Source organism: Zootoca vivipara, chromosome 10 (assembly GCF_965207765.1).
Source record: "Zootoca vivipara chromosome 10, rZooViv2.hap1.1, whole genome shotgun sequence".
NCBI classification, from domain to species: domain Eukaryota; kingdom Metazoa; phylum Chordata; class Lepidosauria; order Squamata; family Lacertidae; genus Zootoca; species Zootoca vivipara.
The window spans coordinates 28609452-28897809 of record NC_142593.1 but is presented as its reverse complement, the minus strand read 5'-3'; the positions used below and the strand labels follow the sequence as shown (position 1 = coordinate 28897809).

The window sequence follows — 288358 nt, the reverse complement described above, 5'->3', positions numbered from 1 at the left end:
CACTCCACATTGCCGCTTCACACTTGTAGCACAGTAATAAGCATTTCCTGGACAGATGCACTCCTTTGCTGATGGAAATGTCTGGACAATTCTAATATGCCAGCGACAAGTAAACTGATGTCTAATGTTGTCAGAAGCCATTATCATCGGAAGTTTAATTACTGTCACAGCTCTAAGGTGACACAAGATAAGCAGTCCCAGCTGTGATTATCCTCATTACAAGGAATGGTTTCCACAGAAACATGAAATACTTTACCCTGTCTCACCCTTCTCTCTCTCTCTCTCTCTCTCTCTCTCTCTCTCTCTCTCTCTCTCTCTCTCTCTCTCTCTCTCTCTCTCTCTCTCTCTCTCTGCATATTACACACAGTATTGTATCTCAACCTGTCCCAATACACAGTTGTTGTCAGGTGCAGCCTGAGTCTTTAACACAACAAACTGCTTCCAGGCTTGCACACACAGCTTCCCCACATCATGCCCTCAGCCAGTGGCAGCCATGTTTCAAAGTCAGCCACCTTTCAAAGGCTCAGTGTGACATTAAATAGATGATAAAAAGGGACGTGGGTGGCGCTGTGGTCTAAACCACTGAGCCTCTTGGGCTTGCTGATCAGAAGGTCGGAGGTATGAATCCACACGAAGGGTGAGCTCCTGTTGCTCTGCCCCAGCTTCAGCCAACCTATCAGTTCAAAAGCACTCCAGTGCAAGGAGATAAACCTGAATTGTCTTACTTCAACATAATCAACCCCAAATTATGCTTGACAAATCCAACAAGAATCTCTGCTCCATTAAACTTCAGGACTCATCCTGGAACATATGTAAGGACTTAAGAAGTGCCTGCTGGATCAGGCCAATGACCCATCTAAGTCCAGCATCCTGTTCTCACAGTGGCCAAAGAGATGTCTGTAGGCAACCTGCAAGCAGGACCTGAGCACAAGAGCTCTCTCTCCTCCTGCAGTTCCTAGCAACGTATTCAGAAGCATTACTGCCTCCTACTTCAGCGGTTCCGCTATTCCTATCTGCTGGGGAAACAGAAGACTGCCACTCAAGTAGCCTTTCTTCCCTAACACCCACACAGCCTCATATCCACTCCTTGCATGCTTAGCATAGCTATGATGCCACATGGGAGAAGAGAAACAGCATGGATGCAGGATCAGTGACTGGATCCCTGACCTGGCAGCAGGAGATGCCTTTTCCCTTCATGCCAATTCTAGGACTCATATGTCCAATTTCAATTCCTTAGTTTCTGTGAACCAGCCCACACAATTAGGCTGTTCTCAGTTCTCATTTCTACCAGCCTTAAATTGTTTTCCACGTTTCTGTGTCAGCTTTCTGGGCTGTTTTTTTTTAATCTTCACAAAAGATGGTCAGCTTTTCAGTCCTAATGCACACATTATGGTGAACCATCTTTCACAACGTGATGCATCATGTGTGTTACTTTCATTACTCTATACATGATTTATATACATGGTTGTGCACATTCCTCTACATACTTTCCCCTGATTTCTGTACATGTTTTCGGGGTAGGAGAACGGTGCAAGATTTGGCAAAAGGCAAATTTCAAAGTACAGTGGTACCTCGGGTTGAGTATCCAATCCGTTCCGGGGTGCCGTTCGCACCCCGAAAAAGTACTCAACTCGAGTGTCGCTTTAGCGCATGCACGAAGCACCAATAGAGTGCTTCTGCGCACACGTGAAGCGGACAGAATGCTTCTATGTATGCGCGCACAGCGGAACCCGGAAGTAAACACTTCCAGGTCCGCCAAGGATGCAACCTGAAAGTGCACAGCCCACAGTGCACACAACCCAAGGTATGACTGTACACCTGTGTTTTGCTTTGCGTATTGTTTTAGGAAGTGAAAATGACGTAGAATCTCTCCCCCCCCTCTCCTCCGAACAGCTCAAAGTTTTCAAGAAAGTTAAGCATGGGGAATGGAAAAATGAATAGCAGGGGGCTCAAGAAAAAGAGCCAGGTACAGAATGAGTGGTATGTGCGCATATTATGCGCATACTGTAATGGTAGTTAATTATACCATGGGGGATTCTTTACAATATATCTTCTTGCCGAGTGAAGCTTGACGGAGGCATAATCCACAGCTCACTTGCCACTGGAATGCTGAATACTGCAGTGCATGCTTTGTCCGAGTTGTGTACCTGCTAGTTTGGGAACGTGGATCTAGTTATTTAGTTCTCTGCCTTCCCAAATGACACTAATCCGATATGTCCTGAAATAAAGGGTGAGCATATTTCATAGACTGATGTATACCGTCTCTGCGACTGCTCTAATGTCCTATTTCTACCCTTTCTAAAAATAATGACAGTAATCCAAGTAAAGATGATGCATGGGGGGGGGAGGGGGTGCTCACCGAACAAGAGAATGAATAATTAATCCCCTCTTAATATGCCCTTTCTTTTATACTTTCACCACCTCTTGTCCCCCGCTGCCTTCTTTTTCTCTTCTTGCAAAATAGGTTAAAGTGCGGTTAGCTCCATAAATGTCAGGACCGCAGAAATGCAATTGTTTGCACAAGGTCTTTAAAGTCACACGTTTGAGATATTAGGCACAGCACTAAAACCTAAAAGCCTCTACAACCTTTTTGTGATAGCTGAAACGGTCAGATCAAGTAGCAGAGAGATACATATAGAGTGATCTGGGCTGTGTCTGTAATTTAAAAAAAAAAAGTTCCATAATGACTGCATAAAGGGAAATATGGTTAAAAACATCAGCGGCAACAAGTTACTGGAACAGCTGGCACTTCCAGGAATGACCCTGTTACTAATGAATTGGTGGATACTGTTGCATTTACCGCAACAGGAGTGGGTTCTCTAGGACATGAGCTGCAAGGCATTAGAATAGGTTGACTTTATTGACTCTCTGGAAACCCCAAAGGAGGTGGGGCACGGAGCTGCAAGCTCCAGGGCACCCTGAAGCTCGTGCAAAGGGTGTGCACGTGGAATAGAATCACAGAACCATATAATTGTAGAGCTGGAAGGGATCCTAAGGATCATCTAGTCCAACCCCCTGCAATGCAGGAATCTCAGCTAAAGCAACCATGAAAATAAGTATTGAAAGGATATAGTTCCTTGATTTTCTAAGGATAAAAAGAGAATGTGGTAACCATGGAGTTCAATCCAAAATTAACAAAGCCTGTGTAGAACCCCCATTTCCTCTTACGTCCATCCCCCCCCCCCCCGGATGACTGTAAAAGCATATAGTTTGATTAGGATTCCTTCCCCTGCCCCACCCCATGAGGATTTGGTGTTTTCTGCTCATTTATCAGCATTTATAACCTGTGCTATTTTTCTAGGAAAAGAGGTGCCAGAATTCACCATGAACTCTTCACTTGTTTTGGGAATGGCGCCCACCTGAGAGGTGCCAGAACTGAGTTCCAGAGAGTTCCGACTGAAAAGAAAAATCCCTGTTTAAAATATTCTTGTGGATTAACACTAATTCTAGCATGCAAAAGTTCCCTTTAGTGAGATGTAATCAGTTTATGGACTCTGTTGAGCTTGGTCTATGGCAAAGGATGCAAAAAGCACACTTTCCCCTCAACACAATAATAGGGGTGGGTGGGTTTATGATGATTAGTACTATTATCATTGTGACGATGGTCATTTTTCATGGCAATTTAAATATGTGATGCTAAAAATCCTAAAGGCCAATTCCAAAAAGGCTTTCTCTTTTATTTTATTTTTTAATTAGTGGTTTCACATTAAACTGAACATTCAAGCAATGTTAGCAACGCGGTGCTGTAGAACGGTCCCCTCAAGAATTGTAATGCAATTTTTAAAGGATGACGATGACGGCTCAGGAACTCGATCCCAGGGAAGAGCTTCAACTGCAACATGTAAAGCTGCAGAGAAAGTGGGCTCCTATTCCTGGCAAGCCAGAGAGAGAACAGAGTGCACTGGTTAATATGCACTTCAAGGGGTGAAATAAGATCGAAGCCACACCACTTGTGGCATTATAGGACCACATGTGAGAAATCTCTCAGGATCTGTAATATACGAATTGAAGTTTAACCTGCTCAGGAGATCCTTTAATATTTGTTAATCAGGAAGGTATGATTTGCTCTTCCTTATTCACAAATTCTGAATTTCCTGTTAATATTTCTTTTATTCAGCTTTTGACATCAGAGAAACTCGGGCTTGGTTGATGGCCAGCAACATGATACTGGAGTGGAAATAGTGTCAGCTTTGATTTTAGCCAAATTGTCAAAGCAAATCAAACAATGTTGCAGTTGCCAACTTGGTTTAATGCGACAAATGTGAATTAAGCCACAGCCAAATTTTTGATGCAAATCCAAGAGTGCAGGGTTGCTTTTACGTTTTCTTTTTTTTTCTTCTTTTTTTACGGAAGAGATTTATTTCCAGCTGGATTAATGTATTTGAGGGGGGGCGCTGTTCATTTTAGCTCTTACAATAGGGAGAAATGGAGGTTTGCACAAGACTCAGACATTCTATGCATATGTCGTCCTGACTTAAGCAATGATACTTCACAAAGAAAAGTGCACCAAAGATCAATTCCTATAACAGGTATTTACTGGTCCTGTTGCACATGCAGAAGTTTGTTCTGCTAGTAGACACAGTTGGATGTTACCCATTGTTTTAAATTTGTGGACCATCCAGAGGACATTATTAATTGGGTGGTTTATTTGCATGTAAATACCCCCAACCCCCCTTCAAAATAAATAACCCAGGACACAGAATATTTGTTTAAGAATTTTTTGGCATTAATTTGGCCACAACTTTATTGATTACAGCATGTGAGTGGTTGCTTAGGCATTGGTTCGGACTACCTGAACCTGTACTGGCAGGAACAGGACTGACAACTGGAACCTCCAGAGGTCCGTAAGGGAAAACATACTGGGGGAGCACAGAGGTGAATTTCCGCCTCCTAGTTCACCCCCAGATGCTCCCAGGAACTCTGGCATGGCCCTACCCCTGCGAGGGGATCGGACATTTAACGGAATTCCCTAGCAGCAGCAGCAACAAAAATGAGGGGCAGGCACAGCCAATCCATAATCCCCTCCACCAAAGAATGAACCAATGCCTAACCGCCAACCTTACAAAGTTGTGACGATTTGCTGCACGGTAGGCAAAAACCAAATGGCACCAGCCAATCAGCCAAGTGGCAAAATTCCTACCGGGCCCCTGCTCCAAAAACAGACGACCCCTAGACAGGCATAGCAAGGTCAAAAACACAACCTTAAATTATAGGCAGGGAGGGAAGGAGATCCACTGCACAATGCGAAAGAGAAAGTACTTCGCCTAATAGCCCCTTAAATGCCAATCAAACCCCAACCAACAAAATTTTACCCCAGCAACAAAGAATCAAACAATGAGGTGTAGAGGTCATCGAAACGGGCCCATCCCAGCAACAAGAAGGCAGTTCGGTGATCTCACCGCAACACGTGGCTCTCCATGATTTGGAGGACACGATAAATGCTACAGTGAATGAATGGATGCTTGCTGGCCTTTTAATATATCAATTCATGAATCCTAGATTGACCATGAGTTCCAACAGGCTTAGTATTTGGTGCCTTGACACTCTAGATAAAATATCAGAATGTTCATGGAAGCACATATTGACATGCTTGGGCTCAGGGGATTTATTGATCCTATCTGGCATATTGGCTTGATACAGCCATGCATTAAGATTACTTTATTGTAGAAGTTGATCAATGCATATGTCTTGTGGTACACAGAGCAAAGAGAATAAGTGGAATGATAATGGAACAGAACAGGGAGTATTTTTTCTGTTTCAGAGGGTATAAGCTGCTCTACATTCAAAGAATACTAGAGTGGTGTGCAAAAAAGGAATATAAAACATAATACAGATACTAAAACAATAAACCATGAAGACAGTGGGAATTAAAGCTGTGGAGAAAGGAAACAGACTAATTCAGGAAGACTTTGGACAAAAAGAAAAGTTCCCCCAAAATGTTGAAAACAAAAATGTTGGAATTTGCATACTCATCTTTAATATATCCACACACCTCACCGAGTCACTCACTGATTTGTATCCAGAACAGATACAAAAATTTTGCACCAATTTGGAGATACAGTATCTTGATTGCTGGAAAAGGCTCACAGTTGGATTTTTAAATATGTATCCGTCAATTTATATGTCTCATTCACAATGGTGGCCTTCACTAAAGCAAGCCAAATCTCTCACAAGGATTATTATTTATTTAATTTCTATACCACCCTATACCCAAAGGTCTCAGGGCGCTTCACATAAAATATCAAATACATAAAATCAAAACAAAACCAACAACCCAATTTTAAAAAACTCCAAAAGAGTCGGCATTGTTAAAAAGGCTATAGAATGTAGATCAAGTCAGGCAAAGGCCTGGTTGAAAAGGAACATTTTTGCCTGGCATTTAAAGGTATGTAATGAAGGCACCAGGCGAACTTCCCTGGGGAGAACATTCCACAGACGGGGAGCCACTGCAGAGAAGGCCTGTTCTCGTGTTGCCACCCTCCAGGCCTCTCGAGGAGAAGGCACACGAAGAAGGGCCTCAGAAGATTGATCTCAGGGTCCGGGTAGGTTGATATGGAAAGAGGCGATCCTTGAGGTATTGTGGTCCTGAGCCATTTAAGGCTTTATAGGTCAAAACCAGCACTTGGTACCCAGTGCAGTTGGACCAGGATTGGTGTAATATGCTCAAACCATCTTGAGCGGCCTGGCTTGGCTACTGAATTCTGCACCAGCTGAAGTTTCCAAACCGTCTACAAAGGCAGCCCTATATATAACGCAATGCAGTAATCAAGGATGTGTGTAGAAGTCCTTTCTTCACAAACCTATAACAATCTTTGGCTAGGCAGACTGCATTTGCAATGGCAGGTATCTGATTCTGCTGGAAGGTTATTGAAACCAAGCCCTTGCAATGTTAAATCAAGTCTGCAATGCTAGTTCTTTCACAACAACTAAGTTATAGCTGCACTGACTACACGTCCAGGCTTTCCCTATAGCAATGGCGTTAGTGAGTCAGTTCAAGACCATAGACAGTAAACCCCTATTTAATGACCAACTCCAGACATAAAATTTATGCTTTTCTGTCTGCTTGTGGTTGCTGTTCTAGTTACTGAATAAATGGCTCTATCTTCAAAAGGTCTGGCTGACCTGCTGATTTGAAACCGCTTCCCAACAGCAGTTAACAGCAGACCCCCAGCTGAGATCAAATGAGGACTCTGTCTGAGTTGAAAGGAGATCTTTTTTTTTTACAAAAGAAGGCAATGGAATATTTGCATGTATTTGGCAATAAACTATTAGGGATCAAGCCAAAGCTATCTCATCTCCCACCTTGGGAAGCTGAAATCGGCTCCTCGCCCCTTAAAGTAAAAAGAAAACAAAAAAATGTGGCTATTTTTAAAATATATGAAAGCAGTGCCCTTTTATTACAGGTGAGCACTACTGAAATGACCAAGACCAATCGGAGTTCCCTCATAACCCCAATTTTAAACCAGTTTCAAAATCTCTCTTTCAAATCCTGGTTCATCCCACTGGATGCATGTGCACAAGGGATAAGCAATCCTGTCAATTTGGGTTTCTCATTTTCCCAGTCTTCCATTCGATTTTTGCTTACTAAAACGTCCTCATAGCATTTTACTGTGCATTTGCGCTATTTTGGTGCATAACAGGCACCATTTCTGTGCAATTTTGGCAAGCAATTTCCCCTAACACAATTCATTTTTGCATGCTTTTGTTTGCTAATATATACATTTATGCACACTTTCCGGTGAGATCAGAAATTAAAGTGAGTGCAACAATGAATATAATCTTAACTTTGTGTGGTATGTTAGTTTCTACACATACTCACACACCCCTCTCTTTCCCCCCACTCAGGCAGGCACAGATGGAGCAATATCTCTGAATGCCAGTTGCTGAGAATCACAAGTGGGGGAAATGCTGTTGCACTCAGTCCCATCTTGCAGGCTTCCCGTGGCATCTAGCTGGCCGCTGTGAGCACAGAATACTGGACTAGACATGCCTTTGGCTTGCATACAGCACTGTTTGTGTTCTTAAGCAAGCCTCATTACCAGAGTTCAAGGACACATTCCAGCCAGGCAAAAACACACTCCAGGACGATGTGAAGCCTGCGGAGAAAGTTTGTGACCTGGAGGACAGAAAGTGTGTGTGAGGAGGGCTGTGGCCGGGAGAGAGTCCCAGGGACTTGAAGAGCTGCAGTTGACACCCCCCCACCCCACCCCACAGTCTGTGGCTCCATACCCCTGCACTATGGCATATACCAAACTGCTTTTGAAATGGGAGAAATCGTCAACCAAAGTTTCTGATATCTGTGGGGGATAGGAAAGGAAAAAGAGCAACAGGCAAAACAACACACACACCACAACAAACCAATTCTGTTGGCTTCTTTCCAGCACATTTTCAGCATGGGAAAGCATGGGAAAGGAAGGCCTCTACAACTGCATGCGCACCCACAGGCACTACCACGGAGACCCCCGGTTTAACCCATACATTTCTCCTGCTGTGGTCCTCATTCTGATCCTCCATCCATCTGCTAAACAACATCCCTAGGGTATCCCTAATCCACCCCTAATTCAGAATGCGGCAGCAAGACTGGTGACTGGGAGCGGCTGCCGAGACCACATAACACCGGTCTTGAAAGACCTACATTGGCTCCCAGTATGTTTCTGAGCACAATTCAAAGTGCTGGTGCTGACCTGAAAAGCCCTAAAGGGCCTCGGTCAAGTATACCTGAAGGAGCGTCTCCACCCCCATCGTTCTGCCCGGACACTGAGGTCCAGCGACGAGGGCCTTCTGGCGGTTCCCTCACTGCGAGAAGCAAAGCTACAGGGAACCAGGCAGAGGGCCTTCTCGGTAGTGGCACCCGCCCTGTGGAACACCCTCCCATCAGAGGTCAGAGAGATAAGCAACTACCTGACATTTAGAAAATACCTAAAGGCAGCCCTGTTTAGGGAAGTTTTTAATCTGTGATATTTGGTGTATTTTAATGTTTGTTGGAAGCTGCCCAGAGTGGCAGGGGAAGCCTAGCCAGATGGGTGGGTATAAATAATAAATTATTATTATATTATTATTATTATAGGTGGGTGAGTTGTCAATTGTCAGGGGCAAACTGTTGAAGCTCCTCTGCCACTGGCTACAGTCCTGATCTACATCACCTCTCCCCATTTACTTTTAAAGAGACAACAATAGCTAATTGTGTGAATAATGTGTGAATAGTTTGACTCCCACCCCCCACATCCCCCACACCTGAGGGGCAGATGGGGCTCGTCAACCTGGGAAGCTAACATGTCTAGGAGAAGGAAAACTCTGATCCTAAACCTCTGTTGGCTTGCGGGATATCTTCAGGAGAAGAAAGGGCTAAGGAGTAAAGTAAACCCTACACAAATCCAGAGTGGAGTCCCCAAGACAGTTAGATGGCACCTTGTACACACCTTTCTGGCAACTCCTGCAGCCGAACTGATGCCAAACATATTGCTCTGCTTTCCTTTGGACCACATCAGCGAGGCCAAGAGGGGAGTCTTGTTGTCTGGGCTTCCACCCCAGGGAGGTCATTTCGGTGCTGCTAATGCAGGCATTTAACTTCACTCCCGGAGGCGCACACCATTGTCTTTTGAGACAACAAGTTTGACCCATTGTCTGTAAGTTTTAAAGTGATGCTTCAGTTTGCCTAGGCTGCATTCACACAAGTTTATTCCATTCCATGTTATATGATTTAATAAAAAAACCACCAGTTCACAACCCCATTAACCTGGAAAGTAAGGGCCATAAAGTGATAAAATGTGGGGTTATATATCAACATACAGATCTTTCTTGCCATTTTAATGGCTGAATCATGGGGAACCGTAGCAAACATGTGCAGAAAGGTGGGCAATAGCAATGTTATCCAATGATGTTCATTGTTGTGTCACACCACGGCCACCGGTGTGAATGAAATTTAGCATAAAATGCTAGTGTGTGTGTGTTTGTGTATAGCTAGCCACAGTTCCCCAACACAAGAAGTACAGTACTATGAAAGGAGCATTAGAAAACAAAACAGAAATACTAGCATTATAATCAGTAAAACTAATGAAATATTCCTTGAATCCAAGGCAGCCAGGGAGCCAAATGAAAACAAATACTTTACTTCTGCCCTTGAACCTTTTCCGTATCTTGTGGTTTATTATTACACTCCTGGAATCTCAGCTTTCCTGGAAGGCTGAACCAAAAGAGTTTTTAGGAATTGAATCTAAGAGTCTTTCTTCTATAATGGATGGACCCAAATTCCTGGATGAAGGAAGCACATTCACCCAAACTTAATCTGTGCAGTTCTGTGGCCACATTGAGCCTGCATCTGTTTAGGCTTTGCTGCTTCTTGTATGATAAGGTGAGCAGAATCCTCCTCACTCCTCAGCAAAAATGCCCAAGCAATGTGGAGTTTTAATCTGACATTTTTTCCTGGAGGAGACTGGAGCTCTGAAGCAAGAGGGTGAGCAAAGGGTCAGTGGACTTTTCCCTCGTGTGGGTTTGTCAGTTACAGGCAAATGGATGCCTGTAACCTGCTGAACTATGGGGAATCATGCCATATTTCTGAGCTCGGGATATTGCATCTGGGGCATAAGAGCAAAATGAAACAACACCACATGCAGGGGCAGCCCAGGAGCTGTGGAGCAGGAGAGGAGGCTCACCACAATACAAACAAGATTGACTGGTGGCAGCAGAGAATGAAACAGGAAAATGATTGCATGACTTTAAGATCTTTCCCCTATGCAGGGCATTGATGTAACAGTCAACATATTGAGCAAAGCCAACTTAACCTTTCAGTAATGATATCTTAATATACCTGTTCGTTCATTCATTCATTCATTCATTCATTGTTAACAGAGTAGTACTCAGAGGACAAGAGTACTGCAATGAGGGGTGGGGAGGAACCCAAAGAGTAGCAGGCAATCCCTGAATAGACTGTCTGTGTCCTGATTTAGCCGGCTATGCAAACCCACTGCTAATTTTAACTATCTTAGTGTGACATTTTTAATAGTTGAATTTCTGTTGCTGTAATGCAGCTGCAAGGTGTAATGTAATATTGTCAAAAGGGTCGCATGCCTCCTGCTACCACTGGACAATGGAAGGATCTCTTTCCTGGTGGTGTCCCAGTCACCCAACTCCCACCCTCTCTCTGTCTCTCCTCCTTTCTCCTGCCTGATATTCCAGGATGGGGGAGAAATTCTATTCAGTCCGCATTTAAAGGCAAACCTACTCAATTCGTATTTTCCAAAACAATATGCAAACCCATGTACACCACCTTGAGCTCTTTACAGGAAAAAAAGGAGAGAGATGGGATATAAATGCTACAAATAAATGAATGAATAAAACCAAAACACAGCTTCAAAAAATGTCCTTCAAATTTTGCAAAGCCATTCTCAAGTCAAGTTCTATGTACAAAAAAAGCCTATTTTAGGAGCATTTAGGAGCAAAAATGCATTTGTTGTTGAACATAACATACAAAATAGCATAAATATACAGTAGGAAAAGGCTTTGCAAAAAATGGATATGTTAAGTAAAATTGCATACAAAAATATGTATATTAGGAGATTTCCAGGATTCTTTGTGACCGTTAAAGTAGTACAATAACATTTTATTATTTATTTGTTTATTAAATCTATTTTTATAATTAAATATTTCTTGGTTTACTAAAGTATGTGCAAAGAACTCACATTTCCTACAATAACCTGACCCGAGCAGAACAGTTGTGAGACTGTATGTTACCTAAACTGTTTTGCAAGAGTACCTTTGGTTCAGAACTTCAGAGTGAAATGAAGCTGACAAAATCATCTGGAGTGGAATTAGGGTGACATGAAAGAATTGAAGGCAGATCAGCAATGACATTTTCTAGCACAAAGTTTTTATCTAATGAAGCATGTCAGAACAAACTCGACTCAGTAAGCATTTTTAATCAATAATTTAAAATATAAGAAACATATTGAGATCTTGTCATTTCTTACCATATCACATTGTACTCAAATCGCCCATAATCTAGGATAATCAAGTTCTATAGTTTGGGAATATTGGTATCTATGGTGACACCTGCTTTTCAAAGTTTTTTGAAGCCAAATAGGAAATTCCAGATGGTAAGTGTACTGCATTTACTTTCAGCCTCGACTCTCTGACCATGAGGCTGTCTGTAAAGATAGCTTTTACACTTATGATCACATTAGATCATGACAACAATGCACTCTTCCATGGGCTGCCCTTGAAAAGTGTTCAGAACTTTCCATTGAGGCAAAATGCAGCAACCGGGTCTGGCTGGAGTCAACCATATGGACCATATTACACTGGTATTATTTGAGTCCTGGCTTGGGGCCAGGATATATGTCTTCCCCGCAGCAGATTTCCCTCACAGTGACTGCATCTGCACTATATTTTTTGAAGCAGCATCATACCACTTTAAACAGTCATGGCCCTCCCCAAAGGATCCTGGGAGATGTAGTCTGTTAAGGGTGCTGAGGCAGCTATTAGGTAAAGGTAAAGGTAAAGGTAAGGTGTGCTGCTCTGGTTTGCCAGAAGCGGCTTTGTCATGCTGGCCACATGACCTGGAAGCTATACGCCGGCTCCCTCGGCCAATAATGCGAGATGAGCGCGCAACCCCAGAGTCGGTCACGACTGGACCTAATGGTCAGGGGTCCCTTTACCTTTAAAGGTAAGGGGACCCCTGACCATTAGGTCCAGTCGTGACCAACTCTGGGGGTTGTGGCGCTCATCTCGCGTTATCGGCCGAGGGAGCTGGCGTACAGCTTAACAAAGCCGCTTCTTAACAAAGCAGCACACAGAAATGCTGTTTACCTTCCCACTGTAGTGGTACCTATTTATCTACTTGCACTTTGACGTGCTTTCAAACTGTTAGGTTGGCAGGAGCTGGGACCGAGCAACGGGAGCTCACCCCGTCGTGCGGATTCGAACCTCCAACCTTCTGATCGGCAAGCCCTAGGCTCTGTGGTTTATCCCACAGCGCCACCCGCGTCCCATGAGACAGCTATTAAGAGACCCCTATTCCTTGCACAGAACTACAATTCCTAGAATTCTCTGGGAAGAGGGATTGATTGTTAAACTACTCTGTGAGGGAAATAGGGGGTCACCCAACAACTCTCAAAATCCTTAATGAATCACAGCCTGGGCATTCATTAGGGAAAGCCATGGCTGTTTAAAGTGGTACAAGATTGCTTAAAAATATAGTGGAGCTGGGTATGCTGGCTTAGCTGGCTAGGAGATGTGACATAATCTTAAGGTTGTAGAATTTCTTCCCTTGGGAAGCCCAGATGGCTCCATCTCTTTGAGTATTCAAGTGAATTGTGAAGTTGTTCCTGCTTCGCCAGACATTTGGACTGTCTTAATTATTTAGTTTCTTTTCTCCTACTCATGGATTGTGTTACTATTGCTCCAGAGCTATTATTATATATATTATTATATCATACTTCATTCAGTAGTGCTTGAGGAAACCATTCTTCACAAATTATGATATGGGCTGAACATAAGTATTTTGCAGATTTTGCACTTTTCTGAATTGTGCAATGTAGTACTCCACTAAAACAATGTACCAAAAGTCTTGTGGGTTTGTTTGCTTTTGGTGTACAATGTGTTTATAAATGTGGACTTCAAGAGAAAATACATTTAGAAATGTGGTTTTTTGGTGAGGTAACACTCAAAAAGAAATATATTAACACAAATTTGTGTGGATTTTTAAAAAAATAAATTATAGCACTTAATGAAATGGGGATGCAATGGATTTATGAATGAACACACACTAAATTGATACAAACCAGAAATAGACAAATGCAGCCATCCCTCATTGTATTGTTGTGATTTTATTGTGTGTGTGAGAGAGAGTGTGTTTAATTTGGTGTGAGCCACCTTGCACACCTTATCATCAAGATTCTGATTTGATAGAAAAATAATTCAGATAACAAGAAATTTAGTGTAGAATGATTGCCAATTTACTTATCATTTTTCGTAAAACAGCAACACCACAGCTAGGTTTGTAGCTCCCCCAACCCACCCCCGACATCACCTACTGAGGTCCATGTCCCTGAGGCCCATAACATTTTCTGGAGCCTCCTCTTCCTTGATGTTGCTGCCTGTTCACCTTCCCTCTCTAAGAGTGATGAGATGGAGCATCCTTCTCCACAACCCTCGTGTCCTCATGGGCAGCTGTGTGGACTGGTCCCAGTGGGGAGGGCAAGCAAGTGGACAGCAGTGCCTTAGAGAAGAAAATAAGCATCTTGCCCACAGGTCTTCTAAAACCTGAATCTAGCATCAGCATATCCTTCTCCTTTTTCTTTGCATGGGTTTGTTCAAATTGTACTCATGCAAACAAACAGCATCTTGTGATTTTGAGCTCTGCATATAGCCTAGCCATAATTATGCCTGTTCTTTTATATTTTCTAGTGTTGCATTTGAATAAAAATGGTACTGTTGGGATTTTTAAAAATGCCTAATAGGCTTTAATTTGCAATGTGGCCAAGCCTTGAAGAATATTCCAGAGTCCCGGGTGCAAGATCTTCTTTAAAAATTGACATTTTAAAGTCAATTACACTATACAAAGCCAAATATTTCAGTGCTCTATAGGTGAGCACCAAATTCCGAGGCATGTAGGTGATCAGATGCCTGGGTTTTTTTGTAGCCTTTAATATGTTAGACCATTAAATCAAATGGCAGTGCTTACAGCACAGCTTGTCTTTGCCCCATAGTGATGCTTTTTGATTGCTCCATATGGCAAAAGATGTGAGGACCAAGTCTCAGGTGCCTTAGCTTTTATCTATCTGAGTCTGTGCTTTGCTCTGAAATTTTAATGCTGAGGTTGACACACATTCTGGATGAATGTTTCCCAGCTGGGTGCTCTGGCTCATAAAAAGTCCTGCTTGGAGACAAATAGCAGGCAACTGATAACACAGGGTACATCTTGTCCTTCTGGCCCCAGATCTGTTGTGTTTTGCTTCGTAAACACCTTGAATCCACCTTGCTGCACTGACCCCTGGCTGTAACTTTTCAGAGAGCAATTTCCCCTGAATTTTGCTGTAAGATGTCCCACGAGGTGCTAATCTCTAGAGATCTCTTTTTGCCCCTTTCTTGGTCTCTTTGTTGGAAATCTGAATCTTGGTGCAGATCCCCCTTCTGTGGCAATATATTGTAATGACGCTGCTAGCCTTCTCACGAGTAAAGGGCTCCAAACTCTGTGGCTGGTTTTTACAGAGTTATATTATATACATATGTAGAGATCAGAGCATCGAAATCCATGACTGTCCTATTCCGAATCAGAATCTGGAAGCACCGCCCTTCAGGACTTTCGCCAGCAGAACACCCTTGGCATTCTGAACCCCCTCGTCTCTTCGCGCCTCTTTCCCTCCCTCCACTGTTGGGGTGATGGGGCTGGTGGAGAAGCCTCCCCGCCAGAGCTGCTCAGCTGGGGAGCCGGTGCTGTTTCTCTTGGCACCTCCCCCTCTTGAACGCTCTGGTCCTACCCTCCTAAACTGCCCTCTGGGAACCTTGCCCCCTCAGCATTCTCAAGGCTCCGCTCCACTTCCTGAGGGTCAGCACCACCTTCCTCGGACTGTTCCGAAGCACTGACATCCTGGGCTTCTCCAGCATCTGAGAGCCCTTGTCCTGACTTCCGGGACTTTGCTCTGACTCCTGGTGGTCCCCTGACATATATCATCTCAAGCTTCGATGGCAGCTGATCTCAGAGGGAATCCCCAAACTTTTGGGACTCATTTGCACACTTGGATTTTTGAAAATGTTATGTGGGTGCAACTCCATGGCTTCCTGAGGCTTCTGGGACACCCAGGAGGATCTTCAAAGATCATCTCAAGAGGTGGGCAGGATAGTATAGAAGGTGGTCCTTCAGATACCCCTTGTCTAAGTGTAGCAGATGCTGGTGCAGATGTTTCAACAGGTAAGTAACATGCTCCCTCTATGCAGCCACTGGCCGTGGCATCCTGGACTAGTCACCCAAGTACTCATGTAGCACATATTACAGATGTGATGTAACTACGGCATGTGTCACCGTAGCCACATCTGCATTCTCCAGGAACGGGCATAGTGATTAGTTGCTTCACCTGACTCTCAACTGGGGCAAAGCCACTCCTGGCTACAGCCAAGAACTACAACTACCAAACGCAACAGCAAATGTGACTAGTTACACCAGAATGTTGATGGAGTCTGCATATGGATCCCATTGAAAGCAATGCAGTGCACATGGAAGATATTCATGCCTGGGCACTTTATGACACAATTCCTAACCCAGAAAAGAAGATCTGCATATGAAAGCTTGCATCCGCTTGCTGATCTCCTTCTCTGGATCAGGACATAAAGACCACAGCAACCTTCCCTAGCATGTCATCGCAGCAGAATGAAATACAACTCCAAACATTTTCATAACCAAAGAAGGGATGAAAGGAGAGTCTCCTCATGTTTAGTCTCTGTTGTAGAACAAATACTTATAATTAAACTGAAACAAAAATCAAAACATTGTCTGGGGGAAAGAGCCAAAACTGTATCCTGTAATCTCTCCCCCACCTCCCACCCATTGCTGTTTCCTGGGATTGACATAGGAAGAGACTGACTGGATAAGACCAAAGGCTTATCTTGTCCAGCATCCTGTTTTCACAGTGGCCAACCAGATGTAATGTCAGTTCCTAGCACTGAATGCCCTTTGGAAGCCAAGAATTCATTTTGATTCTGGCCAAGCCGCCTGCCATCTGGAAGTATTTCAGGACCTCATTATTCCAAAGTGCTGAAAAATCCGGACGCTTTTTTAAAAAATTCATTTTACTCGCGCCCCTATTAATTCAAAGTTACCAGAAGCTCAAAGCCCATTTCTCTTAGAGGTGTGTTAAGTGTCCAGAAATTGTGTGTGTGTGTGTGTGTGCGTGCATGCAAGCAATAAATAACTCCAATGAGACTTTTCAATATCTGAGCCAGGACACAGTTCCTGTAGTTGTGACTACCTCTGGGAGTAGAAGGAGAATGATGGAAGTTGGCTGCTGTTTGGAATTTTTACTATTCTTCTACCATTTGCATTTTAAAATATATTTAATGCTGCTAAGCAGAAATTAGCCTTATTCTTTCCAGTTGCTTTCCTATATTTAGAAACGTGACATAAAGGCACCAGGGGGTTCTGTTCCTTGACGGAAATCAAAAGCAAACTTTCTCCAATATTGAAACTGTTAACAGGGGCTGGAGGGTGCAGCCATATTATGTCAGAGCTCAGCCATCTGCACTGCCTTCCAGCCCATTACCAGGCCCAGTGTTGTGTACAGTCATACTTCGGTTTAAGTACGCCTCGGTTTGAGTATTTTCAGTTTAAGTACTCCGCGAACCTGTCTGGAACGGATTAATCCACTTTCCATTACTTTCAATGGGAAAGTTCGCTTCAGGTTAAGTACGCTTCAGGTTAAGTACGGACTTCCGGAACCAATTACACTCATACCTTGGGTTAAGTATGCTTCAGGTTGAGTACTCTGCGGACCCGTCTAGAACAGATTACAGTGGTACCTCTACTTACGAATAACTCTACTTACGAATGTTTCTACTTACGAATGGAGCTCCATCCGCCATCTTGGATACGGTTTAGATAGGATTTTTTCTACTTACGAATTTTTAGATAGGGTTGCTTCTACTTATGATTTTTTTTCTCCCAATGCATTCCTATGGGATTCGACTTACAATTTTTTCCGACTTACGAATGTGCGTTCGGAACGCATTAAATTCATAAGTAGAGGTACCACTGTAATCCACTTTCCATCACTTTCAATGGGAAAGTTCGCTTCAGGTTAAGTATGCTTCAGGTTAAGTACAGACTTCCGGAACCAATTGTGTTTGTAAACTGAGGTACCACTGTATTAAGAATAGCTTTTACAACCCTAAGGGAGCAATATCAGGGCTTCTGGGGGGACAACCCATGGAGCACAATGTACATAGCAGCCAACTCCTAGGGGGCGGGGGCCCTTTGCCCCCCCAATAATGTTTGAGGGGTTGGTCCCCCCATGTTGATGTGCATTGCCATTCAAATTGTGTGCATGTGCTGCGTCTTGTGATTAAGTATGTGGGGCAGGGCTTACCTTGCCCCCCCCCCGATATTTTATGTGTATATATAATCTTTTTAAAAAGATTTTCTTAAGACTTTTCATAATACATTGCAACAAAAGGACAAACTAATCTAAACAAAAGCAAAGAACGAGGAGTGAAAGAGAGAGAAAGGGAATAAAAAGTCCCCCCTCACAGGAAAACTTAGCTCCTCCCACACAGAGAAAGGTGAGCCCTCCCAGCTCTCACACGGGTCCTTCATCAACTAACCATCCTTTTCATTTACATGTTAACCACTTGTTAAGCCTGAATCGGGGACCACACACCATACAAAAAATCGCGAAGAAAAGGCAAAAGAGAAAGAGAAATAAACAATAGAGCTATGGAGAGGGGGGGGGATCTTGCAGTGGAAACCTCTGATGCCCTGACTCAATTGACATTGAAGCTCTATTTTGCTGTGGTCAAAAAAGTGATATGTTGGGATCGTACTTTGAGAGGACTTGAGGTCAGATGGGACCTGAAGGATCCCAAGCTGTTTCAATCCCTTGAAATGCCCCCAAGCCAAAGTTACCACACTCCTGAGTTGTGTCGAAATCTCTTGTTTGACATGGGGAGGAAAATGGAAAACGCTAAAGAAAGCAAAAGAGAAACAGGAGATGGACAGAGGGATGCAAGAGCTTCCAAATCTCGTCCCAACTCAAGTCTTACAGTGCTTGGGATAACTTTCTTCGGTTATTGTCCCCACCATCACACCTGACACAGACCCTAAGAGGTAGATAATAGAGAGCAAGTCTTTTCAGGGCGGGCGCTTTGGCTATGCATTTATATTATTCGATGCCACATGAATCGCTTTCCATAAACTACCTCGATTTCATAATAAAAAGCACCAGCAATTAAAAAACAATTACATTTATAAAAACAATTTGGGGAAAAAAACACACAATTAAAAACCATTTCATAAGAAAAAACAATTAAAAACCATTTCATACATAAAAAAGCAATTTCATATCCAGTACAGCTGCAGACTAGGATAAAGACCTTCACAAGGCTTATTTTTTAAAAGGAAGCCCTATGATAGGCACTAAAAGCAATAGGGACAGCATCTGTCTGATATGTAACAGGAGGAAGTTCTAGTGGCATAGCATGGGAAGCGGCACAGGGGCAGTTGCCTCGGGCACAAACTTGTTCAAGGGCACAAAATTTCAACACCCAGTGCTGCCTCAATACAACTGCATACATCCGTAGCATTGAAAATGGCTTCTCCATGTGAACCAGGAAGTGACCTCTCCAGACAATGGAATCTTTCCCTATCTCTTCAGGTGCGATCTCCTGGGCAACGCAGACATTGTTAGGCAGTTGAATGCTCATGGCTACTCCATCCGTTTCCCTCCCTCCCACCCCCTTTGCACAGTCCTGGGTGCTGGCAATCCCTGCTATGCCACAGGGAATTCCAAAGGATCTAGGTGTCACTATGCTAAAGGCCCAGTTCCTACACCCTACGGAATGCACCATTGGATAAGATTGGATCTGCAGGATGCTCTCTCACACAGAGCAGAGTGATCAGCTGGATATATAAAGGGTGAACTATCTCTTAGGTATCCTGGTTCCAAGCTGCATAGGGCTTTGTGCAGCAGCAACGAGCATCTAGACAGATAATTGGCAGCCAGGGCATCAGAATACTCTGCTCAGAAAGGCTTGCCTAGTGCCAACATGATTGTGTTTTGAACCTTTTTATTTCACTATTTTTTACATTTTCAACCTTTCCTTGTTTGGTACTTTTTAGATTTGTTGTACAGATGTCATGCTCTGCTGCTGGCTTTAAGTTTTATGTCTGTGTTTTAATTTTTTAACAACACACCAAGAGAATTATGTTGCTGGGTGGCATTTAAATAATATTGGACATAATAAACAAACAAATAGTTTCACATTTTACAGTTTAGGATAGAGTTGTATGTATCTGCTGTTTTTAGTTTGCAGGACGCTTATATTTCATTGATTTAAAAATCTATGAACCATCCATTGAATGGAGCAGTATACAAACACCGAACAGGAATGAATGAATGTTAGCTTAATTGTGTTGGCTTGGGGTGTGTGTGTTAATTTTTGATGTTGAGTTAAATGGGGTCTTTGTTCTTTCCTGGGTTTTATATTCTCTTTATATTTGATATATGTATGTATGCATGCATGCCTCTCTCTCTGTCTGTATTTATTATTTAATGTCTTTATATATTACTTTTCATCACCATGTGACCTCAAAGCAGTTTGCATAATTAGCTTTTAATATTTATAATATTTGACTGGGTATGTTTATTGATTATAAACTACTCTGTGAGGCTATTTGATCTGAAAAGCAGTACAAAAACAGTTTTTAAATTTGGTGTGTGTGTGTGTGTGTGTGTGTGTGTGTGTGTGTGTATTCATCCATTTACTTTCCTAATCTGCTCATTCTGGCCGTTCCATGTAAAATTCCTCTTGCTACAGTGCATGCATCAGTAATGGATGGATATCTGAACACAGTACAGATACAGCAATTAAGCAATTTATCATTGTTGTTGTTTAGTCGTTTAGTCATGTCCAACTCTTCGTGACCCCATGGACCAGAGCACGCCAGGCACTCCTGTCTTCCACTGCCTCCCGCAGTTTGGTCAGACTCATGTTGGTGGCTTCAAGAACACTGTCCAACCATCTCGTCCTCTGTCGTCCCCTTCTCCTTGTGCCCTCAATCTTTCCCAACATCAGGGTCTTTTTCAGGGAGTCTTCTCTTCTCATGAGGTGGCCAAACTATTGGAGCCTCAACTTCAGGATCTGTCCTTCCAGTGAGCACCCAGGGCTGATTTCCTTAAGAATGGATAAGTTTGATCTTCTTGCAGTCCATGGGACTCTCAAGAGTCTCCTTCAGCACCATAATTCAACAGCATCAATTCTTCAGCGATCAGCCTTTTTATGGTCCAGCTTTCACTTCCATACATCACTAATGGGAAAACCATAGCTTTAACTATACAGTGGTACCTCTGGTTAAGAACTTAATTCGTTCCTGAGATCTGTTCCTAACCTTAAACTGTTCTTAACCTGAGACACCACTTTAGCTAATGCGGGCTCCTGCTGCTGCCACGCCGCCAGAGCACGATTTCTGTTCTCATCCTGAAGCAAAGTTCTTAACGCGAGGTACTATTTCTGGGTTAGCAGAGTCTGTAACCTGAAGCGTTTGTAAGCTGAAGTGTTTGTAACCCGAGGTACCACTGTACAGACCCTTGTTGGCAAGGTGATGTCTCTACTTTTTTTAGATGCTGTCTAGGTTTGTCATTGCTTTTCTCCCAAGAAGCAGGTGTCTTTTAATTTCGAGACTGCTGTCACCATCTGCAGTGATTATGGAACCCAAGAAAGTAAAATCACTCACTGCCTCCATTTCTTCCCCTTCTATTTGCCAGGAGGTGATGGGACCAGTGGCCATGATCTTAGTTTTTTTGATGTTGAGCTTCAGACCGTATTTTGCACTCTCCTCTTTCACCCTCATTAAAAGGTTCTTTAGTTCCTCCTCACTTTCTGCCATCAAGGTTGTCTCATCAGCATATCTGAGGTTGTTGATATTTCTTCCAGCAATCTTAATTCCCGCTTGGGATTCATCCAGTCCATCCTTTCGCACGATGAATTCTGCATATAAGTTAAATAAGCAGGGAGACAATATACAGCCTTGTTGTACTCCTTTCCCAGTTTTGAACCAATCAGTTATTCCATATCCAGTTCTAACTGTAGCTTCTTGTCCCACATAGAGAATTCTCAGGAGACAGATGAGTTGATCAGGTACTCCCATTTCTTTAAGAGCTTGCCATAGTTTGCTGTGGTCAACACTGTCAAATGCTTTTGTGTAGTCAATGAAGCAGAAGTAGATGTTTTTTCTGGAACTCTCTATCATATTAACTCTTTATCATATTAATCTTTAATCTGTCACAATGGGTTGTATCCAAAGTAGCATTAAGAAAGAGATCCCATCAGTGGAAGGATTTCTGCTTGCACAATGAGAGTTCCCCCTCTCTCCTCTCTCTTCTCTTCTCTCCTCCCCCACCCCCACCCCAAAATATGATCTAGGGGTTCTCTCAAACCCCTGGAGAAGATTTTCAAAGAGCGCAGGATGTTCATGAGGAGAGAAGAGGAGGGAAAGTCCCGTTGTACATGCATAGATCCTTGCACTAAACGGATGTGTTAGCTGAATACTGCCATTAATCATTACTTGTTAATCCTTAGCATAATATTTCAAGTACTACTATGACTTGGAATGGAATAACCCACTTAATGTAGTTGGGGCTGCTTTCAACAATGGCAGCCCTGTGTTAAATTCCCCATTTCTGTTCCACAATTTAATTTATAACCTGACATCACAAAAATGTGCTAGAATAGAACCTGAAAGATACACACATCATCAAAGCTTGCTTTCATGATGTTTTCAAGGGGAGGGTTCTCCTCCTCCTCCTCCTCCTCCTCCTCCTCCTCCTCCTCCTCCTCCTCCTCCTCCTCCTCCTCCTCCTCCTTTTACATTTGTGGTGGCAAGGTGAAATGGTGATGTTTTGGCCAAAACATATATTGTGCCCTTTATAACCATGCCATCCCAAGGGTGGGTGGGCCACAAATGTAAATAAGTCCATCACATCATAAAGAACAATACATGAAACAGAACAAGCCACAGTTCATTAGACATGTTTTTATTTCATCATGTCATCGGTATAGAAAGCATTGATTGATGGGAGCTTCCTGCAGTGTGTAGATTTGGCAAAATGCATCAATCATATGTAGCTATATACCTGTAGGATATATCCTTCATGGGTGGATGTGATGTATGTGTAGAACATTTGCCCTAACCTGACCATTCCAGGTGACTAAATGTTCAACACTTATTTGCTATGTTTGTAAGATGCTGTCTCCCACTTTTTGACAATGAGGATGATTTTACTTTAACACTGTTTTCTTACAATATAGAACAAGGGGAGTCAGGGGGGAGAGAGCGATCTAAGAAGTTTTAACACAAAATGACAGCTCACACACAACTTTCTGTGCAACAAGTAACAAGCGAAGCAGCCCTCAGTTGTCATGATATGTTGGCACATTTTCTTACACAATGTTATTATTAGCTTTTCTTTTGCCTTAGAAGTTAAGAAGATGTCCTAGATTTGGAAAGCATTTTGCTTCTAATGCCAAGATTCTTAAGCTGCAGCCATCCCTGCAGCTCTATTCTTTACTCTGGAATATTCCAATAAAATTCAGAGGAATGGCTCCCGAGAGATAGGTTTGAGAGGACCAACTCGTTGACGTCCCCATTTTCTTGCCATGCTGTTTGTCTCAACCCAAAATGCCATCTAGTTTTGGTTGCAGTGTTTCAGTTGCCAGTACTTACAACAATTTGCAGTAATTACAGTTTGTATAGTGAATTGTTTCTTAATTGCACATATGGTCAAAGGAGCAATTTGGGGGTACCATTCAGTTGCTGCAGGGTTGCCCTTTCCATTTTCAGCAAGAAAGGAAAGAAGCTTATTGAGTGAAGATTGTGATTTAAGTGCTGTGTCTTACAGGATTTACAAAATAGCTTATATCCAAGGAAACTCACTGCTCAGGCCTCTGTTTCCTACAAGTCCCATGTAAAAAGAAACCAAAGCAATGAGTTTACTCCAAGGAGAATAAAACTATCTCAACTGTTCGTTTTAACACGAATTTAACAGAGGGCCCTTGATCCAGATCAGGCTTCTAATGGGGTAAAAGGAGCTATAACCCTTTCTCCTAAAATGGAAAAGCCCTTGTTGAAGAGAATGGGAGGTTTTCTTTTCCAATGCAAATTGCAGCTGCAAAGTCCCAATCGAGATGAGCTCCATAGTCATGGGAAGTAAAGCCCTCTTCCCCGTATGCTAGGGTTTTGATCTGGATTTGTGTCCCTTGCATGGGCAGTTTGTGGAAACCCTCGCTCCCTGGACTTAAAGGCTAGTGTGTCAGACTAGGATCTGGGTTCAAGTTTCCACTCAGCTATGAAGTCCACTGAGTGACCTTAGGCCAGTCACTGCCTCTCCCCCTAATCCATTCCACCGGGTGGTTGTGGGGATTAAATGAGGAAAGAGAGACCCGTGTGCACCACCTTGACCTCCTTGGAGAAAAAGATGGGATACAAATGTGAATATAATTTGGCCTAAATAATGTGCTCCAAGACACCTCTAATTCCCATTTCAAGATAACCTCTTAAAGACACCATACACATGCAGCAAGAAATGCTGCAAGTCTTTGCTGCCACCTGCAGCACACCATCCAGGTAAGCTGCACTGAAACAGCATGGCTCCGCCCCACTCCAGAGGCCACCACTGCTGTCTCTCAAACTAGAAGTCCTGGGCTTTGCTGTGCAAGTGTTCCATCACTCTTGATTTAGGTCGGGTTCAATGCCCCTTTCAGACCAAGCCGGAATGCAGGGCCGTCTCTAGGCCCGGGCTGGATGGTGCGATGCGCCAGGGTGCCTGGCCACCAGGGGCGCTGAAGGGGCGCCGGACGGCTGGTGTTCGACTGAGTGCAGCAGCCAAGAGCTCCATGTGAGGCGGCAAAAGCGACGGCAGTAGCAGCGAGTTGCAGAACCAGCGAGACTCTTGCCTAGAGTGGCAGCAGGTGCCTGCTGACACTCTAGACAGGAGTCCCGCTGATTCTGCAAGAAGAGGAGAGGACCTTGACGAAGAATCATAGAATCATAGAGTTGGAAGAGACCACAAGGGCCATCCAGTCCAACCCCCTGCCAAGCAGAAAACACCATCAAAGCATTCTTGACATATGGCTGTCAAGCCTCTGCTTAAAGACCTCCAAAGAAGGAGCCTCCACCACACTCCTTGGTAGCAAATTCCACTGCCGAACAGTTCTTACTGTCAGGAAGTTCTTCCTAATGTTTAGGTGGAAGAGGCTCCAGCAGCTCCACGCAGTCGCGAAGGTTGAGTGAGTTGCCTTCTCCTCGGGCAGTGGGTCATCTAGTCCCACCCCCTGCAATGCAGGAATCTTTTGCTCCGCATGGGGCTCAAACCCACGCCCCCGAGATTAAGAGCCTCATGCTCCACCGACGGAGCTCTGTCAATAGCACAGTGGGGACCTCCTGTTGTGGACGGGAGGGAAGGGTGGGAGGGCGCCCGAGGGATACCTGCACCACGGCACCAGATAGGCTTAAGACGGCCCTGCTGAAATGCATGGGCTTGGTTGCTCTGGGTACGTGGGCTTACCTCTGTTCTAGAAGGCTGTGACCATAGCTCATTTTTCACAATTTTGCTTGTTCTGCTCTAATATTGTTTCCGATTGGTTCCAGCAAATCTTATAGTACCTTGACCCCCTATCAAAATTCATAAATTTAGGGAAATGAGTTTGCATAGCCTCATATTTTATTTCTTTCTTATGGAGATGGGTAGCAGTCTGGGCTAGCGTAAAGCATTCCAGTTTCCATCCTATTAGTGGGCCCTGTCATCACTGTACGATGTAGTCTTGGAATCTGATGCTTGTCAAGCGCTGAGACTGCTGGTCATGCATTTCCCACAGATCTTGAAAAGATCTGGAGACGGTGTTATCACACCCAGCGATACCTATTTCTTCTAGCTGGAGAAGTGATACTGTCACAGATGCAGCTGTCTAATGTCAGGAATGTGTGAACTGATACCTCAAGGGGAAAAGAAACCATATTTGAGGTGATGTGAAGTAATGATACATTACTTTCCTGGAGTAAGTTATTTTGACAACCAAGAACAGCAAGGACTTGCTGCTGGTTAACAGGTAACAATTCAATCTACTTTTTGTATATAGTTAAAGACAGCCTTTATCCATGAAGCTCCTTCCTTTGGAGGTGTGTAAATTAGCCTCATTGGTTTTTCGTCAAAAATGAAGACACACCGAAGCACACAGGCCTTGGGATGATAGCAGTGTTTTGGTTAGGCCATCTGTATTGGGTTTTGGTCATTAGAGACAAAGAATTCTGACGGAAACAGGAGCAGACATTACCAATATGATCAGCACTGATTGTTGCTGCTGCTGCTTCCGCCTTTGCAACCTAAAAATGCTACAGAATCAATATGCCTGCCTCCAATTTGCATTGTGTTTCTATGATTTTTTAAATTGATTTATACATTATTATTTTTTTACTTTCCCTTCACCAGCAGGTCCCAGGGCAGGTTACAATAACTCAGAATTAAAAACGGTTAAAACAGATTACAGTCACAGGAATAGGGTGGGCCCTGAAAACACACCTCCCAGGTGTCAAAGGCCAGAGTAAAGGGATGTGTCTTCAGCATTCCTGGGGTTGCCATCCATCCAGAAAATCCTGGACACGTCTTGTTGGGGGAGGCCTACATGCCAGTCTGGGGGATTTTTACAATTGTAGGCAAATGACCGGGTTGTGGGGAGGGTTTAAAAAACTGTGTGTGGGCGGCTCGGGTTCATGCTGGAGCTCAGGCTTTGGTGCGGGCTGTTCTGGCTCTATTTTGGGCTCAGTGGTAGCAGCCAACCAGGGGGGGGGGCAAGTGAATGCAACCCTAGCAATCACTGAAAGTTGTATAGTGAAGGCACACCCCTGTGTGGAAGAAATTCGACAACTTTAGGGCTGCCACAGAGTAGCCCTTCTTCCGAGCTGCCACCAACCCCTTGCATTAAAACCAGTGGCCATTTTGACTTTGGATATAATGGAAGACTGTAAACTGGATGGACTTATAATATGCAGCTGGAAAAGTTTTTCAAAGAACCACGGAGGGGAGGAAGAAGGTCCTAGGATTTGAAAGAATCTTGTGTTAAATTTTATTATTTGCAGGAATATGTTTCTGTGAATGAACTTTTAAAACAAACAAACACATAGGTAAATACATACATACAGTGGCCATTTCATTGAAATAATTGGTGTGGAATAATGAAATGATAACATAGTGAATTACATAAAATTATGCTGCAGTAGACAACAGTATGGATAATGCAGTTTTCATTGGAAGCTGCAGTGGAAGAGATATACAGTAGTTCTGCATGTAGTGAATATGGATCAGAAAAGAAATAGATGGCTTCTGACATCCCTATTGGTTGTACACTGAGTTCACATGAGGAGTCAGTCTTGATCTAATATTTAGTGGTCCTAGGGGCTTAATGTATAGTATATATTTCTAATATTATTGTAAAGGTAAAAGGTAAAGGACCCCTGGATGGTTAGGTCCAGTCAAAGGTGACTATGGGGTGTGGCGTTCATCTCACTTCAGGCCAAGGGAGCCGGCGTTTGTCCACAGACAGCTTTCTTGGTCCTATGGTCAGCATGTCTAAACCGCTTCTGGTGCAACGGAACACTGTGACAGAAACCAGAACGCACGAAAATGCTGTTTACCTTCCCGCCACAGCAGTACCTATTCATCTACTTGCACTGGTGTGCTTTCGAAAGGCTAGGTTGGCAGAAGCTGGGATAGAGCAAAAGGAGCTCATCCCATTGTGTGGATTCGAACTGTCAACCTTCCGATTAGCAAGCCCAAGAGGCTCAGTGATTTAGACCACAGTGCCACCCGTGTCCATGGGAATTATTGTGAACTTTAACCATGTGCTCTGTAAAGGAAACAGAAAAATGAACCAAATAAGTAATTAAATGGATATATATTTTGGAAAAGTTTGCAATTCTGCCCCCTAAATCATAAGAAACAAACAAAAGAATCAAATAAGAAATTTAAAAAAAATATTTTGGAAAAGTTTCTAATTCTACCCCCACATCATAATCAGAAGAATGTGTAGATTTTTTGTAGGGACAGGGAAAGAAAGAAAGAAAGAAAGAAAGAAAGAAAGAAAGAAAGAAAGAAAGAAAGGGTTTTCATATTAATTAATAAATTGGATATCCAATAGTATTGGCATCTGCCCAATGAACAAGTTCTCTTAGTGGCTTACAGTAACAACAACTAAAATCATAAAAGTGTGATCATGCATAGCAATGCAATAATAACAGAGCAAGAATGTAAAAGCATATCGAGTCAACCTTGTAGCATTGAAATGGCGGAAATGGAAGATCAAGTGAAGTCTGAAATAGCTTGGAATGCAGGGGGCAATTTTCTCAATCACAGAAGACAGTTATACTCTTAAATCCACATTAAACTCAGTGGGAATAAGTGCCTGTTACTTGGGTCTTTTTTTAAAAAAATCTGCCCCTTCTCCTCTTAAAAACACTCCTTTTCAATTAATTTGTTGATCCCTTTTTAAAGGTCTTATCATTATTTTCCCTGAATGAAATTGTCTTTTCTTCTGGAAGATGCATCTTGTTTTAAATTGCTGCCAACGCTAATCAAAACCACCTACGCAACACTACTCAACTCTCCCCATCTTCTCCTAGTTTAAGATTTCCTTTCAGGATTACTGAAAATTGCATACTGGCAATTTCAGAAGATAGGACAAACTAATTTATAATGAACAAAGCCTCAATCTATGCACAGGAATGCAAGAGAAATTCTATTTTGGTAAATTCCGATGTTAACTGCCCTGATTTTACACCTCACAAACTAACATGTGGACTGATACATAACTATTTTTTGAATTTCTCACTTTTCCCAGTTTTGTGATACCGTGCTTGGCTAAAAAAAAAAAAAGGTGATCTGCAAAAAAAATGCACATAAAATGTGTGTATTGGAATAAGATACATTAAGAAATATGTACATTCAGATAAAAATATTAAGCATGCATTTTGTGACACGGTTTAAATACAGTTTTTGCTTTTGCCAGATTTTTATTTATTTTTTAAATTCCCGTTCGATGCATTAATGGGACAAGAAGAGCCTAGTGAATGAACACATGTGAGATTGCCATGGACAGGAAGTAGGCTAATCAGTCCATCCTTGTCTGTGCATCAATATTCCTGAATAAAAGCAAAGTATCTCAGGAAAACATGAACGAATATCCAGACACATATTGGTTATTTGACTGATCTCCCCTGAATGTCTGGTTTGCACATACTGTATTTGCTTGAAAAATTGTACCCAGATTACATGTGAAGTACTGCCTTACCATGTTTTCATTCTCTATAGCAGTGATCAGTATCTATAGGAAGACCCAACATTTCAGCACTGCATGGAAACCACGTTAATCTGGTGAATTCATGTAGCAACAAGCCATGCCCAGATGTTGCAGATTTAGGTGGAAAGGCGACGTATAAGAGGAAACACCTGTGCAAAGAATAATATGTTTAAGAAACACATTTATACATGTCTTCCCACTGCTTACTCCATTTGAAGAAGAGTGTTTGTATATAAATATATACAAATGTACACATTTCCAAATAAATGTTTCCTTCAGGTACATAGTAGACTTTGTGATTTGGGGTATTTCACTATTCTGATGGTTTTGTAAGAGACACCCTAAATGCCTACTATAAATATATCACTCTACAAGTTCTCTGGAAATGCTCCTCAAAGAAAATAGGACACTCCTATGTGGGTTAAAAAGAAAACATCTAATTGCTAGCTGTGGGTGAGGTTTCTAATGTTGCTGTTTATTTGTTAAAGTTTCAAGCTTCCAGAAATCCAGGCTTTTAAACCTGCAATCCTAACCCCATTTACATGGGAGTAAGTGCCACTGAATTCCATAGGATTTACTTCTGAGTAGACATAATAAGATTGAGCTGCATAGCTCTAATTGGAGAGTCCAAAGGATCAAGGTTCTTATTTTACCCATACCGTGAATCCCAGTTTTCTTCTCTAGCTTCTCTATGCACCCAAAGCAGGATGTCTGGGAAAGGAAAGGGTAAGTGTCCTAGCAGGTCATGCAGATAGGAAATGAGTTTTGGGTGAAACAAAATTTAAAATAAGGCAAATGATAATTTTCTAAATAGCAGGGTGATAATAATTGCATAGGTTGGCTGCACCCCTTTAAAATTCTAGTTAAGTCAAGTCCCCACTGACTCCGCTGAATTCAACCTTTACACAGCTGAAAGGAAAGAAGTGCCACAGTTCAATGTTTAGGGTTGTTCTGTTCATGTCACGTGTCCATGGGCAGAGACAGATTCTGGAGTACCCCTAACTGGGAACTTGTTTTTTCAAGGGGAGTGCAATATTGTTCAAAACAGAGTGGATCCCTATTCCACAGCTGGACCAACCACATTCCTGGAATCTGATGAAAAGAAGAAACAGTGCTGTGTGTCACATGCAACTTCAGGACAACACATTCCAAATCTCCAGATAATATCTCCCAGACATTTCATGTAGATATTTAACAGTATGGAGGGCAATATCATGACACCATGTGTCAACTGTCAAGGAAGAACTGGAACCACCATAAACAGTGCATCTGAGGCCTATCTCAGTTGAATGGTCCAGAAAGATACCATGATTGATAGTATCAAACACCACTGGGAGTCCAGAAGAACTAAGAGGGACAACTTGGGAGTGGACCACTCACATGAAAAGTATAGTGCCAGAGAAGGAAACGTATGATACATGGTTCATAGGATCATAGGATCGTAAAATTGGAAGGGACACGGAGGGTCATCTAGTTTAATTCCCTGCAATGCAGAAATCCTGCCCACAGCCGCTGCTGGGTGAAATCAAACCACCAACCTTCTGGTTAACAGACAAATAAACTGAACCATTGCGCCACAGATGCCCTATCATATGAGCAGTTAAATGCCATAGAGATAAATAACATAGCAGAGGAGCCTTCTCTCTCCACTAATCCACCGGTTTCCTGAGCTACTTATGCTACCACTTGCATTTGATGTAGTGTTTTGAATTTAGGGTGGTCTTGTCAAAACAAATGCCTTGTTGAAGCTAGGCAAAACTCGATGCATTAATCTTTTGCATACAAAAATGAGGCAATTATAATATCAATTTCATAGATGAGCAGAACTAAGGCACGTTGACAACTGTGTAGCTGCAAACGGATCTGAACGCCTAGTGTCCGATGCCTGCTCTCCAGCAACTGAACCAAGCTTTACCACCGAGTAGGGAGAAGAGAATGATGAACCCACTTGCAGGCCAGCTGCCAAAGTTTCTGTGCTAATTTTTATAAATGATCCTCTCTCTCTTTTGCAAAGTTTGAACAAGTGCTGTCCCTTCTGGTGCTTTGTCTGTGCTACTGCGCTTTGTTTCCAATAAACTGAGTGAAGAGAACCATATGCAAAATAAAACAAAAGGGAGAACAATCCGATAAGTTCTTTCAACCAGACAAAACAACTGATGGAATAACATAAAGGGTTCCAAATTATTTTCTGTCCTGGATCCCTTCATCATCAGCTCTGTGATTATGTTCAGCCCCAAGAGTTCTGCGGCACTTGGAAGCTAGTTTTCCCTTTTTTTCTTCTTCTGCACGTCAAAAATGTCCCACCACAGTGACTCTCTTCCCCAGTATATTCTTGGGGCCAGCTAACATCTCTGCTGTATTATTATGAGCTTACAGGAAGCAGGAAGGAAAAGCAATAAAATTAAAAGGTATGAAAAGCTTTTTTTTCTTTTGCACAAAGCATTATCTTTTACAAGAAAGGCCTACTGCCAGCAAAAGCATTTCCTAAACTAGCAGAGCAGCTTGCAAACTAGCAATAATCTCATTCCCATCTTTCATACTATGATTCTTTTGAATTTGATGTGATCGAAAAGCATTAATTTTTCTTTGCGCTGCAGGTCCTACACCTTACGAAACCAGATCCCAGCAGTCGCTCATTCACTGCTCATAGAGATTCTTTATGTGTGTGTCAGCTGACCAAATCTCAAGTTTTGCTTCATAGAAAACCATAACAGTCAGCGACTTTCTAGATCAATACCCTCTCACTGGCCTTTCGTGGAGAAAACGAAAGATGTGCTATTGTGAATCAAAAAGAGAACTATTTCCCCAATGCAGCATTTTTTTTCTTTTAATCTTAGCAAGATGGGGGGGGCAGCATTTTCCTTTTAGAAGAGGAAACCATGGAAAAATGTAGCTAATTCGGTTGCCAGGCCATTTCTAGACACAGACCAAACAAGAGTGGATACATAATTTTGGACAGCAAAGTGTGTGTGTTTACATCATCGCTTGTCCATGCTTTGTACATTTTGCTGGCTTGCAAGAATGTATTCGAACTTTAACAATGATCAGCCATAGACTCTTTGTACATGCAAACAGAATCAAAGGCCACAAAGTACAGTTGAAATGCATCTTCTCTCTTTGGGAACCACTTTACCGATTACACTTTGCCCAGTTCTTGGTACAAGAATGTTGCAAGTAGGATTGTCAGAGAATTCTGATGAAAACAGAAACAGGGGTGGAAATTTCTTCTTCAACTCATGCCCTGAAATGAAATCCATCTAGTGAATATGATCAGGTTTTGCCATTGCTTTATCTGCTTCCAGAAGCAGCACAATGTCGGTGCAATGTGCACTTCAGAAATAAATGCCTTATTATACATTTGTGATACATGAGCTCCTTCAGGGAGTACAAACTCCATCTAGAACAGGCAGTTTTTTTGTTTCCCAGACCCAAGAACCTGGAACACACAACACCTCCATCTTGCCTGGATTCAGTGGTTGGTATTCAACTAAGTTTCATTCAGAGAAGAGGTGGGTTTTTGTTTGTTTTTTAAGTCCACCATGAAAACATGTGTATTTCTTATTCTTATTTTCAAAAATGAGTGCCCAAAGAATAATCTGGTAATGGGCTTTAAAAAGCTTTATCTTTTTAAGCATCAACCATTATCTATCACCTGGTCTAGACACCTCCAAACTGTTGCACAGATGAAGAAACTTGCTGATTAGAAATCTCCATCATGATCCACTTTGAGATTCAGTTTCATTTAGGGATGAATGAATCTGACAATTTCATTTTTCTCAATTTCTCTTTTTTTCATTCAGTTATCCACATTTCTACCTCAGTTTGCTGGGGGGGGGGGAGTCCACCTGAAAATTTATCAGCATTTTAGTGTGAATTTATCCACACTTTTGTATGCAATTCTGTCCAATCTACACAGTTTTGCAAATGAATTTCTCCAAATATACTGGATGTGTGCATGCTGTTTCTTGTTATATGTCCATTTTTATGGCTTTACCCCAACATACACATTTTTTGCATACATTTCCTGGCTGGAGAACTGCATTGCAAAATTCTGTGAACTGTGAAGTTCAATGGAAGGCTGTGTTTTGGTTTACACATTTTTTGGGGAAACTGCAACTTGGATATGTTTGCCTTTAAATGTGAACTGAATCAAGTTTCCCCACATCCCCACCTCTCTTTTGCTGCTAATAATATAAAACTGTGTGGACTATTAGTATTTGCAGCCCTGAGTAGCCGATGTATTGGATCCTAGAAGCCTTTTACAAAACCATCAATATCTAAGCTACTAGATAGCATCAGATACTTACAAATGCAACCATTATGCTAACTTGGCACAAAGCACTCTCCTAACTAAGCAAAAAGTACAATAACCAATAAAAAACTTGCTCCTTGCTTTCTCTTGCTTTCCTCCCTGCGTGATGCACATCTACCCTTTTGCCATGTGCCCATGAGAAGCACACCATGTGTTCCTGTGCCATTGTAGGAAGTTCCTGTGCCATTGTAGGAAGGCCTTGAATAAACAGTGTGCCACAAAACTATACTCTGCAGATGATTAGGCCTGGATGCAGCCTGATTGCTTAATTAAGCCCATTCATATCTTTGAATTGGGTATTTATTATTGTTCTCTGAGGGTGGATTAGTATTTATAGGCCTCACAAAACAAGTGCAATCTAAAGATGGAACAGTGCCCTAATGGCTGGTGAGCAAATTATTAGACAACAAGCCTAACCTTCCTCCTCACTCTTTCTAACTCACTTCTGGGTTGAGCTTCAGCTAGCCACTGCTTCTCCACATGTCCTTTCATAACTGCTCACTTGATTTGCCAGCATTTATACTGTATAGGTGGGACGCGGGTGACGCTGTGGGCTAAACCATAGAGCCTAGGGCTTGCCGATCAGAGGGTCGGTGATTCAAATCCCCGCAACGGGGTGAGCTCCCGTTGCTCGGTCCCTGCTCCTGTCAACCTAGCAGTTCGAAAGCACATCAAAGTGCAAGTAGATAAATAGGTACCGCTCCGGCGGGAAGGTAAACGGCGTTTCTGTGCACTGCTCTGTTTTGCCAGAAGTGGCTTAGTCATGCTAGCCACATGACTCAGAAGCTGTCTGTGGACAAACACTGGCTTCCTCAGCCAGTAAAACGAGATGAGCGCCGCAACCGCAGAGTTGTCCGCAATTCGACTTAACAGTCAGGGTTCCCTTTACCTTTATACAGGTGCTGAAGTGGACAACGTCATCAATGTCGTAGGTCAACTTAAATTACTACTTCTGATTGTGAGTTCATGTATGTAGGCGCCAGATATGGCTTTCTAGTCTAGTCCATGTGCTGGAGGTATGAATGCTACGAACCTGGATGGGGGAAAGGGGTTAAGAGGTGTATAGTGCAATTTCCACATGGCTGTCACCTATGAACCACTTACTAAGTTGAGACATGCTGGTTCAGAGCAAAGGTCCAACCTGGCTGACAGTAACTAGAAGCTCATGAGCAGAGAAAATTGATGCAGCTGCCCACTATTCTAGATGTGGGGAAGTATTACCTTCCAAGTGTTGTTTTTTTAAAATAATAATAATAGTATCTATTTATTAGATTTTCCAATACAAATCACATCCAATCACATCCAAATTAATTATACAATTCCCAATTAAAAACATTCCAATTATGCCTAATTATTATTATATATATATATATATATATATATATATATATATATATATATATATATGGGCTTCCCATGCCTCGGACGTCGGAGCTTCCCTGATCACCTCTATCAAATTGCTTTTATAATTCTAACCTTCCAAGTGTTGCAGTGCATCAACCCTGCCCATTGGCTGCATTGGTTGGGGCTGATGGAGTCACATCTGTAGGGTCACATGTTGCCCTACTATTTGTCCCCAGTGCCTTGTAAGTAGAGAGAAACCACATCTGGAGCAGGGGAGTCCATTCCTAGCAATCACAAGTATAGCAATTGAGATGCCAGTCCTCCATTAATGTATCCCAGGCACGTCCAACAGGTAGATCGTGATCTAACGGTAGATCACTGGACATCTGTGGTAGATCACCGGTAGATCAGTGGCTCCCCCCAAAGAAGCTAAAAAACTTTGGCTGCCCTAAAAAAAGCTCAACATCTTTGCCCTGCACCCCTAAAATGACCTGCACCACAAAAAACAGGGCTTTCCTTCCTAAAACAAAAAGCTCAACATTGCTTTCTTCCCTAAAGAAGCTCAACAACTTTTATGTGAACCCCCCCCCCCAAAACAGGGCTTTCCTTCTTAAAAAAAGCTCAACAACTTTGACCTGAACCCCAAAAGGGGGGTGTTACATCACTGCCAGTTTTTAACTCTGTGAGTAGATCGCTGTCTCTTGGAAGTTGGCCACCCCTGATGTATCCCAACCACTTATATTAACAAAACTCTGATTATCCCTCACAGAAATCTATAGGAATACAGCACCCCATCCCTTAAATCCCCTTAGTAACAGGTGGCGCTGTGGGTTAAACCACAGAGTCTAGGGCTTGCTGATCAGAAGGTCGGCGGTTCGAATCCCTGCAACAGGATGAGCTCCCGTTGCTCGGTCCCAGGTCCTGCCCACCTAGCAGTTCGAAAGCACATCAAAGTGCAAGTAGATAAATAGGGACCGCTCCGGCGGGAAGGTAAACGGCGTTTCCGTGCACTGCTCTGGTTCGCCAAAAGCAGCTTTGTCATGCTGGCCACACGACCCGGAAGCTGTCTGCGGACAAACGCTGGCTCCCTCGGCCTATAGAGTGAGATGAGCGCCGCAACCCCAGAGTCAGACACGACTGGACCTGATGGTCAGGGGCCCCTTTACCTTTACCTTTTTAACAGGTGAATCACCCTGTGAATCAATGCATGATTGAGTGACGTGACTATCATATTAAGTACACAGTATTTTTGGGGGGGAAAACTTCCTAAAAATAATCCATGCAAATAATTGAATGTAATATGTGAATATCATATTAAGTTCACAGTATTTTAAATATTCCTCCTAAAAATAATCTGTGCAAACAAATTAAATGTAATTTAATCTTTCTCCATGTGGTCCCCATTCGAAAGGGCTGTGTTAACTTCTCTTGAAAGTAAAGGTAAAGCGGCCCCTGACCCTCAGGTCCAGTCGTGTCCGACTCTGGGGTTGCGGCACTCATCCCGCTCTATAGGCCGAGGGAGCCGTCGTACAGCTTCCAGGTCATGTGGCCAGCATGATGAACCAGAGCAGTGCACGGAAACGCAGTTTACCTTCCCGCCGGAGTGGTACCAATTTATCTACTTGCACTTTGATGTGCTTTCAAACTGCTAGGTGGGCAGGAGCTGGGACCGAACAACGGGAGCTCACCCCGTTGCAGGGATTCGAACCGCTGACCTTCTGATCAGCAAGCCCTAGGCTCAGTGGTTTAACCCACAGCGCCACCTGGGTCTCTCTTGAAAGTAGTTACCTTCATTTCTATACTATGCTGATACATTCCTTCTGAGCTCCACTGAATCCTGTATTATTATTATTATTATTATTATTATTATTATTATTATTATTATTTTAAAAAAAATCCCCATCTCCTTTTACATCCTGCATTTGAAATATATTGTTGCTGTAAAGATAACATGGTGTGTGTCCCACCCCCACGCCCCACTGTGTACTTTCTGGTCAAAGGGCATGAAGGGGTAAAGTGAAGAGAAGAAGTATGGAATAGAAAATGGCCCTTTTTTGTGTTTAATGAGTTAGTGCAAAGGGATTCAAGCGGTGATACAGAGAGACCTCAAACAATATACAAAATGAGGTGTTTGGATTCAATTCAATGAAACCTAATGAAGGGTTTTGATATGATAATCCCACTTAAATGATTACAAAGTGCTATGTAGATATGGGGTCATGGGGGGAGGGGGCTCTAATATTCTACGCATCCCTGTTCTGCTCTGTGAAAGTGTCAGATCGGCTGTTTTGCTAAAGATAAATTTTTCATGCTCCAAATATTCAGAGTGAAAATAAACTATACTAATAGCAAGATGTGTAGTGATTTGCACATTATCCAAGCTATTGAGTTATTCCTGACTGTCCCTATTCTAGTCCTTGATTTGCAGGCCAGCTACACTCTGCAGCTGGAGCAAATTATATCAACAGAAGTGCTGATGTGACCACAAGTTGACAAAAGGACATGATTTCTGGTAGCAGAAAAGCAACTAGATTTTATGAAATTGTATCTAATAATGTTGTTTAACTCGTGGATCCTGCATCTGACGTCTACTTTTTATCCAGTCCTTTCAGCAGCCCTTTGTTAACAGTCACTCAGAAGAGGAAATAAAATGTAGGCATTGAAATAAAAATTGCTCTACTCTTTTTAATAGCTCAGCTGCAGGCTCTATTGTTTTACTTAATGGATTGTATAACTGAAGTCTTTCCTCTTGACTATACTCATTTGGCTTCCTAGTTACTAAACTAAACTACAGTATCTTGGGCTTCTAAAGAAAAGGAAAGGGAGGTGGGGAGGAGAGAGAGCTGGAAGTACTCTTTTCCTGTTAATAACATAACTACCTCTAGGCAGTATCACCTACAGGTGAGTGCAACAAAATGGGCGTTAAGATGCTCTAGCTGTGTTTCTTAACTTGGTCTTTGCTTTAGGATATGAGATTTGGGTTTCAATGACATTGACTTCTGAGTAGACAACATGGGTAGGTTTGCATACAATCCTGCTCATGCTTACCTTGGAGTAAATTCCATTGGACTCACTGGGATTTATTTCTTTATTTGAAATATAAAATTCCAGGCGGTTTTGAAATGAAAGTCTAGACCAAAGGGAGGGTATATCAACTTCTCATTTCGCTTAGACCCTGCCCATACATAAGGAACAGAGCACCACAGTACACTGTTGAGATCAAAGACTTAAGACATCATCTGCACACCAAACGTATTCCTTAATTATGGGCATGCGGCTCCTCAGGCATCAAAGCTTGAATTGCAACTATGAGCAGAAAGAAAAAAGCTTCCCCATTCAGCTTAATCGGAATTCATTTGCAATACTGACCATCTGCAAATGTTCTCCTTGTATCCATCTGCCCTTATAAAGGGTGTTATTCTAACTGTGTGCCCTGCATGTTCATTCAAGATTTGGACAAAAGCTTCCCTTCTACAATGTTTCCCAAAGAGTTTGCTTCTCTTTCTAGGCATGCACAGCGTAATGGGGGGGAGGGGGGAGGAGAGAAAATGCCTTGTTAAATCATCAAGTGCTAAGAAGGCTTTCAGGTGTGGACCATACGCCATGTACAAATGCAGCTGAAACAAATCATAGAGTATAACCTGTTAAAGATGTAATTGAGATACATGCAATCATTAACCTTGGAACAGACTGGGAATCGGTTAATGAATCAAATCAATACCCTCTCCACTGATCCACAATAATTTGAAAGAAATGAAAAATTTAACAGTTGCAGAGTATGTGAAGTTATCATGGCCTGCAATTAGCTAGCCTTTGGGAGATTATGTTACCTAGTTACCAGAGATCCTTAGATCTTCCAAGAGAGATTTCATAAGGACAGGTGCCAGACAAGGAAATAGGTCAGAAAGAGACCTTAGGCGCTGGCTGTCGCTAGGTCAGCTTTCTGTCCCTTCCAGCGCTGTTCCTGTCTTGTGATATTCTTCCCCCAGAGCCGATGGTGATGTTAGACAAAGACATTTCAAAAGACACATGCACAGGGTCTGTCCATCAAAAATAATTTTAAAAATGCGTTTGTTACAGGAGCTGAACCCTGCTTGAAACTGAAGAGCTCATTTACATGTGCCATCTTCTATTGTCAGCAAATGAAAAAGAATGAGTTCCCTGTATGTGATAAAAAGCTTCTTGTTGCACATTAGTGAATAAAAATAGTAAAATATAGGTGCTGAAGCACTGGAGGCCCTTCTTTCAAATATGATTGTTTTCATATTTGGTCAGGCAATAATGGCTGGGAGTCACCTGACACAGGTATCACTCTTTGATTGCCTCTTTGTTGTTTCATGGTAAAGAAGGAATCCCAAGCAATGCTGGAAATGGTGAGAACATATTAAGAAGAATCTGCTGGATTTGGCCAATGGCCCATCTAATTCATTATCCTGTTCTCACCCAGTTGCCTGTGAGAAACCCTCAAGTGGGGCTCAACACAAGCACATGCCCCCTCCTGCAGTTTCCTGCAACTAGTATTCAAAAGCGTTGTTGCCTTTGACTTAGATATTACTGTATAGTCAGGACACATTATTTGCTCTCCCACCTGACACATGTAGGCTGAGATCACAGATACGTGAAAGGAGAAACTGGCATGCAAGCAGATACCCAGGGCTTTCTTTTCCTTTTCAGAGATTCATATACAAAGCATGGATGTGGGAGAAGGTCTGGGGAAATGTGCAGTGCTAGGAGTCAGGGCAGAAGCACCACCCTGCTTCCCCCTTAATCATGTGATATTCCTTTGCAGATATAACGTGAAAACGGCAGTGGTGTAGCACTTTTTTCTAAGAGGCATATTGGGATATAATGTCTCCCGCAGTTCAAGGAGCAGAAGGAATGCTACTGAGGCTTGTCTCTCCTCTGCACCCAAAATTCTCCCTGCCCCCCAGCATTATTAAAGAGGGGAGGGAGTTCAGCCACCGCCCCCTTAGAATATCAACTGAACATTTCAACTTTTCAGACTTCCAGCTCAGCGCTTGCCCAGACCCTTTCCATGTGGACAAAGTCTATGCGCACCCAGTTTGTGGATTGGTAGGCTTTGATCACTGCTTTGCCTACACATGAGCATGGGGAGGGGGGTTAGGACCAGGGGACACAATCTCACCAGTCCCCCCCCCACCTGCCTCTATGCATTTTATTCAACTTGGACTTTCATGTGAAAAGGGGGGGGGGAGTTCTGGGAAGCCTTTGACAGCAACAGAGGCAAAAAGTAAACGTTTTTCCGTTCCATTCCTTTGAAGTAAGGCTTTAATATCTAACATGAAACATGACGGGGCTTAGGGCTGCAGGAAATTCATACCTTCTGCACTTGAACTTTTGCTTCCAAATGACTGATCTGTGGGGAATCTCATTGTTACTATTTTTATTTCCTTACATTTCTCTCCCACCTTTCTTCCATCATGGAGCCCCTAGAGGCCATACATGTGGTGTGCAGGAGATCTTCCATCCAGGAAGTGACCAGACCCACTTAGCATCACCAAGGTGATGCCTTTACGTGCCTTCAGATCATACCTTGGAACCAGGGTATTATGGCGATTGGGAACAGGGAATTATTTTATAAATGTTGAGATGCTTCTGAATATGAATTGCTGGAAAAGGCGGGTGGGCAGAGTGCTGTTGTGCTAATTTCCAGCTTGCAGGCATCTGGTTGGCCACTGCGAAAACAGGATGCTGGACTAAATGGGCTATTGGCAGGTCCTTCTTATGTTCTTACATTCCTGTGTAAGACTCAGTCTTGCCATAGGAATCTGTTTACATGTGAGCCCTGTTTCAAATTAAGCATTATGTGAAATATTCCAGTAGGACTTTGACATGTGAAGACTCATAGATCAAAGCAGTTTGTCGTATGGTCTGACTGGATCCAAGTCTATTGGTATGGAGAGTCAAGGCATGATGGGTGCGCTGGGCTTTGGGAGGAAGACTGATCTTCACGTGAGCCTTATCGTGAGGTGCAGGCTGCTGGCAGAAGGTGGCAACTTCAGGCATGTGCAAAGAACCCACCACAGCTGCGGCGGCTGCTGCTGCTGCTGCTGCTGCTGCCCTGCACTCCCTTTTCAGTGTCAACCTCATTGCAGTTGCCTGGAATGCCCCAGATTAATGCTATACAGCTCCAGTGCATTGTGGGTAATTGCAATGGTGGCCACGTGGCGCTCAACAAAAGATCATAGCTGCTGCCACTGCTACTATTGTTTTCCTCTTCCAGCATGCCCTGCTGACTCCTCACATCTGGTAGGAACCTGGAGCTAGTCCTGATGAGGTGATTTCAATTATTATTATTATTATTATTATTATTATTATTATTATTATTATTATTATTCCCAAAGATGAAAATGCAGTTGTGCAAATTGTCTCTTTGTGGAGGATAGAGGAGCTGTATTAAATGCAGTTTCTTTTTTAAAAAAAGAGCTTCATCAGGGTATGCAGAAATTGATAGAGGAACTGTGCTAGAAGCCAGGGAATTTCTGTTAAGCACAGATTGAAATTCCTTGTCTGATCAGTGTGAATAAGCTGCACTGGCAAAGGCAACAGCAAAAAAACAACAACAGGGAAAAAAACCCAAAAATCAAGTTTCAGAAATATATGTCAAATATATGTACATCATGGATGATAGATGATAAACAGCTTGTTTCCTAACACTAAAATAGGGAAAGAGAGAGTAGAATAAAGGGAGGGAGAGAACACTGTTGTCGCTTACTTCCACAGCATGTAATCTGTGATAACCATGCACAGTAGGATAGTTAGTTCGCTACCACATGCAAAGCAGAAAGCAGATGGTATAGCTGATATAGATCACAGGAACGTAAGTGACTGTCAGTGTGCCTGTCTCTGTATGTTCGTGTGTAAATCAGCAAGGAGTTTGACATTGACATACTCCATCAAGTCTCGTTTATAAAGAACAAGTAGTGCAACATTCTGTGCATCTGGCAACATAACTCATGCTGTCAATCTGTGGATACTGCTGACATTGTACCGTTAGCATCACTTCCATCTGTGTTGTTTATATAGGGCTACTTTTACTTACGCTTCAAGAATTGGTAGTAGATGGAGAAAAGGGCTAAAGGACCCAGAAACATTTGCAGGGAAAGTTACCCAAAGTTATATAACACACGGCAAAGTGGCTTCTGGACCCTGTTCCTCATATCTGCTCAAACCCAAACACTTATATTCAGTGCTTTAAAAATAATAATGTTTAGGGGGTACTCTCATTTTCCTACTCCTATTGAAATACTGCCCCCAATGACGCCAAACTTAGATTCACAAAATGTTTAGGGGTATGTGCACCCCTGTGTACCCCTAGGAAAGAAAACACTGCTTATATTATAGTATATATAACTATAGGCAGGCAGGCAGGCAGAGGAGAGAAAGGTGGAGATGAAAGGTTGCTGTCTTAAAATGCTACTTTTAGCCGTTCAGCACCTTTTCAGTTCCATTTGTCAGCCATAGATATCTTGGTGTTTGAATGAAGTGCAGCTCAGGTGGGCTGGCAAATGGTGATTGTCCTCTTGTATAAAGCACCATGCACACTGATCATGCAATCAATCAATCAATATTTATTTCTGCCTGCAGTGATACATTGGGAAAGCAGTGGAGCATACAGGCTGCTTGCAAATATTTCCAAGAGGCTTGCTTGGGGCACAGTTGTGAACTGCAAACATCATCATCTCAGTGGTTTCACGCTTTAGCATTCTTGTTTCATTTCCTCACCACTGTCCCATTAATAGTTTACTGTGTGCTCCAGATTATATAGTAAGTGTTCATTCCAGACTGCCACTGATGCCAGAGCGAAATTAGCAAGCAGTGTCTTTGCAGTATTGATGGCTTCTGGTTACACCATCTATCTTTTACATAAGAAACCAAAACATATTGCTATAGAGTTGGGATTTAGTGTAGTGCCCTATCAGGTCCTACACCAGATTCTGGCCTAATTCAAAGTGATGGATTTGTCTTATCTCTGATTATACCCAGGCATGCCCACCCATCCCTTGGCATTTACGATCTTTTGAGGTGGCAATGCCCCAGATTCCATCATATACTGAAAGTAGGTTAGCCTCCATAAGGAGCAGGGCTTTTGCTGTGGCAGCCCCAGTGAACTGAAACCCGAGAGAGATGGTTTTAGCCTCCTCTTTGCTCCAACAGAGTTGGAGAGCCTCCTTTTTCTGAGGTTTTATTTATTCATTTAAGACTGCTTTTTTCCTGCTATGCTGATTTTACTGCTATTTTAATGGGATTGCAGCTTTTATTGATAGGATTTGTTTCATTTTATTGGATGACGCTGTTCTTATGTTTTACTCCATAAACCATGTGGCTATTTCATGAGTGGAACCATCACCATCTGTTCCACCCTATTTCTGGACACTTTTGGGGGGATTCTAATCAGTAGTGGACAGTGTGGTGCGACACTGCCACTCACCTGACCTCTGGTTGGTTGCATTACTGTCGCTTACTAGGAGGTAGACTATGTTCCAAGTCAGCTTGTTCCCACACATAAAGCGTGTTTCAACACCAAAACTTGACCAACGGGGAGAGAAAATGGGAAGGTAACATGGATTTGCAAGGTAACTGACAGCTTAGAATTTCCGATAGTGTACAAATCTGAGCAGGGACAGAACCAGTTTCAAAGAAATATGCACAGGCTTGTTATTTAGCATTGTACAACCCTTACCCCACCATTTTCTGTTCCACATTCAAGCTTTAAGAGACTGATTCCTCTGACACATGACCATATTCAGTCATGCTCCACATATGTTTTCACATATGAAATGAGTGGGCTGTGGGAAGGGGGAGGCAAGAAGGCAAAACAGTGTTATCAAACAATTGCATGGTAAGCTAATGAAGTTTTGATCTAAGTTGTATATGCTGGTGCGTGTGCAGATGAGTTGAGGGTTCCTTTCTTATAATAACAGTGCAATCTTATATACCAAAATAAGTCCTGCTTACTCATCCTTAGGTTTGTTATGATTTAAAGTAGCATTTGTTTTCATTTCACCTCTGAGGCTTAAATAATACTTTGCCATGCTTTCATGTAAGAAAAGCACAATGGTTTGCTATTGTGGAAAATCAACAGGAGGGTGCTCAGCCATTTCCCAACCCACAACTTAATTTGCATAATTGACAAAAATGTATAATATGGAAATTAACCTGTCTAGATTTGCAGAGCTGGAATATGGGAAACTTAGGCAGAAAGAAGAGTGTGTGTCCTATCCATTTTACTACTACATGAAAGGATCAGCCAGGCTAGGTAGATATCTGAACATATTCTTCTTCACCTTTGAGCAAACCACCACCACTCAGGTCAAAAAATGGTGGCATTCCAGCCCCACCTTTCCCATTTGACTCATGATCTGTAATGCAGTTTGCTAACCAAATCCGATATGATGCATTCAACACAGCAAGCTTCATGTGTGTAGATTTTACTATCAAAATGAGGTTTCACCCATTCATAATGTTTTCACCCCGAGCTCCCGCTGTGTTGAAGCAAGTGACATGATTGACTTAACTTTCCTCCTGGCTGTCAGGTATCACCCCAGGCAGAATTCTAATTTTCTCGGATTTCTTCATTTAGAGATTATTCCACTTCACCTATTTACAGCACCATTCCACAGCAAACACAGCCCTCAGTCTGACTGCGATGGTGTAATGACGGTGTTTCACCTACATTTGTTGAACCGCATGCTGAGCAGTCTCTTGTCTTCAGCTCGCAGCTGTGTTATCCACATCCAAACAGAGAGGTAACTAAAATCTCTCCATCATGCAGCTTGCTCCATTCTTGCATCCAAGATGGGGAGAGCGATGTTATGCTTGTGTGAAGCTTGTGGGGAGTTCTAGAATAATCTGATTGGCAACGTAGAGAAGAGAATGGTGTGCTAGATCAGCCTTTGCTCTGATCCAGCAGAGCTCTCATTATGTTATTGTGAAGAAGTTAAAGGAAATCCCTAGAAGCCTTTAGTGTGCAAAAGGCCATCCTTAGGCATTTATTGGAAACAACTGAGGCCACCCTCCAAATATTTATTTACACATGTGGGAAGAAACAACTGTGCTGCATTCTTCACTGCATTGCTGAAGGCTCAAGTTGCTCCTTATATCAATTTGGGAAGCAATTTAACCAGCTCCCTTTTGTATGTCAGTGGATAAATACCTGTTGCCATGTTAGTTCACGTGTCTTGTATTACCTTCTTTTAAAAAAGGGAAATGCACAGCTTCAGCTCTTTACTGGTGTCCTTTTGAAATATTTGGAGATCTCTCCTTCCACAAATCAGGAGGAAGGGGAATAACAACAAAGATTCTGTGATTCATAATCATCACGACCATTGTTAAAAAAAATGTGTATATTAGGTGAAATTGCTTACAATAATGCATTTATAAGTAGAATTTTATACTAAAATCTGATGGATTTTCATGAGGATATTTTTATTTTGAAAGTTTGCAAGTTGGTGCTAAAATGTGGACAATGGAACTTAAGATTGTATAAATGAGAAACTGAAGACTGAAATTGAAAGATCCTAGTGGCTATGGTCACATTTTGGCACTGAACTCCTGTCCCCACTGGAATGTAGTCTCTAGAGAGTTGAGCAAGGGTGAACACAGCCCCAGGGCTGGGAGGGGAAAGGTTCAGCACACCTGCCATGTAATGTGCATAAAATGCTATGTTTGTATGCATTGTGTATGAAACTTAATGGAGGTTTGCATCTGAACTGCAGCATGTGCAAAAGATGTTAAGCTGCAAAAAGAGGGTGGAATGTTTTTTTCAATGTTGTTAATTAATTGACTCATTCCTGGGAGTCTGGGTCTTGCTCAAAAGCTGCCAGCATACTGAGGAAGCAACTTGTTTATCTGAATCTTTCTCTGGGACCAGAGAGTTCCTGGACTATACTGACAAGTAAAAACTTAAGGAAAAATGAATTTCATTGCTGGTTGTTTAAGAGCAATGTGTTGATTTGTATTTACAACATGTTTCTTTGTAACAAGTTTAAGAACAGTTTGCAGTAAAACTTTGGAAATCTTTCTTGGCATGAAGAGCTTAGTGATTCATATTCTGCTCAAAGTCCAGATTAGGGAATTCCACTCACATAATGTGCAGTATCCGGGATGTCATGAGGTTTCCTGGGAAATATGGCTTCTGAGACGCGATGGAAGGAAAGAAGAGCAATGGCATTCAGGGAGGCATTTTCAGGTATAACAATCATCACAAAAGAAAGAAGATGTCTGAGAGAGCAGGATACCTTTGGACAAGGTTGTTGGAGCATGAGGAGTCAAGTTTGCATGCCTGTTCCCAGTGATTCCCACCGATGTGGGTTGGCCAGGATGAAACAGGGCAAACTATAGCAACTGCATGGTTCCATCATATGCATATAAATAAAACTAAAATAGAGAACTACCAGCCTGTAAAGAAAACATGAGAAAGGGCATGACAAGGTGAGAACACAATTTGTTATCAGTGATTGCTGAAAGTGTCATGAAGGCCTGCTTTCTAGGAAGATGGAATGAGTGCATCAGAGATGCTGCAAAAGCATGTCGCTGAGTGTTGTGTCTTCTCATAACTCAGGAGGCAAATTGTCACTTCTTAAGCTGCCTGCCATATTGTCATCCACCTTCCCTTCTTCGTTCCATCAATCATTGCTGTGAATCCTAAAAGCCAAACCTGGCAATGCTGCAAGAATTATTTTGCTGGCTGGGGGAGGGATAGAGCACTTGCAAAAGACATTTACACTTAACCAGATCTGGAATGCGCATAACTGTTATCATTTACTTTAGTTATTCATTTAGATTCTAACATATGGTTCCCTCTGGGGGGAAGAAAAGTAATGAACGCCAGGCCCCCAAACAGGAGACCAGTGGAGATAAACACAAGGTTTTAACTAGAGTACGTAGCACTTAGATAGTGGAGCTGAAAGGCTGCAGACAAGCTGGTGAGTTACATGGCACGAAGCTTTTAGGTTCCCCGTGGCTTCACACTATTCCCTTCCTACTTCACAATTATGAGGTTATGATTGCAACTGGAAACAAAGAACCAGTATGGCTTTGTAAATGGTTCGTGCCCCCCCCCTTTTCATTTGTTAATCTGTTGTTGTTGTTGTTTAGTCGTTTAGTCGTGTCCGACTCTTCGTGACCCCATGGACCATAGCACGCCAGGCACTCCTGTCTTGCACTGCCTCCCGCAGTTTGGTCAAACTCATGTTCGTAGCTTCGAGAACACTGTCCAACCATCTTGTCCTCTGTCGTCCCCTTCTCCTAGTGCCCTCAATCTTTCCCAACATCAGGGTCTTTTCCAAGGATTCTTCTCTTCTCATGAGGTGGCCAAAGTATTGGAGCCTCAGCTTCACGATCCGTCCTTCCAGGGAGCACTCAGGGCTGATTTCCTTAAGAATGGATAGGTTTGATCTTCTTGCAGTCCATGGGACTCTCAAGAGTCTCCTCCAGCACCATAATTCAAAAGCATCAATTCTTCGGCGATCAGCCTTCTTTATGGTCCAACTCTCACTTCCATACATCACTACTGGGAAAACCATAGCTTTAACTATACGGACCTTTGTCGGCAAGGTGATGTCTCTGCTTTTTAAGATGCTGTCTAGGTTTGTCATTGCTTTTCTCCCAAGAAGCAGGCGTCTTTTAATTTCGTGACTGCTGTCACCATCTGCAGTGATCAAGGAGCCCAAGAAAGTAAAATCTCTCACTGCCTCCATTTCTTCCCCTTCTATTTGCCAGGAGGTGATGGGACCAGTGGCCATGATCTTGGTTTTTTTGATGTTGAGCTTCAGACCATATTTTGCGCTCTCCTCTTTCACCCTCATTAAAAGGTTCTTTAATTCCTCCTCGCTTTCTGCCATCAAGGTTGTGTCATCTGCATATCTGAGGTTGTTGATATTTCTTCCAGCAATCTTAATTCCGGCTTGGGATTCATCTAGTCCAGCCTTTCGCATGATGAATTCTGCATATAAGTTAAATAAGCAGGGAGACAATATACAACCTTGTCGTACTCCTTTCCCAATTTTGAACCAATCAGTTGTTCCATATCCAGTTCTAACTGTAGCTTCTTGTCCCACATAGAGATTTCTCAGGAGACAGATGAGGTGATCAGGCACTCCCATTTCTTTAAGAACTTGCCATAGTTTGCTGTGGTCGACACAGTCAAAGGCTTTTGCATAGTCAATGAAGCAGAAGTAGACGTTTTTCTGGAACTCTCTAGCTTTCTCCATAATCCAGCGCATGTTTGCTATTTGGTCTCTGGTTCCTCTGCCCTTTCGAAATCCAGCTTGCACTTCTGGGAGTTCTCGGTCCACATACTGCCTAAGCCTGCCTTGTAGAATTTTAAGCATAACCTTGCTAGCGTGTGAAATGAGCGCAATTGTGCGGTAGTTGCAGCATTCTTTGGCACTGCCCTTCTTTGGAATTGGGATGTAGACTGATCTTCTCCAATCCTCTGGCCATTGCTGAGTTTTCCAAACTTGCTGGCATATTGGGTGTAGCACCTTAACAGCATCATCTTTTAAAATTTTAAACAGTTCAGCTGGAATATCATCACTTCCACTGGCCTTGTTATTAGCAATGCTTTCTAAGGCCCATTTGACTTCACTCTCCAAGATGTCTGGCTCAAGGTCAGCAACCACACTACCTGAGGTGTACGAGACCTCCGTATCTTTCTGGTATAATTCCTCTGTGTATTCTTGCCACCTCTTCTTGATGTCTTCTGCTTCTGTTAGGTCCTTACCACTTTTGTCCTTGATTATGGTAATCTTTGTACGAAATGTTCCTTTCATATCTCCAATTTTCTTGAACAGATCTCTGGTTTTCCCCATTCTATTGTTTTCCTCTATTTCTTTGCATTGCTCATTTAAGAAGACCCTCTTGTCTCTCCTTGCTGTTTTTTGGAAATCTGCATTCAGTTTCCTGTATCTTTCCCTATCTCCCTTGCATTTTGCTTGCCTCCTCTCCTCCGCTATTTGTAAGGCCTCGTTGGACAGCCATTTTGCTTTCTTGCATTTCCTTTTCCTTGGGATGGTTTTCATTGCTGCCTCCTGTATAATGTTACGAGCCTCCATCCATAGTTCTTCAGGCACTCTGTCCACCAAATCTAAATCCTTAAACCTGTTCCTCACTTCCACTGTGTATTCATAAGGGATTTGATTCAGATTGTATCTTACTGGCCCAGTGGTTTTTCCTACTTTCTTCAGTTTAAGCTGGAATTTTGCTATAAGAAGCTGATGATCTGAGTTACAGTCAGCTCCAGGTCTTGTTTTTGCTGACTGTATGGAGCTTCTCCATCTTTGGCTGCAGAGAATATAATCAATCTGATTTCGATGCTGTCCATTTGGTGATATCCATGTGTAGAGTCGTCTCTTGTGTTGTTGGAATAGAGTGTTTGTGATGACCAGCTTGTTCTCTTGACAGAACTCTATTAGCCTTTGCCCTGCTTCATTTTGAACTCCAAGGCCAAACTTGCCAGTTGTTCCTTTTATCTCTTGATTCCCTACTTTAGCATTCCAGTCCCCTGTAATGAGAAGAACATCCTTCTTTGGTGTCATTTCTAGAAGGTGTTGTAGGTCTTCATAGAATTGGTCAATTTCACTTTCTTCAGCACCGGTAGTTGGTGCATAAACTTGGATTACTGTGATGTTAAAAGGTCTGCAGACCTTTTGTTAATCTAGATACACCTAAGTGCCTGTGAATACTGTGCATTCCCGGTAGAAGCGGGTCATTAGTTCACTTACTATATGTTTTGTAACAGCAATCCACCCCCTCCTCCATTTGTTTAAAAGCCTCTGAAAAGAACAGTGATGGACAGACCTTTCAAGACTTTTAGCATGTTTTCTACTTTAAAAACTAAATTTGCACTGTTATAGAATTCCTAGGTCCCCCCCCCACACACACAAAGCATCAAGCAGTGCAAGATTCTCTTGACCATTTTGCTGTAAAGAAAAGTGTGGTGCTTGCTTTATTTCATCATCATTTACGGTGATCTAAGTGCTTTTAACCCTGTCAATTACCTGCACGCTGCCATCCTCATGGTCCTTTGAAGACTGCCCACACCTCACCTTAAATGAGTCTCCTAAGTAGTTCTAGTGGGGAGTTATTAGGGATGGATGAAGCCAACTCTTTCAAGTCTGTATCACTTTTGCTGGCTTTTACCCATATAATTCTATCACTTTCAATGATTAAAAAATATATACCGTATCTCAAAATATGGGTGATGGGAGTTGCCCTTTCTCTCTTTCCCCCCTGCAGCCCCTGTGCCCCCCCAAATCTGCTCTAGAGAGTCCCCAACCCTCCCAAGCTGATTTGGTATGCATGCAAGGAGCCGTGAAAGGGAAGAGAGAAAGGACAAGTTACTCTGCAGGAGAAGAAGCCCATTCCATTCACAGCTGGGCACAACTGGATGTCACCCTAAAAATCCACATGCATATATACATATTTTGAAAGAATCACATATGCACAAATTTTATACCTGTTTTATCTCCTAATAGTTACAGTATTTGCTTGTTTTATACCCTGTCCTTACTCCCAAAGGAGTAATGATAAAACAATCAGAACAGCTAAGAAATGGAACGGCATCATCAGATAAGCTCTTCCTATATATGGACATGCACACAAATACCCCACCACACATGAACACACCCACAAACTAATAAGGAAAAAAAACAGAGTTTTAAAAATAGCATGGGAATGAAGGGGGAGTTGTAGCACATGAGAAGTGACATCACAGGAACTGTCCAATAAGTGCCACTGGTGCGATGCTAGTGTACCCACTTAGCCACAGGGCACAGACAAATGGAACACTTGCACTTTCTTGGAGATCAGGGTAATCACATTTTTTTCCAGTAGCAGAAAACAGCAAAACTAATGCTGCGAAAATTTCCATGCTACTGAAACATTAGCAAAGAAAGTTGGCAATGGTTGCATTTTTCTTTTTTAAATCATTTGGAAACATTGCTAGAAAAGCTGTTTAACACCTTTATGTTCTGCATCAACGATTGTGTGTGTGTGTGTGTGTGTGTGTGTGTGTGTGTGTGTGTTAGAGAGAGAGAGAGAGTCATATGAGTATCAGCCACTTCTCTTCCACCCACTCATACTTCCTTCCTACTACCCAATTGTTCCAAAATATATTGTCAGCAGACCCTTCCTGAATGTGTGAGTCATTATGTCTTGAAGTCCTATGAACTAATCTTGTTTATTTTGCCCTCACAATGTTCCATCCGATTCCTGTTCATCAATGAAGTGCCCTTCAGCACATTACTAGCACTGTTGTTTAATGTAATTTGATCAATCAGATAAAATGAAAGTTGCAAATTCTGTTTCATGCGGTATTTCTTCATTACAGTCCGTCAACAAAGGGTTATATTTACTGACCGATTTCCTAGTGCTCTTTTATATTGTAGCCATTTAACAGCTTTGCTTTAATATGTTTTGTAACTTTTCCTGCCAACCTAGCAGTTCAAAAGCACGTCAAAGTGCAAGTAGATAAATTGGTACCACTCTGACGGGAAGGTAAACGGCGTTTTCGTGCGCTGCTCTGGTTCGTCATGCTGACCACATGACCTGGAAGCTGTACGTCGGCTCCCTCGGCCAATAAAGCGAGATGAGCGCTGCAATCCCAGAGTCGGTCACGACTGGACCTAATGGTCAGGGGTCCCTTTACCTTTACCTTTAACTTTTTATAAGCTAACTCTGGAACCTGTTGAAGGGCAGAGTATTAACAACAACAACAACAACAACAACAACAACAACAACAACAACAACAACAACATACATAAGGGTCTGGTGACTTCTGTTTCAGTGTATCTGAAGAAGTGTGCATGCACACGAAAGCTCATACCTATGACAAACTTAGTTGGTCTCTAAGGTGCTACTGGAAGGATTTTTTTATTTTGTTTTGACTGCGTCAGACCAACACGGCTACCTACCTGTAACTAATAATAACAATGATAGATAATTTGCAGAAAGAAATAGTGGTTGGCAGGTCACAATGCTGCAGTGACAAAAGTTACATGCGGGTGAATTCCCCTGGGAGGTTCCAGGGCAACTGTGGAAAACTTTTGTGCCTCCAGATGTTCCTGAACTCCATGATCCCAGGCCATTGATAATACCTTCTGGGACTTCTGGGGGTTGTAGTTCAGCAACATCTGGAGGGACAAACGTTCCTCGCACCTGTTGTTGAGAAGGGGCAGCAGACATTTTGCCTCCCTCTTCTGCTAAACCTTTTTTTTCCTTTACATTTCCAACATATGTTCAAACATATATACAAAACTGGGTCAATCATATGCTAAACATATGATGTAGCAGGAATGTAGAGAAGTAAAAAAAAACATGGGAGATGATATATAATGAATTGAAAAAGATGTTCCAAAATGACATTTGTAAAAAAAATGAAATTCTAGGACAAGACCTGCCAAGGAAAACAAAGAACTTATTTATGTATGCTACAACAGCGGCAAGAGTCTTGTTAGCACAAAGATGGAAGAATGAGGAAATCCCAACGAAAGAACAATGGCAAGAAAAACTGATGAGCTATGCGGAGTTGGCAAAGTTGACATATAAACTACATGAGAAAGATAACCGTGACTTCAAAGAAGAATGGGAACTTTTTACAAACTATTTTAAAAGACAACAAAAGGATTTGAACTCCTTGGAAGGTTTTGAATAAACATCCACAATTTATTAGTACAACACATGATAGATAAAGCACATCAGTATGTGGATGATACCCAGCTCTACCTCTCTTTCAAATCAGAACCAGTGAAGGCAGTGAAGGTCCTGTGTGAGTGCCTGGAGGCGGTTGGAGGATGGATGGCGGTTAACGGATTGAGGTTGAATCCTGACAAGACAGAAGTACAGTTTGTGGGGAACAGGAGGCAGGAAGGTGTGGAGGACTCCCTGGTCCTGAATGGGGTAACTGTGCCCCTGAAGGACCAGGTGTGCAGCCTGAGAGTCATTTTGGACTCACAGCTGTCCATGGAGGCGCAAGTTAATTCTGTGTCCAGGGCAGCTGTCTATCGGCTCCATCTGGTACACTGGCTGAGACCCTACCTGCCTGCGGACTGTCTCGCCAGAGTGGTGAAGCTTTTAATACTTAATGCTGTATTGTTTTAATATTTGATTGGGAGCCGCCCAGAGTGGCTGGGGAGACTCAGCCAGATGGGCAGGGTATAAATAATAAATTATTATTGTTATTATTATTATTATTATTATTATTATTATTATTATTATTATATGTACAATTTTATAACATGCAGAGAATAATATGTACAAACAAACCAGAGAGGGGAGCTGAGGGAAGTCCTTGGAGCAGGGGTCAGCAAACTTTTTCAGCAGGGGGCCGGTCCACTGTCCCTCAGACCTTGTGGGGGGCCGGACTATATTTTGAAAAATATATATGAATGAATTCCTATGCCCCACAAATAACCCAGAGATGCATTTTAAATAAAAGGACACATTCTACTCATCTAAAAACATGCTGATTCCCAGACCGTCCACGGGCCGTATTTAGAAGGTGATTGGGCCGCATCCGGCCCCTGGGCCTTAGTTAGGGGACCCCTGCCTTAGAGGGTGGGACAGGGTGGGAGAGGGAGGGATGGGAGGCAAAAAAGGGGGGATGTAATTGGTTTCATTATTGGTAATTTGTATTGTTTAAAAGTTATTTTCAATAAAAATAGTTTTAAAAAAGAAAGAAAAGAAAAAGGAACAAAGCAATTCTTAAAAAATATATATTCAAAGAAAGTAAGGTGGCAGTGTTATGTGAACTACACATTGGATTGTGTTAGACTAGCTACAATGTTAATATTAAGGTTTCAAGATTAGTGTTGCATGCACAAAACTCAGATTTTATCCCAGTTCAAAGAATCATGCATAGTTAAAGATAAAATAAAAGTAGGCCCCATGGAGCAGTTGCAGTGATAGTTCTTGTAGGTTGAATACTTTTACTTTTAGAGATTCAGTGGAGGGAAACTGGCAAATAACTCTCCACAATAACAGCTGAGGACACCTACAGTAACTTTTGGGGGAAAGAATAGGAACGATTTATTGAACGAGTCTTTCTTTTGATATAAACAAGAAAGGTCATGACTTTCTAACAAATATAGTGCTCTTTCTGGACATGATTTCAAAGATGGAGAGATTGCTAGGAAGTGAATATCTGGATAAGCTTTCTCTTCTTATCTGCAGGGATGTCGGAATACCAGAGTTTATACTTGACCCCTTTTTTTGCCCATTGTACTTCACACTTTTGATCTGATTCTGCCAAGGCACAGTGCAATAACACTCTACAGTAAACAACGGAACCTGTCTGTCTCTACCCTTCTGCTCCTGCCCAGCCCTTCCCCCAGAGACATTCTCTCGAGAAGTGCTGTGGGGGCTTTCGTTTCCTTTGGCAATTCTTTGTGAGCTTATTTATAGAACAAGTTGCTATAAAAATAGCTCCTGAGTTGACGCATTGGTTGTTCTCTAGGGTGAGAGCTGACCTGTCCCTTCTTGCTGTGTTCTCTGCTGGCTGAAACAGGCTGATCTTCCAAAAAGACTTGTGGGAATATTCCACAACAGCTTTTAAACGTATAGGGCCAAGCGGCATTTTTGAACAGAAAAAAATCTCTTTCGTATAGTCCATGGGATGGGATTCGCTATTGGATCATAGTGTTCTCTGATGTGAACATCCACTGCTGAACATTTCCTACAGAGGAAGCTGCCTTATTCTGCATCAGACCATTGACCAATCAACCTCAATATTGTCCACACTGACTGGCAGTTGCTTCCCAGGGTTTCAGACAATCCCCTGCTGATGCCACATATTGAATCTGGGACCCTTTGAAGGCAAGGCTACAGCCTTTCCTCTTGGTGGTGTTCTACAGAGCATTGACATCTAGCCACTCTCACAACTGTTTACAAAGTGTATTCACACAACAGGCTTGTTTGTGTGCAGTGTAACGGAATGCACACAAACTGCACTGATTCTGCTACATAAATGGGGCTGGGGTGATATATTGATATATTGTCCAAATCCAGTTTTAAGTCCATAGCACGATATTGCTTTCATCATTTTTGACCTGGCAATATATCTCAAATCATGATGTGTGAGTGTGTGCGCACGCACTATGCAAAAATCACGATGCAGGAAAAACTGTGAAGCCAGATAATGCCTCTATATAACTCCATCCTTATTTCAGACATCATGATATATCAGGATGTTTAGCAGGTGAGATATTGCGATGTTGAAAAGCAGGGGGTCGCCCAGAGAACACACTTAATTTAAAGGAAGTGCCCTCCAGTAAAGTCACTAGGATTAACTTTGCTAAGATTTGAGGATGCTCCCTTAACAAAGCTGAACACGTAAAAGATCTGTGTACAAAAATGGCCCTTTGATGGATGAACAAATACATAGCCACCTGCTATTTCAAATGGAAGGTACAGGGGGAAGCTTGGTAGCTGCTGACAGATCATTTGAAGCTCACCTCCAGCTCATCGTTGATAGACCTGCTGAGAGAGAAAGAATAATCAACCCAAGAATAAAGACAATTTTCATCTGGTTAGCAACTAACATTTACTTTTCCAGTGTTAGAGTTTTACTGACTATTGGTCCAAAGACGACACTAGAAAAGTGAGGTCACCTTTAAAATTTAGCCCTTGTTTTGACACGGCCCTGGGAGCAAGCGCCTTGTATATTCTCATTAATTCCATTTCTAACTCACCTAGCCTCCATGGATTATACAAGAGGTTTCAAGATAGTCTCTTTTATAGACACTGACCAGACCCAGAATGGTTTCATTTCATTGAGGTTATTGCATCCTGTTGTCAGTTCTTATATGTGAAACTGTCTATTTCAGCAGGGCCAGGCTAATCAGTGTTGTTGTTGTTTTTATCATACTGTATAGCTCCACATGGTGGTTGTGTGACTGCATGGGGAACTGTTTGATGGCAGCAGCTTACCATGTGAGTCAGACTCTTTTCTCAAAGCCACTACAAATGGCTGAAAAAAAACTAAAAAGAGAGCCTTTAGTGGTGTGTTAAAAGCCACCTGATTTGCATTATAAGTTGATGCACATGCTTTTGTCTCCCAAGACCAAGAAAATTGGTACTACAGATAGGGAATCAGATTATGGCCTGATCTGGACATCATGGTATGCCAAATTATGGTTTACTTGGATGGATGGATTGCATGAATGAGTTGGATCCTAGAGAGCAGCTCACAGCCTCTGGGCTTCTCCCCAGTCCCTTTAGTGCCTTTAGTAGCTAGGCCAAAGTTTGGCTCAGCATGCTATCCGACCCCAAGGTCATGATTAGACTCTTTCCTCCTTAACTCCAATCTGCAGTCAAGGCATTAGCCCAGGTCATTTTGCAGAAGGATTTGGAAAGATCAATTTCCCAAGCATCTCCTAGGGCAGGATATTGCCAATTCATTACCGTGCTGTTGAAAGAATTTCAAGTTAGCCACTGGGCTATGTTCAAGGTGCTGGATTTTTGTGAATGAAGCTCAATACAGCTTGGGACCAGGATACCTGAAAATGATCTCATCCCTTTATAAACCTAATTCATCACTGTGCTGCAGCTGAGAGCCTCCTGCAGATGCCATCATGAGACACAGCTGTCAAGTTCTCCCTTTTTTAAGGGAAATTCCCTTATGCTGAATAGGCTTCCTCGTGAGAAAAGGGAAAACTTGACGACTATGTCATGCGATCTGTCCTGTACAATGCAGGAATTGGGTCTTTGGCATTGTGGCACCAACCATTTGGAATTCTCCCCTCCGGAATATAAGACAGCTGCTGTCACAATTGTCTTCTCAGTGACTACTGAAAACCTTCCTCCTTTATCAAGACTTTAAAGTTGTTCTCTTTCCCAGTCTGTATCTGGACTGGAATTGTTTTTATTATTAATATTATTATTTATTGTTTTATCATGTGTTGTCTGCTGCCCCTGGGCTCCTTTGGGAGGAAGGGTGGGATATAAAGGGAACAAATAAATAATCAAAATAAATATCAGAGGCTTAATGATGCAAGATGCTAAAACAAACAAACAAACATGGTTTGTAGAATTATTCTGGACCTATGTTTCTCCTGACTGTGCTCTAACTCCAAAACAGCAAATCTGCAGAGTTATTTTATTGCCTCTCTGTTTATGTTTTAGTGAACAATAAGTGGGATCAGTTCCTGTGTGAAGGAAGAAAGATAGAGACAGACAGACAGACACCAGGGCAGACTGTCTATTGTGATTCTCTTGGCTGCAAGTCATGGATACATTGATGGTGGATACCTAAATCTGAATGAAACTTTGTGAGGTGAAATATCTATCTTTTCTGTTCCTGGTGAGGGGTATAGAGTCCTGGCCAGGAGTGCCTCCCTCAAATATGGTTCAGCAATCAAGGGGCTCTTATTTTTATTAACATGACTGAGTTTCTTGCATGTTCAAAAGCAGAATTTGTGAGATCAGCAAATAATTCAGAAGAGGAGAATGCATTCAATGAAAATACGGATGTTCTCTCATTGTTTGCAGGCATTTGTCATTCGTTGGCCTTCCTGAGTTGAGTTGTTATATTTATTGCCTGAAAGGCTGCACAAGACACTGCTTAGTTAGTGGTCCATCTTGGATACAGATATTACACCTGTGTTCCAGAAAATGCTCACACTTCTAATTAATATATTGGTGCAGTGAAAGCTGTTGCCTTTGATCTATTGCTCAGGGTTCGTGCTTTGAATCTCTACACTTTTAGATAAAACCACCTCACTGCTCCGCATGTTGCACTTGGCAGTTGAGTTCTAGCCCATGGTGTAAGAGACTAGAAATATCCATCTTCTTAGCGATAGGCAGGATGTTATTCTCAGATAAGGCTTTTAATCCTGTCATTTATCCTTTTGTTCTGTCGTGGTTGACTTTTGTTAATCTCCACGATAAGCAACCTCTTTTTGGTGAGGGTCACAACCTGGGGCACAGGTGAATCTGGTGAAAGCTTGATAACAGTCCACATATAAAGTTGAGGGTAGGTGTCCCCTGGTTGGAGCCATTCCATCAGACTATATTAGAGGGAGAAACAGGAATGAAGTCCTCTCCACGAGCTCTGCTAAGAGACTGGATACTTTAGGTTCTTCTTTCCCTTGAATTATTTCCATTCCAGCAGGTCGCCATAAAAACTCTGTCGCTAAAAAGTCGTGTTTAAGTTTGCTTTTTCCCTCCTCCTTCCCAGTCTCACTTCCTTCCATGTCATATCTTTAATTTAGACTATAGAGCATGGACTGCCCTGTTGCAGATATTTGAAAGCTACTCTGGGGCCTTTTTCAGTTAAAGAGTTACAGGTATGTAAAATTCCTGCAAATAAATAACTAAAAAATCAGGGATAATGGGTACTCCCCACTCGTTCTCTGACTAAAGTCAGTGTGTTCTAGATTAACAGGGTTGTTTACTATTGATCTACAAGGGGAAAGACTAGCTTAGATCTAGAGAGATCCATGCAATGGAATTTTCCCATCCTTTTTTCTTCACACTGCAGGACTTTGCATTTTTTGGAAAAGCCATTCTCAAGGGTTGGGGGGGGGGGACTGACTTTAATAACAATGAGTTGTGGTTAGAGTGGGGAATCCCCATTCCCCACTCTAGGGTGAGGCTCCCCATTGCAGAAATGGAAGTGCCACTTTTTTTTTTTAAAGCAGTGTGTACGGAACTATAATCTGAGTTGGCAATTCAGGACATACAAGTTCTTTGATAATGTGAAAATTAAAGTTCACTGCTTATGTGAACTTCAGGGAAAATCAGTTCCTATGCAACCAGGAGTATTTAAACAATACCCAGCTAGAATGACATAATAACTTACAATATTAATAAAACGACTCATTTATGTACAGTGTCTGAGTTCTATGAGTGCTCATCAAATCCAAATAAAGCCCAAATATTGGATGGTGCTTTTCAAAAGAATAGCTATATTTTCTTGGTTTCTATTCCACTCACCCCTTCTTGTGCTGTTATTCAGAATAACGCAGCTCCGTCATACTACTTTTTCCTCTCAACAGGAAGCTGCTTTTTAGGGATCATACTCTTATGTACAGGGTATTTTGCTCGGAAAGTATTTGAGGTTCATTTGCACTGTATCTTTATTTATCACTGTTAAATACTTTAGGGCACACTTCAGAGAAGACATGTGTAGGAATGTGCTGTAAAATGAACCACTAATGTCTAGTTTTGCTCAGTATCGAAATACATGAAACATGTTAATTCTGCATGTATAGTTTTGAAGAATAATACTTTTTAAAGGGGATAATAATGTAAGGGGAGACATTTTAAATTCTGTACGGAATACGTTATCCTGATTTTTCTTGATATGGAACACTACAAATCTAAACATTTAGGCTGATTTAGTTATTCTTAAACTTCTCCAAGATCTTTTGGAGACTGTAGTTTTGTGACAATCCTGAGAGATTCCTGGTTGTGCCACAAAACTTGATGTGCCACAATTTATTTTATTTGTTTGTTTGCAAAAAGTGGAATACGAGCAGAATATTATCATCGCAGAAGTCCAAATCCTTGACTGAAAATTGCAGTGGCAATACAAAATGTATTGCAGTTTTTAGAACAAAGTTGGCTTTTTGGGACTGTTAGCTTATTTGCTGCAGGGACATTTCCTGCAAGTTTTGGCAATGGTTTTTTGAAATGCTGTTGATTTGTACTTCTTGCATGTTTGTGATGATGGGAACTGCATAATGATTTTAAGGAATGGTTCAGGTGTTTGTTTGAAAGTTGCTTTGTGCTGCATTAGCATGAAGGAAAGAATAAACAAAGTCTTTGAGTAATACAGCTCTGGTACAGAGGCTTGCATCTGGGCTTAAACATGTCAAAATTCAACATTTTGGGGCTGCCAAATGTGGGAGACTGGGTAAACTACTTTAGGATATGAAACAGACTGGGATTGTGCACCAAGGATAAAGAGGGAGGCCTGAAGAGATTCTGATTTACTGGAACTTGTTAGAAAGGAATAAGCTGTTATTGTGCTGGTGCTGGGTTAAAAGTGCAGTTGTATTTTATTATCAGTTTTTGATGACATGTGTTGTAATGCATTTGCTAACAAGAAAGCTGTATTTTGGCTGTTTGTAGATTTGGGGACATATGTCTTCTTCTGTGTGAGCACAGTGTTATGTTAAAAATGAGTGCCAGACCCCTGTAATCCCTGGATCCAGCAAGTGTTGTAATTGAATCAAGGCTTCTAATTCTTGAAATAGCCAGGCTAGCCTCCTGGTGAGGTGATAACCTGGGTGATGAGTCATTAAGGGGAGGGGGTTAAGGGGTGAAAGGGTGCAAGATGGCAAATGGGTAGGGGAGATCAAAATTTTGGGGAAGCAGTGATGTGATCTAGAAGCAACAAGCTGGAGGCTGTGCCAGAGCAATATCTGAGAGCACTGTGTGGTAATAAACCTTATGTCATAAAGAAACCACAGTCTCCACTTTGCCTCATTCCCAAAAGAAAACACAAACCCTAGGTAAGCACCAGGTATCCTGGAATCTTCCACCACTGAAAGATTGGGGCCACGTGCAACAGTACTAATGTAGAAAGACATTCCAAATGTATTCTTCATTGCAATACCCAAGAGCTGACAAACCTCTTTATTATAAAGAGTTATAAAGTATCTTTTTTATATATATAAAAAGAAAGTAACAGCCAATTTATAGGGAGGCCCATGACCTTCCATTGCACTGATCCTCCTTCGATCCAGATGTTTCAGATTGCAGTCTTCATCAAAGGCTAGTAAAAGTATAAATTCATTTCACAGTAACTTCTGCAAGAGATTGCATTATACTTTCCATTTTCTGCAGGGAGGTAGTGGCAACACACACACACACACACACACACACACACACACACACACACACTTTCAGCATGCTTGAGGAACTCCAAGATTTTCAGAAGTACAAAACATATTTTTTGGGGGGCGGACCCTAAGGGTGCCCCCCCAAAAAAAACAGTCTAATGAAAACTGGACATGCTGACTGAGGATGTGTACCCACCATACATTTAAAGCACATGGCTTCCACCAAAGAATCATGGGAGCTGGCGTTTACTAAGGGTGCTGGTAATTGTTGCTCTGTGAGGGACAAACCACAGTTCCCAAGGTTCTTTGGGGGAAGTTGTGTACAGTGGAACCTCGGTTTATGAACACCTCAGTTTATGAATTTTCGGTTTACGAACGCCGCGGACCCATCTGGAACGGATTAATTCATTTTCCTTTACTTTCAATGGGAAAGTTCGCTTCAGTTTATGAACGCTTCAGTTTATGAACAGACTTCCGGAACCAATTACACCTATGCTTCAGTTTATGAACGCTTCAGTTTAAGTACTCCGTGGACCCGTCTGTAACGGATTAATCCACTTTCCATTACTTTCAATGGAAAAGTTCGCTTCAGTTTATGAACGCTTCAGTTTAAGTACTCCGCGGACTGTCTGGAACAGATTAATCCACTTTCCATTATTTTCAATGGGAAAGCTCGCTTCAGTTTATGAACGCTTCAGTTTATGAACAGACTTCCGGAACCAATTGTGTTCATAAACCGAGGTAGCACTGTATTTTAAATCCATGGTGTGTACAACGTCTGATTGTTGGGGGAATGGGGAGAGAGAAGACTGGCAGGAGAAAATGGAACTGAGGATCTTGGGACAGGGCATAACTTGGGCCAGCTGAACAGGGAGCAGCCTGCACTGCAAAATATATTGTTTTTGCAGGATCGCGTCTTGTATATTCTTCTATTTAAACAACAGTGTGCTACATTTGAAATACATGTGGTTCATTAAAAATAATGCATTAGGGTTCCTTCTTTTGTTCTGTAATAGAGAAAATGGGGTTCATGCCATGGAACTTAAAAAAAATAAAATCCTTTCTCCATTAGGCGTTCTATATTTATGGCTCTGCCACAAGGTATGGCCAAAAATAGAAATGCATCCTCACAATGAGGAGCGAAACTGCCAAAAGTTATTGCTTTAGGAAATCCAAGTCACATTGGATTACCACCTGCTGCTATCAAAGCTAAACCATCACCAGCTTTATAGCAAATGGTGGGGTGAGGAAGATCAAATTCATATCAGTTTATGAAATACATCCAGGCAGTACGTTCTCAGTAAAAATGATCCAAAAAAGAGAGGAAATTATGATGGACCAAAGGTCAAGCTTGTTCGTAAGTGAAGGCATTTTCTTGGCACTTCATGGATGCATAATCAGCAAGCAGGGTTGGAAATCCAGCCTATTCTTGTTATGATATGTATATTTCTGACTAATACAAATAGCTGTACAGAGGGGAGAGGAGGAAGGAAGGTAAAGGCCCGTACAATCAACAATCAACACCAACACATACCTTGCCAAGTTAGAAGATGGAACAGATTTAAATCTGGGTTGGAACCAAAGTTTTGATGGTAGTATATCAAGTGTGGGCCCAGAACTTGAATCTTTATGCTTTTGGGCAGTATTTAGGCTTCTTTTGGAATTATTTGAGAAATAGGCACCATGTTACCTGCAGCATCCTTCACTTTATGCTGGAGGCCTCCATTGTGATGTGAGGGAGTAGTGACAGGGCCAGCAGCTTGCACTTAGAGGCCTCATGGAAGCTAAGAGGCAGCCTACCACAAGTTGGCAAGCCAAGACTCCCTCAGGTTGGACTAGCAGCAGAGTGAGGACATTGCGGCCCGCTCAGTACTTAAAGGGCTCAGAAAGGTAAGGGGAGGCCTATTTCTGCCAAGGGAGACTTGGGTTGTGCTTGGGACTCTTAGAATAATAGAATGGAGGGCAAACTTGTAGGCCATTTAGTACACACATACAGTGGTTTGATACATGAAATGCAGGCCTAGAGTGTGTCCTCCATCCCAGCAATTGGTTCAATACATTGTTGAACTGCTCTTATAGAAGGATAGAATCTTATTCTACCCTGTGAAACTACCCACCCCCCAGGTGGCAAGAAAGTGAGGAGTCCTCTGTAATGAAAGTCAGAACCAATGCGTTCTGTGTGAGGGTAAACAGAATACAAGCAGAGAATTGACACTGGGGCAACAGCTTTTTTTGAGATTGGTTTGTGGAACACATTGCACAATGTTCAGTATGTTCTGTTTAAAAGCCTCTAATGAAGGAGAGTCCAAGGTAGTCTGTTCCATTGTCAAACAGCTCTTACTGTCAGAAAGTTCTTCCAAATGTTTAGTTGGAATCTCCTTGCAATTTGATTCCATTGGTTCGGGGCCTACTTTCTGGGCCCCCACAAAACAAGCTTGTTCTATCTTCCATGTGACAGCCCTTCAGATACTTGAATAGAAGAGTATCTATTGCGCAGGGCAACAATTTTGTGTAATTTAAAAGTTTGCCACCCTTTATTTGAAAAAAAAAACCAACTCGATATTTCTTTTATAAACAAGTATACACTGCTTGATTGTTTTTTTTTTTTGAAAAAATGCAAACAAATCTCAAAGCAGTTTACAAAAAGATAAAACCAGATTCATGAAGTCGCTGAGTCAATTCAAATATTACTCACTCCTCAGTGAAGAATCTAAGTAGGGTTGTTGTGTTAAGGTGCTCCAGCAAATAAAACTTTTTGCAATGTACTTGATGTGTAAGTCAAAGAATTTGGTGAAATGTCTCCATTGCAGCTGCCAGCGGGGAGTGCAGCAATGAAGTAGCCGTTTTATGTGGCTGAGACGACTTATGTGGTAAGCCCAGGATAAATATGATGCCTCACCAAGTGGAGAGCTTCCACACAGAAGCATTTCCCACCCCCCAAATATCTCCATGTAGTGTGAATCATATTTGAACTGGACTCAAGAGGTACGACACATCAAAATATAAAAGTGTGCTCTCTCACTCCTGAGGATGCCCCTTCCAGGCTCACTCACACCTTCCTCCTTCACTGCCCCACACTCACTTTCTTTGACTGGGGGAAATTATCAAAGCGCTGCTGGGTGCTTGAAAATGGGAAGATAATCTGAAGCTGAGGGCTTGACTGTGCAATCATTCTTGTTCATCTTCCTATGAGGCAGGCATTAGTCACCATCTTTGCTGCCAGCCCCATCATTATCTCTACACTGACCATGTTTTAATTCCTGTGATCTTGAAAAGAGGAGTGCCAAACAAACCTCTTCCATCATCGAGGGAGATCCCACTCCCCAATATGTCGTCCCCCCCCCCCCCGGAAAAGGGCAGCAGGCAGAAAAGGCAATTGGGTCCCTTAAGTGTTTCTTTTGAAGGCTCAATTACTTTGGGATGAAAACACCAGCTTGAGTCAGTGTTTGATTTCTTGGTTTGCTTGTCTGACAGTTCAACCTACATCTGAAGAATGTACCTTAAGCGCACCTTTTAATATTTCATCCATCATCCTCTGGTGAAAAACAAAACAAAAACAGAATGGTCAGGATAGCTACAATGTTTGTGTGTGTGGTGGGGGGGGGGATGCTGTCACAATTATCACTGACAATGGGTTCTTGCATATTCATTCTTTCAAGTTCACCAGGATGTCTCTAGATTTGACTGAAGTTAAAGAACTGCATCTGCATTCTGCAGATATCCAGCATGGCCTTTATTTATTTGGACCAGGCTTTCTTGGCAGATGGACAACTATCTGGAGAATTTCAGAAAGGAAAGTGTGTGGGGGTGTTGTGGTGTATTCTGGGAGATTACAAAGTTTAACTGACAGAGAGGCCTGCTGTTGGAAGAGTATATGGCTATTATTGGCTCATAGGCTTCCTAAGTGACATTTGCCATGTCGTCTGCAAGAGAATTGCCCACTCACTGTGTTCATATCCATGCCTGTATGGGCTCATTTGGGCTTGTCTCTTTCTCTGTGTGTAGTGTATATAAGTGCTTCTGGTGGATTTAAATCGGTAAAAGAATAATAATATTTATTTGGAGTTGCAGCTGTGAGAGGCTCTTCTGTGCTCCTAAAAGAATTTGGAAGCTTCCATATCAGACTTTGCTAGAGGGCATGCCTCCATGGGTCGTCTAAAAATGTAGCTCATAGGAAGCTGCCATGTACTGAGGCTGTGTACACACAATGCCTCCTGAAGCACATTAAAAGCACCTGACTTACCCCAAAGAATCCTGGGAATTGTAGTTTGCTAAGGGTGCTAGGAATTGCATCTCTGGTGAGGGATAAACTGCAATTCCCAGCCTGGGTGTCAGCTAGTCAACAGGACCTTTAGAGTGATAAATAATAATAATAATAATAATAATAATAATAATAATAATAATATATTTATTTATACCCGCCCATCTGGCTGGGTTTCCCCAGCCACTCTGGGTGGCTTCCAACAGAAAAATAAAACACAGTGATCTATTAAACATTAAAAGCCTCCCTAAACAGGGCTGCCTTCAGATGTCTTCTAAAAGTCTGGTAGTTGTTTTTCTCTTTGACATCTGATGGGAGGGCGTTCCACAGGGCGGGCGCCACTACCGAGAAGGCCCTCTGTCTAGTTCCCTGCAACTTGGCTTCTCACAATGAGGGAACCACCAGAAGGCCCTTGGTGCTGGACCTCAGTGTCCGGGCAGAACGATGGAGGTGGAGACACTCCTTCAGGTATACTGGACCGAGGCCATTTCTGACACTTCTTCTACTGAGGGGTACCTGGTCTTTTCTGGAGGAAAATCTTCCTGGGTCAGAAGGCAGCTCAGGTAAATACTGCCTGTACTGATCTAAGGGTGCTGCTTCTGAAAACGTTATAAGATTCGGAAACCCTAGAAATACAATGATAATATAAGCCAAGGTGTGGTGGTAGGTTTTTGTGATCAGTGAGGTACCGGTACTCGCTGCTGGACACAACCCTGCTTTTTGAGAGGCAGAGGCCAAGAATAGAAACCAAAAGTAACCCGGCAGAATAGAAACCAAAATTGCTGACAATGCTCTCAGGAAATGAGCAGCAGAAATCATTTCCTTGGCAAGCAGAAACTTACTGATACAGTAGTTGTTTGGATGAAGGTTGAAAAGAAGACACAAGGTTGCTCAAGAAACAAGACAAAGAAGCAGATCCATTTCCACTTGTTTAGCTAAGGATGTACTGTATGCAACTACAGTCATACCTTGGTTTAAGTACGCTTCGGTTTGAGTACTTTCAGTTTAAGTACTCTGCGGACCCATCTGGAACGGATTAATTCACTTTCCATTACTTTCAATGGGAAAGTTCGCTTCAGGTTAAGTACGCTTCAGGTTAAGTACAGACTTCCGGAACCAATTGTGTACTTAAACCGAGGTACCACTTTACTTCAAAAAGCAGAAGGCACCTAGTGAGCACTGAGCACATACATAATATGACCCAGCGGGAGGGCATGAGAATATTCCAACTGAAATGATGGAGGCAGCTATCAGGGCTGTACAACCTGAATGACAGGAAGCACTACATAAAGGGAACTATATACCATAAGCAAATCTTCTATCAGATGTGTTAAGAATTTACCAACTAAAACAATACTGGACCATTACTGTGTAAAGACTGCAAGTAGTTAAGTCTGCAGCCTGTAGTTAAAAGGCATAGACCTTGCCCCCACTTTTTAATTTTATTTTTGCAGATATCCATGGTTCCCAGGATTCCTTGGGGGAAGTCATGTGCTTTAAATGTGTAGTGTGTATACAACCCATGTCAGACCAAAAGTCTATCAAGCTCAGTATTATCAACACTGACTAATGGTGGCTCTCTGAGGTTTCAGACAAGGCTCCCCAGCTGTACCTGGAAATGTCTGGGATTGAACCTGAATTTTTCATGCAAAACAGATGCTCTACCACTGAGCTATGACCCTCTCCCTTAAGCCTAGTTTATAGATCTGCATGCCACCTAATCTGGTCTTCTGAGGTCGATTTGGTAAGTAAATGTAACCTAGTTTTATTAAGCTTGCAAGCTTTAAATTGAATGGTTAATTGGTGAAAGATTTAATCTCAGAATAAATAGAGGCATTCATGATATGCACCAAATGTGAAACTCACAGTAAAGCACCAGCTCTCAAAACACCAGCAGTTGTTAAATGTTAAAAAATTAGGGCAATTTCCATTTTATTAATCTTATTTTCTACTGCTAAAAGAAAAAACCCCACCCCCACCTCATGGGTATTGATCTTCCCCACCCACCCTGTGGTTTCATTTTATCGAGGATTATCTCATGCACCTGACAAACTAGCTTTCTGAATTATGAACACAAATAGCAGCTTTGCATGCCTTCTGACTGCGGGTTCAGCAGCAGCATGAGAAATCATAGCTGATGTTGGAGGGAAAAGATTCAGCTGACTTCTGTGTTCAGATCCATTGAAGTCTCGTGGCCTTCATTAGATTAGCTGAAGTCCCATTGACTCCAGTGATTCTTATTCAGCTTCTAAATCTAAGACCTTTGGTTTAAATGGATTGTGGAGTGGGCTGTCACCCACCAAGATAATGATTGTGCTGAGCCATTTGGTTTTGAATGCTGTTCAGACACAATAAAAATCAACAACCCCTACACTTTTCGTAATTATCCTACTCACTGTAGTCTTGGCAGCATGGCTGCAGTTCAGTTTCTGCTGAACCAAAATAGCTACTGTAGGTGGGCTCCAATATGTTGAAGGAAAATGTGGAGGGTCACAGCATTTTGAGTTCTAATTTTATATTGTTATTTTGAGATTTGTGTGGTTTTCCAAACACTTTCCTTGTGGGGGTTGCAAGGAGTTAAAGAGGACAGATTGTATGTTTAAAAGAATAATACTTGTGATTCATGTTGAAAAGGGGAATGTAGTAAAAACAAAACAAAAAAAAAAAACCCCTCACATAACACACAGAAAGAATCATTGGGACTAAGATGGTGCGTGGTGCATGAATCATTATATTGCCTATCGTTCAGTATGTAATAAACATTATCAGATGCTCCTGCAATTGCTTTAGAAAAGGGCGCAAGGAATCAGTCATTACAAGTACAGCAAATACTGGAGTAATCAAAGTAATCAGTTTACATATGTGTAATCAAAGGAGGATTTAGCTCAATTCAAACATCACTCCATATTCTGGAAAAGAAAGCTTAGCTATCGTTTACAGCTGGGTTAGGAAACCTGAGACCCTCCAAAGATGGACAACACCTCACTGCTAACCATTGGTCATGTTGTCAGGGCCAATGAGTTGGAACATAACAACATCTGGGTCCGAGTGATGTGTGAAGTGAAAAAGCTATGGTCAGCAAAAGGCTGGTAGGTCAGAGTCAAAAACATGCTTTGGAAATGTAGTTCTTCCATTTCCTTTGATCTCTGACATGATGAATCATTATGGTTGTTGCTACGCCTCTTGAGGCCACAGTACCTAAACACTTGAGTGCTAAGCAGAGGGAAAACGGAAGCGGTCAAGCAGCTGCAATTCATGATTTGCTTGCTGAAAGATGAAACAATGGTTTGTCTTCTAAACCATACCTGCCAAGTCCTGGACGGAAAAATCCGGAATCAGCAGCCCGCGACACCGGAAGTTGCATAGATGCAACTTCCGGTGGCGCTTTGCCCTTCTATGGGCACCAGAAAATGGCGGTGCCAGCGCCGGAAGTTGCTTCTACACATGACCAGAAACATGTAAAAGTGACTTCCGGCGCCGGAGCCACCATTTTCTGGTGCCCATAGAAGGGCAAAGCGCCACCGGAAGGGCAAAGCGCCATACAAGGGCAAAGCGGCACCAGAAAAATGGCCGCCGGCAGAAGCAGATTTAAGGGAGAATAACGGGATAATAACCTATACGGGAGACCGCCGGGAAATGGTAGGAAAAAAGGGGGTTTCCCGGCGAAAACGGGATACTTGGCAGCTATGTTCTAAACTATGGTTCACACAAACCATGATTTGACATGATATCTGAATTGAACCATTGATTGATAATTGTGTTTGCTGACGCAATATGATTTGTATTTATTATTTCTTAACAGCTCATAGCTCTCTCTTTTGCTCTTTCTTATTTAAACAATGGGATTTTTTTTAAGACCGGCTAGTGGCATCTGAATTCATTAAGCATGGGAATTAAGCACAGGAAACTATGTTGATCAGGCTGTCAGTGAACGACTATACTCATATGTAAAGCTGTTTTTGTTTTGTTTTGTTTTTTAAAGACTGGGCAACATCTCTTGATTAGATTATGATTGGGATTAATTTGGCTGTAGTCTCCGACCTCCAGTTCCAAAGCTGCCATCTCAGAATCCTATCCTTCACCTAGCTTCTTCTTCACTTCAGCTCCAGCTGTGGAAAAACTCTCTGTATGTGTCTCTGCCTGCCTCTGTCTTCTGGCACAATGCTTCCATTTAATATCTGATTCAGTCAGTGAAACAACCGAATTTGTAATTCACTTTGTAATTAGGAATGGATGAATTTGTCAGTTTCAGTTTCTCTCTGTTTGACAATTTTGGTTCATCTCATTTCTGCATACACTTTTTTTTTTTTAGAAAATCCACATGAAAATTTCTGTGTGTTTGTCATTTTGCCTTGTGTATGCATTTCCCCCAAGCAATCCCCCCTAATAGCAATGCATTGGTGCATGTTATTTTCAATAGCACACACTTTTTTTATATGTGCTTTTCATTAAGCAGAGGTTGGATGGCCATCTGTCATAGATGCTTTAGTTGAGATTTCTGCATTGCAAGGGGTCCCTTTCAATTCTACAATTCAATGAATCTTTGCTGGAATAACAGCTGCCTATCACACTCTGGGCTTAACCTGAGGGTATGGCATGAAGGCACAAGAAGCGTCCACTTTGCTGAAGCTAAGCAAGTCTGGATCTTGTCAATGCCTAGACACGTGCCTAAGAACCTCATGCACACCACCTTGGGTTCCATGTTCGAAGACAGGATATAAATGTAAGGGAATAAATGTAAATATAGGGGGGGGGAGAAAGCAAATGATTAATATTTAAATAAATTATGAACAACATTCCTCCACCTCCAAGTTTCCCATACGTCCTGTTCCTCCCACTTCAAGGTCTGGGGATCTAACAATGGGCACATGAGAAAATGGGTGACTATAAAGCCCTGTTCTCACCTCTGAGTGCACCTCCTCAGTTTAAGCTCTCAAGCATTTGCTGCAGTGCCTGAAGAGAGATGCCAAGATTGAGAATTTTCCATTTTTCCTAAAATGCTAGGAGATTTAGAATATATCGGAGTGAGCAGTTCTGCCCTACTATACCTAGTATTCCTAAAGTTCAAGTGCCACTTTAAGGCAATGTACAGACATGTTATTCTCAAATCAATGGAAACTGAGTACTTTTTTCTACGTCGTCCACACACAATCTTGATTTGTTGTATATTTTTATGTCCCTGAAAAGCACTTCTTGAGAAACTGGTATTATCCTATATAATAATGTCCATGTTGTCCCTGCGTCCAGATGTCCCGTGTGTCCCTGAGGTACTGCGCATGTGCCCCAGGGATACAGGGATTGGACAGCAGAGACTGCCCGCGCGCACTCTCCCCCCCCCTCTGCCTCCTCCAACCGCCGCTCCCGCCGGACACCGCCTCACTGCAGGGCACGTCAGGGAAGCGAGGGTGGAGGCCGGCGAAGGCCTCCTCACAACCCTCCCTGGCCCGTGAGAGGAGCGGCGGTTGGAGGAGGCAGGGGGGGGGAGAGTGCACGCGTCCTTCCTGTCGGCGGCTGGGGGAGAGGAAGGAAGGAGAAAGCGCTCCTCCGTTCCTGTCCCCCTGCCACCGACAGCAAGGACGGGTCCCAGGGTTCGGAGAAGCGCTGCACAAGCGCTTCTCCGAACCCTGGGATGTCTGCTTCCTGTCGGCGGCTGCGGGAGAGGAACGGAGGAGGAGAAAGCAGCGCTTTCTCCTCCTCCGTTCCTGTCCCCCTGCCGCCGACAGCAAGGACAGGTCCCAGGGTTCAGAGAAGCGCTGTGCAAGCGCTTCTCCGAACTCTGGGAGGTCTCCTTGCTGTCGGCGGCTGCGGGAGAGGAACGGAGGAGGAGAAAGCAGCGCTTTCTCCTCCTCCGTTCCTGTCCCCTTGCCGCCGACAGCAAGGACAGGTCCCGGGTTCGGAGAAGCGCTGCGCAAGCGCTTCTCCGAACCCTGGGATGTCTGCTTCCTGTCGGCGGCTGCGGGAGAGGAACGGAGGAGGAGAAAGCAGCGCTTTCTCCTCCTCCGTTCCTGTCCCCCTGCCGCCGACAGCAAGGACAGGTCCCAGGGTTCGGAGAAGCGCTGCGCAAGCGCTTCTCCGAACCCCAGGATTCTAGCGCCCGTTATTAAACGGGCTGAAAACCACTAGTTCTGGAAATAAAAGCTCATTGTGGAATAATTCTAGAATATGCCACAGTGTGTCTATTTGAAAACAGATGAAAACAGATGTAGGCAGCCCTGGCAATGAGGGTGTGTGTGTGTATCCACAGCTGCCCAGATACAGATTCTCTGTTATGAGGTTATAGACATGAACAACACACCTGACAATTGACACTGTGTATGGACATATCAACATCACAATCCACATTTCCTTTGTCATTCATCTGGGGCATGTGCAGGAAGCAAAAGGCATGGATAACCAATAAAGAGGAAAGTTTTCAAATGTGTCTCAAGTAACCAAATGCATCCTTAAGGATGACAGGATCTAGAATCAATCTAGATTGAAATCAGCATGTTGAGGATGAGCATGAATGATTCTGGAATGAGGAAAAAAATACATTTTGCACTACAAATGGGTTAGTGTGCATGTAGCCAATGACTCAGGGTGCTTCACGTGACCAGGCCGCAACAGCCCCAGCCCCCAGGGATCATAAGAAAGGAATAAAGACTCTGATAACGTGTTATGGAATTAAAATTAGGCCACAACTTTATTAAACTTCCGAATGTAGGAAGACCTTGGCTTAGGCCTTGGGCGTGTATCCCTCCCAGCCCCCCAGCCGGGGGAACTGGGGCACATCAGGGTAAATGGGATATGGGGGGTGCTCTGCGAGACGTATGTGTACGCAGGCAGCCCAGCCCATATCCCCGCACTCAGGGTAGTTCACTGACAAATTTTCAGTGTGTGGCCAGTGACACCCATTCTATAACCCCTTTTAAGAGAGGACCCTGGAATTGCTGCCACAGGGGGGTGAGTCACCACTTCACACCCCCATGTCCCCCATTATAGGGAAGAAAAGACTAAAGGATTCCACCCAAGGCCATAAACCGCCAAAGTTGTGACGAATTGCTAAGGGGAAGACAAAACCTGCCAATACAGGATAATTTCTTCTTGGTCCTTCAACAGCAACCAGTCAAAGGCCGTAGCAGCGCCTGCTAAACAGGAAGAAAAAGTTGACCTGCAAACAAGAAAACATTAAACTAAGGGAGGATAGGGTGGGTGAATCTCCTGAGCCGACTGCCTGGCTACTGTCAGCTCCACCCCCTATATATAATGGGACTGGCCCCACCTTCCAGCAATGAAACTTGACTACTGAGGCTGGCTGTGAAGCTGAGAGGCAGGCCAGCCCGTTTGCCATTAAGCTCCCTGGGAACTGTAGCACCGTGCGTGATCCCACAAAGGGCACCCACAATGTAAAGTGTGAGTGCTCATTGTCAAATTCCTGTCTCAGGCTTGCATCTGACTGTCAGCTCATTACAAAGATGGAGGTATGAGTGTGTCTATTTTGAAATGCTTTCCTTCTCCTCACTGTTTCAGCCTAGTGCTATGGAAAAAGTAATGCCAGGGGCATTCAGCGCCATCACCCTGTACACCTCATTGGGACTCAGCACATGCTAACACCTTTAGGAATATATTTGTTCATCACCAGGATGGACAGAGCCAGAATTCCGACATCTCCCAAATACTTTTCTAATTGACTGTTGTGTTTGTCTGACCGGGGTTGGCAGTCGAATAGACATTCTCAGACATGCTGATGAGTCACCTGACACAGAAGGAGTCAAGGATAGAGCCTGCCAATTGGTTGCTCAGTGGGAAGATTAGACTGGTTGCTATTTAAATCAACAGCAGAAGTGTCAGCATATCTGCAATATTTTAAAATCACAGAGCAGGAAGAAAGATGTTGAGAAGAATAAGGGGTTGGGGACACAGATACCTTCCTCCTTTCCTGGGCTAATGTTGGATTTGCGGTGTTTACAAACAGCTGTTACAACAGCCCAAAGCTCTACAGAAAAAAATGTGACACATCTAAGAATCTGACAGTCAAACTCGAGCATTTGTTCAGATGGTCCCCTTCTATGGTTTAAGGTAACAGGAGCCTCGGTAGCTGTGGTATTTGTCACCATAACAGCTGTGTCCGTGGTGGCGGCAGCAGCTGTGTCCTTTCTTGTTGTCTAACTTACTGCAGATAACATCAAGACATAGTTCGCTCATCTTGCTGACTGCATTCACAAGCTAAACTGTATTTTTAAGAACCAGACTTTAAATGCATATATAAAGGCTCCCCCAGATGAATTGTTTATTCCATGTTCATTCTGATTGGCTTGCACAAATCTTATGTGGTGGTTAAACTATGTCTGGTCCAGTCTTTCTTGATTTGTTTGTGGGGTGGTTGCGCTGCAACAAACATTCATCCAGATCTGCTTGCAAGGTGTTTGCACCCCACACTTTTCAATGCATTTCCTCAGCACTTTCCAAACCACATGAAGTCTGCTCTTCTTCTTTTTAAAAATAATAATAATGTGGATTTGTTGAGCTAGGGCAAGAGTGTGATAATCCACTTCAAATGTGCAAACCTGAAGTTCTGGTATGCACTTAAAGGCTTTCTGCAAAGTACTGGTGGTCTTGAGGCACCCAACATTTCTCTTCTGCTCTGCTCAATGCATTAATATTGAAAATGGGGAGAAAAAGGAAGTTCCTCAGAATATGACAGGAGCAGGGCTGTCTCAGCTCCTTCTGAGAATGCCTCTTTCTCCACTTTATCACTGAGAAGATTATTTCTTTCATACTAAGAATTCTCTGCGGCACTTTCTGTTAAAGTAAAGGCAGTCACTGCAAGGAATGCTGGGAGAACACAAGAAAATAAAACCTTTCCTTTGAGTAATGTGTTTTACCATCTGCATCTGTGTATAAAAAGTTGATGAAGCAACTCAAAAACAACTTTGAATGGAGAAACTAATGTTGTGTAGTGCTGTGTAAAAGAGAATAAGAGATACGGGTGGTGCTGTGGTCTAAACCACTGAGTCTTTTGGGCTTGCCAATCGGAAGGTTGGCAGTTCGAATCTGCACAACGGGGTGAGCTCCCGTTGCTCTGTCCCAGCTTCTGCCAACCTAGCAGTTTGAAACCAACCCAGTGCAGGTAGATAAATAGGTACTGCTGTGGCGGGAAGGTAAACAGCATTTCCGTGCGCCCTGGCACTCATTATGGTTTTCTGTTGCACCAGAAGCGGTTTAGTCATGCTGGCCACATGACCCAGAAAGCTGTCTGTGGACAAACGCCAGCTCCCTCAGCCTGAAAAGTGAGATGAGCGCCACACCCCATAGCCACCTTTGACTGGACTTAACTGTCCAGGGGTCCTTTACCTTTATCTAAAAGAGAATGATAGAACGAGCTGTGGTAACAAATGTAAGTCAGTGCAATGCATATGGACACCAATTTGGAAAGCACCATTATTTATAAAGTCCTTGCGCTGTCCCAAACAAGCCACTGGTTTCATAGCAGAGGAAAATGGAGGCAATCTCTGTAAGTAATCTCTGCCATATCCCATGTTGCATATCCTGAATGTGAATGAAAAATTCAGGAAGGCAGTTTTACACACTTTTAAGTTGCACTGGTATCATCATCATCATCATCTCATTTCAATTTATGGGCACCACCCAATGGATGGTGTCCATTGGGACTCCTCAGGCAAAAGGCAGTGCCCCATTCACCCTAATACACCAAAGCTCCACTACATGTCACCCCTATAATGAGTTCAGGGGGGGGAAAAAGAAAAAAAAAACAAGTCACAAAGCTGTCTGCTGTGTATTTAATTCACTAGTTAAGTACAGGCCTAGTTTCTAATAATTTCTTGCTATTCATGGAGGAGAGGGCTATCAGTGGCTACTAGCCATTATGGCTGTTGTTCTGCTTCCACAGCTGGAGGCAGTAATGTTTCTGAGTACCCATGGCTGGAAACCGCAGGAAGAGAGATGCTCTTGTGTTCAAATCCTACTTGTGAGTTTCTCACAGGCATCTCTGGGTGGCCACTGTGAGAGCAGGATGCTGGACTAGATGGGCTCAAAATTAAATGGCAACCCCCTACGCCCCAATAGCTCCACGAGAAAACAATGTTTGACCCAATACCTCAAGTGATCAGTGACTATCCTTTTCCAGACTGTGAGTTAAAAAATAGCAAAGATTAAAGCAAAAAATGCACTGAAATTATTGAATCACATATGGTGGGTTTCCTTCCCCCATTCTCTCTCTCTTTCTCTTTCTCTCACTTTGTCTTTTTTTTTATAGGATCAGTTGTTAAGATCCAGCCCTTTAGGTCACATGCTTTATATAGCACTTATGTTTTGTGTGTGCCATGCCCCTGAAACCCTAGATCATTTCTAGCAAGTGCAAAGACGGCGCTTAGCATTTCTCAGATGTGTATAGTTTAGTGCAAATAGATGTCAGGAATAATTTTCTCTTTTATCCTGCTAAACTTTACAGGTTGCAGCAGTGCATCTGAATACTTCTGAGAAGCTTTGACGTGCATACGTTCAAAAAATTCACAGAGCATCTGTTGTGAAAAACAAAAAGATTATAACTTCCAATTTAAATTACTAAGTTTCTCCCTCCCTCCCTCTCTTTCTTTCTCTCTCTCTCTTTTTTAAAAAAGCTTGTTATTGAAAGAAAACAGAATATCAGTCATGGGAAAAGCAATAAAATTGACAGCAGGCAGGGATAGGAGTGACAAGCTCAGCCAGGTACAGCTGGCAAAATTAATTTACCTGGAGGATAAGGTTGCATGTGAAGCTGCAGGTAAGACCAAAATTAGGCCAGAACAAAATTTGGATCTGAATCCCAACAAACAGAATTGCAAAATAGATTCAGGGTTTTGAATCCCCTCATCTGTTACTCCTTGCACCCTGGATCCATATCATGAACTATAAAGTGCTCTTTTTTTGGCTCAAGGAGACCTTCTTAATGTAAAACTACATTACATGTTACCAGAATCCTAAAATGGAGAGAATCTTTGCATCAGAAAAAAATGTATTTAAATATCAAATAAAAGGTAGAGTAGCAGAGGATAAAGATGGGTTATAGATACAAGGAAACAATTCAAAGAAGTGGAATTTAACTATGACCGGATTAGACACCTTAATTTTTAAGAATATGAAAAGGAAGTATTGGGACACAATGACTGAATTGGATGAATATTGAATGAATGTAATACAGTCCCCTCCTCTCATGTGGCCACTTGGAGATGAAAAAGCAAAGCCTTCCAGACTCATTGCAGTTTTATTGGAAGTGGAAGAGAGAGGGGCAGCTGATAAACCACAGTCAGTCACATATTGATAAGCCATTGTTTCTTGTTACATCTGAAATGCATTCAACATGGCTCATTGACAGACTACTTAACTACCACACTTAGATCAGTTTCTAGTGAAAGTTGATAACTGACTGTAATCCACAGGTCATTTTGAAATATATAACTGTGTGCATTTGTTGCCTTCTTCAGGCATTCAGATCAAGTGTATATGTTTCAGGGACTGGGCAGAGGAGGAATGGTGGAGACCGCCTCCCCAGCCTGACCCTTCCAGAAAAGAGGGAGACAGTTGAGAATTAGAACAGTAGTTTGAGGGAGGTCACAGCTGGGAAATAATTGGAGAGGAGGAGGAGGAAGGGGAATCACAAGGGGAGGAGACAGCTGATGGACACAGTGTCTTTAGAAAGCATCCCAGACCCCCACCCCTCTCCCAGAACCCGGCGAGCCTTGAAAGTAGGAGAGCAAAGAGCTCAGAGACAGAGGGCCCTAAGCGGCACCCGTAGAGGAGGTGATGACAATGTTGAATGAGGAAGTGGGATAAAAGGGGGGTGGAGAGTCACTTGGGATGACGGCATTATCCAAGAAGCTGTGTTCCAAAGCCTCTCTGTAAATATTGGATAAAAAGCGGATGGTAAGAAACTTTTCCTTGTCTTTGTGCATTATTGGTGATCTGGCTGTGGGAGTTGCTTGCAGCCGCCTGACAATATGTAAAGTAAATACAGGAGCGAGATGGCTACAAAGATTAGCATGCTAGCCTAGCTCCCATCTCCATGTCTGTCATTTTGGGACTCATGGAGGGGGTGATCTTCTGAAATGCGGGTCTCCTGCACCTCTGGAGGCACCAGGGCCGGCCCTAAGGCAAGGCTGGGTGGTGCAATGCGCCAGGGCGCTGGACTGCCAGGGGGCGCCGCACTGCAGTGCCCGCCAGACAGCTGCACTGGGATACGGGGGGGGCGCTGGAGGGATTTTCGCACCACGGCGCCAGATATGCTTAAGACAGCCCTGGGAGGCACTCTGTGTGCTTTAGAAAGCTGGCAGCTTCCAGTAGTACAGGAAACCCTCCAAAATGCAGAGGGTAATTGGAATATTGACAGAAGAGCCGTTAGCAAGTTTATCCCCACCTCCCCATTGCATGTTTACGCTAGTGCTTCTCAAGCTATCTGATGTGGTGGACAGGAAAACATCACCACCACCTTGAAGAGATTTAAACATTTTCCTAACTAAGTAACTCACTAAATATGGGGATTGAATGGCAGGTGCCTTGTCATGTTGATGGTTTTCACACCAGTCACTGCTGCTGTAAAGGATCACTGTGCCCTCCTTTCCCTCTGACCTCATTGCCACCTCCACTTACCACCTGCAAGTGAGAATTAGTCTTCTTCATGCATCTGTTGAATTTGATTCCAAGTCCACAAAAGCTGATGCCATAATGGCGTGTTAGGCTTTCAGGTGTTACAAAACACTTTGTTGATTTTCCAGGAAGTATGCGTCTCTAAAACATACCGAACCATTAATGCTTCTGCATGGGAAGTGTGGCTTAATCTCTTACTGTCAGTTCCATGGCTGCTCATGGGTATCACAGTGCCTTTGGATCAATAGCATTGGTTTACAGTAGATCAGTATCATCTGGCTCCATTACAAAGGCAAAAATTAAAGTGCAAGCCCCCACAGCTCATTAGATGTATCATACGCTAGACAACCGATGAGTAACCCAGGAACTGACATTAGAGCACTCTTTGGTTTCAGTTCCCAGTGTGTTATTTAGTCCTGATAAGGCAAACGTGCTTCCAGGTTCTGGCCTCTTATTAGGTCCTATTATATCTGACTTTATATTCTAAAGCTTTCTTTCTGCCCCCGGATTAATAAGATTGGTTTCAGCTTAAGGAAATAATAATGGAGATGTTTGCGGACTACATGAAACATTGCAAAAGCCCTGGCAGATGTTTCAGATGGACAAAAATTAGATATAACATGCTACGCACAATGTCCTTAATGTCTGTTTCACTTCTATTCATGGTTTCTTTTCCCACCCCACTCCATGTCCCACTTTCTCTGTTTAATGTATGATGAAACATCTCCCTGGTTGTGATTTTTGGAGTACGGGATTCTGATGGTTTTCACATCTATTATCCCCCCCCCTCCAAAACAGATTGAGAGGCAGCTACCTCAGTCCTTAACTAGTACTTGTTGTTTAGGGGTAAGCCAATGACAATTAAGATGATGATTAAAAGCATTTTTATCTTGCTCTTTGGCAACAAAACAAAACAAAAACCCAAGAAGATTTACAAATATAATTGATAAGGCAATCTCTGTCCTTGGGCTCACAAGCATTACAGAAGAGGAAAAGGGACTGAGAAAGGGCGGGTTTTGGCACTGCTTCTTAGTTACTGAGTTCTTGTAGTGACCAGCTGGAATGGAAGCATTTAGAGAGGAGGAGTCAAAAGTTGCTGGTGTTTCAGCAGAGCTAACCGAGAGTCCTTGCAGTTTCCCATTTCCCTCTCTTATAGCCTGATGGAATGGATAAACCAATAGACAAAATGCATCGGTCAGGCAGGAGTCTTATTTTGTCCCAGATACTGCTGTTTCAACATTGTGCTCTGGTTGCATCAATGTTTAAGAACTTCCTCTAAAATACCAAATGTATACGTAGTGCGTGCAACTGTGGGATTTCCTCTCTTTCCTCTCTATGGATTTAGCCTAACTTGGGGGTAAACTGCACCCCATTCTGGGAGCTGGAGTTCCCTGCATTTCTATTTAAATTATTCTAATTATTCCTAAATTTGCATCTGTACATAAAGCCACTGCACGGAAATGTGTGTTGCCCTTTGTCTCCTTGGCTGGTGATGCAAATCCACATTCTCGGTATTGAGTCTGTGGCCTCTCTACCTAGAGGGATGAGGGGTGCTCATTTCCCTTTGTTCATCACAGGAACAGCCAAAGTGCCATCCCACATCCTGGGCTACTTTTGGGAAGCCAAGTTACACAACTGGCCAGCAGTATATTTTACCAACTTCCACAAACTTCACCCCTTCCCTAAAAAGGGATTTTACATTGCTTTGAACTGTTTTTAATATTGTGTTTTAATATTACTGCTGTGTTGTAATTGTTGTAGGGTGAAGGGTGGGTTATAAATTGCAACAATAATAATTCTGTAATGCTGAATGTTGCAAGGCTCAGGGCAGACAACCAGAAATACTTCTTACATACCACAGAGTTAAAATAAGCAGCGTTCCACCCTTGTTGCAAACTGAATGCTCCAATGGGGATGGTGCTACATAATGATGAAGAATCTTTCTAATTGGGCTAATCTGCACGAAATTAAGGCAGGCTACTCAGGTAGCCCTACTGCCCTTTGAAGAGGCAGCAAAGCTTTTTGTCTCTGTGTGGGAGGAAGTAGAAGCCCCCCTCCATTATTCTAATCTTTGAGTGCTATTTTTGCATACCTGCCCCCATTTCTGGAACAGAAAAAAGTCTGGGTGCAATATTTTGGATCACTAGTAAAGACATATATGTGCTTGATATGACAAATGTTCAACTGGTAGCGTTTAATTATCCAATATTTCCACATTCTACCTGCCTCAGAACAATTCGAAGCAATTCACGTGATTTTGTTTGTCATTTGAAAAGTACAATTATCTCATTATAGCGGTGGTTGTGTGAAACAGTGATTGCAGCTCTATTAAAGGATCATACTTCCACAAAGGCTGGAAAGAAATTTACCTCCTCCTAAGCTGAAGGCTTATGAAGAAGGTCTTCTGGAAAACAGCAGTGCTTCTGGAGGATATGGAACATGACCCCCTGGTGACAATTTAAGAGACAATGTAAACACACTAGTGAATTTTTAAAAATTAGAAGGAGAATTTCATAAATGGCATGCCACCTTTAAAAAAAAAGAGGAGGAGGAAACCCACTCAAGACCTCAGTGCAGCAAATATCCCAAGGACAGAGCGCTTCACATATGTCATTAGAAGGTGTGCTAGTGTGGTAACCATCTGTAAACTTGGCTCCAGGAGAGTTTTGCCCGGCTCCCTCCCTGTTAGCTCAGCAATTTCCCAGTGGTCAGTCTGTCTTGCCATAATCACACGCTGGCGCCACAGGCATGCTTCTTAACTGTACACTGTACCTTGTAATGAACGCATACTAAAATATACCACTGCTCCAGCTCCGGGACAGCCATGACCTCAGACTCAACAGCTCAACACCATGTTTGCTTATATAGTGTACCTGATAAAAAGGATGCCAGCTAAATGAATGAAGCTTTCTCTCTCTCTCTCTCTCTCTCTCTCTCTCTCTCTCTCTCTCTCTCTCTCTCTCTCTGGTACATGGAGTATGAATTATTTCAGTGGCGCTCCATTCTTAAATTACCTTTAAAATGTCAGCTGAATGGAAGCAGCCAGCTCCCAGAAAGCCACTGGTTGGGCTGCTTCATCTCCAGGATGTCTGAGCAAGTTGGAGAAGAGGAATTCCTGAAGGATAGCCACACAAGATTTCCCCCTCCCATAAGCCAAACTTTAGTACTTAAATTCTTAACATCCCATTTAATAATTCTTCAGAAATGCTAAATAAACCATTGTTCCCCATACAAAAAGGAGATGAAACAAATGTGTGTGCAGGAGAAGGAACACAGCAGGTTGACTAAACTTCCTCAGTTGCTGCCATGCACATAGATCAATAAATCTATTAGGAGTCAAGTAAACTGGCCCATTTTATTGGCAACTTATTTGCTACTCATTTTCTTGCATTTCTATCCCACCTTTTCTTCCAGGAGCTCCAGAAAGCATACATAGTTATCCTCTTCCATATTTTATCTTCAAAGCAAACATGAGAGATAGGCTAGGGTGAGAGGCAGTAACTGGTGCAAGATCTCACAGTGAGCTTTATGGCCAAGTAGGGCTTTGAACCCTGGTCTCCCAGGCCCAGGTTCAACAGTCTTATCGCTACACCACACAGGATTTCATTCCTTGTTCACTCAGCCCTTTCCATTGTTTCCATGCTTGTACTAGTATTACCGCATGGTAGATACATGTTGGAAATTTCAAGTCCCCCCCCCCAACCATTCATTGGGTGGGCTTGGGTAAAGTGAAAATCTCTTGAAAAACCATCAAACATTAAAAGCTTCCCTAAACAGGGCTGCCTTAAGATGACTTCTAAAGGTCTGGTAATTGTTGTTCTCTTTGACCTCTGGTGGAAGGGCATTCCACAGGGTGGGTGCCACTACCGAGAAGGCCCTCTGCCTGGTTCCCTGTAACTTGGCTTCTCATAGTGAGGGAACCGCCAAAAGAACCACTTTACAAGGTGCCAAGGGGTTCCCTCCAGCTGCTTGCTTTATAACTTTTTAAAAAATCCCTGTGCTGGTCAGAGCAGTGCAATCATCTCCGCAAACTGCAGGCGGCCTAAATCATCTCCACACCCTGAATCATCTCCGCAAACTGCAGGCCTCAACTGCCAGCCTCAAAGAAAGCAACAGAAAATCAGCCCTCATTTGATAAGGGGAGGGGGACACTTTTGGGCGAACCTAGAGGGGGAATTTCATCCAGTCCTACCACATAGGGGTTTCATGGGGACAGTGGAGAGACTGGGTGGATATAAGGGTAAGCTCTCTCTCTTTGCACTGATATGTTTGAATGACTAAGATGAGTACTGTAATCAATAGGGAACGTGCTTGGGGGGGGGGGCTCATCTGTACCAAATGCCTTTACAAAGCTATAGCACTGGGAACTGAAATTGCACAAAAAGGTTGCTCTGTACAAACAGGAGGTGAATCGTGCAGTTTGCAGACATAGGGTGATAGCTAGCCCTTTTGTGACTGTTGTTTTGAGATGCCAGGAACTGAAATAGGATCTGCATTTTGTAATATTTACAAGACCAGTCCATCTTTTTCGAGGATTCCTAGCATGCTTAAACTAGGAACATTTCCAATCCTGATGCAATTTGATATTCAAACTCTCTACACAGGCTGGGGTAGTTAGGCAACCATGAAAGATTCTGACATTCAGTTTAAGTATTTGTGTGATGCTGAAGTTGTAGGGATAAAACCATCATCTGCTTAGATCACTTCTTTGCATTTTCCTGGGGCTTACACCTAGGTTTCAAGTCTGTGTGGGACTTTATGGGTTTGGGAACACAGCCAATACACTTGTGAACCCTACGAATGGGCTCCTAGAAAGACGCGCCCATTCCTTCATATGCAAAGCCTTTTCACCTTGAAATTCCCCATGGAACGGGTTCCGGTTTCCGCCTGCAGGAATGGCGGACCTGTTTTCCATCCCTCTGACCTTCGTAAGGAATTTGGCGGTTGCTAGGGGAGTAAATGGCAACCCCCTACCCTCTCCGGGGGTTACGGAGAGGGGCCGCTGGCCCGCGATGCCCCCAGACCCACTCCGACTGTTTACGGAGTGGGGGGAGCTTGGGCTGAAGCACTTACGAGGGCCAGGACTCCCGGACGCTAATCTGCATGGCGGGGATTTCCATGATTAAAGAAGATAATTAGGCTTAAATCTATGGACATACTTCAGAAGGAGGGGCAGAAGCGCTGTTTACTGCCGAGAAATCTATGCTGCTGAGGGTGAGGAGTTAAAGGCTGTATTTCATCTGGAAGAAGGATTGATGGGGACGGAGCGATAAGGGAAGCGAGTCTTTTTTATATTTTTTTCATATGAGTTACTTCGTACCTTCCCAGACGTGATGTCCTGGCTTGTTTGGAGTGAAAGAGAAGCAAAAGACTGTGTGAGTTGAACTTTATAAACTGTTGTTATTGAGCATATTTTTTGAAGATGAGGAGTTGCTGACGAGAAAAGCCCCCCTCTAGTTGGATGGGAGGAGTGCCTGGACGCGTTCGGAGGATTTATGAGTTGTGACGCACTTTGAATTGGAGCAGCGACCTGAAGCTAAGTTCAGCTATAGGGCAAGGAGATCCATTAATTTACCAAGAGTCTATGCATGGTGTGAGGTCTGGTTCTTCTGCCTGGAAAAGCTGTAAATTTTATAAAGATCGTTAATCTACATGGTTATGAGAGAAAACGAAAGTGATTTGAGTTTTTTTAAGATGGCGCTGCTTCGTGTTGAGAGTCGACGCAATAGGGACGCTCCAGACCAAGAAGATTTATGGGGAGGCTGGACTGATTAACTCACACAGGAGAAAGAACATTTGTGAAACTTTGTTTGACATTTATCTCAGCAGCTGGGAAATAATCGGTTGAAAGAGGAAAACATCTATGTGACTGTAAGGGAAGGATCTGGATTATTATGGACTTGGAGAGACGATTTGAACTTTAGAAAAAAGACGGCAGTGGACGGTTGCGAGGAATCCCCAATTTCTTGAAGCATGGGAACCCCAAAAAATTTTTTAGATGATTTGGCATAACATTCGGTTTGATTGATATATATGTGTATAATTAGAAATAATGAATGTGATATAATTGGTTTTAATTGGAAAAAATTAATAAATATATATTTTTTTTAAAAAAATGAAATTCCCCATGGAACGTGGCCAGAAGTGCATACTATGAACTGCTAGAGAACCCAGTTGACAGAAGTGTGGTCCTTAACTCACACACACCAATATTAAACGAAAGAGGCTATTTCTAAAAAAAAATTAATTCAGACCATCTTTCCTTGCTTCAGAATAAGGCACGCCACAATCTGAGGCTGTCTCATATGACATAACAATGATTTACAGGTAAGAAAGACATAAGATGCAGTCAATGACATCCATGCCAGCTTCGACAAGACACAGGTAGATTGCTGCAGCTGTTCTGCTTTGCTATGCAGACATCCAACGCGAGCAAAAGTTAGACTCATTTCCCAAGCATTTCCCGAAGCTTCCCTACCTCCTCCTTTCTCCCAACCTTATGACTGTAAAAAGAGCCATAATTCACCAGGTAAGGCTCTTAAAAGCACCTTGCATTTGAGTGACATTAGCTAGAGCAGCTGCTATCATAGTCCTGCTAGAATAACAGCTATTTATCATCAAAACACTTTTTTTAAAAAAAAGGATGAGAGTTTTTAAAGTAGTATGTTTTACATAATAACTTCCTCTTGTTTTAATGGAATGCTTCAAGTGCAGATACACAGTTTATGCAGCACTGCCATTTACTTCAGAAGTTATTTTGAGACCCTTTGATGGGCTGGCTTGCTGGGCGAGGCTCCCTGGGTGGGGCGTGCTGTGTGGTTCTTTGCCCTGGAAATGGTGACTTAGCAGAGCAGTTCATTTGGAACTGTAAGCAATGGTCAACTGCTAGGCAAAATTAAAGCACCAAAGCTGTAGTTTTCCTATTTTCCTTGGTAGCAACTGACTGCGGTCTCATGATAGCCTGCTTTGTCTTCTACAAATTCTTTCCTGCAGGTACCACATGCTCAAGAGAATGAATCATGAGTGGCCAGTCTTGCTATATTTGATGTTCATATTTAATAGTTCAGTTTTACAAAATCCCGGTCATCATCAAAGTATTTCCCTACGTAAGTGCCAATTCAAACATGGAGGCACATCAGTTGATTTTGCTTTTCTGGAATACTTTCCATTTGATAAATACTAACAGCTGAGCATCTGAACCAACTAAAAGCCATTAGCCCCATAAAGATGCTATGTTGAATGCATGCATAAAAAGGTGGGGATTGCTTGAATGCTGATTAAGCATTATTATTATTATTATTATTATTAATAATCAGCATTCAAGCAAGACAGCAAGAGCCAGTTTCGAGCAAAAGTGGAAGTATAAAGCATTCTTCTTGAATTTCATTTCCCAAGAAATACTTCTGCAATGAAGCAACAAACTAGAACAAAAATAATTGCAATGTGCAAAAAGAAAAAGAGAGGGATAAGGCACTCTAAGCAGAAATATATCACAAACCTAGATAGAACTTTTAGCTAGAAATGTATTTTTTCATAAACATCACCTGCATATTCAAAAATGATTGAGGGGATTCATTTTAGTTTGCATCCAAACTCCATAGCAGGATCTAATCATTGTGCTATATACGTGCAATTCACACAGCCTGTAGTATCAAAAGCTTAAATCACCAAAAGCTCTGCCCCCTTTCCCCAGGAGAACCCTTTCTTTAATGCTTTACTTGGTGCTTCCCCCCCCCCATTAAAATGTTTAGGGGTACTCTCATTTTGACGCAGGGAAATCACAATTTTTTCGTCCACATTCCACACTGCTTCACACATTAAACACTCGCTCCCGTCTGAGATTCAGGAAACATCATGACAGGAAATGAGGCCGCCATTGGGGGTAGCAACAGAACTGAAAATTCACCATGCTAGAGTAGATTAAAAAAATGTTTACCCCTCTGTCCCCCCAGAAGAAAAGCACTGGCTTTACTGGAAAAAACAGCCATTTGGGCAAGTCAGAAAAAGAGCTAGAAATGTGGCACAAAATGAAGGCCAGATGAGCCTTGAGCAGGAAAGTTCTTTTGTCTTGTTAAGAATTCTGTTTGTATCCTCAGAACTACACCTGAGATTATTCAGCTAAAGGTGGGAATAAAAATGGTGGATAATTATTCTCTCCATTTTATTCATTTAATGTATTTATTGCCATTATTTATACCCCACCATATAAATCCTACCAATGTGGCTTACAAGTAATATTCAATTACATATTTTTAAAATACAATAAAAATAGTAATGTAACCAAAGAACATCAGGATCCTTCCCATATGTCAATCTTGATGCAGCTCGTATTGGACCATTTAGCTCTTAAATAGCCCCCAAATACCGTAGTAGGAAATAGTAGGAAAAGAGCCCTATCCTTGTTCCCCAACCTTAAGATGTGAAAGGGCTGGATTTGTTGGGTTGACCAATTTTAAATGCTAGCAAAATGACATGACAGAAAATGTTATAATGCACAAATATGATATACGCATAGGAAATATCTGAACCTCCAATTTCTCAATCAAATCCATGGATAAATCTACATTTAACATGTACATCCAGAAGGTTTCTTTCGGCAAAAGGAGCAGATCAGTATCTGCCATGCCTTTTTGTTTGACTATGAGGATAATTTTTGGGTGACAGGAGCGGCTATGGGGACATGACTGCTGTAACACCTGAAAATGGGCTTAGGTCAGGTTATGATGCAGCTGATCAAACCAACTCCTTGATCACATTCAAGCAGATGACTCTTTTGAGATGAAAAGTTGCTTAGACTGCAACAACCAGTGCCCTAAACTGTCTCCTCCTCTTTTCTTTTCGCTCATTCCTGATTTCTCCAGCAGCCCAGCTTGATCTGCCTTTCATTTTCTATTGACAGCAGCTCGATGAAGTCTGCAGCACGTGCTAATCTGTAGCACAGAAGTTACCAATATGCTTAAAAGTGTACATGTGTGGGGGGGGGATGCTTACAATTACATTAAAACTGCAGTGCGCTAAGTAATGATTCCCCTTCCCCGGGGGCAGCCAGTTCCTTTAAAATAGCCAGTTTGATTCCCTGGTTTCCACCACACTGCTGCGTTCGGTCCCCACAGCGCCCTGACACAGAGACCACAGCTGGGCGTGGTTCCTCCCTGCATCAGCCACAGAACAGGGAAGCTATTCTTTGCTCGGTGACTCATGTTTCAACTGGCAAGCCGGCCACAGCCCTCCAGCAGATCTGAGCTACAAGCACTGCTGGCATCACAGTGCTCCCCCCCCCCGTTCCCTCAAACCCAGGCTGCCTTTCCATTCTCGAAGGCCACCCCCACCCCCACCCCAGTTTAATAATAGCCATTGTTCCAACGTTAACCTTGAAAGTCTGGGAGAAAGGACAGCGAAGGGCGTCGCTGTGTGCTATAATGAGCATTTGGTGCTATAGCAGGTGGGGAAGGCTTTTGGGATCTGGGCAGATTAGGAGGAGAGAGGGCTCTAGCAGATGTTGAAGCAGGATGATGTATTGCTGTTCACTCTGGGATTCAGACAATACCAGCACAAAAGTAGAACGAGGAAAAGCAGGGGGTGGATTGATCTCCGGGTTGGAAATCAGACATATTGGGGGGGGGCATTTGCAGAGAGACAAACAAGAAAGAAAAGGTCCAGTTTCTATCCCTCCCCCCCCCCCCCCGGCCCAATGTGCCAGATCTCTCTCTGAAAATATGGCCTGGGGTTTGACTTTTTTTTACATGGAGAAAGTCTTGTTACAGTATTGTTCAATTCCCTTTGGAGAGATGAAGTAGGAAGTGTGGGGAATCTTTTCCTCTTTCCTTCCCTGACACAATATAGAAAGAGCCAGCATAACCTGGGCCAGGCATATAGACATGTACAAAGGCTTCGACCTACATTCCAAAGGTTAATGGCACTTAGAAATCCAAATTGATTTAGACAGATCTCATTGCAACTCTTCTAAAATCATTTAATGGTTTAATTCTTAGTGCACTTGATCCATGATAGTGCACAGTATCGCCTCTTAGTTAGGGATATCAATGTGGCCGGCATAGTATTGGAACAAACAGAATATCTTTAGAGAGAGGCTTTGACCTTAGGCTGATCATCTGCCTTGTATTTTAGTCAAAGGCAGGTAGAGCTTCTCAGCAGGCTTTTGCCCCTATGGTCAGGTAAAGAGATTCAGACTGACCTTTTCGCTTGAAGAGGCAACACAGATTAGAAGGAGACTCTGGAAGTCCATGTCAGAAGCCAGGCTCTCAGGTTACTAGGTAAATTTTGCTATGTCATGGAAATTTGCATTAGATTACCAAAGCCTGCCAGTTTTGAGTCAGTCCTAATGAGATCCTTTGCCTCCTGAAAGCAAAGGATTTTTAGATTTGATTCTCACCCATGCAAATACATACACAAGCCAGCCTTTCCCTGGATTTGGAAGGAGGGATAAAAACACAGGAAGAGTCTTGCTGAGTCAGACTAAAGGTCTGACTACAATTCCATTAATAATGTGATGTGTAACCATATTGCACATAAAAAAATAAAAATAAATAAACACCGGATGGGGAGGAAGGGGGTTGTTCACCCAAGCACGACAAAGGTAAGTTTAAGCCCCCCCCCCCCGGACAGTCTTGGTGCAAATCAACACACAAACCTACTGGGGTAATTAATGTTAGAAAACAAATCCTACGAACTAATTGCTGCATGTGTGAGAGTTGTGTGTATGTGATTTGCAATGCTGAGTATTTATTTTATTTTTAAAAATGGAGTGTGACTGCCAATCCCTTCATCAAAATAACATGTAGGGGTGTGTTTTTTCTTTTCTTTATTGCATATGCATCCCACCTTTTTCTTCAAGAAGAAGAAGAGTTTGGACTTGATATCCTGCCTTTCACTCCCCTTAAGGAGTGTCAAAGCAGCTAACAATCTCCTTTCCCTTCCTCCCCCACAACAAACACTCTGTGAGGTGGGTGGGGCTGAGAGACTTCGAAGAAGTGTGATTAGCCCCAAGGTCACCCAGCAGCTGCATGTGGAGGAGCAGGGAAGCGAAACCGGTTCACCAAATTACGAGTCCACCGCTCTTAACCACTACACCACGCTGCCTCAAGGAGCTCAAGGTAGCAAACACGGTTCTCCTCCTCCTCACTTAATTCCCACAACAACCCTGTATGGTAGGTTAGGCTGAGAGGCAGTGATTGACCCAAGGTCACCCAGGGAGCTTCGTTCATCGCTGGGTGGAAATTTGAACCAAATTTGAACACTGCTCTCCCAGGTCCTAGTCTGACAATCTAACCACTGCACCACACTGGCCCTTGGTTGGTTAGGCTCTCAAGGTTAGGAATGGGGTAGAAATTAGGTTCCGTTTGCATATTCATGTGAAATTACATGATCTGTATCTGCTTGGGGGAAATACTGGAACTGAAATACACCTACCCTTCAAAATGCAGACTTCTCTGAATTTTGAAATTAAGTTCTCCAATCAAATAATGTGTACGTTAGGGGAAAGTGTGTATGAAAAATGAATATATTAGCGGCAGTGCACTCTGTTGCCATTGGTGTTTAAAATCTCAATAAAAGTGAATGGGAAAACCTCAATGAGTCAATTCCTTAGGGGCAGGATGCAGAAGTTCATTTTACATTGAATACAACCCCTTGTTTTGAAAATATTGGTCCTAGGGATTTTTCCCACAACTGGAACTTGCCATAACTGAGTTGTGGCACCTCTCAAATGGGCACCGTTGGCTTTATAAGAGAACAAGGGAGACATTTGTGGTGAGTTCTGGCACCTCTGTTTCTAGAAAAATAGCACTGATTGGTCCTATTGTGGTCATATCATCTTTGCACCCTCAACCTGCCCATTAGCCTGGAAATAGCCTAGGAGGGGATTCAGCCGAGATTAAGGTGTAAGTAGCTGGGCAACTACAGGGACCCAGGTGGCGCTGTGGTTAAACCACTGAGCCTAGGGCTTGCTGATCAGAAGGTCGGCGGTTCGAATCCCTGTGACGGGGTGAGCTCGCGTTGCTTGGTCCCAGCTCCTGCCAACCTAGCAGTTCGAAAGCATGTCAAAATGCAAGTAGATAAATAGGAACCGCTACAGCGGGAAGGTAAACGGCGTTTCCATGTGCTGCTCTGGTTAGCCAGAAGCGGCTTTGTCATGCTGGCCACATGTCCTGGAAACTATACGCCGGCTCCCTCGGCCAATAATGCGAGATGAGCGCGCAACCCCAGAGTCGGTCACGACTGGACCTAATGGTCAGGGGTCCCTTTACCTTTACCTTTTAGCTGGGCAACTATGGTGAAGGGAATAAAGCATTTTGAGATGGGGCCTGCCGTCAGTCATAGGTAAAGCGACTATAAAAGAATACTTCCATTTCCAGGTCTGATTTGATATATTCAGTGTGGATAATAAGTATTGAGAAGATCTATCCCAAATGAAAGGGAAACATATTTCAAGAGTGAAATGCTGACTGAGAATAACAAGAGAAGCCAGATGGCATAAAATGGCCTCTTTAGAGATTATGTGGCATAAGGAGCTGTGTACAAAAGCGTGTTCTGATCCCTTAAAAAGCCACCGCCACATAGTGGGCATGCTCTGTGTCCTTAGATGGCCACATTAAGCAAGTTAATGTGCTCTGCCCTTAAAACCTGGACAAATCATCCCTCTGCTTTAATCTCCCTGCCCTCGGTTATCCTCAGCACTTCATCAAGCTGCCTCGGCTGTGCCCTTTCCCTGAATTCTTCCTCATTCACTGTGAATGAGGAAAAAAGCTGAAGGAGGCTCATCTGAATTTAGCACTGCAAGTCCACAAACTTACAACCACTGCCAAGTTCAGAGAGGAGCTCCAGCAAATAACCATGGAAAACTTCATTGAGGGTGACATGTATCTTATATTTAAAAATGTGCAGTATACTTGCAGAAATGCAGAGGAAGAGAGGCTTAGCCTGTAAATTAAAAGCACGAGTGGTGCTTTAGTAGGCTTCTCCGAGCAACTAAGGTTGGTGAGAAAAACCTCCATGGTAAAATAAATACTCATTAATGTAATGTCACATACAACCTGTTTGAAATTCCACAGCAGTCAACTGCTAAATGCTCTTACATTCTGTTCTAAGAGGACACATTTTTTTCTGCTCTTTTTTGAACAAGGAAACACTTCAAATGAAGTGGAAAACAAGTACCCGTCACATTATAATCATGAAAGTTTCTCCAGAGATCTGAAATTCACTCCCTTCGTGGAGATTTACATAAATCTTCTTAGCAGTAAAGAAGATTTCACCCCTTAGGCCATCAGCTTCTAACCACAGCCTTCCTCCTCATTCTTCTGTGTGAGATTTCTACAAGTGAAAAGAAATAAATGAATCAGATTGTTCATGTTACACAAGAATATGATGCTTCATTGGATCGGGTTTCCCACAAATGTTTTGAACTGTTGAAAAGCTACATCATTCCTTCTTTGTAGGAAAAAAAAGTGGGGGGGGGATGTAGAGATAAAATCAGCTGGTGCTGTGGGAATGTTTTCACTGTTGTATGTTTAGCTTGCTGTTGCATCATGGAATTTATCATTTTTAAGTGGAATAGCATACATTGTTTCATCTGTGTTCCTGAGAATGAAGGTGATTTAGTGTACCTCCTTCTGCCAAAAAAAAAAAAAAGGTTTAAATGCCATAACAACATAGGTGATTGGCAGAAAATGGTCATTCAGCCCATTCATCGGTGGACTGATGGAAAACACAGCAGATCTTCAGAACAGCTGCTAGAATTTTCAGTTCAAAGTTGGAAAATGGTGGAACTAGAATTCTTGACCAGATGGAATTCTGGTCAACAATTCTAGTTCCATCATTTCTCAACTCTGAACTGAAAATTCAGTATAGTGTCACTCAGGGTATAGCTTGGGCAATGCTCTCCTGAGAACTTCCTGTACCTCTGATGTGCTGCCTTAAAGCTCAAGTAGAAATGTAGAAAAACACTGCGAGGTGAAGGGAGTTGCTATATTATACAAGTTACAGGTAGGTAGCCGTGTTGGACTGACGTAGTTGAAACAAAATTTTTAAAAAAAATTCCTTCCAGTGGCACCTTAGAGACCAACTAAGTTTGTCATGGGTATGAGCTTTCGTGTGCATGCACACTTCTTCAGATACTTCTTCAGATATATTCTTCAGATATATTGTACAGTGTGTGCTATTAGCTCTGACTGCACAATTCACTCCATCTGTCCACAGGTGTATAATGGGTAATGTGTGGCTTGGTGGATATGGTTACTGAATTAGTGCGACCTCTTTAAAAAATCAGTTTCAACAAAACACCAGTACACTCAAATCTCCAAGTATCATTTGTGCCCGTTTTGTTGGAACTGCTGTGCCGAAACACTGGATAATATCATTATTTTCTATTTATTTTAAAAGAATGATTTCAGTCTTCATTTCATGTTGGGTGGGTGGGGAGTTTAACCTGGACAAACTACTTGCATAGCCTGTGTTTCCAAATATTATATGTCAAGCGTTGCATATGAAGAGAAACACAACAAGTATACTCTGAGTCGTTTGAATGAAATTTACCCATCATGCCGTGCAGAGGGCAAAACAGTTGTAGTTAAATTCCACAGGGACCCTGTTACCATGGGGAAATGATGTTAGTTCAAGTTAATGGAAGCCATATTATAGCAGTAAATTATTTTACTGCTAGACTAAGAAGGCCACGGTCAAACAATTGCTTTTCAAGTCTACTGAGACCACATTAATAAAGCCATTATCTGAGCACAACAATTCAAATATGCTCCATAGGGATTCAAGTTTAATGATTTCAGCATATACTGAAGACCCTCTTGCAATGCTGCTCTGAACACCACACTAAAAGGAAAGTTATGGGTAGCGTACTAGGATCTCATGGCTAATAACTTTCCCATTGATCATTTCTTTGGCTCTCTCCAGAGCTTTAACAGGAGGGGAGAGAGAAAAAAAATACAGGGAACCTTTTAGTCAGCCTTGGTGGCTATGCATGTTCTCCAGACTTTCTAGAATTTTCTCCACAATGCAAAGTGGCTGAACTGGTTAAGTCAGCTCAACCATTGATGCACTCACATATTCTGAGATGAGATCAGAAGCTGAAGTGAGCTGAAATGGCACCTGATAACCTCTAAATGAGGGGTTCTTGAGCCACCTCTATTTCACCCAAGTATGAATAAGTGTATGCATGAACAATAGGAAAGCAGTCCTCTTTGACAGGTGCTGCTTATAATTCTCTTGGCAAACTTCGGTACCCCAAGGTAGTCATAAAAGTAGAGTGGCTGAAACATCCATAGAGTCATTTTTCAGGCAGATAGTGAGTACAGTATTGCTACCCATTTTTGTATTTGTGTGGAAATATAAGATGCTGGCCAGAGGAGGAATGACCGCAGGAAGGAGTGCAGAGAGAAGAAATGCCACAGTGCATCTGCAGGAGCACAACTCAAGGCCTTCATCTGCCCCAGTTGCAACAAAACATGTCTCTACAGCCACAGCAGGCACTGTAACTCTCCAGTTGTTTGACTTCACCTTCAAGGATGCACTCTTCCATTGTCTCCCAAGACAGATGGCTGCCAACCAAGATGCTGGCACCGAATGGAGCCAAACGGCCATTCAGATCCCTTCCAAAAGCACCATGCCAACTTTTGGTTGAGCATGTCTCAGGGAGAGGATGAGAGACTAACAGCTTAACTGCTTTCAGGGATCCAAGTGGCAAAAGCAGTGGATGGCAGCAGGAGCCTGGTAGTGGTAGAAGCAGTGGAGCCTAGGTGGGGGACCAGGGACCAGGTCACCACTGGGATAACTTTGGCCGCTCCCTGTCAAAGGCCCACCAAAGCCTGACACTGGCCCTGATTTGCTCACAGTTTCCAAGTTCTAGAGAGCTACCCTAACCGGAAGAGATGAAATTTGTTTGTGGAATTAGAACGACTCTCTTCAATGAAAGGAATAGAAAGTCTGTGTAGCAGCATTGCAACTATCATCTACCTATCATCTACCTGCCTACCTACCTACCGTGTTTCTCCGAAAATAAGCCATACCCCGAAAATAAGCCATAGTGATAGGCAGTTTAACCTTGTAGGTTAAACTGTACCATACTTAATAAAAAATAAAATAAGACATCCCCTGAAAATAAGTCACCGTGTGTGTGTTTTTGAGGAAAAATAAATATAAGACGGTGTCTTATTTTTGGAGAAACACGGTATCTATCATCTATCTACACACACACACACACACACACACACACACACACACCACACATCACACCACACACCACACCACACACCACATTTTAGTTTTAAATTTTATGTACAGCAGCATTAGCAAAGCCATGGCAGGAGGGACACATGCAATGCAAATCAACTTCTGCAGAAGCCCACAACTGCACCAGAGATCCTGAACTGTGGTTTGGGGTAACTTGTTTAACTTAGCTGAACCAAATATATAGTCAGGGTGGGGGTGGGGAGGGATATACTGTATGCACTCAGAAATTCTACATGGATACATAAGATCATTTTTCTGCAGTGTCTGCCAACAAATGTCTATGCATTTTTGTGAAATCCACTGAAGTACCATTAACAGCTACTTGGCGTAAAAAATGTTCTCCAACATTTGTGTTTCTTTTAGATGAGGAAGGGTACCACTCTCAACATTGTGAGCGAAATATGATTGGATGCAATTCTTTGGTGACTTCTTTCCCTGCTGGATTTAAAGAGATTTTTCTCTTGTCAAAATAAAGAAATAAAATAAAAATAAATGCATTCAGAGAAGAATATTTTAAAATCATTTGTCAGGAAAATCTGTGTTTCAACCAGCTCCATAGGGTTTTCTGATAACTCTAGAACCTCGTGGAGCAACAAACTGCTATTTATTGCCACAATTTTTAACTGATTTCTCAATTTGATAAGGATTACAATGCAACTGAGATAGTTAGAATGTTAATAAAGATTGCACTTCTTTATGCAGAGTAGCATAGCCATATGGGGCTCAATCCAAAACACAGAACATGTACATGCAGTTCTCCCCTCATGTACAGCCAGAGCTTGCTTTATTGCTTTCACTGCCGTAGTTCCCACTAGTGATGTTGCTGATGATCAGATTTACCTGCATGGCCTAAGAATTCTGCCAACTTGGAATCCTCACCCACTTTACAAATTAAGCATTATGTACATGTGACATTCTTCTCTGGCTTGGAAAATATTCTGAGCTTCTGGGCATACACAGATAACCAAGGAGTCCTAAGACATGGAGATTCCTGGAGCACCATTCTGAATCCCTGGCACCTGAAATGACTCACATCTCCATAACCATACACCATCAGGTAATGTTTTAGTGACATTTCTCTATTTCAGAGGTCAAGGACTAGTTGCATAGGCCAGTGGAAGGCAACTTTCACAGCACCACTTGCTGAAACAACATGGGTTACTCACAGGGCTTTTTTTCAGCTGGAACTCACCAGAACTCAGTTCTGGCACCTCTCAGGTGGCCACCACTGCCATTACAGTCATACCTTGGTTGTTGAACGCCCTGGAACTCATATGTTTTGGCTGCCGAACGCTGCAAACCGGGAAGTGATTGTTCCGATTTGCGAACGTTCTTTTGGAACCCGAACGTCCGGTGGGGCTTCCACGGCTTCTGATTGGCTGCATGAGCTTCCTGCGGCCAATCAGAAGCCGCGATTTGGTTTTCAAACATTTTGGAAGTTGAACGGACTTCTGGAATGGATTCAGTTAGACTTCCAAGATACAACTGTATAATAGAAGAAGGGATGTGTTCATGGTGAGTTCCAACACTTCTTTCCAGTGCTTTTTTTCTTTTTCTTTTTTTTAAAAAGTTTAGGGGTACTTTCATGAAACACTCACTCCCGTCTGAGATGCAGAAAACACTGTGACAGGAAATGAGGCCACCATTGGGGGGTAGCAACGGTACTGACAATTCACCATGCTAGAGAAGAAACTTTTTTTTTTTTAAAAAAAAGTTTCTTCTCCCACTAGATTCACAAAATGTTTAGGGCTATGTGTACCCCTGCATAACCCCAGAAAAAAAAACATTGCCTCTTTCTCTAGAAAAATAGCGCTGGTTACTACATGAAGGGACAACATTAATGAAAAGTGGCTGCAGGGCTCTGAATCCATCCTCACTCAGAAGTTGTGTGGCTCCTCCTGGCCCTTCGTGTGTTGAAGAATAACTTCTAAAGGAGGGAGTATTTTCTGAGCATGGATGCTCCCTTGGAAGATGAGGGTTCTAAATCATGTGGGAAGCCCCCACAGATGGAAATGGCTCTCCGCTTCAGAAGTTATTCCTCAACACGTGAAGATCCAGGAGGAGCTGTATGATGCTGGGGGAGGAGCTAAGCAGTGGCCCCCTCAGACCCATTGCTCCTTTGCATGCAGATGAATGTGTGAAGACTGCCACAGTTAACAGTCAAGGATACTGCTTAGCTTGGAATCAATTTACCACGTATTTACAAAACCTCAAACACACAGAACCTGCATCAAGAGAGGCACACAAATGATTACCAACAATGCTGTCAATGTGGAGTGAATACCACTTCCAACATGACAGTTTGGATTAAAATCCAATTTATATCCCTTACTTAATTGCTATTAATTAATCAAGCACACCAACTATTCAATTACTGCTTTCAGCCTTCAGCAGACCTGTGACAGCCTTTAATTGAGAAAGGCTGGCTTTCTCCATTTCTCTTTTTTATCCTTAATGATATTTTAATGTATTTGTAGGGTTCAGCTATAACAGTGTTGCTAAATGGGTCTGTTTCTTCTGAAGAATAATAGTTTTCAAAATCAGTGTTTTCCTGCTGATTTACCAGCTGTTCCAATAAACACCCGTCTCCCAACTTCAAACAACTACATGGCTCCCTTGCTTAAATCAGCATGTCAAATCAAAGCCTCTGATTCCTGTCTTTGAAGCTTTTATTGAATCGAAATCTAACATCTCCTTAAGAAGATGCTTCATTTTCTGCATGCACAACATTTTAGTTGTCTCTTGACGGGTGGGAAGAGAATTAAGAAACCTCATACTTTGTTATTTTAAGCACAAATACTTATCCCATAGAGAAGGAAGCAACACCTTGATTTTGTTGCGGGTTTTTTTTTACTGCTGGTTCTCCTGATCTAGTGAAAATAATTACTTGGGGATATGTCAATTAAGAGATTTTTGGTTTCTCCAATATGTTATTAAAAGCAATAAAGATATCATGCTAGAATCAGTGGTACACAGGTGATAATTTCACACGGGAAAAGCATTGTCTACATTTTTTTAATGTTATAAAAGAGAGAGACTTGTTTATGCAAAATGACCTTAGGCAAAAGAAAACACGAAATAGGTATAACCTTGTTAGAGGTAAAGCACAGCAGGAAATGACACTTTCAGCTTTACATTTTAATCAAAGTCTGTACTTGATTGCAGTCTGAATATTTGCATTTTTTAAAAAAATATCCAAAGAAATTACAAATTAAGACTGCAAGTTACAGGCAGACAGCAACTGCAGTCTAGAGGATTTCTTCTGGATTTGTATTCAGAAATGAGGTCCTTTATTTACAGAAATATCAAAATTGTGGGCCTATTGTACAACTGAATGCCTCCTAAAATGCTCCTTTGCTAGTCCACCCATAAGGAAGACTCAGGAAAACTGAATTGTGGTGGGCACAATTTATTTATTATTTATTTAAAAAACGTATACCCCACTTTTGGGAGGAACTTCCTCCACTGAGCAGCTTACAGTCTCCAATAAATACCAACTCCACATAACAATAAAGTGCAAAATCCAAAATATAGTGCAATTATTCAAAGCAGCATGAAAAGAATATAAAACATAATGCAGATCATAAAAGCAGTGTTAATATATACAAGCCAAGAAGCATTTAAAAAATGTAGAGCTAAAATAGGTTAACTTGGGGAGGCTTAGGAGAAATCTAGAATGTTGTGATGAGTGACTATGTGTTTCTCTATACAGCCCACCACTATCTCCAATGTTTAATGATGGGCCCCATAGAGAAAGTCACTGACCACTTACATTTAAAGCAGTAGCATAGCACTTTAAAGGTCACCGTTCTCCCAAAGAATCTTGGGAACTGTAGTTTGTTAAGGGTGCTGAGAGTTGTTAAGAGAACTTTGTTCTCCTCACAGAGCTACAATTCTCAAAGAAGTTTCACAACCAGCCACTCTTTCCAAGGAACTCTGGTTCTGAGAAGGATAGTGGTTTTCAAACAACTCTCAGAACTCAAACTACAGTTCCCACGAATCTTTGGGGAAAGCTGTGGCTATTAAAGTTCAGCTGTGGTCATTATTGCTCTTCGCATCATTCTAGTCCTATGCATAACTATAACTAGCCTGGATGATGTTGAAATAGAGGTTTTGTGGATGTTATAGAACTTTTGGTCCACCTTAATACTCACCACAATAACAAAACTTTATTGTATTACCATTATAATGACTCTGAACATTCCAAAGAGAAGCACGTGAAACTAAGTGCTTTGAAAAGGATATATTTCAAAGATGCTGACATTTGGACATAGTTAGGACAATTAGCTGTGAATGCATTAGCTAATTTCTTTAACTTTCTTTGAAATGAACATTTTAACATTTTAATGCTGTCAGGTCACAGGGAATGATACTGATTTATTCAACATCCTTAAACTATAAGGGGGAGAAACACAGACTGTGTGATGTGCCAGCCTAATAGGGTGCCGTAAAAATAGAACAAAGCTGGCATCAGGGAACCACCTCTCTTGGGGCAATGGCAGGCAGCCATTGTTTCATCCTCTCTGATTGGACTTGCTAAAACTAATCTGTAAGCAAGTCATAACTTCCTTGGTTTTCTCTCACTCTCCAAAATTATTTTCCCATATCAGATATAGAGGTTATTTGGAGGAGGGTGTCAACAACCACATTGGACAAGGAAGCTCAACATTGCCAACTCTCATTTGGTTTTGCTGTGTGTGTGTGTGCGCGCGCGCGTAATAATAACAGTTCACCATAAATCAAGACAATAAGCCTTTCCATGTGTAGCACATTCAAATAATATGATTCACAGCTTGACAATGACTGCTCCCCACATCAATTGGGGGGCGACTTTTGCGTGGTCGCACACAGCCCCCTGGATCCCAGAGCGGCACCTGGTAGTTCGGACTGGCATCCTCCCCAGTCTGGATACCTGGGGTCTCCGCCTACCTCAACCAATCAGCCAATCCCGCCTGGGGAGGTGTAGCCAGGGGATTGGCCAGGTAAGGGGAGGGAATATCCAGCACACACAAAGAAGGTGAATCTTACCTGGGAAGCAGCAATTGGCTCCAGAGCTTCTCCCACCCTCCACACCCCCATTTAAGTCTTATTTTGCAGGTTAACCTCTTTTTACCACAAGTACACAGGTGCTGCTATGTCAGGGCCGCTGTTGAGGGGCCAGAAATGAATTTTCTTGCATTGGCAGGTTTCGCCTTTCCTGTAGCAATACGTCACAACTTTGGCGGTTTCAGGCCTTGGGCGGAATCCTAGTCTATCTTCCTAAATGGGGGGGGGGGACGTGGAGCTGTGTCCCATACCCCCTTTGTGGTGGCGATACCGGGGTTCCCCATTAAAGGGGTATTGAGGGGAGGCATTGTCCATACGCCAAAGGGTTGTCATTGCTCTCCCCTCCAGCGGTGGCAAACGGGGGGGGGCTCTCTGCTTGAACATATGTTCTCCAGAGCCAGCCCAATCCCCACACATTCTGGATAACCCTGAAGTCTCCCGGATCCCCGGCTGGGGTCTGGGATGGATAAACACCCAATGCCTGAGCCAAGGTCTCCCTACATCTGAATCTTAATAAAGTTGTGGCCAATTTTAATCCCATAACAAGTTGTCTTGAGTCATTATTCCGCTCGGGGGTTGCCTGGGGTTTGGGGGACTCCGCCTGACCGCGCAAAGAGTAGATTTTGCCCTCACCCTGGACCTTGGAGAAGGAGGAGAACATTGCTTAACATTTGTATACGGGTTTCCAAGGGCTTGTTGGTTGATTTGCTCTATATACTTCAGTTCAGTGGAAGATCGAGCATCCGGGTCCAAGGATCACTGCTGTTCATGTATGTAATGGCAAGCAGTAGTTTGTTATTATGTCTGAATTAAGTGTCTTGAGTAAAACCAGTGAGTTGGCCAGAAATATTCCTGAGGGACAATCATCACATATCAACAAAGACAAAGTGGTAGGACACTTTCCCTGTCTTCCCTAATGGTACCTCTACTTCTCAAAGAGAAATCCACAGTCCAGAAATCCCTGTGGGATCCCCCAATATTCTCATTGGCTCTGGGGACTCCATTTTGCTCCAAAAATGGTTCTCACTAAAATATGTAATCATCTTAGCATGATGAAATAAATTAATGAGGTACCCACAGTATAAACATCCGGTGCAATGGGCTCCCACATATATTTCCCATTGCAAATATCTGGGTGCTTGTGTTGTACATACTAATGAAAAGAATGTATTTTAAGGAAATTTGATAAAGCTAGAGGTGTTAATTTGAGAAGGTATTTTAAACTATATGTTCCAGAATTGTGGGATATTTTCTCTTCTGATTATGGTGTGTTTGTATTTTAACAGAGTGGGTGGATCACACTATAAAAAGTTACATTATGTTTAAGGGTCTGTCTCTGTTAAAAATTATTTACAATACATAAATATTAAACAAAAATATGTTAAGGAGAGGAAAATACGGATGGTATGAGAAAGCATATTTGAAAAGATTTGATGATATGCATACTATTAGACAGCAAATACAAAAAGTGTGGAAATATAAATGCATAAAGAAAAATGGAAGGTTATGGAGAGAGGATAACAAGAAGCACCTTGCTCTAACAGGACCTTGGACATGTGGGAACTGCAGCATTGTTACAGGCATCTCATATGGGCAAGGGTTTTCCCATTCATTTATTTTGAATGCAGTACTGACTTCCATTGAAGAGAATGGCGAAGACCACCATTGTGTATGTACGAGTATGTGGGATGGTCTAAGGTCATGGAGTGACCAAAACTGAACACAAACATGTAGAACAAAATGCCCCTTTTCGGATATTTTTTTTCTTGTTGATTTTCTTTGAATTAATGACATGTGATTTCTCAAAAGGTAAATTCAGATAAATGATCTTATCCAAAAATCTGCTCAGCTGATAGATAAGTAGCTATGATGTGATATGTCAGTCATTGAACCAGCAAACTACTACAATATTCTTATACCATCTTATGAATCAGACGGTTCTATCCTTTGTTACCATATAATTCACTGTGGTGAGAATCCTATTACTTTCAGGGAGCAATCTGAGAATCAGGGTAGTCTGTGCAGGGCACCAGCCTTTAGAAGGCTGGAAGTAATATCTTCTACATGTTGGCTCCTCTGTGCAGGGGAGTATTGTGTAGAATGACTTACCAATGGATTACCTATAACACTTGGAAATAATACCCAGCGCAGCCATCCACCACTAGGAACATCTAACAGCAACTTCCTTTCAATGTTCTAAGAAAACCATTTATAATGAATTGCCTTTGATGATACAGAAAACTCCTGGCAACTCAACACCCCACAGTAATTGCACCAATCTGTTTGTTTTTACCTGAATAACAAAGCTAGAAAAAGAAATTTCCCATTTGTCACTTTCATCTAAACTGCAATCCCTCTTTTTAAGAATAAAAAAACTCAAATGAAAAATGCTACATTTTGACAACACTCTTCATGATGATATTTGTAAATTACATCATACAAAGTTTTGCTTGACATTAATTAATATTTTGCATATGATTGACTAACACTGCTATTGTTGGGACTACAATAAGTAAATGTGTTGGATGAGGAATAAACTGGTTTCTAGTTTGATCGAAGGGAATGTGAGATTACTGCAGCATGTTTAGGATTGTGCAATGCCAACCAGTCTGGAGGGTTGGACTAGAGATAAACCGTAAATTAAAATATCCAGCTTGCATTGTAGTATAGGATATAAACCCATACATGAGTGAAGAGGAGCTCCACAAACTCATGGGGAGAGAAATCTACCTTCCTTCATCACACAGGCTGCAGGCACCACTTGGCAGGGAAGTTTGCAAGCATGGTAGGATGAATGAGAGAGACACTCTGCTGCCATGGATCTACATGCACCTGGAGAACATCAGCGGGGTGGAGCATCTGAGGCTCTAGAAGGCTGCCCTGTCTTCCTTTCCTCCTTGTTAGCTTCCAGCCAGTGGCGTCACAATGGGGGAGGGGGCGATGGGGGCGGTGCGCTCCCGGTGGCACATCTCCGGGGGTGATAAGGCAGCGCCCCACCACGGCAGAGCGAGCAGCCATCGTGCTGCCGCAGCCTCATGTAGAGGATCCTCCGTTTGCGGCTGCAGCCACGAGCAGAGGATCCCGCCACTCCCAGCTTACCTCCCTCCCTGGCTTGCCATAAGCGGCTCCTGCTTTGCCACTTTACAGAGAGCCAGGGAGGGGCAGGAGGGAGCCACGGCTCCCCCTCCCTCCCTCCCTCCCTCCCCAGTTTGTTGTAAAGCGGCAAAGCGGGAGCCGCTTACGGCAAGCCAGGCCCCCCCCCAGCCTCCCTCCCCCCCTGGCTTGCCGTAAGCGGCTCCCACTTTGCTGCTTTACAGCGAGCCGGGGAGGGAGGGAGAGAGGGAGATGGCGGGAGCCGTGGATCCCAAGAGGGCACAGCTTTGTCAGCAGCACGGCAAAGCGGCATTGGGGGGGGGGGGGTTGACAAAAAAAAATCTGCACCGGGTACCACCTGGCCTTGCTACGCCTCTGCTTCCAGCACCCACATTACCCTATTTGCGTCTCAATTGCTGATTGTGTTTGTGGCCAAATACGAATTTTTGGCTTCCTCATGCATTAGCCTTGTGATTTCACCTACACCATACTGTGTTCCCACCAGGTTTTAGGCAATTGATTAGCTAGGGGTCTTTAAATAGTTAATTCATTCATTTTGGCAATTAGGTGCTGAACTTTGGGAGCGATAAGGATATCAGTGAGCACCCTTAGGGTGATGCTAGATCCTCGAGCCTAGGCAGGATACAGGTCAACTTTAGGACCAAACTGCCTCACCTGCCCAGAGTTTTGGGGGCCCGGGGAGTGGTGATGCAGGAATGCCTCCTAACTTACCGTATTTCTGGGGCTGGGAGGTGGGCAGGGACAGGTAGAAATGCTGCTCAATTGACAGGGTTTGCTCACCCAACAATATTGCAGGCCAGGCTTGCCAAATTAAGGTTATTAGTCCCTGCACTGACCAATTTTCCCTGCAGATATGTTGTTGTTCAGTATGAAGGGGCCCTAGTTCAACCCACTTTACTTACCTTGATTCCTTATTTCCAAACATTTAACCAAGCAGGAGAGCCTCCGGAAGGGCACTCGTGCCCGCAAATTTCATCTGACTCAGTCAGATAAACAAACAAAAAGTTATAGCTGCCTTTCCAAATAATGTAGGGGGTGAATTTGAGCAGATCCCCAAACTACTGCTGTCAATCTGAAATGGCCAAGATTCATGTCCTCAAAATGAGTGAACCTGTCTGAAAAAGTTTTGTTTTTGTTATAAAATTTATTTTGTGCTTTAATCCTGTATTTATAATCTTGTGAACAACCCTTAGATGAAGTGTGGTATGTAAATTTCATAAATAAAATAGAATAAATGAATAAAATTTAATTCAATCTGGACCAAAAATTTAAACAAACTGGGGGGGGGGAGCTTTAGAAAAACTCTCAACCTAAAGGTGCCCAGTACAAGCATCCTGTGACCATATGGCAAATATTCCCTACTAGCTGCTGGTTAAATATGAGAAAAGGTTTAGCACCAGGAGCAGAACTACAACATCTTTTTTGTCGTATCCTGGGCAAATGGAGAAGTTCATACTGTGCACTTTCCTTTGCAGATTTATAACTATAGATAACTTCTGCAACTATAAAACGGCAGGCCGTGCTTTTGCAGTCAGTGGTAATAATTATAGCAGCATGAGGTGGTAATAATCTATATTTCTATTCCAAAATAGAACACTTTACAGTCTCAAAAATTTATAATTATAAGCTTTTGATTATTGCCAGAAACTGCAGAAACAGTGTTTCCTACTTAGTCTAATTTCAGTATTGATCAGATGGAAACCTATAACAGATGAGAGGTATTTTACAGGAATATCTGCAAGTTCATGTTTAACTTTTATTTTGACAGTAAATTAATGCAATATTTGGTAGGACAGCAGTTGTGGATTGGTAGGCCAGAGCACCAAAACCCTCCAGCCACAAATAGGTATGAGCAACCTCACATGCTTAACTCACAAGTTGGCTCTTCTTTCTAGGAGTTTTCAACACATATGGCTTTCTCACTTACTTCCTGGCTGCTACAGAACTATTGCCTTGGTTGGTAAATAGGGCCAAACAGTTTCCCACTTCAACACAAAGCTTATTCCTGGAAATAGTTTATGGCTGTGATTTTAATCCCACAGTTCCTTTAAGAGGGTTTACTGATGTGTTTCTCTCTCTCTCTCTCTGTCTCTCTCTCTCTCTCTCTCTGTGTGTGTTAACAGGGAGATATTTTCTCAGCCCCTTCCCATAAATTAATTCAAAATTAATAATTCTGGCTTTCCAATGCCAGATGCATGAATATGTGACTTCTCACCTTGTGAAAGGTTCTACCCCTGTGCAGTTCCTCAACTTCTTGCTCCCCCTATTCCTCACCCCCGAGGGCTGTGAGGAGACATTTTGACCCCTGAGGCGACCACCACCAAATGGCACCCCCTTCCCTGCCAGGGAGGAAAGGGTGAGTGAACATTGACCTTAGGAACAAAGGGGGGATAAAGATCTTCAAGATCTGTTTCCCCTGTGGATCCTGATTCCTGAAATGGTTGCCTTATCTTGTAACATGGGTGGGCAGACCCTGTCCCACTCCAAACAATAACTAAAGAGCAACGCAGAGTTAGGAGGTGTGAAAGCAACTGAGAGCCCCCAGAGAATGGTCACACTAGTGCAGCAGAATAAGAGGAAAATTAAAAAATGCTGTAGCACAGAAGGGCCTGGAAAAGGGTGTTCCTGCCTCTCTTGTGGGGAGATTCCAGACAACCCCCAAATTTATAGCTTTCATTTGAAAAAGTTAACCTCTAACTCGTACTTACTTGTGGAGTTTTTTTAAAAAATGTGTGTAGGCGGGATTGTACCAATTGCTCACTCAGGATGAAATCTACTCATGTCCCAGGGTTCTGGCTAATAAATGCAAATGCCAGAGGAGCCCCTGTTTGATTCACCCACTCAAAGCTATGGGGCTGGGGTGCTGGTGATATAGATAAAAAAAATTGGCACAGTTAAGTGCTGGTGAGGAAGAGCTAGGAGGAGGGAGACATCTATTCTGGAGCCCTGAGGCAAGGATGGTTATCCAATAAGATGGGGTGCTCCAGCACCTCAGATTGTTAGGGAACCTGTGCTGGTGAGAGAACATTAGCAGCTAAGATTTGCTTCTCATTGTAGATCTTTCGAATGAAGTCAATAAAAATGTCTTGCATGTTTTAAACTGTTCTCTCTGCATTGCTGGGGTCTGGCTGGCATGTGAGTTACTTGTGTCAATGAATGCGGGTTCTCCTTCATGGAGAGCACATGTTGTGGTGGGGGCCTAACAAACTACCCCTGAGTTGCTGGGGTGGGGGCTATGAGTTGGCCACTGTTCTGATTGGACCCAGGCTGTTGTTGGGGAGAAAAGCATGTTTCAATTTCTGAGGGACAGCCAGGGGTATAAAAGGGGTATAAAAGGCAAGCACATCTGCATTCTTCAGATCACCCTCCCTCCCTCCCTATGTTTAGGCCTCTGTGTTGACCTTGCTATACCTATCATGGGGTCGTCTGCTTGGCAGGTGCCCCTGGTTGGAATTTTTCCATTTGGCTGATTGGCTGGTACCATCTGGTTTTTGCCCACTGCATAGCAAATAGTCACAACTTGTAAGGTTGGCGGTTAAAGGTAAAGGGAACCCTGACCATTAGGTCCAGTCGTGACCGACTCTGGGGTTGCGCGCTCATCTCGCATTATTGGCCGAGGGAGCCGGCGTATAGATTCCAGGTCACGTGGCCAGCATGACAAAGCCGCTTCTGGCAAACCAGAGCAGCACATGGAAACACCGTTTACCTTCCCGCTGTAGCGGTTCCTATTTATCTACTTGCATTTTGACATGCTTTCGAACTGCTAGGTTGGCAGGAGCTGGGACCAAGCAACGGGAGCTCACCCCGTCACAGGGATTCGAACCGCCGACCTTCTGATCGGCAAGCCCTAGGCTCAGTGGTTTAACCACAGCGCCACCTGGGTCCCTATAAGGTTGGTGGTTAGGCATTGGTTATTTTGGTTGTATGAGGGGTCTTGTTGACTGTGTTGGCCCCTCAAGTTAATGCCTTGTCGGGAAAATTCCGGTCAGAATACAGGGGCTCGATATGCAGTGTCCGTAACCTCCAGTCGGGGACCAGGGCCGCACGAGAGCCCCTGGGAGCCTGAGGGGAGAGGGGAGGGCCAAGCACCCGGCTCCCTGTCTCTCCCTATAGGGTTTCCCCTTGTTGACAAGGCGAGTTTAGTTCTGTCCTTAGGGGGCAGTTGAAGAACCAATGCCTACGCAACCACTCACATATTTTGTATTTTAATAAAGTTGTGGCCAAATTCATGCCAAAAACCCAAAACAAAAATTCTGTCTGTGGTGTGAATTATTTTGAGGGGTGGTTTTGGGGACTTCAACACACAAATGGAAGTTGCTTGTCCTTGCTACCTCTCACTGAGCCCCCTGCAGCACCATAGATGATGATCCAATTGCCAAGTCAAGAAACCTAGGGGGGAAAGCATCCCATTAAGACACAAGTGTCTTCACTTTCTTTGTTTCATTGTAAAACTCCTTGTGTAGAAACCACAAGCTATATACAAAGCAAATGCCAACAAGGGGGTACTCTGTAGGGAGAAGAGACTGCAATCAAAGTTTGCCAAAAGGTCAAAAAGTTACTGAAATGAATGTATGAAAAGCTTCCCGTCTGTAGTTCAGTGAGATCAGAGCAATATTAACTACATTTTTAGGACAAACTTGAAAATATTTTAAGGAGCTGCTGGTGACTCACTGAAGACGCTATATAAAGAATTGGTTTTGCTTAGTTAAAACCCTTGCAAGTGGGAATTAGGGAAAAACACTTTTTATCACAACTGAGCAATTGTTACCTTTTAAATGGCATTGGGTGGGTGCAGCTATGGTTTATACTCAAAGTAAATGTCATCCAAGTCTTACATAAATAAATCGTGCCCTCTCCAGAGGCTTTTCACTTGGCACCCATGTGTCATGCCACACATCCCCACAATGTTTAGGGTTGAGCAAAAGGGGGGGAAAGTGTGCTAGAAAAAAAAGGAGAAGAAATACATTTTTTTCGTGGAAAGAAAATCCCACATATGTAGCTTTTTATTCCATCTCCCCTGCCGACAAACAAGATTTGAAACGTAAACCTAGTTCCGTAAGACATTAAATATTTTACTTTTATCTGTGTGGCTCAGTGGAGGCACTTCAATCACATTATCTGACATTCCACGTTGAATTTAGAACTGTAAAATGACTGTACCCTGAAAAGTGCTACATAAATTAATACTATTAATAATATCATTAAAAAGTACCGTATTACACACCAACAGCTGACACCTCTATTTATGTGCTTATATTTAGTTGTCTGATCACCTTCTCCTCCCTTAATTAATTTTCTGTGAGAAATGGAAATGGCATTGTCTCAAAGATGAGAGGGAGGGGGAGATAATAGCTTGGGATCAGGGTTTCTTTTCTTACAAATACCTGACGTATGCTAGGGTATCTCCATCCGGGTTGTTTTTGTTCTATCCAACAACAATATGATCTAAATGTGGATCACTTTTTGTTTGTTTGTTTAGATTGGCTCCAACCCAACCTTAGATTAACCTCAAAGATCCCCCCACTGTACATGTGAATAATTTCCCAGAAACATTTTATAGCACTGCAGACTCCTGTTTTATGAATTTGTAACTCAGACCACCATAGTATATTTGACAATATTTCCTCATCCCAGTTTGTCCTCTTTTAAATTTGTGCACATTTTTTTTAGTCTGATCGAATGGCATTCTGTGGTATAACCAGCTACAATCATACCACCCAGCCATTCCCAACAAGCCTTGCATTTGTTTAACTTTCACTGCAGTCTTACAGGAGAAAAACCTGACAGAATTAAGTGTGTGTGTGTGTGTGTGTGTGTGTGTGTGTGGTTATACAGTCATAATTCCCAACAGGTATGTGTGAATTTTCTTGTGAGTCGAGGAGCCACCACCCACATAGGGATAAATAAGACACAAGGACACATTTATTTTAGGTTAATGGGCTAAATAAGGCCACACAATACTCTGGCCACCTCATGAGAAGAGAAGACTCCCTGGATGTTGTGAAAGATGGAGGGCACAAGGAGAAGGAGACGACAGAGGACGAGATGGTTGGATAGTGTTCTTGAAGTGACTAACATGAGTCTGACCAAACTGCAGGAGGCGGTGGAGGACAGGAGTGCCTGGCGTGCTCTGGTCCATGGGGTCACGAAGAGTCGGACACGACTAAACGACTAAACAACAACAACAAGGCCACAACTTTATTGGTTACAGCATGTGAGTGGTACTGGCTTAGGCATTGGTTCAAAAAATCTATACATGACTCCACCCCACTCAGTGTTTGGTCATTCAAGGGTTAACAGCCAGTGGGAGGAGCTTGTTGATGCAAATACAACTGGAAGCTTCCCCAGACATCACCGGGGGTCGTGCCATGGCCCTAGCCACCAGCAGGGCATCAGACAGGATCCACGACCGCCAGATTCATTTAACGGAATACCCAAACAAGAGGACAGGTAGGTGATGGCCACAACCTGCCCTCCAACACACCACACATATTCTAATGCCCAACCACCAATACCCGAAAAGTTGTAATGATTTGCTACGAGGTAGGTGAAAACCCAAGAGGCTGGTGCCAATTTGCCAAATGGATAAAATTCCTACCAGGCCCCCTGGGCAACCAAGGCAACCAACCAAAGACCATACCAAGGTCAAAAACAAAGCAATTTGTTGTTTCATAGAATAGTAGAATTAAAGAATGGTAGAGTTGGAAGGGGCCACAGGGGTCCCTTATTATTGCACCCTCTGCAATCCAGGAATCTTTTTACGCAACATGGGGTTCAAACTCATGACCCTGAGATTAAGCATCTCATGCTCAACCAACTGAGCTATCAGGTATTAAATATCCTTTAGTCCAAACCTTCACTCCCTGACAACACAGCACTTGTAGGTTTATATTCTCACCTTTGAAAAGCCAGAGATAGACACAGAAACCACAAAGCTGCAATTAGTAGACACAGGCAATAAGCAAGGCCACATTGTCTGAAAATGATCCAGAGTGTATTGACAATGGGTTCATTCAAACGTGGAGAATATTTTGTAAGCGTTCCTGATTCATGGTAGCACTTCTGCCTTGTTTTCTAATGCTCTTTTTATATGGCAATGTCATCTGTCAAGTTATGGAACTGTGGCTTTTTGGCTGATATACTGGCCATGTCACAACACAACAACAACAACAAACGTCATTGGGCAATGTCACTCAGTGCTTTTTTCGGGGGGGGTGCATACCCCTAAACATTTTGTGAATCATTGTACTTTTGTCCATTTACTGTATTTATTTCCCCCGATTTGAACTATAAAATGGTGGTTTTCTTGAGTCAAAATAAGAGTATCAAGTAATAGTGAAATGGGTGCTAAACATGTGCTATATTTCATTAGTTACACAGAAGTGGCTTTTGTGCCATGTGGAAGCTCAGGTATCATGCAAAAACTAACAGTTAGGAAGACGTTGAAGAAATGGAATAATGTGCCATGTTGAATGTTTCAGCATATTTCATGAGGGTCATTGTTCCCATGTTCCTCTAGGGTGAATGTCGACACTGTGATGAGATCCACAATAAGACCATCAGCATTCCATGTGACATTTTGTAGCCTTGGATTGGATATTATCACCATAAACCAGGCAATGATTTATGTGTGTGCATAACTTCAGTCACACGAGAAGTTCCAGCGAAATCAATCTGACTACACAGTGGCTAAAATTTATGCCTAAGCTCAAGTCCTTTATATTTGGACGGAGGCCCATGAGAAAAGGTCATAGAGTCTAGTGGAAATTCCTAAACTAGACTCCTCAGTTTCTCAAATCTATAACAGATTCCTTACACACACAAACACACACACACTCACTCAAGGTTCTAGTGGGCAATGAAGTTATCTAAAATAGGAAGGCAAGAGAGTCAAAGCTTGGGAACAAACCCGTCATATCCCTGAAGAAACACCAATGCAACGTTCTCCGATTCTTATGAGATTTCCATAAGCAGTTCCATGGGCTCCAGATGTTGAAATGTTCATCAGCCTTAACATTATAAAAATGGGTTTACACACACACACACACACACACACACACACACACACACACACAGTGTCAATCGGTGTAATACAATCCAGTTTATATACAAGAATGAACCATTATATAGCATGGAGGACCAATTAAGGACAAAGAGGGGGAAGTTGGACTTTGGTAGCCTAGACTAAGACCTGCCAAGGCAGACCCAGGAAAAGACGGGGAGGGAAAATATTTAAAGAACTGTAACAGGACACACACAGAGCACTTTTTTATTTTATTTTATTTAAAAAAATACACTTATTTGCCTGTTTCCCTTAAAGCGTACCTCATAAAAATGGTATTTGTTGGCAAAATATGCCTTTTTCCTCTTGCTTTAATAGCAGTGCTGCTGGGTTTACAATTTATGTTTAGGTGTTCTGTTTCCAGCTTCTGCTCTGGTCCTCACAGCAATGGGGAAATTGTGGAATTTACATCCTGGCACTATGGAACGAGATCCTCTGGGGCACCAGCCCCATTGAAATGAAAGGGACCCGCACAGGAGACATTCCTGGCATATCGCCTCAGCTCTTTATTGTTTAGCATGCCTGTCTTGGATGGGCAGGAATGCAAAGGCCAAGGCAAGCAAACAGAAATATCGAGGGGGGAAGGAGATTCTAATCTGAAGTATCTATTCTCTTCCCGCACATGTCTTCCATTCTCCGTTGAGACGTTTCATTAAGCAGAATAAAATAAATAAATAAATAACTGCACGAGAAAGCGGAGATAGATCCTGACAGAATTTCAACAGGTTATGTAAACTCTCGGTGTTCTGTCGCGAGTGCGTCTTAATTAGCAGCACAAATGAAAGGAAGGAACAGATTGTAGAGTCTGTGACCGACACCAACCTGGCTCCGCTACTTTCTTTCAATGCCTCTGTGTTTAAAGAGCTGCCTTCTTCTGAGCAGGGCACTGACTGACTGCCCTTCCCAGAAAATGAAACATGGTCACCAGCTAAATTGCCACTTCTCGTGTGTGCTCGCAGCATCGACTTGCATTACTGAGAAGCAGCAAAGACATTTTAATCTACTGTTTAATGCTTCCCTCCTCCCCTCCCCTCCTCCCGCCCCGCTCCCTGGTACCTGATAGAGGAAGCCAAATTGCTCTTAGCAAAAAGAAGAATGAAAAAAAAAAGGCTTAGTCATTAAGTGAAAGTACCTTTTTTAAAAGCATTCCATTACTCCCCCACTGGGAAATTTCTTGACTTTATTAGCATTTTTTTGAATTTACATTAGCCATACCTGAGTGCTACGGTCCTAATGGACACAGATTTGCCGTTTTCCGTTCGTTTTGCTGCCAGACCCAGTCTTGGTTTTTCAATGGCAGAAGATGGGGGGAATTCAATGGGAAATGTGCTAAGAGTAATTTTGCAAGCTTATACAGTACACTGATACAATGCAAGTTTATGGTAGCGTTTCTCTCTCCCATGTGCTTATGAAATACAAGTTTTAATAGGCGTATTGTAGCATCAGGTGGAATATTCCTGAGATGGGCATAAATGTTATGCTTCTCTGACTCCTGCCTTGTACACTACCAGACAAACAAACTACAATATGAAAATAAATAAATAAAGACCACCATGCAGAGTATTCTTTGGTTAATTGTCACCCATATTGCTGCTGTCCACATCTGGAGCGGGCAACTTGCAATTCTCCTCTGCTGCTGATGGGGAGAAATTAGATTCAGTTCACATGTAAGAATGGAAGAGGAGCCTGATGGATCAGGCCAGTGGCCCATCTAGACCAGCATCCTTTTATCACACTGGCCAACTAGATGCCTGTGGGAACCTGGCAAGCACAGGACCCAAGCACAAAAACATTCTCCCCTCCAGCAGCTTCCATTCTGTAAAATGGGATCGTTAGTCACCAAGGAGATTTAAAGGGTGTTTCTAATTACTGCGCTACATGAAAGAAGAGAAAAATAGCCTCTCCAGCTACCACCACCATGTGTGAAGAATATCTCACAAAATCCTGGATCTTTCTCAGGACACATATTTGAAGATAAAAAGACTGCATGCTGGCGCTACGATTGCCATAAATGAACAACTCCGCATATGTTTATTTCTTGATTTTCTTAGTAATTTTACCCTCTCACATATGGGCTCATACCTCATTTATTTGTAGAATTCAGTAACAAAGAAATCTTTGGAAAGCATGAAAAGTTCTCAAAAACTGCAAGAAGTTCAAAATGCCCATTTTCTCTTTCTTAAACCTGCCTTAAAGATCCTGCTTCTACTGCTTATGAGATTTCCTATGGAGACATTTCATTAAAAAGACCGGTTTGTTTGTTTTTTTTAATGTGACAATGGATGGAAAGAGAACCCACCAAGAATGTCCAAGCATTGCCCCATGCATTATTTTAAAAAGAACCTTAAATGATATTTTAAGATGTGTTTATTTTTCACACCCAAAGCTTCCCATGCATTACTTTAAAAAACAAGAACCTTACAAAATATTAAGAGGTGTTCATTTATTTGATTTTACGTCCTTTTTATGCAGAAACTGCTCACTTGGGTGGAGCAGAGCTGCCATGCCAGCTTCCTGGTCTGTGGGTTGCTCTTGTGCAAACATTGGTGTGGTGAAAGTGTACCAGTCTAGAGTTCCTGTTGGTGTGTTTGCACAATGCTGGTCGCCTTTCCACCTTGCCCTCTCCCCTTCCTGGAAAGCAGCAATGACCCACAGCTAATGCAGCAGCTTCACCCCACCTGCCGAGCCACTTTTGCTTTTGTATCTGAAAAAGCTTCGATTTTTGCCAAAGTGGAGGGGAATACATTTGTCACTATTGGTTTTGTTCATGAATTTACATGTGCCGGGTGGGGTGGGGTGGGCAGTGGTGTGTGTGGAGAGAGAGACGAAGTTCTCTGCCAATTCCTCCATGGCCGGTTTTATAGATGCAGAAAGAAATGTAGCCTGCACCTTTATGCTGGTCATAATTGGCATTCTGTTATGAGAATGGATGCCGCTATCGGAAGATGAATGTAAAGTCGGAAATGGCATCAGGTTCTCGTTTAAAATGAGAAGGAGGCCGGCCCTCGTTTCCCACCTCCGATTCCCTGGCACTGAGATAGGAACAACTGTTTTAATACCATTGCAAGGGATGAAAAAGGGATGTGGGGGGAGTAACCTTGCTAAATGAAAGGATGCTAAATAATGTAACTAAGGCTACACTTCCAGATGTTATTAAAATTTCAAACAATGACAGAGTATTCTTGCAGGTACTGAAGGGGAGGACAAGTCCTCGCTGTCCTGCCTCTTGACAGAGGAAATAAATCAACCAACACACTTGAGGATACCTTTTCAAGGCTGCATGCTGGGAACTTCATTACACAAGCTGTGCCACATATTAGTATGCATATTGCCACTGATTGGACATAGACTCAGATCTGTAGCCTACTTCTGTCACTATCGTATGACTACGGAATCTGTTTTGTGCTTAGGCAGATACAGGCCTGGGAAGAAAGCGATGGGGGCAGGAGATGTTCCAACAGCAGCCAAGATCTTTCACCTCATAGGCAGGGTGTGTGGGAGAACCCCTCTCCTGATTAATGATATGTCTAATCTGCACAGTAGCACTGCATTGTGCATGGAATTCAGTCTCATTGTCATGGTTTTTGTGATGTTAGCTGTAGATGCACATGCACAACAATTGTGCAAAGATCAAAGGTTTCGTATCCCAAAAACTGTTGTGCATCTGCAGCTAACATCACAAAAACAATTGTTATTCCATTAGGGAGAGTCCTTTTTTCTTTCCTTTTTAAAAATAAATCAATAATAAAAATAATGATAATAAAAAGGAAAGGGTTTTGCATCTGAGTTCACAAAGCAAAACTCTTTTTTAAATTTTGTGGTTCTAATTGTATTTCGTCATTCTGTGTTGTTAGCCACACATGGAGTAGTTTTATATGTAAAGGTAAAGGGACCCCTGACCATTAGGTCCAGTCGTGACCAACTCTGGGGGTGCGCGCTCATCTCGCGTTATTGGCCAAGGGAGCCGGCGTATAGCTTCCAGGTCATGTGGCCAGCATGACAAAGCCACTTCTGGCGAACCAGAGCAACACACAGAAACGCCGTTTACCTTCCCACTGTAGCAGTACCTATTTATCTACTTGCACTTTGATGTGCTTTCGAACTGCTAGGTTGGCAGGAGCTGGGACCGAACAACAGGAGCTCACCCTGTCGGCAAGCCCTAGGCTCTGTGGTTTAACAGCACAACCCTACGCAAGTCTACTCAGAAATAAGTACCATTGAATTAAATGGGGGGGGAGGGTTACTTTCAGCTACATTTATACAGGATTGCATCTCAGGTGTCCAACCTGGCTATGCTTCTATGCAGAGTAAGAAATGGCCCCAAGAAGCACTCTGTTCTTTTATGAACTTCTTTGTGCTAGCTTGGAATTGAGAGGGAGGAAATCAATTGAGCTGTGTGCTAATCTCTGTCCATGTAGAGATGAATGGTGCACATTCCCCCCCCCCCCCAAACTATTCCAGCTGACAGTCTTTGAGTGTACAAATATGAGTGCTGTTCAGATTTGGACTCTTCTTGTTCTTGAATCTTTAGGATTTCCTTCCCTTTCTCTCTTAAAAGTTGTATTAGCCATTATGCATGTAAATACACACACAGAGAGAGAGAGAGAGAACACATGATGAAGTGAATAAATCCTTCTAATCTTTGATCAAGATAATATAGAGGGGCAAAAATTATATGCATTCCAAAAAAGAATCTTACATATGAAGGTCATTTTTATGCAAAATCCATGAGGTGTTAAGATGGTAATTAAGAAAATGAAATTCTATAACTCCAGTGTGCTTCTCAGCTCTTCTTTCATTGTATTTTGAAGGATCACACACTGTATTTCCTCCCTTTTAAAGAAAACTCTTGCTACTCTCTTCAACATCCTTTACACTTTCTAACAGTAATTATCTGCTCCAGTCCCCTGCTTACCTTAATTAATGTCTAGTTTGTAACAGTACAACGTGCTTTCAGAATTACTGAGAGGTAACAAACAGTCCAGCCACAGGCAAGTACTGAATCTATAGCTTTGGGGATATTCATTAACGGCAGGAAAAGAATAGGCTTATTTGGGATAGCACTTAACTGTTGCAAATGATAAAAGTAGGGACATTTTTCACACCTAAATTAAAAACAATCTGTTGTTACATAAATATAATCCTGAGGCATAGCCAGTATTCAGATGCAATGCTTGACCATGCTTTAGAATTATGAGAATGGGCTGAAACAAGCCTTGGGCTTGTGTGTTCCTCCAGATCTCCTCTTCCAGCACAGCTAGAAAGAGACTAGAAGCTTCCACTTTATATTAAATGAGTTTAGTATGTCCTCAGGACACTAAACTGTGACTAGCAAGAACCTTGCTGAATCAGGCCAGTGGCTCATCTAGTCTAGCATCCTGTTCTCACAGTAGCCACCCAGATGCCTACTGGAAGCCCATAAGCAGAACGAGAGCACAACAACACTCTCCCCTCCTCCTGCCTTCTCCAGAATATGGTATCAGAGGCATCCTGCCTTTGGCCATGGAGGCAGTCTATCGCCATCATAGCTAGCAGGCATTGGTAGCCTTCTCTTCCATGAATCTTATATATGGTTAGTTGAAATGAGTCAACTTTATAAACTCCATAGTTAAGACTGATCACAGTGTGCCTAGGTTTGGACAACACAAGAAGCTGCCAAACAAAGCTTTCCAAACTCCTCTTTTCTGCAGCAGATCTAGAGGCTCACTGTGGCTCATTCTCATAATGCAAAACCATGGCTTAGTGAACAAGACCATAACACAAACTTCAACATGATGTGGTCCTTCCTAAATTATTGCATAGACTAGGCTATGGCTAGGCAAACAAAGGCCTGGGGGCCGGATCCAGCCCAATCACCTTCTAAATCCAGCCTGCAGACGGTCTGGGAATCAGTGTGTTTTTACATGAGTAGAATGTGTCCTTTTATTTAAAATGCATCTCTGGGTTATTTGTGGGGCCTGCCTGGTGTTTTTACATGAGTAGAATGTGTCCTTTTATTTAAAATGCATCTCTGGGTTATTTGTGGGGCCTGCCTGGTGTTTTTACATGAGTAGAATGTGTCCTTTTATTTAAAATGCATCTCTGGGTTATTGGTGGGGCATAGGAATTTTTCTTTTTCTTTTTCAAGATATAGTCTGGCCCCCCACAAGGTCTGAGGGACAGTGGACTGGCCCCCTGCTGAAAAAGTTTGCTGACCCCTGGACTAGGCAATAGCAGCACCAGAAGGGAGAGAAAATTGAAAAAAGAAGTAAAGTTTAAAAACTGAGCCAGAGAAGAACATTGGGGGTGGGGACCCTTCTTCTTATCTTGGAATGGGCATGGATAACATTTGGCAGCCTACCTCTTGATTTAGCCATGATCATTGTGTGTCCCATTCTAAAATGGAAAGGGTGGAAACATTTGATTTGCACTGTAAAGGAAATTGTAGTTTCTGCTGGTGCTTGGGGGAACTTAAGGGGGAGGATCAGTAAATTTTAAAATAGATCATGTGCTGCCAATGTGGTACCCTCCAAATGTTATTGAACCTACTATTTTGGGCCAGCATGGGCAATGGTCAAGAATCATCTGGAGGTCACCCCATTGCATACCCCTGGTAGAGATTAAATACTGTACCAAAATAGAATTTATTGAGATGGATGTGGATCGCAGTCTTGTAGTTAAAAGACGAGTAGTAGTACATATTCAAACTGTAAGAAGGCTGAGTGTCTCTTCTCATGACTCATTCTGTGTACATGCAGTCATGCCACAGTGGCTTCAGGGCTATCATCACTGCAAACAGGATGATACAAAAGAAAATTGCTCCTGTCATTCTTACACTAATCAGCTCAATTGAGGGGGGAGGATTCTCTTATCTTCCTAGAATTACTCATAAGGCAAATAGAGTGCAATAATAATGAAATGCTTCTGCTGCCATTTCGAAATAGTGTGAAACATCAAGCACATCACCAAATTGGTACATTAACTGGAGGAACAGCAGTTTGATGGTTTTTGTGTTTATAAGTCATCCATTCTGCATCACCAATGTATCACGACCCTTTTTATACAGCAATTTCTCTTCCCTAAGCACCCCACACAAATAAAAATGTTGAAAAACACTCACAATGACAAATTACTCCCCCCTGTTTTGGAAGGTAGGTAACTTGTGCACAAACACACAGGATACCAACAAGGGGGAAAGGTGGGGAGGGCTTGGATCAGGCCTCTAAAAATATGAGGGACCCTTAAGAAATGCATGAGGATCATAAGCTCACTAGAGATGGCAGAGATAAAGTGCTGAGCACATACCATCACTGCCCTCAAGTAGCCTGCAAACATTGGTTGCAGACAGTGACACTCATGAGTGAGCCCAACCCTGGAATTAAGCTGAAAGGAAAACAAGCAGGAATGTTCCCTTTCAGCCAGGCCTGACTCGGGTCCAAGCCAGGTTGACTCCTCCTCTGATGAGGAACCCAATGACATGAAGGACTCCCAGGGCCTCCTGACTTCAGCTGTACTTGTGACATCTCCACCACCTCAGGAAACGTTGCAGCAGGCCCATTTGGAGGGACTCGAGGACAAGATTCCTGCCTCCCCTGTAGCAGCTGCCTCCCCTGAGGAATCGGAGAGTGGCGTTGGAACTGGCTCCTAGAACCAGAAAAATGCTGGTGTCAGAAGGTGGAGGCATAGACAACCGCTAATCAATGGGCTGTATACCTCCAGACTCAGAAAAACCAGCCTCCTCAGGAATATGAGGCCACCTCAGAAGTAGAGAACCATGATGGCTGCGGTAACCAGCTACAGCTAGGCCTGCACAGGTTCTAGGTGACCAGGCTACATAACCTTTCCAGTTACAGTAGAACAACTTAGTTTCTTGCTCCTGCTCCTTGCCTGCACCTAAAACCTTACTTTTTGATTCTTGCCTACTCTTGACTGTTCTGTTCTGGCATGGTTGACCTTGTTCTTTGCCTCAGGGGCCTGCTATTGGACCACTCCTACTTTTGGACTAACTCAGCATTTATCTGCCTGGCTTAATACTGTCTACACCAAGAGTGAGGGACCTTTTTCGCATCAAAGGGTGCCTGCTTTAAGCCAGTCCTTGCTCTCTCATCCAAGTATGGGAGAGTAGGGCCTGAGCCCTCTGCAGCGGTTTCTTTCACCCTTTTAAAGACTGTGGAAATTATCATTAAAGGCATGGTAGAAGCTGCTGCAAAGAGCACTCAGTTGCTAACTCTGGTGCACCAATCACTCTCCTGAGTCCAGTGGTAGGTAGGTTTGTCTCCTCTCCTAATTGGGCAGGGGGCTATTCTGTTTATCCCCAAGTCAAGGCACACCTGAGGGCTACCTGCAGGAACCAAAACACAGCCAGTTCTCCAAGCAAAGAAGGTGTACAAAACCACACATTTTAGAGGAAAGTGTGTTTAAAAGTGAATATGTTACTAAGACTAAATAAAAAAAAGAGCAAAGGATTATATGAGAAGTAATTGCATTACCAAAAATTGTTTATAGCAGACAAAGTTGCATACAAACATATATACATATATGTTGAGAAATTTGCATGAAAGTGCTGGCAAATTTTCCTAAGTATTTATTAAAAATAAAAACACAAACTCATGTGACAATGATTTTAAGGTTTGAAAAAGGAGAAAAATCAAAATGGACAGATTCAGCCACCCCTAGTACTGGGTAAGATTTGATTATGGAATTTTGCAACAACAGTTTAGTCTGCTGGCATAAATTCCTAACCATGAAGAGTCATATGTTCTTACGTAGGCTATAAGCCAAAACTGGAAAGCTAACAATCAGCAGAACAGCTCCTCCATCCAACCCCTAGTCCAAGGGGGCTGGAATAAAACTGGCATTTCCCACAAACATGAATGTTTCAACTGATAGATGAAAACAAAGGGGAAATTCTGCTTTTCATTTTGATGTGAGAAGTGTACACGTGGGAGATAGTCTGGCAAGCACAACAGAAAAACTTCTACTCCAATATTCCTCAAGGATCTTCAGCGGGGCTTCTTTTACAACTGAAAGCTCATCCAATAATTTTATGCATACTGATTTGGCAATTCTAGGCTGGACACAGGCCTGATATGTTTGCCAAAAGTGCATCATGGATGCTGCTGCTGCTGCTGCTGTGTTGAAACAAGCTGCTGCTCTGCTCCAATTCCAATGCCAAGCCCTCCATTATATCAAAATTGGCTCTCCATCACCAAACATTTGAACTGAATAAGAAAGAATATCCTCAGGAAACTAAATAAAACACAGAGCATACGGAGGATTCCAATCCAGTGGTCAGTCATTATAGTTTCTATTAGTAATATTGCAAGTTGTGGAAAAACAAGATAATGTCCAGTTAGAGATATATGCCAATGTAGTGGATGTATTTAGTGCTTGGACTTTCCAGATTATGGTGCTAGGGGACTGCCACATGTAAAACAAAAAAAAAAAAAACTGGAACAATCTGGTAAGGAAAATCTCACCATCTGGGAGAAACCCCAGAAAGTTTGTTTCTGCACTAGATGGCAAAGCAGAAACATGATTAAAATGCACGTTAAGCGGTCATGCTGTCGGTGTGTGGACCACGCTCCCTCAGAAGTGCTATCTGCTCCCATCACCAAATCCTCAAACACTTATTCAGCAATTACTGCTTTTGGCACCAAGTGCCTGTAAAACAGTGTCCAAGTAAGAAGATGAACAAATCTATGAACATCTTTTGCCCTGAGTAAGCATTTTTACCTTGAGTAAGCATTTGTCTCTCTCCTTAATAGTAATTTAGGAGGCAACCCGGACCCTGGCTGATGACTTGTGGGGCTTTACAGAATGATGGGGCCACAGCCACACCTGCAGCCCTGCCATGAATGGTGACTTGGGTACACTGGCAGACGAAGGTGGCTGCGGGGGGTGCAGCCCACCCCAGGTGTCATCCGCGGGGTGACATCGTGTGCCACCGCCCCCGGGACGCATGCCACTCACCACGCACCACCCGGGTCATGCCCCCTGGGACGTGCGCCAGTCATGCCCCCACATGTGTGTCGCTCCGGGTGCTGGAGCAGGAAGCTCTGTCTCCTCTTGGGTGGAAGGCGGGGAACAAGATGATTGCTGCAATATCCCAGAGCTGGTCAAGTTACTGGGCCTGGCACATTCCCTCCTCGCCACTGGAAAAACTTGTTTAGGATCTGCCAGTGGCACTTTCCCCTGTTCCTCCTTTGGTGGGTGGCAGGGAAAGCTCTGCACTATCTGTCACTTGTCACTCTGTCAGCATTGACCAATGCGAGGTCAGCTTAGCCAGCAGAGCTGGGCAGAGGACCACCTCCCAATCCAAATCTTCCCCCAGCCCAGGACAAGCTGGGAGGGTTGGGTTGCTCTGCCTTGTTTGTGTCAGCTTCTCATTTTAGCAATCATGAGTTCAGCTCACCACATTTCCACATCCCCAACAAAATCCTCCCCAAAATTTGTCAGCATTCTAATGCACATTTCTCTTAATATACACATTTTTGCAAGCAATTTCCTCAAATATAAAACATATATAAAGCATGTTAATTTTCAAGAATGTATGCACTTTTAAGCACACTTACCTGCAATATGTGCATTTTTGTACATGTTTTTTACTGGAGACTTGTATCGCAAAATTCAGAAAAGTGTGAATTTCATTGGCTACCTGTGCTTTGCTTTGTATATTGTTTTGGGACACACGAATTCAGTGGTTTGCATTAAACTGAGATGTAACTGAATTCCTAGGTGCAATTACAGCCGTGTAAGTAAATTAGTAGAGTTTGAAATAAGTAGAGAGGCCTCTAATGTTCCTTGGGAAACCCACTACTGCTTTCACTTGTGACAATGCAGGACTTGGATTCACTTTGGAAAGTCTGATAGTTCTGAAAATCATTAGAAACTGACTTTAACATGTTGGGATGAAGTTTGCACAACACACACTTCCACTCCTGCCCTACATTCTGGAAACATCAAAGGTCTAGAGCAGGAATGGGAAATCTGTAGTCTATAAGATTGTTTTGGACTACTTTTCCCATCAGTCCTGACTATTGGTCATGCTGGCTGGAGTTGGAGTTGGATTCCAATAACATCTAGTGGGCCACACATTCCATATACCTGATCTAGAGCAGACAGCTTATGAATCCCTTCCTGGAGGGTTTTGTAGATTGCTGCCCCTGCTTTTTGGTGACAGCCTTTAAGACATTTTAAGATGGCCATCCTCTTTTCCAGGCTGAACATACCCAGCACCTTCAACTGTTCTCCATATGGCTTGGTTTCCAGACCCACAAATGGGGGGGGGGGGTTGACACATTTTTTTCCTCTGTCCTGAACTTCTTAAAAGAATAGTAACATAAAATAGTGGCTACCCTCAACAATAGACAAAAGAGCAATTGGCACCCCCCCCCCCAAAGTCAGGCATGGTTTCTCACATGCTTCATCATCTTGGTTTCCCTCCTCTGCACACATTCCAACTTGGCGATATCCCTCAATGCATACAAATAAATAAGTAGTTCCCATTTTTTTATCAATCTTGTTCCTCAGCACTGCAAAGAGAGGTAAATGTGTGACCCCCTTTCAAAGCTTTTCCATATTTGCAGTATCTATAGTTCTATATAACCCTATATTAATCTTCACACCAAAAACTAGAGAGAAGCAAATGCACACCCACACATGCCTGTTCATTTTATTTTGCCCTGCCCTAAAAAAAAACCCCACAAAAAACCTTTTGCATTACAGAGTGTATTTTGTTCCAGTGCTGTTAGATATACTATCCTCATCAGTAAATTTGCCTACCTTGGGGGGGGGGGGATGCCAATTGCTCTTTTGTCTATTGTTGAGGGTAGCCACTATTTTACGTTACAATTCTTTTAAGAAGTTCAGGACAGAGGAAAAAAATGTGTCAAACCCCCCCCCCCCTTATTTTTGTATGCATTGAAAAGGATCCATCTATTTCAGCCACGGCAGGGGTTCTTTATCTGGCATGGCCTTTGCTCTGTAGCAGGTTCAACCCAAAGGCTAATCCCTCCTTGATCTTTTTTGTGGATACAAACTTCACTCTGAAAGGACAAGTTTGAAAGCAGATTGTTCACACAATGGACCACATTGCCTGTCCAAATCAGCTCTCTCTACTGTGAGAAGGTAGCAAACAGCCCCAATTTTCAATACAAGGAAGTTTGTGTACACATTCGTTGATTCATTCCTTTTATGGGCAAAGGAATGATTCCCCCCCCCCAAAGTCAGGCATGGTTTCTCACATGCTGCTGTGAGAGCATGACCCTCGCCGTCAGCACCCGAAGGGTAACTGGGAGGCTTGTGATCTCACGCTGACATGAGAACGGGAGCGAAAGACTTTGGGGATGGCTGACTAGCTCTGCGGTGGTAACCTGAAACCAAACGTGCTTCGATCACTACGTTTGTCTTATGAAAATAAAACCACGAGGCTCTTTTAATTACTTCAAGGTAAATGGCAGAGGTTCAACAGAGAGCAGGGGCATTCGTACTATTTGAGAGCTGAAGACATGCCAACCTGGCTATTTTTCACCATTACACATCTTCGTTAATGACTGGGGTACGAGATTGCGAAGGGGCTGTGGCTGGCTTTTTTTTTTTTTTAAGGGAGACACTGAATGGCTCTAATAAGACAATGTTTGTAAACAACTAATATTGCAATGTTGAAAACATTAGGGCATATATGAAATTATGGGAAATAAAGTGTGTGTATATATATATATATATATATATATATATATATATATATATATAATATCTAATTTAGGACTTGGATAATTACAATACTCTGCCGTACATATCATGCTGGAATAATGTTATGTTAGTGAGAGGAGAAAGCATTCGGCTCAGTTTATGCCTCGCTGCACTCTAAGTGGGATGCTATTTCAGTGTGACATGTGCCTACATTTCAGTCTTACTCCTGAAGTTCCTTGTCTCTGAAGGAGGATGGGGTAGTAGGCACTCTTTCATTTTTTTACACTCTGGGTGGCTTTCTTATATCTCTGATATATTGTAGTAAGCCATTATACAGTAATGGTCTTTATATGGTGCTTTTTTCTGGGGGAAATGATGCGCCCAGTTGCAGTGCCACCACTACCCCCACCCCCCAGGCAGTGGCTAAATGTAGGATATGACTGATAAACTCAAGTAGACAATGATCTGGATTAGAAGTGGCCACAACTTTATTGATTACAGATAAAGATGGAATTTTGGCTCCGGCAAAATTTTGGCCAAAGTTCCTGCTAAAAACTAAGAAAACAAAACCCTGGTCTTGTAATTGATAGGCGCTTTGGCCTGATGAACTCACCCCACTTGCCTTGCATCAGTTATGTGTTGGTACAAGCCACTCCCTCAATGATTTCATTTCGATAGGAGCACATTGGTATTGGCCTGGAATTGTTCCACCAAAGCATATTAATCAGTAGGGTACAACAGATACAAAATTTAAAGACAGGTATGGCAACTGGTCTATTTATTGAATACATAGTACAGTTGTCCTGAATGTTGCTGAGGAGGCCACCACCTGTCATTACCATCCCTGGTGAGGCTTTTTCTGGTTAAACCAGTTAAATTTTCCCAGATCAAGAATTGAGGGGAAGAGGGGGGAAACATGCTGCAGTTGTGAGACATCCATAGGACATGTTTCTTAAGCATCTCTGCATCAAACAGCAGAGAGGAAGCAGAAACTTTTGTACCATGCAAGGATCAGAGAGGAAGTGCCGTAGCTCAGTCATAAAACATCTTCATATGCAGAAGGTCCTAGGTTCAACCCCCAACATCTCCAGGTAGGCTTGGGAGAGACTCCCGCCTTGGAGAGTCACTGCCTGTCAGTGTAGGCAATACTATCTAGATGGACCAATGATCTAACAATGCAGCTTCCTAGGTTGCTATGTTCCAAGAAGTAGTGTTTGAATCAATGGAGGGCATGCCACAGAAGGGGATGGGATATGTCAGAGGGGGTTACTGAGCCATTAAAGGAAAGGAGTCCAATATCTGTGTCTGGCCAGAACATCAGGTTGGCTAGGGCCAGAACGAATGGCCATAATGAAAGGGAAAGCTAATCAACCGAATGGCAACCTTTTCAATTCAAAATGTTAGGCCACGAAAGCCCTAATAAGTGTCATTCCTGTAATGGCACTACATCTATAAAATAAAAGCAGGAGAAGAAAGTCTGGGGCTGGAGTCGCAGAAGTTTGTAAAAAGAACCAAGAGTTTTAAAGACCTATTTCATATGTGACTTTCCATGGACGTGAATATTAAGGCTCCTGCTGACGTCAGTTTTGAATGGATAGGTTTGTCTTAATTTTATGTCAATTCTGAAAAATGACTGGGGTGTGAAGCTGACATAAATTTCTCCCCCAGTCAAGTCAACCACTTAAAAGTGACATTGATGTGGACATTAAAACATGGAAATTAATCAATGGCAACCCATCACCCTATTGAGAAGCTGGGAATCTCCTGGAAAAGCAAGAGGAGGGAAATATAGATAGGCAGACAATGAAGGTCTGGTGAGCTCGGGAATTAATGGTCTAGGCTATTATGTATAATACACAATGCTCTGAAAGTACTAGAACTATGCAGGTGCCTATAAACTTGCTTTTTACATTGCATTTTGCTGTGAGGTTTAGAGAAAAGAAAGAATTAATCTACAAGACTAGGGCTGAACTATAGTTTTGCCCATGAAAATGGCTAGGATACAAAGGGAGGGTAGGTAAAAAGTTTGTTTGTTTATGCAACTGTTTCCTCTCAGTAGTGAATGGGTTTGGGCTGCATCACACTCACCTGACCTCCCCCCACCTGCATCCTTGTTGCATACTGAGATTGAAGGGGTAGGGTCTTCAATCTCAGTAATGGTAGTAAGGTCAGTGGTAGTAAAGCCAATCTGGTGCATTTACACTGTGCTGACTTCACAACAGCCTTCCGCCTCTCCCTTCCATCCCAGTATGCAGCAAACCATGGTGAACACAACTGTTTCATATTCTGTACTTTTGGTGCTATTTTTCAAGGGCTTCTTCCTGAGGCGACCCCAGCCAATCAGAGATCACATATTCACCCTCATCAAAAAGTCACACTTCATATTTTTCTACATACCAGTGTCACCAAGCCAAATCAGAGTGAGAGCAGGAACCTTTCACCTTGCTCGGAATAGGCTTCATGTCAATCAGGAGCAGCATTGTCCTGGTGGTTCCCTTATGATCTAATGGAAGGGTGAGCAGCAGCACATCAGCAAGCGGCATCAGGAATGAGTGATCCAGCTCAGCATGCCAAAGGTAAGATCAGAGTGGTATACTTACAAATAATAATAATAATAATAAATAATAATAATAATAATAAAACAAACATGCCTAAAAATGACACTTCTGCTATTGTCAACACTTGTCAAAGTAAGCCTGCACTCAGGGATGGATTTGCTTAATTGCACCCCAGTAATTGCTTTATCATTCTGTTTCTCTTTCTCTTCATGTTCTCACAAGTTTTTTACTTCGGTGGAAAAAAGAAAAAAGCTGTGCTGAAAAGTTTGACTGAGCTTTAGTAAAAACCAAATATAAACACTAGTTGTGTTAGAGATACACCAGTGCAGCCAGGTCTGGAGTTTCACAAAATGCAAGATAACTGGATCTACTGGTGCCAAAAAAATAATGTAAACAAGAGCAGAACTGATCAAAATAACAAGGGATACAGCAAAATATAACTTTAAGAGAGTGAGGCTGCACTCCTATTTGGGGAATTAGCCCCACCAAGCATAGCAAGACTCAGGAGCTTTCCACATTTACAATTTACAGTGGTACAGTTGCTGTTGGATTGAATGTTTTTCAGAAATTGTAGCTGACTGAATGCAACTTTGGTCACATGCCGCTGTTGTCCGAGAGTGAATTCTTTTGCTTCCTTTCCAGACAAATGGAAGGCTGCGGCCAAACTGATAAAAGCCCCATGGCTGTAATCACAATTCTCACAGAATCATAGAGCGGGAAAGGACCCGGAGAGCCATCTCGTCCAACCTCCTACAATGCAGGAGCATCTATGACAGACGGCCATCTAACCTCTGCTTCGAAACCTCCAATAAATGTGAATCCACCACCTCCAGACAAGAAATGTCAGGGTTATGAACATATGCATGGGGATAGCCCTTGATGCCTAGTACAGTGTTCTACAATACTGATATTGTGGAAGTATAGGAGATTAGAAGAGGAACTATGGGCAGTGGCGGAAGAAGGGGATGCAGTGGGGGCGGATCGCCCTGGGTGTCATCCCTGAGAGGGGGTGACATTCAGTGTGCTGCCCACCCCGACTCCCAGTCTCAAGCCTACCACGAGCCATTGGGGGGAGCGGGGAGCTGCGCCACTTTGCTGCAGGCGGGTGGGCGGTGTGCCGTTGCCCCGCGCTCCCAGCTGGAGGAGGCAGGCAGGCAGGCAGGGGAGAGGATGGGAAGAAGGCAGCCGAGCAAACAACAGAGGGGGGCAGGAAGGGAAGAGGAAGGAAGTGGGTTCAGTGGGTACGCCTTTCATTCTGCCTGGAAGACAAGCGCCTACAGCTGGACTATCAAGTGGATCTAAAGGGTCGCTTTGGGGGCAGTGCTGCAAACATAGAAGGCATCTTGTGCGGATTGCCGCAATGCCCCCGTGCGCAAATTGCCATGGTTCCCCCATGTGCAGATCGCCACAGATCTCCCCGCCCCTGTGGGTGGATTGTCCTGCCTCCATGGGCAGATTGCTCCGCCCCTGGGTGCTGGAGCAGCTAGCTACGTTCCTGACTACGGGTCTGTCTGAGCTTTGGAATGTCTGGTTACAGTGATTAAATTGTGTCTGTAGCCAATGATTGCTCTACTGCACAGTACTTTTACTCAGGTCCATCATCTTTCTCTGCCATCTCTACTGCCTGAACTGAGGTCGCAAACTGACAGCTCATACCAGTCAGAGGACAGTGGCACAAGACAGTGGCACAAGACCCACTCCATGCAGAAACTGGGCTGATGCTTATCCAATGCCAAGCATTATCAAGGCTCCAGCCTGTATCTTTCACAAAAGCTGGATTTTTTACAACAGAAGAAAAAGCATGTTTTTTTAGTATAGGATATCAGAATACTAGCTGAAAAAGGATGGTGTTATGTGGCACCATGTCCACTAATCCAGAACTCTCTCCACAGCAACTAAGCCACTATAAATGTGCCGAAAGGGCCTTATGTCCAAGTAAATATGCATAGGATTATGCTGTAAACTCATCTAATAAAGTGCACAGCCTATCAGCTTGATATACTTAGTACCACAATGAAGTACCGGGCTAACAGAGATTCTGCTTAACGTGAACAAAAGGACTTTCTCATGACAGCAGGAATGGTGATATCACTTATCACCAAAGCAGTGAAGTTTTACAAATGAAGGGTCCACCCCCTGCTTTACTAGAGAGTGAAATTGTAAAGGATATTCCACCTGTTACCTTGGATTAGCTGAGTATGCCCTCCAGAGATGTTCTCAAAGATGATATGCCACATGTGAAACATTCTCAAGCATTCCTGTATGGCTACATAATACATTCAAGGCAATCCTGAAATTGTTGTGTTAGTAGCTGAATAGGTTGCCATGCTAGACTCCTTAATGACTGCTGACAACTTGAGTAGTCAACATATTCTTCAAACATTTGTTATGTGTTTGAAAATAAGGCACTGATGCTGGTATTTCTTCTCCAGGAAGTGAAATGTCATAAGAAGGGCTCTTGCCACACAATAATTTAAGAGTCATGCAATTGATATTCTGGCTATAATGTGTAGTTGACACCATCTGCATGCATACTTACTCATTTAGTGCAGTGCTACCTTTAGCTATTAGCATGTCTGAACAGGAAAAAGTCATGACATAAATTCTGGACCAGAGCTCATGTTTAACATCCTCCAGAGAAGAAGGGTGCAGGTTCTGGAGTACACAACCTGTCCACTTCACAAGTGCCTTCATGTTTTCAAAGCCAATGACTACTAACAATGATAGCTACATGCTACCACTGTTGGAGGCAGTATGCTTCTAAATACCGGTTGCTGGAAAACACAGGAGGGGAGAGTGTGTTAAGGTATTTTCTGTGTGCTTCTCACAAGCAGTCATAATAATCGCTTACTACTGCAATGTGCTCTACATGGGACTACCTTTGAAGGTGACCTGGAAACTACAACTAATCCAGAATGTGACAGACTGGTGACTGGGAGTGGCCACTGAGACCATATAACACTGGTCCTGAAAGACCTTCATTGGCTCCCAGTACGTTTCCAAGCACAAACGGCTTTGGCCCAGTATACCTGAAGTAGTGTCTCCATCCCCATCATTCAGCCCAGACACTGAGGTCCTGCTCCAAGGGCCTTCAGGCGGTTCCCTCACTGCGAGAAGTGAGGTTACAGGGAACCAGGCAGAGGGCCTTCTCGGTAGTGGCACCCACCCTGTAGAACACCCTCCCATCAGATGTCAAGGAAATAAACAACTGACTTTTAGAAGACATCTGAAGGCAGCCCTGTTTAGGGAAGTTTTTAATGTTTGATGTTTTGTCTTGTTTTTAATATTCTGTTGGGAGCCGCCCAGAGTATACTTGACCATGAAGCTCACCAGGAGATCTTGAGCCTACCTTACTTCACAGCGTTGTCATGGGGATTAAGTGGTGGAGAACAATGTGTACCCACCATGAGCTGTTTGGAGTAAAAGGTGGAATGTAAGTGCAACAGATAAATAGAATAAAAATAAATACCTCTGGATGGCCACTCTCAGAACAGGATGCTGGACTAGATGGGCCATTGGCCTGATCCAGCAGGTTCTTGATTATGTTCTCAATCAGCCTTACCTGCTTTCTCCATTCTCATTTTTGAAATCAGCTATGGATCAATATTCTCGGGAATGGGCAGGGTTCCCATGAATTCCAGCCACTCTTCTTCTTTCTGGGGAAGGGCAGTCCTGGGTGTAATTTGACCATAGGAGCAAAGGGGCTGTTAGTGAGTGTGGGCTTTTTTGTGCCTTATGGAACATATAGTGGTGGTACCTCTGGTTAAGAACTTAATTCATTCCGGAAGTCCATTCTAAACCTGAAGCACCACTTTAGCTAATGGGGCCTCCTGCTGCCGCCGTGCCACCGGAGCACGATTTCTGTTCTCACTCTGAAGCAAAGTTCTTAACCTGAGGTACTATTTCTGGGTTAGCAGAGTTTGTAACCTGAAGCATTTGTAACCCGAGGTACCACTGTATATCCTAATTTATTTATTTTTAAAAAGAATCAGCCATTGGGACTTTTTGCAGAGAATCAAAGGAACAAAACAAAGGGGGAAGGCTTGCACAGCCAATCTCTTTGTACAGCAGTAGCCTTGATTCCTGATTTCCCCGCCCCCATTGCTTTTGGATGAGAGGATCAAATTTCCCGTTGCAGCTATAGCAAACTTGGATTCATCAGGTTCTAGTGTCCCCAAACCAGGATAGAAGAGAAGGTATTTTAATGGGGCTTTCATTAGAAAGGGAAGTGCAATGTTTTGGAGCCTTAAACCTTTCTCCTATCTCTGCTGCCTTCTCTTCTCTCAGCTCATATACCTGGGAGACAGGAGGTGGTGGCAGCAGCGGTGGTGGCAAACGACACAGATGCAGAAACTTCTTGTACCACTTTCTTAATTCCAGTCTCATTAATAGAACTTTGTCTCCTCAGACCCAGAAGATCAAGATGCCACCAGCACTCTCATTGATTCTGTCTCCTTTGGCATTCCATCTTGTTTCTCTGAGGTGACCTTGGATCACCTTTCAGACGGGCTGATGCCTTTTCCCTTCCCCTCCTTCTTCAATCCAGCAATACATTTTCTTTCAATGCATTCTCTGCTTGTTAAGGAACGGGAATTCTCCAAAGCATTGTCAGGGAAAGGTTTGTGCATAACAAAGCCCTTGAAAACTTGATGCTTAATTTGATACAAAAATAGTTCTAATTGGCTGAATTGAGATATTGCTAATGACCATCAACACCTTGGAACCAACTGCTTAGGCTGTAAAAATCTCGCTAAAGCTTTTCTTTTCATTAAGTGGAAAGCACAGTTTGAAGGAGATCCATGGGAGAATTGTCTTCATTTTATTTATTTATTTCTGCTTTACAGTCCTTTGATATATTGGGGTGATTCTGATGTGTGGAAACCATCTTAAAGATAGACTTTTTTCATGAGTTCTGAAGATTTCCTGGTGACAGAAAAGATAATCCGATGGATGATGGCACATACACTCTCCAACCTTCTGGCTCACCTGGCTTACCTGCCCACGTCTCAGTAATGCACATATAGTCAGCTCTCTGGGGCACAATTAAATCATGAATTAGCATTATCCATTACAAACTGTTCAGGCGTTTGGTAGCACCAAAAGAAGGGCAAAGGATATAGTGAAAGAGCAACTAGATTTTGTTGGGGGGGGAGGGGTTTGAGAGGATGTTGTTGTTCAGTCATTTAGTTGTGTCCGACTCTTCGTGACCCCATGGACCAGAGCACGCCAGGCACTCCTGTCTTCCACTGCCTCCCGCAGTTTGGTCAGACTCATGTTGGTGGCTTCAAGAACACTGTCTAACCATCTCGTCCTCTGTTGTCCCCTTCTCCTTGTGCCCTCCATCTTTCCCAACATCAGGGTCTTTTCCAGGGAGTCTTTTCTTCTCATGAGGTGGCCAAAGTATTGGAGCCTCAGCTTCAGGATCTGTCCTTCCAGTGAGCACTCAGGGCCGATTTCCTTCAGAATGGATAGGTTTGATCTTCTTGCAGTCCATGGGACTCTCAAAAGCATCAATTCTTCAGCGATCAGCCTTCTTTATGGTCCAGCTCTCACTTCCATACATCACTACTGGGAAAACCATAGCTTCAACTATATGGACCTTTGTCGGCAAGATGATGTCTCTGCTGTTTACAAACCTAGAGAGGATATACTCCAACAAAAAAGCAGCTGGTCCCTGGCAGGTCCCTGGCAGGTCTCCCAGCCATCCAGCTTAGCCTTCCAAGGCCTGGGGCAAGTGTACTACCTGGCTGCCCCCCCTTTCTGTACAGGCCTGCTTCTGCCCCAAAGTCCTGCCCTAGGAATCAGAAAGTGGAGCTTAGGGAAGAAGGATGTGTGGAACCAGCCTGCTATTAGAGGTGGGCACAAGGGCTGCACTCCATAGCAGCTTTGCAAAGCGCCAGTTGTTGAATGGGGGATGGGAAAGGTTGTTTTATTTTGCACAACCTGAAATCTTCACCTGTATGTGGAAGCCAATGTCTGCATGTGGTTTTTAAGTCTTTGATTTGGGGCGACTGGCTATCACTGAAACTGCATCAGTTCTATCAAATAAATTGATCCATTACTTAATTAGTTCCTTTGACCCTACTAGAATCACTTTTTATGTATGCAGATAACATATTGATTTAAAATGAAAGCTATTAAATATTTTGAAGCATGGTTTCATCGGTTGCTATCCAGAGCAAGCTGAGTGAGTTTCAACCCTCTGAAATCAATGGCTACTGGATAGCAGCCATTGTCTCATCCTCTTCTGTTTTTGTTTCTATGTGAGAATAAACAGCAGGAAAGTAATAATTTTAGTTCTCCTTAAAATGCTGCATATATTATTTTTCCTCCATTAAAAAAAGAGTTATGGTTTTAAGTATGCTCTACCATTTCTGTTTGAAACATCCACTTTTTTTCAGCCTGCATTTTGCAGCTGTAGCCTTTCTTCAGAGTGGAACAGAAAGGTGTAAATGATATTCACGCCTCTTAATTGGAGTCATTCACAGTTCTCTGGGCTAGCCTAAAGCATAAGATTAATGCTTTATTGAGAGTAACCAGCAACTAAAACTTTATCCAGATGATCAGTTCAAAGTGTGCCCCTGCAGCCTTAACTAGATATTTGGGTAAGCACTATTCAAAGGCAATAGCACAACCATGTGGGATTCTATAGCAAACTGGGGGGGGGGGGGAAATCAAGGAATGTATAGCAAGTAAATTAATTCTCATTTAAGGTATATATTAGGTCACACCCACACTTACTTTCTTTGCACCTCTAACTGGTTTTTATTAACACTCAACAACGTGGATTAGATTTGCTGGGAATCCCAAGGTTGTGGAATATTTTATTTATTTATTTTGTATTAAGTAACAAAATTAAGCATTTATTTACACAACACTGGAGCATCTAGTATAGAAGAATAATCGAAACAATTATACAGCCATCAAAATAGAATGGCAGCATAGCATTGATGTATGAACAGGAAGTGAGAAGCTGTAAATTATCCTGCATTTGAAAAGTAAATAAATGAAACTCGTAAAGCTGTTAGGTAACAAAACCCCTGTATTTGTTTGTACCCAAATTTAATCATTGTGGGGAGGGTAGCCAGCATAGTTCAAAATACTGAGTGATATCCAACATTTCATGAGGGAAACCTTCCTCTCTTCCTACCTGCAGCCCTTACGGCCGACCAAATATACATCCAGAGGACTCCCATTTCTCGAGAGCAGATGGAGGAGGGACACACAGGAGGATGTGAGTGGGAGGAGAAGAAGGGGAAGTCATACTGCATGATGGGAAATCTGTTCAGCTCATGGATGTTCATCATTAGATAGCATCTACTGTGTGGTTATTTTCCCTTCTCTTAGATGTACTTTTTGTTGTTGCATTGCTATTCACTGTAGTTAATTTAAATCAATGAGGTATTCAACAACCTATCTATTATGTTAGCAAAAGTTGCCATACAATTAGTACACTTTGGAAATACAGGCATCCAACTTTCTGAAACACCTGGATGTAACCCTCTGGCACTACTGAATCTCAATCTAACCCTTTGAAACTTGGAATCCACCTGTCTGAATTGAATGATCCAATCCTTTGAAAGTGTTCTGATCATTCATTTGTAATACATGTGTATGACACAACTTGTTCTCTGCTTGCTGACTGGGCAGTGTTAATAATACTGAGAGCGATCAGATTTCCTTTGTTCCATGCCTTCTGAATTATTGCCATTGATATTCTAGCACCTAAACACTCTTCAGGAAAATGCAGAGAGAGGGCAGCGAACTGCATATGCAAAGTCCCGTCCCCAACGACTCGTCCCCACTAGTCACCTTCTTGCACTGTATGGCTGAAGGGGACACTGAGCCGAGAGAGAAACCTTTCACAGAGTGGCTTGCTATAAGTTGCCAGCCAGATGCCAGTGATAAGTCCACAAGTCTGCTTTCCTTAATTGGTCAGGGGGCTTTGTGGAATGGCACTTCTCACTCCATCATGATCTGGTGAAGGGCTTTGTATAGGGGGAGGGGGGTTTCCTAGGCTGGTGAAACCCCAAAATGGTTCTCGTGCCAGCCTTGGAAGTGGATTGTAGCCTGCCCGCTAATCCAGGTTGATCGGACTGAGCCTGTAGGCTTCACTCTGGATCGCCTATTGGGTACTTAAACCTAACCAGCTTCCATGTCCTCATGCAGTTCCTGCAAGCAGGACTTAAGCGCAAAAGTTCCCCTCTTCTCCTGTGGTTTCCCTTCAGTGGCCACTTTGAGAACAGGATGTTGGACTAGATGAGCCACTGCCTTATCCTTCTAGCAACTTGCTAGACCATTTTGTGAAACGCCTTCTCCCCTTCTCCATTAAACAAATGCACCAGCGCTGCTGCCTTGTTCTACTGCCTGCTGTTCACCATGCTGGAGTTGACCACACAAGCTGCATTGTGTGACGAAAGCCTTAGATTTGTATGCATATATATGTTTATGTATATACTTGCTCCTTTCATTGATTTTCCTCAAAAGGCTTTTGTATCGTGAGTATTCAGCAAGGGCTCAATCCTGTGGTGACATCTCTGTGGGCTTTGGAGCTGGAATACCAGTTTTTCTACCCCTGTTGGAATCAATGGGAGGAAAAATATGAAGGAAAGGACATATATAAAAGGAAGTGGTAAGTGATTACAAAACCAAACCAGTGAAAAGTTTCCTCTTCTTCCCTGTTAATGGAAGCCTGGTGAAGCTTTGGACCTGATGGTTCTGCTGCCACAAATTCTTCCTTCCCTGTCCCCAAAGAAATGCTCTGACCATCAAGCTTGTTTCTGCATGATTATTTTTTTTAGTTCCTACAGAACTTCAGTGCTCAAGTTGTTTTGTAATAATCTATTCTAATTCTCTTGGGTTTCTGGATAAATTCCAGCTTACTTCTGCTTCTTATTTTGTTTCTGTGAGATGATATATTAATAATATAATAACTCCTTTTATGAAGCTCCACTTGTCTCCCAGATTGTACTTGAAGCAACATCAGATGTTGTATTTTAAATAAAAATAAATTGCCAGATTAATAATTATTTTCCAAATCACTTCATTATCTCGAAGTGTAAGAGTATGCAGTGCAAGTATTCAGTGCCAAGACTGGCATGCCTATCAAAGAAAAGGTTATGAACGGATATATTTTTACACTTCATTTACAGAAGCCATGTCATATTTGGCTGATAACAGCTGGTTACCTTTGCAAATGCATTGGAACTATATTTGTTGTGCTTCTCCCTATGTCTGTTTTAGCAGATAATTTATGCATGAGCAGAAGCAGAAATCTCAGTCTCCCATTGGGGTCACATCCTTAGTATTGTTATGGTTATTATTAACCACGTGAGCATGCTATCATTTTTACAAGGAAATTCAGGACAGCGGGCAGGCAGTTACCCAACATTGTACCCACATGAGGCAATAAGGTGTGGAGGCCTCTTTGGCGCACACACATCCCAAGGAACGATTGCGGCTTTTGAGCAGTCCTGTCAAATGCTCAAAAATCTTACTGGTTCAAATGCCGGCTACCACTTCCCTGCTAATCTGCCCACCTTCCCCAAGGAAAAATACCCAAAACCCTGTTACCTTAGCTGGCAGTGATACATGCAACATCATTTTCTGCCAGGGATTGTGGGAATTCAAGATTGTGGGAGGACTAATAAATGATTCCTACCAGGCCAGGAAATGATGCCCACAATTTCCCACTTCAGAGAAGTCTTCTAGGGCCTTTCCTGTGTAGAAGTCAGTCTATTGCACTCTTCTCCTATCCCAGGGATTCCTTGTGTGTGGTTTTTCTTTTTCTTGTAGAAAGTAGAAAGGACTGGTGAGCATTCTAGGCAAGAGCAGGGTGAGAGATTAATTTTGAGTTGGACCCAACTCAGAGAGAGTTACACCCAACACAAAGTGGAAGGGAGGTTGTGTGTGTTTGTTTGTTTTAGCAGGAGCATATGCATTTCAAGCTCCTCCCAAGTGAAATCTCTCATCACCAGTGGGAGGTAGTGTAGGGCAGCTTAATAAGCCTAAAACCAACCACTTATCTTGCCAGGGACTGGCTGGATGATGAAGAGGGATGGGTGCTGCCCACACAAGAGCCCCCCAGGGATGACACAGACGACAATGACTTAGACCCAGGACAGTGGTAGTGGGACACGGGACTAGTCTGTGGAAGGGACAAGCTGGGAGATGCCAGATGCAGGAGGGTTGAGGGTTGAATGATTGGGTGTATGTGTGTCAGAAGATGAAGGCCCTTCTAGGGCAGGGCTGGGTGCTGAGAGTCTCAGTATGAGCACAGACTCTGACAGAGAGGAGTCAGAGGTTGCCCTTGCTGCACAGTCCAAGTCCTACTGGTTCTCCACCCCTGACATGTTGGGACTTGAGGAGGGTCCTTCACATTGCTGAGCTACAGGCCAGACAGGTCCAGAAGAGAAGTCCACCCCCTCACTGCAATCTACATCTGGGAGGGATTGGGAGTGAGAGCCTAGAGGGGGAAGGTGGGGGCCAGTGGTCGTTTCCAGCAATGTCTACACCTAGGCGAGAGAAGCCAGAGGAAGTCTACTGTGTTGTTTACTTTCCGTAAATAAAAGCTAATTGCATTCCATGTATCAAGTTCTTTCCTGTCCTGTGGATGACCTGCAGTCACCTGACAGCTCCTTGACAACATCTGAGGAGAGATTTGAATCTGGAACTTTGTAGTCAAACTGAGGGAAAGCTGTTGCAGATTGGTAGAGCACATGTTTGGCATGCAAGAGACGCAAGAAGGATGTTGCTCCTGACCGATAGGTTCCCCACTGAGCCACTTGAGATGCAGAGCTGACTGTTGTTTGTGCCAATGCCCCTTCTACCTGTATCCCTTCCCCTGTGATGGCTGAGGGCCAAACTGCACATGAATCAGTCCCCTGTATTTTCCTTCGATGGTTGGAAAAGCAGATTGGAGGGAGAGCTTTTTTGGGGGGGGTAATGTTTATTATTTCATTTGATAATGTAGATAACAACAGATAAAAATGACAAAACAAAATTATAACACAGGACCATAGAATGAGCACATTTGCAGATGGGTTAAAATAACAAAGTCCAAGTAAAGGCTGTCAACATTATCAGATGGAAGGGGAGCATTTTGATCACAAACATGGCCTGCAGGGGACAGATTTAAGTACTCCCTCTCAAAATGCCTCTGTTCCAAAAATAAATTGCAGCTTCTATTAGCCCCCGTCCCAAGGTTGTCTTTCACTGTTTTGTATCAGTTTGGCCCTCAGCAGAAACCAGGTCTGCTTGATCTGCAGTTACCTGCACCCATTACATCCTCCCTCAACTGACTGAACAGCAGGATCACCTTAATTCTAAGTCAAATTTGTTGTTGTTGTTGCTGCTGCTGCTGCTGCTGCTATTGCTTACAACAATTTTCCTGGAATGTTTGAGATCATGATTATAAGTCTAAGGCAGGGATGTGGAACCTGTGCACATTCCACTGTTGCTGAACTACATCAACTGGCCATGGGTCATCATGACCAGGGCTTATGTAAGTTGGAGTTAAGCTACATCTGGAGGATCACAGATTCCCCATCCCTAGTCTAAGGTCCTGCGGATCAGCAACAAATTTTAAAGGAGGTGTCTATGCATGATTTCCCTCCTCCTTCATCCAGACAAGCAGCAGCCTACAGGAGTCAGCTCTATCTAGAAAATGTCTTTTGCTACTTACTGCTGAATTTATGGCTTATGTGTGCTGCCTTTTATATAGCAAACTAAGTGACAGTCCAGAGCCCTATTCAAAAGGCCCTCTGCTTCCAAGAAATATCAATCCATCATGATACAAGCAAATATCCAGCAGGGACACAAGACTAATCCATCCCGGCTTATTGGTTATAATTAAGCATACCACATGAATAGAGCCCTTCTGGTATTTCTACTGATCTGCAACTGGGGAAGATCACAAAACCTACTAAACACAATCGTCATTGTGGGTTTTGTTTTGTTTTTTATAGCTTTGCTAATGACTTAAATGTGTTGTCTTAACCAATTATACTCTGGCAGACATGTGAAAATAAAATCTAGAACATCAAACTCACCAGTCAGTTCCCAAATAATTGATGCTTTATCAAATTCATCCGCACACACAAGCAAATGCAAATAGAGGCAATATTCTACTTTTGTGCGATATAAATGAGCTTATCAAGATTAGACATGAACTCTTACAATGAGCTAATCAAAACAGAAAGCCGAAAGAGATGTATGATACATCCGAGAAATGTCTTAGTTTCATCATACAGCGCACACTGTAAATCCCATTCTAGCCCCATCCTTCTCGAAATGAGAATGTTTTACTGGACTTTATTTTGAAACAAGTAATAAAAAAAGACGTGGTCAGCATTTATGGAAGTTGCAGACAGAGGCAAACTAATAAATTTCTTTCTTTAGTTCCACAAACTATGGTCCGTGTGCTACACAGGCAGTTTCTGGGCAGCTCACGAAAGGGAATATAAATAAAATAAAACAAAGCTCCTGAGCATAACTTTGGCTGGATCTACACTGATATATATATATATATATATATATATATATAAATGCTTTTAAAAAACCCACAGTATAACTCTCAATGCAATTCCCCATTGATGACGGATCGCTGCTCTACGGTGCCCTCTGGTGTCACATTTTTATACAGTGGTACCTCTGGTTACGAACTTAATTCATTCCAGAGGTCCGTTCTTAACCTGGAACCATTCTTAACCTTTAGCTAATGGGGCTGCCCGCTGCGAGGCCACCACACGATTTCTGTTCTCATCCTGGCGCAAAGTTCTTAACCCGAGGTACTGTTTCTGGGTTAATGGAGTCTATAACCCAAAGTATTTGTAACCCGAGGTACCACTGTAATGCCTTTTTAACATTTTAACTGACCAGTGTAGATCAGTCCTTTGTGTGAAGTGGAAGTCTTTCCTTGCTCTCCTCATCTCACCTTCTCTAGCCACATGCTGGGGACAAAGGGAGGCGTTGTGGAGAGGGCAGAAGGAGAAACAGTCTTCAACCTCCAAGCTGCAAAGAAGTGCATGAGAGTTTCTAGCTTGTGAGAAGTGAAAGAAGAATGTGCCTAATGAGGTGATGGAAGTGGGAGAAGTCGGAAAGCCCACAACATTTGGGAGTGGGGATGCTTGAGAAATATGAACCCCCCTCACACATGGCTCCTGTGTCCCAAGGGCTGCTGGCTCTGTCCCTGGGGTTATAGAGCTTCCTCCAATGTCCATGCATTAGGCATGGATATCTGAAAGGGGAGGCCTATTGTTTCTGGCTTCCCCAGGACCTTGAACACTGACTGAGAGGGCCCATTGAAGCCTAATGTGCGAAGATCTGCCTTTGTAGGCTTTGCCCCCTGTAGACATCGATGATGGAAGCAGAGCTGGGGAGGTTGTGCAACCTCTGGGGCAGCCCAGCTACCCCTTGTTTGTGTGAGTAACATGACTTGGTCCTTGCCTCCTGGGCTAAAGGGTGGGTTGGGATTTACTTATTCACTGCACTTATTGAATGTTCCAACATAGTACTCAGCTCAGAAAACTCAGAAAACACATTGTAAAATTGAGAGAAAAAGTGTTTAGAGCTGCATATTTGGAGATTCCATTCTCCTCCCTTCATCGGGCCTGGGAAATGAGTTTTGCTTAGTAGTTCCTAGACATGTCCTTTCTCTCTCTTTTGCCTGCCCGCCCATCACAATCTAAAGTGAACTTAATGCACTGGTGTCACATTACAGGTGATTAATATTGTGGCATTAATATTATGGCTGTCATTGTCACAAAGCCACGAAAAGCCACATATCCTCTTTGCACATCTCCAGCTTGGGGTGGCTTCAAATTTGTCACTGTTCCTTCATTTGAAGTTCTTGAATTTAGGAAACATGGCAGAATCTGTGTGTGGATCATTGTGTGTGACAAATGCATACAGGTGCTCACAGAATACACATGCAGCAAATAAGTGCCTACACCTGTATCATGCCTGTCCTTTTTCACCTCATGAGGTAATAGGGATTTTTTTGGGGGGGGGGTGTAGTTTATATTGAGGAGAAGGCATGGGGCAGGGCAAGGGGTTAAATATTGCCTTCCCCAGTGTGACTTCTCCAAAATTGCATGTCACATCTCACTTGTCACCAACAGTACAATCTTAAACTCAGGACTATTGAATTCATTGGTGGCTTACTCCTAAGTAAATGGGGTGAGGACTCATAGCTGCCAAGTTTTCCCTTTTCTCGCGAGGAAGCCTATTCAACATAATGGAAATTCCCGTAAAAAAAGGGATAACTTGGCAGCTATGTCTGAGGACTGCAACCTAACTTTCTCTTCTTTTTCCTTGTAAGCCACTGGGTGCTGTCCTGTCTCCCCTGAAGTAAAGATCAAAATAAAGCTGTGATCTCAGTGGGATCAAGGTTGCAACCAATGAAACCAGAGCTTTGCTGCAGTGATGTGCTTCCTATTAATGTATATTAAGCTTAAAAGCTTTCTACTAATTATAATAGAACCCAGACCATTAGATTGTTGTGGGAAGATAAATGGTTTGGGCTGGGAATGTCGAGTCGCTCCCGCTCTGCTTGGAGCAAGAGAACTGTAAGCCCATAGACCATAGCTGCCAAGTTTTCCCTTTTCTCGCGAGGAAGCCTATTCAGCATAAGGGAATTTCCCCTTAAAAAGGGAGAACTTGGCAGCTATGCCATAGACTGCAGGCAATACTGACAGAGCTTTTAATAATGGTTGCCCATTGACTTTAGAATTTCAAAACTAAAGTCTCTCCAGCCTTTCTCTCCCTCTGTGTTTGGCTGCCCTACTTTGAGCCATGGGTATCCCAAGGAAATAGTCTCCTCCACCCCCACCCCACACTCCAACTTCACCAGCTTGTGATGGCATCAGAGCAGATTCCTGCCTCATAACACAGTCAATAGGCTGTGCATGTGCTTTTTATCTGCTTCTGTGTTTTTTTCCTTTTAAAAAATGGTGAAAGCAGTCCATAAAACTTCCTCCACTCAAAACACTTTCCTACCCCCCTCGTCTAACAAACTTAGGTAGCAGTACCCTCTTAATGGGGAGTAAACTAATTGAACTTCTGGTTAGAGATGGGAGCATAGCTGCCAAGTTATCCCTTTTTTACAGGGATTTTCCCTTATGCTGAATAGGCTTCCTCGCGAGAAAAGGGAAAACTTGGCAGCTATGGATGGGAGAGGAATTTATTTGTGTGAAAAATGCTCATAGAAATATGTATATAGTATATATTTTTGAAAAGTAGCTTGTCCGTCCATTTTTCTGTCTTTTCTCTTGGATTCAGACACCTCTAGCGATGTCATCACCAAACTTGGCACAAGGGTTCCCATGATAGTGAGGAAGTTAGTGAGGAAGTTAGTGACAATGTTGTTTTAATCTCTCCACATCACCAATGATGAAGGTGCCGCCAATGCCAGCTTGTGTTGGCCTCCTTTTGAGCTCTGTGTGGTAAATGTAACGATAAAAAGGTGTCAAGTACTTAACTTGTGGAAAATAAGTATCTCCATAAGGGATTACATCACCAATGACATTGGTGGGTGAGCGGGTGTTGTTTGAGGAAAATGGCCCCACAGGCCAAACTCGGTTACCTGGTGGGCCAAGAATGGTCCACAGGCCAGAGATTCTCCAACCCTGGATTACAGGAACCTAGAAGGTATAACTCATTTATCTCATGGTTTTTGCTCCTTTCTCCCATCCACTGTAGTGCCTATCATTAAAATGACTGATTCCCAGCAGCTGGAGTTGTGTACCTCAAGGCAAAGGATTTCAAACAGCCATGAAAGTTGTTGATATTGGCTAGATATTCATTGCACCCCAACCTGAAAATTACTATATTACGAGAAATGCAGCATCAAGAGAAGAAATTGATTTTGTTGACATGATTATTATTATTATTAATATAGAAAACACCCACCCACATTCCTTCTCATTTTACTGTGTTCCTGTCTGGTTAGGCTACAACAGACAGTAGTTTCTCTCCAGATCTTAAGAAGATATGATTTAAGAAGAATGGATGTTGCAAAGAAGTTAGTGAAACATCTGGCCATTGTGAGGAGAGAGCAAGATTCATATTCATGGGCCAGCTGCCTGAAATAACTATTCTCTTCAGTGCAACTCACTGGTTATAGCATTACAGTGACTGACTATGGTGTTTCTACGAATGACACGGAAAGTTGTGATTCAGATGAACTGAGAGATTCCTGTCTCCTGACAGATGTACTGTGTACGAACTGGGAGTGGTGGTGCAGCAAACATTGCTCTCCAATTGGCTCTTGAAGTTTAGCTGCACAAGACATCAAAAGCAAAACCCTAACAGGAACTGAACTCTACATGAAACTAAAACACCAAGCCGAGGGCAAAAACAGGTTTTTAATTTTTTTGAAACTTCTTTCCCTTCTCAAGTGTCAAATTTGCAATGAATAATGCATCCAAAGAATTCTTCACTTCTAAATTCTGAATAACAAATAAGTTCATCAAATGAGACACACCACCAACTTCTGCAGTTCACTTGTGGCAACTCTTTGCTTACATGCACAACACCTGCCTTGCTTGTTTTCTTATAAAGTTATGGTTTGGGTGCAGGCAAGGTCTGCGGAATCTTTAACTTGGTCAAGGCCCAAGCAAAATCAGAACACTTACAGATATATCACATCTTCAAGTTTACAATAGATTGGTTTTACGAAGCAGCACATTTTAAAAAACAGGTTTGTTATTAATCAGTGGAATGTGTGCTTGCATTTCCTCCCCACAGGATTCCTGAGCACGAGAGGCAAAAGTTCACCATCATTGCATCTTGGTCACACATAGGGACTGAGGAGAAATCTGGTTGAGTTCTCCTTTAAAGCCAAAGTTATCAAATCCACACTTTCAAAAACAATAGGCGAACCAAAACACAGCCAACTTTTGAAATTTTCACTTGTCCGAAACCAACCAACAAATGTTTACAAAAAATGCATATACAGTACTAGGAGAAAGTGAGCGAAACAATGAATATATTAGTGAAAACAGCAGACAAGATGCATTATATTAGGAAAATTACCTGCAAAAATGTGTAAATCAGTCAAAACTGCGTTAAAATATGTTTATTAGGATAAATTCTCACTGAAATGCTGAATAATTTTCATGAGGATTTTTTTAAAGAAAATTTGAAAAGTGCTGCAGAAATGTGGAGAACTGAATTGTAGACTGGGAAACTGAGAACATGAGAGGACCAAAATTAACAAAGCCCTCCATGCCTACTTACAATAAGCTATTGCATGCAGCTATTCAAAGCTTTCTCTGACGATGCTATCTTCAAATGAGGAAGAAATTTGTTTGGTTCACATTTTAACCCAAACTTGAACCAATACCCACACTTCTTCAATTTTGCAAGTTGAAGTCCCCTTCCCCCCTCCCAAAAAAAATGAGTACCAGAAAGAGAGAGAAAGAGAGAGAGTTGGGGATAATGTGAATTTAAATGTGTATATTAGTGAAAATAACATACAAATGTGTATTCCACTATGCAAATTTGCCTTTAAAAATTCTGAATGATTAATCTCTGGAAGGACAATGTTAGTCATTGTAGCCCTGGGTTGTGAAATCATCAGACTAGTCAAATCTTTTTATATTGGAACGTCAACATCTACCAGCTGCAGCAAAATGCATAAGACATAGAATTAAAGAACAGAGTACAGCAGAACACATTCTGAACATAGAAATTTGGTTTTGGTACAAGAACACACCTGTTTTTCACACACATTTCATACAAAACCTCACTGCTCACTCCTGGTTAGTTTTCTTCAATTTTAGCAACCTAACTTAGGTGGATGAAACCACTTTTATAGGTGCTATTGTTAAACAAGTCAGAAACCCTTGCAGACTTATTGCAAAACACCCAGAGATCCACTTCTACCTTCTGTCCACCCATGGGGCAGACAGTGCTGAAACAGAGAGACCCATGGCTGAACTAATATAGAGCAGCTTCCTATGTTATAGAAGCCTTTGTTTATTAATGCAAATTGCCTTGTCCTCCCTGAATTTGTCCGATAGTTGTTGTTTTAAAGCAATGCACCACTTAAGCTATTGGGGTTCATCACAAGATGTGGCAATAAACTCCATGCATCAGTTCATGGTATCTTATACTTAAAGCAACCATCAAACAAAATGTTATGCACACTTTAGTGCATTAATATATTTGGATTAACTGTGCAAAAAAAAAAAAAAAAACCCTACGCAAGCAATTATTTTTACAGCTCTTTAGACCAAGTTGCTCTTAGTGATGAGTTCTGAGAATAAAAAAGCTGTTTGCTAGACTGTTGATTTCACTGCAGTCTCTGGTCCAGCTCTAATAGATGTCTTTGGATTCAAATAACAAGGTTTTCATATTTCAAGACATGCCACCCAAGGGAGAGTCATCTCTTGGGAAAGAATATAGACCCCAAGGGAGAATACCAAACACAATGTTGCCACATGGCTGATCTTCATAAGAGAGTTCCATCTGTTTTCCACTGAGATCTTTTTTCCCATGGCTTCCATTCACAGCAAGTTTGACCTTTGGTATTATTTAGTTGTCATCAATAGTGCATACCCATTAGAACAGAGTGCAGACTGCATGGTGCCATTGGTAGCACGAGAGTCTTTGAAATCACTTTGACAATAGGCTTACTTGCTTACCGTTCAAAAGCAGACATTGCTGTCTTGGTTTTAAAAGGTGCATTTCACATCTCAGAGGTAACATCGTCAGCTTTTCCAAGCAGCGGAACATGATTCTGCAGAAGCTCATGGTCTGAATCTTGCCTTTCTGTAGGGCTCTAGAAAGCATAGCAGCAACTTCAGGGCAATGATTTTGGGGCAGATGCAGAAACTATATAGTATAAACCCGTTATGAAACCAAAGTGTGAATCCATTATGACAACAAGGCCCTCCAGATGTTGTTGGACTCCAACTTCTACAGTCCCACCTATCCCAGTGAGGGATGGCAATTTGTTGCACAGCCACTTTAGGACAGTCACAGGTTCTTCATCCCTTCCTTAAGAATACAGTGTTTGAGTTCTGGCCACACAAATGAAGGTATCCTGGAGCTAAGAAATGCAGAAAAATGGCACAGTCATAGGGATCAATAAAGCCCCGTTTTCTTTCACTCCCAATTGGTACACAGATGGGATCATGTGTAGGCATCTCAAGAGGTTTTTATAGGGAATAGAAGGTCTCTGTGTGTCTCCCATATCCCCATCTAGCCTTCCACTTCTCTTCTGGAGTCTGAGCATGCCGAGGGTATGGATGTGTCAGTTTTGTATATGTTCATTCATAAGCCCACTTCGTCCTCTCTCTGCATTTGATCTGCTTTAAAGTAAAGTAAAAAAAAATACATGTGCTTATTAATACTTATGTTTATTGAACTTGCGTTTTTTCAAAACCTGCATTTCTAAACATATTTTCTCTCAACATACCGGTATGTGTTTCTTATTTTAAAATACACATGTATATGGGACTTTTTAAAATTTAGCCAAGAACAGCTAAATAATCACAAAATTCAGAGAGAAGTGTCAAATCCAAAGGATAACTGTGTCCTATCTGCATATAGGTCCAAGAGGTGTAGCATCACCGGCTGAGGAAGGAAAAGAAAAAATTGAATATTACAAGAGAATCATTTCTCTTGAACCCTAGGGAGATCACAATTGTGTGAATGCTGCACCTCCACAGGAAAGTATATCATACCTCCCAATTTTTCAACCTGCAGCTTTTAAACTTTTGAATAACCCCCTCTTTTAATTGGTAATTACTGGTATTTGATACAAAATATTGTTACCCAAATGTTTGGAACAGCGACAGGGAGAGATCTAACAGAAGCATTGATCTTCAGTGTGGTGTAGTGGTTAAGAGCGGTAGACTTGTAATCTGGGGAACCGGGTTCGCTTCTCCGCTCCTCCACATGCAGCTGCTGGGTGACCTTGGGCTAGTCACACTTCTCTGAAGTCTCTCAGCCCCACTCACCTCACAGAGTGTTTGTTGTGGGGGAGGAAGGGAAAGGAGATTGTTAGCCGCTTTGAGACTCCTTCGGGTAGTGATAAAGCGGGATATCAAATCCAAACTCCTCCTCCTCCTCCTCCTCCTCCTCCTCCTCCTCCTCCTCCTCCTCCTCCTCCTCCTCCTCCTTCTTCTTCTTCTTCTTCTTCTTCTTCTTCTTCTTCTTCTTCTTCAGCATGGTTAATCTGAAGACAAGTCATAGCATCTTCAAATATTTTCTAAAAATAATCAGATAAATTGCATTGAAGAAATAAGGTGTACCCCAAATAATACTTTTCTCTCCCACCCCCACTCTTTGTTGATGCTGAAAACATGCCCCTCCACCTGCATTATAACAGTTATAATGCAACAATCTGAGAAACTGATTACTCTGATGGCGGAACTGACAATATTCTTGTTGTCTGTATAAGTTGTTTGCAATTTTACTCTTAAAAATATATGTCTTCTATATATATATCAAGAGTTCACCTTTATGGAATTCTTAGCTCGACTGTGGCTAGTTTTCATGTGCTCAGATGACTGCACATCATCTTCTTTTTTTAAAGTTTAAAACAGAGGAGAGTTACCAAAGTAACCCAATTAAATTCAGCAGGACTGCACATTGCTGCTGTCTAGTAGGACCAGGAAATGAAGTGATGGATTGCTGGCCACATTACTTATCTCTCCCCCTTTATTTTGCAAAGGTGAACAGGATCCCATCAGAGATTAATTTGAACCAGCCTACATAAAGGTTTTATAATGCAGATTGAAGATATTGGACATATCCATGTAAAGCACCCCTTACAATCTCCTGTCTTCCAGTCACTGGAAGACTTCTTGACGATGACGCTTCATCCTCCTTAATAACCCCTGTGTTGTACATCTATTTTTGATATGAAGCTGCCTTACCTTGTCACCAATTATAGACTCTGAAAAGACCCATCTCATTAGAGGTCTTATAGCGCTTGTTCCTGAATATGATGCCTGGTATGTGGCTTTTTCCTCTTTTTGCCAACTGGAAAATACCCTTGAAGTGAAGTGGTGTCAGTCATAAGACACAAAGGCTACACAGGTAGCAGTGCTGAATATGGTATTAATCATACTACACCGGAATGAATAGTTTTGAAGATCCTGAGTTTGCTTGACATGGCTTATGTCATTGCATAGTACTCAGTACCTTGAGGAAGAGCTGTAGCACCTGCCTTACATGCAGGAGGTCCCGAGTTCAAATCCTGACATCTCCCAAGGAGGGCTGAGAAAGACATACGCCTGAATCCCTAGAAAGCCAGTCCATGTTGACAGCATTAAGTTGGCTGGACCAATGGTTCACTATAAAGCAGCTTCTTATGTTCAATTTTGGGAGAGAGCCAGAAAGGCACATGTGGATTCCCTTGTCTTGTCACCCAGGTTACAAGGCCTAGTGTAGTCATTCTTAATTACTTATATTTTCCAGAGAACTGCTCATAGAAATGTCAAATAGCAATGCTTTCCTTTTTTATTTCTTAAATGCTAATCGGTTCGTTTTGGGACTCACATGTGGTTATTTAACTCAAGGGCAGACTTCTCAAACCGGGTGCCAGTGTCGGCCCACCCATGTGCTGCAGTGGAGTGCCCACTTCAAGTGGCAGAACCACAAGGGGCAGAGTTCCACCTGCCCCACCACTTCTGCCGCCAGCAGGATGCCCTCCTCTGGCTGGCGAAAGGGAGTAGCTTCAGGGCGCGGCATTTCAACTCAGCTTCCCCACCCTGGGGCAGAGATGACAAGCAGTAGCACCATGCAGACTGCCCCAACTCCTGCCAAGTTGAGCGAGAGCCAGGCCATTTCACCAACAGAAATGGGGGGGGTTATGATGGTGGTGCCAGTGGACAGCAGGGGGACAAGATGTGGCAATTCCCATTTTGCCTCAGGTGGCCCAGAGTACAACTGTGTTAGTCCGCTGCAACAAAACCACTTAAGGAGTTTTGAGGCACCCTAAAGATGAACAGAAATGTCTTGGGTGGACTAAAGTCCATTTCGTCTAGTCTACAAAAAGCTTGTGCCATAAGATATATGATTGCATTTAAGGTGCCATTAGTCTCCTTATTGTTCTTGAACCATTATGCAATTTCTCCAGGATGATATTGCTAAACTATTAAATCCCTGTGGAACTATTCCCCCCCCCCTTATAATACCCTGCAGATTAGAATGAAAGTCCCTGAATAAGGTAGGGATGCTACAATTTTGCCAGTATCAGCACCAGCAGAAGCATATTAAGCTATTATTTTAATATTACACCCTAAAAGGGAAATGGAAGGAAACGTGTACTAAAGCAATTCAGATAAACAAATCCCTGATTGTTTTTTCACAGTTCAGGATCTGTATGCACAGCTAAGACAGAGAGAGAATAAGTAAAGTGCTTCCCAGAAGACAAAAGTAAGACTATTACGCATGGAAATGTACCATCGCTAACAGCAACAGCAATCAGGCTTTTATACCAAGCGGTTTCTCTGCAGCATAATGGAACAGAACACAAAAGCAACTGAATCAAATAAATGAATCTCATAAGCAAATGGGGATTCCAGCATATCAGATAGATGCATACGTCAGTTACTTTCTTCCTTAGACTGAATAACACCAGTGTTTTCCTTTGTAATTCTTGATTTTTTATTGTCAAAATCCCTACAATTAGGCAACATTTATAAATTTAATCCTTCTTTTGCTGGGTGAAAAGCCAATGTTTTACAGTATAATACAAACAGGCTATAATCAGCTGCAAGCCGTGGAGAGGAAAAAAAAGTAAGCATTTTTCTCCCTGTTAACAGGTGGGGAAAGAAACGGTGCAGAAACTTTCCAGCCAATCTTTTTTTGTTCATTACCCCTTGGCCACACAGGAGTTCAATTAAATATACCTTAAAGCCATATTGTTGGGGCTTTGGATCCTTGACTAACTATATCTTAAGACAGGTCATTGAGTCTTAAACTGAGGTACAGTAGCATCATTCAGGACATATTGATAACAAAGCGTCCCTGAGCATGTCTGGAGTTAATTTCTCTCACCACAGTGCACCCTGCTCCAAGACATTTGAGATTGGGTTTCATGGCATCCATACCTGAGACTTCAGTTTCCCTACAATTCAAGCCCCCAAATATAGAAACTTTATTTTTTATTTTGTTTTACCAGTTAGCTTCTGAAGGCCTGAGAGATGTTTTATTTCTAAAATCAAACTACAACCTACCCATAGTGAAATGTTTTTACCCTCTGAACCAGAAGATAGCAGTCTTAAAGGTCATGTTTCATAATATTTCCAGTTCTCTGTGTTTCCCCCCCTTTTTTTTCCTAAAGGAGAAATTATTCCAGTAGTGAATTCATCGTTAAGAGACTCCTAGGTATTCAGCCTTAAGCAGACATTTACTGGAGGCACACAATTTTTAGCCAGTCAGATTCTAAGCTTCTGTTATATCTGCTCAACTTTGATGGGTCTTGCAACTCTCCAGTACTTCATTTTAGGGCCAAATGAGGGGAACAAGGTTTTTCTAATGCCTCACAGCACCCTTAAAAAACCGCAGTTCCTAGAATTCTTTGGAGGAAACTATGACTGTTCAATGTGGTACGATACTGCTTTAATAGCCAGTCAGTCAACCCATTTAGCCTTTTTTTTAGGAATGAGACTTTCAAGACATGACATAAAGGGTGATAAGATCTTCAACATGAACACCTCCTACCTTTGTTTGAATGTGTGTGGGGGTTTTTTGCTCTGGTTTGGGGGCATCAAGGCTATTGCACATATGGAAATGTGCAATTATGCCTGACTGGACAATTAACAGAATTAGAACAGAGATTGAATGTAGTTCAGGAGGAAATGAGAAGCAAGAGCTTCGTCACTTCAAACATTTTAATGAGTGTAAGAAGGCTTCCTGAAAGAAGTCATGTCTTTGGGGAATGATTACTGCAGGAACTCATTGTTGAGGAATGCTCACTAATCTCCAAGGGAGAAAGTGTGCCACCACATCGTAAGGGTTGGGAGCAGTTGGCGTTGCAGAAGGAAGGGGAAGGAAATCATCATCGAAGAGCACAGGAAATAAATCAGTAGACATGTCTTTGTTGTCCCTTCTGAGGAATAGAGTGATTACTTTGGCAATTCCACAAGGGGCTTTGAATTGTTACAGGCACTGTGAGCTGCAGAACTTGATAAATCAAATTCGCTGAAAACAGATTCCCCCTGAATAAAACTTCAGTACATTGTGACACTACCACATCCAGCATAGGTCATAAGTATTATGGAAAAGCCAAAACAGACGTTTATAATCTTTTCCACGGATTTTAAGAATTTGAATCGTGTAAAGATCAATAACAAGCCATTCCCTTGCTAGCAGAGCATTTGTTTCTTGTGTTCCAAAGGGAAGAAATGATGTCTTAATTGAGGTGAATCAGACAGACTTTCCTGAGAAGAAACATCTTGAGCAGGCCATTTGGAGTGCAGAATTGGGACTGGGAGTAGAAGGAGTGCTCAGAGAAAAGGCAGGTGTATTTCAAGCTGCACCTCCCAAAATAATTTTTGGTTTTAAAAGGGTTTTTTTAAAAAAAAAAACAAAGCCAACTCCACTTTTAACAACTAGCTAACAATATCAGAAGCATATTTTTTTTACAAAAATAAAGAACAGTAAACCTGACCTATTCACTGAACTAATATGTGATATCTATCTATCTAATCTATCTATCTATCTATCATCTATCACCTACCTAATACATTTCTAATGGTAGGCATTCAACCATGCAGCTCAAAGGTGTTTATAGAGTTCCCATATGGTTTCCCATCTAGACACCAAAGGCTACCAGGTATAGAGAAGGGGTAAGGCATGGAAAGAGTCTTGAGGGCTTAACAAAGTGGCCTGGAAGGGCACATTTGGCCCATGGTCCTGATATTTCTCACCCCTGCTTTAGCTTCTAAGTGTTCCAAGGAGCTGAGCTATGGTTTTGTTTTGCTTTGATCTAGCAAGCTCGGCTAGCAAAGCTTTATTTAGCAGCCTTGCATAATCTGTGTTAGTAGACAAAACAGAATCCTTTATAAGGCATAACCTACCTTGCTTGTTAAGATCAACTTATCTCACCTCACATGTAAGTGCCCATAAGTGTCTGCTTATGGGATCTTAGACCTGAACTATTTAATGAACTTTCTAATCCCCATAACCCCAGGTCGTGAACCACCCTGAGATCTATGGATGAAGTATAGTATACAAATTTGAAGATGAAGATGAAGAAGATGAAGAGGAGGAGGAGGAGGAGGAGGAGGAGGAGGAGGAGGAGGAGGAGAAGAATAGAAGAAGAAGAAGAAGAAGAAGAAGAAGAAGAAGAAGAAGAAGAAGAAGAAGAAGAAGAAGAAGAAGAAGAAGAAGACTGAGGCACAGTTAGTGCCTCATCCTGAGACTGGATGAATGGGAGGTTGCCTGCTCTTGATGGGCTTACACTCCCTCTGGGGTACTCCTAGATCACCTGCTATCTCTTAAGGCTCAAGTGGCGTCAGTGGCACAGAGTGCCTTCCATCAGCTTTGGCTGGTGGCCCAGCTGCACCCCGTCTGGTCAGGGATAGCCTAACTTCTCTTGTCTCTTGTCTAGGCTCTGGTAATGTCTGCATTAGATTACTGCAATATGTTATACATAGGGCTGCCTCTGAAAACAGTTCGGAAACTCAGCTACTACAGAATTCAGTGGCCAGGTTGGGGTTAAGATGGTTTGAGCATAGCTGCTGTGGTCTGACTGCACTGGCTGCCAATCAGTTTCCAGGCCCAATTCAAAGTACTGGTTTTGACCTATAAAGCCCTAAACAAAGGTAATAAATAATAATAAATGATAACGATAATAATAATGGCTCAGATTTCGGAAAGCTAATCTTAACTTGAAAGGCAGTTAGTGTCTCAAGTAACTAGGAAAAGGACTGCAGCCTAAATAGCTAACTTACATCAACTACCGTAGAAGGTGGTATTTTTCCCCCCTGAGAAAACAATGAAGCTGAATCTTGTATAGAATTTTGACTTGCTTCCCCCCACTTTCAGATGACTGTTAGTAGAATTCTGTCGCCTGTCACTGCTTCCTGAGGTTTCTGTACTGATACATAATTTAATCATTCCAGCTGAAGTGCCAGACAGTTAACTGCATTATTAGTTAAAAAGAAATAGAAGTTTACTCTGAAATAACATATTTGCAACTTGTTTTTAAACTATTAAAAGAAGAGCAGAATATCAGGATGATCTGTAGTAGAGGTTTGGGGGGGTTTTGTAACAATTTTTTTTTACATATGCAAATTTAGGATTGTTGGTGAATCTGTAGTTACACCATATAACCATTATGGACATCTCATTGATAATGTAAACAAAGTAAGTGTTAAAGAGATTTATTAGAGGCCCCATTTATTGTGATGAAATAATTTTTCTCCCCAACCTATTCCACTGCACATTTTGATTAATATCCACTGGATGTTTTTTCCTCCTCCCTCCCATTTCTTTTTCCTTGCATGTCATGTATTTTTAGTTTGTGAGCCTGATGGCTGCATGGACCATCTTAGCACTGATTGTTGTAAACCTCTAAGAGCTTTTTCAAATAAAGGAAAAGAATTAAATTTTAAAAATGTTAATGTTAATGTTAACAATCTCTGTTAGCATTTAACGTCCGACAATATCTGATATCTGATTTTTGCTGCGGTATTTGATGATACTGGTTTTCAGTATTTGATCTCTGATAGTTACTGATAGGTGATATGCAGTGGCATTTAGCATTGATAGCATTGTTTATTGACACAGTTAGGGTTTGGCAAGTCTTGCAGGGTTTTTGGAGTAACAAACTACCCGGACTTGTGAAACCAGCACATTAGAAATTCAGTTCCTTTGTGTCTTTCCTCTTGTCTTCATTACTGGTGCATGGTGCTCATTGATAAAACATTGCAAAAAAGCACATTGGATGAGATTGTCCGGGCCAGCAGAATTCATTTTGTGTAGTGAGTGATATCACTTCGAAAATGAATCTTGATGCAATGATATATATACAAACACATCAAGATTACTTGTGGGTGTGTGCACAGTATTATATGAATGCACATATGTAGGTGGTAAGAAGAGGGAAAGAAAGATGCAAAGGAATCAAAAGGTGTGGCAAGCTGCAACTTGAATTGAAAAGTAAATTAATTTGAAAAGAAATAATGGTTTCAAATAATCCCAGTTCAACTGGAATTCAGGTGGAGTGGGATGCAGCCCAGAAGCAATGAAGGGACAGAAGCAGAGAGAAAATCTTCTCATCTTAACCATGCAACATCAAGGTGTAACTTATCCAGCTTCCCTGTTCCTTGAAAAGAGAGTACTGTGAATAAATCCTGAGACTGTAGATTCCCAGCTGAGGAAGCAGATGGGCAACAGGTTTCGTGTAAACCATAAACTGACCTCCACAGTATTATTAATTGCAAAGAGCCCATAGTGGGTCACGTAGATTATATATCAGGATCGTAAGCAGAACCTTTGCAATTATAGCATGAAAAACGCACACCAAAGACATTGAACAGTCTTGAATTTAACTAAAAGAACAATAGCAAAGTAATAAGTATTTTTCCATAGTGGGTTAAATGAATTGGTGGTCTTTTTGAAACTAAGGGAGACAATAAGAACTGCACTTTGAAACTACCTGATAGTTTCCCTTTGGAAACAGACTTCAAGGGGCAATTTTTCAAAGTGGTGATTTAGTGATTTATATTAATGGGAGTCGCATGGCTGTACTACTGAGTGACACTTTCAAAGTGCCCCCCTGCCACTGTTCTCACCCAGCTCTCTTTTTGTCCCAATCCAGCTGTTTTCAGTACTGCGTCGAAGATTAAAAACAATTCTAATTTGCAGTATGAATCCTGTTGCGCCTGTGAAATCACATCAGTCTAATCGCTGATACCAATATTTAATTAAAGGAAACCAAATATACCTAAGCCCACGTTTAAAAAGGCGAAAAATGCTTGCATGCTGGGTAATCCTCTGAATTACTCAATCAGTGGGACAAACTGCTTTTGACTCTGGAGAAGAAAATCAATTTGTGTCAAAAGATACTAAAAGGTCAAAAACGCAGGGTTCAAATCTGACCCCATTGAAGGCAATTGCAAACCTCCCATAGTTTTTAATGAATCAGGAGTGAAACCATGGGGCGTTGTCCTGTAGTTCTTCATCAGGCAGAATGTCCATTTTATTAAATGGCTCTAATATAGAGTTCCTTTAAAAACTCGTATGCCTTGTTTGGGGGAGAAAGAAAAGACTAACTTCACTTGCCTTTTAAATGCAGCCTTTCTGATTTTAAAGAAAGGAAGGCAACGTTCTCCCAACTCTAATCCTACCTGACCCTCTTCAAGTGCGCCAATCGGGTCTGATGCCAAGGTTCTCAGCCTCTGATAGCCGCCAACCCATAATCAATGTGGCATCAATATTGCAAGGTTTTTAAAGTCTCAAATTGCAAGGATCTAGTTATCTCTGTAGTATGACACCCCCATTGATCCTCTTTGGGATAAAATGTTGCCTCACTATATGTAATGATGACAGTGAAGTTGTTCACATTTGATTCTCACCTGTCATCTAGGATATCTCTCACAATGTGATTTACTCTAGAGATGATATGCATGTGTGTGCCATGTATGTAAGCATGTATGAAATAATAGTGTTCAAATGGTGAGCTTGTTGTTGGCACCTGTCTGTCTCAGGAGACAGTGGAGGAGTGCGCCTTTGGAGGTGGAGTCAAACTGTTGGAAGGTTACAGTGCCTGCTGTGGGTGTAGAGACAGATACGGGAGAGACATGTTTTGTTGCAACTGGGGTAGATGAAGGTGTCTGGTTGTGAGCAAGCAGTGTATATTTCAGTCAACAGAATGGAACTCTAATCGTGTGTAATCCTGGTTGCAGTCCTGCAGATATCTACTCAGAAGTAAATCCTGCAAAATCCCATGGACATTATTTCCCAACAAGTGATTGACTGTGATTCCAGCATTGCAGGAGGTTGGACTACGTGCATAGGATTGCAGCTGTAGGCATTCTTCATTGCACAAAGGAAATAACATCAAGCAACCAACGGGCTTCATTAAAGCTGTGTGTGTGTGTGTGTGTGTGTGTGTGTGTGTGTGTGTGTTTGGAACACCCAGCTCACCTGTGAAAGTCATGTTCCTTAGGAAACAGAGAGCACACTGAAGCAAAATAATAGATGCTGCATGTTCTTTCATACAAAATGCTACTGTCGGTATACTTACTAAACAAATGGCCAAGAGCTGCTTCATACAGTCATTTCTTAGGATATTTAGACGAAAGTCATTTAATGTAATTTTAAAGGGACACAGATGTTAAGAGGTCCTAGTCTGGTTCTGGGACCTTTAGGAGTCTTCTGCTGAGCATCAGGATTTGGAGAAATCCAAAATTGTACCTGCCCTTTCTGACAGGAAAACCCAAAAATCTTCCTCATCTGATGCTGTGTTGCCAGAAGCTGTAGTGTTAGAGGGAGGCTGGTAGCAGAGAACCCATAACTGAGATCCCAACGCAATATTGCTATGTGTCAGGCATTCACATAATGGATCACCATGCCAACAAATTATTTTGAGGTGATTTTTCTCTTAAATTATAGCTGTGTAAATCAGGCCAAGTTACTTCTGATTGCACACAGAAGCAGAGAAGAAGGAGAACCATAATAAAGAATGTCTCATTATTCACAACTATTGGTTACTGTTATCGGGTGTTTGTGTCTGAAGTTGACTGACACAGCTCTTCATAAGCTCATATCAAGAGGCCGTAGGAAGAAGCTAGAACTGCCATTAACTGGACCCACTATTTTTGACCATCATGAATGGTAGAATCCATGGTAGGGAGGCAGAAAAGTCTATGCCCCAAAGAAGCACAAATCATAAGTTTTTTGTCTAGACTTCTCAGATGGGATGGCTTGGTTGCAAGAGTGATTACCATACATGTGGAGTCAGTTGATGGAAGCAGCTTAACCAAGAACAAATGTGAAAATAAGCTCAAATTGTTTTTATAGAGCTGATTTATATTAATTAACTACATTTTAAAAGCTCAGAGACGCCTTACTAAAATCATTTGTTTCTTTGTAAAAAAAATTAAGAACAGAGCATTTGCGTGCAGCATTTGTCCTTATAAAATGCTTGCCTTTCCAAGCAGCATATTTCTTCTAATTTATCCAAATACATTGAGTTCATATTGGAGTGCTTAAAGTTTTATAAGCAGAATTTTTACTTTCAGACTTGGTTGTCTCTCCCCCCCCCCCCCATGAAATCTTCATTAGCATAGAAAAGTCAGTCTTTGTTTTTACTTCATATAATTTTAACACACATTGAACCATTCATGAGACCAGGATAAATGCATGTGCAACAAACATTGACACATAGGCCCATTTAAGGCACCACGAAGGAGCCACTGGAACCCACTGTTTCTTGAATTTAGCTAACCACAGTTTATTGTTCCATTTGAACCAGGCTGGTTTGTTTAAAGCATGGAATATTGAAGCAAGCCAAGATCAGGAACCACAGTTTGTTCTTGCTTTCTTTCAATAAATCTTAGTTTAAGCTAACCACATTTTGGAAGTGGATGCTTTCGGTCTTCTCCTCACAGTTACATGGAGGAAGAAAGGGGCAGTTGCTGCAGGATTTGGAAAATCCGTCCCCATGAACTAGTCCATTGGCTGCCCTCTGCTAAACAGAACACTGGAGCATTAGAGAAGGAAGGAGATGGATGGGATCCCCCAAATTTCACTATTCAAGCATAAAAAGCAGGCATTTTCCCACCATTGCCCCTGCTCTGTGGAATGGCTTTCTGTCTGCCATGCATAAAGCATTATAGATCAGTCGGTTCAGTAGCTACTAACCATGATGGCTATGCTCTTCCTCCATGGTGAGAGGAAGTAATGCTTCTGAATACCAGTTTCTGGAAACTGCAGGAGGGCAGGGTGCTCTTGTGCTCAAATCCTGCTTGCTAGTTTCCCACAGGCATCTTGTTGGCCACTGTAGAGAACAGGATGCTGGACTAGATGGGCCATTGGCTTGATCCAGCAGGCTGATCTTATGACGTATCATTTCCCCCAGTCATTCTCTAACCCATAAGATAGGAACCCCCCTTCTTTATATTGTTTCTCTGTTTTTAATGATACAGTTTTATGTTAGAGCTTTTTAAATGTTACATAGTTTGAAAATGCTTTAAAATAAATAAATGGTTCAAGCAAACTCCAGAGCCATCCCTATTACACAGAACTGTTTGTATGTGTGGTTTCTACTTCAATACAGGGAATGCACACATATTGCTCTTGCTAGGTCAGGGCTTCTGGGGTTTTTAAATTTAATTTAAATAAAAATAAAGTATTAGCTTTGGTTCTAAAAATGTCAATAGTTTTAGTTTTGTTTTTTTTACAAACACACTGCTTTTATGGTCATCGGGAGGAATGGCTCTGTTTAAAAGCTCATGACAACTTTCCTCAATATTTGTCTAGTGACATGAAATCAGAATATACATTCCTTGCAAGGCCAGGATCAGGCACCCGCTACAGAACCAGAGACATCATTAGCAAGAGAGGAGCGATGAGTAAATACAAAATTAATTTTAGATGTTAACTTCTATGTAATGTCAATGTTTTCAAACAGTTGCTAAATCAAATAGAAATCCATGAGTGGAGCAAATTTTATATTTCAACTTTGTGTTTCTTTGGTTACCAATAATTTATGCCCCTTGTCTTTGTAGAATACCACAGAACTTGTGAACTTTAAGCTTTTACTTTTGGACATGTCTGGTGAGAATCCCAGCATTCCTGGGCTCAGTCAGAAGCTAGAAATAACACATCAGGCCAGGGGCGTAGCCAGGATCAAAACTGGGGGGGGGGGCGCAAGCCATGGTCGTTCAGGGGTGGGCCAAGGCATGGGAGGAGAGGGGCCATGAAGTGGGAACATGGGCGGGGCTACAGGGCCAGCGGGCCCGACGACATTGTGGCGGCGGCGGTGGCAGCGGCCACCTTGTGCTTCTGGGGCTGGCAGCATCGGCAGCTACCCTGCTTGGCTGGAGAGGACGGGAGGGTCGGGCAGGCGAGAGGGGGTGGCAGGGCGGGCAAGGGCGAGGCAAAGAACGGCTGCAGACACGATGGCTCCAAGGCGTTGCTGCATATCAGCATAATATTTCAACCATGTCGTGGGTTCAAGCCCCACCTTAGGAAAAAATTCCTGCATTGCAGGGGGTTGGACTAGATGACCCTTGTGGTCCCTTCCGACTACAATTCTATGATTCAATTGATTTATTACCATAGCATATGCATCATTCTGCTTTCTTGAATTGTCCTACTCCTAGGCATAGCAGCCAACTCCTAGAGGCCTAGGTGCCTCTCCCCCCCCCACAAAATTACTGGTAAATACTGTATTTGAAAGAGTCATCCCCCCCATGTTGATGGGCTTTCTGTGTGGGGCTTATCTGCCCCCTCCCCCCAGTATTTTATTAAGGATGGAAGAGGGAGGGAAGGAAGGAAGAAATAGAGAGAGGGATAACTCACATTTGTGGGTGCCTCTGGGTGACGCTGTGATGCTGGAACTCTGCAGCAAGGGGAAAGAGCCTTGTAAGCAGCTTTCTCTCTGCTTGATTTACAGCAGGCACGTCCAACAGGTAGATTGTGATCTACCAGTAGATCACTGGATGTCTGTGGTAGATCACTGCTAGATCACTGGCACCCCTAAAAAAAGCTCACCCAAAATTTTCCTCCTCCCTAAAAACAGCTGAACTATGACCTGAAGCCCTAAACAAAAATGGGCCTCCCTCCCTCCTAAAAGAAGCTCAACAAGTTTGACCTAAACCCAAAAAACAGGGCTTCCCTTCCTTAAAAAAACTCAACAGCTTTGACCTTAACCCCCCAAAAGGGGGTAGATCACTCCCAGTTTTTAACTCTGTGAGTAGATCAGAATCTCTTGGGAGGTGGCCACCCCTGATTTACAGTATACAGATGCAGGTGGAGGGGCAGACTGGAACACCACTGCTTTTTTATAAACATCACTGTTTCTATCAAAGCTACACCCCCTTTTTCTTCTTCACTTCCTTTTAGCCTTGCAGAGCCACCTTAGTCAAATTGAATCCTCTGCACCCTCATTAAATCGCCAATAGAACTCTTAATGCGATCCCTGAATGCTCATTAACAACTCCAACTGAAGAACAATAGGGTGAAGTGGTGAGCTATCAAATCTTGCCTGAAAGGGGATATCTGTTCCATTGTCTTAACTGCTTAACTACCGGTAGCCACTTTGCTTTATTTATTTGATGTGTTTTTGTTACAGCTGTGTTCCCCCCCCCCAGCAAGCGGAGACCGAGCTGCTCTCGCTAAAGCAAAGCCCTTTCCACTTCAGTTTTTGGAGGGGAAAAGTGCTGGTTATGGTCTGTAAAATACATTAATTTTTTTGCTTCGGGGGGGGGGGGCAGCTGCCTCCCCTGCCCCCCTGTCTACGGCCATGCGTCAGGCTCCACTTTCCATTTCCCTTAGTGAATCAGATGTGTGAGGGACAGGGGATACCGGGAGGTCCCTCCCATCTTAAGCACCAGCCCATCCCCAAGCGCTGGGGAAAGCAGGGAGAGTTCCGCCTCAAGTGGAGAATCAGGAAGTGGTGTCCGAGGCTCAGGCAAGGTAGCGGAGCCACTGCCCAAGGTGGGACAGGAAGGGGGGAGCAAGGGGGGAAGGTCGATCCCACCGACCCCGGAATTGCGCAAGAAACGTCGTGGGAAGAGGTTGGGTCTCCCCAAGCTTCTTTGCTGGAGGAAAACGCGCCAACCTCCATTCGGAGGTACTGACACCTGACTGACAACATGTATATAGATCGCTCTGAGCACTGTAAATAATCAGCACTTAATAAAAGCCTAAAAGGACTATGCTGTGAGGAGTCGTTACTCTAGAGTAGCCGCATCAGCATCTCTGACAAGATGGATCAGTCCATTAACTCTTTTGACATAAAAAGGATTGAGAATTAGTGAGTGGAAAGAAAGAAAGAAAGAAAGAAAGAAAGGTTACCAAGTTGCACTCTGGGATAGGGCTGGTGCTACAATGAGAGTAGCTGAAACAATTGCCGCAAGTAGTAACCATGAGACGGGGAAAGAATTTCACTGCCACTGCTACCACACATGTGCACCCTGATCTCTTGCATCATCACCTGCCTGCCAGCCCTGCTGCTTTTGCTGCTGGACAACAAATGCCTTCTCATCCAGGAAGATTCTCTGCCTGCCTTCTACTCTGCTTCACTCTGAGAAAGGGCCACTCAAGGTGAAGTGGCTGGGAATGTTCCTGGGCTGCTACAGTTTGCCATGGCAGCTAGAGATACCGTTTAAATCCTCTTCATCTATCCTCTGGACAAGGCAGGGAAGAAAAGAGCACAGGGGGATAAACTGCTAGCTAAAACAGTCCCATTTTTTTGGTGAGTAGCCATGATAGCCTTATTCTCCATGAATTTCTCTCACCATCTTTTAGAGCCATCCAAATAATCCCTCTTCAGAAAGGTGGTGGGATAAAAGTTATACAGTCACACCTCGCTTTAAGTATGCCTCGGTTTGAGTGTTTTCAGTTTAAGTACTCTGTGGACCCATCTGGAACGGCTTAATCCACTTTCCATTACTTTCAATGGGAAAGTTCGCTTCAGGTTAAGTACGCTTCAGGTTAAGTACAGACTTCCGGAACCAACTGTGTTTGTAAACCGAGGCACCACTGTACTTCTCCATAAATATAGACTGAGAATTCTGATCCAGATGACCTAACCTGACAACCCTTCTCTTCCCCACCATCCTTTTATATGCTTCTCTCAAAACACTGTGTGATAATTTCCACTTGATACAGATTCTTCATGGAATGACTTAGGCACCAAATATATGAGAGATCGTCTCTTTCTCTTCACATCCTTCTGGGTGTTAGGATCGGGGCGGGGCAGGGTGCTCTTCGGAGTTCCACCACCTTAAGAAGTTTGGAGAAGTGGCAACCCAGGCAAGGGCCTTTTCTGTGGCAGTCCCTAAGTTGTGGAATTCCCGCCCCACAGAGGTGTGTCTGGCACCTTCACTATATGGTTTTTGATGAATGCTGAAGACCCACTCAATTCCTGTGACAATATTGATACTAATACTAATAATACAGTACAATGTAGGGTGACTTACCTCATGAATCATTCCTATCATTTGGAGAGTTTTCACACCACTGACAGCTATCCTGACAACTGCAGTCCTTTTCAAGGCTGATCCAATCACGATAAATGAGCCAGTTTTAAAATGAAGGGTTTTTCTTTTAAAAAGAAATCCTGACAAATTATTACTCCAAATAAAAACAAACCTCAATAATCTTCTGCATTGTATCTTGATACCATTTCAAAATGTAAGTGTACTTATGAGAAGCATAAAAGCAGGCATCCCCAAACTTCGGCCCTCCAGATGTTTTGGACTACAATTCCCATCATCCCTGACCACTGGTCCCGTTAGCTAGGGATCATGGGAGTTGTAGGCCAAAACATCTGGAGGGCCGCAGTTTGGGGATGCCTGCATTAAAGGTTATACTAAACAAAATCTAGGTCCATTGTAAACGGCAACAAAATTGATTCTCCCCCCCCATACACACACACACTCTTCATAAAATATCTGATAGGGGAACAAGCCTATCCTTATACAGTGGTACCTCTACTTATGAATTTAATGCGTTCCGAACACACATTCGTAAGTCAAAAAAAAAAATGTAAGTTGAATCCCATAGGAATGCATTGGGAGAAAAAAATCGTAAGTCGAAGCAACCTTATCTAAAAATTCATAAGTAGAAAAAATCCTATCTAAACCGCATCCAAGATGGCGGACGGAGCTCCATTCGTAAGTAGAAACATTCGTAAGTAGAGTTATTCCTAAGTAGAGGTACCACTGTATTGTATTTTCAGCAAAATCACCACAAATGGTAAATGCATATCATACACACCATTTGCTTTTCTTGGTTTTTTCTCTGTTTGGTTTCGGCAAGTTGGATCTAAAATGTTAGGAGTATTCCTGGTTTTTGTTTTGTTTTTTACAACACTGTGCATATACCATATACTGTAGTTACATACACTGAAAGATGTGATTCTATGTTCCTAATAAATTAGTGACATATGAATTCTATTTTATATTTTTTTAAACACCTGCAGAAAAATCTAACTTTTTTTTTTTTTTAAAAAAAATTAAGTCTATGAAATGAGAACTTTACAGTCTCCATGCCAAAATAGTTCTGGCCACTTAATTTTTTTAACAGTGAGTTCTTTCCACCTTCAATTGGCATCTGCTTGGGATTGTTCAACTGTGAGAACGTTACAAGTTATAGGCTGAAGTCTCACTTATGCTCTGTGTGCTTCGCTAATGCTTTCTGTACAAAAATAATGAGTTTCCTGCTTACCATCATGTCTCATTATTTTCACATTATTCCATATGCCTTTATACCTTTATTATTTGTAAGCGGTTAAATTGCCATCAAAAACAATGGTAATTTGAGGGGATGTGTGTAAAACATCCATCTCGGCCACATAGCCTAGGATTACTGTCAGACATAGCTGTCCAAAGGATGTGAATATTGTCTATTTACATGGACATGGCTGAATGCCTGTCTCAGATATACAAGAATACAATAAAGATCTACATACTATGGTAGTTACGCCCATCCAACTGATTCATTCTTCCCTTATTCCCCAATAGCCCATTTTTCTGTACACTTAAAGGGGGTCTGTTTACTTCCTACACCCACTAATACAGTGGAATAATTGAAATCACAGCTTGTGGCCCCAGTGCTTTCCAGGTTTAGAAACTCTCCCCTCTTTCCTTTCTCCGGCTCAAACATCACAATGTCAAAATGTTCCTCAGATGCTCTCTGGGGAATCGGAGAGGCTAATTAGGGTGAGCTTCTCAATAAAGAATATAGTTGTTAAAGGAGCTTTTGTACACACTGGAGTAATGATCATTCTTTGCACAGACCATGATTTGTTACTGCAATTTGCAGCCATATATCTCTTAGGAACTAATTCTTGTGTTATTTATTGCATGCATGATTATTAATGATACCTTAACAACTGTTGGAAGGAACTTATTTCACCTCAGGAAGTCAAGTCCTTTAGCTCACTGTTTACATATCCAGAGAAACATCCATTTCTCATGAAATACTTTAAAGAAATAGCTTCTTAAAATTTCAATATGCTGTAGTTAGAAAGGATTGAGGAGTATTGCCCATATGGCTCTTCTAAATTTGATGGAGACAGTACAGAACACAGTGCCTCAAACACAGAGACCGAGTTTCTGCTCCAGATCCCAATTCATTCACCTGTTTTAGCCAGATACTAGTGACCCTGTGAGCAGGGAGGTTGTTTTCAGCTGGAGCCCTCCGACAAAAAACAAAGAAACATCAGAACTTGAGTTCCCAACCTTGTCCTTTCCTGGTGGCAACCCCATAGAATCCACTGGGGAGTCAGTTCTGTGAAAACATGCGTAGGAATGATAGCAGTGTATGAATGGTGTGGGATTTTTATTTGGAAATAAACCTGACAGTTGACAATTTCTTGAACTAAAAAATATACACACCACACAAAGCCATGTTTCCAGAGATGCTGTCTGAGTGTTTTGCCATCCAGTACACTCATCCTACTGTTGAGCTTTAGGCAAGCAAGAGAAGCACCTTCTAAACAACAGCTTCTGCTCTTTCCTGGTGTTCCTGCTTCCCCAACCATTGCTTTCCAAACAGTTCAGCAGCAGCAGGTTTTTCAAATACCGTGTTGCTTGCTTTCACATATAATATTTTAAAAGTTCCACTTCGTGTACAGAATAGAAGGTTTCCCCCTTTCTTAAGTGAATTAACTACAGTAAATTAAAGCAGGCACTGAACTTTATTTTAAATCCAGTTCTCTTCTCCCCTTTCCATTAGGTCCCCCCCCATTGAGATTACAGTCAGCCTTAGGTTATGATACCATATGTTAGCACTTCTCTGGGAGTAACTCCTCTTGAACTCACTGGGACTTACTACTGATACCATTCTGAAATCTGCTTCCTTGCCCCCTTCTTGTCAAGCCACACACACTTTGCATGTCTTGGTAACCGGCTTGCCTCTCAGAACGCTCTGAAATATGTTCTTCTGGAATGCGTTTTTGAAACTTTTTTTTCTATTTAAAACAAAGTGAATTTGTGATTCGTGGATCCACTTTTTGTACGCTGCCCAGCCCTCTGCCCTACCAAGCCCAAATGGCACCAGCTGCCACTGCCCACAACACAGGGAACATTACAGTGGATGCTTGGGTTGTGAACGTGATGCATGCAGGATGCACGTTTGCAACCCGCAGCATTTGCAACCCGCGTCTGCGCACATGCAGGTTGTGATTCAGCGTATGCGCAAGGTGCGATTTAGCCCGTTCCGGTACTTCCGGGTTCAGCAACCCGAAAGGACGTAACCCGCAGCGGACGTAACATGAGGTATGACTGTATCTGTGATAGTTCTGACCTTCCCCTAGATAACTCATGGGTGTGAAGTTACTTCTGCCCACTGGTCCTGGCTATAGCTTGATAGGTAAATCAAGTTCAGTGGAAAGTTAGGATGGGTGTTCCTTAGCCAGGTCTCTGAACTCTAGATGATTAGGCTCAGAGTCCTTTGAAAATACGGACCAAACAAAATTGAAATAATAAAACAAAGGGTGTTCTATAGAGCATGGACAAGGAAATGTCTTCAGCCAAGGGATGAATTCTTCTGTGAGGAACCTTCCAGGGTCAGCATGCCAGTTGTGGGTGGGACTACAGAAAAGAGAAGGTGGAGCAATGCAGTATTCCAGCCACAGATTTCTCTACACACAGAGAGACAGACACACACCTCTATCCAGGCAAACAAGAGGCATTATCACAGTTAACAGACACATTCCAGGCAGGCAAGATCTCTCAAGGAGGGCACAAAACAAGACTCACATTGGGTTTGGCTTTGGGAGGAGCCTGGGAAGGAGACTTGACCTAGGGAGAGTCCCAGGGACCAAGTAGGGAGCCCTCGAGAGATCCATTCATTTCCTGGGCATGCAGAGGCTTTTACCCAGTCTCTGCCTCCCCTGCATAATATCTTCACTTTCACTGTTGGTACCTTCACTATTGTAACAAAAGTGTTTGTGAACACTTGCATGCGTTTTGGCCATTTCCGCACACAATTTGAAAAGTGACATGCTTTGCAAATTAAGGGGAGGGGTGTGTGAACAGCTGAAGGTCAGCGTTTTTATTATTAAAGGCATGATATCCCAAGTTTTCAGTAATTAATAGCACCATACAAAGATTGTAGTTTAATGAAATGTTAGAACATCAACTTAGTTAACCTCAGTTGATATAAGGCACATCATGACAGACCCAGGGCAACTGAAAGATAATTGTTGTTGTTGTTGTTTAGTCGTTTAGTCGTGTCCGACTCTTCGTGACCCCATGGACCATAGCACGCCAGGCACTCCTGTCTTGCACTGCCTCCCGCAGTTTGGTCAAACTCATGTTCGTAGCTTCGAGAACACTGTCCAACCATCTCGTCCTCTGTCGTCCCCTTCTCCTAGTGCCCTCCATCTTTCCCAACATCAGGGTCTTTTCCAAGGATTCTTCTCTTCTCATGAGGTGGCCAAAGTATTGGAGCCTCAGCTTCACGATCTGTCCTTCCAGGGAGCACTCAGGGCTGATTTCCTTAAGAATGGATAGGTTTGATCTTCTAGCAGTCCATGGGACTCTCAAGAGTCTCCTCCAGCACCATAATTCAAAAGCATCAATTCTTCGACGATCAGCCTTCTTTATGGTCCAGCTCTCACTTCCATACATCACTACTGGGAAAACCATAGCTTTAACTATACGGACCTTTGTCGGCAAAGTGATGTCTCTGCTTTTTAAGATGCTGTCTAGGTTTGTCATTGCTTTTCTCCCAAGAAGCAGGCGTCTTTTAATTTCGTGACTGCTGTCACCATCTGCAGTGATCAAGGAGCCCAAGAAAGTAAAATCTCTCACTGCCTCCATTTCTTCCCCTTCTATTTGCCAGGAGGTGATGGGACCAGTGGCCATGATCTTGGTTTTTTTGATGTTGAGCTTCAGACCATATTTTGCGCTCTCCTCTTTCACCCTCATTAAAAGGTTCTTTAATTCCTCCTCGCTTTCTGCCATCAAGGTTGTGTCATCTGCATATCTGAGGTTGTTGATATTTCTTCCGGCAATCTTAATTCCGGCTTGGGATTCATCTAGTCCAGCCTTTCGCATGATGAATTCTGCATATAAGTTAAATAAGCAGGGAAACAATATACAACCTTGTCGTACTCCTTTCCCAATTTTGAACCAATCAGTTGTTCCATATCCAGTTCTAACTGTAGCTTCTTGTCCCACATAAAGATTTCTCAGGAGACAGATGAGGTGATCAGGCACTCCCATTTCTTTAAGAACTTGCCATAGTTTGCTGTGGTCGACACAGTCAAAGGCTTTTGCATAGTCAATGAAGCAGAAGTAGACGTTTTTCTGGAACTCTCTAGCTTTCTCCATAATCCAGCGCATGTTTGCTATTTGGTCTCTGGTTCCTCTGCCCTTTCGAAATCCAGCTTGCACTTCTGGGAGTTCTCGGTCCACATACTGCCTAAGCCTGCCTTGTAGAATTTTAAGCATAACCTTGCTAGCGTGTGAAATGAGCGCAATTGTGCGGTAGTTGGAGCATTCTTTGGCACTGCCCTTCTTTGGAATTGGGATGTAGACTGATCTTCTCCAATCCTCTGGCCATTGCTGAGTTTTCCAAACTTGCTGGCATATTGGGTGTAGCACCTTAACAGCATCATCTTTTAAAATTTTAAATTTTAAATTTTAAAGCAGTGCTTTCTAAGGCCCATTTGACTTCACTCTCCAAGATGTCTGGCTCAAGGTCAGCAACCACACTACCTGGGGTGTACGAGACCTCCATATCTTTCTGGTATAATTCCTCTGTGTATTCCTGCCACCTCTTCTTGATGTCTTCTGCTTCTGTTAGGTCCTTACCACTTTTGTCCTTGATTATGGTAATCTTTGTACGAAATGTTCCTTTCATATCTCCAATTTTCTTGAACAGATCTCTGGTTTTCCCCATTCTATTGTTTTCCTCTATTTCTTTGCATGAAAGATAATTACAGTACATCTTTTTAACATAGGTTTAGTGCTCAGTCATTCACTACTAGGAGTGAGGATTGATAGCAGGACTGGCCCTATAATGAGGCACAGAGTTTGAGACTGCAGGAGAGGTGGGAGGAATGATGCAATCCTATACACCACCCATACACCACCACTACCACCAGCTCCTCACCTCCTCCTGCTCTATAAACACTGCCTTGTTTACTTTCGTAGAAAGATGTGGTAGGAATTAATAAAGCCAGTGATGATAATGTATAATAATTCCATTGATCCTCTGTTCCTCTTGATGATCAGATGCCAATGAATAGACTATGCACATTCTGCATAGTTCTAGGTTTACCCACAATGATACCAAAGGTACAAGCATCACCTTTTGAATGTCTCCCTGGAATGAAATCAATCTTTGGAATGTGTCACTTGTGGTGGGAATGGCTGACTTGACACCCCAAGTGGTCATGCACATACTTGCAGCTACTCAATGAAAAGCCTTCCAGGCTCTGGACCAGCTCCACTTACCTGGCTGACAATTTACTCCTCCTGGGCAGAAAGGAGTATAAAGTTGATGGCTTTCTGTATAAATGGTGCTCTGCTTGGATGAAGTCTAAGAGAGCTCTTGCGTTTCTAGTTTTGGTCATCTTTTCTGACTCTGGGTCACTCCAGACTGCTGCCTGCAGCCCAGCCAAACCTTTTAGAGCAATCGCATGGACACTTTTAAGCTGGTGCAGTTTATCCGTCTTTAAACTGCTGCACTGCTGAAATATCTGTCAAGTGCAGTGTTCCCAAATGGATTCCACTGTCCCCATGGAGATCTTGAGGCTGGCGGGGAGCGAGAGCAATAACAAATGCAGAAGTGACAGGAAGGTGCCTCCAGGATTGACTGTCTTGGAACAACCGACCGTGGAGGCAAGATTTGGAAGAAACCCATGAAATCTGCATATCTAAGGAGTCTGGAAACATCATCAGATGAAAAAAAAAGTGAATATCGGGACTGAAAAGGCTGCAGGAGTTTGCAAGCAAATGTCAAGAAACATACAAAAAGATGTCAAGAGAAGTATGACAAGCACTTGGCTGGAAAGATTACGGGGCTAAATATATGCATGATGAGCAGCAGCACACTGTTCCTTGGAAAGAAGAGGTGAGGAGTTTTGTAAGTGAAAAGACAAAAACAACCCACGTCATTTTTATGAATAAATTTGAATTAGAATGTATGTAGAAATCGGAGGCCAATAGGGTAGGGTTTGTCCTACCATAACAGCATTCCAAATAAGGACGACTGAGGAATTTGATCTTTGCAAATGCCTACATGAAATGACCTGATCTGTACCTCTTGTGCTACTGTCTGTGAAGAAGGGGTGTGAGAGAGTTCTGAGGGAGGCCTTTCTGCCTTTGGCTCCTGTGTCTGTGATTCCCCATCCTGACCTATGTAGTCCTGCCAAGGAGTGAAGAGAACAGTAATCGGGGAATAGAAAGGTATAGCAAATTCTCCTCACCACCTTGCAGGACACTTTGGGTGTCCAGCTTACTAAACTGAGTGTACCAAGTGACTTTGCCCGCTCCATGGGAAGAGAGCTTGCTGGATCAAGCCAATGGCCCATCGAGTCCAGCATCCCGTTCTCACAGTGGCCACCCATATACAGTGGTACCTCGGTTTATGAACACAATTGGTTCCGGAAGTCTGTTCATAAACTGAAGCGTTCATAAACTGAAGCGAACTTTCCCATTGAAAGTAATGGAAAGTGGATTAATCTGTTCCAGACGGTCTGCGGAGTACTTAAACTGAAGCGTTCATAAACTGAAGTGAACTTTCCCATTGAAAGTAATGGAAAGTGAATTAATCCATTCCAGACGAGTCTGCGGTGTTCGTAAACCAAAAATTCGTAAACCGAGGTGTTCATAAACTGAGGTTCCACTGTACTGTACATGTGGGGAACCCTCAGGAAGAACTCGCCCCTGCTGTGGTTTCCAGCAATTGGTATTCAGAAGCATCACAGCCTCCAACCAAGTTATATTTGGTAACTGGGTGACTGTCTTCTCCAGCAAACATGCTAAAGTGCAAGCCCTCCCATTGTTAAGAATGTTATCAAAAGGTTTAAAGTGTGCTGCATGAAGAATTAACCGGAGAAGCAACGAAGAGTTGAGTCAAACAGCTGTAAAGGACTGTTTCTGGCAGGTAAGTGGTGGGTTTGTGTTGGGGAGATCCTGAACTCTTCCCTAGCCCCAGATTTTTACTCAATGACCCCTTCTACAGATCACTTCATTCCCAGCCAAGTTTACTCAGAGCTTCACAACAGCAGTCAAATTATTGTCTGCACTTCTGGAAAGTTAAAACTCCATACCGTATCATGACTTTGCAGGGTCATTCCTTTACGTGGAATTTGATTATACTGAGGTTGTACCTGGCTGAAGATGAAGGTTCTTCAGCCTCTGTATCACCTTTAGGAAATTAGCTGATGTGGTGAATGTCTCAGTTTCTGATTTTCCACTTAATTTGTGGTGAGCGATTCATCTGTATTTGTTTATGGCCACTGATGTGCTCTGACTAATAAGAAATGGATGTTTCCTCTCCAAACAGAGAGTTTGTGCTCTGTTTCAAAGTTGCCATGGTCAGTCTCAGCATGCAATTTTCCGTGTAACTGGTGTGCTTGGCACTGAAGTTGCCATATGGAAACACTGATTCCCAGTCATCCATATAATGGACTGTACACTATGCAGGCAATCTGTAAAATAACGATGGTCTTTATATGCAGCTGTGTTAGTTCTTTTCATTAGCTGCATGCCTAGTAGTGTCTTGTCAGTCATTGCGTTAAATTTATGAATAAAGAACAGACTAGCCTGAAGCAAGGCAAGTAAGCTATTGCTGTGGGTTTTGTTTTGTTTTAAAAAGCAGAAGAGCACTGATTGGTGGAAAACCATGTGGTAGGACGTATGTTTCATCTGATTCTGGAGCAAGGAGTGAAGGTGGTGTTATGTTATTGTGGGGGGGGGGTTCATGGTGAGCCTGTTGTCACAGGTGAATTGTTAGCTGGTGGAGGTTTTTTTGACAGTGGTGATACTCCCTTGCAGGGGGGGGGGTCATTAAGATGGTCCACCCGCAGAGACTTATGGAATCTGATGGATTCCTGAATGCCCTGGAGGGATATTCCAAGTAATATGGTTGGTGCCTCTTTTGATGTTCTAGCCTCCCTGTGGAACAGGTGGGCAGAAAGGGCTGTAGACACTCACTAGATCATCACCTGGTCGTGGTGAATGGGCTTGCATGTTCCTATGACCCTTGTGAGTGAAGCCATTGAGAGTCTCATACATCCAGCAGGGTCACCCAAGGTCAATGGGGAGGTGCTAGACAAAGAATGATCCAATAGGTCCTCAATGGCAGAACAGGCAGATGATAACAAGCAGTATGTTCCAATGGCTGTGATGAAGGCTGCAGCAGATAAGAATTTACCGGTCGTTGTGATATTCATGCCATCGGAATAGAGTCTTATTGTGAAGACTGTGCATTGGTCAGTGTGCACTGATCTGCACACATAAAACAAATTCATGCACAGGCGTCTTCCAAAAACCCATCCCAAACCCCCCAAAGTCCCATGGCAATCGGCTATTATGGAAGACAATTTTACTCAACTATGAGTGATCATCAAAGAAGAAGAAGACAGGATCATTCTTGGCTGTCTCCTCCAACATTGCAGAGCCTACAGTCTCCCTCAAACTCAGGATTGCTGCAGGTAAAGAAGCAGGAAGGATGATATCTAGAGCACGGCTGGCATAAATCTCAGGATGAATCTTGGTAAACACAGGTGTGAGCACATCTCTGTGCCTACCATATGGTTTAAAAAGCCTTGCTTCTCTGCCACCATTGCATCCTCAAGTAGTTGTCCAGCAGAGCTCTACCGAGTGGTGAAAGAGCTTATGGGATCTGCCCAAGAAGAGGGATACAAGAAGCAATGCTGAAACCAGTGAAATGCTACACACACACACACACACACACACACACACACACACACACACAAGCTGGTGTTTCCACATGCAGAGCTGCTAGAAGGCAAATAACCCAATAAACTTAATGTGCTCACACATCTGGTGCACGTGCACTACTGGATCATGGCCAGTGACTTCGCTGAGTAAGAATGTGTAACACTGGGCCCTCTGTGCCTAGTTCTGTATTCATCTATTAAACTTGTTTTCGTTGCCATTGCATAGCCCAGTGAGAGCTGTGCGCGGGTTGCCAGCCATTTCCCTGCCTCTCTGTTCCATTGAAAAAGAAAGAAAGCTTTAAAATCCCCTGAACATACAGGCAAATAATTACAGCTTATGAAAGCTTTCCCAGGAAAAGGCAGAAAGGACAAAAGCAATAAGCAAGCTTAGGAAAAGCAAAGCAACTTTTTTTTTCCTTGAGCAATGACATAACTGCTCAAGGATTAATATATGTCAGGCAGCAGAAAACCACAGCCAACCAATGATGCAATATCTGGAATAAATAAATAAAAAACCTCCAGAGCTCTCCCCAGGATTATATGCAAGACATAGGATAACAGAAAAAGGAACTCAAATCAAATGATTAAGAAAAAGAAAAAGAAAGCTATGTTTTAGAGCCAGAAAATCACGAAGATCTCAAAAGATCTTTAAAAAAAAAACCCAAGCCCAAGTAACTTTAACAAGAGAATGCAAACCACATGCTCTGGAATTGAGTCCCAAACCTCCAAACAACTCCAGTCCAATATAGACAGATTACATGGAATAGTTCAGGTTTCATTGAATGTTGACCTTTTCACAGCAGTGGTGGCATCCTGAAGATTGCTGTTGTGGTTCTCCAAGAACAAGCAAACCAGAGCATTACCTTATCTTGGGGCCATCAAACGGGAGAATGTTTACAAGCTCCTGGGAGCCAAATTCAACTCTTTCTGCCTTCCAGTACAGCTGTACTATGCACATGCTCCAGATCAGCAAGACCACTTCCAGACTTGCCGCTATTTTTGTGGGTGGAATTGAAGCATGAACTGGCAAATTTAGGCTGCGTAAGTAAAGCCGACTTGGTGCTCTTGCACAAGAAACTCCTGTCCAAAAAGGAACCTCAAACTTCTTGCAGTAAGACAAATGATGGGGGAATGCACTGGTATGTGTGGGATAATGATTGCTTGATGGGACACAGTATAGCGCCCTGCAAATAAATAACTCCCCATCCCTGCCAAAATGAGTCCTGCTGGCAAGCTCTTTCCCCCATAATCCATCCCCTTTTGCTTTTGAATTTGTAAAGAAGCACCCTTCAGGAGGGCAAACAAGGGATCCCAAGTTGCTATCCTTTACTTTAGGGTAGGTATGGTCCTTGGCAGTTTTGCATGTGTTAATTCATAAACCCATTGTACTCCAGGGACCCCAAGTTGCTGACCTCTACTTTAGGGTAGGTATGGTCAATGGCAGTTTTGCATGTGTTAATTCATAAACCCATTATACTCCATTTTCACATGAATCTTTGACTTTTTTAAAATAAAAAAATCTGCAGGAAAATTCATATTTAAGTACAAATTTTATTTCAAAATACTTATGCAGAAAAATACTGTATATCACTGTAGGTGTTCTAAATATATTTTATCTGAAGGTTTTAAAGGCATTTTGGTACATTTTTTGAGCCAACAAGTCTAGTGCAAAATTTGAAAGGGAAATGCATTCCAATCAACGCCTAAATCTGAGAGGTGTGGATTGGGTCAGTTCACAGTGGAATGCAGAAAAATCAAATTCCTCATGCCCATCTACTTTAGGGTCTTAATTTCACAATGATAATATGAACAACATGTGGATGGTTGACATATGCACACAAGAGAATTTGGCTAACTAGAAGTTTGCAAGCAGCCGAAGTTCAGATAATAGGCACTCAGCTCTGCTTGCAAGCTATCCCTTGTTATATTAGCAGAGGAATATATGCATGCTATTAAGGTGGCCTTTTATTAAGCCTCTGATCCATTATGCGGGCGCACATAAGCGTATTTTCAGAGCTTTCACTGCCCTGTCATGATCAGGCAAGAGTGCTTATTCATAAGGAGCTGTATCTTCATTCTTTAGTCATTAGTGTGAATGGGTCATAAATCATGCCACTGCGTCTGTAACCTAGTTATAGTTCTGACAGCAAGAGGTTCTGAAATCATGGTTTCATATTGAAAAGCTTTAAAAACTCATTAGCTTTTGATAATTACGCTAATATCTTAAAGCATTCAGAATCATTTCTGGGAAAGATCAGGCTTGGAATGTCTGTTGAAGTTTTCCCCCTCAACTTTGCGAGAACAAAAAAAAAAAGGCGAGAAACCAGGAAATGGGTCCCTTTGGGTGCAAATAGTCCAACCAATGCAGAGAAGGAACACTGTGCCTCTTGGGGGAAATGCCACACGTTTTAGTGGAACTTCAGAGCTAGAGCTGCAGTTTCCAGTGAAGACGTTGGCCATGAGGGACCAGTCAGATGGTGTTTCACTTAGCTACTGCAGTAAAGAACACACTGATAGCTCAGGTGGGAAAACTGGGGCATAAGAAGAAGAAACATAGCAAACTGCACTGCACTAGTCTGCATATATTTAAGAGGCATAGCTATTAAGTTGCACTATCAGAATTTATAGGATTTTTATATCCTTAGCCTTCCACCGGTGGTCTACAGGAGTCAGAAAGGACTTTGTGCTGTTTGACATTGAGGTCTTCTCTGGATGTTTTGCCCTTTCTTATCACATGCAGTTTGGTCATTTGCTTTAATAATTGGGCACCCATTTGCTCTGCAACAGATGTGGGGCCCTTTGAGGCTCCAGATGTTGCTGAACTACAAGTCCCATCATCCCTGACAAGGATGGCCAATGGCTAGGGATGATGGGACTTGCAGTTCAGCAACACCCAGGGCCCACCTTTGTTACTTTCTAGAGGGATAGCCTCATTAGTCTGTTGTGGCAAAATAAAAAATTAAAAAATCACGTGGTGCCTTAATGATGAACAAATTTATTATGGAATAGGCTTCTGTTGGAACCTTGCTTTTGAAATGCTGTGCTCTAGATTGCATGTCTTGTCTGGGAGTTTGAGGGTAGTATATGGTCTTGCCTGTGTGGCAGTAAACTACATCAATTGGCTCTAAGATGTTCCATTGATGAATGGGAGCAGCCATGCCCCATGCTTTGCTCAGTGACAAAATAGGATTGGTTGTGTAATGACATCACTGTTACTCGTATCAAGAAAGGTTTGTGTTTTTCACTGAAGTAGCAGCTGATCTGGGCTGCAAACATTCAAACTTGTTTGGAAAAGGAAGCTCTTTCAAGTGCCATTTCCCCCAGAGTTCCTTTTTCATATGAAATTCTTTTGCTGGAGATCATTTGATTCTGCCCTAATTTTTGGCATTTGGATGTTCTTTCCTGAAATTTATTTTATTATCAGACTTCTCCTTCGCACAGTGTCCTCCCTGAGATCACTTCAGCCCTATCTCCCCAAGAGCTGATTATTATGAACTCATCTTCCCCAACCCAGCCAGCAGACAAAGGGTGATGGGAGTTGTAGTTCAACAACATCTGGAGGGTATCAGGTTGGGCAAGGCTACTATAAGTGCTTTTAAAAAGAACTTTCTCCTCCCATAAATGTGTAAAAAAGAAAGAAAACATTTACAGTAGTAAACTGAGGGTGTGTCCTAATAGTGAGAAATAAAATGTGCTGCTTTTTTTTCTCATTCTGGACTCTAGGAACGCAGCTGACCTGTATGCTGTGAGTAGCTACCCTCACCCGCTTCTAATGAACTCCCAACTTCTCCTTTACCCACACCTACATCAGTATTACACAACCAACAGAAAATCAGCTATAAATGTTCCTTTCTGTTATTTCAGGATGGAAAACCACAGTCTTTTAAAGTGCTATTCCCACAAGTTTTCAATGAATCAGGTAGAGGAAGTGCAAATGGGGGGGGGGGCACCCTGTTTTTAAAGTGTTGTTCAGCTGAGTGCACTTTAGCCATTTTATTTTATTTTATTTTATTTTTTTGCATAGACTGCCAGCATATTTCAAACAAAGATTCTCCTCTTCCCCCCATTTATCAGATGCCGGACATTTTCTTGCAATCTCCTTCCCCCCTGTCACCTCCCTTGTTTGACGATATATTATGAGGGAATAACACTGAAGGTTTTAATGTTAAATCTTCAATGCAGGCAATCATTTTCACGGCACTTATTGACACCCCTTGCATGCTTTCTGTCAAATAATCTTTTTTGCGTTTGGAAGGGTTACTCCCACCTCTCTCTCTCTCTCTCTCTCTCTCTCTCTCTCTCTCTCTCTCTCTCTCCCCCCCCCTCGCCCTGTGGTAGAATAACACTGCAAAAGTATTGAACTGCTGACACAATTGAAAATATGCCAGCCCTCAGCAAGCTTGTTGTTATAGTTGCAAACTTGCATCCCCAGTATTCTCCGCAAGCAGCTGAGAAACAGGAACAGCTCGTTCTGGAGTGCCTACAGAAGCCACTGCCATGAGGGAGGGAGGGCAGCCGGCATCTCCTCGGTTTTAGACCCGGAGAAAGGTGAGGGAGCATTCCGAGGCTCTTTCGTGGCATGGCCAAGCCCTCAGCGTGTGAGCTTTTTCATGGGCTTTATTTTTAAAGGTGCAATCCATTTCCATTCCACCACTATGCCATCTATAATTTAAATTTATGTGACAAAGCTCGAGGTTTGCCAGTGAAGCAGCTGGAGCAAACTCTCCATTTTGCCACTGAGCATGTGGATTTGTTGAAGGTATTTCACCTGACAAGCCCTGTTGAAAGTACCCCTACGTCTCCTGACAAGCATCCATCAACATGCAATATTTATTCTTCTGTTTTAGTTTCGCAGCAAGTAATTGGCAGCTCTTCAGCAAGGAGCAGGTTTCCCGCTGAGCCAGCACCACCTGTACAGCTTTGTGAGCCCAGAACAAACACTCTGAAGTGAGAGTTTTCATAAGGGTATGGATACAATGAACAAAGTACATTTACTAAAATGAAGGGGAACAGAATTCTCTTGTGTAACCCCTCTACTCTTATCACTGCTCTTTGACATTTTATTTTGCACTAGGGGAAAAAAGTGTAGGGGAAATGTTTATCTATCACATTGTCTCATACATCTGACAACCTAACTTTCCACAGCAGACCCATCATATTTATGGGTCTCTGTTTTTAGATATTCACCAACAGACATCCTCCTGGTAAGAGTTTGATTTTGAAAATATATGCCCTCTGGACATAGATACCAGGAATGGGGTACCTGTGCTTCCCCCCCCCCCAATGTTGCTGGACAGCAGCTCCATTCATTCATCACCACTGGCCATGTGGTTGGGGGTTGATGGGAACTGGAGTCCAATAACATCTGGAGGGCCACAGATTCCCCAGTCTTGATCTACATTGTTTGGGGCACCTCCTCATGAGGCAGAAAGGTGAAGGTTCCAGAAAAAGTAAGCCTTCTCTTGCTAGTAATGTATGAGGCTGTCTTATACTAAGAAAGACCAGGGTAGAGTACAACACAAAATAAACAACAATGCCAAATTACAGGCAACAGATTCGTCCAAATACGAAGAGGCAACTAAAGCAACAGAGAAGGCTAATAACATCCCTACACCCACACCCTCACATGGAAAATACTTGGACCAGTTAAAATAATTAAAATGCCAGAGCGAATAAGAACTTGGTGTAGAGGGGCAAGGCACTATCAATCTAAACTTCTTTGAGAAGTAATTTGACCATGGCAACAGAGTTATTACAACCCCTACTTCTCAATTTCAGACCACCTATATCCTGCTCTATAGAAAAGATCAGATCTGGAGTACATCCCCCACAATACGTTGGACCAGTGAGGTTTAGAGATAGCACCCTGCTTGTAATGGCAGCCATGAAGTCCCAAGTTGGTCCTTCTAAGGCAACCTCAGCATGTATTTTGGAATTTCCAGGACCACCATTCATGGGTTCTCCAACACCATATCAGGGACCACATCAGCCAGCTCAGGAAGGAACTGATGGGCAGTGTGGTCTTCAGTACATCAGCAAAATCCCTAATCTGCCTTTCTGGCCCCCAAATCACCACATCAGCCATTGTTGTTCGATGACTGTCCCAACCCACCCATAATCAGTCAGAAAAAGTTGATACCACGGTGATATACTGAGATCTCTCCCTTCTGAGAGTCATCAAGCCATTGAAAAGGATCATCTGAGAGCCACTAAAGGAAAATAAATGTTCTTCTAAACGTTAGAAATCTTCAGGGAGCTATCTTCTGAAGTATAGTTATAGCCAGGCATGGTGAATAAAAGTGGTGGCAGCTCATTACTGTCCGTCTCTTCTCTCTTTGTGTCTTTAGAATTTATAGGTTTACTTTTCTTTGTGTGTCAGTAATCTCATACTAATGTTCCTACCTCAAAACAAAAGAGCACTATTGTGCATCACGCTACAACATCAACAAAATTGCCAGCACCAGTTCATCTTAATGATTGCTATTAGAAATGGTGCAACAAGCTGTAGAATTTACATATCTTCACCTTTAAAGGCTAGGTTGATGTTTGCAGGCCTAGAAATAGACACTGTGTTCTCTAAAACTGATGGGGCCATCCTGATGTGAAGCAGGATGTCAATCAAAATGTGCTGCCCCCCCCCTAAAAATTTGCAGCTCTGGGGGTAGTGTTTTTAATTAGAGAAGAAGGCATGGAAAGAATGGTCTGTTAGGATCTCCTACACACGAGTAGGACCTTGGTAAAGACACATGCCCAACTGGCATGTTCTCTCCCTGCTGGTCGATTGTTCGGGAGCTTCAAGAGCTTTGTCCAGCCCGAACATCACAGCGACTGATGCCAAGAAACATCAGCACACTTACAGATCCGCAGAGTTTGAGCAGTTGTGTAACAGAACTCAGAAACTCAGCATTTTGGCTAATCTACTTTTATTTCAATATTAACACACACGGAGCACTGCAACATGGCTCCTTCTCTCTCTAGCATCAGACAGCAAAGAGAATGAACAAAGGACACTAGTCCCACTACAGGAAACACAGTAACACAAACATCTTGTCTCCGTCACTTCCCACTCTGTAGAGTCAAAACATGCACAGTCATGTGATAGACAACAATCCCATGACTGCAGACACGGGCAATGAATCTTCAACACTAACTCTCCCTCTCCCAGCACGGCCATCCTAATCTGATCTACCCACATCCTGGCTCCTATCTGAGTTTTTTTTTAAAAAAAAGTCTATTCTACTGGTGCCCTTAATGGGGGCTGCAATAATGATGTTCAAAAGATGAAGCCAATGCAAATATGAATTCTCTAGACTAGTTCCATTAATTTTGAATGGGGCAGTAAAATTCATTTTCCTTTTCACTTCGTAAAGAAACATTGCAGCCTCCAAACAAAACAGCTGAGTGTGGCACCTCTGAGGATCCAGGCTATTCCACACCCTAAATCTTTCCAAATGCCATCAGGGGGAGAAGAATCCGAGCAACAGGAAGTCAGGTTTTTCTTACAAGATTCAAGACTCTGAACAAATGACCTGCTTTCACCAGCTGCCACCTGGGACCAGCTGCCCCAAACTGCCTTCTGATGTGGTACAGCCCTAGGAGAGATGCACCACATGGAATTTCTGAATGTGTAGTTCAAACATAAGCAAAAAAGGGAAATGGGCATATGTTACCTCCTATCATGGTTTCAAAATAATATTTGTAATAATAAAAGTTGTGTACCGTTAAAGTAACCAAAAGAAGAATGGAAACAAACTGAAGGTTATAAGCAAGCAACAAAGAAAGAAAGCTGGGGAGGTTTTATTAATTTTTGCATTGTTGGTAAAAGCAGATTAGGACTCAGCTTTACAGCTGCAAATAAAACATTTTAAGTGTGTTTTAAGTGCAATATATGATGTGACACTAGATCAGGGGTAGGCAACCTAAGGCCCGTGGGCCAGATGTGGCCCAATTGCCTTCTCAATCTGGCCCGCGGATGGTCTGGGAATCAGTGTGCTTTTACATGAGTAGAATGTGTGCTTTTATTTAAAATGCATCTCTGGGTTATTTGTGGGGCATAGGAATTTGTTCATCCCCCCACCCCCCAAAAATAAAAATAGTCTGGCCCACCACATGGTCTGAGGGATGGTGGACTGGCCCACAGCTGAAAAAAGGTTGCTGATCCCTGCACTAGATGGTGATGGTGAGCCTAATGGAAAATTCAACATATTTTTAAAAACACTGTTAAAAAAAGTATTTTAAAAACGTATTATATATGTGTGTAGATTCCACTAAGATAAAATCTATCAATTTAAAAATACCTAAAAATGCTGTCAATAATCAAAATGGAAGATGGAGAAAACAATTTACTCATGATGCAAACCAATGCAAACCAATGGGATAATGGCAGCAGATATTTGAGTGTTTAGTGAGAAATGGGAAAAATCTACTCAAAATGAGGAGGATGAGTATGTGGTTCTCTTACTGAAACCAATGAAATATGAAAGTGAGTCAGGGCCCATATCCCTACCCATATGACATGTTTCTTATAAAAAATATACATGAAATAAGCAGACTCTCTTAATAAAAGACTAGATAAGCAAATCTTGAGGGTGATTTATGGTTTGGGAACAGTTATCTTTTAGAGATATAAGAACAGTGCCTGTTTAAATGTATTCTGACTCTATGCTTATGCTTCTTGGTAGCAGCTGAAAGGTTTTCAGAAAGAAGAGCTTGGTAAAGCCCCAAGGTTTACAGTCTCTTAGTTACCAAAGTCAGTCCTTCCCACAAAGGCACAAATTGGAGACTTTTGCACAGAGGAAGATGCAATATTCCCATCCCACATAATACAGGCAGTCATTCACTGTTAACAGTACAAATCATGACACAATACCCTGATATTATTGAGGTCCTGAAGCTAATATGACACCAGTACATTGTATATTGTCTGTATATCCATAAATTGTACTGTATATTGAATATTATCATGATATCAGTAATGTTGACTGAACTTTCCAACATGTGGCTTGCTTTTCAGGACCGCAGGCTAGGCCAGCGTCTGATTATTTCCTATGTTACTTTTTAAAATTAGAACTGGCAGCAAAAAATAAAAGGTAGACATCAGAAGCATAAAACAGATGCATGCAGTGTTGTTGGCTAAAACAAACACCACTTTGGGATGTCTGCTTCCTTTTACTGGAAGAAGAAAGTGACATCCGTAGATGTGGCTTCCTGAAGACAAGAAAGTCAACTTTCCTAGACCATCAACAAGAGCTAAATCCTTCGTCCAAAGACAGACTCCATGGCAATCAACTAAATACTCCAAGTGCACTGGGGATATGTGACATGCTTGATAATGTCAATAATTTTACTTGACTTTTAAAAACAAAGCTAGCAGAAAAATATAAAGTCTTTTTAGGAGCAGTGGCAGAAGAAGAGATGAATGAAGAAAATTGTGCTACACATAATCTTGTCTTATAAACTGTAAATGCCAGCAGTCATAATCAAGAGTTTATTGTACAGGGCAATCTGGATGATTAGAAATTGGATTCAAGTTCATAAAAAACAGCTTGACATAAATCTTATCCCATTTCCCTACTAACATCAAGAGCCAAATTTATCCCTTACACAACTCCACTTAATTGTTTGGGGGCAAGAACAGGGATTCTTTGGGCAGGTAAATTCTTAAAAAAAAAAAAGAGACTGTATACATTTACATATTTGTTGAAACACTTTGAGTCATTCCTTGAGAAAGAAGGGCTGTTTGTTACACTAGTATTTGAAGTTATTCATTTCCCCAATGTAAGCAACAAATTTGAAAATAATGGCAGATTGAATTCACACAAATTACCGGTATTAGCTGGAATAGAAATACAGCCACTTTTCCTTTTTTGCTTAGGCTTTGTATAGTGAAGTATTTTTGTTAAAAATTTGTATGTTACTATATCTGAAACCATCCTAGTTTTTATCCTTTTTCAGAACACAGGGTTGTATCACTGCTGTCGATCAGCTGAAAGTAAGGCTTCCATCAGCAGAATGAGGAGGGAAGAAATTTCCACCTCTTACCTTGTGAAGCCTCCAGCACTCCCCCTCCATCTCTCCCAGCGGATTCCCCAACCCTCTGGAACAAGTTTATGGGGTGTATGGGGGAGGCTGCAGAGTGGAAGAATTGCTGGAAAATGCTTTGCTTTAATGGAACACTTTGTCAGATAAGTGACACAAGCAGATACACCTAGTAACCTGAAATTATATCATATGGGGCATATCACCCAGGGCTGACTTTGCCACACACGTTTTAGGCTGTATTGTGAGGAGAGGATAGATGGTAGCAGGAACTGGTGTCTCCTGTTAAAACTAAAAGGGAAATGCACCAACCCCCAGTGCAGCCCTAGTTGCACCAATCTGCAGCCTGGCCCTGCCGGCGGAGTGCGAGAGGCAGCGGAGGGATCATCGTGCCATGGCACCCGGTTCACTTAAGACGGCCCTGTCACTACCCGAAGGAGTCTCAAAGCGGCTAACAATCTCCTCTCCCTTCCTCATCCACAACAAACACTCTGTGAGGTGAGTGAGGCTGAGAGACTTCAAAGAAGTGTGACTAACCCAAGGTCACCCAGCAGCTGCACGTGGAGGAGGCGAGGAGCGGAGACACGAACCAGGTTCCCCAGATTATGAGTCTACTGCTCTGAACCACTACACCACGAGGAAGAAGAAGAAGAAGAAGAAGAAGAAGAAGAAGAAGAAGAAGAAGAAGAAGAAGAAGAAGAAGAAGAAGAAGAAGAAGAAGAAGAAGAAGAAGAAGAAGAAGAACCTTACTGGGTAGCTCAATTGCTTAGAGTGTGGTGCTGATAATGCCAAGGTTGCAGGTTCGTTCCCTGTATGGGACAGCTGCATATTCCTATGTTGGACTATGTTGGGGGTTGGACTAGATGCACCTCAGGGTTCCATCTAACTCTACATTCTATGATTCTATTATTCTAATAATGGTGGTGGTGGTGATAAAGTTGTTCTTTATCTCTCAGAATGACCATGTTTAAACACCTCTTGCATTTAACTAACTTGCATCTTATTCAAAGCACAGGTACCAAAGAGTATTCACTTGCAAGGATGGAGCTCATCTTTGGCACGGATGCAAGTCACAAATTGTGTCCTCCCTAAAAGAGGGCACATGTTGCGGTGAGACCTGGAGACTGACCGCCTGTGTTGTGGGTGGGTAAGATTGGACAGCCACAACTCCCAATTGGCAGGTCCCTCAAGGTTGGGTTCAATCTGGCCAATGAGGCACAGTCCAAACAGATCGAGGGACCTATATATATCCATGTACGTGACCCAGAGCTTCCTCTTTTGGCTCATGCATTCGGAACACCTTCCCACATCTCCCTACTTTTAGGGCATTTTTGTGATTGGCATTGCTTTGCCGTCGTGCATCGTCTGTCATTGGGACAGGGGCACGGCAGGAATTTTCCCCACTTGGCTGATTAGCTGTTGCCATTTGGGTTTCACCTGCCACATAGCAAATCGTCACAACTTGTAAGGTTGCAGATAGGCACTGGTTCAGGTGATAGGGATGGGAGAATGGTCTCACCATCCCTATGTGAAGGGTTTTCCGTTAAAGGAATCCAGGGACTCAACTGGTGCCCGTGCCTGAGTCCAGGGGGACATTTGGGTGGTGAACATAGTCTGTACCCGCTTTTCGTCTACCCAGGTGTTCACCCTTGGCTGACCTATGCTGGTGCCCTGGGTCAGCGCTGCCTGCAAGGGTGCAGGGAGCTAGTCGAACCAGAGCCTATGCAACCACTCACTTTCTGTAATCAATAAAGTTGTGACCTAAATTCTGCCAAAAACCAAACTAAAATTTGAGTCAAATGTGTCTTTATTTAGGTGGGAGGTCTCTGGGTCTGAACACACAAAGCAAGAATGCATCTTTGAAAGATGTGTGTCCATGCAGAGCTGTAAACTCAGGATAGTGCTTATGGCATAAATAAGCCAGATTTCTGACATAGCATTGTAATTGTTTTGTCCCAAGCTTTGAAGCCGGGGTGGGTGGGGGCTTTTCCAGCCTGAGGGTCATATTTTTTTAATGGACAACCTTCTGGAGGTGACATGATAGCTGTGGGTGGGGTCAGAGGTGAAAGTTTGATGGGCAACCATGTGACTTTTACCTTTGTTCAACAGGCTACGTTCCAGCCATTCAAAAACCGGTGGTCTCTCCACACTTAGCTCTCCTTCTCCATCCAGTTGAGCAAAAGGCATAAGCATAGTTCAAGAACATACTCCAGCCAGACAAAAGCATTTGAGTGGGGTGCAGAAAAGGAAAGCCAATACTAGGATAAGTTCAGATATGCTTTATAAAGAAACATCAATACTATATCATGAATCTGTTATCAGACCTCCTCCATGTGAAATCTGAACCAGACCCAAAACTATTTGACTGACGCTTCATGAAGCAATGTATGCAGCTGGAATATAACAATGAGATAATTTTATAAGATGGTGGGTTGGTGGCAGGACTCATGCCAAACAATCCCAGATTATTAAGTACTGTTTTCTGGGCATTCTTACAGTTTTAAAGCATCCTTCAGATGAAATGGTTGTGCCTGGCAAATGATAAAAGCATCCTGCATTGGCATCATCATTGCCAATCTCCAGCCTATTTATTTCTGCCGATGAACTTCCAGCATATGAACAGTAGTTACAGACACCACAGATGGAAATCTGAGCGAGTTGTGATATAGCACATCAGGAGCCAGTTAAGGTAACTGCTTTGCAATCTGCAAGTTAGTCTTGTGAAAAGATCCCATGGCATTTTATGCAAGCACAGGGGGTGTTAGCCCCAGTCTCCTGGACTTGTTCCAAGTTCTGTTCTATGCATCTGGAACAGTTACTTTAATTCCCATTGGACAGGATACACTTGATTTTCCATCCTGACTCCTGAATGTTGTTACTTATAAAAATTCTGCAAGATGTCCCAAGGGCATAGTCAGTGTGTCATTTGCTTCGGAAAGATCCTTTCAATTCCAAGAGGGGATGAAGTCTAACTCAGTAGAACCTTCAGGAGCTGAACTTCTGCCTACTAAGAAATATGGTAAATATTATACAAAAAACAACAATCAGAACTCGGATATGACAGCTTGGAAACCTGCAGTCAATAAAAAGCCCCTTCCTGCCTGCCATCAGAACACAGCCCACCCCCCACTCCCAGGCCATGAATGAAGTTTTTGCCAAGCTTCTCCGTTTCTTGATACTTCAGTTCTTGTAACTCCTCTGCACATCTCTCTTTCAGCTGCCTGCTTCCCACACCTGTCCTTGCATTAAACCAGTTCACAGCCTACCTTTCTGCCACAATCTGGCCTTTATGCAATCTTCCCACTCTCAACTCTCAGTCTGCCCTGCCTCCCAACACACCTGCCTTAATCTTTAGCTTCCTTGCCAACTGCACATCCCGCTTATCTTTAGGGCCTGTGGGAGGCTTTTCATTGCAAAATGCATATAAAGTATTTGCTGCTTTCATTTCTTATTTTAAGCCAGTTCAACCATGTGGAGAAGTGGACTATAAATCTTTTAAGTAAGTAAAAAACAGCGTTTTCATTTGCCTCACATGCATTCTACCGTTTCTCAATATTATCTGGGTCTCTGCTTACTCGTGCACTAAGCGGTTAGAATGTTTGTCAATATCCGAGCCATCATTAATTTCTGGCCAGTGAAATATTTAAGATGACTGTTCAATAGAATACTGCAAATCCCAGTGACTCGCTCTTTACTTTTCTGAATATTTCATTGCAATGCTTGGAGCAGTTTCAAGGAGGCAAATGAGAGCACATATTTGAGCAGGTGTGGTGGCCCATTAACCGAAGATCAATGTTGATAATGTTCTAACCAACAGAAGTGTCTCACAGCCAGTATATTAGCCGCTATGAAGAATTAAGTAATATGTGTTGCCAATCTTGGGCATGATCCAGCCAGAATTAAGCACTTCAAGGTGCCAGTGAATTAGGCACATGTTCAATTTCTCCAGCTGAATTACAGGAACCTACAAGTGCTTCACTTTGGCTGGATCATGCCCCTCTGTTGTAAGTTGTGCATTATCTACCTAACCACTCAGCACATACATGCTGAGTGCCAAAGTTCATCGTGTGCATCTGATGAAGTAGGCTATTGCCTATGGGGGGGGGGGGCCTTCATGCATTAGTCTCTACTTTGGCACAGTGACTTTCACCTCTTATTATCTACATTTATCTCTCAGTAATCCAGTGAGGAGAACTAGGAGCATATGGCAATGGCTGCATTGCTTCTTAATCTTGCTTCACTGCAGATGTGCACCTTAGGACTCCAGAACAAATGGGTTTTGTTGGAAAGATTGTTCAAGTGCTGAGATTTCTTCCCTCCCATTTGCAGAGAGAAAGATGTTTCTGCACACAAGCCTTTAATGAGGCTTTGAAGCTTCTGCCACTGCCAGGTGCAATGGCTTTTCAGATAGGCCAGCAGTCTACTTCCCCCTTTGAGTTCCTACACTGTGGTTTAGAAGGGGGATTTTTAGTGCTTTTCCTACTCTAAAGGTTTAGCAATTATTTCCTCTTTTAGCATCACCACAGATTTGGGGACCCATTTGGGGTTTTTTTTTACAGAAGATGTCGAAGGGAGCAACTGCTGTTGCGAAGTTCATGAACATCATAGCAACAGCCAATTGTGAAAGTTGCTACAGGTTCCAGATCTCACCAGAAACTTATCTAGGTTTTTCTTTTCTGTAATAGAAACAAAGAAATCATAAATGAGGCTACATAAAACAATAAGTTCACATTAGTTTTGGAGACCAAAATATTATGAATCCTGTCTTTGTGGATTGTAAATTATCAAAGCACAATAGATCTATGCCAGTCAATGCATGCAGAGAATTTGCAATTTTAGCTTTAGATTCCTATAAAAAGAAACATTATCTGAACACCTGAAAGAAAAACTAGGAAAATGGAAGATCTATTTAAGATTTCATTGTTACAATAAACATCTGTAGTAGGATTTTTATAATGAAGTAAGATTTGAGAAAAATGTGATTTAATTTTCTCCACTTTCATCTTTGAATGCATTTGTGTGCATAGATAATACAGAGAAGAACCTATACAGGCAAACAGTAGAATTTATATTGCACAAAAAACTGCCTGTCCTGTATGTAGGATAGCAAGAAGAGGAAGAACATTTTATATATCATTGGCTATATCAAATTGGAAAATATACTGTTTAGTTTTGCTAGTTTATACCACTTTTCCATCAGCTCAAAGTTGTTTGTAAAGTTTTCAGATGGAGTATATAGAAAGCTTGTGCTGTGAAGACAAGAGATAGAGATTCTTTTGTTCAGATTTCCCTATTCCTTTCACAATTGGGTTCCTTTCCAGTAAACATTTGTGCATGAGAGCAATTTGCCATGAGGCTCTCATCACATCCTCTGCCCAGGAGGATCCCACAGTTGCAATCATTGACTTTTGTTAGTGACATGAATGAAGCAGTCACTGCTGAATCGCAGTTGGGTCAATGAAACTAATAGTATCTGAGGATCTTGCTTAGACTGCTCAGTTTGCTCCCTTATTAGTATACTGATGATCTATAAAGGTTTTACAGCAGAAAGCTGCTGCAAAAACAACTGCCCAGAGTTTATTGCATGCCGTACAATTTAGAGTCCTATAAGCTAAATGAAAACTGATTTATGTCCAGAAGCTATTCTTTAAATTTTTGCTTTTAGCTTTCCATTGATTTGAAATAATTCTTCTGTTGTGATGGGATTTGGTGTTTAATCTTGTTGTCTTTTTTTTAAAAAAAGAAATAATAATTGACATATTTTCTCTCATGGGACTGGGTTGTTCAAATTAAAGATTCATTTCGAGTGAATGTTGTCTATTATTGCAAAAAACATAGTTCTTACTAGAAGACTGAGCCAAGGAGGAACGTGGTGCTGCACGCACATGGATGTATTTTACTACATACGCACATGACTAGAACTAGAAAGTGATCACCATTCAGAATTTCCCACCATGCTACACAAAATAAGCAGGATGGCACCATTCATGTGTGATGGTATATGTCAGTGTTTCCCAACCTTGTGCCTCCAGCTGTTTTCGGACTACAATTCCCATCATTCCTGACCACTGGTCTTGCTAGCTAGGGACAATGGGAATTGTAGTCTCAAAACATCTGGAGGCCCAAGGTTGGGAAACACTGGTATATGTGATGCTCTTCCTGTCACTAAGATCACATTTATGAGCACAATGGCTTTGTTCTCCCTCCCCGGCCAGGGGCAGTACACCTCTGAACATCAAATCGTGGGAATCATAAGTGGAGAGGGTGCTTTGTCCTCAGATCCTGCTTGTAAGCTTCCCATAGGCATCTGGTTGGCCACTGTGAGAACAGGATACTGGACTAGAATGGGCCTTTGGTGTAATCTAGCAGGGCTCTTCTTGAGATCATACATACAAAAAAAACAAGTGTAAATTATGAAGCAGTTCTTGCAAAAAATAATAATGCAGTGTTAAGAACAAATGACAGACTCAAAGCCATCACTGTGACTGCGTATTCTCCAAGGTTTGTCAGATGGAAACCTGTGCATTTGTTTTATGTTACATAAGAATATGAGAACTCATGAGAAGAGAAGACTCCCTAGAAAAGACCCTGATGTTGGGAAAGATGGAGGGCACGAGGAGAAGGGGACGACAGAGGATGAGATGGTTGGACAGTGTTCTCGAAGCCACCAACATGAGTCTGACTAAACTGCGGGAGGCAGTGGAAGACAGGAGTGCCTGGTGTGCTATGGTCCATGGGGTCATGAAGAGTTGGACACGACTAAATGACTAAACAACAACAGAGCCTATTGAAATATCTGAAAACTTACACAAGAGCTGACCATAAAAAATAAAAATAACATAAAAATAAAAATCAGGCAATATAGAGCATTACATGCAAACCTAATATACTAGATCTTGTAGTAAAATTATGGAAACAAGGAACTAACAGTTGCATTAAAAGAAAAAGAAAAATTCAGAGAAGCTATTGACAAATGCTACTTAGTATCTCTAAGAATTTCAGGGCATGGTGTAGTTTTTTCCCATTTATAGAGCTAGAGTGCTATAGTGGTTAGTGTGTTGGACTAGGACCTGGAAGACTAGGGTTCAAATCCCCACTCAGCCACAAAACTTACTGGGTGATCTTGGGCCAGTCACTAGCACTCACCCTAGTCTACCTTAGACGATTGTTGTGAGGATAAAATGTAGGGTGTTTAGAGGGTGCCCCCAACTTCATACAATTTCACTTATACGTGTGGGGCCCCAGAATGTAACCCCCACATAAGTGGGGAGTCACCTGTGTAAAAGTACAGCCTCAGTATCATCATTGTGACATGCCAGTGCCAGAGGAGGGGGAAACTTAAACACGATGCAGAGTTTCTAAAAAATAGACCAGAGGCAATTGTACTTCATCAAGCAGAGCTTTACTGCTACTGAAGTCAAATTAGCATAATGGTCACAAATCCAATACATTCAAGTTTGGCACAGTCCATAAAATTCCAGTTGCAGCACTTACAATAAAATTTACAAACTTACAATAAGACTAAACCTTAACACTATAGCATACAGAACAACACACTAGAACAAAGAGATAGAAAAGAGAAAGTGAAACCCAGGCTCCTCCTGGTCTTACAATTATAGTCAGCATGACCTTGACAGAAAGATAACAGAACCAAATTAAACCAGCTGTACTCAGCTTCCCTGAAGAAATAATCCAAACAACAGAAATCTTCCTGTTTCTCTCACTTACAAAGAAAGCTTATACAGTACAACACTCTTGAACCAAGCAGAACAGAAAAGATCTCTACACATGCAAACTGACACATTGGGGGGGGTGCAATTTTCTTTTTGCCATAGTTAAACTATGGGACTAACACCCCCCCCCCCCAATAAGATGTAGTGATGGCCATCAACTTGGATGGCTGTTGTTGGCTGTGTGTATTAGGAGGCAGCTGTTAGGTTTTCAAGTGTGAACCCTTGGTCCGTATAGTTAAAGCTATGGTTTTCCCAGTCGTGATGTATGGAAGTGAGAACTTGAACATAAAGAAGGCTGATCGCCGAAGAATTAATGCTTTTGAATTATGGTGCTGGAGGAGTCTCTTGAGACTCCCATGGACTGCAAGAAGATCAAACCTATCCATTCTTAAGGAAATCAGCCCTGAGTGCTCACTGGAAGGACAGATCCTGAAGCTGGGGCTCCAATACTTTGGCCACCTCATGAGAAGAGAAGACTCCCTGGAAAAGACCCTGATGTTGGGAAAGATGGAGGGCACAAGGAGAAGGGGACAACAGAGGACAAGATGGTTGGACAATGTTCTCGAAGCTACCAAGGTGAGTCTGACCAAACTGTGGGAGGCAGTGGAAGACGGGAGTGCCTGGTGTGCTCTGGTCCATGGAGTCACAAAGAGTCGGACACGACTAAATGACTAAACAACAATACAAATTTAATAAATAATTATAATAACAACAAGGAGCATTCATCTTGATTTGCTTGTGGGGTGCTTACACATCTTCTCTTTAATCCCTCAATCCTCCCAGACTTTATAGTGTATTTTCTAACTTCAAAAAATCCAGGCTTGGTTTCCCTCCACAAAGTGGATGTGTTCTACTTGTGTGACTAAACACTTCGATCCATGTAAACTGCAAAAAACCACAAAGTTCTGGTATGCTCTTGAATCTTTCCCACAAAAGATGGATAGACTGGAGGCGCCTTTACTCTTTCAAGGGTAGGCTAGTGTAGCCCACCTATTGGTATGGGAATCTTCATCCATTGTGTAGAAAACAAGGGTGCTCATCTGGTCCTGGTCCACAGTAGCCTTTCAAGTCACTGGCCGTTTAAGACTTTTCAAGACTTTCACTAGTTTAGTTTGCCATGAATCCTCTGCACTAATTTCAGCTTTTGCCAGGCCATGGGCTTTTAGTAGGATCTGCTTTTCATTACATGGGCTTATTAACACATCTGCCAGAGATGAATTTATGTGTACATTTAAGGGTGTGATGGTTTAAATTATGATGATATTCTAAGATCATAAGAATGAATTATGTTCTAATGAAGTGGGTTACATTTTTGGTTTTATTGTAATTCTTGTTTTCTTTAGCACATTGCTTGTCCCCTCTTCTGTTATGTACTCAGTTAAATGAAATTCTTTTTTATTCTTTTTTTAAAAATCATAATTAATGCCATAACTAGTTGGACATAAATGGGATGAGTTCAACCAAATTCCCAAAGAGCAGAAAGCAGCCTGAGATGCAACCATTAAAAAAGTTGCATGGAGATTAGGAAACTTTGTGGCGTCCTCTTATTTTAAGCCACTGTACTTCTTGCACTTTTTGTTTAAAAAAATGCTGCACTTCATGGAAAAGAACAAGTCAAGATTTCAGTCAAGTAGGACTTGTTTCAAGTAGATGAACTTAAACCACAAAGCCTGCATTGTAACCAAATGGACCTTTATCGGATATGTTTATTTATCAGTATTGATTTATATTCTAGAAGTAGATGCATTAAGAGTGATGAACTTGTGGCCCTCCAGCTGTGGATGAACTAGAACTCCACCATCCCTGACCACTGGAGTCCAACAACATCTGGAGGGCCAGAAGTACCCCATCCCTGCATTAAGATAAGATACGAAAGAGAAAAACTGAGAAGGCACAGTGGGGTGTCTTAGAGGACCAGAAAAAGTGGAATCATACAGAGAAAAGAAGATTGTTACTTGGTGTCTGTAAATCTTGCATCATACTAATTGAAAGTGTTGCTTTAACTCAATAAAAGGTTGACCTGAAATATTGCTAAAATAACCTGCCACCCAAAGCAAATTAGGGGTTTTAGTCTTCAAACAAACTCCTATCATAGTGGTTTATGGGGGGGGGGCATACATGTTCCCATCCAAATGAAATAAATACTGTATGGTTCAATGTACCATGGAGGAGGAGGAGAAAACTACTGTTTATGTAGGAAGCAAATGACTCTTTGGCACAGACATTTTTTTAAAGCACTGAATGCTGAAAGAAGGTAACGCTCCTCACCCAAATGCTGCTGTTCCTCTCATGAGTTCCTGTTCAGGGTTGAAAAAGCCTTCAAATTCATTCAAAGTAAAGCATTTTCTCCCGCACTCATATTACAGCTATTTTGCTGTTCTAAGCAATATACCACTTCAACAAAATTAGCCTGCAATTACACTTGTAATAAAATGTAAATTTAAGGCGGAAAAATATGGAGCGCTCGTGAATTGAGAGCACTTAATTCTCACTTAGATTCCCACAGAGTGAAGGGTTAATTTAGTAAGAGAGATAAGAAGAATGCAGTAATTATTTCCTCCCTGTTTCTCAGCGAGGGAAAATAACTTCTAAGACTTTAAATTCAACGGCCTAAATCAACTGTTCATATTACCTACGTAGAAATCCCATGGAATATTAGAATGTACAATTACAATGTACAATATTAGAATGTACATTGATGTTCCTGAACCCTTTCACTGTGGTTAAGGTTTAATGCTTTGAATGTGTAACACTATGAAAATAAGATAAAGGCTTTGAGTTTCCCAGTATTAGTCAAAGAATATTTATTTACCTTCTCCCTTCTGACATCTGGTTTATTATGACAGTTTTATTCAAGAGATTTTCATGCTTACCAGTCCAGCATTTTAACCAAGAATAGCCTTGATTGATTTCTAATGTAGCCCTCATTGCTACATTAAACCCTAGTGGCTTTTCATTAAAATACCTTTAATTTCAACAAAGAAGCTTCATGATAATGGTTTTTTTCAGGGGGTACTCAAGGGTACACAGTACCGGCACCTCTTTTTGTTATTGTTAAAAAGTGTGACACTAACAACTTCATGGTGAGTACCGGCACCTATTTTTCTACGGGGAAAATCACTGGTCACTATATTAGTGCAACCCCAGCAAGTTCTCACAAACATACACAATTGTGGTTTTGTTTTTTTTTAAAAAAATTATTTTGCAAATGTAACATGGTTTATCCCCTGTGCTTTATCCTCCGATACAGTATACTTTGCATGGTGTATTATTATAGAAACCTTATCGAGAAAGAATTAGCTTCTGCTGTTTATTATGCACCACCAGAGCATGTATCTCAGAGTGGGGTAGACTCAGCAGGAAGAAAGGGAGTGATTGATAATTGTATGGGGGGGATAGAAACAGTAAAAACAAAAAAAAATAAACTTTGCAGCAGCAGATCTGCTGTTACTTACGAATTACTAACAACTTTTGTAAGTTTTACATGCTTATTCCATCTGCTATTCATTAAATAAAAGTTGCCATGGCAACTGCCACATGACATGGTATTTATGCTACATCTGATGTACAAAGCATAGTTTGTGTAGGAGTCTGTGTATGTGTATGATGAGGCAGCTGGCATCTCTGCCATTTTGTTGCTGCTCCGGTGGCAGGAGGGGGGGGGGGGAGAATATACTGCAAGTATTCATTTTGAGTACTGACATTAGTGCTCATTTGCCTAAAACCTCTGACCCCCTTCTCCCTCCCCCACCTCCTGCCCAACCACCCCCCATCCCCACCCAAATTCTAAGGGATTTCAGTCAGGCATAAAGCTTCACCTCTTCTACAACAACACCGGTACCTGCTAGGAAATTATTCGAGGAATGCAATGCTTAAGAGAAAAGGTCGTCTCAAGACTTTATGAGACAGTCCTTTTCCTTCATTGGCTTGTGTACACTCTCCCACACCTATATACAGTGTTTTCCTTCTAGAAAACAAGGTGCCTGTATGGTGTACCCTTGAGTACCCCCCCCCCCGGGGGGACACTGCTTATACACCAAATAGCACATAGCATGCTACCCAGTTTATTAGGGTCCACATGATGACAATCTTATGCAGAGTTACTAGTTGGGGCAGTCTGGGAGTAAGGTCCATTGAACTCAGTAGCATCTACTAGGGATGTGGGCTTGGGAGGGAGATTCCAAAGCAGATTCGCCCAGTTCGAACTGAGCAAATCATGAGCACGATTAAATCATTGGTCAATTGTGCCCGCTTGCCACCATGCCCTTTGCCCCTGCTACAAACTTCTCCAAAATGGAAGGTGGGGATGGGGGAAAATCGGATCCAGCTTGCATTTAAAGGTGGCCCTAACAGTGTGGTTTTCCAGCCATGTAGACCATATAAAAATGCATGTACTAGGGGAAAGTTTGTATAAAAATGCATATATTCATGTAAATAGCATAATATTAGGGGAAATGGTTTTGCAAAAAAACAAAATGAGTATATTAAGCAAAAACGCATGACGGTACGATTTGTACCCTGTTTGCATTCTGTCATCTCCGATAGGTTCCACAGCAAGCTGGGGAAATTAGTGTGAAGGGATCAAGAAAGCTTAAAAGGAGAAATTTGCTGATGAGTTTTCACAGGGATCTTAAAATAAAATAAAAAAGCATTCACAAACCTATGTGGAAATGTGGGGAACTGAAGAGTGGAAAAATAAGAAAATGAGAGAAATGAAAATTGATGGAATCGCTCATGCCTAATGGTAGGAAACAAAATTTCAGCTCCTGCCACTGGTGAATGAGTCAGGGCACCACATAGCAAATGGGCACAGTAGAGAAACACAGGATGCCATGAAGAAGGGATTTTCATGCACCAGCCGACACTGAATCACATTTAGCTGAACAATGATCACTTCCGATGAGTGAAAATTAGAGCTGTCAGCCTATTAAAGATCTTTTAGCCAAATTTATTGTTTTGACTTTCAACCAATTAATTAACTGATTGCATTTCTATATTGCAGATCCTTAATAAAGGTGGGTTTTTGTGTTTTTTTTTTAAGGATCCTGAATGTCTGTGACAGTTTCAATTAAGCATGACAACGCTTGAATTAAAACAAGCAAACATACCAACAAAAGCTATCACTCCTTGTCTGGAGAAAGGAATGCTACCTTTTTTTGTTTCAAATCTTGAGAGCAGATAATGAAGAATAAGGCTAAATTCATGGAGGCCGGGGATATAAAAAACAAAGAAAAACCCTACTGAAGAGGTCAGGATGTTGGAGCTACTACGGTACTGCAGTTTAGGTACAATAATATTGTGTGCCATTCAGACTTCCAGTCTATATCAGAGATGAGCAATTGGGATGAGGATTGTCACACTTTCCTCTGCCTGAGTGTGTGCTTTGTGGTTGATCAACTCCTGCTATTCGTGTCAGTCAACTATGAGAATTGGAAATGTCCAAAGTAGGCAGAATCAAGCCAAGATGCTTTCATGCCAGAATCAAACTATAGGGTACAATCTGGTAAGTCTACAAAGGAGGTGTGGGCTGGGGGGCCAGATAAAGAAGACATTTGGCTGACAGACTGAAGGTTCCCCACCCATAAGTCTTCCCTGGTCTCTTCTACAAAGCTGTGGCCCTATCTTAATAGCTGGACATTGAATCAGATCATGGCCATGACATATGCTAGCATCTCCAGAAAGCATCTTCTAGGAACCAGTTAACGCAGCTTTATGACGGTGTTAGTGCTGGCAAGGTAGTGTAGCAAGAGGACCAGAAGCTTTGCCTGGGGTTTGCCTGGGGTTTGTGAGCAGGTGTGTGTGTGTGTGTGTGTGTGTGTGTGTGTGTGTGTGTGTGTGTGTAGGGGGTCGATTTCTAAGCTCCTTTCACCTGTTCAGATTCTTTTCCCAATTACTAATTCCAGAAAACTGTGAAGTTCACCAGACCTGTTTCACTTGCTCTGTTCATTATAGCCTCAAAGTGTTACTACATTTCACCTCCACCGCCGACATTTTCCCGCTTGCGTTTCCAGCTATTATTACGTTGTCTTTCTTGATGGTTCCTCGGGTGGCCATGATGGTTGTGCAACAGGGAGCAAGGGAAACATCTTCAGCTTTACAAGCTGTTAAATCTTTACGCAGGTGTGTTCGAGACTAGCACAGCAGAAATTAAGTTATCCACTGCAAAAGTTAGACAATATGGACTGCATACCCAGAGGGGCAATCAGCACAGGCTTGGGAATAATCAAACATATCTGAAAAATAAACAGAGCTCGTTCACATTGAACTTCAAATCCCAGTTACAGTGCAGAACACAGATGTTAATCCCTTAAAAGAAAGAGGCACCTCTGGGCTGTAATTAAATCATGCACACTCCACACAACCACATAGTTTTCCATATAACACCATTTCATCCTTTGCTTAGAAAATGCTCCTTGAACCATCAATACGCAGTCAATGCTATGTGAAAATGATAGTAACATCTCTTTTCTTCATTTTTTTAAATATTGCAAATCAAGGCCACACTTCCCAAACAAAGAAGAACAATGATCCAGTGATTCTCACCTTAGAAAATACAATCTGACATGTATACAGAGTGCAACTGGATTTCCTGCCCAGGGGCCCAGTGATTTTAATTAAATCCACAGCTGTATTTCCTCCACATTTTGGGATCTTTCCCATCCTTCCCTTGGGATCATAAGAAGGTGCCTCATAGCAAGTTAGAGCAACAGTCTGTCTAGCTCAGGTCTGTCTTCAATGACAGGCAGTAGCTCTCTGGGGTTGCCAGGCAGGGATCTCTCCCAGCCCTACTTGGATATGCCAGAGATTGAATTTGGAAATGCAAGGCAGATTCTCTACTACTGAGCTAAGGCCTTTGCCCACCATTAGAGTTCCCTTCCATGCTGCTCCCACAACTGTTGTTGTTGTTGTTGTTGTTGTTGTTGTTGTTGTTGTTGTTGTTTTACAACATCCCAAAAGCACTTTGCAAGACCTAGTGTCAGGGACTGGACACTGGAGAAGGAATGGTGGAGACATCCGCCTCCCCCTCCTCCTGAACCTTCTTGAGAAGAGGAGGGCAGTATAGATTTACAATGGTGGCTTGCAGAGGGTCACTGCTCAGAGATAGAAGAGTGGTGAAGCTGGGAAATAATGGAGAAGAGGAGGGGGAAGAAGCAGAGCAGGAACAGCTGGCTGACATGTTCTCGCTAGAGAGCATTTGAGACCCCCCTTCTCCCAGAACCTGGCGAGCAGTGAAAGTAGGAGAGCTAAGAAGCAATTGGCCTTAAGCAGCCACCGTAAAAGGGGGCGGCGATGTTAATGACTCAGAAGGGAAGGGATGAGGAGGAGTTTACTCAGAGCAATGCCATTACTCCAAGAGGCTACCTTTCTAAGCCTCTCTCTGTGAATATTGAATAAAAGACTTGGGTAAGTGCTTTTCCTGTCTTCTATCCCTGGCAGATATCCATAGGGGGAAATCAGATTCCCTGAGCCTGACACCATAACATTTCAAACCTGGTGCATGCGCCTTCATCACACAAATTTACAAGTCAGAAAAAAAGAAGAGCAATGCTGGATCAGGCCCAAGGCTCATCTAGTCCGACATCCTTTTCCCTCATTGGACGGCTAGAGGCCTATAGGAAGCCCACAAGCATACCCTACATTTCTCCAATGAAAATAGGACGTCCTATTCAATAATAATAATAATAATAATACCCTATCCATCTGACTGGTTTGCTCCAGCCACTCTGAACAGCTTCCAACAGGTTTTAAAAAAACATAATAAAACATTAAATATTAAAAAAAAAAAAACTTCCCTATACAGGGCTGCCTTAGATGTCTTCTAAAGGTTGTATAGTTACTTGTCTCCTTGGCTTGGGGATCACATAACTCCGAACCCTCCATACATTTCTCTGATGAAAATAGGGACATCCTAAGGAAAAGGGGGGCATCAAATCAGAAACTGGGATGGCTTCAGTAAATCTGGGACTGTCCCTGGAAAATAGGGACACTTGGAGGGTCTGCACAAGCAAGACCTGAGCACAAAAGCAATTTCCCCATTTGAGATTTCTAGCAGCTGATATTGAGAGACTGACTGCCTCCAACAGTGAAAGTAGAAGATAGCCATCCTGGCTAGTAGTGTTTGATGGCCTTAGTCTCCAGGCATTTGTCTACTAATTGTATGGGTGAGGCCGTCCTCCATTGTGTGCCCATTTTGTGAAATGAGCTCCCAACGGAGATCAAGTGAGCAACTATGGCGGGGTGCTTTTGCAGACATTTCAAGATATTTCTCTTTTCCCAGCTCTTTCCTGGCTGCTGGTATTCAGTTCTTTGTACACTGTGAAAGGCAGCAGGTAAGGTTTTTTTTTTTTTTAAAGTGAAATAAAAAGATGTAAGGTGCGATTTTATGCAAATGTGTGTCATGGACCTCTGCTCGGAGTCTTTTTTAAGCTCTGAGCAAATTCCCCTGGTTATCACCATAGACCATGTCATGTTGCAGGAAGATGGCTTAATAAATGTGTGCGCATTGACTCACCACCATTTGTCCTAGCATCCCTTAGCATTTTAGGTATGCCATGCTTCTGTGACATCTCTGAAATGTGATGCATGTGCATCTCATCACAAACTCATCTAAGAAATCTGTAAGACATGTGCTATTTCATAAATTTCATACATGCCTAATGTAATAGATAGATAATAGTATTGTGCCCCTGCTGTTTCCTAGTGTTCTCATATCTGTTACATATAGCTGCAAACTATGAAGCAAGGCTAAAAGGCATGCAACTCAAATGCACTTTAATAAAGTCTAAACTCCGGCTGGCTAGAAATTCAGAAGTTATTTATTTATTTGTAATAGTTTCATTTTGGCTTTAAATGTAAAAAGCTTCTCAAGCACATTGAGAAAGCCAAAACATGATATATAGAAAATACAGTTCAGCTAAAATCAAGCTGAAGCATCAAGGTCTTTAAATGCCTTCTTTTACATGGAGGAAACCAGGTGTGCATCCCGCCAAAAGGCATTCCAAATGGAGCCACCACAAAAAAGTATCCGTCTTCTGTGTCCACCAATCGGATAGATCTTATATATCTTATTAGTGGGCATGTAAGAAGAAGAAAGTGACAATGGTGCAATTCAATCTCAGCCTCAAAAAAACTTTTGTTGCATTACATCTAACATTAACTTTAGGAAATTATTCACATTTGCTACTATATTGCAGCACCTACATTACACTAGCCTGTGATATTCAAGGTGTGATATGATCTCAATAATAATCATATAGCTTACATTTCTGTGTAACCGTGGCTGTAATTATCTCTACTCATCCTGCATCTAGAGAGGGAGAGGAAACTCCTATACCTACTGCCACTCCACAAATATCAATGGTGTGTATAAAATAATAAGAGGGGTGATTTGTTGGCTGAAAAGAAGGACAATCCATAGCTGAACTGAGGTACAGTACAACTGTGGTTGACTAAAATGGAACTGGATATTACCACCTCTTTATTTTACTGTATCCAGCAATATATCCCATGGATGTCTTCAGATAGTCTACCAAAAAAAAGGGGGAGAACACTTGCCTGTGTTTTTCAGGCAAGTACCTGCCATTCCCCAATGCCTCCTTTCTGTTACTCCACCCCGTCCCCCAACAAAGCACGGACTTTTACTAAGAGTGATTTGAAATGTGGCTGCTTCAGCTCCACTGTTCCCTGTGGCCTGATTCTGAGAGTCATCATTTAGGTCAAGAATTGCAGCTGCTGTTGCAGGGATTTTCCCCGATCTTGGTGTATCAGGTGTCAGCTGATGCTCCAAGACCTGTCATCTCATTGATGGGCTGTGACATAAGGGGATGTTACATGAAGCAACAAGGCAGAAACATAAAAGAAAGCTTCGAGCATGGATACTGCCTGATATTTTGAATTGCAATTGTTCTGAGAATCTGAGACTATTCTAGAGAGAAAGGCGAGGGAGAGGGAGAGAGGGAGAGAGGGAGAGAGAGAGAGAGAGAGTCCTCTCTTCTTTTCATATGTTCTTATCTATTTGTCTCCTGATTTTCCTCCAAGTGACCAATGGTGTTGGACTGAGACAGATGCGGAATTAGGGGAGTGCAGCCAGTTCAGTTGCACTGGGCATGAAGCCTTGGGGGTAGAATGCAAAGCGAGAGGCAGGGGACACTGAAATTCACATCACACCAAGGCACCACTAAAAATTGATGCTCCAAGGGGTTCTCCCAATTCAACTTGCTTATATAGCCATGCTATTGCAAAGGGTCACTGCACAAACATTTAAATTCTAATTGGCATTTAAATCCTATTTTTCACACTGTATTGTTCATGCATCTGTTGAAAGGGACTCTTGTCCATGCAAGCTTATACCACACTAATTGTTACTGGGATGCAGGTGGCGCTGTGGTCTAAACCACTGAGCCTCTTGGGCTTGCTGATTGGAAAGTCGGAGGGTCAAATCCCCGTGACAGAGTGAGCTCCTGTTGCTTTGTCCCAGCTTCTGCCAACCTAGCAGTTTGAAAGCATACCGGTGCAAGTAGCCAACTAGGTACTGTTGTGGCAGGAAGGTAAATAAATGGTGTTTCCATGCGCTCTGGCTTCTGTCACAGTGTTCCGTTGTGCCAGTAGTGGTTAAGTCATGCTGGACACATGACCCAGAAAGCTGTGTGTGGACAAATGTCGGGTCCCTTGGCCTGAAAGCGAGATGAGTGTCACAACCCCATAGTCGCCTTTGACTGGACTTAACTGTCCAGGGGTCATTTACCTTTACATTAAATCTGCTAGCCTGTGTGGCCACTGTGAGAACAGGATGCTGAACTAGATGGATCATTGAACTGATCCACAGGCTCTCCTTATGTTCTTTAAGGTGTCATATCTTTTATCACGGATGATTCGATCCTTGAAATTTCATGTGGGTTTTTTTGGGGGGGGGGATGTGATGCATTTTTATTATTAAGTCCGAAAATATTAATTGTGATTAAAAGTAGTGATATTTCAATCCTTTTCCAAATTCCAATAAAATAATTAGAGGAGCCTGGGGACATGGGGCATTTATATTAGCTAAAAGGGGGTCCAGGTTAACAAAGGTTAAGAAACACAGGTCTAGAAGTTTGTTCTGTGAAAGGGATCTGGTAAGGGAAAGGGGCTGATGTAATCAAGAAACAACCTTGATTCCAGCTCATGGTTTCTCAGGAGTGAGGTAAACACTAAGTCAAACCATGGTTTAGCTGACAGTGGTGCATCAGTAGCAGAACTGGAAGAAGAGCAAAGCAGCCAGCCACAATCTCCTCTCCACAGACCCACACATGGCCAGGGGTCAGCAAACTTTGTCCCTCAGACCATGTGGGGGGCCAGACTATATATTTTCGGGGGGGAATGAACGAATTCCTATGCCACACAAATAACCCAGAGATGCATTTTAAATAAAAGGGCACATTCTACTCATGTAAAAACACACTGATTCCCGGACCATCCGCGGGCCAGATAGAGAAGGGCTGGATTGGGCTGGATCCGGCCCCCAGGCCTTAGTTTGCCTACCCATGCTCCATGGTGCAGCTTAGCTTTTTGTGTGAACTGAGTCACTGAGTTAGCAAAATTGCAACACCCAGCTCCTTGTAACAATGTTTCCCAGCTCAAATTAAGACAAAAGGTATCTGTGGAACATTTTGGAAGACATAATAACACTTAGCTAGTCCCATTTTGGAACTGACTGCACTATTAAGAAATTGATTGTAATTAGGTATACTTATGGGAATAATTGTGTAATTAAGTAATGCATAAGTTGTATGATTGGTTGATCTAATTATGTTTACAAATGGGTTTCCCTTTAAAAAGAAATTATAATGAAAATGGAACTTTGCAAATAGAATTTGGAATGATACTGCTGTCCATTTTTCCAGGAATGAAGGGTGACTGTCAACTGTTACTTTAACATTACTCACCGGCTTCCCACTGAAGGTTGAACGGAAAAGGCTTCTCAGCTCTCCTGATTCCTTCCACTTCAGCTGGTGGTCCTCTGCCTGATAGTTTGATTAACATAGATAAACCTGTCTCTTTCTCAGTCTTCAGCATCCTTTGTCACTGAATATTTTAATATTGCTTGCATGAGTTTGTTAGAGTTTGTCTGGCAGATCTGCAACTAATCTATAAATAAGTAGTCAGATATTATCATTTGCCTTTATTTTCTAAGCAAAGGTGCACAAATCAAATGCAGGCAGCTTCCACATTGGGTACTGATCGTGGAACAGGCACACTTCGTTTATTCACTTTTTATGGGGCATTTGCATTACCTGGTGATCAAAACATACTCCTCTCATGTTTTCCCTGTTCAGAAACTCTGGCTGTGCAATTTCCTCAGGTGTAAATGATCCACCACACAGGTGCTCCAGCTTATACAGACCCATAATAGCCTGCATAGATGGGCTACCTTCCCAAGTTAATGAACCTAATCAACCCCTCATTTTCCTCTACAGCTTATGCAGAAGCTGACATCTTGACTATTGGACCCATTATTGATCTTGTCTGCTGCCAGAGCTTGTATTTGCATACAGGAGAAGTCCCTAACTCACTGAGGTTTGAGACTCATTGGCTACCCTCACCTGGTTTAGCTGACCAGTTGAAGCCATTTCCGGTGTGTGGCTGCTGTTGCATGCTGACAGCTTCTAGGAGTCACAAGTGAGAGATGAGTGCAGGGTGAGGCCCAAAGGTCGACAAACTACTCAAGAAGGAGCATGATGTGTCCCCCACCAGAGGTGCTACCTGAAGTGTAGGTGGGTTCCCACAAGGCAAGACACAGTGATTACAGCAAGAACCTTTATTGAACTACCGGTACATAACTGGACAACAGGGGCAAAGCAACTGCTTATATACATTTCTGGAGGCCTGGGCCACTCCCACTCCCAATGTGATTGGCTGTCTAAACTTCCAAGCTGCAAATCATAGGTCAGAGTTTAAGGGCCAATGTCAGAGTCCCAAATCCTCAAATGTTCTGTAATTGGATATCATGTATCAGAATCGTTAGGGACTCAGAATCCTTAGTCCAGACTCACGCTCAAGCAAACACAGACCACTGAGTACATAACACTACCCCTCCCCTAACAAACTTATACACCCCAAAGTGTATGGTGTATGCTTAAATAAATAAGTTGTACTTAAACAACAACAACTTTGTGCAGGTCTCCAAAGAAGCTGCAGAGCTAGGCAGACCTTGTTTCTCAATAATATTTTTTCCAAAGAAGACACCTTAGAATACCTCCCACTCTCACATGTGTAGAAAAGGTCTTCATCCAAATTCTGCATACGATTCTCAGACTCCATTTTATTAGCTGCCTGATCCCAAAGCCAATGTATCAAGACAGACCCAGCTTTCATCGCTGCAGAATATTAGCAGCTGTATGTAGAACATGAAAAATGCCTTCCAAACCTAATTGAGGAGACCAGCATTTTCTACATAGGAATTGTGCACATTTAACATCAGATGCTAAGATCATTACATTCTCTATTTAGCTCTGACATCTGATGGACTTCAGTTCATGTTTTCCTGGAATAAATTGTAAGTAAAATGGAGCGAAGGCATCCAGGCTTCCCCCCTGCTGCTAGTGAGCGTCATGCACCATCTCACATTCTGACCTACAGCAGCTGCAGTGCTGCGGCAATGAAAGATCTGAATATATATACTAAGAACCCAGAATATGATGGTGAGATCTATATTTTATGAGGGCAGATGACATGAAAATTACCATGCAAGCCTGTCTCGAAATAGGTTAGCCAGGGTCTGAACACTGAACCAGAGGACATGCAGTGCCTTGTGCCAGAGCGTTAGCGCTTCACCAGATTTTTGCTTCTGGCACGCTTACGGCACACACACACAGAAGACCTTCCATAGCGCTAAGTCATTCTTCTCACTTCATAAATTTTCAAAAGGTATTAATCGGAGGCCTCCCAGAAACAAAGTTCATCCACTGGTTAGTGAGAGTTTCAAGCCAAAAGCTCGAGTGTTCCTGGGTTATGAAACACACAGGCTTAAAATACCCAGCGGGCCACCAAAGTAAGCACCAGCTGAGAGGGGCAGTGATCTCAGCAGCCTATGCTGGAGAGGAAAAGCCAAGGCACATTCAACTTGTACATGGGGAGTCTCTGTCTGGCTAGATGCCATGAGCACCTGGGGTCAGTTCAGGAGCAGATGTGGTCCTGCTCCTCCTCCTGTGATACACTATATGTGAAAGGAAGTGGTGTCTAGCTCTTTGCTCTGTGAACCACACTGTCAATATGACTAGGGCTGTGTTGATTGTCCGGCCCTGGAATAGGTGAAACAAAATGCCTCTTCTCCTCCTCCATGACCGAGGAGAAGAGGCGATCGAAGAAGATTGGAAAGATTTCAAAATCTATTTGAAAAAATATGCTAAAATTGTATATTAAGATTAGATTTAGAAAGGTATAAAAGCTGTGGATTTAGAGAATATGTGAAGTAGCTAGAGGGACGTAAGAATTGAAACAATATGAAATTTATATAAAAATGTATAAGAAATTGCTAAAGATAATAAATGTAATGAAGTGCAGATTGATGGAACTCGAGGAGGTCCCTATATACAATGTTAAAGGAATCCTAGATTTATAATGAGATTTTTTTTGTTTTTCATTTTTTTTGTAATGTGTTTTTCTTCTTTGTGTATGTTGTTGTTATGCTTTTGCCTATAAAATTAATAAAAATTATTATTAAAAAAACAAAAACAAAATACCTCTCAACATATGCAGGGTGCTTTTCTCCTTTCACAGCTAGACTCCAAACATTTTGGATTAGGGAACAGAGATTCCAAGTCTCCATGCATGGCTTTTGGGCAAGAGTGAAACCAAATCCTGTCACTTTCCGCTATAGAACAGAGGTAGTCAACTCCATGTGTTGGACTACAACTCCCATAATCCCTGACCATCAGCCATGCTGGCTGGAACTGATGGAAGTCCAACAATCTGAAGGGAGCACCACATTGTCTACCCTTGCTTTAGAAACGAACTAATTTGACAATACTTGTGGAATACAAAGAACCTCCCTTACCTAAAATTATTATTATTATTTTAATGAGCCATAATCTCTTTGTATTAGGAGCTAAAGGGGTGGGGGGAGTTGCTTCTTTTTTTTAAAAAAAAAAGTATACTGAGAGGCAAGGCTGTCACTATAGCATTCCTGAATATATTAACTCATCTGACTGAACAATGCCAAGCATTTGTGTTCTGTTTTGAACAGCCTTTCCAGCACCCCTTGATTGATTTGAGCATGATAGCGATTGGGATGTCTGTTGATTCTCCAAATTTACTTGTTTCTTTGGGTTTTTTTATTAAGGAAAAAAAGATTTTATGCCCATTTATATTCAATATTTACCGTGTGCTCAAACTAGAATTGAGGGGGATTGTGTGCTCGCATCTGTTGAGAGGCAAGAAGAGCTGACTTTTTTTTTTTTATTGCTTAGGGTGAAATGTGTGAAATTAACAAGGAGAATAATCCACAAAGAAAGAATGTGTGACATTGATTGTCATGTGGATTTGTATGCAGCAGTGTGGGAGAGATAACTGAAAGGATTTACTATCATTATGTTATGACGCTATTAGAATACTGAACTGGATGGGGTGGGGGTGTGGATTTGGTGATTCGAGAGCTTCAAAATGGGTGAAGCAATTGAGGAAGGACCATAGCTTTGTAGGAGAACTCAGAGTTTACATGCACAAGGTCCCCAGGCTGAAACCCTAGAAAGCCAAAGCTAGTGAAGATAACATTTGGCTATGTAGGAGAAAAGGCAGCCACAGGGACCTCCTTGCCTCCATTTTGCAACCATTATTGCCACACACCCCTTTCCATGGGCTGTGTAACTGCTTGGGGCAAGGCACAGAAGGGGGAGGCAGTGTCTGGCACCCCTCAGGCCCCAGAAGAGGATGTTGTTTCTCTATGGTTGGAACTGGGCCTACTGTTGAGGATGGGTCTGGTCTTGTGGTGGTAGGGCTTTCTCTTTGGCAGAAAAGACAGAAATAGCATCAATTTCCCATAGGTGATTCTGGGACTGGTAGGTCCAGACCCATCCCAAGTGAGGAACAACCCTCCCCAGGGCCCAGAGAGTACCCTCCACTGCCACCTTCCCATACCTTGAACCAGGAGCCTCACTAGGGCCTTAGGAAGCAGAGTACAGGAGAGGCAGCAGTTGCTGGTGCTGTGCAAGAGATACTTAGCCACAAGGCTTTAGTGCATGGGTAGGCAAACCAAGGCCCAAGGAGCCGGAGCCGGCCCAATCGCCTTCTCAATCCGGCCCGCGGACGGTCTGGGAATCGGTGTGTTTTTACACGAGTAGAATGCATCCTTTTATTTAAAATGTATCTCTGGGTTATTTGTGGGGCCTGCCTGGTGTTTTTACACAAATAGTATGTGTGCTTTTATTTAAAATGCAACTCTGGGTTATTTGTGGGGCATAGGAATTGGTTCATTCCCCCCCCCCAAAAAAAATATAGTCCAGCCCCGCACAAGGTCTGAGGGACAGTGGACAGGCCCCCTGCTGAAAAAGTTTGCTGATCCCTGCTTTAGTGTAAAGCCTTGAGTAAAAATGTTACATCACAAGTCACTATATTGAAAACTGTTGACCAGGATAGAAAGTTTGTTGCATTTGTGGTTTTTGTGTTTCTTTATTCAGTGGGTCCACTGAGCCCAGTGCAGCAAGGTTTCTTCTTCAGAGACAAATAAAAAAGCAACCACCACCTCTAGAAGATTTGTAGTGGTGGGTGGTCTTCTCCAATGTTGTTAAGTAGCATTGAAATTATATTTATTTATTTATGCTTTTCATCCATTAGATTCCAGGGCAGTGTGCAAGAATATGAATACAATATAACGAAACAGCACAATACAACAATACAAGCAAGAGGCAACAAATTCCCAAACTAGGAAGCAAACAGAAACCTTAAGAAACCAATAAACATGCCTGGGAAAATAACAAAATAAGTCTTGACAAAGTGGTGAAAAGAATGTGCTTCGCCCACTTGGAGAAGGGACTCATTTGAAGATCTTAATGTACAGGCAGACCACATCAAGGCTGAAATTATTAGTGACAGGGAGGAGGGTGGCATGCCTGCAAGTATTTGGACAACACAATACTAAACTCTAGATCACAAGCCCATGTTGGGGCAGTGGCCAAGAAGCAGCAAAGAACTGTCCCTGATATGGAGTATAGCTGAGCAAACCTGCCCAGATATAAGCATGACAGATGTCAATGAAGCTTCTGCAGCACTTGCTGCTCCATCAAGGCTACTCCTATCAGGGTGTTAGTTGAAAATAGGCATACTTGCTTCACTGCAGAGCACATGGTGAGTCAGATGAAGCTCCTAGTCACTTTGGTATCAATGGTACTTTTGTTTTCTTGTATAGATAGCAAATCAACTCAAATGCTTTGGATGAAAAAGGGAAAAAGTGGGAAACTTCTATCTTAAACTCATCCATGACAACTGGTGCAGCATGTATTATGGATAAACTGAATTATGTTGCCGTACTTTGCTGTTGTGATTAGACATCAGAGTCCAGCTATAGAAAATGTGGTAGGAAACCCGTCAACATTCATCAGATCTATTCAATGAAGTGATAAATATTTACTACCATTGTACCAGGACAACAGTTGGTCATATCACCAGAGAGCTTTATTGAAATAGGCTGTATAATGGGGGAGAGCTTTCATTCGTCTCAGGAATAAGGCTATAATTTTTTCATCAGGCTTTTTAAAAGAACAAGTTCAATGAAGTTTTCTGAAGCACAACAAAGTGAGAAAATATGACAGAAGAGAACAAAAAAGGAAAGGAAAGGAAACACTAGAACAAGAGTTGAAAAGGGTGATCAACCATTTTAATCATGCAAATTATACCAGGTTAAAATAAGAGTCCCCAAACATGATTGATGAGCAAATTGGCTTCAGTAAGCCACTTCAAAACTGACAAAATTGCTGCATAATGGGCATTCCTGTGAAAGAAATAGCATGCATCCGTCATATACCTTGTGATATGTGATAACTTCATGTGTACATATAAACTCAGTGCAATCATCACATCTGATAATCTTCCCTTCAGTGGCATGCTAGCCAGCTCCTCCATGAACTTTCTTGGTAGAAAAAGCTTCTTCTTGATGAGAATTGTGAACTTCGTGATGGTGGGCTTTATTATGTTAGTATCTTCTGATGCAATAGAAATAGAAATACTTTATTGTCACTGTACCACTTGTTTACAGTGAGATTAAACGAGCCCCCCGCCCCCCCACAATCTCTCAGTCCTTGTTACACTCTGTGTGTAACGACCACCAGCCCCAAACATCAGTTGCAATGTTGCTGTCTTCCATTCAGCAGTATCACGGCCCATGGGGAAAAACAGTTCTTTAACCTGTTGGTGCGGCTTATCATCATACCTGCCAAGTCCCGGACTGCAGAATCTGGGACCGGCAGCCGCATGACACGGGAAGTTGCGTAGACGCAACTTCCGGTGTCACTTTGCCCATCTCTGGGCACCAAAAATGGCCGCCGGCAGCTTTGAAAGTCGCGTCTACGCATGTCCGGAAGTGCATAGACACAACTTCCAGTGTCACTCTGCCCATCTATGGGCACCGAAAATAGCCGGCGCCGACACCGGAAGTCGCGTTTACGCACTTCCGGAATTGCATAGACGTAACTTCCGGTGTCGGTGCCGGCCATTTTCGGTGCCCATAGATGGGCAAATCGGGGGGGGGGCGCCAGCAGGAGAATATAAGGGAGAATAACGGGAGACGAAGTGATACGGGGGACCGCCGGGAAAAGGTAAGAAAAAACGGCGGTTTCCCGGGGAAAACGGGGTACTTGGCAGCTATGCTTATCATGCTTCTATATCTCTTGCCCGAGGACAGGAAATTAAAAAGGTGCTGGCCAGGGTGTGAGTCATCCCTGAGAATGTTCCTCGCTCTTCTGAGGCAACAGTCTCTCATGATAACATCTAGCGGACTCAGGGGGCAGCCCACGATATCGTGTGCTGTCTTCACCACCCTCCGTAGGGACTCTCTGTCCATGGCTGTCAAACCAGCATACCACACCGTAATGCAGTATGTGAGAACACTTTCTATCATGGACCGATGGAAGGAAATCATCAGTTGCTGTCCAACCTTGTTCTTCTGCAAGACCCTAAGGAAATGAAGTCTTTGTTGGGCCTTCCTAACCACCTGGGCTGCATTGACCTTCCAAGTTAGGTCTTCACTAAGATGGACTCCCAGGTATTTAAAGGAAGAGACTCTCTCCACACAGCACTTTACAGAAAAGAATAAGCAAAAGACAGGTCTCTGCACCACAAAGCTCACAAGTTAAAGTTAGTTCTGGGAAGAGACAACAAAAGGCAGGCAGGCTGTGGAAATGAATCTAGGTGTGCTTAGGCTTCATTTCAGTGGGGGGATAGAAATGTCAGGTTCAAGCCAAAACGCAGAGCAAAATTTATGATACATAAATGTGTGTATGTGAATCTCTTGTTTTTACTTTAAAAATGACAGACACTGTGGGGAGGAGAGGCCAGTGGGGTGGATGAAGATGCATCAGGCCTACAGCAAAGCAGATGCATCAGGCCTACAGCAAGGCAGTTCCCCACTCCTTCTATACGTGCCTGGAAGTAAGCCCCATTAAGTTCAACAGGACCGCTAGGTCTAGCTTTGTTCAATGAGATTTACTTCCAAAAAAGCTTACTGTTCTTCTGAATCTCGTCTCATCCCTTTTTCCAACTTCCCCCTTTTTTTGAAGAACAAAATGAGAAAATAACATTCTAGCATTATATTCCTGGGTAGGAAAGCAGGCCTCAGGTAATGAGCTTAAAACAGTCTGGAAAGGGATTCACAGAAGTACAAGAGGAGCCTTTTTCTACTATCTTTGTCCCAGTCTTGGTTCACTTGAGGTAAATGCTAGCAACTTGAATAGATGTGTGTGAGCAATGGAATTATCTGGAAAATCATTTTGGAAAACTGGACAGAGTCGCTGGTTTAAACCGATCAATGATTTTGGTCAGCAGTTGTTAAGTTACAACACACCGCAGGAATCATTTTAAAGTCGCTGGGCAAAGCATTAGTATCTTTCAGCTTGTTTAGTGCTAACACTTCCCTTTCCATCAACATGCATGAAAACCTAGGGATTCCTTTCTGAAGCTGGCTCAACTTGCTTGAAAGGTACTTTTCCTACAAGCACTGTGGAAAATCTTGGGCAGCTGTGCAAAAGTACACTGCTGAGTTCCAACTACATGTCCAAGAATGATGTTGAAGTCTTTGCGAGGAGCTATGCAGCGATAGTTTTGCCACAAATCCGTCTCCCAAAATTTCTGCGCCTCTCCATACTGCAGGGATGGGGAGCCAATGGCTTTCCATGCATTGTTGGACTACAGTTCCCATCAGCCTCAGCTAACACAGCCAATGGTTTGAGGTGATGGGAGTTGTAGTCCAGCAGCTTCTGGAGAGCCACACATTCCCCAGCCTTGCTCTACTGTTTGGCACAGAGGGGCCATCATGAAGTGGCAATGCATATGATCGGCTCTGCACACTTAAGGTTCCAGGTTCAATCCCCAACATCTCCCATTTATATGCATCATATGTGCGATATAACTGTGCCACCAGATGGCGACATGGAGCTCCATTTTTCCTCTACCTGTTTTCCCTGTTTAAATTTACAACTCTTTATAAGAAAATGCTTCTTTGTTGTGTCTAGATCCAGCCATAGTGTGTGAGAGAGAACTGTATTACTGTGGCCCATCCTGGGCTTCTTGTCTACGGTGGGAGAAAGAATATAATTAAACTGAATTAATATAGAAGGTTTTGATTTGTTATGCAAGGAATGAATGAAACAATCATATGTGGTAGTTTCCAGGCATTTTTATTTTAAGCCCACAATCCTATATACATTTACCTGGAAATAAATCCCACTGAATTAAGTGAGAATGAACAGGACTGGGTTATAAGCATTACTTTAAAAGCTTTATTTCCCCTCGTTCTGTTCATAGCCTTCACTGTAAGTGGAATAAGGTAAAATGACATTAAGCAAAAATAAGTTCACGCACATCTGCTCAACTTCTTAATACAGTTGTACAAATAAAATAAAAAAGAAACATGTTTGTTCTGAGATTTGGCCAAGTTCTAGTTTCAGGTTGAAACATGGTTTCCGGGTTGGTGTTTTCTTGGGGGGGGGTCCCTCAATGTTTTTGCCAAAATAAAACCCATACTTGCTTGTTTTTAGTGTTTCGAAAAAAAGCCCCTCCATCTCCCCATCAACATCCTTGCATATGCAAAATGTTTGAATGTGCCAAAGAAGCTTTTTAAGTCTCAGTATTCAAATATGGTATTTAAGAAGCATTTTGCACAGGCATGGATGTAAATGGGGAGATGGAGGGGCTTTTTCTCAACAGAATATGCTAAAATGCAAAACCCACATGCAGGCCATTTTTTTAAAAAAAAAAACAAGCAAAGATTATCTGCGTAATTTAGACCACAAGGTGCTTAATTTGGATATACCTTAGGGGCTTTCAAGTTGAAGGATTGGCTACAAATATTCTAGTGAAAATATAATGATAGAACATCTTTACCCTTCAAAAATACTTGGAGTGTCTTCAAAACATAAGGTGTTCAGCAGGTGAAGCTTCCCCAACTACAGTTTCATTAATTTCAAAATATATGCTTTCTTTTCCTCCCCCCCCCCAATACATTTTCTCATTTAGGTGTAAAAAATTATAGTACTTAAGGTCCCTACCAGAGAAGAATGGGAAACCAAGCTGATGGACTATGCAGAAATGGAAAACTCAGAAACCAAGCGGACAAAAACTTTGTAAAAGAATGGGGAAAATTTATGTTATTTAGAAGACCACTGTAAGCAGATGGAAACATTGGCAGGATTTTGATTTCACTTGTAGTGTAACAATTACCATGGATAATATGGATTGATATAAAAGTTAGAGTTTGGATGAATATGCAGTTTTACATGTTTAATATGGGACCCCATGGAGGGAATTCCCAAGATTTGGCGTAATCTCGGTATATGGATATACATTAGGATTTTTATAACTTTGTATTTGTAAAACCAAATAAAAATCATTTGAGAGAGAGAGAACTTTATACTTACATAGTGTGTCACTAACCTTGTGTTTATGCATCAGAGCACTGTGAAACCTTAGCACAATTGAGTCCAGAGTATATATTGCTGCATTGGGTGGTCTCATGTGCTCAATGCCAGAGGCACCCATAGGAGGCAACATATTAGACTCATGGGAGACCTAGAGGACCCCTGCATTCAAGGTCGTTATTATCTGTAATCATTAACCCAATGACGGCAAGAATATACAGTATAGGACCCATTCCGATGGTCAAATTCCTATACCTGTCTATGCAGAGAAAAGCTCAAGGAATTCAGGTATTGAATGTGGGGAGGCAGCTCGATGGAGGAAAGTCAAGCTGTGATCATGTGTAGTAGCCCAGTGCACTACCTGTCCTTAGTTACATACCTGTGAGTACATAAGCTTATGGAGGAATTTGACAGTATGAATGAGCTCTTAACCTGTGCCTACTTATAGAATGTTGATACAATCAGAATGTTCTCCAATGTACCACTTACTGTACAAGGGCACAAGCAGTGACAAGCACAGCATTATCTTGGCAAGGATTCATTCACCTGTTAGGCCCTTAATTCACTGTAGGCAGGCGTATATTTTATTTAACACTCATATCACCAAGAGCCATAAATAAAAAAGAAGACAAAATAGCCTTGATGGGGCTGACAGTGACCAGAAAATTAAGCTAAAGCTTTTTATTTGCCATGAACTTATCTCTGTTATGTACAGCAATTATACGTCCATAAACAATGCATAGCCAAAATGTGGCCTCAGTTAAGGACTAGTGGCCTGGCTTAAACAAATAAATCTAAGGGATCTAATAAAACACTCACGTCAATTTCAGAGGATGAGAGTTAGCCGAGCCCTTGCAACATAGATTCATGAGGAAGATTAGGCGACGTATGGTGGCTGTTCATAATATCTTCAGTCAAAGGCTATATCCAGTGCCAATTTGGGTTTGAATTTGCACATAATGTCCATGGGCAAGTGTCTAATAGCACTTGCCCATGCTCAGGGCTGGCCCTATTATTGGGGAGAATCATGTGACCACCACATGGCAGCAATTTCACAGCTGTTTGCCTTAGGTTTCCCAGCCATTTTGTTCTGTTGCCAAATGACCTCTCCTGGGTGCCTACTGCCTCCTATCTACATTGCTGCCACAGAGTAGCACCAGAAGACTGTTGTTGGGCCCAGGGCATTTGTGCTGTGAGGTCCCTCAGATATCTATGTTGTCCCCTAGACTTTTTAATACCTATATGAAGCCAATGGGAGCTATCACTTGGAGCACAATACCATCAATATGTGGATGCCGCTCCGCTTTACCTCTCTATTGCATCTGACCCAGGAGAGGCTGTGCAGGTGCTGGATCAGTGTTTGGAGACCACGATGAGCTTGACGGGGACCAATAAATGAAAGCTGAATCCTGACCCTCATACCCACAATTATACTGGCTGTAGAAAGGTAGCTGATTTCTCTATTCTTTCAAAAACTGCTTTTGGGGGAAATGGAAATTATAGCCTGTGTCAGTGAATATGAGCAGATATCTTGAGGGAGACTAATTTTAATTATTTCAGAGTATGAAAAAAACAGTCTCCTTGCAAATAGAGGCATTATATATACTTAGGATGTGTGTATGATAGATTTTCATATCCCCCCCCCTTTATACAACTGTTCAGGTTTCATGTGTGATTATTTTTTATCACTGTAGGCAAAAGATGACATACACTGTTAATGTTCCTCATGAATTATCATAACGGCCTCAAAGGAGCTCGGTGAAAGTACAGAACATCTTTACCACCGCAGCTCTATAGTTTTCCACAGGTGCCACACAATTTAAGCAGAATTGTTTCCTTGAAAGCCATTATCGACATCAATGAGACATTCCCATTATTTCAGCTCACTGAAACAATGGGTGACAATGGCTCCTTAGGAGGCACAGTGTATGAGAATCAGCTGAGTTTCACATTCCAAAAGCAAACTGGGACTCAACTAAAAGAAGGAAGCATAGCACCACTATGCCATATTGGCAGTGGTTTTCAACTAGCGTGCCGTGACAACATGGGGTGTCTTGAATGATGGCCAGGGGTGTGGTGGGCAACACTGGCCTCTTTCTCTCTTTCCTTTCTCCCTCCTCTGTTGCGCTCTTGCATCTCTGCCTCCCAAAGGCTTGCACAGCTGTTTGTTGCAGCAGCCCTGGCTACAAGCTCCCCAGGCAAATGGTGCCTCTGGGGCTGGCCAGGGGCAGGAGGGCTTCCCAGGCCACTCTGTGAGGAGGAACATCACTTTGGGGTGGAGGAGGGCAGCTCAGAGATGGGGCAGCTGCTGCGGCTGCCTAGAGGACTCCCAAGGAGAGGGGAGAGGAAAGGAGGAGGCTGAGGGAACACTTCATAAGGGAGGGTGTTTGAAAAAGGGTGAGAGGCTGCCAGCTCTGCAGGCAAGGGGTGACATATCTGGGCTCCTGAGTGCCACAGAAAGAATGTAGTTGGTCAAGGGAGCTGTGGATTCAAAAAGGTTGAAAATCTCTGCACTATGAAGATGGGTACAGAAAGCTGAAATATTGCCTGTTGCGCCATTTTCCTCACTGGTCTTCCCTCTGATGCATTACAGTAGTCTAAGGACGAATCTCATAACTCTCCTGACAGGTGATTTGGTCTGCAGCCACAGTGTGGAAATAAAGGATGTGATTGCCCACCAGATACCAGGCACTCTACTATTGAAATTAGGCCCCAGTGTTTTTGTTACAATCCCCTTCTCAATGAAGTAATCAATTTTAATCTAGAATTTAAATTCTCAAAACTTTCTTATCTGTTAATTCGAGCAAGTAAACTACTGCTCTCACTTCATTACAAACAGTATTTCTACCTGCAACAAACTTGAGCAAACCTGCTCCTCTTCCTTTCAGATATTTTGTTGCCATTTGCTGCCCTTGATTAGTTAGCATTGAACACTTTGGGGAAATAATTAGCATCAGACGCCATGTGCACGGAAGTTGCTGAACCAATTAACCAACTAGAAGGATTATTGTTAATACCACCAATTTTCCTATAACTTGATATTGGTGGATAGTTTTGATGAACTGCAAAAGCATTTTTAGTTTGCTTTCTATCACTCTGGAACTTTTCTTTATTGGTGCCACTTTGTTTTGCATGATTCCTTGCAAATGAAGGAAAACAACTTTTCTGCTTGTATATGTTGATAATATAATTTTGGTCACTGAGAACAAACAAGATTGTATGAAAACAAGATTGGGTGCAGGCCTGGCCAGGGCATAGATGTCCGGGCTATGATAAAGGTGACCTGTGTGCTTGCTTGCTTCCTTGATTAACAGCTGTTGGGAACTTCAAGGTCCCTGTTCTTCCTTCTTATGGTCTTTGTACTGGACCTGGAGACTCCAATAGAGAGAATTCCATGTCAAGAAAGAGGAAAGTGGGCACCCTCTCAAATGACGGAACAGGAGCTACACGGAGCAGGGCCTTTTCACTGGTGGTACCTATTGTATGCCTCACCCTTCCCAGACCTGTTCTCTTTTGGTCTGTATTTTGGAGCTTTATAATTTAGGAAGACTTTGGAAGAACTGGTATGGCTCACTCTTCCCAGACTTTGGAAGACCTGGTTGACAAGGCTTATCAGTCGCTGACATATGTGTGGATTTTATTTCCTGCTATTCTGGGCTCCTGGTGCACCAGGATTTACATCAGAGTAATAGAGTTGGCCATGATGCCAGAAGGGATACAATTTACGAGCTTTCTCCATTATTTGCACAGCAGGGGATGTTCAGTCAGCAGTGCAAAGGCTGACTGAAGCGTTCCCTGCTGGTTACCTGCTTTCAGCAATAGGGGTCGCTGTTTGGTAGTATCCAATTGGTTAGCTGTCAGATTCTAGAGCTCCATTGCTAAATATAAATATAAATATAAACATAAATCTCCATTGCTAAATATTGGGTGTATATTTCAGCGGTTGAACATACAGGTTTATGGCCATGCTGTAGTGTAGTGGTTATGTGACTTTCAATAAAAGGTGGCTGGGCTCATTGTCTCAAGGTTTGGGGGGGGGAGAGATGACAAAACTGATTTCCAATAAGTGCCCCCCTTTATTTCCATAACAAGTCCTTGAGTCTGTACTCTGAATAGTGACACCAGGGACCTGGAAGGTGCAGGGCTTATCAGCCCAATCCCTGCACAGTCTCATCAGGGCTGACCTTAAGGTAATTGGAGCAATTTGGCCAAATTGGGCCCCGTGGGCTGCTCCTAAGGGGGGCTCCGCACCAGGGCAATCTAGATGGATTTTAAGTATATCTATAAGATTTTGCAGACTTTGGCTGTGAACTGGGGCCCTACCCCCCAATGAAAATTCAAGCTGTGCCCCACTGCTTCAAATTGGGCCCTACTGGCTAGTTCTGAGTCTCATAGTTGCTGGGCCTGAGTTGCCCTGCCCTTGCATGAAGTCTTGGGTTTGCACTTTTGGGAGAGGGGAGACTGCCCACTGGGGAGCGGGTAGACTGGCAAGGCCCCCTAGATTTTGAGGCCCTAGGCTTCAGCCTACTTAGCCTATACATAAATCCAGCACTGCTTCTAGCCAGAGTAGGTTTTACATTTGCATTATAAACTGGCTATTTGCAGACAAATTGATTGAAGCCTAAACTCCAATTTTAGCAATTCCCAAACTGTCTGCCAGAATGTACTAGTATGTGCCCCAAGGTAGACTGAATATACCCTGAAATCTAGATACCATGTTAGGTGCACCCAGTTCTCCACACTCCTTGGAGGAAGGAGGCACTCCACAGAATATGAGTCACAGTGACATAATTTCAAGAGAAGAAAAAGGATTCCTTAACACAAAGTGACCACCATTTTCTGTAGAGGCCACTATTTTGCTTCCAGAAGGCATTCATTTCTTGCAGTTATTACTTCTCACATCTCACGATTGACTCCTGGCACTGAAAGCAGGCTTTAGAGCAAAACTGTGCCAAGCTCTGGTTCTGAATGAGCCCTGGTGTCTGCAAGGCACCTGGCATATTGTTGGCACATTGGCATTGAACAACAGATAAGATAAAGAACAACAAGTCCTGGGACTGCAAATAGACTGCAGCAGCTTTGAGCGACATTCCTTGCCTAACCATTATTGCAACACAAGGTGTTGGCTTTACCAAGATCTGAATAGTCTTTCAACATGCCCAGACTAGACGGGAGGGGAAGCTCGATAAATTAGGAAGTCCCTCCTCTCACAAAGCTTTGGCTTAGCTCATACAGCAAACAGTTCCCCATCCTGATTTCCTTCCCGTTGCCAAGGGAAAGGCTGACTGAAACTTTAAATGGTTTATATTGGCTGGAGCGAGGGTTGTTCAGCCAAAAACGGTTTATGTTGACTTGACTCGAGCCAGGGGATACACATGCCTTCCTTCCCCTTTCAATGTTCCATACCTTTTTATTATTGAATGACATATTCCTGCTTAGCAGCAGGATAAACTCTTCCTTCTTTCTTTTTCCTACTGATGAATTGAAAGTTCTTCTGCTTTTTTGTAAACCACAGCTGCTAGTTCTTTGGCTTTAAGTCCTAACCTTGACAACCAATCATTTTGCAACCCAGGTAGCTGCCATGCATATCACAGAGACTCAGGCAGCACCTGCTTTTTTACTGTTCAGGTTGCATAATTCCATAAGATACACTTTTCTCTCTCTTTCTCTCTCTTTCTCTCTTTCTTTCTCTCTCTCTGCAGCTTTTAAAAGTTCATTTACAGACTTCGTGAGAATCCACTGTGGCTTTTATAAAGAAACATCCACACCATCTTTTATTTTGTACAGTAAAAAATCTAACAAATTGGAAATTCCTCACATTTAAGACCATCCTTTGTCAGGCTCTGGCCTGGATAATGATAGCTGATGTTTCCTTCCCGGAATGGGAGATTCTACTGAATTGCCAGTCCTCCCACAAATGGAATTACACTATCCATTTGCAAAATGGCTACCCTGGAGCCAAAAACGGTTTTGGTGGGATTTGGTAAGAAACCGTAACATGAAAAATCAAAGAAAGAAAAAGCAAAGAAGAACCAATAGAATGGCAGGATATAAAAGCAGGGGTTAAACAGCAGGCTTAAAAAACAACCACTTAAATCAAAGTAAAATGATCTTTGAGGCTATTGAAAGAACACAATAATAGGACTGAGTTGCTGAAAATTGCTGTTTAGGACTGAATCTAATGGGGAGATGTGATGGTGCTGAGGAAGAAAGACCAAAACTTTGGTTTTCACCACAGAAAAGGTCTTCCTCATGGATGACTATGATATATTTTCCCCATGTTGGTCAAGAATGTTGACAAGGAGAAAATGTCTTAGGTGGACTGGTTGGTGTGTGTGTGTGGAATGTAAGCAAGTTCAAGAGTTTATTGCCAAGGCTGTCTCCATATAACAAAATTCTCATAGTTTCCAAGGCTAAAGAGGACTCATGCTTTTGGAGATTATTTGGCAACTGCTAAACATGATGAAGCAATTGTATGGGCGCACTGCTATGCACCCAAATCTTGATTTCACACACTGTGTCAAGTGATGTTTTAGAAAATTTTGAAGTGGGATAACAATAGCCTTGTTCCTGCCCAGTGTGAGAAAATCACAACAATCTTTGCAATGTGATTCGCTCTTTTGTGTTTTTTGGAATGCATTGCATCTCCCCATACATTTCCTTTCCTTTTAGTACAGCTCTGATGAATGTGTGTCCTTCAGAATACTCATTTTCAGCGAAAATGGCATTATTTCCATTATTGCAATGAAACTGTTCTGTTTCTCTCAGCCACCTCATTCCCTTTCATCAGCCATGCTCAGTGCTTGACTTACAAGGCAATTAGAAGGGGACTGGCCCCCTTACTTTTGTAAAAGAAAAAAGAAAATGCAAAACAATTGCTTTTTTGTACATAAAATCATCAGATGATTCCCTATATAATGATTATATCATATATTAGTTTAAATAATGAAGAAACAAGGAAGACATCGAGAAATTATCATATTAAATTGACATTTCAAATTCCAGCAGTTTATAAGGAAACTCCATGTTTTGATAATTTCCTTAACTTTTCTGACAGCCCTCTTACTGACTATCTTTAGAAAGTTATAGGGAAGTGGGCAGAATTTTGCTAAAACTGAGGTTGATTCATGGGCCAGGCCTTATAGATTTCATTAAGAGGTTCCTATTCACCCCGATAATCTGAACACTGTCATAGTCTCCAGTAAAATAAAGCACTATTTTTATAAGCTGTATTGTGGCAGTGCATTTGCAATGGAAACACATCTTTTTGCTCATGATAAAACAGACACCAATTAAGGCTGGATTCAGACAGCACTTTATTCCATTTATTCCAGCACTTTATTGACATTTCCTTACCTAATAATTTCTGAATATTATGCGATCATTCATATGATGTAAAAGGCACTTCTGGAAATCTAGTGGAATCCAGTGAAAGTTTAGAGGTCATTTCCATGTTGTTTCCGGGGGGGGGCACACATTTTGCATTGGAAGTTCATGTGATGACATTTAGGGTGGCATCCCATCCTGTAGGTGGCGCTGTGGTTAAACCACTGAGCCTAGGGCTTGCTGATCAGAAGGTCGGCGGTTCGAATCCCTGTGACGGGGTGAGCTCCCGTTGCTTGGTCCCAGCTCCTGCCAACCTAGCAGTTCGAAAGCACGTCAAAATGCAAGTAGATAAATAGGAACCGCTACAGCGGGAAGGTAAACGGCGTTTCCATGTGCTGCTCTGGTTTGCCAGAAGCAGCTTTGTCATGCTGGCCACATAACCTGGAAGCTATACACCGGCTCCCTTGGCCAATAATGCGAGATGAACGCGCAACCCTAGAGTCGGTCACGACTGGACCTAATGGTCAGGGGTCCCTTTACCTTTACCTTTTACCCATCCTGTATATATGCCAATAAGGGTTTGAGAATCTGATAATCTGATCTGAGCGGCATCCCAGCATACAGTTGTTTCCTGCCATTAAAAAGAAGCCACAGTCCCATAACAAAACAGGCACTGCAGTATAACAGGAACTTTACAAACAAGGACAGAAGTGTTGGCATTATAACCAGTTAATCTAACACAATGAATGCAGCTTAAATGAGGGTGAGTGCCTAAGTTCTTTCTACTGTCTTCTATGTTACAGTCAGTGCTATTTTTCTAGAAAAAGACGTGCCAGAATTAACTAGGAATGCCTCCCTTGTTTTCTTAGAATGGCAATGGCGCCCACCCGAGAGGTGCCAAAACTAAGTTCCAGCGAGTACCAGCTGAAAAAAAAGCACTGGTTATATCCATATGAATTTCAGAGCACACCATGTTTGAATCTCCACAAAGAAAAGTGATTCCGTCCCCCTTAATACAGTTCCCTAGGAATGGCTGGACAAATTGCACATGCTGCTGTTAAACATCCTTTTTCTGTTTGTATGGACTTTCTGTCTAAAAGTCTAAAACAGAACCGAGTACAGTGGTACCTCGGTTTATGAACACAATTGGTTCCGGAAGTCTGTTCATAAACTGAAGCGTTCATAAACTGAAGCGAACTTTCCCATTGAAAGTAATGGAAAGTGGATTAATCCGTTCCAGACGGTCCGCAGAGTACTTAAACTGAAGCGTTCATAAACTGAAGCGAACTTTCCCATTGAAAGTAATGGAAAGTGGATTAATCCGTTCCAGACGGGTCCGTGGAGTACTTAAACTGAAGCGTTCATAAACTGAAGCATGGGTGTAATTGGTTCCGGAAGTCTGTTCATAAACTGAAGCGTTCATAAACTGAAGCAAACTTTCCCATTGAAAATAATGGAAAATGAATTAATCCGTTCCAGATGGGTCCGCGGCGTTCATAAACCGAAAATTCATAAACCGAGGTGTTCATAAACCGAGGTTCCACTGTATTACCAGTAAGCAAAAAGTTGGTCATCTTGAAATCATGTCAAGTGAATTCCTATTTATAGAAACAGTGAAATCAGAGGCTGTGTGAGCACTCTGAGGTTTGCAACATTTGACAAATTGTAATTTTGTTCTTCACAAACTCCTAAACACTTCCTGCTAAGTGACAACAAGCCTCAGCAAGTTTCCACAAACCTTCTGCAGCTTCTTCATTTTCGTATAAAGAACAGATGCCATTTTGGTGCTGCTCTGAGCTTCTCTGCTCTCTTTGCACATGCAAAAGACTGGGCTCACATTCTCGGGAAATATGATCGCTTAGGCCTGGCAGAAAGCTTCCCCCACCCCACCCACTCACTTTCAGTAGTGCAAGAGAGGTCAACAGCTGGCTCAACACTACAACCCTGTGTCAGTCTTGAAAAACATACATGCTTCAGCCTTTAAAAAAAAGTAGCAGTGTGTGTGTGTGTGTGTGTGTGTGTGTGTGTGTGTGTGTGTGAAGTCCTTAGAATGCTATATTCAAAATCCCCCCAAACTATACAAATTATGGTCAGTGTAATAAGCAAACCAGCAGTTGAAATTTCACAAAACTTGCTTTACCCAATTTGGCAGTGCTGTTTGTTAATTAATTACTTAATTTCCCCCAGAATCAGCCATTGTTTTCAGGTTGTTTCATTGTTGTTTTTGTGGGGGGAAGAGTGAAGGATGGGGAAAGGAGGAAAGGAGGGAAATTAGAATAATATAGACCAATCAAAGAAGATCATTTTGCATTAAAAACAAGGATTGCAGCAACTCTCTCCCTGTGCTCTACGGACTGGGTGGCTCTGAAAATACCTGACAGTTTTGGCAGCCATGGTTCAAAAGGCTGCATCTCTCTTCCTCTACCCATCCACCAGCAATTTCACACAGAATCTCATACCCATATTTTAGCATACACTTCTAGGATCACTCTAAATGGTTCCGGGTTCAATCCCTGGGATCTCCAGGCTAGGCTGACAAAGATTTCTGTCTGAAAACCCTCAGAACTGCTGTGAATCAGTGTAGACCATAAATGGCACTCAGTCCTGAGGTCTTCTTTTAATGTTCATAATTCATCTTAACCTCCCCTCTCATATTTTCCCCCTTCATCATGAGATGGTTAGCATGGTTATGTTTCCTCCCAGGAAAAAAAATACATAAATGTGAAGAAAGAAGTTGGAAGTGCAACACACTTTCCCACTTCTTCCTTAATCTCTATGTGCATTTCAAGACTCAGATGAATTATTTTACCCAGATCTCTTGGAAAAGCAAAGTGTGTTTTCTTTCTCTCTGTGTGTTGGGGGAGCTGCTTCAGGGGAGAGGTCAGAGAACCCAAATATGCCCATGGCCCTAAAAAGTTTGGTTGACCTTGGTGTAAACAGAGTTGGGCTACTCATCTGACTCTGTATAAGGCCTTTTCCTGTTTTCCTACTGTAGACATGCCCAGTGGCTTTCTGCCCATAGAGTAGGGGTACTCTGTTTTTCCATTGGAGAAGCTGATCACCCTGCAGTGTCAGAACCAATGCTTTTGAATACCAGTTGCTGGAAATGAGAGTGGTCTTGTGCTGAGGTCCTACAGTCATCTGTGTGGCCACTGTAAGAACAGGATGCTGAACTAGATGGGTCATTGGCCTGATCCAGCAGGCTTCTCTCATGTTCTCCCTCAAGTCAACATATCTAGCTTCCAGTAAGCCATGTAATGGGTTCAGTTTCATGAGAAATAAGAGCCAACCTTTTAACTTAATGGGAGTTCTGTACTGGTAGAGCTTGCGGGATTCTGCAAAAGCACCACCTCAAAAGCAAACAAATAATTATTTTTGGCTTATTATTTCTGAGGTATGTCATCCTCTTACCCCCTCCCCTATTTCGAGAGGTATTATACTACTAATTTCCAGTTCTGTTGCCAAGCAGCAGCGATGAAATGATGGAAACGGTTGCCCTGAAGTCATGTGGATGAATGGAGATCATAAGGAACCTTGTCAGAGGCCACAAGGAATCTTGTCAAGTTTCTCCTGTTCACTGTTTTTAAACTTTGTTTTAATTAGCAAGACATCAAAATAAATAAAAGCCCTTGCCTAAAAAATTAAAACAAAGAAATGATGGTTTATTCCTCCTGTAATCCCAACACTTTGGAAGCAACTGGTTGAGGCGAAAGAAACATGATGGCAGCATATATTTATTTATATTTATTTATTTAGAGCATTGGTACCTTGCTCTTCAGCCAAAAAGGTTCCCAGAGTATACAAAAAACAAATAAAAATAAAAATTGTCTAGTAGCACCTTAGAAACCAACTACCAGTAAGTTTGTTCTGGGTTGGTTTCTAAGGTGCTACTGAACAATTTTTTTTTTAATTTATTTCATCAGACCAACACTGCTACCTACCTTATCCTTATTTATTTATTTATTTGCTTTCCTATTGTTCAAGCTATTGTAAGAGCCAAATCGGGGAGGCCATTCTGATATTCCATCCTGCTGATTCCAGTAATATTCAGCATAATTCCCCTGCTTTTGCTGCTATTCCAAACGCTGATCTCTTTCTCTCCTCCTTGCACCGATTGTAGCAGGAAACATCAAGAGATGAAAGCCATCAAGGGTTACGAACTGATATGTTATTAAGGCTGTGATCCAACGCACAGTTACCTAGGAGTTAAGAGGCACTGAACACAATGGGCTTTCCTTTAAAAAACAACATGCATAGAATTGCCCTGTAAGCAGGTGAAAAGGATTTCAGTACCTTCAAGTAGGGACCCAGGTGGCGCTGTGGGTTAAACCACAGAGTCTAGGGCTTGATGATCAGAAGGTTGGCGGTTCGAATCCCTGCAACAGGGTGAGCTCCCGTTGCTCGGTCCCAGCTCCTGCCAACCTAGCAATTTGAAAGCATGTCAAAGTGCAAGTAGATACAGTAAATAGGTACCGCTCCAACGGGAAGGTAAACGGTGTTTCCGTGCGCTGCTCTGGTTCGCCAGAAGCAGCTTTGTCATGGTGGCCACATGACCCGGAAGCTGTCTGCGGACAAACACTGGCTCCCTCGCCCTATAGAGCGAGATGAACGCCGCAACCCCAGAGTCGGACACGACTGGACCTGATGGTCAGGGGGCCCTTTACCTTTACCCTTTACCTTCAAGTACAGGGCCCTCAGATGGAGAAAATATATATAAATCCATGTTGTTGTTGTTGTTGTTGTTGTTGTTGTTGTTGTTTTAAAAAGACTCAAGCAGTACTATTTTTCTAGAAAAAGAGGTGCCGGAACTCACCATGAACACTTCCCTCATTTTCTCAGAATGGCAATGTTGCCTTCCATGAGAGGTGCCAGAACTGAGTTCCTGTGAGTTCCCCCTGAAAAGAAGCCCTGAATTCCAGTTGAAAATCAAATGGCAAACCTTGCTTGTACATTTTTATTTATTTTATGAAATTTATACACTGCTAGAGTTTAAGAAAAGCCTCAAGAAAATCAAGAAAAAAATACACTATATATGGATAGTGTGTCACAACTAACGGAAACATTGCGCTCCAGAGATTCCTGGTAAGTCCCTAAAGACTGATTTGGATATACCTTTTCTGGTTTGGTCCTTTGTTCTGACAGTAAAATTGAATATAAACTCAGAAAACACTATTGTTGGAGTGGAAAACTGCCTTGCTACACGTTAAAAGGGGGAGGGGCGTTCCAGGACCACACACATGACAAAAATCCAAGCTACAGCTTCTCACGAAGAAATGCTGTCACAGCAGCATTGACTTGTTTAAACATTTATTAAATCACTTCACAACAAATAGTAACACATCAAGTGCTATCCTCACATTTCACAGCAGACTCACTTCTAAGGAGGAGAGCGCTAGCCAAACTGGGTGATGATTGTTGTGGGCTTTTTTAAAAAAGAAAAGAAAAGAAAACCCTCTATTGAGATATCATTTTAGATTATATTTAGGAGATAAAGTGCTCTAGTGTCTTATTGACAAATATTTATTGAGTATTTGCTAATACGGCAACTGGGTCCCAAAGAGCCAAGCTACAAAATGGGAATGTTGTGCTCAGAAATGTCAGCGTACAAACCACTACCCAGAAATTATAAGCAAGAATTTGTTTGCAATGAACTTTAACCGGAACTCTTTGCAGTAGCTGACAAGTAATCAGGAAGAGGAGTCACATAAAGTGAAGGACACATTGTGCAATGGAGGAATAATCTCAGAAGTTTGGCTGCAATTTGTCACCTTGGTACCACTGAGGGCTTTCCAATACATGAAGCCCAAGGCAGATTGTCCCTGATACCCTTCCAGAACTATTTGAGTCTTTCTTTCTAATGTCTGGTCTCTTACTATATACAATTTTCAAAGATGCACATGCCATTCCTTGGAATCAAGAGCTATAAAGCCTGTTATTAAGCGGGAAGTAGCCATTTCCTTTATAACAGGCTTTACACTCTACCTTACCCATGACAAAGAAATAAAACCATATTGCCAGAAATTGCCAGAACTGGTAAACTATACATGAAACTTAATGCAAACGGACTCAATTCTAGTTACAGGTAGGTAGCCGTGTTGGTCTGAGTCAAAGCAAAATAAAAAAATTCCTTCAGTAGCACCTTAAAGACCAACTAAGTTTATATTTTGGTATGAGCTTTCGTGTGCATGCACACTTCTTCAGATACTCAATTCTATAAGCTTGAAATGGGGGGTGGGGTGGGGGTTGATAAGTAACAACAGAAGCTGCCTTCTGCTGAGTCAGACTATTACACCATGCAGCCCAGGCTGGTTTGGAGAAGACATTTTCACAAATGCCCCCATCAATAAATTTACATATACCCCACCCTGGTGGTGTCAGCCACACTTATGCTGCAAAGCTAATTTATCCTACAAGGTCATACAAAGTCATATAGTTACTGCAACTCTATACAGTTATACCTCCGTTTACAACCACAATTGGTTCCGGGGAGCCGGTCGCTCCCCGAATTCATTGCTCCCCGAGGCACGCTTCTGCATGTGCGCGAAGCACCAATAGAGTGCTTCTGCGCACGCATGAGCTGCGCAGATCGCTTCTGCGCATCCGAGCGATGCGGGACCCAGATGTAAACACGGTCCGCGGTGGTCGGAAACCAAAGTGGTCACAAATGGAGGCGGTCGCAAACCGAGCTTTGACTGTATTTTGGGGCAATGGTAATTTTCAAACTTAAAGCAAGCAGAAGGGAAGAAGATTCAATAATAAACTACAGCCTGAGAGATTAATGTCTATGGTGACACTGCCCCTTTATTACTGGAAATATAAAATTCCAGCAGAGACACTACTTCCTGTTGCTGAGAAGGATGTGATGTTGTTCAGGGAGGAGAACTTGCAGCTGAAGCCATTTGGTGTGCCTGCTAAACATAATAAAGAATATAGGCTTACAACTCAATGCACTTTCCTTAGTGAGTAGTAGAGGCCAGCAGCAGGCCACAACCAAAAGACCTTTGGATACTGAGTCCTAGGAAGCAGAAAGAAGCTCTTCCAGAACTGGCATACCCTCCAACATTTCTCAGGTGAAAACAGGGCCATCTGATATTATTATTATTATTATTATTATTATTATTATTATTATTATTATTACATCCCACCCACCTGACTGGGCTGCCACTGCCACGCTGAATGACTTCCAACTTATATAAAAACATAATAAAACATTTGCATGTTCAGACCCAGAGACCTCCCCCTAAATAAATTCACACTTAACTCAAATTTTGGTTTGGTTTTTGGCAGAATTTAGGCCACAACTTTATTGATTACAGAAAGTGAGTGGTTCCATAGGCCAGCGTTTCTTAACCGCTGTTCCGCGGCACACTAGTGTGCCGCAAGACGCTGGCTGGTGTGCCGCGACGTGCGGCGACGAGAAGGGCGATTTGCATTGTCACGTGCCTGGCGGCCGCCAATAAACGCCGCTGACCCACCAGAAAGAAATATTTCTCCTCCTCTTTCCCAAAGCTCAGTGCAAACGAGCCTGGCGGCCGCCAATACACAACACTGACCCGCCGGAAAGCAATATTTGGCAAGTGTTTCTTACAGTCATAATTATAATATAGGGCGGCACAGAGTTAAATTTTTTAACTTTTTAAATGGTGGTGTGCCTCGTGATTATTTTCACGGAACAAGTGTGCCGTGGCCCAAAAAAGGTTGAGAAACACTGCCATAGGCTCTGGTTCGACTAGCTCCCTGCACCGTTGCAGGAAGCGCTGACCCAGGGCACCAGCATAGGTCAGCCAAGGGTGAACACCTGGATAGGCGGAAAGCCAGGAACAGGCTATGTCCACCACCCAGATATCCCCCTGGACACAGGTATGGGCACAACCCCCTCACAATGCAAAGGGCTCATCCGGGCTGCTATTGATCCTGGGGCCAACCTTGTCCCTGTCTTCCTGTGTTTACAGAAAAGCCCAGCTGAGGATGTAATGGTTTGTTTGCTTTCCAGGAAACACAATCACCCAGGAAATTTCAGAATACAGACTACGGCTGAGTTGATTTGAGTGATGAAAGGAATGATGCTCACAAATGCCCAATGACCACTCTGAAAATAAGGTAAATGCTGCAACAACCTATGATAATTTTGCTGATTGTTTTCTTCCCTTTCACACTGTTTTGAACGCAGCATTTTCCCATTGGGAGAAACATGTTTCATTGCAGTTGGGGCAGATGGAGCTGTCTGGTTTCACTATTACAGGTGCACCATGGTGTTTCTTCTCTCTGCACTCATCTCAGCAGTCATTTCTCTTCTGGTCCACAGGAGAACTATTGGGCAATGCACTACTAAACAGTGGTACTTTGGTTTATGACCTTAATCTGTTCCGGAAGTCCATACGTAAACTGAAACCGGTTGTCAACCGAGGCGTGCTTTCCCCAATGAGGCCTCCTGCCACCGGTGCCATTCCACTGTTCGGATTCCGGTCATAGACCAAGGTAAAGTTCTCAAATCAGGACACTATTTCCAGGTTTGCGGAGTTCGTAAACTGAAAAATTCGTAAACTGGACTAGTCGTAAACCAAGGTACCACTGTATTGCCATTTGAAACAGACGTAGTTAATAAATGGTGTGCAGATGATTAGGGGAAGGTTTCCAGGGACATACAAATGGAAGCATGCCAGAGTAAACCAGACTGTGTTTCTGCTTATGTGTCATGTATCATCACATCTGTCTTCTATGTCATAAACTGCCCTGTGGTCTTTTGATGAAGGGTGCCATATAAATTTAAAGAATCAGAAAGTTTTCAGATACAAAGGTACCGACTTGCATGTATCCAAATGTGTTTTGAAATCTGATGTTCCCATTTTATGGAAGCTAACTTCTGATCGAAAGTCTTTATAACCAGGAAAGTAAATTTGACTGTTTTAAGATTAGCATTCGTATTAGACTGTAATGAGCTTCAATCAGTGCCATGCCATCTAAGGTAATCCAATTTTCTTATATTTTAGACATCTTCTTGATAAGCAGGATAGGAAAGAGATGATTGATTCATGACATTTTTGAGGCTCTGTAGGGAAGAATTATTTGAATGACTGCTTGGTATTTTATGTCTATCATTCAAGGCCAGCCTTATAAAAGAGAGTTTTTAAAGCATTTGCTTAAAACTCAAACAGTACTATGTAAATTTGTGGTGCTATATAAAGAAGTCATTGCTTATACTGATTATACAGAAAGCTATGTAGAAATATTCCCTCTTTTTTAAAAGCTTATATACAATCTAAACACTTCCTTGCTTGTCTGGTTAAAATTTTAATTAAACACATTTCCGTAACTATATACTCCCTTTGCATTTAGACTGCCTAACTTCCATACAACTTGTAGCTGTTTCCACACTGGTGTTGAAATAAATTTATCACACCTTTTAAAGTAATGTAGCTGCGAGTCATAGACAGTTGCTTAAAGAACTTGGAAGACTCGAATCTGGTGACAACACAGTTTGATCCACAGACAGTTCTCAGAAAGAGGAACCCTCCCACACTCAGATACTGCAGTGTGACTGCTTTGACACTTAACTAAGGATTAATAATCTAATTAGAGCAGAGTTGTTATAAATGAATTTGAAACAATGGGACAGAGGAACAAGAGAGGGAGGGAGAAAGGAGACTCAGAGGACATAGATAATGCTTGAGCCAAGGCCCACACAGCTTCAGTGACATATTTCTATTGATTTCTTTAGGCACTGGAGGAAGCCTTCAAATGTTAATACAACCATTCTGATGGCAACAAATATTGATTTTACAGATTATATAGAAGTCATAGGTAGAGTAAAGCAATGTCTTTGTTCTGATCACCAATGGTCACAAACAGTATGCCAGCTTTTGAGCTACACAGAAATCTTCTTCAAGCTGGTTTTCTTTCTTTTTTTAAGGCAAAAATGTTTCCGAGTGAGAGCATTGGTATTGAGCGCTTGTTGTTAAATGGATTCTGTCTTGCTTACTCATAATGGAACAATTTGTTTTGTGCAATAAGAACTCAGCATTGGCTCAGGTCCCAAACCAGGATAAGGTAACATTACGTCAGGAGCTACCACTGTTTATTATTGATGGCATTGAAGGCCTTTTATGCAAGCTACTCCAATTTCTAAATCTGATAGTTCTTCTAAATCAAAATTATGTCTCATCTTATGTTCTCTCTCGAATCAATGTTGGAGGGAGAAAATGCAGTGGGAGAATCCAATGCTAAAGCATTGTCAGAAGCTAAGCAGGTATGGATCCAACCAGAAACCGAGAGAGGAGCATAACCACTTAAGCTGAGCCCACTGCATCAGGCCACTATTCCCAAAGGTGCCAGAATGGAATGCAAAGCCATCTTACATCCCTGTCAATGATGCATCACTCAATAACTGGGGCCTGGTTTTCTTGAACAGACAATGGGGTAAAAACCTATTCCTGTGCTGTACCATTTTAGTCAGGGCTGGATTTAGATGAAGAGAGGCCCTAGCATGGGCGTACCCAGCGAGGGGCAGGGGGGCAGCTGCCCCCCCTACATAGCTGCCAAGTATCCCGTATTCCCCAGGCCGGGAAACTACCGTATCTCAGCGCGTTTCCTGCTGCTCCCCTGGATCGTTGATAAGATAAACCCGTATATATCCCGGTTTTCAAAGCACTGTGTTTACTGCCGGCTCAGGCTATGAAGGGTTAAATGCTGCGGCGATGAAATCCCGCCTCCTGCCTTTAAGGATTGGATGCTGCTGCAAGCCAGGGGAGCAGAACAACAACAACAACAACAACAACAACAACATTCATTCGGAGCCTCGGCTGCCACTCGCTGGTCCCTCCCAGAGCTCCTTTGCATGCTTCACTTTTCTGTCCCTGCTGTGAGCTGCTGGGTCTTAATTGTGCTTTGAGTTTCTGGGGAAACTCTGGCTTGCATCCGTGTTTGCAGTGGTTGGGGCTGAATCGTACTTGCATTCCTGTTTTCAGGGGCTAGGGACATTTGCCATCTTTGGAGTTTAAAACAGTACCCTTGGCTTCTCGTGCTTGGTGAAAGTTTTTTTTTTAAAAAAAGGTTCACACACACACACCATGGCTTGCCCCCCCCCTAGTTTTGATCCTGGGTACGCCCCTGGGCCCTAGGCTACTACACTTGTGAGGCCCCTCACAACTAGAAGAAAACTGAAGAGTGTTATAAACAAAATTGAGTGAAGCCCAGGATGATGACGGGTGTGTAAAATTCAGAATTGACAATTTCTCCTCTAAAAGACATAAGATGTTATTGTTAAATACCATGGTGATTTTTAAAAATGCATAAAATTAACACTGAAAAACCTTTGCAATAGCTGAACTTTGTAAACCTTTTGTGGAATAAACATTATTTCTTAGGAAAATGAAGTTGTAAAAAAATAATAATAAACATTGAGTTTACAAATTAAATTGCCTCTAAAGTGTAAATAATATGATCATGATTACCTGACAGATTACCTGACTTTTAGAATCCACTTTATGTTGTTATTAAAAAGTCAGTTTTAAAATACATATTAAGAAGTATACAAACATCAAATACAGTAATGATAAAATGTTTTTCCCCTAGCCTTCCTCATAGCAAAATCACCCAAAATTTCATCAAAATTTATTTGTCTAAGTTTTTCACTTTCAATGTACAGAAGCCTGGGCAGGCCAGGTCTTTCTGTTATATACCTGCTGGGATTAGGAGGGCATATGAGCCTCACCCGAATCTCATAGCTCTCCTGACAGGTGATTTGGTCTGCAGCCACAGTGTGGAAATAAAGGAGGAGATTGCCCACCAGATACCAGGCACTCTATTATTCAAATTAGGCCCCAGTGTTTTTCTTACAATCCCCTTCTCAATGAATTAAGCAATTTTGATCTAGCATGTAAATTCTCACAACTTTCTTATTTGTTAATTCAAGTAACTACTGCTCTCACTTCATTACAAACAGTATTTCTATCTGCAACACACTTGAGCAAACCTGTTCCTTTTTCTTTCACAGTTATTTTGTTTCCACTTGCAACTGTAGCTGCCTCTGATGAGTTATCATTTAACTTTGGGGGGGGGATTAGCATCAGACATCATGTGCATGGAAGTTGCCAAATCAATTAACTAACTAGAAGGGTTACTGTTTTTAGCACCAGTTTTCCTATAACTTGATATTGCTGGATAGTTCTGATGAACTGCAAAAGTATTTTTAGTTTGCTTTCTATTGCCACCCTGGAGCTTTTCTTTATTAGTACCACTTTGTTTCATATGATTCCTTGCAAATGAAGGAAAGCAGCTTTTCTGCTTGAATATGTTGATATGTTGTATATGTTGATAATATAATTTTGGTTACTGAGAACAAACAAGATTGTACAAAAACAAGACTGGGCGCAGGCCTGGTCAGGACATAGGCGACCTGACTGTTACAAAGATTACGTATGTGCTTGCTTGCTTGCTTGCTTAACAGCTGTTGGGGACTTCAAGATCCCTGCTCTCCCTTCTTATGGTCTTTGTACTGGACCTGGAGACTCCAATAAAGAGCATTCCATGTCAAGAAGGAGCACAAGTGGGCACCCTATCAAATGACAGGGCAGGAGCTACACGGAGCAGGACCTTTTCACTGGTGGTGCCCATTGTATGGCTCACTCTTCCCAGACTTTGGAAGACCTGGTTGACAAGGCTTATCAGTCACTGACGTATGAGTGGATTTTATTTGCTGCTATTCTGCGCTCCTGGTGCACCATGGTTTACACCAGCATAATAGAGTTGGCCAGGATGCCAGAAGGGATACAATTTACAAGCTTTCTCCATTATCTGCACATCAGGGGCTGTTCAGTCAACAGTGCAAAGGCTGAGCTGAAACATTTCCTGCTGGTTACCTGCTTTCAGCAATAGGGGTCACTGTTTGGTAGTACCCGATTGGTTAGCTGTCAGATTCTGGAGCTCCCTGTTGGTGACTCTTAGGTAAGTCACAAAATACAGAGTCCATTCATAAAACACAGTGTTCATTCATAAAGCAGTAACGTAAATCTCCATTGCTACATATTGGGTGTGTCTTTCAGCGATTGAATGTACAGGTTTATGGCCATGCTATGGTGTAGTGCTAATGCAACTGTGAATAAAAGGTGGCTGGGCTCATCATCCCAGGGTTTAGGGGGGAGGTGACAAAACTGATTTCCAATAGGTGCCCCCTTTATTTCCATAACAAGTCCTTGAGTCTGTACTCTGAATAGTGACACCAGGGACCTAGAAGGTGCAGGGCTTGTCCATCCAATCCCTGCACAGTCTCCATCAGGGCTGACCTTGGAGCAATTTGGCCAAATTGGGCCCCGGGGGCTGCTCCTAAGGGGGGCTCCGCACCAGGGCAATCTAGATGGATTTCATTTAAATCTATAATATTTTGCAAACTTTGCCTGTGAAATGGGGCCCTACAAAAAAAAATTCAAGTTTCACCCCACTTCTTCAAATTGGGCCCCACTGTCTAGTTCTCAGTCTCATAGTTGCTGGGCCTGAGTTACCTTTGCATGAAGTCTTGGGCTTGCAATTTTAGGAGAGGGGAGGTTACCTGCTGGGGAGCGTGTAAATTGGCAAGGCCCCCTAGATTTTGAGGCCCTAGGCTTCAGCCTACTTAGCCTATACATAAATCCAGCATTGATTTCAGTCTGTGGTATAGGGGCTTATAGTTGAATGGTCCCCCATATGATTAAGAAAAAAACCCTTCATTAAAGGAATAGTAGATGTGAGAGAAGTGAACTTCTCACAATTCTTTGTATATTGAGGAATTCACTTTTTTGTATGAGCCCCTATATGAAGAAGTGCAGGCCAAGAAGAACTTGACTTTTTCATCTTCTTTTTGTGATAACCAGGCCTATAGTATCAGGAGATGACTTGAATGTGTGAGCAGTTGTCAAAAATCAAATGCCATCATATTATTACCTCAAGCATGACATATTTCAGTAAGGTACATAAATGTGTGAATCAGCCCTAAATCTGTCCTCTTTCGGCTGGCTTTCAGTGTCAATTACCAGGCTGCTACATAGAAGGGAAAGGAGAGCGAGGTTAATTTGTAATTTTAATCTGGTTGGAGTGTTGTTCTGACAGTTTATATATTTTATTTTCTTCAACAGCTTCTTTTATCATTTGACCTTAAAGATGTTGCAATCCTTCCTGAATCCATGGGAAATGGAAGGGTAAAAATCCAACTAATCTAATCATAGATAGCATATCTATCTTGTCTCTGCCCTGGCTACATGACACGGTCACAGCATCTTAACACCTTCCGTTCCCTGATATGGTCAAGCAGAACCCATTCAATGCTCAGAAATGTGCATACCGATGTTCAACTCATAGGGCCAAAAATGCAATACCTATAAATGCTGATTAGATGATGGCTGGTGTGGGCTTTCCTCGCTCATTATGTTCATTACCCTTCCTCCATACATGGCAGCGACAGCACTGCCAGGAGAAAAGGTAGGTGGCACCACCCTTGTCCACTGCTCATTCCTGCCTGAGCGTGGGTTACTGCCACAAAGCTATCTCTATCCAGAAATGGTTGTAGGCGGTGAATCAACTGAAGCTGAAAATAGGCTTTCTGGGCCTCTGGGCCTTTAGTGCCTAGCTGGATCAAGAAATTCTCCCAAGTTACAGACCTCTTCCTTCACAGGGCATGGAATCCCATCTAGAACAGGCTATCTACCCCTGTGTCCAGACTTCCAGCACCTCTTGGACTCCAGCTCATTTTATTGACCTTCCTTCAGCCCATTACTACCTCCAGACAGCGGCCTAATATTTGCACAATCTTGCCTGCTTTAGATGAGAGGGGATAACAGATCCAGGTAACATCTACATATTGCTCCCTAAACCTCCCCCCCCAAGACTTCCTATAGATGTTAAGGAACGTAATATTTAATTGTGCGTATATTTGGCTGGATTGTGCTCTTTATTAGGAAGGATTCAGAAAATATTCCCATCTTAGCATCTGAATCAGCCCTGACTCAACTCTTCTAGAATTTGGATTTTTACATTTCAGAATATAATATACACCACCCTAATTTAAAATAGCACCTGTCTTCATTGTTCCACACTAACATTTCTCTCTCCTCACTTTTTTAAATTTTACGAATTAAAGGTAGCATAGTTTTCATTTTGTCAGTATTTCTTCTTCCAGTGTTGCTTTTCTGTTTACTGAAGCAAAGTAGCCTCTCTCTTTTTCTTGGAAGTCAATGAATTGTACTCTGCTGTTTCAGAGATAACAAGTAGATGTCTCTCTGAAAGATTCACTGCCCATAAAAGGCCTATTATTGAGTGAAATGGTTTCCAACATAATTGATCTATTTTGAGTATTTTCCAGTTTGAAATGGAAGAATGTATAGAAGAACGAGCACTCGAGCCTGCGTTAAACAGAATAAAAAATGCCTGCATTAAAAGGGAAAGTTGGTTCTCTTTTAACATGAAAAATCAGTTGTTTCTCGCTGGACAGGTAAATAGGAGCTTTCAGCTCACCTGTCAGTTCCTTGAGCTGCGTTTGCAAACAAAAGTAGGATGGTTTTGGACATCCTGGGATCAGATAACTAGCAAAGGTTCTGCCCCGACATCTTTCCCTAAAGCAAAATGCCTGCAAGTAAGTTTTGTCCAAAGACGAAACCCTAAACTTGAATAGCCCAAAGGATTTTGTTCCCTAGTCGACAGGCAACATTGCGATGACTTTCAAGTGCATATTCTATTTTTATATGATTTGTGACATTTTTGTACATTATATCAGCATCAACAACAATGAAAACAAGCAGGAACCTACTATCTTTCAGACCTACCTACACAGAATCTGTTGAAGCAGGGTGGAGGGGACAGACAGTTCCAGTCTTTTTATCCACTCCTTCTTGCAAGAAGCTTGCATGATGCTCGGTAAGTGCTTTAAAAGCAAGCATCCTGTCTCTAATCCTGCTCAACAGATAGGGATTGCAACTCCTGATCTAGAGATAGTGTCCATTACTTTAACAGCTCTAGGTCAGAAAAACTATAGTCTTGCATCCTCCAGCATTTAGCAAAGAAGGGAGGACAAATGGCTGACTGTCACTGGAATTGTTAAAGTAATGCACTTGTTCTACAAAATTCCAGGGCATGTTAGAAGCCAGCAGTGCTAGCTAGCATTTAGCTTACTTTGGGACATTCTATATATGCACTTCTGACGCTTATGCTTTGTTCTACAAAAATGCAAGGCATGTAAGAAGATGTTGCTAGATCCAGCCAATGGTGCGCCCAAAGCAACACCCCGTGTTCTGCAGTGACCAAGCAAATGCCTCTGGGAAGACCACAAGCAGAGCCTTAACTCTTTCCCCTTTGCTGCTTTCCAGAGAGAGTGGAGGCTTATTCAGAATGTGTATTTATTTTAAAAACTTATATTCAGTCAACTTTCTGAGGAACTCATGATGTCTCACACATCAGAATACCAGAATATTCAAATACAAAAAAAGGAAAAAGGAAAAAAAAACACCAAGTTTAACTCAATCATAAAAAAATGACAAAAGAACCAGTAACAATTCCAACACAGACAAGCACCAGATGGAAAATTAATCAGCCAGAGGCCTTTTTTGAACAGAACACTTGTCAATTTTATTCTCCCCTCCCCAACCCTCTTACCATCTTCACATCCAATTTATTCATGTCTATGGGAAATGGTATTTTAGTGCTTCGTGTGTATAGCCTAGCCAACATAGATTCTCCAAAAGACATACTATAGACTCCCTTCTAATAAGGCAATTAGGTCATCACGTTGGAGTTGTTCCTGTTTATCCCTAGCTGGGCTTTCATGCTTTTTCTGGCTACAGGGCAGCCAAACATTCAACAAGTTGGTGCAATGCAACAATGAAAAAAGCTTCATCTATTCCGCTTCTGCCTGCTTACATATTATTCAGCACAGAAGGCTTTAAAAGTGGGTGAAACGCTGTTGTCAAACCACTCCTTTCAAGAATAAATTTAGAGGGACTGTGAACATCCCGGGTATCTTCCAGCTACCGCATTCTCAGCCTATAAGAAGCTGCTGCAGGAGAGGGACTGTGAACAAAATAATGGAAGGGGTGTCTCTAGGGTCAAGGTGGAACTCTCAAGCTCCCTTGTTATTTTTGCTATTTATTATTTTTGCTATTTGTTATTTTTGCTATATATGATGCAGTGAATGTCATCTTGGTGTAGAACTGCATTGGCCTGAATATAAGCCTCACTTTCCCCCCAAATTCCAACCGTGAAAAGTTAAAGTGCGGCTTAAATTCATGACCTTACAAAAATTGGCTTTTATGATTTCGCTGCTGAAACAGACGTACGGTAAAGCGGAATGGGTGGGAGTGCCTGCGGAATTTTAAAGGCGCGGCTTATATTCAGGTACGGCTTATATTCAGGCCAATACAGTATATTTATAGTACTGACTCGGGTGGTTGTTGTTGCTATTGTGCTGTTTAAATGTTTTTATGAAATTGTTGTTGTGACGGCTGATTTTGAAATTTGGTTTGAGCATGATTCTCTTTGTGGAAAGGTGGCATGCATATAAAATTACCGTGATGATTTTGCTTTTGTTACAATAGTCAATGTCCGTTAGTCTCTGTTTAGCAATTATTTATTTTACTTATTTGTATTAAAAAAAATCTATACCACCAGCATTAAGAAAAAAAATAGCCAACAATAAAATTGCACTCACAAAAGAAATGCAAAATACACCACAAATCGGTAGATCAGATTAACACATCAACAAAGCTGAAAGTCTGAGTAAACGGTTGTGGTTTAAGCAATGCATCTGCCTTACTCGCAGTTCATAGGTAATCAATGAGATGGAGATAATCCAACTTTAAAAACTGTTTGCAGCGATTCCTTCATCCAGGCAGATTTATAAAAATCTGGCATCAACTAGAATACAAAAGAATAGGGACAACATTGCAGATATTGTCTGGGTAGCTTCATCTTGGCAATTATAAGTTGATTGGGGACTGGGTTTCAAGGTTACTTATTAAACTGTATGTAGTAAAAAAAAATAGACAGGTTGCTGGAGGTGGTGACTTTTATATTTCCAGGTGTTTAGATACCATGTGTCGGATAATTCAAGCTGCCAGCTAATTAGAGCAAATAAACACATATTCTTGAACATTTGAATCATATTGACCTACAGAAGGCTCTTGAAATTTCATTGGAACAAATACCAAAGAGGCAAACACTGCTGTTAGAGAGAGAAGCATATTCCCCGCATGTTTTGTAGAACAACCTATCTGATTTTATCACTGCTCATTCAGGTAATTTGTCTACCTGTATGCCTATCAGCTTGGCTTGTTCAGACTCACCACATACCAATTATTGTCTTGCTCAATCCTTGGTAGGGGATGATAGTGGAAGAGCCAACAAAAACCATTTTCACACACAGTGGAAGTGAAGAGTGGAATTGACACACATAACAGCTGCCTGATAGGCTAAAATATAGTATAAACTCCAAATGAGTTATGCCCTGTAGAATTCTGTGTTCTACCCATTTAAGAAATGCCATGTATTACTCTGCGGCACCTACACTTATGTTCAGAAATATTTACTTAGAAACACAAGGCAAAATTGACCTGTTGAGGGCTGACTTTGATGCCCCGTGTGATAACTGAACTGCTTTAGCATGCACCCTCCTCTCATTTCAACACATGCTTGCTATCCAAAAATAAATACACAGCACTTTCAGAAACAATGAGCTGCCACTCTTTTTCTCATCCTAGATCTTTTGTAAGTAGACAGTGTGGTGATGCAGAATGACCATACCTGATTGAACACATGCCAATGGGTAGCCAAACTAATGCCTGCAGGCCGGATCAGGCCCAATAGCCTTCTGGATCCGGCCCGCGGATGGTCTGGGAATTGCCACATGAATCACCAGCATGCACATTCTTTCCCTCTCCCTCCCTCTCCCTCACATGGTGGCAGCGACGCCTCCTCCCCCTCTCCATCTGGCTTCTCCCTGCCCTGCCTAGAGGAGGAAGGGGGCTGGGCTTTGTTGGCGTCAGCAGCAGCAGCGCTTGAGTGGCCTCCATTTTAAGCAGCCCCTCTCTGGAGCCCTTTTGTGCGCCACTCATCATCCCTCCGCCGCTGCCAGTCCTGCTGATTGCAAGACACAGGTAAGCAGCCACCAGGGCTCGTGGTATATTTATTTTATATATATATATATATATATATATATATATATATATATATATATATACATACATACAAAATATAGTCCGGCTCCCCATAAGGTCTGAGGGACAGTGGACCAGCCCCCTGCTGAAAAAGTTTGCTGGCCCCTGTCTAAGCCCACATGCTTCTCAATGTGCTGGCATAGTTGTTTGAAGCAGTTTCTTAAGCTCTGATTCAATGAATGCTAGCTATTCCTGAATCCTGTTGAAATTAACAGGATTTAAGTTGGTCACATCTAACTTGACCCGTTGATTTTTAAGAGGACTTGGTAGTTACTGACTTCTTCTGGAGTTTGAATTGAATTGGGACCAGGGTGCTAGGGAGAGGTGGGTTAAGCCTTCCCTATGTTGTTTACCTGTCCGCCGCCACCCATTCAGGGGCTAATAGCAGCTTGGGATGGGAGTGGGCAGGCTTCCAGTTGGGAAACGGAAGGGGGGGGCAAAGTGTTTCTTTTACTCTTTCCCAGTGTCATGGGCGAATCCAATCCTACCTTCAAAGCTTCTTTCTTTAGGAAAAGAAATGGTACATCAAGAGAACAATCATGGCTCGTCTAATTTGACCCTGAGTTTTGATTGATTCCCATCAGTCACATCACATTCTTTCTATTCCTTGATCGAATAAATTTGATTCTAATCAGGCTCCAAGTGTGAACACTCACAGATGGTGACTCTCGAAATCTGTGTTCTGACAATAATGACACATATGAGCTGAACATTCATTTTCCCAAACAAGTTGGGATCGTAAAACCCTGTTTCATAAATGTGATGGCAGCTCCGAAAGGACTGCTTCTGTGCCTGAAGAACAATCGCTTTAGCATAGGAATGAATTGCTGAGCAGAAAGAGCATCTATTTTATATAACTGTTTTACAAACTGATAGGAGAATCAGCTAAGCCAGGCATAGGCAAACTCTGCCCTCCAGATGTTTTGAGACTATACTTCCCATCATCCCTGACCACTGGTCCTGTTAGCTAGGGATGATGGGAGTTGTAGACCCAAAACATCTGGAGGGCTGAGTTTGCCTGTGCCTGAGCTAAGCATTGACTCACCGTGCGGTATGATTTGTACAATAATTTAGAATCATTTGAGGGAATCTACTTCCCCCGACACCTCCTGTTAAAGTGGAGGAGATTTAACCCAGGACAGAGCAAGCATTGAAGCTAGGAGCAGAGCCATCTTTCCCATTGGGTTTACTGGTGTGTTGTGCCAGGGCGCCGGCCTCTCAGGGGTGCCCCAGCGAGTGGGGGAGCTGTATGGCTTTGCCGGCGGCCTCCCCTTTCCCTCCTGCATGCTTGCCAGTTGTGCCCAGTCAACCATATGGCTGGTGGGCGGGCAGCTTGCCTCCCAAGCCTCCGTGAGAGGAGAGCGATCCCCGCAGAGGCTTAGGATGGAAGCTGTGCCCCGCCAACTATATGGCTGGCGGATGTACAGCTTCCTTCCCAAGCCCCCACGGGAGGAGAGCGATCCCTGCAGAGGCTTGGGGAAAGGTCAACAACTCTGGGAAACAGGGGGGGTGCCGCCGGAGATATCTTTGCACCACAGTGCCGGGTATGCTTAAGACAGCCCTGGCTAGGAGCTGACAATACTGGTAGCCAGGGTGGCATAATGTAGAAGTGGCAGCAATACAGGTAAGGATAGACAGTTCATTCTGTTTCCAGTCTGTGCAAGCTTAACAAATAAGTCAACTATATCCCACTTGTACATTAATTTGTAGGTTTTTAAAATTTTAAAAATCCACATAAAAACCATTTTTGAATTTATTTTCTTCCCAGCTTAGAAACTTGGTACATTCTTTGAGCTGAGAACCGTATTGCAAAATTGAGAAAAGTGTGAAATCTGCAAGAAAATTGCCTTCCACACACCAGTTTTGCAAAGTATAATTTCCTCAAACATCCCTAATTATGGTGTTCCAAAGGTTCATTCAATAGTAGCATAACTTTTGGGGGAGAAATATATATAATAAGAAAAATATTGGTAGAAAACTGGGTATTGAAACCTGCTTAATCTAAATCATATATCCCAGTTTCCAGCGGCCCTTTAAAGTATGCTTCACACAGAATATACACAGTCAGAAGTTGACCTGGCTAAGAAAACACCACCAAGAGCGTAGGGAATTATCTCCCTTATATGAAACCCCTTACTAGCTGTACGCTTGTAAAAGCATACAGAAGAAAATACAAACTGTTGGGTTTCTTTAACTGAAAAACAAACTGACTCTAAAGAGACTTTAAACTAAAGATAAATGCTTTCTCTCTTAGCAACTTTATCTACTCACATTCCAACCTTCAAACCATTCCAAACCTCCCACAAACTCCCACATAACTCCCCATTAAACTACCCAAGAATTAACAGCAAACTAGCTTTATAACTAAACAACTCTCATATTAAGATTCAACTGGGAATCTCTTAAACTGAGAATAACTGAGAGAGTGATCTACTAAGAGATAAATCAAACTGAAAGATCTAACTAAGAGATGCAGAAGGCTTTCTGGCAGAGCCTTATATACAAGGAGCAGAGCCCACGCCTGTGAGCAATTAACAGAAATCATGGGCACCTGTTTCTCTTAAACAGACAGTATTTACATTAGACCGGCTCTAAAGTAACTTGACTCTTCAAAAAATCCAACAATAACTTGGATCACAGACACACCATATGTGTGGCTTCCCCCCTCTTGAGTCCTGGGAACTGTAATTTATTCCTCACAAAGCTACAGTTCCCAGCATTATTTGGGAGGAGTCATGTGTTTTATATGTGCTATAAATGTGCACATGTGGAAGCAGGTGGGGCTGTGGGTTAAACCACAGAGCCTAGGGCTTGCTGATCAGAAGGTCGGTGGTTCAAATCACCGCCACAGGGTGAGCTCCCATTGGTTGGTCCCAGCTCCTGCCAACCTAGCAGTTCGAAAGCACGTCAAAGTGCAAGTAGATAAATAGGTACCGCTCTGGTGGGAAGGTAAACGGCGTTTCCGTGTGCTGCTCTGGTTCGCCAGAAGTGGCTTTGTCATGCTGGCCACATGACCTGGAAGCTGTACGCCGGCGCCCTCGGCCAATAATGCAAGATGAGTGCCTCAACCCCAGAGTCCATCACGACTGGACCTAATGGTCAGGGGTCCCTTTACCTTTAATGTGCTTTATCTATACAGTGTGGCTGTGACCTTGTTTAAATTGCTAAAGTTTGGAACATGAGAGCAGCTATCTGAAAGAGCATTGGAGATTTGTGATGAACCTTTCCATGCAGAATGCCAGTTCACGAAAGAAAAGGGGTTCCCAGCTTGGGCACACATCCCTCATCACAGTCTCTCTTCCTGGTTCAGGGCCTACTGAAGATGCCCTACCTGTTATCTTCCTAATTAAGATATTCCCTGTTTCCTGGATCACAACCTCACTTACAGAACATATCTGGGGCCCTGAGCTAGTTGAAGTTTGATGTAGAAACAGTCCACACACTGGTATATCATCCTATGACAAGTTGTGATAGCTATTCCACAGTCATACAGATTTTCTCTCAGGCCAGAATGAAAATACCAAATGAAAATTGTTTAGAATTTATTTATTTAGCTTAAAACAAACAAAGTGACTTTTTTATTATTATTTATTTTTTATACCGCTCTATACCCATAGACCTCAGGGCTGTTCACAACATAAAATTACAATATCAAAAACAGAAAATACATAATGAAAATGAGAATAAAGGCGACTCAATAATCCCCTCTTCCAAAACACATTTAAAAGGACATTGGATGTCAATCACTCAAAGGCCTGGTTAAAGAGGAACATTTCTACCTGGTGCCTAAGGGTGTATAATGAAGGTGCCAGCCAAACATCCCTGGGGAGAGCATTCCACAAATGGGGAGCCACTGCAGAAAATGCCTATTCTCACATTGCCATTATCTGAAGCTCTTGTAGAGGAGACACACAAGGAAGGACCTCAGAGGATCATCTCAGGTTCTAGGTAGGTTCACATGGAGACCTTTGAATTGAACATATGATAGGATTATAGCATGTGGGCCTCTTGAGTTTCCCAACTGGACTGTCCACAGTATGTGTTTGTAGCAGCTGGGAGTGGAAATATTTGCTTTTTCACAGGAAAGGCTCTGTTTAGGTCAGGGATAGAGAGCATCAGTGGCCCCTCAGAAATAATTAGACTACATCTCCCATCATCTCTAACCACTGTTCCTGGTGGTTGGGGCTGATCAGAGTTAGAGCCCAACATCATATGGAGGGTCACAGGTTCATGATTCCTGCTTTAGATACTGAGATCCAATCCTCTCAATCATCTTTGAGTCACTAACACCACCCAAAGGCAAGCATATTCTCTTACTGTGCCCTGGCATGATGAAATCTGGTTTCCTCCCATGGAAAAATTCCAGTGAACAGCAACGTTGTTCTTGACAGGAGAATGCCAGATTTCACTGCGTTGTGACCCAGTCAACTGCGTTAGATGTCAAGCGCACGGAAATGGTGTCACCTCAGGAATGCATTCCTCTCCCAGTCATGAAGTTTCTGGCCTTCTTCTTTGAAACCAGCGTGGAGTTGTTTCCATATACCACTGTCTATTGTTTTGCTCAGTTTCATACAATCAAGATGGCTAATTAGGATTACTAATTAGGAGAAACCTGACAGGATTCAGCTTTCAAAGGGCCCACTTCTCCTCTCACTCACGCCAGTGTAATTTAAGAGTAATCCAGCGAAATTTATTTACACAGCTGTAACATGAGAGAGCTAGCTTCAAGACAATAAAGATTTACAGTGATTAGTTAGAAATGTGATTTCGCTGTCATCTTAAGAGGCAAGTAATTCCTTTTCACTTTGAGATGCCATTCCCCAAGAGCTGAAACTACAATGTGCAAAACCAGCCAAGGGTGGGGGGCAGCATTCTTGGACAATATTTCTGTGTTCTGCTTGTCTCCCACACAAGTTTATTGGATTCTGAAGCTTACTGTCATTGCTCACATCTATGTATTAGTCTCGTTTATGTAGTAGTTCACCACTAAAACAAAAACAAAAAAACTCATTCTTCATTATTGTTTCGCTGAACAGATGCACTGGCATTTCACGGCAGCAACTTCTGTGAGGCATAATTGGTTGTCAATATGCTTTCATATAGTGAAACTTCCATTGTGAATTCAATACGTTTTTAGTTTCTTGGACATTAATTAGGATCAGATGCTGGATTATAACTTCCTTTTTGACCCAGTTTTGAGGAAATATTTTTAGATTGCTTTTAGCTTATGAAATGTTCACATTTACACTACTGGATGCATTTCTGGAAGATTTCTTTCCCAGAAGAATGTATTACTACTACCATCTATATAGTGGTAGAAAAGTAGGGTATTCTGAATGAAAGCCACAAGCCCCAGACCCTGACTCTCTAAGCCAAAGCATGCATCCCCATAGCCTTTTCCAAAAGGTAACTAAAGGAAGTGTCACAAAAGGTGATTTTGTAATTTCAGCACTGCCTTTATGTATTCACACACTGAACCTGATTCAGATACATACTGAGTCTGCAGTCTTATGGACTCTTACAGGGAAATGAGTCTCAATGAACTCAATGCTATAATTTCCAGATGATCTCTATTGAGCATTCAACCTGATTCGTTTGAAGGGAGGTTATATGATTTCATGTCAAGCAAATGTTATCCCACACTTTGTTGTGCATTTCTTGTCACTTTCCTTATTGCAAATAGTCTGCTTTGAGTGGGGTGGTGGTGGCATTAGTTGTGCAAAAATGTCAAATCCACTTTAATTGCACAACCTGAATTTTCCAGGGTGCGATTGAATTCCACACACAAAATAGCAGCAATCTGGAAGCAGCCTGAGACTTACTTCTAAGTAAAAATACTTAGGGTCGTGTTGTGTGCTACTTGAATTTCCATGACCTTACTGGAAGCACATATTGCAAGACATTTCCATAGGCTATTAATATTTTGGAATCCAATTTTCCTTTGTTCTGAAAGAACCTTCATTTATACCTTTCTTATGAGCCATTTTTACATTCCAAGTAAATGGGTTCATATTTTCAAGAGAACCCTTATGACGTCACCCTCACATAGACAGTGTCTATCGAGTGGGTTGTAGATGGTGGCCCAGCATTAATCACAACTACTTGGGAATAATCTCTATTTAAATTATTACCACTGTCTATTCAGTTTATTCTGCCTAAACTGCCTATTTAGTTTATTCACAGTGCATCTGAATCACTACGGTAAGTGTCTCATTAGCTGCATCTGTGAAATGCCTTCAACTGAGAAATGTTGTGTTTGGGATGATGCCTGGTGACCAGAAAGCTCTGCCTCTATTGTATAATAAGCCAACCTCTGGTTTTGCAGTGAGGAAGCCACTACTTGATTAGACAGTCAGCAAGCAATGAACATGCTTATGTGTAAACTCATCCTTACTTTCAGTTAAATTACCCTGGTATCTCAATCTTCCAAATATTGTTTAGAAATGAATTCCATTTATTTCACTGGAGTTTTAGGCTCTGTTCAGCCATTCCATTCAGAAGCAAGTAGAACACATGTGTACAGGGAGCAGAGGTGGTGGAGAAATTCAGTTTGCATTTAAATGTGAATAAATCATATTTTCTCAAAGAATATGTGAACTGGAATGCAGCCATCCTTCAAAATCTCCACTTCTCTGAATTTTGCAATGCAGTTTTCTAGCCTTGTAATGTGTGCAAAAAATGCATATACTGTAGTAAAGTGGGGTTGAACATGAGTATATGGGTGAAAGTAACATGCTAAAATGCATTGTATTCAGCAAAACTGCATGCACAGAGGTGTGTTTTAGAAGAAATTACGAGATGATGTGGAAATGTGAAGAACTGATCTTGAACTGGAAAAATGATAAACTGAGGACTCAGCAACATTAGTAAAGAAAAAACGTATTAAATGTGTTATAACACTGTGACACTAGTTGGCGCTGTGGAGTTCTGTCTTTCGCCAATGTGTTTTCCATCATAAGATTTACAACACTTTTTCCTGAAGCATTTTTTTTGATGTGTTGTAAATCTTATGATGGAAAACACATTGGCAAAAGACACATTGGCAAAAGAGAGAAACTGAAATTCAATTATTTGCCTATTCCTAAGAGAGACAGAGGGGACAAGCTTCACCCCATCTTGTTTGCCTTGTCACCCTACACAGGTTATTAGGTGGCCATCTGAAGTGGGGACATTCCTACAGTTGTGCAGGCTCCCTGTATGATGTAGATTTTGAGTTTCTAGAGATCTTCATCATGGCGGAGTTTTACACAAATAGAACAGCACCTCCCCTTAGACGTTTGGCCCCCAACACATGGTGATGGGAGAGCAGAACTAGTGTCCCCACTCAGTCCACTCATATGTTCTTACTCATGAGTAAAATAGGGCTACTGTCCTTAGGATTATGTAGACAGATCCAGAAACAGGCAAAGTTCATTCCTGTACCTTTAATTGTCACATATACCTTTTTTTCTCTCCTGCAGCATTATGACCAGGTTGCAAGTGTGGTTTGCAGATTTTATACATCCCAAATATTCCTGGGAGAAGTTTTTCTCAGGAAAATCTCTTCTGAAAAGCTTCAGCTCTGTGTTGAATGAAACTCTACAGCTAGTTCTTGTTAATGGATGAAAGAAGCAATGGGCTAAGCACTGAATCTTTCAGTCCCTCAGTGGAGGACTGAAAGGAGTAGTCATAGCCAATTGATGGGAAGGGACAGGACAACTATTTGAAGAGTTTTCATAAAGCCCATTTTCATCCATGTACTTTGGATAAGGTTGTCGTAATACCATATGTAGTGGTTCCCTCAAACTTGGAAAATATTACTGAATCACAAAATCAGGAACTTCTTTAAAGAACAAGTATGTTACTAAATCTTGCACCAGTCTTTGGAAGACTGTGTGATGATGCCAATATGACAGCAATACCTGGTTATACTAGTGCTGTTAATCTGCTATGTGTGGCAAAGCCTGATATTAGGATAAAACACAGTACACTGGGGTGAAATTGTGGGGAAATATCAAGATCAATGAATGACTACTGAAGAAATACATACTGTACAGGCAAAACGTATTATCAGTTAATATCAATATCAGGCACGTGTCACTGAAAGATGTAAAAGAGACTGCACAATAATGTTACACAAAGCATGTTAATTCCTTACTAGCAGCTATTTACTGTTTGAAAGTATCACATTATCAAATAGCTGGAAGAGCTATGAGCATAATTTTTAAAAAGAAATCTATAGATCAAGGATTTTTCCTCCCAGGATACATCAATAGTCTTCTAGCATCTCCCAAGGTTCTGCTGATTAACCCAGTAGGATATTAATTAACAACACATCTGCCATCCATCCTCAGTATTCCCTTCTACCAATTAGAAGAGATCTGGGAAACTCAGACTTCAGAAGCACATCAGAAATTATTTTTGTAGGCTGAAGGCTGCAGTGCCTCTCTGATTGAGACATGCTATAAAACATGCTCTATAAATGTTTTAGTCACAGAACCTCAACTACAAACAGGCATCATAATTCAAAATGGATTATATGCCTCACTTTTTTATATATGTCTGAGTATTTTGTATAAGGCTGAGGTGGAAGCTTTCTTCCTCCAGCCCCTGCATTCCATCACCCTAGTCACGGCCTGCAAAGTTGGGAGTGTTTCATTTATTATCTTTTCAGAGGTGCCAACAGATGTGAAGTGTGGCAGAATCTTGCCAGCCATTTTGCTGCATACCGATGGTGGACAGCACTTTACTTTTACCCACAAGACTCCAGATTTGTGGGATCTGCCTTTGTGGAAACGCCACACGGTGACATCCGAAGCCAATTCAGAGCAAGTGCAATGTTTCCTGCCTTCATTCTGGAGACTGTTGGGGGCGGGGGTGTCCACGAATAAACTGGAGCTGGATTACCTTTCTTTTATTTGTATGCCACCTTTTTATAGTTAAAACCATGCTCAAGGCAGTTTACAGCATGGAAAATGTACATAATTACAAATATAACAAAAGTAATCATGAACAAAAGCAATGACAAACCTAGACAGCATCTTAAAAAGCAAAGACATCACCTTGTCGACAAAGGTCTGTATAGTTAAAGCTATGGTTTTCCCAGTAGTGATGTATGGAAGTGAGAGCTGGACCATAAAGAAGGCTGATCGCCGAAGAATTGATGCTTTTGAATTATGGTGCTGGAGGAGACTCTTGAGAGTCCCATGGACTGCAAGAAGATCAAACCTATCCATTCTGAAGGAAATCAGCCCCGAGTGCTCACTGGAAGGACAGATCCTGAAGCTGAGGCTCCAATACTTTGGCCACCTCATGAGAAGAGAAGGCACCCTGGAAAAGACTCTGGTGTTGGGAAAGATTGAGGGCACAAGGAGAAGGGGACGACAGAGGACGAGATGGTTGGACAGTGTTCTCGAAGCTACCAAGATGAGTCTAAGCAAACTGCAGGAGGCAGTGGAAGACAGGAGTACCTGGCGTGCTGTGGTCCATGGGGTCACGAAGAGTCGGACATGACTAAATGACTAAACAACAAAGTCATGAACAATAAATAAAACACATTGAAAAGTACAGAACCAAATCAAAACAATTTCCACATAAATCATAATAAGGTCTAAAAATTAAAATAATAATAATAATATTAATAGCGGCAACTACCTTTTCCAACAAACCCCCATAAGCATTGCCCCAAACCAGGAGTCTATTCATCCGCATCAGTTTTTGTAGCTGGAGTCATTCCAGGCCCCACTTTCCCAGGCCAGGTGGAAAAAGACCTGCAAGGCAGGGAGCAGGTCTCCCAGGACTCACAGCCTGGAAGATCTGACAGGAGCATAAAGCATGCACTGGCAAAAGAGAATAGGTTGATAATTTTATGTCTTACACATACAGACTCCGAGCCCCTAGTTCCCTCCCCAGAGAGAAGATTGCTGTCCAATAACGATTCCCCCATGCCTTACATGTGCACATGTACAGCTGGCTGGCATATGCATCAATGCAGAGCTGGTCTAGCTGACTCAACACCCCCACATGCTTTCTGTATAGGAGATGTGTGTGCAAACTCACCCCCCCCCCCATAGACAGGCTAGTCTGTCGTCTCTTATATCTATTCCAAGGGGTGATACTGTTTGTCAGCTTCTTCCTCCTTTGTCTAAACCAGGCATAGGCAACCTTGGCTCTCCAGATGTTTTGGAACTACAGCTCCCATGATCCCTGACCACTGGCCCTGTTAGCTAGGGATCATGGGAGTTGTAGTTCCAAAACATCTGGAGAGCCAAGGTTGCCTATGCCTGGTCTAAACACTGCACTTACAGAACTTAGCAGAAGGAAGGGGGGGACTAGAATTAGTTGGCTGTGTCTTTCGTGGGCTCTGGCTCCCCCTACTGTTGGCCTCCCTGACTGACCTCTGGGCACCAGCCATTGTGCCCCCCATCAGTACTGCTTTAAAGAAAGATATGTAGGCTGCATGCAGAGAGAGAAAAATCACATACAAAAAGCATGTATCATGCACACATTCTGAATCTCACAGAAAGCCCCTCTGTGGCATATTTAAATAACAATGGGGTGGTTTCCTGGAGCTGTTATAAATTTTGCATGATGCTCAATAGTGATGGTCGAGGCAGGTATCCAAATTCAGATTTATCAGGATGCACATTTTCCAGTTTATTGTTGCCATGAAATAAAGCCACGCAGTTGAAACGCGACACCTTTGCCATGTGGTTCTGATTCACTGGCATGCCATTTGCTCATTCAAGGAACATAATTGATTGCTGCAAATTCTACCTTTGCTGTGAATTCCCCCCCCCCCCTTCTGTCAGAACACTGAATCCCCACAACAGTGGATGATGTATTAGGTTTTGTTGCTTAATTCTTAATTACTGCTGCGTAGCAAGATATGTGGCACTGTGATTAGCTTCCTAACAAAGAGAGCTAAAGTGTGCAGCCAAGGGGTAATAATACTGATCAGAACTTGGAGTGGTAAAGACCTCGTGCCATTTTTTCCTCAAGGCATCTTTGATGTTGCTACTTTTATGCTCTCTCAAAAGATGATTCCAATCAAGGATTGCCATTTTTCACAGAGAAATAAATTGCCAGTTGCCTATGGACTAGTGGGGAGCTATTTAATGCCTGTTCCCCCCATACACACACTCCCCAATCTGATCTGAAACTGTTTCAGATAGAATTCAGCAAAACCTTTAATTTACATTTCACTTTAATATTTGCCTCTTTTAAAAAATTTCAACCTCTACCATTTTTAATCTCTCTGAATACATAACCAAGAGTTAGAACTGATGCATCTTTTGAACACAATCCTTTGTAAATATTAAGATTTTATCATAACTACATATTTTAAAAAATACTTTTGGTCATTCTATGTGACTTTAATCAGATTAGAAGTGGTGCACAGTCTTGCTTGCTTTATTGTACACAAGGGACCATTGCCTGGCTAGCCCTTAAAAATAACCCTAATTCTTAGGTGGTATTGGTGGTTTCTTTGCAGCCCAAATTTAGTCATGCACAGTATACAATTAACATCAAGGTCTCCAATTTACTTGGAAGTAAGGGTCTGTTAGTTGCAACCTACAACAACAAAAAAAGTTTACTGTTCTGCAGAATGAAGTCTCTTGTAGTTTCTTCGTAGAACTTTAAAAAAAACCTCAGAAATCCAGAAAGATCTCCAAGGTCATTCAGTCCAAACTTTTCTTTGAGTCATGATTACAAGCTTTAAGCTATCAGTGGGAAATTATAGCATTTCAAACACCTTATTAAGGAGAATGCTTCTCCCTCGCTACATTCTAAAAATCAAAACATATACATATATATATTTAAAAACATAACATGATATGATGGGGATTATACACCAATGCTGATCCTGTTTAATGTGATCAAGGAGGATATGCACAAAGACTTGAAATCTTTACTAAGGATCGTCTTATGAACAAGAAAGTCAACAGGTTCCATCAGACCAGGAATGGTTATTAACATGTTTAGAAGTTGCGTGGCAATACCCCGACCCTCCCCGAATAAATAAAAACACAAAACACGATGAGTAAGGTTAATGGGCATAAAAGGCCACAACTTTATTGATTACAGATGTAGAGAGGTATTGGCTTAGGCACTGGATCTAACCGACTATACCCGACTCCAGCCCGTTGTGCTGGCAGTCTGTGAAGGGTAAACCACCGTTGGGTGAGCCCTGTGATGCAGATCAACTAGGAACTCACCCTGGGGCCACCAATAGGGGGTGTGCCTTAGGCCCTCACCTACCACGGCTTCGGACATGGCCACGCCCCCGGACTCCTTAAGGGAGTACCCCTCAGCATTTTGGGGGAGGTGATGGCAGCAGGGATGGCAACCCCCCCCCCCCAGCACGTGAAGGGCTCGTGGGTGCCCGCAACCTCCCTTCCTGCTATGCCGGAAGGGACTTTGTGGAAATGGGTCTATTAGCTGCGTAGATTCAAAGGAGAGAGGGCAGATTACAGAATGCCAACTTTGCTAAAAGCTGGAATTGCTTTGTTAACTTCTGAAATGTAAAACTTGGAATGCGAGCCTTGAAAGGAATATATTTCAGTTAATGTCAATAATGAATAAATAGGGTTTTTTGGGGGGGGGATCAAATAAAAATAAGCACCAGAACAACATATATTACCAGTCAAATAAAAGCAGCAGTTAAAAAATCCCACTGCAATTTAAACTTTAAAAGCCTGAAGTTGATGCCAAAAGGGAAGCAGAGAGAGAGAGAGAGAGAGAGAGAGAGAGAGAGAGAGAGAGAGAGAGAGAGAGAGAGCATTTCATACAGCCCAGTAGGTCCTTCCCACATTTGCCACTCATCTTAGCATTCTAAGGCAGGCCTGCAGAGACGAGCTGAGTGTAAAGGCAGGCTAGAGTTGTAAATGTCTTGTTATTTAAGTTGGAGTACAATATACTCTGCACACACTCAGGAGATCAGTCATCATTGTTGCTTCTTTCAGAATTAATTCCAGGCAGTGAAAATGATTTCTAGAACTTGATCAAATTGATCAAGTTTAAAGCCCATTTTATGCCACTTCAGCGGTCATAGAGAACCCCCAGGAACTGCAGTAGTACCGTGTTTCTCACATTTTAAGACGTGCCTATAAAATAAGCCATGGCACGATTTTCTGGAGGCAATAAAATATAAGGCATCCCCAAAAAATAAGACGTACTGGGGTATTGTTAGTGGTGGGAGCAGGTCTGTATGGTGCTTTTGCAGTGCGCGCCGCACCGAGCCCCGAAAGCTTAATACCGGTAAAAAATAAAAAAGCTTAACAAAAAAAATATATAAGACATCCCCTGAAAATAAGCCGTGGTGTTCAGGGTTCTGACGTCACAAAGCTGCAGTTCCCAGCATCCTTGACAAACTATAGTTCATGGGATTCTCCATGACTGTTAAAGTGAGATGATACTGATCAAAAATATTGCATATTCTGGTCCTGAAGTTGGATGGAAATCTGTTTGTGGGAAATTGAGTATAAAGTGAAACAAATATGGGCAGTATATGTCAGAAGAGAATAGTGTTATTAACACCCTACCGTCCTCTCAGCTCTGGGTGGTGTACAGTGGTGCCTCGGTTTGTGACCGCAATTCGTTCCGCCGTGGAACCTGGATGTAAACACTTCTGGGTCCGCAGCGGTCGCTCGCCGACACGGTCATTCGCCGAGGTAGGCGTAAACTGAGGTTTGACTGTATCTAGATGTGAGTTACCCCTAATCTTCACAACAGCCCTGCTAAGTAGTGAAGACTGAGAGGGAGGGTCAAAAATGGGGCAAGATCACCCATTCCACTTCTTAGCTAAGTGGAGATTAGAGCTCTGAACCCCCCTGACCAAGGAGTCCAGCACTCATAATTACTATACCAAAGTGTCTGCTTTGTTCTTCATTAGTGAAGGTATTGTAATAATTAACTTTAGGGGGTGGGGAAGCCCTATGGTCCATGCATCCATTCTCTGAGGTGTGATCTACACATTATCATAATACAGAGGCCGTTTAGCATCTCATGTGGCGAATCTGGCAGGGACTTTTATTTCAGCTGCCACAGTAATGGTGCTCTCTGCAACTGTATCCATGCTTCACACTAATCTTCCCCCCCTTCATGAGCTATATTCTGTGGATGGGCCACAGCTGTTCACATGCTGAGGAAAGTGAGTGGGTGAAACAGCCCTTATACACAGCTTAATGAACATAATCAATCAGTGGTGCCATAGGACCAGTGGCAGAGCGCATGCTTTGCGCATACAAGGTCCAAGGTTCAGTCCTAAGCATCTCCATCTAAAAAGCTCTTGGGTAGCATGAGGGTGGGGCAAAGGATCCCAGCCTGAGAGCCTCTGCCAGCTGGAGTCGACTGTATTCAATAAGATAAATCATGAATGCTTAAGAAATTTGGGTTTCTGTGAATTCCATTGCAAACTGACCTCATCCATGCCTTTGAGTATATTGAAACTTATTTATCCTTCGTGAAATTTGAGTTGCAGTTCTCAGCTCAAAAAAAAAAAGTTTTTTAAAAGTACCAAAATATGGCACGGCACGAAAAATACGTATTTTTGCATAAAACATGTATGTTGCTATAAGATATGTATTTTGTGATAAAATAGAAAATAAAAGATGTACTTTAAAAGTGTGTACTTAAATAAAAGAAAAAGAAATAGCACAGGTTAATGTGGAAACAGAATGAGTACATGTGAAATGGACTCAAACTGGGAAAAGACTGAACCATCCGTCCCTAAGGCAGTACAAGGGAAGTTTTATATGTTCTCATATCAAGTCAGATTTCTTTTAGCCTCAAGTTGATAGTTGCTATATCAAAGTTTTGTTTGTTTTAAAGTTGGGGGGGGGGCTTTTATTCCTTGCTCATGTATGCCAGTCATTTTATCAGCCAAACAAATTGGATATAGATGCCATGTTAAAATCTAAGTTATCTTTATAGAGAGTAGTGGGAGAACCTGTTACTTTCATTAAAGGTTTGACTGCCAAAAATCTTTAAGTGACATCTGCACATCTAATATTAGACAATACAATTTGAACTACTTGTGGCAGTTTCACAAAGTGCTCTTAGAGGGGAGCAGTTCCTTCTCCCCAGGATATGACATTTCAGCTTCTCCCGCTCTTTAGGATACCAACATGTCTTCCAGAGCTGAGGCCAAAGGCTCTATGCTTTAGCCATCCAAGTATTGATATTATCTCAGCGATACACCCTAAAATATCTTACTGTGGCATTAAAAACTGCCCCCCTAATGTGGAATTAAAAAAATCCCCTGTAGACTCAGTTGTGGATAAGGGAATTGAAAAGAGTTCCAAAGAAACTGGCACTAAGAGTTAGAACTGAGAAAAGAAAAGAAAAGAATCTTAGCTTAATTACCACACCATCCACATTCTTCTTTACTTTCCAAGCTTTAAGTTTTAAGCACACACACACACACACACACACTCCGAACTCTCACCGCCTCCTCCTCCAATCTGGCTTCTCTGCCTCCTTGACAGGCTTTTTAGCCTCAAGTTGATAGTTGCTAAATCAAAAGTAAAATGCAAACCAAAGTTTCTTTTAAGAAAGAACTGAGAACAATGTTTGCTGCAAAGGCAGCCTCACAGAACCAGCCCTACCGTTAGGCACAGAGCGATGTGGCCACTCCTGGCAGCTGATTAGAGGTGTCGTGAAAGGGCAGTGAATTGCTACCTTTTTTAAAAAAAGGATGATTATTCTATATTTACTCCCAATGAGATGTGCATGTGGGATTTTTAATAATCCAAAATAATTTAGCCAGACCAGGAGAGGCTGGTCCATTAAGGCAAATGCCACACCAAACTCAATATTCCTACCTTCCTCCTCCTTAATCTCATGAGTTGCTGCTTGTAAGAAGAAGATGGGGACGAAACTTGGGTTAGTTGACTCTGCCTGTTCTTGGCTCTGGCTCCACCTACTATTTGAGCCTTTCACCCTACCAGTCCCCATGGGCACCGGCCGACATTGAGCCAGTTCTTAGTAGTAGGTGTCTTAACCTGCGAGAGACAGCAGCATCTGCTCCTCTGCCTCAGACAGCAAAATGTTGGGGGCCAGTCCTGTGGCCAGGGAGCCTCATCCCCACTGCAGTTTCCTCTCCTGCGGTGAAAGGTCAGGCCTGTGGTGCCGCAAAGCCTCTCCTCCTTCATGAGGGGAGGAGTTGTGAGTGGAAGCCGACTCCTGCGTCGGCAAGGGGGCATTTCGGCCCCTTGCCTTAGCTGTCCCTGCTACCGCACCGTGCCTCCCACAGCCAGCCAATAGGGCTGGCTCGGGGGGGTGGGGTTTTGCTGCACTTCAGCAGCCGCGGCAGCCCTGAGCCCCCATTGTTCGCCGGATTTACATCGGATCTCCCGCCCACCCTCCCTTTAAGTCATTCCTATGCTCATGACATTGCTATGGACTTTGGTTGGTTGCCTTGGTTGCCCAAGGGGCCTGGTAGGAGTTTTTATCCATTTGGCAAATTGGCTCAAGCCTCTTGGTTTTTCACCTACCTCACAACTTTTACGGTATTGGGGGTTAGGCATTGGAACATGTATGGTGTATCGAAGGGCAAGGTTCGGGCCATCGCCTACCCCTACATCTTTTGGGTATTCCGTTAAAGGAATCCAGCGGTTGTGGATCCTGTCCGATGCCCCACTGGTGGCTAGAGCCATGGCACGACCCCCCGGTGGCATCAGGGGGAGCTTTCAGTTGTATTTGCATCAACAGGCTCCACCTTCTGGTTGTTAACCCTTGAATGACTCCCTGCCGAGCGGGGTGGAGTCAGGTATAGCTTGTTTGATCCAATGCCTAAGCCAATACCACTGACATGCTGTAATCAATAAAGTTGTGGCCTTTAACGCCCATTAACATTGTGTCCTTGTGTCTTTATTTCCTCAAGCGGGTGGCGGGTCCTCGACTCACAACTGATGTGCCAGCTGCCGCACAGCAAATTGTGCAGTTCTGTTGCTATCGATGTTGCCTTTTTTAAAGCCCCAGCGCTGGCCCCAGGTGTTTCTAAATTGGAGCCCAATCCATACCCACCCATTCACCTGCTCGGCCCAATGCTTCAAAAAGCCTTTCTACCCTCCCCGCTTCACACACTGCCTTCATTCCTCCCTCCTTTTAGCATTGCTTAAAATGGGTCGCTTGGCCAGGAAGCATGGCAGGGGCAGCCCACAAAAGCAGAGGGCATTAGCAGGTGAAATGCTGAGCGCAAGCCAAGGAATGGAGTTGCCCGTGCCATGAGGTTGCTGCAAGGATGCAGCACCATAGAACTGTGCTGAACATTTTGAAAATGTCTATTTGGGGCCACTCATCGGGTGGCTGGGGGCAAAACAAAATCCTCCCCAAAAAATAATGGGTGGAAAAATATTTTTCTCTGTAAGTTTCGGGAGAAGGGTTGCTGCTAATCTTATTTAACCAAGGTTTTTCCATGTTTTCCTTTCTTAGCCTTAAAAAAGAAGAAGTCCTACACTACTCAAAACAACACAAGTCACTCTCCCCATCTTCCCAGCTGCCATACAACCTGGAATGGTTCGGGAGTGATATGATGATGCTGTGTCACATTGCTCTGTTTCCAGTGCATTCTGGGAAGCATGGCTGGCACAAAGTGGAATGGGGCTCTCTCCAAAACTTCCTGCTAGCCAGCAAGACCCAGTAAGACAAGAGGCAATCCCCTCCTGAAAAGTTTGGTTACTTTTCTCCCACCCATTATTTCGATGCGTAATACAGTCCATTGGACTGCCAGTTGGTCATCTTTGTCTTACAGAATGTGTTCTCCCCTATGACACACAGACACCGATTCAGATCTAACATTTGACCAACACTGAAACAGGACAACAGTGGGATTGAAGACAACAGTGACAGGAGCTTCCTTATATTTGTCTAATGATCAGAAACGAAACCCTCACTGTTAAGGGTAAATGGCTATATATGATTGCACAGATATAACAGGGAAAAGAAACACAGATATTTGCAGAAGCTGTAGCATAAACTGCTAGTAAAGGTGACTTAGCTTTTGAGATACAGAAGTTAAACATTTTGGACATAATGAATAAAAACTTTTAAAAATATTTTGTTCCAACGTGAGCAGGCAGTGCTCCTTAGCAATGCATTCTGTGTACTGATGCACTGTTTTCCACATCCACTTTGGGAAATTGGGGCAGTAATCAATTCAGTGTGAAAAAGAGAAAGAAAAGAAGGGAGAGAAAATGCCAAAACACGGTGCAGCCATCTAGCAAACCTATCAACAAGAAAAGTTGAGATGGGGAAGCCAGCACCAGATACATCTTCTCAAAGCATATCAGTAAGGGATTTAAAAAGGCAATTTTGCTTTTATTAAAATGTGATACAAAATTCTACCAGACACTGCTAAGATTCCCAGCTGGCCCTTTTGATTATGTAATTACAACTGATTCAAAGCTTCATGTGAAAGGAAGACTTGGTAGGAGCCTCACATGCATGCACTAATTTTGCAATATTTGATTATTATTTTTTTAAGTAAGAAGCATCTTACAGGCATTTGCCACCAAAATATCCCTTTCCCAGGAGGAATTGAGAACTTCAATCCCTTGCTGTGCTCAGTCTGATTCAGATTATAGAGCACCTTAGGATACAGACAGGCCACTATTATTTGTCTGTAAAATTCTTTGCCTATCTCTGGTGCTGTATAATGAATTGATGACAATAATTAATTGTAATTATACCATTCCAAAAAGGACTTGCTCTGTTATCAACAAACTTGTAATTAAACCACATGTCCAAGGAGATCTTAAGCATTTCTTGCCCTTTATCTGCTTGTACCAAAACCTAGATTATCATATGTTGATGCAAGAAGGTTTTCTTTTTTAAAATAAAAGGGTGAGAAGGAATAAAACTTTAGATTTAGAACCAAATTAAATGTGTTAATGACAGACTTTAATTTTGTGCTTCGGTAGCGTTTTTGTGGCCATAAAATGTTTTCTCTATAAGGTTTGTAGTCAGAGTGATATCTCTGGTTGTGGCCAAGATGACTTTTGTTGGTGAAAATTTTCCTCCATCCCTTTGGGGAACTTTATTGAATGGATTGTGTCTAATTGACAGGATCAAGTTAGATTAGAATATGAAAATTTACTACACAAGATTGCCTGGATCCTAGTGGGAAAATCCTAAACACATTTACTCAGAAATAGAGCTCAGTGGTGCTGACTCCCTGCTAATTGCTGAGGATTACAGTCTTACTTTCCTGATACTAAGGCTGCAATCATAAACACCCTTTAGAGTAAATCTCACTAAAGTCATAGGGAGTTATTTCTTAGTAAACCTTGCTGTATGAATCTGATTTACCTAAAAGGAAATGCTGTTGGTTTTTATTAATCTTATTTCTGAGTAGGAATGGGGAGAAATTAAAATCAGTTCGCATTTAAAGATAAATGTACTTAATCCACACTTTCTGAAAGAATATGAGAGGTGACTCACGGATATCCTTTGAAATTTGCACCTCTCCAAATTTTGCAGTGCAGTTCTTGAGGCAAGTAATGTGTTGAAAAATGCATATATTGGGGTAAAGTGTGCATAAAAATGCATATATGTATGAAAATAACACACTCAATTCCTTATATTAGGGGAAATGTTTTGGGGTTTTTAATGTGTATATTCGGGGAAATTGCATATAGACGTGTATTCAGCAAAATTCACACCTATGGTTGGTTCTCCTATTTGTTGCACACACTTGCAGTCTAAACTTATTAGAGGCACAGAAATTGTATGGCTTACAGGGGTATCTCCATCTCTCTCCACTGAGTGATGTGAAAAGTTTAAAAAGTTATGGTCTTACCTGATGCAGTTGTAGGGTCAGGTCATTACATTTTGCTGCCTGAGGCAAAAAAACCCAAAATGACACCCCCCATCCCCATCCCATATAGAGAAACCAACCAGACTGGGAGTTGAATCTTGCGTCTACACTGGCAGCAGGGCACCATACTTGCCTAGGGGACACAGGAATAGATAGAGTTACCTGTCTTCCAACACCTCATCCGTACTCCCTAGCCACTAGCATTTGATACCTAAGGTCTTAGGCACTGGGTAGTTGACTCTGCCTAATGGCAGAGCTGGCCCTACATAGTTGGTGGGTTACCACCTATATAACAAATAGGATTTAAATGACCCGGAAATTTCCTTTCCTGGCCTCCAAAATGTGACATCTTCAGAGTAGAGAGATGAGGATGGCGACACCATTAGGGAAGCGACTAGAAGAATATGTCACATTTGAATTTGTATGGACAGAGTCACACAGGGAAATTTTCATCTGGAGTTAGTTGGACTATTTGGGAATCGTATGCAGGATTAGTGGCTGTGTTTGAGGTTTGTTCCCTACAGTGTTTTCTTTTCAAAGACCCTGTGGTTGCACTCAGACAACATTTCATTGCCATTTTCCCGATGTTTCCTTACCTTTCAATTTTGGTGCTTTATGTGATATTTCACATGACACAAAAGTCATTTCTGAAAATCTAGTGGAAGTGTAACACTCATTTCCATGTTAATTGCTTCCAAAAAGAAATCCACTTGCAACCCTGTTAACCTGGGAAATCACAGTTTTGTGCTGTAATTTTCCCACAGTTTTCATCGATCATGCTGCCACCACTCATATAATGAAATTTGGGGTGGTATTCTGCCATATCATTTTTTCCTGCCATTGTGTAGATGTCCATGTGCCATGGTGATGTGTCTGGTGACATCTTCTGTTGTGTCACACCATGACCACCAGTGTGAATTAAATTTAACCCAATGTGGCAGAGTATCAATCAAAAGGGAATATTAGAAACTAGGACAGAAGCAGTGGCATCACAACCAGGAAAACCAACATAGTAATCCCCACATTTGAATGCACCCCTATAAGTCTTCAGTGCTCTTGCATACAAAGATAACTAAAGTCTGCAGTGCTGCCCCTAGGGAATGTGGGGAGTGTGTGTGTGTAATATACATATATATTTTAAATTGTTTTGTTGTGAATGCTTGCAGTGATTTCTTTGAGATTTGTTTTCTTTCTGACAAGATTTCTGCGTTGGTGTTAGGCAGATTTTCTAGTCTTCAACAAACCAGATGGCCATCCAAAAATGTGATATGACAATTTTTTAGAGGAGATTTAAGAAACTAAATCCATCAAAGGAATAACAAGCAGGGTTTTTCCCCCAAGAAAATTTGAACTATTAAAAATAAATATTTTTACTGTCTGCTTTTGAACTATAATAAATAGCTGCAGGGGTATCTACCTAACTTCTATCTTTAGGAATTTTTTAAAAAAAACACTGGGTATGTTTTTTTATATATAAAAGTAACCACGGTATTTGTTAATGAAATGCAAGTTTTATCTATGTGTAGGCACCCAGTATTTATCACCAGAATTGAAAAGTAATAAGTACATTGCTTACTTAACAGAATACACTTAGCTTGAGAACATGGAGATTCAGATTTATTTGCTGAAATGTGGCTGTAGAGTTGCTCTTGTGAGTCTCTTTAGTCCAAGCACCTTGAAAGAAATTATGAACTCCAGGAAGCAAATATCCAAAGCATGCCATAACTCACTGGTAGAGCATCAGCTTTGCATACAGAAGGTTCTGTCTCCAGGCAGGGCTGGAAAAGAACCTTATCTGAAATCCTGGGTAGAAAATAATGGGTTTTGTTTTTTTACTGACTGGGTACAAGGCAGCTTCCGGTGAATAGTATAAGTGAAACATGGCTAAAGCTGCTTAGCATGTGGCCACAGTTTCCAGAAGCATCCAAAAAGTTGGGCAGTGCACTATTTGAATGGGGCAGCTTATAGAATCATAGAACTGAAGAATCTTAGATTTGGAGGGGACCCTGAGAGTCATCTAATCCAACCGCCTGCAATGCAACAATCTCAGCTAAAGCATCCATGACGGATGGCCATCCAACCTCTGCTTAAAACTTCCCAATGAAGGAACATTCCAAGGGAGTCTGTTCTACCGCCAAAAGTTCTTCCTGGTCAGAATCTCCTTTCTTGTAACTTGAAGCCATTGGTTTGGGTCCTAGCCTCTGGAGCAGGAGAAAACAAGCTTGTGCCATCTTCCACGTGACAGCCCTTTAGATATTTGAAGGTGGATATCATATCTCCTCTCAATCTCCTCTTTTCCAGGCTAAACATACCCAACTCCCTCAACTATTCCTCATAGGGCTTCATTTCCAGAACTTTTATCATCTTGGTCACCCTCTTCTGCACACGTTCCAGCTTGTCAATATCTTTATTAAATTGTGGTTCCACTTTCAGTGGAAACATAGCTCATTATTATTACTTTTCTCAACTGTGCTTACCTTAGCTTTTGGAACATGCCTATAAATTCTTGTGAGAAGATGGTGGCAGGAGCAGAGCTTGGATTCCCCCATATCACATCACCATGGTATGGTCCACACATGGAACTGTGTTTCTAGTCCTCTTATTCTGCATTCCGCAACAGATGAAACCCTTTAGTTATGGTTATAGATAGTTATATAGTTATATATAGTTATATATATATATATATATATATATATATATATATATATATATATATATATATATATATATAGTTATATAGTTATATAGTTATATAGATAGATGGTTATAGATAGAAGCTGAGGCTCCAATACTTTGGCCACCTCATGAGAAGAGAAGAATCCTTGGAAAAGACCCTGATGTTGGGAAAGATTGAGGGCACTAGGAGAAGGGGACGACAGAGGACAAGATGGTTGGACAGTGTTCTCGAAGCTACGAACATGAGTTTGACCAAACTACGGGAGGCAGTGGAAGACAGGAGTGCCTGGCGTGCTATGGTCCATGGGGTCACGAAGAGTCGGACACGACTAAACGACTAAACAACAACAACAATAGATAGGGATGAGGGAGGAATTCCACTCGGTTTGCAAACATACCTAATTCACACTTTCTGAAACTATACAGTACGTGAACCAAAACACAGCTATCCTTTATAATTTACACATCTCTGGATTTTGCAATGCAGTTCTCCAGTCAAGTAATACATATATTAGTGGAAACAGCATAGAAAATGTGTTTTATTAGGGGAAATTGCTTTGCAAAAATGAGAACATTAGGCAGAATTGCATATAAAGATGCATATATTTTTTTAGGGGGAAATTAGTTTGATTTTTTGAGGGGGAAATTAGTTTTTTTTTTTTTAGGGGGGGAAATATGCAAACCGATATGTAAATGTGGAAAACTGAATTGAGATTACAAAAATGAGAAACCGAGAGAAGCCAAAACTGATATATTTGTCCATCACTAGCTATAGATGGAGGGATGTGTAAAAAACGTTGTCCCCCCCCCTGCAATAGAATTAACAGGTCAGATTTATGCATAAGCTTCACACTGAAAAAGCCCCTAGTAACACATTTAAGTTTTGAGGCTATATAGTATGTACGGTATTTGTATTCTTTCCCTAGTATTTTTCAGTTTTACTACTCTCCCTTAGCACAATCTATCTTTAAAAGCCATGTTAAAAATAGATTATACTCTCCCCACCTCTTCTCTCTTTTTTGGGTGACAGGGAAGTAGGGTTATCTTGGGCTTATGCTAGAGGAAAGGGCAGCTGAGGTGAGTTTGTGTGAGTTTCTGTGGTCACACTGTCGTTTTGCCAAGGACTGCAGTCAGGGGTGTTTCCCCCCCTCCCCTTCCCAAGTCTCAATACATCCCTGTGAAATAGTTGCTGCAAACATGAGTCCTGGCCTTATGCATGGGCATAAAAGGGATGTACCAGTAGCTTGTCCATGACCGTAACTGATTTTCTTGTCTTCTTGCCCCTCCTCAGTGACCTGACCACAAAACCCACCGGAGCAATCCTAGGCCTTGTACTGTTTACCATATGAATTTAGCAAAGTACACACAGCCCAGCTCTGGTGTCGAACCCACGAACAAAAGCTGATTTATGGTCACCAAATCCATTTTTAATGAAACCTTTCCCAAAATACCAACAGAATGTTTATATTTCCAAGGGCAGCTCAATAGCAAAGGAAGAAAATACACCCCAAGAACAACCCTCTCCTTGGTTCTTGACTCAGGAATACTTTGGGCAGTCATCATGCCTTCCAGTGTAATCATTATTTTGCAACCTGTATGGGATAAACAACTATTCCTTTCGGGAATAGAGCTTCGGGAAGGGGGGGGGAGAGATTCCACCCACTCTCGTCTTGCTTCCTATTAAATATTAAATACCAGAATTGGACAAGCAATGTGGGGGGAAAATGTGAATGACAAGATCAATCTGGTTAATAACACAAGCTGTTGCTTCTATACCACAGGTGATACACAGAAGTCTGCATTGCGGCGATTATGTCATGCCATGTGTTTTCTGGCATTGTAGCAGGAAAGATGACGAGTTGCTCTGAAGAAGACTAAAGTTGTTGATGGTGTTGAGGGTTTTTTTAAAAAACAAAAAACAAAAAAAACCTAACCAAAAACTAACCAAACATAAACTCCTAGTTTTCATGGTTTCAGTGAAAGCAGATGAGCTGTTTTTTATGCCCCCTTTCAAAATAAAAGTTTCCCCAAGTTTATTATAAAATCCATATACTGTAATGAAAACCTGTAAAATCCAATATGCAAAAAAGTTAAACTAAAAGCAGCACCAAAAAGTAGCTTTATTTATTTTATTTATTTTGCAGTGTGTCTGTGTGTACATACACTGAGGCTAGGGCTTGCCAATCAGAAGGTCGGCGGTTCAAATCCCCGCAACGGGATGAGCTCCCGTTGTTTGCTCCCAGCTCCTGCCCACCTAGCAGTTCGAAAGCACGTCAAAGTGCAAGTGCAGTATACTAATGCCATTGGTTTTAAAGTCTAGTAACTACAAGTCCTTAAGAACCCATTTTCTCCATACAAAAATGGAAGATAGCAGACAGGAGAACTAATTAGCAAAAAAAAATATAGCAGTAGGAAACCAATCTATTGAAAATGTTTTACCCATACTGTTCTTCAACTCTAGTGGTTCATGATTGCTGACATTTTGACTCTGTTTCAGAGACTATCACTGCAGTATATTATAGCGGAGAGTGAGAGATGGTTTGGGTGATCTTCTTTACAGCTTTGATTGTAATCAATAGTAGCCGACAGGGTTTCGGCTAACTGGGAGTAGAAATGCTACTTCAATAAGAACAGTGTTTTCTTATGACAGGGATAATTATGTAACTCCAGAGAGCTTTGTGGATCTAACTGTGACATCGAGATAAACCCTCCCAGGTGATTGATTTCTCTATTATCTCAGCAAAGGGAGAGCCTGTGGCCATGCACAGCTCACTTTAGAAGAAAAAGGAAAGATACTGGATTGATATTGGCCATAAAAATGTTGCCATTAATGCACTCTGTGTATGTGTGTAGGGAGCGAGGGAAATACATAGAAATGGTATCCGATAGACACACCTCAGAACTGGAATGAAGAAGTTATCTGCAGACTTGGGTGGAATTGTCATCAGGATGTGTGTGCTCTATGTCTCATATCCATTTCCATACACCAGAGAGACTGACATTTTGGAGGCACTTATGGGATGGATGAGGACAAATAGGTTGAAACTCAAACAAGAGGGAGGTGCTGTGGGTGGGGCAGTTGCATAGTCTTAATCCAGCATCAGATGGATCCCTGGAAAGAAAAGTTTCAAAAAGCAGTAATTTCAACGCAGCCCTACTTTCAAATAACATGTTAGCCCTGTTTAGGTTGACATTTAGGATTGAAGAAGGAATCAGAACATGAATAGGGGACACAGAGCTGTGCCCAGAGCAGGTTCCCGATCGTGGGAAGGGTTGTAGCTCAGTGGCAGGGCATCTGCTTTGCATGCACAAGGTGGGGAGGGAACGCCATTGTCAGTTAATGTAAGAAATACTGAGCTAGATGGACCATTGGTCAGATTCAGTATTAGGCACCAGTACATTTCTACAAGCTCTAAACGGCCTTGGCCCAGTATACCCGAAGAAGCATCTCTACCCCCATCATTCAGCCTGGACACTGAGGTCCAGCACAGAGGGCCTTCTGGCGGTTTCCTCACATGAAACAAGGCAGAGGGCCTTCTCGGTAGTGGCGTCCACCTTGTGGAACGCCCTCCCATCAGATGTCAAGGAAATAAACAACAATCTGACTTTTAGAAGACATCTGAAGGCAGCCCTGTTTAGGGAAGTTTTTTATATTCTGTTGGGAGCCACCCAGGGTGGCTGGGGAAACCCAGCCAGATGGGTGGGGTATAATTAAATTATTATCAGAGGTGTCCAACTTCCAAAGAGGCTGCGATCTCCTCCCACTGTAGATAAACTGGCAGTGATCTACCCATTCGATTGACCAGAGGGTTGAGCCAAAGTTGTTGAGATTTTTTTAGGGGGAGAGACCAGAGTTGTTGAGCTTTTGGGTCAGTTCCTGGAGATCACAAGATCAACCAGGATCGACCTGAGACAGCCCACGATAGACCAGTAGATCGTGATCGACCTGTTGGACAGCCTTGTTGTTGTTGTTGTTGTTGTTGTTGTTGTTGTTGTTGTTGTTGTCATCTTCCTAAGAAATCCCATTCAGAACTTCCTGGAGTGGAGCTACTGCTTGTGACCCCTCTTACCCCTTCATGGGTTGAAAACTGCAATGTCCCAAAAGGAATCTTGTTGATGCCATGTTTCTGCGCAGCCTCTTGATGGAAACAGACAGACAGACAGGCGGGCGACACTTGCTGCTTTTGGTATGCAGCAGTAGACATGGTATGCCCATGACACAGGCAGAGCAGCACAAATGTTTAGGATTATGTTACACTGATTGTGAAGCTAGATGTAAGCTGCTCACTCAACTAAGGACTTATTTACACTTGCCTTTGATAATTTACCTCTCACTGCTTGAAGGAGTAGATTGTAGCTCCTTCTGCTGAAGAAACCCATTCATTACGAGAGGAGATAGAACCTGTTGGTTATTCGCAAGCAATCTATCATCCTTGGGATCCAAGCTTTACACAAACTTTGGTGTCACCCGCCCAAGCTGCCCTACTGGAACCTTCAAGTTCATGGGAATGACCAGTACTAATGATCCCTGAACTGTTTCCCACACGCAGCCAAGAGCCAGCTGTTGCTCTTTAGCCCCAGCTTTTCCCCTCTAAGCTGATTCAGCAGTAAATTTATGGCACTTTCTCTGCTGTCTCCCAGGATGGCTTTGGGTGTTTTCTAGGCAGGCCCATCCCTGAAGAAGAGTCATAAACATCACTCACAATTAAGGGCTTGGGTAGCAGAAGAGACAGGTGGACGGCTAAAGATAAAATAATAGCTGATGACTGAGAGAGAATATTAGCATATTCTAAACACTTTCTTAGTACTAATGTGCACATAAGCATGAAAGAGTTATATATGTGCAAATTTTATTTACTTGCTCTATATACTATAATTTCCATTGGAGTCTTGCAAAAAAAAAAAAAGTTGACTAGAAAGTCCCATTTGCATGCTACTTGCACATGGAGCCCAAGTGCATAGAACAGGGATGAGAAACCTGCAGCCTTCCAGATGTTGCAGGACTACAACTCCCATCTTCCCTAGTCATTGACAATGGTGGCTGGAGGAGAGTCCAAGTCCAAGAACTTTTGCAAGGACGCAGTTTTCCCTCGCTGGTGTAAAGTGAAGTGCATTCTTTTAGCTCCACCCCAATGTAACACATACTTTTTAGCAACCACAAATTATGTGCAGGTCACGCTCCTGCTCGCAAGTAGGGGATCTGAGCATAGGGGACTGTGCTCCTCCTTGTGAACAGGAGATCATGCACTGGGTTCTCTTTTCACACAAGCACATGCAACAAGCTGTTTTTGGGAAATGCCGCGGGAACAGAGCTAAAACTACAGGCTTGCTCCTCACCTTACACATTTATTCATTACACATGAGCAATGCATGAACAGGACTTAGAATGAAATGTGCATGAGCCAGAGGTGCCCATACTAGTGTAAAAAGGTTAAGTCCAGTCGCGGACGACTCTGGGGTTGCGACGCTCATCTCACTTTACTGGCCAAGGGAGCCAGCGTTTGTCCACAGACAGCTTCTGGGTCATGTGGCCAGCACGACTAAGCCGCTTCTAGCGAACCGGAGCAGCGCACAGAAATGCTGTTTACCTTCCCGCTGGAGTGGTACCTATTTATCTACTTACACTTTGACGTGCTTTCAAACTGCTAGGTTGGCAGGCGCTGGGACCAAGCAACAGGAGCTCACCCCGTTGCGGGGATTTGAACCGCCGGCCTTCTGATTGGCAAGCCCAAGGCTCAATGCTTTAGACCACAGCGCCGCCGCCCTAAATGACTTGGAAGCCAAGATGCTGAAGCAACACCTTCACCAATATGTTCTGACCTGCATTCTGCAGTTTGGGGGAGAAACCATACACATAGTCCTATGAGTAGGAATAGCGGGGACCCGAGACTGGGTATTTTCAATTGCAGCTATGGAACTCCCTCCTCAGGGAAATCCTGCAGTCCTCCTGCATTTAAAAACATGTAAAATATTCTTATTTGTCTTAGTTTGGCCAATTAGGTATTTTATGGGGGGTTGTTTGTTTGTTTTTAACACTGCTAGTTTTAACTATGTCTGCAGTATGTCATAGTGGAAGGGAGACAAGTGGGAAATGCAGCTCGCCCCCATTTGCAATCTGCCAGTAAAGCGCTGGATTTGGTGACTCCTCTGCCACAACATTTCCTTCCCTGACCCAGAAGGTTTGCTCTGCCCAGCTGCAATCCTGTATGGACACTTACTGGGGAGTAGGGATGAGGGAGAAATTCAGCTCGCATTTAAAGGCAAACCCACAAACTTTGCATTTCCCAAATGTGTGAACAGAAACACTGCCAACTTTTGTAATTCGCACTTCTTTGAATTTTGCAATGCAGTTCTGCAGCCAAGTAATGTGTACACTAAATGTGTATACTAAAGTGCATTAAGCATGCATATATTGGTGAAAACAGCATGCAAAAAAATGCATTATATCGGGGGGAATGTGCACATTAGGCAAAACTGTGCACCAAAATATGTGTCTTGGGGAAATATTGCATTGAACTGCTTCTCACTTTTCATTTAAAAATAAAATAAAAAAGGATGTGCAAATGCAGAAACTGTAATTGAAATTAAGACTGCAAAAAATGAGGAAAATCAAAATGCACAGACCCTGCAATCCATACCTGGTAGTAAGCCCCACTGAAAACATAGTGACTTACTTCTGAAGAAACATCCCTAGGGGTGTGCTGTTAAATGTAATTAGAGCATTTTCTGCTTTGATGTTTACAGAAATGTCATCTCTATTGGCAAAAAGCTCCAGTATAGAGAGGGTGTAAAGTCATTACATTCCAATACAGAATGTAAGTCACAGGTTAGAAAATTCTTTAAGAAAAGTAGGGGATAAATAACTTTATATGCCTGCTCCTTACAATTGCAACTGTTTTCAAGGTGAATAAAAATCCACTGAAATCTTTTCATTTTGCATGAATGTTGTTGCCATTTTATATTAGAAAAAAATAACACCAACTGTCTGTAAAGATGGAAGTAACTGGTCTAGTAATGCAGGTTAATGCTGGTGGAGAAGGAATTCAGTTCCTGGGGAAATATGGAATTAGCAATAGGTCCCATCAGGTATCTGCCTGCCAGTCTTAAGACTACAATTTTGGCATTGTAAGAAACTAAATTCACTGGGTACATCCGAAATGAATCTTCCATATCCACAGCAAAACTAGGACAGAAATTTGGATCCTGAATTCATATAACTTCCAGTGTGCCTCAAAGTGTTGGATTTGCGGTTTAGGCTCAGCCAGTCTGAGACCTAGACCTTAATGCCAGGTTTTTGTGAATTCATTTCCAGGTTCAGAAATAGATTTCATTCATGTCCGCTCCATCCCCAGAAAACCTAATTGGGGGATGAAGGGAAGAGGAATCCCATCTAAATCCTATTTTTATATGATGGAGGGGGGTTTTTTACTTTTAATTTCCAAATTTATTTTCAAAAGTGACAGCAGAATGTGATCAGCTGGCAAAGGGGGGTGTTCACTCTTTAGCCATGCCAGCAGAGCAATGCGCCATTGATCTTTCCAACTGAGCTGTTACCCAGGGAGCAGGTTTTGGAGCAAGTTCTGCAGTGCCTAGACGTCAGGATGCAAAAATAATGCTTAAAACAGACGGACACATTCTCACTTCTCTAGCAGGCTCAATAAATGGAAATGAAGGATTGGGCATGAGTGTGGAAGGTTAGAGGCACGTCCCCTGCTATTTTGAGTTGGAAAAAGAAGTCAGAACTCATGAAATCAGATTTTGAACTTTATGACACAAATCCCAGAGGGCCAGGCATGTTAGTCTGTTGCAGTAAAGACCAAAAAAAGTGTCTAGTGGCACCTTAAAAATTAACAGGTTTATTGTGCCATAGCCTTTTTTGGATGAGAGCGCACAACATCAGATACATGAACTGTTAGATTCAGTTGGCAAATATAGATAAACAGTGGGGCCAAATGGCCAGGATTTACAAACAAGAGTTGCCGTCTGTAACTTTATGCAAAGTTGCAATGTATATATAACCATTACAGTGGTCATTCACAAGAGCAGTACTGTACTTGGTGATAAAACCATCTTCCTAGCTTTAATATGCTAGTTTAATGCAACTAATGAGAGGGAGAACCTGGTTCTTGAACAAGTCCTAAATGAACATAATCAAACTTACCGTTACACTATAGCTCAGTGATTTCCCCCTGGATTTGAGACTATGGCATGTTGCTATAGTTCCTATGTTGCAGAGTGTTTTTAGAGAATGTTATTCCACAAGTTTCTGGATAATGACTTTGCGTTATCAAATAAAAGGTAAAAGTAAAGGGACCCCTGACCATTAGGCCCAGTCATGACTGACTCTGGGGTTGCGGCACTCATCTCACATTATTGGCCGAGGGAGCCGGCGTATAGCTTCAAGGTCATGTGGCCAGCATGACAAAGCTGCTTCTGGCGAACCAGAGCAGCACACGGAAATGCTGTTTACCTTCCTGCTGTAGCGGTACCTATTTAACTACTTGCACTTTTGACGTGCTTTCGAACTGCTAGGTTGGCAGGAGCTGGGACCGAGCAACGGGAGCTCACCCCGTCACAGGGATTCGAACCGCTGACCTTCTGATCGGCAAGCTCTAGGCTCTGTGGTTTAACCCACAGATAGTAACTATTTATTCTCTTGCACAGAGACGAACAGGTTTGTCCTATGGAGAAGAGGAGAAGTGTTTGCAGGTGATGGCAGGATGAAGATGTGAATGAGGCCCTGGTGACCTGAATGCTGATATTATATCCCATAGAGGTGCCGCTGAATGAATACAGGGACAGAGCTGGAATTTCAGTTTGTTGACGAGCCCCAGTGGGATGTCTATAAATGAGGAACAGGTGAGAGAAATTCATTATTCAATAGAATACCAATGATAACTGGTTTTAGCTAGGAGTTGGAAATGACAAAACACAGTGTTGTGATTCTCTTCTGGGCTTACCCTGTAGTAAACTACTCCTGAGTACCAATCTGACCTTGTCATGTCAGTTTATTGGGTGGTATTGTGGCTTCTGGTAAAATTAAATATGAATTTCTCCAAAGATGTGCTGGGGAGAAATCCTTTGTCTCACCGCTGACCACAGCCAGCCCTCATATATCTAGTGGAAGCACTGCCAAATCAAAAGATATAACTTCCAGACAGGCTTTTTGAGCAGAAAAGACACCAAATCAGCTGAATGTGACAGCTTCAAATTGACAGATATTGCTGCCAAGGTATCCACAGAGTTAGGCTTCTATGAGAATTCAGCTGCATACCAGAAACTTCCTTCCTAACAACACAATCCTGTACACGTTTAACCAGTAGAAAGTGTTCCATTGAACTTATTCCTGTCTGATAGGATTGTAGCCTTAAAGGAAACAAAATAAAAAAAATTCCATCCAGTAGCACCTTAGAGACCAACTAAGTTTGTCATTGGTGTGAGCTTTTGTGTGCATGCACACTTCTTCAGATACCATGCACATGAAAGCTCATACCAATGACAAACTTAGTTGTTCTCTAAGGTGCAACTGTTTGTTTGTTTGTTTCGACTACAGCAGACCAACATGGCTACCTACCTGTAACTAGCCTTAAAGGAGTACAGATTGCAATATATCAGTACTCAGAGAATGGAGTACAGTTGCCCAAGGGTCACAGGCACCAATTGGAGCTTTCCTGTGATGTCACTGCCCATGTGACACAATGTGCTTGCCATTGTGTGATCTCTAACAAATAACAGTAAATGCTGAGTGTCTCCGCTATTTCCTACTGAAATGCAGCCCTTTCAAAATGGCCACAAAAGTCAAACGTCAGCTATGATTAAATAAACATGATGAGTGGATGTAAGAGAAAGATTAAAACTGCCTTCACTGCATTAACAGAATCATTAAAGAACATTAGTTATCTCTGCCTCTACCATAGGGCATAATCAATAAGCACTCCCACTGAGTTTTCTTCACACATGTCATGGACTTAATCATATAAGGTGCTTTTGTGACCTGTTGCACAACTCTTGCAGCTGGGGTGTCCGCTTTTGATGTGAAGGCATGTAATGTTGTGCATCTCTCTGTCTGCATTTCTCCATAGTCCTTGGGAGCAAGCAGACATCTATTGAAATCCTGGTCACTGACCTCAATCCAGCCTCCATACCATGGTGTTGAATTTGAAAGCAAGCCTGATTTCCTTCAGCAAGACTTGCAACAGTTCATAGCTCTGAAGATAAGCAAGCCTTCCTGCTATCTTTAAGGATTACTATATGGTTTCTGCTCACAATATTATTTTTTGAGTTAAGGCAAAATGTATCCAAATAGAATTTTTGGCAGTTCCTTTTAGGAAAAGAAAATGCATTTCAAATTCCTCCTGAACGATTGAGTATATTTCAGTCCACCTCTGAAGAACAATTGGTGAAACTGCCTCCCCAATTTATCTGTCCATGCACTTTGGGTACAACTATTGCTCCAGTTTTAATATTATTTTATATTATCCAACCATACAAACTTAGTAAGCTTAAATTTCCACAGAAGAGAGTTTTCTAAGATAAACTATTGCTGAATGTCACCTCTCCCATGAGCATATTCAGCAAAATCCCCTCATTTCTCCATCCACAAATAATGTGGAGAACTAAAGAATGCCACTTTAGCTCAGCCCTATTTATTTTGCATTCCGGGTGGGATCGGGATCCTGTAACCCCCTAAAACACTTTGTAACAAACTTTGTTTTAAACACACAGAGGTGTTGATACACAGGAGTGTGTACAAATGTATTATAGGACCTCGGAGGCATAATCTCCAATATCTACCTTTGATGTTCAGGGCAGATTCATCTGGGAGGACATAGTTCTTGCTAACCCTGACCTAGCACCACAACTTTGAGTTGAACCCTTGAGCAAACTGGTTACCATTGAAGATGGCTCAGTGGTGTAGCATGGGTTGCCAGTGCCTGGGATGGAGAAAGTTTTGCACCTCCCTGGTGTACTAGGCAGCTGGGGTGGGGTGGGTGTGCCAGAGGACACACTGAGCCCACATGGAGGATGAACAGAGCCAGGGGCAGATTTAGGTTTGATGAGGCCCTAAGTTACTGAAGGTAACGGGGCACTTTACATGTCCAGCTGTCCTTTGTCAACAACAAATTGTCACTGTTTTTGTGTTGAATATATGCTACTGTATATCATAATTTATGGACCTAATAGGTATCTAAAACCATTTGCATATAACAAATAGGAGCCTACACAACACAAAACACTGTTGCTGTATGTAGGTTTTGTTTTGTTTCTTATCTTATATTTTGGAAATGTACATCCATTTTTTTCTTTAATTTTTTTTGGGGGCCCCCAGGAGAGTGGGACCCTAAGCTATAGCTTGTTTAGCCTATATGTAAATCCGGCACTGAACGGAGCCCACCTCCAACAGGCTTCTCACCCGCTGCCTTAATCCACATGCCCACTAGATCAGGCATCCCCAGACTTCGGCCCTCCAGATGTTTTGGACTACAATTCCCATCTTCCCTGACCACTGGTTCTGTTAGCTAGGGATCATGGGAGTTGTATGCCAAAACATCTGGAGGGCCACAGTTTGGGGATGCCTGCACTAGATCAACCTGCTGGCTGCTGCACCTCAGCTGCCAGGGCTCCATGCCTGTTGTGAGGGCGCATGATTGTGCCACCTCAAAAATGCAAACCTGGGGCCACAGCCCCCTGCCCCCCCCCACACTACGCCTCTGAGATGGCTTAGTATAGGTGTAATGTGATCTAACCTCCTGACAGCTGCATTTTGAACCAGTTAATGTTACCAAATCATCTTCAAAGGCAGCCCCTGATAAAATGGGACACTCTGTTCACTTTCCATAAAGAAAGCACACCTCTTTTCCTTTCCTCTGTAACATAAGCATTTGTTAAGTGCCAGAATAAGTTATGATTCTAGACCTAGGATAATGCCAGCAAGCAATTTCCATGACTAGGCGTGCATATTGACAAAACAATGGCACAGATACAATTTTCTTGATTTGCTCAAGGCTCATTTGCTCATTTATGAGACTGCACATCAGCGAGTGTGGGCAGATTGTATACAACTGTCAAAATTTCCAGTTTCAACCATGTTTGCGAATCTGCTTTAGGCATGGGTACACGGTTTAAACTTAAGCGAGTTACCCACACATAACCATCTAAATAAAACACAAGCTGTTGTCATTGGACCAATCAACCCTGATGCAAATAACCAGTGAATCAACTTCTAAGTAAGGTTTCGATAAGGATGTTTTTGTCTCACAATACAATATACAATAGTTACACTGAAGTCCTCCCAGTGGGGAGAAACAAATAAGAAAATGTGTAGATTTTCTTCTCTCCTTCGGAAATTGAAGAGAAAGCATTGTCTGCTTGAATTCACAGAAATAAATAGGGCATGAGCCATTATTAAAGCCCTGCAATATGCCAAAAGGGGCACAAAATAAGGGCATGAAATATTTCTGATGGGAAGAAAAAAAATCAAAATCAAATCCACCAAGTCCATTGGTCTCTTGTAGCTGTTAAGGCAGACTTGAGTAATAAAGGATGTGTATCTGTGCTTCCACTCAAATATTTCCTCTCCTATCACTCTTGTTATTCCTCAGCGTAATCAGTTTTTGGTGACGTGCATTTTTGCTGCCCAGCCAACTAAACATATTACAAGATTACATTGCCGTTTAATCCAATGTAATTGTTGCCCTACAAACATCAGACCACTGTCAGCAAAATCTCTCATTCTGTATCTCTGCCGAAGGCAAACTGGTGCCTCTGCCTCTTAGTTAGTGAGAAGTCATGCTGCTAACTTCTTTCAGCCTATATTGTCTGGATAGGAAACAGCTGAGGAAGCTCTCATTGAATTTATTTCCTGCCCCACAGGTCAAACTTTCTCCCTTCAGTAGTAGTTGTAGTACGGTTACTACAGGCAACTGTCCAATAACACAAAATACAAGATCACAGCCTCAGTAGAAATTATTATAAAGAATGGCAAACTAAGGACCGGCAATTGTAACATCAACTTTCAGATACCCTAGCACACATCAAATTGGAACAAAAGTTGCCAAAGATTTTTGGTATAATGCAATACCCTAAGGTAGGGCTAGGCAGAAGGTAGACTGGGATCTATGGGGTGATTTGAAGTAGATTGTCCCAATTGTTTAACAGTGGTAAGAACAAAATGACTCCACACATAAACTCCTGAGATAAAGGAAAATTTGGGTGGGGGGATTAACCAGGAATTGAATTTTGTGTGGAAGAAGTTAACTCTGCTCATTTCTGGTACTCAAAACAAACTTGTGGGCTTGGAATTCTTTAATTCTAAATAAATTGTTTTTGTTTTTGTTTTTTGCCTTGCTCCAGTGAGTGGGTTTTGGGGTTCGGTAAAAACAAAGTAGATCCTTCAAGCCTGATGTCAGCTCTCCTCCATTCTAAGCTACACACCCTGGGATCTCTTTTGGATGAAGGGCAGTTTAAATGTTGGACAAATAAAGATTGGATTTCCACACAATCACCTGAGGAGGATAGTAAGAACATGTCCCCAGCATAGCTGCCAAGTTTTCCCTTTTCTCGCGAGGAAGCCTATTCAGCATAAGGGAAAATCCCTTTAAAAAAGGGATAACTTGGCAGCTATGGTCCCCAGATCCCACCACAAACTTTGCATCCCCAATGACACCCAACTCCTCACCAGGCAATCATTATAGAAACGTCTGTGAAGGTGAGAACCTGCTATATGCCCAGAGGGCCTCCCCTCCATGTCTTAAAAGCTTGATCACCAAATTTTGAACTACCTGTTTCTGAACAAATTTCCGAGCCAACCCCATGGACAATACAATTAATTGCCAATCCAAAATGTTACCAGAGGCTTAGATAACTGGCTAAGCTCTCTCTGTCCAGGGATGCCACAGGTGTTATGGGTAATATGTGGAACCCCTATGCAAGGAAGCAAGTTTTGGCTGGAATCATGTGTCTGCATTATGTGTGAACTGGACTATGGACAAAATAATATTTTATATATTGAAGTAAATGTATTTTGAATGTCAACCACCTCATGTAAATCTCTGAAAATTCAGTAGCAACAGGCTTTACGGTTATAATCACCCTCCTCGGCATTGGGAATGCAGTCAGATCATTGTGAAGATTGAGACCAATTTCCCGTTTGTCTTTGGGGCACCATGAATACTTTCTCCCTGTGTTAGTCCCTGGTGCCATTTTACCATTGCTTGCCTGCTCTCGCACAGAGTGACAACATTTACTGTGCTAATCTTATGTTATGTACTCTCTTTCTCTCTCTCTCTCTCTTTTTCATTTCGGTCACCCCATGTGTTTTTAATTGGTTTCTCAAGCACCCGCAGCAATACAGCTGCTCCATTTGGCAGTTGCAAGTGCCCACAAACCCCAGTGCCTCCCTCTGTCTGCTGTTTAGGTATTTCTTTTGGCACAAGAATGGAGCCGTTGTAAATCTGATGTGAGGTGTAAAAAGGCAGATGGAAATCTTGTGGCTAAGTTGAGGAGGGTCTTGTTTGCTGGAGAGACCATTCTTGCGCTGTGAGCTTCACTCATCCGAAATAAAACCAGCATTTTGTATGAGTGCCTGTTAGCAGATGAAATTAGGAATTATAATGATGGTAGTTAGTTGCTACACATTATTGGGGGGGGGATCCAGACCTGACATAGAATCATGAAATCGTAGAACATAGATCATTCAGATGGTTAAAAGGGAAGGATCTTTCCAGCATGCCTCTTTGTGAGTTTCATGGAAGCAGGGGTCTAATGCTTGCTGGTGGTGATAGGGTTGAGCTGGATATTTCGTATCATCTGGAAGGACAATTCTTAGGCGTTCACACCTTAGGCCAGGCATCCCCAAACTGCGGCTCTCCAGATGTTTTGGCCTACAACTCCCATGATCCCTACCTAAGAGGACCAGTGGTCAGGGATGATGGGAATTGTAGTCCAAAACATCTGGAGGGCCGAAGTTTGGGGGTGCCTGCCTTAGGCTGTGTCCACAGCGATCGTACATGTGGGATAAGACTCTATTCCACCACATAACTATAGGGATAGCAAACCTTCAGAATGTTCAAAGTGTAATGCAAATAAAGGATCACCAGATCTTTAGTTTGAGAACCTACTGAATCTACTGCAGTGGTTAATAGAACAATGGCAGAAGGCATCTCTGAGCATGGGCAGCAAGCTGTTCCCTCCCTGCCAAGTAAGCAGAACCACCTCCTTAGTCTATTTTATGCATTATTCCAATCAATCAATCAATCAATAGCATACCCAGCTTTTCCCATGCTTTTGGAGATTTTGCATCTCTAGTTAGTATACCGACTGCACATGGAAAATTCCTCTGACATTTGTGCAGAATGTTATAGGGAGGTAAGGAAGAAAATATGCTGTTGCATTAATTATCAGTTTTCCATTTGACAGTTTAATTAAGAAAAGGAGAAAGTGGGGGGGGGGGGCCTTACAAGATTCATGATGAATCACATACGGTATATTCTTACCGGCATCATATTCATGTTTCAATTATACACATTGTGAACTGATGAACAGCAATCTAGCTTTTTTATTTTATTTAATAAATGTGATATCTGTTGGAATTGATAACATTAGTTCAGTAATTACTGAGCTGTTTTTTTCAGGCATCAGGGGGTGGGGAAATGGGGAAAGGGTCCTGGAAGGTTGCCATCTCTCTCTCTCTCTCTCTCTCTCTCTCTCTCTCTCCCCCCCCCCCCTTTCAGGGCTTCTATGCTTTGAGCAGATGTGTGATGGCAAATATTAAAGAGGTGAATATTTTCCAAAAATATAAAATCGGAGTCATGGGGAAGCTTTTTTACCTACTGAATTTCTGCCAGTCATGCATTTATTTAAAAGCAGAGGAGCCCCATATGAACAAAATGTGGCAACCCTATAAACCCAATATTGGCTTGATTTTTTTCCCTGAACTAACCAGTACACCTCCACCTTTGCCAAAGTACAAATCCTTCATTGTGAGCTGTGTGTGTGTGTGTGCATTTAGTTTCCTGTGGAGGAATCCTCTCTCACATAGGTGTGTGTTATTGGTCATTGTCGCGGTCACACTGACCTGCACATCACCCCCGGACGTTTGACGGTCTATTGGTGATGTGCCAACGACAAACAAATACTCTCAATCACTCACACACCTCAGACAAGGATATAGTAAAATAAAACAAGATGGTGTATTGAATGTTCTTATGCGTAATGGTTACTGTACAAATCTTAAACGGTTTCCAAAATCACAGATGGTTCCTATACCGGCCTAATACCTCTAAATATGAATTACCGGCCTATTACCTCTAAATATAACTAATAACAATTATCACTAAACTCATAACACTATATCCTGTCTATCTCACTATTTAACAGCCACCACAATATTAACCAGCTCTTATCTTCACACCAGCTCCTCTCAACTATATCACTCTCTTCTCATCTAACTCTCCCTCAACTCTCCTCATCTCACTCATCTCCCCTCCTGCCTGCCTGCTTCTCTCTATACACCCTGCTTCTGGCTGGAGAGCTCCCATTGGTCATTTCCCTCCCTGGCAACTTAACCCCTTCTAGGCCGTCTAGAGGTGAAACGCCACAGTCATACATACCAGATCTCTTATAATCTCTTCCCTCATTTAAGATTTTAAACAATTAGGCTATTCTTTTATGATGGGCTAGCTTTCCAGTTCAGGTTGCGGGTGGCGCTGTGGGTTAAATCATAGAGCCTAGGGCTTGCTGATCAGAAGGTTGGCAGCTCGAATCCCCACAATGGGGTGAGCTCCCGTTGCTCGGTCCCAGCTCCTGCCCACCTAGCAGTTTGAAAACACATCAAAGTGCAAGTAGATAAATAGGTACTGCTCCGGCGGAAAGGTAAACAACGTTTCTGTGTGCTGCTCTGGTTCGCCAGAATTGGCTTAGTCATGCTGGCCACATGACCTGGAAGCTGTACGCTGGCTCCCTCGGCCAATAGAGCAAGATGAACACTGCAACCCCAGAGTCGGTCACAACTGGACCTAATGGCCAGGGGTCCCTTTAGCTTTAGCTTTAGCTTTCCAGTTCTCTCTCTCTCTCTCTCTCTCTCTCTCTCTCTCTCTCTCTCTCTCTCTCTCTCTCTCATTGGCTAAAAGGCCCTTTCCACCAGACAGCCCTGTTTAGGGAAGCTTTTAATGTTGAACAGACTATTGTATTTTAATATTTTGTTGGAAGCCACCCAGAATGGCTGGGGAAACCCAGCCAGATGGGCGGGGTATAAATAATAAATTATTGTTATTGTTATTATTATATATACTAACTGCAACTGGGAAAAAATTCAGCCTACAGGAGACTCAAATAAAATCCTTAAAAGAACTGAAAATCAGTTGCGTATTCCACTGCAGGGTAAATATCCTGCTTCTGGCTCTGGGAAAATGTGTGATTCCTTCCATTTTGAAATGTTATGATTTATTTAAACTCCACATTTCCATCAAGTAGGTCAAGGTGACATCCCTGTGCCCCCCCCATATACCCTCATAACAAGCCTGTGTAGATACTTTACAGACTGAGATAATGACTGGCTCCCCAGCCATGTTCCAACACTACACCCCACTATCTCATTTGTTTGAAATGGCTCAGCAAAGTTGAGGACTTTTAATTCCCACTGTTTTCAATGAGAAAAATGTAAGCACTTGCTGAACTTTCCCCACTAGGGAAAAAAAGACAGAGACACTTTGGTCTGGATCATATCTAGATGTCAGGGACTGGCTGGATGAAGAGGAGTCGTGGGAGGCACCAACTGGGGAACCCGCAAGGGAAACCCCAGAGCAGGAAGGCTCAGAGCCAGGGGTTTGGTGGTGGGACCCTGAGGAGAGGCCAAAGGGAGATGGGCGTGAGATGTCAGATGCTGAAGGGGCAATAGGGTTTAGTGAGCAGGAGGAGCCAGTGGCAGGGAGCAATTCAGATGCAGAGGCTGAAGCAGAGGAAGGGGGCCAAGAGCCTGCTGAAGAATCCTGGGAATCTCCCTGTCCTGCTGTGACAAGCTCCCCTCCCTTGTAGTCTCCAAGAAAGTGCAGGATAATGAGAGCAGAACAATGACCAGTTCTGTGCAAGCATAGTTTGAGAATGCTTGGACAACATCCAGGAGAGGGGGGAGACTTAGAGCAATGTACTGGCTTGACAGCAGTACATGTGAAAAGGATCTAGGAGTCCTGGTAGACCACAAACTTGACATGAATCAGCAGTGTGATGCAGCAGCTAAAAAAGCCAATGCAATTCTGGGCTGCATCAATAGGAGTATAGCGTCTAGATCAAGGGAAGTAATAGTACCACTGTATTCTGCTCTGTTCAGACCTCACCTGGAGTACTTTGTCCAGTTCTGGGCACCACAGTTCAAGAAGGATACTGGCAAGCTGGAACGTGTCCAGAGGAGGGCAACCAAAATGGTGAAAGGCCTGGAAACAATGCCTTATGAGGAACGGCTTAGGGAGCTGGGTATGTTTAGCCTGGAGAAGAGAAGGTTAAGGGGTGATATGATAGCCATGTTCAAATATATAAAAGGATGTCATATAGAGGAGGGTGAAAGGTTGTTTTCTGCTGCTCCAGAGAAGCGGACATGGAGCAATGGATTCAAACTACAAGAAAGAAGATTCCACCTAAACATTAGGAAGAACTTCCTGACAGTAAGAGCTGTTCAGCAGTGGAATTTGCTACCAAGGAGTGTGGTGGAGTCTCCTTCTTTGGAGGTCTTTAAGCAGAGGCTTGACAGCCATATGTCAAGAATGCTTTGATGATGTTTCCTGCTTGGCAGGGGGTTGGACTGGATGGCCCTTGTGGTCTCTTCCAACTCTATGATTCTATGATTCAATGCAGAGGAAGGGGAGAAACCCTCAGTTCTAGCAACTGCTCTCTTGGGGCAAGACCTGCTGGGAAGTGTTGCTGAGTTGTATGTCATTTTCTTGAATAAGAGCGAACTTCACTGAAAAACTCTGCTTCTTGCATGCTGACATCAGATAATTTAAAGAAAGGAAAGAAACTTAGAAATTTCACGAAAACAAATACCCTGCCTCAAAATACTCTAACCAATTGCTTATTCTGTGTGAGCAACATTGCAAGAAAGCAAGCTTAGACTGCAATCCTATTGAACACACTTACTGGGGAGCAAGCTCTGTTGAGCTCCTTGGCCTTTTTCTTGGTGGATGGACTGCACTCGTTTTGAGGCTAAACACCTACATCTATCTTACCCCACACCTCTAGAACCCCACGAGTATTCAGCAGATCTGTGTGCACTCTGTGCTGCACCTCAAATGTGAACACCAACAAAATATCTAACCTGTATAAATTATGCAAATGTGCTCATCAGGATGCATATAATTTTACCCTGATTCAGCTCATCATGGTGAAGGGCAAAGTGTTGTGCAGAGCACTGAAGATCTGCCTTCCAAATTTTGTTCAGCCTGTCCTCTGGCTTCTGTGATGTTACAATGCCTCACAAGCTGGTCTTTAGTAAGCATTCATTTGTGCAGAGGAGAGGGAAATGGCTCTGCCCAGGCCAATGTGCATTCACTAGATAGTCTGTAGGCAGCTGCTCATGTAAGGACTCCCTACAAATGTCCTGATACACATAGAATCATAGAATCATAGAGTTGGAAGAGACCACAAGGGCCATCCAGTCCAACCCCCTGCCGAGCAGGAAACACCATCAAAGCATTCTTGACATATGCCTGTCAAGCCTCTGCTTAAAGACCTCCAAAGAAGGAGACTACATACATTAGGCTTCTTCTCTGGCGATCAGTCATAGCCGAGTAAGATTGTCTTCCATAAACACGGTATTAACAATGACGTAAGTGACTGTGGAGGCCAATTCTGGATCCACATGTCCTTCCACAGTGGGGACATTGGTTTCCATCATCACCTTGTCGTGGTGAGTGGGCTTGCATGTTCCTATGGCCTTTGTGAGCGAAGCTGTCGGGAATCTCGTACTCCCAGCAGGGTCACCCAAGGCAGTAAGGTCAAAGGGAAGGATCCAAAGAATGATCCAAGAAGTCCTCAACGGCAGAACAGGCAGATGATAACAAGCAGTATGTTACAATGGCTGTGAAGGCGGATGAAGGCTGCAGCAGATAGGAATCTACCGGTTTGTCGTGACTACTTCATGCCATCGGAATAGAGCCCTACTGCGAAGACTGTGCGTTGGTCAGTGAGCACTGATCTACACACATAAAACAAATTCACGCACAGGCATCTTCCAAATACATTAGACAGGGCCCCACAGACACACATGACTTCGTTTTTAAGGGGTTATAAAATTTGAGATTTTCAGGATGCTGAAATCTTGACCCCCCAACTAGGGATTGAAGCATCTGTCAAGTTCAGTTCTTTTGGGTTCTCATTTCTCCAATCTTAAATGCAGTTCTCCACATTTCTGCAGCAGTTTTCTTTGGGGGGGGGGAGGACCTCATAAAAATTCAACAGCATTTTGGTGAGAATTTATCCGTAAAAAAACATGTACAATTTCCCCTAATACAATGTATATTTTAAATCAAAATATTTATATACCTCTATTCCCCCCCCAAAAAAAAATCAAAGTGGTTTACACTGACAGTGCATATAGCCAGTGCTTCTTTCCCTGGGGGTACTCGAGGGCATGCAGTACCGGCACCAGTTTTTTTTTTTTCAGAATAAAAGCACTGGTTAAAAGTGTGGCACTTACTGTAACAACTTCATGGTGAGTACAGGCACCTTTTTCCCCAGAAGAAAAGCACTGCATAAAACCATGAAATTAAAACCATAAAATATGTATGCTATTTCACAAGTATATTCATTATTATGCAAACTTTCAACTAATCGGTGCTTTTTTCAGCCAGAACTCACTGGAACTCAGTTCTGGCACTTCTCAGGTGCCATTCTAAGAGAACAAAGGAGGCATTTGTGGTGAGCTCCAGCACTTCCCTTTCTAGAAAAATAGCACTACTCCTAATAGATGTATTTTTTTGTAAATATTGTTCGCTTGAAGTACTGCATCACAAAATTCAGATAAGTGTGAATTTTGAATGGCTGGTTCTAATACTGTTTCGCATTGTGTGAATTTGATAGATTTGCCTTTAAATATGAACCGGGTCCACTTCCCCCCCCATCCCTTCCCTCCTCCCTACTTACTTTGTATATTTGCAGAGTGATATCATGGAAAGCACACTGTCCTGCTGGCCCTAAGAGACCAGAAGTGACAAGCACATCATGCCACCCTAGTTGCTCTGCCTCTTTGAGAATTGTTGCCTGCTTCATGGAGGGAGGGAAAGGACACACGCCAAAGAGGGGAAAAAATTGTCAGTCAAACATGGCTTTCAAGGTGAGGCTGCTTTCTACCCTCTGTGGGTGTTTGCAGTCCCTGACACATACCAGACTGGACTGGTGCTCCTCACTGAAGAGAAAAATGCATTGCACAGTTTCAGCCGTGAGATGTAAAGGACTCATCGTCTCAACAATCACCGCCAAGCCTTTTAATGTAGCCAACATGGGGCTACAATCTGGCTTCCGAGCCCCGGGGGAGAAAATACAGAAAGGTTTGGGCCTGGCATTTGGAAGCAGGCTTCTTTTTGGATTGTTTAATAGTCCCACTTTGCCAAGCCGAGTGCATATGCTTGTTTCCTCTGTGACTGATGCAAGTTGAATCAAATGATTATAAACAACTGCTTATGCTTGAAGAGAAGGTTTTGGCTATAATTACCTTTGAATTTATTCATAATTATCTTTCAGGAAATTACTGATCTCAATTCCTGCCAAAGGGAACAATTGGAAATGGCTCATTTTCCCCCCATTTTCTAAGGCAGTGGGGCTCCTTTCATTTTATAGGCTCACATTTGGATCCGAGAGAAATTAGACACTTGACTTCCATTCCAGAGTTGTTGTTTTTTTGTCTTTTTTCCCTCCCCCACCCCCCACCCCTCTTCCCTCTAAGAAAATTGCAGTATAGTTTATACCAGATGAACGGTTCTGTTTGGGTCAGGTGGAAATACAAGAGCTAGATTTGCATTTTATATATATATATCCCTTCACGGACACTGAAAATGTATTTGGCTGAAATTTAGATGTAGGAACGTGTGCCAAAAGAAAGAGCTGGGGAAAAGAACACACACACACACACACACACACACACACACACACACACACACACACACGAAAGCTGCAAGACCACATTACCTCATTGCCTTTACATAGTAGGTATTTAAATGCATGGGGGGGGAGGGAAGGAAACATAATCTTTGAGAAATAGAGATTTAAATGGTTCATTGCCTAATTGAAATAATACTAGGGATCGCAGTCAGAGTTTTAGCTTCTTCAAATCAATGTGTGAAATGTAACTTCCTCCCATCCCTGTTTTCTTCAGCTGGCCTGCAAGCCACCTTCACTCTCTATTCGCCTCAGCCGCCCTGGACCAACCAACCTCCTCCATCCTTCAACACCCTGCTTCACCTTTCTTTACAGTTACCGCCATTACAATCTCACTGTAGGCAAGTGCCTCCACTGTTCACCAGCACATTCTCATTTGTCATATTTAGAGCACAAGGGTTTTTAGACATTTGGAAAATATATTACAGTGGAACCTCGGTTTATGAACACCTTGGTTTACGAATTTTCGGTTTATGAACACTGCGGACCCATCTGGAACGGATTAATTCACTTTCCATTACTTTCAATGGGAAAGTTCGCTTCAGTTTATGAACGCTTCAGTTTATGAACAGACTTCTGGAACCAATTACACTCGTGCTTCGGGTTAAGTACACTCCAGGTTGAGTACTCCGTGGAGCCGTCTGGGTCCACTTTCCATTACTTTCAATGGGAAAGTTCGCTTCAGTTTATGAACGCTTCAGTTTATGAACAGACTTCCTGTGAGGGACAGGGAATACCGAGAGGTCCCTCCCATCTTAAAGTCCAGCCCATCCTCAAGCGCTGGGGAGAGCTCTGCCTCCAGCGGAGAATCAGGAAGTGGTGTCCGAGGCTCAGGCAAGGTTGCGGAGCCACTGACCCAGGTGGGACAGGAAGGGGGGAGCCGGGGGGGAAGGCCAATCCCCCCGACTCCGGAATTGGGCAAAAAACGTCGGGGGAAGAGGCTGGGTCTCCCCAAGCTTCTTTGCTGGAAGAAAACGCGCCAAACTCCATTCGGAGGTACTGACACCTGACCGAAAGCATGTATATAGATCGCTCTGAGCACTGTAAATAATCAGCACTTAATAAAAGTCTAAAAGGACTATGCTGCGAGGAGTCGTTACTCTAGAGTAGCCGCATCAGCGCCTCTGACACTTCCGGAACCAATTGTGATCATAAATTGAGGTGCCACTGTATAGGTACAGACATATAACAACTGTTGCTCTGAACCTTTTAGCAAAACCCTGTTCACACTTGCAAGGGAGGCAAGGCTCTCCTCTTGAAAACTATAGCAGCACTTCCTATACAGATTGTTCGGCCACTTGATGTCACATGGCCACATTTTCATTATGGGACTTGTTTCCACAGGGCAAGGGTTTCTGTAGGGGTGTGCATAGATGCCAAGAGAGGATATATTTATTAGATATTTTCCTTCCTTCCTCACGTTTGTGAGTTCAGCAGAGTGCATCCCTTTATAGCTTAAAACGAAAGATTAGTTAGGCTAGTTTCAGCCTTTTAGTTTAAGTAATCCAGGATGCTTCGAGGCAGACTGGATTCTCCTGGTATGTCCCCCTTTCTCCCCTTAAAACAATAATCACACAAGCAATCTTGCAAAGGTTAAAAAAAATAACATTTACTCACTCAGAACGCTTGTTGTGAAATAATAGATACAGCTGCTTTGTTCCGGCAGGCTTAAAATGGTGGTTCAGTTACAATGATGTGCTTAAGTCTAGCTTAAGATTTTGTCTGAGCTGTGGCTCAAACTTAGCATATGTTCTACATTGCTGGAATGCGGTGAAAGAGCAAAGAGCAAAAACAAAGTGCCCAGACAGGTGAGGAGATTATATATGGCTACACCCTCCTCCTGTCAGGGCACAGTAGGAGTTCTCTCTATCAAACCTACAGGAGAATCTGTGAGTTTCATGTGCCTATCTAGCAAACATGTAGTAGTAGTAGTAGTAGTAGTAGTAGTAGTAGTAGTAGTAGTAGTAATTTATCATTTAAACCCCGCCCATCTGGCTGTGTTTCCCCAGCCACTCTGGGCGGCTTCCAGCAAAATATTAAAATACAATAATTCATCAAATATTAAAAGCTTCCCTAAACAGGGCTGCCTTCAGATGTCTTCTAAAAATCAGATAGTTGTTTGTTTCTTTGACATCTGGTGTGAGGGCATTCCACAGGGCAGGTGCCACTATCGAGAAGGCCCTTTGCCTTCTGTAACTTTGCTTCTCACAGTGAGGTAATCGCCAGAAGGCCCTCGGCGCTGGACAGGTGCCCAGGAAGAATGATGGGGGGTGGAGACGCTCCTTCAGGTATACTGGGCTGAGGCCATTTAGGGCTTTAAAGGTCAGCACCAACACTTTGAATTGTGCCCAGAAACGTACTGGGAGCCAATATAGGTCTTTCAGGACCGGTGTTATGTGGTCTCGGTGGCCACTTCCAATCAGCAGTCTAGCTGCCGCATTCTGGATTAGTTGTAGTTTCCAGGTCACCTTCAAAGGTAGCCCCACGTAGAGTGCATTGCAGTAGTCCAAGCGAGAGAGAACCAGAGCATGCACCACTCTGGCGAGGCAGTCCATGGGCAGATAGGGTCTCAGCCTGCATACCAGATGGAGCTGGTAGACAGTTGCCCTGGACACAGAATTGACCTTCACCTCCATGGACAGCTGGGAGTCAAAAATGACTCCCAGGCTGCGCACCTGCTCCTTCAGAGGCACAGTTACCCCATTCAGGACCAGGGAGTCCTCCATACCCATCTGTCCTCTGTCCCCCCAAAACCGTACTTCTGTCTTGTCAGGATTCAACCTCAATCTGTTAGCCACCATCCATCCTCCAACCACCTCCAGGCACTCACACAGGACCTTCACTGCCTTCACTGGTTCCGATTTAAAAGAGAGGTAGAGCTGGGTATCATCCTCATATGCCCAGCCCAAGCCCCATGATTATCTCTCCCAGCAGCTTGATGGGGGAGAGGAAGGAACACCCATCCCCCAACACCACTTTCTGAACATGTTCCAGGAGGAAGGAGCGGAACCACTGTATGACAGTGTCCCCAGCTCCCAGCCCCTCTAGACGGTCCAGATGGATGTTGTGGTTGATGGTATCAAAGGCCGCTGAGAGATCCAGCAGAACTCGGAAGCAGCTTTCACCTTTGGTTTCAAAGCATTGTAAATATCCCACAGTTTCCCCCTCTACAGAATAGGGATGGGGAATCTCAGCCCCAGAAGTAAAATGCAGCGCTACAGGCCTATTTGAAGGGTCTTCTGTCTAGTTCTTGAGACTATCCCTACATCGTACTCCCCACCCAAAGTCCATACTCCTCACCCCCCTTGCTTTGCACCTCCCTTGAGAATTTTGCCATGAGTGCTCTCAAACTCTGATAATGGCTCTTCCTTGCCTGGATGGAGGCCAAATAAGGATGATGCATGAATATGTGTAGAAACCAGTCTACCGGTACAAAGTTCAAATTCACGTTTATTGCCCCACTCACCATTGGCATGTGCTCCCACCTCTAAAGTTTGCCCAGAAGGGAACATGGTCCTTAGGCTCGAAAATGTTTCTTACCCTTGCTAAAGAAAAAAAGACCAACTTGTAGACTTAAAATGGTAAGTAGAACCTCCCTGACCCCCTCAAATGTTCTTCAAATTTATCTGGAAAAGAGACAAGAAACCCCCAAACAAAATATGTCCTCTTTCATAGTGAGCAGGGACTTTTGCAAAAGTATGCCCCAGCACTAGAAAATACTGTTTCCCCACCTTGTGGCAGCACTGGGGTAAAAGGAACTACTTCGGGAGGAAGAGAAAGCTAGATTTTTTAGCCCAATTGTGAAGTGGGGTGTGTGTAGAAAATATAGGGGGATCTGTATGAAATCATGAAGGTTAAAGTCCCCCCCCCAACTGATTCTCCCCTACAAATGCTTCCCTTGATCATTAGTGATACATGATTCGCTCTGAGTCCACTTGGTAGAATAATGCCGGATATAAGCTTTTAAAATAAATAGATTTAAATTAAACACATGGTAAACACAGGTTTAGGAAACCTGCATTTGCCAAGTGACCTGTAGTACTGCCCTAAACATGGATAGTGGGTATCAGTATGAATCAGGCATTAATGAGTAGTGAGTTAAAGAAGAGATCACAGAACCAGTTCTTTGATGGAACCAAATGGTGTGTGCAGAGATTTCATTCTAAAAGGCTGCCTAAACTACTGTATCAGTCCGTTCAGCCGTCATAGGCTGCACTTAGGATGACTGAGCTACAATTTTTGGCGGAAAGTGGAATGGGAACTGCCGATATGCATTTTGCTTTACTTTCCTGAGAGACAGACGAATGAACTTTCAACTTCCCAATAAGCTGTAATGTGGGAAAGTTCCATTTTTAGGTTTACATGAAGGAGTTACCTCTGAGAATAGCCTTTTGGCCCGGTGGAAAAAAACTAGAAACATCCCAGGAAGTCGCTGAAACCTTGTAGTACTGTGAGAATCTGAATAAAAATAAACACTGGATTATTTCAGGCGTACTCCCTTGAGAAAACAAAGCAGGCTCACTTAGAACTGCTCGCCTAATCTTGACAGAACAAGAAAAATTAGCAACTGATTCCAGGTTTGGAGTGGGTGGGTGTCGGGGGGAGCTCATAGCATAATGTCATGGTGGTATGAAATCTCTGAGAGAAGGAAATAAAAAGGCATATGAAACGATATCAGACCTGAGACAAGAACGCTCTGGTCCTCGTGAGAAAAAATGCAGAGTCAGGGTGAACAGTCCTGAAAAGGTGTTAGCTGGAATTCTCAGAGCCTTGAGAGCTTGGAAGCTTCACTAACAAACACTGTCCTGAAAGAAACAAGCAGCAAAACATTTTCTCAGGAGAATTAAATGGCAGGAGGAGCCAAACTAGTTCACAAGATTCTGTCAGGATACAAGAGACTTTCCCTAAATGGCAAAACATAATTCAGAAGTACTGAATTCAATGAGATTTGTATAAGGCAAGGGACACAGCTCCATTTGACAAGGTTAAACACACACACACACACACACACACACACACACACACACACTTTAGGGGAGGCTGGCCTATTTGGGCTAATGGGGCAGTGCCCTACCAGCTTCATTAAGCACCCTCCTGCTTGCTTTCACGCAGTCCAGGGGATGTTATTGGATGTCAGCATCTTGCTCTTTAGTCTCAGTGATGTACTTATAGATCTTAAAAAGGTAAAGGACCCCTGACAGTTAAGTCCCGTCGCGAACGACTCTGGGGTCGTGGCATTCATTTTGCTTTACTGGCCGAGGGAGCCGATGTTTGTCCGCAGACAGTTTTTCTGGGCCATGTGGCCAGCATGACTAAGCCACCTGGCAAAACCAGAGCAGTGCATGGAAACGCCATTTACCCTCCCGCTGTAGCGGTACCTATTCATCTACTTGCACTTTGACGTGCTTTCAAACTGCTAGGTTGGCAGGAGCTGGGACTGAGCAACGGGAGCTCACCCCGTTGCCAGGATTCAAACCACTGACCTTCCGATCGGCAAGCCCTAGGCTCTGTGGTTTAGACCACAGATAGGAAAATGGGACAAAGCTGGAATTAGATGGCTCTGCCGGTCATTGGTTCTGGCTTCACTTGCCCTTGGTCCCCCTTACTTCTGCCCTGCCCAGTTTTACGGGGCAACAGCCACCACTACCCAATTCAGACTTTTTTGCAGACTTTCTCAGACTTATTTGGAGATCAGAATGCAGTTAATAATCGGATCTCACACTTCTCTGAATTTTGTGGTGCAGTTTCAGTTCCAAAGAAATGCACACCTTATTGGGGGAGGGATGTGTACCCTATGCATACATAGTTTGTATTTTTTTGGAGGGAAATGCATAGAAAAGCATACAAAACGCATATTTGGGGGGCTAAAGGTATAAAAATGTGTGCATTTTAGAGGGGAGTGCTAAATTGACATGTGAATTTTTCATGAGCCTTTTAAAAAGACCCAAAGAAAACAGAACTGAATGGGCTTATGATCAAATGCATGTGAAACTGACTCAGCAAGGAAATAGTCTGATCCATCCCTCCCATGGCGCACCCCCCCCTATAAACTATGGTTGCCATATCTTGAAAAGCAAAGAAGAGGACAGCCTGAGCCACTGCCAGTCCAAGCCAGGGAAAGAGGTGTGCGTGCACATGGGGCTGCTGCATATCTCTCCCTGCTCAAGCTGGCAGTGGCTACAGTGTACAGAGCAGCCTGAGCCCGAGCCATTGCCAGCCTGAGCAGAGGTAAGACCCCATCTCCTACCTGATCTCCGCTGCGACAGCCTCCCTTCGCTGCGGTGGCTTCTGCTTCTGGGGCACTACACCCTCCCGAGCATGTGCGTGCCCTCCCAAACCCACAATTTATTTATTTTTAAAGCAAAATAACCAGTCATTTCCTTTAAAATGTACAATATCCGCCCAGATGGGCATGTTGGCCCCCAAAAGGAGGGCATGTCCGGGTTTTCCTGGACATATGGCAACTCTAACAGATTAGTTCCAAATGATCAAAACTGAAATTCCTGGAATGCCAAGTTTCACCCCAACTACCAGATGTCATGCTTGCAGAATAAACCAGCAGATCTGAGGAAGACACACAGGCCTATACTTAAAACGTCAACTTTGTATCACTGCAATTAACGTAAAGCCGCACAAACCAATGTGTGCTGCTCTGATAACCTTGTAGTCGCATAAGTCGCACACATATCGCATGGGATTCAAGTAGCTGATTTCACCTTATTTCCCATCTTTGCGACCTGCAAGCCGAAGAGGCACAGTTAGAAAATGAAGAGGTGATGTAACACAACACGCTTCTTCTTTTCTTTCTTCTTTTCTTTTCTTTTCTTTTCTTTTCGGCTTGGCAGCAATCTTTATCAACAACGCAGTGGCATCACTTCTGGCCTGCAGAAGGACAGGGGTCAAGCTGTCCTAAGGAAACTTGTTACTGAGAAGATAACTGGCCCCCTCAAGAATACTTCAGAAAGAAAGCAGTTGCTTCTATGTACACACACACATAAAAATCAATAGCTCCAGCTCGAAGAATAAGAAAAGATGCTCCGCTTTTTTAGATCTACTGCCTAACCGAACTTAGTCTAAATCATTTTAAAAAACACACAAAGATCTCTCTCTCTCTCTCTCTCTCTCTCTCTCTCTCTCTCTCTCTCTCTCTCTCTCTCTCTCTCTCTCTCTCATGGCATATATTCGGTATAATATCTGCTGCCATTAA

The 288358-nt window shown here is 42.5% G+C and overlaps 2 long non-coding RNA genes across 2 annotated transcripts in view; one reads left to right on the top strand and one right to left on the bottom strand.

Annotated features, from left to right (window-relative positions):
- The first annotated feature begins 174598 nt into the window (after positions 1–174598).
- LOC148684413 (uncharacterized) lies at positions 174599–178748 on the top strand. Its single transcript, XR_015946200.1, has 3 exons — positions 174599–174719; positions 175019–175136; positions 177542–178748. It is a non-coding gene; the product is annotated as an uncharacterized LOC148684413 (long non-coding RNA).
- A 109119-nt stretch (positions 178749–287867) lies between these two features.
- The window catches only part of LOC148684412 (uncharacterized), a 4291-nt gene continuing 3800 nt past the window's right edge, over positions 287868–288358 (bottom strand). The window contains exon 3 of the long non-coding RNA XR_015946199.1: positions 287868–288033. This is a non-coding gene — a long non-coding RNA (uncharacterized LOC148684412). The remainder of the gene's footprint in view (positions 288034–288358) is intronic.